General features: G+C 38.3%; 4 protein-coding genes and 1 long non-coding RNA gene across 12 annotated transcripts; 2 read left to right on the forward strand and 3 right to left on the reverse strand.

Annotated features, from left to right (window-relative positions):
- Nucleotides 1–19,663: 19,663 nt before the first annotated feature.
- TGFBR1 (transforming growth factor beta receptor 1) lies at nt 19,664–53,814 on the reverse strand. The gene is made up of 9 exons (XM_032708897.1): nt 53,693–53,814; nt 46,491–46,742; nt 45,868–46,110; nt 40,646–40,876; nt 33,256–33,423; nt 32,527–32,683; nt 26,433–26,557; nt 25,644–25,774; nt 19,664–24,261 (listed from the first exon to the last, which is right to left on the reverse strand). Exons 1-9 carry the CDS (start codon nt 53,778–53,780, stop codon nt 24,136–24,138), a joined length of 1,521 nt encoding a protein of 506 aa, XP_032564788.1. The 5' UTR covers nt 53,781–53,814; the 3' UTR covers nt 19,664–24,135.
- Nucleotides 46,778–56,581, forward strand: LOC116780647. The gene is made up of 3 exons (XR_004354688.1): nt 46,778–46,788; nt 54,213–54,218; nt 54,709–56,581. It is a non-coding gene; the product is annotated as an uncharacterized LOC116780647 (long non-coding RNA).
- Nucleotides 56,582–69,488: 12,907 nt separating this feature from the next.
- On the reverse strand, nt 69,489–194,322 carry LOC116790523 (collagen alpha-1(XV) chain-like). The gene is given in 43 exon segments (XM_032695946.1): nt 69,489–70,549; nt 70,890–71,005; nt 71,999–72,184; nt 73,097–73,156; nt 74,496–74,555; nt 74,726–74,752; nt 74,754–74,855; nt 76,109–76,173; nt 79,643–79,787; nt 80,523–80,633; nt 82,355–82,404; nt 84,810–84,899; nt 86,041–86,086; nt 88,406–88,447; nt 88,813–88,881; nt 90,657–90,716; nt 90,797–90,850; nt 96,531–96,566; nt 96,686–96,763; nt 98,717–98,779; nt 101,205–101,240; nt 103,035–103,100; nt 109,170–109,253; nt 109,347–109,382; nt 110,281–110,343; nt 112,885–112,920; nt 115,323–115,367; nt 118,202–118,270; nt 122,409–122,561; nt 123,080–123,115; nt 125,983–126,051; nt 129,774–129,899; nt 132,051–132,113; nt 133,149–133,226; nt 137,488–137,550; nt 140,319–140,447; nt 143,388–143,506; nt 144,773–144,899; nt 151,786–151,878; nt 152,301–152,375; nt 155,278–155,825; nt 193,957–194,039; nt 194,156–194,322. Coding segments are annotated over 43 exon segments (3,876 nt in total). The 5' UTR covers nt 194,167–194,322; the 3' UTR covers nt 69,489–70,341.
- Nucleotides 194,323–219,820: 25,498 nt separating this feature from the next.
- On the reverse strand, nt 219,821–232,554 carry TRIP13 (thyroid hormone receptor interactor 13). Of its 3 annotated transcripts, none has more exons than XM_032710974.1 (14): nt 232,536–232,554; nt 232,067–232,169; nt 230,340–230,505; nt 229,905–230,034; nt 228,607–228,662; nt 226,767–226,857; nt 225,533–225,605; nt 224,528–224,591; nt 224,199–224,285; nt 223,370–223,476; nt 222,184–222,337; nt 221,890–222,002; nt 220,644–220,713; nt 219,821–220,075 (listed from the first exon to the last, which is right to left on the reverse strand). In XM_032710974.1, the coding sequence occupies exons 2-14, from the start codon at nt 232,156–232,158 to the stop codon at nt 219,980–219,982; spliced, it is 1,299 nt and encodes a 432-aa protein (XP_032566865.1). In that variant the 5' UTR covers nt 232,159–232,169; nt 232,536–232,554; the 3' UTR covers nt 219,821–219,979. The 3 variants fall into 3 exon arrangements, with proteins under 3 accessions (XP_032566865.1, XP_032566021.1, XP_032567646.1); XM_032710130.1 differs by lacking the exon at nt 232,536–232,554 and adding an exon at nt 232,266–232,524; XM_032711755.1 differs by lacking the exons at nt 220,644–220,713; nt 232,536–232,554 and having other exon boundaries at nt 219,947–220,075; nt 232,067–232,524.
- Nucleotides 232,530–257,228, forward strand: BRD9 (bromodomain containing 9). 6 transcript variants are annotated; one of them, XM_032703538.1, is made up of 18 exons: nt 232,530–232,695; nt 233,638–233,858; nt 235,508–235,640; nt 237,334–237,394; nt 238,309–238,453; nt 239,604–239,714; nt 240,479–240,654; nt 242,734–242,823; nt 243,635–243,767; nt 245,970–246,045; nt 247,340–247,435; nt 248,175–248,307; nt 249,024–249,135; nt 250,736–250,774; nt 251,230–251,301; nt 252,620–252,722; nt 255,366–255,533; nt 256,235–257,228. In XM_032703538.1, the coding sequence occupies exons 1-18, from the start codon at nt 232,623–232,625 to the stop codon at nt 256,333–256,335; spliced, it is 2,043 nt and encodes a 680-aa protein (XP_032559429.1). In that variant the 5' UTR covers nt 232,530–232,622; the 3' UTR covers nt 256,336–257,228. The 6 variants fall into 6 exon arrangements, with proteins under 6 accessions (XP_032559429.1, XP_032560280.1, XP_032561113.1 ...); XM_032704389.1 differs by having other exon boundaries at nt 240,539–240,654; XM_032705222.1 differs by having other exon boundaries at nt 240,542–240,654.
- Nucleotides 257,229–284,851: the final 27,623 nt, after the last annotated feature.

A 284,851-nucleotide genomic window follows, 5' to 3' on the forward strand; every position in this document is an offset into this window, starting at 1 on the left:
TTTGGAAGAAAACCTGCTTTTCTTTTCGTAGCAGCAAAAGCTGAAAAGGAGGCATAAAACCGTTAAACAGCATAAGAAGGCACCTCTGACAGCCTCACACATCTGGCCATCAACTACCATAGCCATCAATACTGTGCAGCCCACTTCCCCTGAGTGCCATTTATGTGCCAAGTCATTGTCAGTAATAATTTACCCCACAAGCAAACAGGCAGGGAAAAGAGGCAGGTAGGTCTGACAGTTGAAAAGTTCTGCATTGTCACTTTGAGTCACCTCTCCAGTTCCAGATGAAGTATCCGAGACCATGGATAGTATTTCCTTCACTTTATAGCAGCAAACTGAACTTTGAAATAGTATAAGCTTTTAAAGTTTGGCTTTCAGTAAGGACAGTATGAAGCTTAACCTAATTGTTCTAGAAAGCAAAGACTTTTTTCCTTGGGAGTTTGGATGTTGAATCTGCAGGCTACTGTTTTGTAGTTAAACCATGCTTATCAGCTTTTTTAAAACAGAATCCATTTAAAATTAATTCCTACCCAATATTTAACAATGAGAAGTGGAATTCTGGGGCTTGAAAGTGTAAAGCAGTTTGCTACAAATATGTTGACCACATAATTTTAAAGTCTGGTGATAAGACACCAACCCTTCTGCAAGTGTTATATTGTGTTTTATTCTGCAAGTGTTATATTGTGCTCCTGTCAACTGCTAAAGGAAAAAGAATATTCTATACGCTGTACTTCCTATTGCTTAGAATATAATAATATCTACTCATTCTGCTTCACTTTTTGTATTATCTTGAATGATTAGTTCATTATGTTTTGTACTGAGTAGCATTTGGTCCTGCTTTCTTATCCTAAAAGTTGCTGAATGTTACTTTATATGTTATGTTGAAATCTCCCTTAGCAATAGGTGAGGATTCTGATGTAGTCATGGTCTAAGTTACTGATTCAAACGCACATTTTACTGAAAGAGATCTGACATGATCAGGATCCCTTCAGAAAGTAAAGTGATGCCACATTTTCCTTAAATCCAGAGAACAAAATTGTCCGTGTGGTGTGTCTCTATATGTTTAGGCAGTTGTTGTGGCAGTATGTTGTGGACAGAAAATATAGTGTCTTATATTTGAATTTTACATATTGTATCTCATTTGAGATGTACATAATTGCTTTGTTGTAATTCTCAGCATATCCACACCTTACGATTGGAAAGGTACTTACAACACTCATGAACTTACCCTAATTAGCATTAGTGTGTCTAATCTGTTTATCAACAATGAGATAGCTGCATGATAAACCAGTGCCAGATTTTTAATGTCTGTTGAATAACTTCCCTGTGCTGGGACTTACTTTATTTCTGGTTGGAACTAGGTAGGGCTTTACAGCTGCCTCAAATGTAAAGCTGTCTCTGTGCAAACTGATAGGAGTTGTGGGACCAGTCATGGGACTGTCCCTAACAAGCTGCTAGCTAGTGAGTGAGGCTATTGACTGTTTCTTCAGGCTAAGGATGGATTGCCACAACAAAGCCTCTTTCAAAGAGATTTTTTTCTTAAATAGGCAACCCTTCTTGTTCAGGCAAAGCTTAGCAACTTTACTTTTTCCGTGTTAGATCTCAGCCAGCATTTTCCATCTGACTTTCCGCCTAATTAATGATGAATGAGAAAAATTAATTATTTTCAAATTACTCCTTTCTTTTTTTGAAACCCAGAAAAACAGGTTTAAAATTATAGACTTCTATTAAAAGGCAAAACATAAATACAAAAGTTGTGTTTGGTGGCTGCTATTACAGGCATCAGAAGCAGTGTGCAGTTATGCTGATAAATAATGCTGTATATAAAGCAACACATCTACTGCCACCACCTACGACTCCTAGAACGCTTCCACCAACGCTGTCTCCATACAATCCTAAACATCCACTGGTCAGATTATGTGACCAATCCATCTGTTCTAGAACAAGCAGCAGTCACAAGCATTGAGGCCATGTTGCTGAGAACACAGGTCCGTTGGGCAGGGCACGTCTCAAGGATGAAGAACCACTGCCTCCCTAAGATCTTGCTTTATGGTGAACTTGCTGCAAGAGAGGAGCCCCAAAGAGAAGATACAAGGACTCCCTGAAACAACATCTCAGCCTTGGCCATATTGATCTTCAACACTGGTCTACTCTGGCCTCCAATCGGGAGGTCTGGAGACACACCATCTATAACGCTGCTGATGCCTTTGAGAAAGCACGCAGGATCACCCTTGAGGAGAAAAGACAACACAGAAAGAATTGTGCCTTGCCAATACCACCTAAGGAGTCTTTCTGCTGTGCCTTTTGCAACTAGTCTTGTCTATCTCATATTGGCCTTTTTAGCCACTAGCGCACTTGTAGCAAATGTGGGTAGAGCCCTCCCCAAATCTTCATTTGTGAAGCTCAGCCATGAAAGTAACACAGATGTGAAATTATAGCCAATAAATATGTACATTAATGCTAAATACAATGTCTGCAATTAATTTTGAGCAAGTTGAACATGTGGTGCATATTAGAGTTCATAAAATTTTGCCATAGGCAAATAATTAATGTTGCATACATCAAGTCTGGAAGGATAGCCAACTGAAAGTGATTAAAAAATCAAGGAGTTTATAATTAATTACAATTTTCTGTGAAGGTAATAAAAAAGTAAATAAGATTCTGTCATCATCAGTGAATGTAAGTTAAGAAACTATTCTATTGTTTTGCAAAGGAATTTGAAATAGATCTCATCTTTGCTGAAAGAGGCAGTTTTGGTGTTCATAGAAGGTACCGTTAAAAATCTGGCTCTGCTTCACATTGCATAACTTTTCTCAGCAGAGCAAACAACCTGAAACTAAAGTTACCTGTCACTCTAAATTTTAAGCTCCTGAAATCAGTTACAGGATTAGAGCTATATCTGCTTCTCTTCAAATGAGAACTCTGAGTGAAGTAAAATGTACTTCTTGGTAACAGAGCTTATGAAATGAATGATTTAAAACCAGGTTGTGGACTGATGGAAGCATCAAGACCATTCATTCTCTTTCTTCTTGGCATAGAAAAACTTCATCGATAAAGTGTAATTACTATGTCCTTCCATGATAAAGAAGGTGATGCTAAAAATAATACCTAAAAAAGTCATCAAGATACATGTATGATATTTGGTTAGATGCTTTTTACTTTCTATGCTGCTTTGTATGCTCTGTAGTCTCTGTACTGTGTACTCTTTATAATGGAGATATGTATTAATGGATCTGTATCAATTTGCTGCCTTCAAGATTCCTGCATGTAGGCCAGGGTTGCTAGCAACTGTGTGGAGTACCTTCATGTAAGAGACTCTCTAATTGGACAGATCATTTCAAATTGATTTCTAGAAAAACATTAAGGAATTCATAGAAGAAAAAAAAAGTTGTTTTTCTGTTTGAGGAATTGGAAATGAGGGAAATTATACTGGCAGATTCTGGAGTTTGAGGATTAAAAAATTCATCCCTTCAAAATGTGGAAAAAGAGTGTTTCAAATGGAGTCATGTTCAGTCCAGTCAAATGCTTCAACCATCCTAATGATCTAAATAAATCTGAATCTAAACTCTGGTACACCTGTACCACACCTGTACTTTTGCTAGTTGAAATCCTATCTTCTTTCTGGCCTTGGCTCACCATCCAAGAGGACAAATAACAGCATTTAGCAAATGATGACACATCTATGTCTTTGGATGCAGATAAAATGGTTATTTATTTTGCTTTTCAACTCAGGCTTCAGTAGCAGCAGTGCATCTGCGTATCATAAGCATGGGCTGGAGACAGAAAAGGATGTGTTGGAAGAACGCTGAGAATGCCATATGGAAATTCTTCTGTGGATTATCCCACTGAGTCATCTAGTTGTGTATAGGATTAGTTACTCCTCCATATGGTGTTTAAGGACCAAATTGCTGCTGGAATATTTTCCAAGGGTTATTTGTATGTTTTTTTTTTTTACTATGAAATTGTGTTAAAAATTACATCGTAACCTGCACATACAGTGAGATATTTTAAAGCATCCGAAGAGCTTTATTCCTTTTCTTCCAAATTTTAGCAATTATAATTCTCCCTCAGCTAGTAATCTTTGAAGACCTGTGTATAATTCATTCACTGCTATACATATATTTCCGTATGAGCACAGTCTGCAAGCTTTGCAAAAAGGGTGTGGGCGGTATGAAATCATTTATGCTGCTAATTGACAATTATGCAGTTGCTTCTAGTTTTAAACAGAAAAAAAAATCAACGCAGACTGACAGATTAAATAAAAAAGGAAGGGGAAGGCATAAAATTCCATTTTTTGCAACCAGTTTGTGTCATATTATTTAAATCAGTTTTAGTGAAACTCAATAAAACGAGTCAGTTTAACGAAAATAAAATTATTTTATTCTTGCTATTTCATGCATTACCTAGCAAGTTCTGTCAGGATGACATTATAATTATGTGAATTACAGATCAATGCCTATTCCCATTTGTACCTGTGCTTGAGTGACATGAGTGAATTAGGGTAGAACTTTGCTAGTATACATTAATTCTGAATGCTTCTCAAAATACCTTAATAAAAATGTCAAAGGTGCTTTATTTATTTCAACTTCTGTAACTGTTTGTAATAAAAAAAATATGTGCAAAATTTACATATTAAATTTAAGAGTGAAGAAAGCTATTAAAGAACTCTGATGCTAGGAAAAGAGAAGCCACACGTGTCAGAGAAAAATGTAGACAGGGAGCCATGCACTGGGACAAGGCAGCGGGGTAGCGAGGGCAAGAGCTGCATAAAGAAACGTAAAATTGTAACTGAAATTGGGATTGACTGCTTGGAAGCACATAAGCATTGTATATACTTCATGTTTCACCTTCCTGAGTTCCTTCACCATCCACTTCTTCCTAAATCCTTAGCTATCCTGATGGATTGTCATCCTCCAAAGCTCAACTCTTCCAGTGGAACAGAGGCAGATGAGTGTATCAACATCCCAGACAAAACCTTTCTTGTGCCTACACTGTTCTCATGGAAAGCCTGAGAATAAATAACCTCTCAAAAATGTAATGAAGCCCATCAAATAGCATCTTAAAAGGAGAAAATAAATAATTAGCTTGGTTTAAAAGTGTTCTTGCTACTAACAAAAAGGAAAATCAAGTAATGATTTAGTGGTGTCACAAATTAGTGATTCTCTTTATGCCTACCTATTTACCTTACACTATTACTTATGTTTTAATTCAGTAACTAGCAAATATGAAAGACACATTAGTGAGATGAAAGGTGGGGAAGGGGAACATTATCAATTGTACCTTATCATTTAGAGGTGCAAGAGTATTTTTAAAAACAGAACCAAAATTTTATCTGTAAAACAACTTACAGGGCCTGAAAGCCCTCTGGTGTTTTCTGCTGTTCTGTACCTCCTAGCTTTGAAGATATGAGAAAAATAGTGAAACATAATCATAAATAGTACTTCAAATTCTTCTGTGATTCCTAAAGAAAAAGCTGTCTTTAAATGAAAGTATATTTACAGTAGTTAGAAATGAAGTTTCGTGATATGACAGGAGAGAGCGCACAGACTTCACGTAATGACCAAAGCATAGTGACCTTAGCTGTAATGGCCAACCACCTGTTCATACCCAATCAGTCCATTTTATCCCACTTTCCCTCTCTTTTCCTATGCTTGTTCCTTCCCTCTCTTTCCCCACCTTTGGTTCCTCCCCTAAATATGCTATGGCAAGTCCAGCATGCAGAGACCAGACCCAGAGAGCCTCTCCAGCAGCAAATTCATTGCCTGGGTTTCATAGTTGGACAGAAAGCTGATGGCTTTCCCAAGGCAGCATTGGAACAGGGTCTCCATTCCTCTTACTGGGCTATAGGGATTCCCCATGCTGCCTCTGTGCTCCTTTGTATTTATGGGGATGAGCTGTTTATCACATCAACCAACATCAAACAAAATAATACAATCCACTTTTTGATCTCTTGATTTGTTATTGGCAAGACCAAAATAACCAGGACACATAATCAGCTAGTTGTCTTTGGATTACTAGCCTTGTAATAACCAGCTTGAGATCCTCTTTTTTGAAAAGGACATGAAGGATTTTACATTCATGGTAGGAAGCCAAAATGGGGAAAAAATAAATTATCTTACCACTGAAAAGACACTCAGAAAATAAATTGAAGAAGATGTGCAACAATGGGAGTAAAACAAATTAAGAAATCTTGTAGAAATTTTACATTCCTTGCCTTTCCTCTTACATTCCCTGAATTTTTCCCAGAAGAGCATATTATCAGTCATGTATCCCTGTGAAGTGCATTGCAGCTTCTGAATACCTTGCATATGAGTAAAACATGCCATCTTAAAGAACAGCGTGCGATTTTGAAGGTACTATTTCTACAAAATGCCTAAAGATTCCATCTTGCTCCTAAAATGGTGAAAATGCAGCAAACAGAGCAAACTCATTCTTTCTAGAAAGCATCGAGGGCATCCTTCCAGGTGCAATGCAGGTAAGCAAACAGAGCATTCTGGCATGTGGATTTTCTGGATGGCTGGCAAAGTTAATGTTTGTTATTTTTTCTCTGTTTATTATTTCAACAAAACAGTTTCTCTACTAGTAGTGCAATTGTAGTATTTCTAATTAGTCACTAAAACACTAATTCATTGACAAGGCAAAATTCTAATTTTAATTTTTCTTTTTTCTTTTTCCTTTTTTTTTTAAACTCTCCATTACTGAATTTTCTTGTTATTGTCCATGGAACAAGAGCAAATGCACTCATGTCAGTATGTTTATGTGCATCAAAGCCATCAACCAAAATCAAGTCATCAAGAAATTTTGGTGCCATGTACCATCTTGTGCCAAGTCTAGGACTGTTTCCAATGTCCCATCAGGTCTTTGTCCGGGAACGCATAACTGTAATTCCTAAAATTAAGGTAAAAAATACTTCAAAATTGAAGTTTAATTAATATGACTTGAAATTAGCAGTTATCACATTTAATTGATCAGTATTATCTATTTAATACCAAATCAGGTACATAGAAAGGCTAAAGGGCTACAGTGAAGTAAAAATGGTCTAACAGGAAGTGGCAGATTATTTCATCTATGTTAATTAAATATTAAAATTATAATAGAATGGGTTGGGTTGCAAATGACCTTAAGGATCATCAAAGCTCCAACGCCCAAATTACTGAAAATAATTGATTCCAAATTATTTGAAGTAATTAATTTCAAATTTCTGGAAGTTGCTAGCTAGCTGACTATATCACTTAGTGAGAAAAAGTGAAACATAGAATATTGCCTTCAAATTACTCCAAGGTGGTTCGCTTATCACAGCAATTAAGAAAAACGGCTGAAGCAATGGTGGGACTTGGTGTTATTTTGACAGCTTGTGAAGGATTGGAAATGTGGTGGAAGGTTGACATGGTGGGCAGTGATTCTCTTGCAGAAGGACAAAGGAAATAAATAAGAATTTTTACACCAGTCAATTTTATTTTGTATATTTGGGGAAAAAACCCCAACACCCTGGAATGAGTTATCCAACATTATTTTTGAGTACTACTATGACAGAAAGCAAGAGTCAGCAAGCATTTTCTCATGGAAAAGTTGAAGGAAACATAGCTTATTTCCCTTCACAACAACTGAAGCAAGGAAAATTCAGATTTGACATAAAAAAAATCCCGATTTTCTAATGATAAGGCTAGTGAAGTACTGGAATGTATTGCCTAGGGAAGTTGTAGAATATCCAACAGAAACAATCTGGAAAATCTTTCAGAAATAGTCTAGGTGAACATTTACCAAGCATATGCATATGACTTATCTCCCTTTGGAGGACTGTGAAAGAACTGATGATTTCCAGAATGTTTTTCAGGCCTATTTTTCCCTGAATCTCCACAACGACCTCCAGGCTATATATGGGACCTTCACTAACAGGACAGAGACTACTGTAAAGGCCTTTTTTGGGCATCAAGGACGTATCTGAAAGTTCTCATAAACAAACTTGGAGCAGCTGGAAGTACCCTTCTTCTGGCTGGACCTTTGAGAGTGACCACCTGTAAGTGTGAGCTGGAAGATAAACCTAACAAATGGAGCTGCTGAGATTTTTCACTTTCTGGGGATTAAAACCAAATGTTACATTTTCAACATCTGAACAAGACCTAATCACCACAGAAGACAGCACTAACAAAACTGTTTCATCTCTAGGAAATGCTCTGCATTTGAGAACATTTTCTAAATGTCAAGACTCATCTCCCACATTCAAAACCTCCTAGTTTTCATCTCTTTCTAGCACAAAATTCAAAACTCCTATTGTCTATCCGTTCCATTCATTTTCTGTGTGACATATTCCTCCTGTATTTTAAGATATAGTAGAAACAACCTAGTATTACGTATCATAGGAATTATGGCCTCAAATGTTTCAAACGAGATAGAAAATGAGAATGTTTTTTACTTCACTTATAAGTGCAGGAGAAATTCTCTTTGCTCTTGCCTTGGGCAGGCACATCGTATGCTGCAGTGCTGTATTCACAACCACTGCAGCAGCCTCCTGACACCACTGCTCTCTGTTCCATAAGGGATTTTTTAAGAAAAGCTAATGAAAACAGTCTGTTCTAGTAATTAAAACCAAAGGAATTAGAGTTACTATGAAAGAAGTGAGAAATAACCCTGTAGAATTAATTCCAAGAAAATTAGTTATATATCTTTTCCTTTCTCTATTGCTTCTGCAGATGCTTGAGTGTATGACTGACAGCAGTAAATTTTGGCAAAATCTGTTCTTCGTGTTAAATATATTTATAGAACTATTTTTTTCAGAAGAACGTATGGCAGAGGTCTGAGAAAGCACAGAGCAGAAAATACATAGCTGAATAAAATTACCTCAATCCCCCAAAATATAAAAGCATTCGTTTTCCACACTTATGAATAGATGTGCAGTAGTTTAGGTTTTTAAATGTAGAATATTACAAAATTAGATACTATTTTATTCCCTACTTATGTTAACTATTATAAATAAATATTGAATTATTTAAATTGAATTATCAAAATACTTACATAATCATTTAAATTATTGTAAAAGTAATTTTTCAGTGATTTTATTATTTAATCCTAAATCTCAGGTGGCAAAAATCAGGAAGGTTTCAAAAAACATTATAAATAAAGGCAGTTTAGATTAAGAATAGTTTCTAGTAATATTTATAATCTATTGAGAGGGTATCCTTGATAGGTTTCTGCCTTACTTCTGTATCACTGTTTTTCTAATCACTTGAACTATCAGCATTGGTAAGTAAAAGACCTACATTCCTTTGTGAATTACAATGCAACGAAACAGACATTAAGAATTTTCATCACAGTCTTCTGTTTAGCATTTTCTATGTACAAGTAAATGAATAATGAACCATGTGTTATCATTTGTGAGGTATTAGGTTACAAGAGTAGGACTTCTGATCAGACTATGTTATTCCTGAGACTAAATATCATATGGTGTTTTGTATGCAATAGGATTATTGTCCAATAATTGCTACATTTTCCTCATTTAAATATACAACAGATCTACTAACTAAAAGAAGAACAGGTTATTTGTAATTCAGGATTTGTTATGAAGGAGATTCTTTTTCAGACAATGACAATTCCTTATCGAGGTCAGCAATGTTGTGGCACAATTCTTAACAAACGTATTTTGATTTTTTAATGCCTATGCATTGTTGCTGGTTTACCCTCTGATCCAAATATTTTAATGCGCTGATATACAAGACCACTTGTATAAAATTTAAACAACTATAAATTATGAACTGCATGTGGTAAACAGTGACTGATTTTTGTGGTAGCAAGGCTGAATTTTTTCTGCAATTTTTTCATGTCATGTCTGATGCAATGAACCCTAAAAAAAGAAAATTCTTCTCATTAACTTGTATTACTATGCTTGCATTTGAACATAATTTGATATGGCAGGAGTGGGTTGCTAAATCTATCAGTAGAGCTACTAATTAACTCCAGCATTTGTTTTAAGGGAAAAAAAATCAAAACACATTCCTTGTTTCTCATCAACTATCTTTTTGTGCCAATGACTATGAACTCACTGATCAGTAAGTGTTGTATTCTATGAAAAGAAATCTGTTCCTTCTAGGTCTTATTGTAAAGGTTATTTTTCTGTTTCTCTGACTGTTGTGGTTTAACCCCAGCCAGCAGCCAAGCATCACGCAACCGCTTACTCACTCCCCCACCAGCAGGACTGGGGAGAGAATCAGAAGGGTAAAAGACAGGAAACTGATGGGTTGAGATAAAGACAGTTCAACAGGGAAAGGAAAAGCCACACATGCAAGCAAAACAAACCAAGGAATTAATTCACTGCTTCCCCCGGTCAGGCAGGTGTTCAGCCATCCCCAGGAGAGCAGGGATCACCCATTGGTTACTTCAGAAGACAAACACCACCACTCCAAACATCCCCCCTTTCCTCCTTCTTCCCCCTACTTTATATACTAAGCATGATGTCATATGGTGTGGAATATCCCTTTGGTCAGTTTGGGTTACCTGTCCCAGCTGTGTCTCCTCCCAACCTCCCATGCACTCCCAATTCCTCACCAGTGTGGCAGTATGGAAAGCAGAGAAGGCCTCGGCTGTGTGTAAGCACGGCTCACCAATAACAAAAACTTCTCTATATTATCATCCCCGTGTTCAGCACAAATCCAAAACACAGCCCCATACCAGCCACTGTGAAGGAAAATAATTGTACTCCAGTCAAAACCAGTACACCAACTTATTAAGTAAAATTGGGTTTGATTAGAATTTTAGTAAGTGAATAACCTATGAAAATAATTTTAGACAGATTTATAATTGGCACTCTCCTCTGGTCCCATAACATGTAAGGGAGCCTGAATGTTCTATGCTTTAGTTTGAAAAAAGGAAATGAAAAGCCTTTGTATCATACAGTGCATGTTCTTTCCTAACCTCTGCTTAAGCAACAGCAAACAAAACCAGAGATAACTATCTGAAAAATTGCAGGCTTGTAAGAAAAAAAATGTTTCAAAGCCATATAATTCAGATACTTCAAAAGTTCTTTATCAAAAATTCCAAGTAAATTATAGACTTGAACAAAAATGAAGCACAACATAACTCCCTTTCCCCCCTAAAAAGAACCCTAAAAGGACATGACTAAGATTTTCTCATTAAGAGATAAATATCTGAAAAATCAGCTCTTTTAACTTGGAAATAATGGTATCAGTATACACTCATGTTGAACTAGTATGGCACTAAAAATGTCAGCCTTATTAAATAATGAATTTTTTAATCCCTTCATGGAAAGATTCTCACAGCAACATTCTCTACTTGACACTGGGCTTTCCAGCTTCTCCATTCTGTCCTCTTCTTGAAAAAAAAAAAGAAAAAAATTGTTTAATAATTATATATTTTCCTTTTCAGTGCTGGGCACAGTTTAAGTAGATGTGTATTAAGGACTAAGGTTATTATTCTCTGCAGTTTTTTAGCATTTCTAACATGACTAAAGACAGGAGATGGTGTCAGGATTTTAAAGGGGTGCTGTGAGTGGTCTGGACAGTAGACTATCTAGCTGCAACATTGCAATGGATTTTTGTAAACAAATTCACTGTTGTTCAGTTCTTAAGAAACAACGTCTCTCCAATGCCTGAAGCAAAAATGTTTAGCTTTGGGGAAGAATAAGACTCATAAGAAGTAGACTTCCACTCTCAGTTAAAAGTTTTATTGCTCTCTAGTGGCTTTGATCTTTAGCAGGGAAAGCAGAGCTGGCAACTGTTTTTTCTCATTCTCCCTCTTCCAACAGTGATGATCTTATCCAAAATATTTAATTCAACTGCAGCAGAATAATTAATTAAGGTTGTAGCAAATATATTATTATTATTATTCTCACAGGTCCCAACAAGAAGCTCAAAGAGTTAAGTGGTTCCCTAAACAGACTCACAAGAATGAAAAAATGATAAGCAGCATTAGTTGACAAGAAAAACAAACAACCCAAAAGCGCAACAGAAAAGCTCTTTCATTGCTGTGTACAAAGCATAGTATCACCCACACTAGCTCCACCTTCTACCTCAATGAATTAAGTACAATAACTCACACAATGCACTGAATGTTTAGTAATCCCTTCCAGTCAATTGACAATGATACACTACTGAATACTTTAAAATTAAAGATGGCTTGAGAAACTGAGGTGGTTTCTAAAACTAATTGCAGTTGTACATCACATGTGATATAGATGCATAGAATACGGAAGACAGGAGACCTTAGAGCACCTTCCAGTACCTGAAGGGAGCCTACAAGAGACCTGGAGAAGGACTTTTTACAAGGGCACGCAGTGATAGGACAAGGCGGGGATGGCTCCAAACTGAAAGAGAGTAGGTTTAGATTGGATATTAGGAAGAAATTCTTTGCTGAGAGGGTGGTGAGGCACTGAAACAGGTTGCCCAGAGAAGTTGTGGATGCCCCATCCCTGAAGTGCTCAAGGTCATTTTGGATGGGGCTTTGAGTAACCTGGTCTAGTGGAAGGTGTCCCTGCCCATGGTAGGGGGATTGGAACTAGATGATCTCTAAGGTCCTTTCAAACTCAAACCATTCAATGATTCTAACTACAATTGCATTTAAATGTGAAATAGCATGGCTGTTTTGGCACCATACACAGGCAGGCCACTAAAAACAGCTGAGTAACTATCAAATCCAATGTTCCTTTCAACAGGGAAAATGCGTATCAAATCATTTAAAGGTAGACTTTTAAAGTTCATAAATTCAGGTGTGAATGCTTCAGAAGTATGATGCAAGTTTTGACAAAGTGTTTTGATTTGGCGCTTTTACATTTTTGCTGTAAGATACGATTAACTCTTGATCTACCTACACCTACTAGCATTTTTGCAGTAAGAATAGCAGTACTGAGCCCTTTCCTGAGGTGCAAGAATAATCTAACTATTCGTAAACATGGGGAGAGATTTTTTTCTCCAGTTAAAACAAAGAAATCAGTGAAATAAAGAACAGCTTTTAAAGAGTTTCAGAATTCTTGACTGGCAGTTCTTAAGATTGACTCCCTCTCCCCCATCAGTATTAAGAAAACCTTATTTTCCAAAAATCAATTAGATTTTTCATTGAGTATTAAATGCAATATTTAGAAAAGAAATATTTTATTTTACATGCCCAGCATCAATGTGCACATACAATTGATGCACTTGAGTTTGATTAATTTTGTGACAGCCTGTGATAGCCAAAAGTGACAGAATTAACAGCACTACAGTAGGGCTTATGACAAATAAGAAAAGGACAGTTTCCATACCTACTTTTACTTCACCTAACTTAAACTTTCTCCAAGTCTATAGAGGTTGTGAATTTTGTAGAAGCTTGAGGACTCATTGCAAAGAAATTAATTGCCTCTGATTGATTGCAGCTTCGCATGAAGTAGCCACATAAACCAGAGACAGACATAATTACATAGTAGCCTGTCTTGTTTCTTCCACGCACCAAATCAATCTACCTACATGACTGTCAAGCTCATGCCCTTGAAACTAAGGAAACAGAAAAAAACAGAACAGAGGCAACAAATACATGTTGCCTGAACATGACAGTCAAAGAAGAAAATGTATATTGTTCCAATTTTTTACTAAGTACATTGACAGAAAATTCCAGGTACTGCATCAAGGAAAATAAAGGCATTTTAAAAAATAAAGGAAAAACTTTTCTCCACAACCTGATTTCTTGATCTGTTCAGCAAGTCCTCCTTCTCTATAAAGTTTTTTTTAATTTATCAGTTAATAAGACACATACAAAACTGAGTGCAGGAGATGCTCAAACTTCAAGCTTGTATGAAGAACTAGACTGAGACTTATAAAAATACTTTGCAAGAACTGAATGCTTGTGATCACCTGCACAGAATAGTACTGTGTCTTTGTAGATAAGAGGGTTTTTTTTGGCAAGGAAACAGCCTGTTTTGATCTAAACAGCACAGTCAGTTGCAATAAAACCAGAATCAAAACACCAAAACACCTCAACAGCATAGAGACAATAAATCATACGGCAACCACACCAAAATGTTTGCTGTATTCAGATAGTTCTGTAACTACACAACAAACATATGAAAAGTTTCATATTTATTAATCTGTGTATTAATTACATTAACCAGAATAATAAAAATTGAAACCCATGTGCTTTGAAAATAGTGTCTTTTCACTGGTCTTCCAATTATGGAAGTGGCCATAACAACATCCAACTACATGACATTGAGGGTGCAGTCCTGTATGTCATTTCTCTCACTCTTGGAATGAGATGTGCTGTGCTGTAAACCCAGGCAAAACCCCAGTAGTTGTAGACCTGCTGGCAGAACAATCTTCCTCTTCCCAAGAGATCCAAGAGATTGCTAACTGCAGCATGACATGACTGCACATGCACAAAACTACACCTGAATGGAAAACTTACTTTTTCCAGTCATGAAGATACAACTGTAATTGTGGGGAGTCTGGAAACATTAGCAATGCTAGAATTTACCTGACTGCAGCAAATCTTTGTCCTACATACAGATATGGTCTTTACATTCCCTGATACACTACTTGGCTGCTATTTCACTATGTATTTGTCCCATGTGAATTAACTGTGGTCCTTTCCTGAGTAACTGCAGGGCTAATCAAGAGTGTGCAGTGGGAGACTAAAATACAGAGTCTGCAGACACTGTTAAAGCTGCCTAGTATTACTTGCTACAGGATAAAGCTATCTGTTGCTTTTCTGAGAAAGCAAGGGAAGAAGCCTCATCACAGACGAGGATAACAAAGCCCACTGCTTTTTCTGGCTCCCTGAAGCTATCAGCAAGATGCCCTTTGCAGAATGGAATAATCAGGGATAACTTTTTCCCTACATTCACAGCAGAAACATAATCCACTACATCACTATTTTCCAGCTTGTTTTATGTCTTTTCACTATAGCTATCTGATATATAAACAGAATCATGGCTTTGCTTCTAGATAAGGAGCATGTTCTCCTTTAGTGCCTATTGTTTCACTCCTCTTTTCTCTATGGGAGAGCTGTGCTTTCTCTGTACCTCAGTGTTCTAGCTACCCAGATTACAACACTCCATGTTTTGGTGTGCTTTTGTTGCTGTTGTTCAAGTATATATGAAAACAAACTGATTCTGGTTTGATTTTCTGTATGAAAGACCAAAACTGACAGTACAGACAATGCACTACTTATGTTATCTTCAACATCCCCTTCAAAATAGGATGTGTCAGCAAAATTCTGTCTGGCACCTCCTCGTATGCACAGATGGTATGAGAACTGCTAGCAATACAGCTTTGTTTCTTTCCCTCTCACTTTCTTAGCCTTGATTTTTCATCCTTGATTTGTCGTATTTATGTCTTCTGAATTTTTATTGCATCAGAGCATGTTCATGGTTTTGCACAGCTATTTCTTTATTAGAGAGCTTCAAAACCACCCACATTATGTTCTTCTATGATGTTCTTCTTTCTATAATTATTTTTAGCTTGTCAGATGACTCCCAAGCTTTCCTTGAGAAAGATGACTTCATTTCTCAGGGTGTGCATTTCACTGTCTCATTGGTGTTGTGAATAGATAGATATTTGTTTACGTGAATGGAAATGCTTGGCTAGGTAAAAAGCCATCAATCCATACTAAATTGTGCCCAAGCAACACCAAGTGGTGTCCAGCTATCTCACCTCCTTTCTTTGTGATCGCCTCTGACTTTAGATACTGTTTTCTTGCTTTTATGGAAATTTTCCAATGCATGCCTTTTAGTAAGGCCTGGTATGAAGAATTTTGCTTAAGAATCAGCTTTGGTTTCTTCCATTAAGTCTTCAAAGTATTCCCTTTTTGAAAACTGAGATGAGCAATGTTCCTTCAGCCTGATCACCTTTTTCAGGCCCACGATCACATACTCAGCAAGAACTACTTCCCAAATGTCAGGATTCATCCAGGGAGACAGTTTGAAAGAGGTTGACAGGGAGCCAGAAAAAGCACAAAGGTCTGCATTTGAGGGATCAGTCACTCATATGTAAAACATCTGTAATAATTTATAAAGTTCCTGTACTCCAGCTCAGACACTGTAAACAGATTGTCTCTAGAGACAACACCTTCCTGAACTTTGGCCTATATAAATCACCTCCAATAGTGCTCATGACTGTAAGGAAAAACAAATGCATGAAAACACATGAAATCCCCAGCGACTAGACCGCTGGCAGAGCAGTTATGCCTTAGGAACCAGTAACATAGAACTTTGTCTTGGAAGCTCCTTAAACACCACTGCTGCTTCAGAAGTGCATGTCTTTGCCTTGGGCACCCCACCTAATTTTTCCAATACCACAGAGATAAAGCATGTGAATGAAACTTAAACCCTCAAGAGTGCAAAAGAAAAAAAAAACAAAACCTCTTCAATTTTCTTCTAAATCTTCTAGCTTTCTGATCAAATATGAGTCTGTAGGAGCTTAGTATTGTCATAACCCAGGAGGGCATTAACCTCTAAATGAGAAACTCAAACCAATTTAGACCTATAAAGACTATAGTTTCACTTAAATTTTACATTTATCCCAGAGTGTAACTGCCTTGGTAATTGTGTCTAACAGATGGACACTGAAGGAAACACATGCTGATATATATGTTAACGAGTTCAAAGTGACACCACTGGTCTTTTGATTGGATTCTATTTCTATCTTTTTGGTTTTCTTAAGGGCTACTGTAAACAAAGTATTTTTTAAAGCATAGGTTTTAAGAATTACAACCAGAACAGCTTTCTATCTTTTTACAGTTCAAATAGGGATAACATGATAATGATCCTTTCACTCAAGACAACATTGAATGATCTCTAGTCTCGTAACCCTTCTCCTTTTTCTCCCAAGTAATTCCATTAAATTATATCCAGCTAGTGTTTAGATATTTCTCAGGATGGTATCATAAACCAATACAGGGGTGTACTTCTGTAAGTCACTCAATGAAATCTTGCAATAGCAACTTATTTCAACCAGAACATCATTACAGAAGAAATAAAGCATTAGAGTTTGCTGTGTTTTACGGTACACTTTTGAACTGCTTTATGCAAAAGAAAATCTAGGAGAGATTTTGAACATTAAGAATATTGGAGTCACAGTCCATATCAGAGATGTTTTATTCTGCAAACTTCAAGTGCACAATAGAGATGTTTCATCCTGTAAATTTCAAACAGTAAGGGGCCAAAGCAAAAGCAAACCAGTGACCTGTGAAGTGTTCTGTGTGAAGGTGTGCACAAGTAAGGGAGCTCATGTCAGGAATGGCCTGTGAAAATTCTTCTCCCCTCATAACAATAAAGGTAGGACTTCAAGGAGAGTGAGACCTACTACTGGGATAAAATTTCTCACAGAAGTTTACTTGAGAAGAAAGTCTCCAAGAGCCAGGTTGTAAGAAAAGAAAAGCTTGAGAAATCACAGAGAAAGAGTACCTCTTCAAATGAACTAAAACCGACTGCCCCCAGCTTTCCAAATGCCTTTCTCACATGGAGCAGGAAATGCAGCTGTAGGGAGATGGGGTGAGCTGAGTGCCAGTGACTCAGCACACATGCTAGCAAGCAGAATTTTGCCTTAGCTAAGGCAGAGAGGGGAAGTAAGCAAGTAAGAAAGGAAGATGAGCACTGGAATTGTCTTTCTTCATACTACAACACTAAATACACACAAAAGGCAACACAAAAATACCAATATAATTATTCCCAGCAGAGAAGATCCACTGGATGAAAAAAGATCCAAGCTGCCATTCACTTTCTAAAACTGAGTGACATGATGTGAAAAACAGTAGTTCCTAAACATATATCAGCTGAATAACATATTAAAGAAGTTTCTTTAACTTGAGCCAGGTTTCAAATGGCCTAAAGGAACCATCTGGTTTTAATTGGAAATGTAGAGAATATACTGCCTTTAGCATAAATTATTTCTTTTTAAAAGAACTTGAAAGTATCTCCATATAGCTCTTTTAATACCAATAAACACAGCAATCCTGCATAGGAACCTATCAGCACAGTTTGCTCTTCAAAAGAGAGGTAATGATTTCTGGTACCATTATATCTTGGAGACTGGGGATTTAAATCTTCAAATCTTCTCTCAGGAAGACTCGAGGCTGTGGGCTTCCCAAGCACTACTGGACACTTTATTTGCAGTCTACTCAAGTTAACAAAGGAAATGCTGTGCCTACATTTTTTTCCAACCTAGAAAACAACCTGGAACAACTCCAGCCACTCCAAAACAGAATTCTGAGACTCAAAACCACAGCAGCCCATCATGTGGGTAAAGGGGTTTGCAGTGTAAGGTTCTAGTAAATGTTTCATCAGCAAAACAGTGAACACTGTTAGTTCCAGTTAAAACATCACAGCTTGGCTTGATAGATAAAAAATGCTAGTAAGAGCACTGAACGAGAAATCCGTAATTTTTTATTTCCTATTTTAAAAGGAATCTATTTTCTACTATTTTCTAGTATAGCATAAAGACCACCTTTATGCTATACTACAATTACTGGGTTCATCAATTACTCTACATCAATTAAAAATATCACAAAAATTGATAGAAGGAAAATTGCAATACTTGGTACTGCATAGAAGTGGTTTGTTTATATACTCTCTTGTTAGCTAAACCTACAGAAAATATTCATTACTTCAGTGCAGTGGGTACTAAAAAGAAGCCATTTTAACACCCCACACTTAAATTCAGCTGAAGGTCTGCCACTCTTCATGCTGACTTGCAATCCAAACCAGCATTCAGACCTTCTAAATTCAGTGTCTCCTCTAAAATGATCTTAAAACATCTTTACATTTAAGTTACTTGAGGTAATTGTTTGCTGTTTATGGCTTTTCAGTGGTTAGGCTCAGGCCCTCAAAGCATGAAGCACAGAAGACTATTTAATAAAAACTAAGTGTGGTAAACAGCAACATTGCTATGCTATTTCCAGACCATACATTTCATCACCTAGTAGATGCAGGAGAGGGATTCAGGATTTTACTGAGTTTTGGTTGCTTGCAGTGGGAGCAGAGGCCTTCCTTTAGCCACTCACAGGGATGCATTTTCAGCCAAATAATCATACTTCCTGTAAAAGCATTTGAACAGCAACACAGTGTTTTGACATAGCTATTGGCCTTCTCTGGACATCTTATCGCTTCCCCTTTTGGAGAAAGGTTGCTGGAACAAGTACTTTTTCATAATTCTGTCTGGCTGTTTCTAAGTCAAAATTAAGGGAGGCACATAAAGTTATGGAAGGGCAAGATGTCCTATTTTTGTCATGTCTAAATCTTCAGTTTCCCTCAGAAATGTAACAGCAGCCTAAACCAGAGTTTTGCACAGAAACAATTCACTCCAACACAAGCTAATTTAACTTGCTATTCTGGGATGCATGGAGCTGTTTAAGTAGTCTGAAATCCTCAGCAGCTCTGTTATTTCTACTCATATATAAAAGTAGAGACAGAAAAATCTGTCATGAGTTATTTTGTCCAGGAGATTAGACATGCCAGCAAGATTCTTGTTCAACTGTTACTGCAGGACACAAGGAAGAGCAGTACATTATCTGCATAGCACAGATGAGATGGACTGCCTCAGCATTAACAAATTCTTCTATCATTTTTGTGCCAGCAGAAATTTCTTCTGAGGAAAGGAATTCACAGTAAAGCCACATTTTACCAGAGAAGAATATCACATGCAAACCCATATCTACCCACAACTTCTTGCTCTGAAAGACAACTCATGCATTTTGAAAAAAAGTTATTTATTTTCACTGCTTTAATCTTTCTACTGTAGTGTTAGCACTTAAGATAAGCATCCACTCTTCTACTACCCTATTTACAATCCATTGAAATGTATACTCTACAAATACAATACATATTTTCAGAAATGTAAGGGAAATGCACAATTTGGTAAGGTTTAGAAAAGTGACACGCATCTGTACAGGATCCTCAAATCATCCAAAAAAGTAAAATTTACAAGGCAGTATCCACACAGCTATGTAAGGGCAGGTGCTACAGTGACAAAGCAGCAAACTTGCTAATACAATAAAATACAGAAAATTAAAGTGTTTTGGGGCACCAGATAATATACTTAGTACCGCTGAAGTTGTAAATTTAGAAATACCCATATTTCTAGAAACATGTAACTGAAAACCTGGAGAACGTTCTGAAAAATATTAAACATTATATACACATGAGGTAAATGTACCTTGGTTTTTTAAGAGGTAATTTCACTTTAAAGCAACTGATATGGTGAAGGGTTTGTTTGTTTTTTAAACACAATGATTAACACCTTGCAATCATTTCAATGGCACAACGTAAACCAGGAACTAACTAAAAGGTGAATTTCATGGCAATCACAGAGCCATTACTGAAAAAATAAAATAGCCTCTTACTTCATTTGACACCTTCACGTCCCCATACAGTCAGTCAATCCCAATGTCTTTACCTATATACAAAGTCTTTCTTAGGATTACAAGTGGAACCATCGGAGGGTGACAGTGTGTCATACTTGGAAAGTCCACTTGAGAAACTTCCCAGAATTCCAGCTTTTAAGGTTGTGACGTCCCTGAAGAATTCCAGCATTCCAAAAATGACATTTCAGGCTCTTCAGCATCAGACCATTTCAAATGCTCCTTGTTCTCCATGTCCACATCCCCCGGGTCACAAGTCTGTAAACCAAACTGAGGCTTCAATGCTACTAACATGTAAAATTGATTAAATCCACAAAACTTAAGTGATGTATAATGTATGTAATATTTACAATAAACATTTGCATCAGTATTAATCAGAAACTGTTTTGGTATATACTTGAAATGATACAAAATTAATATTTTGAATGCTAAAATATTTTGGTCCCCCTGGATTTCCAAGAGCAGATCTGGTGATATTACAATCTTAATTTAAAAAATACTTATGTGTACCTGTGTCCATATATATAAGATATGATCTTACACAGGTAACATTTAAAGTTACATAATATATACAGACACAGCCTTTGTAAAAGGTGTTCAGTTGATATAATGGAAAAGAAGAACAAAGCTTGAAGTTGTGGTGTCAGAACTGAGGATACATATAGCTCTACTCAGAATTTTCCTGTTCTGCAGCCCAATATGAATAATAAGGTTGTTCCAAAATAGTGTTCCTAATGTCATACACTGTGTCAAGCATCCTTCTGTGCTTTGTTTTTGCAAGGTTCTATTACAAAGCAAAATATTAGAACAGAGTAAAAATAGTTGCTAGCAATTCAGGAGAATGAAGATTTGCAGGTGGTTGAGACAATGTAACAAACCTCTACAGTTGACAGAATAATCCACATGCCATGATGCTGTTCGGCTGCTGTAGATCTCCTTTAAAATGACACAGAACTGTTTCTTATACTTTAGGAAATTAAACATTATGCTGATAAAGTTTTGTAGGTGCTAAAAAAGCCACTAAAAAAATTATTTGATGAATTATATTACCACCTCATGTTACCATCAAGACAACTATAGAGATCTGAGGCAGGACAGAAGCCTGATGTTTCTAAAGTATGATCTACATCATTTGTATCAATGGTAAGGACCCAACTACATCTATGAAAACTTGAATTGTAACAAAGTTACAAAAAAAGCTAACAAAGCTAAATAGGAAGCCTATGACATTATCATGGAGTTACAATAAGGCACACTGACACTGATCTGTTTTCTTTAAATACGTGCCTAAATATATAGAACTTGCTAGAGAGACATGCCAGGTAGATCGGCTTTGGAGTTAAGTTATATTCAAGCATTGGTTAGATTTTAGAAAAATGTTCTTCACCTAGAAGGTGGTTGGGCACCACAACAGGCTCCCCCAGGGAAGTGGCCACACCACCAAGCCTGACAGAGTTCAAAAAGCATTTGGACAATATTCTCAGGCACATGGTGTGACTCTTAGGGATGGTCCTGTGCAGGGCCAGGTGTTGGACTCAATGATCCTTGTGGGTCCCTTCTAACTCACCATATTCTGTGATTTTTTTCTGAACGCTCATAACTGAAAAATGCTGTGGTGCACAGCTGTCCACGTGCACAGAGGCATAGCGTATTTAAATACCTACATGAAGTAACTTTTAATTCAGCTTTGACTGATGGAGGCCTGAAGCCTGACTTGTTAGATAGTGCCAAACAAACACAACTGTGACAGCTGTACATATGTTTAAGCCTAACTGTTTTCCAAGAACTTGCCTTAGTTTATCCTTTTCTCCTGAATGCTGTCTTCCAGTATGAGTAAACTCATCCATAAAGGTGGCCGAATAAAGCATTTCATTATTTGCAGTTCAACCTCTGAGGGTCTGTAATTCCCAAATCAACCAAACTGACCTCCAAGCAGGCAACAACACAGAAGTTAGTGAAGTGCAAAGGCTTATCTTGGGTAAGGCTTAAATCACCTATGTAGCCTCTTCTTACTAGGCCCCACTCATCTTCCTGCTTTAGCTACCACGTCACAGACTATGCTGCTGTCAGCAATCACTGCTACCACCTTTGTGATCAACTTTCAGTGGGCTGGGGGATGAAAGGGAAGCAAAGATAACATTGCCATGTGTGTTGTGTAACGGGATGGGTACAGATGTGTTCTGAGAGTAGGAGGTGAGGGGGCATATTAACTGCCAGGCATATTTACACACTGAAATACTATGGACTGTTTTGGGCATTGATGAAACCAAAGGTCAACCAGACTCTTCCTAAAACTGCAATTAAAATATCCTGGTAACAGCAGTTTTTTAAGGACAATTCTCCATTTAATTCTTCCCGTCCCCTCCAGAAGTTGTACATTTGGGCAGGCAGCAATTCAATTTCTATACAGGTTTGTGAAGATTTTATGATACCCTTAAAATCTCACGGAAATCTTGACTAAAGCCATGCATATTCTTCTGTGTTCTTACGACAACACAAGTCACCATAAGCTTTGTTCTTCTAACTATGAAGAGGATTGCTGGAATCCTCTGGTATTTGTATCCAATGACCTGCAGCTCACCACTTTCTGTAGCTCACCACTTTGTGTATGAGGCACACAACATATATGCACATAAAATTTTTAAGCAGCTTTGAACTTTCTAGTACAAAAGCCCAAATAACTTTCTCTAATTACAGGTGCACTTAATCCTCATTTAATTGCAAATATTGTTCTTTGAGCCTTAAGACTCAGCAGAACTGCACAGAAAATATGCTTTTCATGTTTGATTTAATGAAACAAAGTCTCCCTTAAGAACATTTTACTCTTCTTACTACTTTTCTGAAGTAAAGAGGTACTTCAAGCATTTTAGAAGTACCACTTCATTAAAAAAAAAATCATCTACATAATTATGACTTATAACTTGACAATTACAAAATATGACTGTGAATTTACTAGCTTACACTAGTTAAAACTCCTACAGTGGTATCAAGAGTCAGATTTTGGTAAAATCAAAAATATTCCATGAATTATGTTGCTGAAACAAGTGAGAGTTAGATCTTAGCTAGGCAAAGGAACAGTTGATTTTTAACTTGTATTTTTGAAACCAAAAGCACCAAAGGCTTCATACGTTCCTACTGTTTTGCATTAAAAGACTCAAAAGTGGCACTTACTGGTGTGATACAATCTGTTTTGAAGGCAATGTAATGTTCTGAAGAAGTGGAAAAAAACCAGTAATCATATATAAAGTATAGTTGCATAAGTTATGTTCCCACAACTGAATGAGGTCAATTTGTAAGTCAAGGTCAGAGTCCAAAAGATACACTACCTTAATAGCAAGCAAAGTATACTCCAATAGTACATTCACAATCTGAATCAAGGAATTGACACAGTGGTTCAGAATAGTCAATGTACCAGCCAGGAATAAAGTTGCCTGAAGAGCCATCGATGCACTTTAGAACAATATAGTGAGCCAGTTCCATTTTAGAAGTGACCTCCTACTTTTAGCACAGTTAACTAGTAAAAACCTGCTATCAACTTTCCAAATAAAAAATTACAAGTTAATAAAACTAGAATACATGATGTTTTGTAAGTAACCTGGGAAAGAGGTTCATAGTGCACAGAAAGGACCCAACACAACTGTTTAGCACATCCACAAAAATCCTAATACGTGACGTTCCTATGAAGTACTAAAAGGCAGCAATATCCTTCTGTTCCCCCAGTGAGGTAGAACAATTAACCATCTTAACACGCCACTCTGGTGCAGATAGGGATTTTTACAGTGTTCTTCGGTAGCAAATCCGGGATTACATCTTTATCCCCTCCTGTTGACTAAGTTGCGATAATGTTTTCTTAATGCGCAAAGCAGTCAGCCTGGCGGCTCCGTTGGCATACCAGCATTCCCGCATAATTTTTGCCATTACTCGCAATGCCTGCAAAGGAAAGACAAGTCATTATATGTACTGCTGTTCCAATGCAGCCCATGGAACCACTGTTCTGCCTTAGCCTCTTCATGCATTTCTGAACTCTACTACCAGTGCTACAGCTGCATGGAAGAGTGTGCTGCCTGAAAAAAAAATAAAATTAAATTCTTACTTTATTTACAGAAAACCAAAACTCTCTAAACACTGTAGAGCAAACCCAGTATTTTACAGCAGGCTTTTGGTCCATGAAAAAATATTTTAATGAAAAATTAGTAGCTTGTCTGTAACTGTTTTCTGAATTTTCACATTAGACAAAAATATGTTTTTTTTATTGTACCTCCAGTTATGGAGTTAGTTCAGTACAAAGCAATTAAGAAATTTATCATCTATCTTCCTCAAATCAAACCTCTGTAATGAGACTGAAAATTTTTGGAGTACTTGTATCCTTTAAACAACCATTCTTTGAAGTCTGTTACTTGTGTAGTAGCATTCACAAAGCAAATCACAAAAACTGAAGATGTTCCAAAATTTTACACTGAAAGCTGTATTATACTGATAGGAAGTTATCAGGATTGAAGTGCCATCATTTAAAAAAATAACTCCACAGCTTGTTAGTGAATATCATTGCTTTTCTCTCCTTCCTGTGTTCTCTTCCCAAATCACCTATCTCAGGCATTCACCCATGCATTCATTTCACACGTGCCACAACCTAGTTCCCTCTAATGTACATCATATCTTATCAATCCCTTACTCCTCCTGTAGCCTACCACAGCTGTTCTCCTAAGCTGTGAATCACAAAGCACTGGTTCTAGCCCTAGCTGAGTTCCCAGAGCAATGGAATATTGCCTCTGACCAGTTTGGGTCAGCTGTCCCAACTGTGTTCCTTCTCATACTCTTGTCCACCCCCAACTCACATGAGAAATGGAGAATGCCTTGAAGCTGTGTAAGCACTAATCAGCAATAGCTATCAGTGTGCTATCAAACTGTTTTGGTCACAAATCCAGAACACCACACCATACAGGCTGCTATGAAGGAAGTTCCACTTAGACACAGCACAACTCTCCACTGCAAAATTTATTTGCAATGACGCTTTCTGCATAATATAATTCAGACTAGCTCTAATTTAAATAGCATCACCTATCCTTCACAGGAAGGATCCTAGAATCCTGCATGCAGTATTAACTATTAGTTTTTACGAAAATGCATTTAAATACTAGTGTATAACCAAGGAACAGCGACATTTAATAAAGCCACAATGATCAGAATGAAATTAATTAGGTTCTCCTAGAAGCAGCCCTTCTCTGTTCAACAACAAGCACAGTTTTTAAGCCACTGAAATCACTAAAAGCTCTAGTGTCTGCTAAAGCGGCTTTAACAAGGTTAGTTAATACCTCACAACTCTGCCATCTGTTTGGAATATTGGGCCTTAACTTCTGCTCACACACAACTTTCCTCATTTCTTCAACAGAAGGATCTGAAGGAACGAGGTCATAGTATGGCAATTGGTAATCTTCGTGGATTCCTGTAATAGGTTGAAAATGGCTTTATTTTAGCTGACACTAGATGACATATTCTCCATTTTTTACTATCTTCCTTATTAGTACCCTACCAGTTTTTGTTTTTTATTTTTAAAAGTTACATTACATTGACTGACAAATAAATAAATAATAAAAAACCCCTTAACCATACCTTGGGAGCATTTACATTACCCTTGAAGAATTTAAAATTTATAAAATTGGAAGAGATATAAGCTATGTTAAATCTTTCATATGCTATACTAAAGACATGCTTCTTCAGAGAATATAATTAATAACAGCATGCTTCATTTTAAATAAGGTATAGATTTTATCTGAACACATTTTAGCTAGTTCTCACTTGTGGTGTTTGCCCCTTGCTCACAGAACACTTAACTTCACTCTTTTCTCCACTCTATGTAAAGTTTTAGGAAAAAAAATAGACATGAATATTTCCTATTTTCTTCAACAGGTATGGTTCATCAGTTTAGAATGAGGTAGAATAGACCAGTCATCATTTACAGGATTAACAATTAGAAAGTCTAAGACATACTGGCTATTATCTTGCACTGTTTTTAGAGCAAACTGTTATCAGAATCTAAATAAGTTTGAGTACGTTACTTAAAATTTCTTAGTATATACAATTTTGTAAAGATTGTCACATACCACCAATTGAACATCGCCGAGCAATTTCCCAGAAGACTAATCCCATTGCATAGATGTCTGCTCGTTTGAATGACTCAAAATGTTTCATATTTATGGAATCATCTAGAACTTCAGGAGCCATGTACCTGTTTGCAATAAAAAACCCATTTAATTTCATAAACACTTAGAGCAGAGAAAGTTCACTACTACTGATCAGCTCAAAACCAAATTAAAATGTTTATGCGGAAAAGAGAACGAAGGAAAATCTGCTTCATCAAGGTTATTCAATCACAGACCTTTCAGTGCAAAGGGGATAAGTAAACTGAGAGGAATAAGCAAAGAAATGAGGGGAAAAAGTAAATGTGAAACTACCAACAAGTAGAGCCATAAACAGACAAGGGATAACAGAGACAACAACAAAGACCAAAAGTGTCCAGTTGCTAATTGATAGGTTACTAAGAAATTCAGAGCTTTAGAGAGGCCCAGTCTGGACACTGTGAATGCTAATAAATAGAAAACAAGAGGAACATGAGGACTGTGGATACTCAAGGGAGGCCTGTGGGACTATGCAATGCTTATCAAGGAATGTTTAGGAGAAAGGGAACAGAAGTGGGGCAATAGATAGAAAAGGGTAGCAAAGGGGTCAGGTTGCACAAAAGGCTGCCAGTCTGCTCCCCAGTGTACCCTATTTTATTAAATACTATTTTTCTGTGCAATCTCACTCTCAACCCCATGTGCACATGTTCTCTAAGAACTACATGTCAGCAACTGGAGGCAAGTATGAGTGAATTCAGGTCTAGCAATTGGAGTGGGACAAGGGATGAAGGTGCCCTCAGGCTTGGGGTCACAGCAACTAGGGAGAAGGAGGGTCTCAACATCAGTAGCTGAAAGGGGAAATGCAGATCCTAGGAGTACATGTCCACAGGTGTTAAGACCAAATATCTGGAGCAACTACGAGGGGACCAGTGTGAATAAATTCTGGGCAAGCAACTGTAGTCAGAGAGCAGGTAAAAGAACCCCTGGTGCCAGCAACTGGAGTAAATGAGGGTCTCTGCTTCAGTCCCACTGAAGTGGGACCATGGGTCACAGGTTTCACGGTTACACCTTACATGTACCAGCTACAGGAGAGAATGGGGATGAGAAAAGCAGAGTAAGGGTCTCCCAGCACCAGCAACTGAAATGGGAGTCACAGGTCTACGTGCCTGGGTGCCAGCTGCTAGGGTGGGCCAGGTGGTTTGCATTTCCCCAAACCTTGTATACATGGCTGTTGTACATGGCTGTAATTCTCTAGCCAACTTCAAGCTGGTCTAGACCAGCAACTAGGTGGCCTAGGTAGGGATGTTTGATGGGGGGGGGGGCAAATTGGTATTTGAGAGGGTATCCATGCATGTAGGGGTGCATACAAGACCTGTTTGCTACTGTCCACTAATCCAGCTGGTGAGTAGGAGACCCACAGAGCACCAAAGAGAGCATTAGACACAGAAAGTGTTGTATGGAGGGTTGAGGGATTCATAAACATGCATGGACTTGTGAGGCTGCAGAAGGGAGTGTGTGCTTTTCAGTAACGAAGTTCAATTCTGATCAGCTGAAGAGAAGGAAGGAGACTTGGCTGTCTATACTTTTGTTTTATACAAGTTCTGACAGTGTTTTATGTGGGTGTTGAAGACAGCACATGGTGCATAGCAATCTGTGTAATCAGCCCTGTCACTACTGTATATATGTCTGTGTATGACTGGTTGAATCCCAAGAACGGAAGCAGCAGCCACATCCATGGGCCTCAGATGAACAGAGGACACACCAGCTGGGCTCCAGAGGGCAGGCAGGAGGAAGTCCCAGTTCCAGGAATTTGACAAGTTATAGCAGCCACTTAAAACATCCCCTAACAAGACTAGAGAGGGAATAGGTGTGAAGCGTTGGTTAAAAAACCAGTAGTGTTAAAAGAACAAAGGCTCACTACCATCGCAGCAGCTTATTCTTCATCATAATAGTAAATTCTATTTGGGTTACACTTTAACAAGTGCTCACAAGCTTACTTTATCCACATTCTCAGCCAAAAAAAAAAAAACCAACCAAAAAAACCACACCTATCTGTGACAAATTTTCAACTGAGAACAAGGACTGAAAACTGGTCATGGTATCCAAGCGATTGTTACCTTGTTTAGTGACTAAGCCTAATGTGAGAACGTCAAGCAAAATATCAGTGTTGGACCTTGCTGACAGCAGCATCCTCACTGGCTGCTGGAAAGAATGAATGGTGTTTGCTGCATCAAGTCAACATCAGTTGCAGTATTTACTCTCTCATTCTAGTATGGCTCTGGCAGCTAAATCCACTATGTAGTGTTTAGAAGAGTTCAGTGTGTTTCTCCACATCACTGCCCCTTCAGTCTCAGGCTGACATGAATGAAGCATGCAAAGAATGGCACCATGGCTTTGGAGAGCACTGTTGACTGGTAAGAAAGCAACAGGTATAGATTACTGGAGTAGAATACAGCGCCTGGAACAGCCACAGAAGCCTAGGCACAATTTCATTTCATTTAATCACATAATACTAGGGTTTTCTTTCTTTTGCAGTACCACAGATGGTAGAGAGAATATAAGAAACACTACTTAAAATAAATTTCAGGATTATCACACCCTTCAGAACTCTCTCAGCACTACTGTGTATTACGGAAATTACACAGACACAAGGAAGTAAGGGCTATCAAAAAAAGGAGCAAAACCACAACCAGTAGCTGCATCTGTTCTAACTACCCAGAACAAGGTTTGCTGACATGAGAGTTCTTCTAAGGCACACAAATTCCTCACAATTCATAAACACAGCACAAAGCAGAGGACAACTGTCTGAAGTGGAATGTAAGGTTTACTTTAATAGTAATTATTGAATGGAAGCTGAGTCGAGTTAAGTTTACATGTCACAAGCTTTAATACGGACAAGGCTCAAATAGTTCTGGTCCACCATATCAAAAACATCTTAATCAAGAATGTAAGACTGTGGTGAGTGTTTTAATGCTCTCCAAGGATTTTGCATTATTGAATACTCTTGTGCTACTTCCATGTGCTTGACAGTATAGTAATCAGTTTGGAACCTAGCACAAAGCATATTTGTTCTATCTTAAGATCACATGGGGATGAGAAGAGTGATGGACCTTAAGAAACACCAAACCAAAAACCTCAACCATGGTGCAAGAGGTCAGCCAGAATCACTTAAACAAGCAATAAGGGAGATTGTCTCAGTTTCTGTAAATCATTCTAAAGACAAGGGGTTTAACAGATAAGACCATAAGAGGCCTGAATGTGGCAAAAAATCGCTCCCTCCCTCCCCCCAGTGTGACTTCCATTGAATTTATTGGCAAAGTGACCTCTTACCATGATCCTTGATCAATGCATTTAGATTGACTTTGGTTTCCATAACACTGAATGGTGATTGCTCAAAAAGTCTGAGAGATTATTGCTGGAAGAAGAGAGGTGAAAGGCAAGTAGGTCATCTAAGTGAGGTTAGCAGATGAGCCATTCATGGCTGTTACACAAAAGGGAGAGAAGCAGGCACCTCCTTGTCAGCTTATGCACTGGAAATGCATTGCTTGCCAGAAAGAGTATTTTAGGTTCTGGAGAGAGCTATTCTACACAGACTAACTCTGACCTTCTGAACAAGGTTTGCAGCTCTGTATCATCCAAGAATGAAAGCACAAGTTTACAGATTTGTTGAGTATGGTCTTGCCAAACTTTGGGTGCCTCCTGACCCCAAAAGCTCAGTATTAATTGCCTAAATGTTGTGTACAACATAGAGGGAGCTTGGTGTCATCAAACAAGACCCATACACAACACTACTGACTGTGACATCTCCCTTCATGAAGCCTATACTCACAAGGTACAATTCTGCTCATATTTGATTCAGGTAAACTTCAGAGAAGCACCCATGTGAAGGAAGAATTTGCTGCCAAATGTCTTTTAAACACAGCCTATTTGAACTACCAAAAGCAACAGCTAGGCCACACTTCTAAAAGAAATAAAAAGAGAATGAGAATGAGGGCTTTTTTACTTGCCTCAGGGAGTGAGAGAGGGATTCTATTTCCTTCTCAGTTTAAAGCTCATGTTCCCTGCTTTATGCTGCAGGCTGAGCTATGAAAGCACACAGTTCACACCCTCTGGTAAAGCTAAGCCTCTGAACAGAAAAGAAACAAAGTCAGAAAAGAAGGATCATCAGTTTGACTCAACACCTCATTCACTCACCCAAGAGTGAGTTTGCTTGCTCCCTAGACCATACATTTTTTACAACAATCATTAGAGAAATATAAACTTTGTCAAATCCCCCTGAACTTGTACACAGAGCTTCAATGTGCAGAAGAGCTACCAGTGGTGGCAATCAATGGGAGCTAAAACTGTCACTGAACAGGTAAGATTTGACCTGTACTATGAAAAATTAATCAGAGGTGCAGAGCGAGTTACCTAAGAATGCACAAGGGAGAAGAGGGGACCAAGCCTTTTACAAGAATGAGCAATTTTCAGAGAGGTAGAAATGACTTATGTCTTTTAAATGGGAAACATATTAGTCCTGCAGGTGCCCACTGCAGTAAGCAAGAGTTGCTACAGCTTTACCCTTGAGAAGAAACATAGGGCAGATGAACAAGCAATTTAAAAATGCCTATGCAAGAAGAGATCTGGTAAGTGGGATCTACGGACACAGCTGAACGGATGCTTTCTCCAACGACCAGACTAAAGAGAGTAACCGATTTGTACACTGTTTTTCTTGGCACGTACGTGTAGTAGAAAATACAAAATCACACGCGGTATGTGTCCCGCATGCAGCTCAGTTTGCAATGACAAGTTCCAAAGTAAGCCTGCTGTTTCACTACCAATGATTACTAGAGACTTTGAAAAGGAATAATGCCCACTACCTTGTAATGTAGCAGTAGCTCAGAAAATAAATCCTATCTGACAATTTGTGTGGTATTTTTAAAGCTGGCAAAGGACTAGTACAGCAGAGCTTTAGAACAAAGTAACTTCAGCAATATAATTGTAAGAAAAATAAATTTTCAGTACGTGTTCTAAAAGCTTTAGTTAATTGAGCCTTAAAATAATGTTTTGGGGTTTTTTCCTTCCAAAAAGACACAGCTCAAGGGGCATCCTAGTTCACAGTAAAACGCACATCACCCCCCTCCCCTGCAATATCACTACCTATAGAGATACATAAAAAAAGTATTTTTTATGTGTGGACTGGAAACTAGGCAACATCAAAACAGAATTTTCTCTAACACTGCTAAGGCATATAGGCTTGGCTGTCACACATTTCTCCATGACAAGTGTCCAAACTTCAGTCTGCCATACCACTGAACCTTTAGGCATCAAAAGAACAAAAAATTCCCAACATCCCCAATGGTTGCTATGGTTCACTGTTAGTGCTGCTATCTCTGTATGCTGTATAGCTGCACAGCTTACTAAAGGAAATTTATCTTCAGAACGGCTTACAGTTATTATTGTCTGATGGTTCAGCAATGCTAAATTACAGCCAATAAGTTTATATGCAGTTTGCTGATGGAGTTAAACAGCTTCAAATTCTTTTGAGGGCAAGAAAAATCCGTCTTTCCAAATGCAAAAGTAGTCTTTTAAAAGACTCATCCATTGATGATTCTATCTATGCATTAGATGACAAAGAGGACTGCTGTTTTAAGTTCTTGTATTTCTCTCAAAAATGTGATTCCAGGAAAGAACATGTCCAAGACTCTGCACCTTTTATGTTCTACCATATAGGCTTCACACTGGAAAACACCAGCTTTTTACTTTCAGTGTTAATATCCTGTCTTACACTCCTGCCTGGTTGGGCTGCAAGTAACATTTTCATGCAACACAAGGCAAGAATAAAGCACTGAAGTCTCTAAAACCATCAGTCTTGAAGTCTCTTATTTTAATACATACTTGTATCTACAATATTTTGTAAGTTTTCAGTATTTTACATATGCCAACAATCAACATGCTTTAAAGTTCTTACTCTCTAACTATATCTGCCATTACATTTCCCTGCTGCTTATATCTATATCAACAAAAACCTATATGGGACAAGAAAAAACAAAGCATTTTATTATAGACATTGCCTGGCACATCATGTGAATGATTTTACCTTTTTGTTCCCACTCTGTGGTTTGGGGCAATATCAATTGTGTCTGTAGCTGAATCGTGCCTAACTGCCAATCCCAGGTCTGCAATGCAGCATGTTCCATTCTTTTTCACCAATATATTTTTTGATTTCAAATCTCTGTGGGCAATTGCTGGTTTGCCTGGAAGGGAAAAAATAGAAATAACATATCTACAAAAAAAAAAAATTAAAAAAAAAGAATCAAACTGCTTTTATTCTAAGCCCGGTGCAAATTTTGTTTGAAGTTACAGAATTCCTTCCAGTTCTGACACTTTACGTGCATCAAGGTAACTCCTGAAATCATTCATTGTGGATTGTCTGGCTGTTCAGGAAAGTGCCTCATGTTTACCATATTACACCACTCTACTGCTCCTTTCCCTCTTCCTGCAAATATTTACAGCACAGACATACTGTTTCCCATAAAAAAGTTTCTAACGTTTCTGGAAATAGACCCTTAGTGTTGTCTCAACTTGAAGTTAAGAAGACACTACGTGCACCATTAGTTGGTGCCCTTTAATAGGTTTTTTTGTAGGAATGATTGTTACATCACAATGCCATAGAAAGGAAGACAAAGAGCCGTCCAAATTAAGTTCTATTAATAAGAAATTATCACATAGCAGAATGAACTACTGATGTGTCATTTAAAAAAAAAACAAACAGAAAACCAACCAGTGACCAATGTCCATGTGACAAGCTGAAAAATTGTAAGATTACCTTGTGTGCCAACAATTTCCATGTGTAGATGAGCAAGACCACTGGCAGTGGACAAAGCTAATTTTATCATTCCTTCCACTGTTACTGTATACCTGTTCAGGTAATCAAAGAGTGATCCATGCTCGTGATAGTCTGACACCAACCACAGCTGAGTCCATGTACCATTGTCTGCAAAATAACACTGGCATGAATAACACACGTACACACACAAAAGACAAGTAACCCACATATTCCACTTCTATACAATGCTTATGAAGTACAAATTATGTTTTGCAAGTTAACTCAGCAAGTTAGACTCTTAAATCTTTATTTCTATCCCTGTAACATTTAAACACCTCTCTAAGGGCTGACAATATCACGGGAGGCTTTCCGAACATCTTAGTAAGTATTCTTTTATTTAAACTAGAAGACAAACCATAGAAAACTCATGTCACCGTAATTCTGAGGTGAATATTCAGAGTGAATTATTCAGGTTATTAGCCAGGCCCTGCCATTCCCAACTCTTCTGCTGGAATGTGGGGAGGCAGGAAACAGTGCTGAATGCCCAACATAAAACTAATCCTGTCACTATCAGTCTAGTACAGTATTGTCCAGGCCAACCATTAATTTAAAAAAAAAAAAAAAAAAAAAAAAAAAAGTGTTTCAAGCTATGTTCCCTAACTCCTTCAGTCTTCCCATAATCTGCCCTCAACCTGGGAGATAATTTCCAGAGTTACCAGCAGCTGGTAGATTTTTTTTCCTAGAGTAGAAGCTTACAAGCAGCAATTGGACACATGACTTCAAGGAAAAAGTTAAATCCCACCTCTAGTGACCTCTAAATTGCTAGCCAAAATTGAGATTTCCAGGAGGCACAAGAGTAAAGAAAAACACTGAGAAAACCAGTTTGCTGCACGACTTTTTGCTGAACTGTAAAATACAGGACAGGCCATAATACATGTGTAGATATTCCAGGGCATATAAATGACAGATAAGAACTTAGTTGTTCACATTGTAAAGTACTGGACACAAAATACCTTGAACTTTAAGCCACACAGAGAAGACTATTAAAGCAATCTAAATCAAGAGAGGGGCAAAAGGATTTTTTACCTAAGATGTAAAAACACACTCGGAAAAGAACAATTCTGCCACTAAAGAGGTTTTCCAATTTTGTTTTGTTATGAAAGCAACTCTCCTGTGGCAGAGCTGAGAAGTGCTTTTATAGCTAGCAACTTTTGAAGAAGAATCTTTCATCTCTTTAGAAGACTAACTATCCCATAGAAGATTTCAACTGGACTTCTATCCTGCATTATACAGCCCACATGTGCTCAGAACAAGTGAGAACACTCAGCAGAAGTCAAAAAGATGTCTCATTATGTATTAGTCCCTAAGAATTACTCAGGAACTAAATACAAAGAACATGAAGCAGAGAAGTAAATTCAGGAGTTAGTTCCTATCATAAACACACTGAAAAATTTTTAGTTTCCAAAGAACACACTTGCCTCAGGAAAGTCAGAGGCACAAAATGCCTGATTTACGGATTGGCAGAAACTACCTTCATGAAAGCATTTATGCTTATCTTTAACTGAACACTTCAGTGGGCATGGGAAAATTTGCAAGCATGTCTTTTACTTGGATGTTCCTAGGGAGGCCAGTGACAACACCACTAAAAACAATCTAAAAAAAAAAAAAAAGCCTCCAAATACTTCAGAGTAGGGAAATAAAAGACTAATCTACATTCAAATAATTCCCATAATGGAAAGAGAATTCTGGCTTGCTACATTCACAGAACAGTCTCGACTAAGTTGTTAATTTAAACAGGCAAAAGAAAGCAGTCACATGCTCTAACCTGTAAAGGGCTGTTAGAAAGCTGCTATTGCAGCAGGAAGAGTCTTATAATATGCCCAGACTTGGGCACAGAAGGGATGCCTGAGTTTTGTTTTTTAACAAAGAATAAGGGAATTAAAGATTTTTTTTAAATAGCTTCAGTTATTTTCTAGAACTGCTCCTTCTCTTGCTACTTTGCAATATCCAAGCATGAACTCATCTAACTCAGCATAGTATTAAATGTGACTTTTCTCAAAGAGAATCATGGTCTCTGAAAAGTCAATCTAACAGCATTAGCTTCACTAAAAGCAGTCTTATAGACCCATTAGAAACAGGTATGAGTTCACAACCACATAAGAGATACTCTCAAATACATATAATCAAAGAGCTCCAAAGAGCTGCAAAAGTCCAAAGTAAACTAACTTAATCACTTCAGAATATTCTCTTCACTCAGTTTTATCCTACTGCTTCATCAGTTATGACCCTACATTGCCTTAAATAATCCTCTCCTAGGCATTAACATCATACACACTCATTGCTTGGTCCTGTATTTTATTTCTTCTCCTCTTTCTTATGAATGAGAGACCTCAGCAGGTGTCTAAATTAGACAGCAAAAAGCAGAGAAATAAACTAATTTTAATTAATCTACCAGATCTGTTGTGATTATATAAGCTCTTTAAAAGATGTCAGTTTCTGAATAATTATCACTGCCTGAATCAAGACTATGGTGCCTTTGCATAAGTTCCTCCCTCTTAACTCTACATGGCCACCTAAGAGGAGAATATGCTGCTGATTACAGACTTCTACTTCAGTTTTATCCTATTTATTACCTGCAAGCCTTAATATTCAGTTTTTACCTTCCTTCCAAAGAAGAAAATATAAAGCTGGCCTTACCATCCATTCTGAAAGGAGCCATGATTTTTTCCTATTATATGTTGTATTTGTGGCCCTTCAACCAGAGTTTGATAAGAGACAATGTTGCACCCAAGCTTACATGAATATTAATTACAGACAAGCTGAAATGCAGCAATAGATACAGTGTCCAGCTATCAGAGGGGACCTACTATGTTTTCCTTGCCTTGCTGTATTTGACAAGCTATAAAATTTTTTAGCACATGAAGCAGAACACATTATGATAAACTTAAGTCTTTTTATACTGTTGACAGTAGTTAATTATTACCAAGTAATAATTAACCTGACCCTGAGTATTTTTGGCTGCACAGTAAACAGCATCCGCCATGAAGCTTTCAATCACAGGATTTGCATTATCAGGTAAGAAAAAGTAATTACACTCAGTTGTAATTACACACAGTAGCACAGCCTTCCATGATAAGGTAATCTAATTTGGTTTATATACACACAACTGTCAAGAATCTCAAGCAATTTCAGAATGTTGAAGAAAATTACAAAAAATTTACATATGTTATTAGAAATATATTTAAGAGACTAATTATGGTTATTTCATCTATTTGCAAGAGACCCAAAAGTATTTTAGACCATCAAAATCACTCAGAGGTAAAAGCTTTCTTTTTGCAATTCTAAAAAAACTAAATTGAAATTCTGAGTAAAGAAGCCTTTAGACTTCTTGTTAATCAGGAGACTGATTACAGTTTGAGAAACACCTTAGTCAGCAACATCCACCTTAGTCAGGCTGACTGTTGAAAAAAGGAATTTATAACAACTGCTTTATCAAATATATAATCAAGTTTCAATTAAAATTCAATTGAGTGAATTCACTTAAGTGAAAAATGCTTCTTTCACATTGGCATTAGCAAAGCAAAAATTCTGACTTGGTACATGTTTGTTTTTAAATCAAATACTAGGTTTTAAGCCGTGACAGTATTGCTTGGTACAAGGGTTTTCAAACATAACTTTATGTTACAAGTTGAATGTATAGAAGTTGTTACAGAAACTGCCTAATTCTATGTGTTCAGTAGTGTCATGTCATGTGTCAAGTGTTTTAAAGCACAGATTTAGCCTTTTTTGGCATGGAGATAATGTAGCACACACAAAAAAACCCCAACATGAAAAAGCAGTGAAAATATAAGATTCAGATGGAATGTGTAAGGAGAAAACTCTTAGAAATGAGATATTCAGGGAGATGTCAGTGACTGGAGGATGACTGGTGTTTTGTTAGCAAAACAGCTTTACTCTATTACATTGAGATAGTCATCTGATTAAATTGATGAAAAGCACTTGAACCATGTAGATTAGCAAGACCTTCCAGTCAAATTCCTTATTCTCAGGCTAAAGCCAGAGCTTCAAAAGAATAAATGGTTCAAATATTACTTTTCTCAAGAGGAAGGAATTCCGCTCACTTCTTTGCAGCATGTTGCTTAACATCATTCCTGGGGTTCTGCTTACCATTAAAGGTACTCTGAACAAAACTTCCACCAAGGGAAGTGCAGCTTTCAGTTAAGTGGAAGGGAGGTCAAAGTATTTTAGTGCTTTGGAAGCGTGCAGTACAAGACTTTGCCTTACTTGTACCATGACTACACAGTTATGGTTACAGACAGCTAATCAAGAGAAACTTTTAGTACTGTAAACCAAGGTTGCTGTCACTACACTTTCGTTAGTAGAATAGCATAGATAAGTAGTCCCTGATACACTTTACCTTTAAATATCTGGGTTAGAGAGAACAAAACAAAACAAAAAAACCCCACAAAACCCAAACTGTGTGTTTTAGGTGGTTCATAACAAGACAACACATGGCCCTGAAAGTAATTTCCCTGACCTAGCAGTGTTTGAAAGTTAGTGTACACTCGTGGCTAAGCACAGAGCTATCCAGAACACAAATACTTGTCAGACAGAACACAACTGCAGTTAAAAATCATTCATTGCTTCTCAGCTCTCAAGCTGGCTTAATAGCAGCACCTATTTCCCAGTAAATTATGGGATGGGAAGCAGATAGATTGGACCAGCTCCTATAGCCTTCTGAACATGCAGCTCTGGGGAAGAAGAGAAAGAGGATGTGCCATTAAGGTGTGAGGACTGTCTAAATGGTGTAGTAGAACAAGAAGTGAAGATAGTCACAAGCTCTAATCTATACACACACCCTCCTACCCAGAGGAACCCCTTCCACGAATTGTACACTACAATGGCCAGACAGATGTTCCCCGGCAGTTGTGAAAACCATACAGTTGCAGTAAGAGGACAGACCTAAATAATGCCTTTAAGCAGTAGCAAGAAACGCAGCGTGACTTTGTTTCAAAGCTCCGCTGCACCAGTCCTTTGCCAACTTTAAAAATACTTGTACTGCTGTATCTCTTGTAGTCATCTTCGAAACGTCTCAGAAATGCAGTTACATCTTGCAGTCTAATGACTTTGTGCATTCCAGATAGGCTGTAGGAACTCCTGAATGCATTCAGCAGTCTGCCCTACAGAGAAATGGATGTAAATCCTTCACAGATATTATTGCTGTGAAAGAATACTTCATCTTGCACCCAGCACCTAATAAGTATTTATCAGTTAGTACCAGCATCTACAGTGAAAGACTGTTAAGCCTTTGGTCTCTAAAGGCAAATTTGTGATATACCTGCCCCTTTCAGAGTACCAGGATAGCACACTTGCTAAACTGAAAGAACTACCCCCGTAATTGTCCCTCTAGGTCCTCCCATTTAATGGGATATAGGTGGTCTGAAGTATTCTTAGCAAGAGTTGAAGTATTTACCTCCTTCAATATTCAGGACTGAATTCTTAACCCAGAGAGAGAATGGTGGGTACATATTTCCCCACTGAGAGAAGGTAGACAGTTACACTGAGAATGAATTCTGCATTGATGAGTTAAAAATAACACAACTTTCTACATCTGCTCAGACAGCAATACTGTTAGAAAGAAGTCAAGAATAGCAGCATTTTCAAAACATGTTTTTATCCGTTTTTCGTAAACCAGTCACCAACTAGTTCTCAAGAAAATAGAAGAGCCTTGCCTTGAAGCCCTAAAGCCTCCAATAATGGCATGAGCTATCAATTAAGTATTTTGTCTTTGTATGTAAAGCATATTAACAGTAGAAACTAGAAACAATTTCATATCGCATTATATTAAAGGAACCTCATGATGATCAAGTCAAATGGAACTTCACGCTATTTTGTCTGGAACTCAAAACAGTAATCAAGAAATTATTTTTGAAAGCCAATCATTTAAGAAGCCTTCCTCATACCTCCTCTGCAGAGTAGTCAAGTGTATTTTTGGGACAAACTACCTGAGGGTTTTAGGCAAAACGAGAAACTGGTATGCTTAACCACTGATGGATTTTGTTAAAAGTTATAGCCAAGGTATTGTAATACATCCTCCATGTTTTTAAGTGACATACAGAAGCTAAAGCTTCTGCAGCAATGGTTTTTCATTTATGGTTTTAATGCAACTAATCTAATTTTAAACCCAGGCTCCAGATACTCTAGTAGGTCCACCAGAAAAAACTCAAGCTCTTGTAGGTACTAGTAATAGCCAGTACAATTTTAAGTATGAAAATAAGACAGTTTCTAATGGTAAGCATAATAAGCTGCAGGAAGAAGTTGCCTGGTATGGTATAGATCTGCAAGCTCTTGGAGGATAACAAGCTGCACAAATATCTGTTAGGAGCAAGTTAACTGCAGGTAATCCTTTCCTGGAGAAGTGTTCCACATAATCTCTTGGATTATGTCCCAATTCTACAGATTTATATAAATATAAAAATTTGAAATTAATCTAGGAGTAATTAAAAAAACCCTCTATTTACACATATACTTCAACTACACTAAAACCATTTAGGAATTTCCCATAAAACTGAGAGCCCTTTAAGAATTCAGCATGTGTGTGAATTCTTGACTCCTCCTTAAGGTGACAGAATTTTCTGCTTTCTTTGCAAAAAAGTCAAAGGCCATTTGTGGTGAAACATGCAGTTTCAGATGAAAGTACCTCAATGAAACAGGGTAACATCTTAGCTCCCCTTAAGGTAAGAAATTCAAAACTTGTTTAGGTTTTAGTAAACTCTGGCATCTTAAACTGGACTGCAGGAAAATCCAAGAAACTTTAATCTACTGTAGCCACAACAATTCAAGCTGAAAAAAAATGTTTAAACTGTTCCTCTTAGTGGATATTTAAAGACTTATCAGGAGAGCTCCAGAAAGCAGGTATAGTTTTTTACTGCTAGGAACAAATCGTTAACTCCATTTTTCCAATTTACTTTTTAACTGGAGTTTTGAAAGAATAACTTCTCATAACTCAGCCTTAAAAATAAATCTTCTACCTCCTACTTTATATCGGGACAATGAGATTAGATCTCTTTTGGTTCCAAGCATGTATATTATCAGGCTATTAGGTAATTACAGGTACAAGTATTCAACAGATGTGTGGGCTCACATGATAAGGTATCTCCTTTTTGATACCAAAGCATTTTAAACAAATGTATAGAAAGCATGTTTTCCTGAAAAGAGACATTTTCCTTCATTAAACTTATGAAAAGCCTGTCAAACCCTGAAATGCTCTAGTAACAAAATCATTTCTTGCTACTCTTAACAAGATCCTCACAACTTTATTTTCCCCTTCACGTACTGTCTATTCTGACGAGGTACAGAAACAGTAAAATGAATTCATAGTATCACCAACCTTTGTTGTCTGCAGCTATAAATCCAAGTATGTTTTCATGGCGTAGCATAACTGTTTGATAAATTTCTGCTTCTCGAAACCATGAACGTTCCTCTCTTGAAGAGAAGATCTTCACAGCCACTTCTTCTCCTCTCCACTTCCCTCGCCAAACTTCTCCAAAGCGACCCTTACCAATGCTTTCTTGAAGTACTATAGTTCTTGCAATTGTTCTTTGCACAAGTAAAGGTAAACCTGAAAAGAGGATTTTACATTAACCTTAAATATCACTCTAACAAAACAAGCACTTATCCCAAATAATAAATGAGATCCTATTCCATTAAGGTATTTCTCTGAGAATGCACATTCTCTCAGCTTGTTGTGAACTGCTGACAAGCAGAGGTAGGATTCTGCCTTCAACCTTAAATGCCAGCAAAACAGGTACTCTAGGACATTATGTTACAAATTATATTACATTATGCTACAATTGTTAAAAACATGACACACGTTTCCTTTCTGTTAAGAATGTGGGCACTTGCTGATTCATAATATTTTATTTAAATGAAAAAAAGAAACAACCATGAAGCGATCAGGACCTCGATTGAGGGAGGTTTTTTTGGTTGCTTGTTTGTTTGGTTTTTTGGGTTTTTTTAACTTTATTTTTGGAAAAAGGATCTGCCCATAACTCTCCTGGCAAAGCAGCTTAAGAATACTTTTGCTAATGATTAAATTTACTTAGCATTAGATATGACCGTCCATTTCTAAGTTTAAAGTTAAACCACACTTATCAGCAACACTTACTGCTGAAAACTTACACTCATGCCCAAGTATGCCAGTAGCCTCTTAGTAATCCCAAGTCACTGCAAAATAGGAAAACATCCTTGTAATGGAAGCTTCCCTTTTTAGAGGCCATTCTTGTGCACCTTGCAGCAATTATACTTGAAAAAAAGGTTTACATTCATGAAGATTTTATAGCTTTGGAACATCTACATGTTTTAAGCACAGAGCACCTCTTAACACGCTTCAGTAATTTTATACAGGCAGTGGCATCCCTCAACCAGAGTGGGTTTCTGTTCATTTTAAATCTTTCCTGTTGTAACTGCAAGGCTTGTCACTGGATTCTCCATTGATACTACACTGCAGGATGAATGCATCAGCCAGGTTATCTGCTTACAATAAGCTCTTTTGGTACAGGATTATTTCACTTAAACCAAACACTTTGCAATCTATTACTCCATAATCACTGTTCCAATAGCTGACAGAACACCTGTATTTCCTTATGTTATAGAAAATAAATCCCAACTAATAGCTCAAATAACTAATTCTTGTCCATTTCTGCATTTCTGGACATTCTTTGCTAACAGCAGCACTAGAAGGACACCTGATCTGGTCTGCACCATTGCTATGCTTATATCTTAGTCTGAGGAGTGCAAATTAAAACACTCCAGTGTTCAACCAAGGTCAAGATTCCTAGACCTACAGGAATTTTCTGTATGATCTGTGCTGACAACATACCTACATGAAGAAAGGAAGGAATAAAAATGCACATTGCACCAGTGACTTTAGCATTGTCAGGTACTGCAATAATTTCTACTGAGAAAGTTAAAACTTTTACTGTAATAGCTGTCCTCAGGTCAATTATGCTGCATGCCCAAACCGTAAAGGCTCTTCTGTGAAGCCTAACTTGCATTCTTTATGGACAGACTTTTGAAATGCAGAAAAGGCTAGAACAACTACAGGATCAAACTCAACCCTGAAAATAGAAAATTTGATTTCATTGGCCATAGAAAGCTTCTGCCTTAGAACTCATGTACTACTGCAAAGTCCACTGGCAATTATCAAATACAATATCAAAGCTGATTTTATGTACCTGAAATGGGTGATGGGCCTAGTACTTTTTTCCTACAGCTGTATCAGAAAACCATTTGTACATTTTCAGTTTCAGATGTGCTGCTCTGAACTTGGTGTAGACATCCCTCCTTGTTTAAAAAATATGTCCAAGGATATCAGCCAACCTCTAAACAGATACTAAGCTCTAAACCTTCCAGACATGAAGTATTTCAATTTCACATTATAACACCCCAGTCATCACATTAATATGTCACAATAGGATAAAAACCCTACTGTGATCTATCCACTTATTCCTATACTTATTTTTACAGTATTTAAAAGATTCGACTTCTGTTTTTGGCAACTGACCTTTCTCCTAGTACTGCTCCTAAACAAAACCAGATTAGAATCCATATTTATCTTGCATTCATAGCAATTCATTACAGACTTTCTGTTGCAAATGAGCAGTTTCCTCCTTTTGCTATAGAGGAAACACAGCCCTGCATCACCAGGAACTTGAGCATCTGCTGTACTATGAGCCAGACTGCTCGAAAAGCAGCTCACAGGAGACAGCTACAGCCTCAGCCTTTGACACACACATTCGGCACAACCATACTTCAGGCTCATAGAATACAGCTCCTTTTAACTGTGCATGAAGAAAGATTCGACCCCTTGTATTCAGCCATTGTCATCCAATTTATTCCTGAAACCTTCATCATCATTTTTATGCATCGAAGTATCCTCAAGTGTTCTGAGAGTCTAGCAAAAAGAAAAAAGTTCTTTTTCTTTTCCATATCCTAACCACACTCCAATTAGTTTAGACTAATGACTGTTCAATGCATAAGAAGTTTGTAAGTAATCCGGATAATTCAGGAATTAAGTTCTAAAGCATTAAAGGTAGCCAACAAGAGCAGCTGCTAGAATTTTGTTCTGTTTGTAAGTCTCTGCCCAGAAAACTTTCTCTGAAGAGTAACAAAAAAAACCCCAACCAAACAACATTCCATGGACTGAAAAATCTCATTCCCTTCAAGCTTGCATGAACTGCAGAAGTTTTTAAGGAGCTTTAAATTCACTTCACCTTTGCATTGATTTTTGGGACCCTCTGGATTCCTAAATAGCTCCTGCTTGAAGTCACCTACCAGTACTATTCAAAGCTTTCCCCCCATTTTAGGCAATTCTTTCCACTCCTTTCCAACTAAGTTACTTCATCATTGAGTGAGTTAGAGTAACAGATGGGCATCCCCATCTGTCTATACAATATGTAGCCGATATTTAGAGATTTACATCATGATCTGAAAATCATTCTCAGTTCCAAAAGACTTTGAAATCCTTCTCTTAGAAGCTGTAGCTTCAGCAGAAGGATCTATTTTAGATGTTTCATCAATTCCTTTCATGAAGCATCTACTTGTTTCAGGTCTTGTTCGTCATGGAACAAAGAGCAACACTAACATAAGTCAAGACTGAATAATTAATAGCAGGTTACTATTCACCATAGCAGCAAATGAATCCTGACTCCCTTTTGATCTGCACAGGAAGCTCAATTGTAGAGTTTTGATAATTTCTCTGCTTTATACGCCTCTCGTTACAGAACACCAAATTAACAAAATCGGTAGAATCCTTTTTATTTATAGACTATGAGCTCTTCTAGTCCCTCGACATGAATTTAGGAGCAGAACATAGCCTTTGTGTCACCAGACTAAACACTTTCTTAGCTGTGCCTCTTAGGTGTGGATTATTTTGCCTGTTCTGTACATATCCTTTGTGGTTTTGCAATCTCTTGTCCCAACACCATTCCTTTCACACAGTTCAGTTTCTGACAGGGTTAAGCACTGTTTTAACTAGCAGCTGTGGCTTTTCTCCCTTCCACAACTCTCTTTTCCACCCCCAGTTTATTCCATAAATGCACAGTGTTCTCAATTTTAAATGTGCTATACCCAAACTCTGGATTAAAACACACATTTCAATGAGATTCAGTTGCTGCAGGCTTACTTCAGGACACAAGAAAATTATCGTTTCAAGTGCAAGAGCACTGTGAATTTATATAGTCATTAACTGAATAATTTTGAGACAGTGACACAAGTCATTGCAAATATATACACAGCCAACAGTACAGAAAACAAGTACCTGAAGTATCTCCTATTTCACTGCCATAATCACAGTGATGTACAGAACAGTAAGGCCAATCCTTGTCTTACAAACAGCTCAACAACATGGAACTCACTGCAGCTGAAGCTAATAGATCCCTTTTAAGGAAACATCCAGTCTTGTTTTACAAGAAACGTGACTGTCTTTCAAGCATAAAAGCAAATTAGTAAAGAGTCTCCTTAGGGGTAAGTCAAAATCAACCACATTTGTTGGTTTTCCTCTGATGCATTCACCAGAAGCCAGTGCTCAAATACTATAGTAGGTCAGGTGCTCTGGGAGTCTAGACCAGCTTGAGTGCCCTGAATTCAGCTGTGAAAGCTAATTCCCTAGCATGCTGCTTTTACTTAAAGGGTAATTTGCCAATAGGCAAGGGAACAGTCAGTAGTTTCTAGCCATTTGCTCCAGAAGAAGAATCATAAGTTTCTTCTAACTTGGATTCTCTGCTTTTCAAGAGCTTATTTTGAAGGAGTACTTCCAGAATTTTCAAACAAAGAGAGGTTCAGAAGCACCACAAGGAAGAAAGCCAAAAGGAAAATGAAGGAATATTCCTGATAACAAATGAAAAGACCAACTGACAACTAAGTTTTAATTTGAATTTCTTTTCAGCCTTCTTTAGAGGTCTGTATCTGGAGACATTAAATAGGGAGTTTTATGGTTCTAATAGCATAACAATTATATATAAAATCTTTCTGCATTCCAAGATATGTAAATCTCTGACTCTCCATAGTCTCTAAGTCTTACTTCCCTATATCCTTCCTAGAACAAACATAACTGCCTAAAATATTAACTCAGAATTCAGAATATTCTTCATACGCCAATAGCTACACCCATAAATGAATTTCCAATTTAAAGCTAAAAAAACAAACCCTTCACAAATTATCTAAAAACCATAGAAGATGGTAGTTTAGCTGTACTGCACAGAACAAAAAGGTAAATGACTGAGCCTTACAGGAAACAAAACATTTACAACAGGTGACTGTGATATTCCCTGCATTATTTAATACACACACACACACATATATATATATATATATATCAGGCTACTCTAAGAATGATAAGGAACAGTAGCAACAACTCAATTTTCTTTTATTTCACTTATTTCTATACATTCAGTTTTCACTGATACTGAATGAGTCTGCATGGAAGTTGCTTTTTTAGTAATTTCTCCAGTTAATTATACGTTTGAGTAGATTTGACAATATAAAAAAAAAACCTGAGGAATTACAAGGCTCTTAAACACAGGGTAATAACTACCAGAAGTGTGCCTTTACCTGAACCAGAGCCTGAAGTTGTCATATCGTAAATTAAATCCTTTAAGGTAGTTCCTTCTGATATAAAGGGACGATCCAATGAAGGGTCTTCTTCACTTGGCACACGATGATGAATTACAGTACGATTATGACAAATATATAGAATCAACATTAGTGAAATGCAGACAAAGCAGACAGGTCCAGCAATGACAGCAGCCAGTTCCACAGGTCCTAGATTAGAAGCTGGTTTTTCTGCAGTAGGGCCTGACAGTAAAAATTAAAGAAAATGGTAAAACTCTTTCCTTTCATGCAACTAAACTTATAGTATTCAAATTATTTCAAGGTATTTGTTAAAACTTTTGCACAGTAACCGTTTCAAGAATCAAAATAAGTATTACAAAGGAAAAAACAATGTGCTTACTTACACTTTCCATTTAACTGTAAGTCTTCAAAACTGGCCCTAACATTCCTACCCAGAAGACTACAATTCGTATTCAAATATCATGAAATTGTACTTGCAAAACATAAGATGTACTTTAGGCCTTCAAATTTACCTACAAACTTCAAAACTGAAACTTCCATGCTTATAGAATTTTCTGTTTGAAAAAACGAAGGAAAAACAAAAACAGCCAAACCTCCATTACCTGGTGTTGGAATTGGAAGTTCTATTTTATTGCAGAGAGGCGTGTTACAGCAATGAGGCACAGTAAAGACTCCATCTCTGGTGGAGGAGGAACAAACGAACGGTCTGTCTCGGGGAATCAGATCAACTTCTGCTATACACATACTATTGTGTATTATTTTGTCTGCAGTTCGCGTTACTGAGGCAAAACATACTCCATCTGTCACACACGTAAAGTTGTCTTTTGTACATAGATGGCAGTAACACTCTAATTCTGTATTAAGAAAAAACATTAATGTTAGTATTGGTACACGTTCTGAGTTGAGAAACAACTTGAATGACTAAGGAAATATAAATTCAAAATGCTAGGAGGTCTGTAATCTTTTTGGTTACATAAACACAGAGCCAAATCACTGAAAGACAACACTACAAGGGACAAAAAAGTTAGATGAGGAGAAGAAAGTAAAATTTAAAGCTGAAGTCATCTCTCCTTACATAATGATGTATTAAAAGAGAAAGGCTGAAATCCTATCCTTCATCCATTACAGTTCCTCACACTAAAGATCAAACTTCTAAACAGCACTGTATTCTCTACAGCATGCTATTCTGCTATTTTCAAACCAAATACAAATAATGCCATTTTTTCCCACAATAACCACAGGTACATCTTTTCTAAGTGACAAATAGGATGCTGCTGGTTACCCAAGATTATTACTTTATACGTTACTTGATGGTTTTCATTTAGTGCCAAAAGGGCATATAACAGTTTGATCCTCACTAAAAACCAAACCTTGCATGACCTGAAAGCACATCCTGTCACAGAAGCAGAATGTGGTGGTTTAGACTTGTTATTTATGCAGCCACAGGAAAATGCTGTCTTACATTACTCAAGTTCGTGATTTACTAAAGCTATCAATTGCAGTAGTAAAGGAGGGAAGCAGGAATGACAGGCTAATCATCTCTAGGATGATCAGGTTTCATTCTTTGCATTGCAGAAGTTCTTGGAGAAGGAAGACTACTACTTCTAATTTCTTTCTCTATTTTTTCCTGCATTTACCAGACCAAAGCCAGACAGAAAACAGTGCAGTGGCAACAGCAAAAATATCCATACACTCTGCCTCCACTTATTCACCAGTGGAGGCCAAAAGCTAGCCTGGGACTTGCGTACATGCATAAAGAAAGACTGAAATACAGAAATTTAGAAAGATTTAAAACATTAAACATTCATGACCAAAATACCAAAAAATGTACTGAGCCATAAAAAAAATCTCTTTCGAGGGTACATACAAAACTCCCACCAAAACCATGAGGATTAATAGCTGGCAAAGCCAAAGGTCCCACAAATCTGAACTCTGGTATTTCACTTAAATGGAAGAGTTTGATATAACCACCTGGACAGCCTTGGATTTTACTCCCCTCTCTATCACTGTATATAATGGATTTAAATAAATGGTGATCTGCTCTCAAATATATACACATATCATCTCGAAGTGTGGATTCTGAGAAACATTTTCCAAAAACACCTCCTTCCCGCAAGGTCTTGAATGAAACCAAATAATTGCAAATCATCTTCTACTGTTACTGAAGATTTGATCAAGTTTTAAGGACCCACTATGGAAAGATAACCTGACTTCAGAGATTCACCAGCACATAGTCCAGTCAGAAAAAGGGAGGAGGAAAAAACCCACAAATGGGATTGCAAAATTATTTATTATGAAGATTATTGAAAAAAGTAATTAGAAGGTAGATGAAAGGAGAACTGGCACATGGGAAGGTGAATCTTAACAGTATTACTTTTTGAAGATGCAATTTCCCACCCATATCTCTACCCCCCACCAACCAAGGAAGCAAGGAAAGTTATTATTCAGAGCTTAACTAAGAGAATATTTAATATTTATTTTCCTGTCGCTGTGCCTTTGGCAATTTACATCTGAAAAAATTATTTTTAACCCATTAAAATCTTGAAAAGTTTCCTAAAATATTCACACATTTTCTTGCAACTTTTTTAACAAGCACACCTTTATCTCACTTGCTTCATCCATGACCTTTTTTTCTACTTAAATGGTATTTTTGGCTCATCGTAACTACACATGTATCTGAATGCCTACAGCAAAAGACAGATACTCAGTGAGATATATTTACATTTAGTCACTGTACAGAGGCCAAGTTACTTGAAGTAAAAAAAAATTAGGTTTGGGTTGACCTTGTTACACTCATTCATCTTCCTGATCTTGGAAGCTGTACAGACACACTGTTACAACCATGACTAAGTAACACATTGGCATCTTATCTTCCTCATTGGCTTGGTTTCCACCTCTCTTTTGCTACAGAATTCCCTGTTAGAGTAACTTGATACAATACACACTTTTGTTCCTGTTTGACGCCACTACCTTCCAGTCTCCTGCGAGACACGGTACACTGTCACACACAACAGAATGATTTCCTCCGCACAAATAGATCACTACTTCCCTCTGAAGCTACTCTCCCCCTCCCACAGAAGGGAAAGACAATGCCTAATCAGCTGAATAAGCCAAAGCTCCCAGGAATACAGGTTTTTGCTGCACTCTAGTGGGCATATCTTAAAAAAAAAACCAAACCACAACCAATTAAAAATGCTTCAGCCCCCTCCTACTTTGGCCACTTACGACTCCTCATGCCCCCCAACTCAAGCGGGTAAAAGGAGAATTTCCATATTTTACTAACAGGAAAACTAATTCAGTATCTTCAGCAACAATCCATACAAGGATGAGAGAATACGGAATTGGAGTATCTTTGCCCATGTGTCATTCTCCAGTTATCTGTGGTAAAACAACAGACTACAACCACATGAACACATTGTAGGAAGGTGACATTTAACATCAATGGGATGAGGAGATGTCAAAAACCAGCTGTAATTAAATCATTCCTATAAGGAAGTGTTTTCACTTTTAACTAATATCAAAGAAAAAAATAGCACACTGTTGTCCTCTTGGAGATATGAATTTTTGCTTTGTCTCCAAGTAGTCCCTCTTCTTCTCAGAGAAGCACTATAGTAATTTTAAGAACTCAGACAGAAATTAGTCAGGTCTCCAAGTTCACTGAAATGAACTCATACATTTCTAGAATGGATTGATAAAAGAATGGGATGAGAGAATGACAACTCTGATGTAAGCTGATCTTCCAGAGCCAGTAACATATTTCAGGTAAAATGCATTTCAATACAAATTTGGAAAACACCTTTTAAATCTACTATTACAAAGAACTCTAGACGTCTTTCAAAACTATTAAATTCAAAGAAGAGGGAAAAAAAGTTTTAACTTAAGACTTAGTCCATATTTTCCATGTCAGAGAATTATTTTAAGTATTACAACAGTGTTTGGATGGAACCACTAGCATGAAGCTCCACTACCAACTAATGAAAGGTCATATCTGTTTAAGAGATATAAGGCTTGAGAAACTACAGCACAGACAGCTACACAAATGCAGTGAAAGTTATACAGACAACCAGGGACATAGTCTAGAGCAAAAATTGGGTCAACACAATGATCTAGTTCCTTCCCTATTGCATTTTCTCAGTGCACTAGGACTATTCTACATAATCATTCCTACTTTGTATGACTGACTACCGTAAAAGCAAACAGTGAGACAACAGAGTTCTGAAAGTGGGTGTGTGTGTGGTTTATGACACATATTGTGTCATAGAAGTTATCAACAACATATTTCTCATATCTCAATCTGATTTAAAAATGGATTAACCTCTCATGATGAACACAATTACTTGTGTAATTGCTCAGACTCTGAGTGTGACAGTTTTGTCTTCCCTTTAAGAAGTCTCTCTTGCATGGGTGTTGCAGCTTGGAAAGTCCCTGGTGAGGGTTAAGCGAACGGGCAGCATAAACGAGACCCTGAAACCACGCAGCTTGACAAGACTTAAAATAAGCTGGTTCCCAAGAGCTCAGATATTAATACTATATACAAAATGTGAAGAGAATTAGGTACATCCCATCCCCTTAACTTTTTAGAAGTCTGTACCATTAGTTACCTATTGAAACAGCCTTTTTTGTATCTGTTGTCTTTCTAAAGTAAGAAAATTGCACAAAGTCTTTATGTTTAGAATTACATAAAACCCTGTGAATCACTGTGTAATGTTTGATAACATCCTGCAGAACTACTTCAACCAGACAGTTTAGCATACAACACCACCTTCAGCCAAAGAATTTTTAATTGGAAGTCATATGTTGAAATAGTCTCTTGAAGGATGCTAACAAGGGGTATTACAGCAGTTAAAACCGATGAGGTGCTCTAAAAAAACCCAACAAACAACAAACAACCCAAGTCACAACTTATTAAAAGCAATTAACATTTTAAATTATTAATACTTTATTTAATAATATATCTCTGTTTTTACAAAAAAAGACAAATACTCTCAGCACCCCAACACCAACATTATGTGAAAAAATTCCATCCCAAGAGAAGAATCTCTCTTTTTTCATGGAAAATACAATTTTTGAAACAAAAATTTCACCAGAAGCAGAACTTCACAAGAACAATTAGATCCCTTGGTTTCACAAGATGCAGAGTTTCAAGGGATAAAGGAGTGTGGCTGTGCTGTTCAAGAGACTAATAGATTTTGGGAGGATGAGCAAGAGAGCTGTAGTGCTCACTGGTAGTTTTTTCCTCTGCAATAAAATTTCCTAGAAACAAAAAAGCATAATACAGAACAGTGCTGTCAGCTTCTGAGTCTTTAGTTCAACCTCCTCAAACAATACACCTGATTCATCTGTTCTGAACTCTTCTAGCTCAAGATACAAAAATGTTTAAGTCTTAAAATATCTGGGACATAGGTACAGTTTTTAAAATCATGATAGTTCACGACCTTCACTAATGCATTTTTCTCACAAATGCACTTCTTAAGTTTAACTCATATTAAGTAACAGCACTGGATATCAAGTTTTCAGGAAAACTTTCACATACATTTCATCCATCTTTGTTAAGTAAAACTTCCACTGCAAACAGCAGGTTTTACCAATCAAAGTGATGCAGTCAAGAAAACAAACTAGTTTATTAAGGTCCTACCCTCAACTTGCAAACAATGATAAAACCTCATGTAAAATCTGAGCTTCAAAAAAGTGGTATTATATTCTCTGTAGTGCAGGTGCCAAATGGCACTATCAGGTTTTTTGCCTTTCATTGGTAACATTACCCACAGGTATGTTCATGCCTCTTACAGCAGGATACCAGAACAATTGCTAGTGTATCTTTCCTAGAAGAGTTTTGTTCAAATAAATAAATAAACAAAAAACCAGAACAAAGTTAAAAGTAAAAGGCTAGGTTATAATTTTACTAGTGTTACAAAAACAGAAATAGGAAAGATCTTCATTTGCACTTAAATTCATTCCACCATATGAATCAGATTGCTACCTTTATTTGAGGTTAGAAGCAACTGAATGATTGCAAGAGTTTACGAGAGATGACTCCCCAGAATTTCGGTAAGAATAAAGACTTACACAGTGAAAACCAGAAAGCTTATTTTCACTTTGTCAACTTAGACACAATGTTCAGCAAATTAACCCCCTTACCAGTACCAGGGCCTCTCTATGAGTTATGAATCAAGAACCCTGGATCCCTCCCCATTCCCCTTGGACAGAAAGGATTTCTCCCTTTTTAAACAAAAGGTAGCACACCACCACTACCATGCCTAAGCTTCTGTACGGGAGCCTATTGCCTTGTTTTCACATAAAGCTTTTAGACCTTAATTTCATGCTTGAGATTAAGGGAAAACTGTTGATTGATGAGAGGCATTAGGAGGGAAAAGTTCAAAGCTGAAATCGAAGTAAAATTTCCGTCAACATCTAAATTGAATGTGTTACATAAGAAAGCTTTAAATTATTAAATCCTGACGCACCTTTTCAAGAACACACGGGTAACTTAAGCTTATTTGACTGTTTTCACATGAGAGATTCTCCACCATCTTCAATAAGAAAATGGGTGATTAAAACCATATTTTAGTATAGCAAGTTATGCTTTATTTAAGTAACTTTTTTTTTAACTGGTACAGCATGAGTACGAGTTTAAATTGAATTATGAACAGCATGGTAAAGATCCAGATTGAAGCTGTAACTGAAGAAGTTGTGGTGCTTCTCACTTCCTCTTTAAAAACTCAAAGCAATATACAACCCAACTACAGAAGAATTTAATAAGTGGATTGTTTATAAAATGCAGATATTGCATATCTGTCGTCATCATCTAACTTAATACAGATGAAACTGAAACCTAAATCAGGTTTCATGTCTCAAACAGTTGTATACCCTGTTAGGACATATGTCCCAAACTGCAGAATGAAGTGGCCTTTAAAAAAAAGAAAAAAAAAAAAGAAAATAAATGACAAGGTTTTAATTCCTGCACTTATGAATACTGTTAATCAATCCTGTTTCATACGTTAGCTCTGCAACAGCACAGCTCTGATATCAGATCTCTCTCGCAAAAGAGCATAGGTAAAGAAGGCTAGAGGAACAAAACCGCTTCCCCGTACAATATTCACCAAGGACTTAATTTTCACGGCTTGGTGTTCACCGAGCACCCTGACGAGGAGGTGCTGGGCACACTGTGCTGTGTCGCGACCGGAGCCGGGGCAGTCTCTTGTCACTCCCGCTACGTGGAACATTCAACACGTATCTGCACCGCCCGCTCCTCCGTCTCCGCTCCGCGGCGGCACCGCCTCTGAGCGTCCGGGGGCTGCTGCTCCTCCCGCTGCCGGCGCACCCCGGGCCGGAGCTGGGGGGCTCTCAGGGGCTCCTCTGTCCGCAGGGAGGGCCGGAGGGGCGGAGGTGTTCCGCCAGCGATAACAAAGTTCCCTTCGCGGGCCACTGCCATAGTCCCCGCGGGGGCAGGGGCCGGGGCGGCCGCGGGAAAGTTACCCCGGGCAGACACCGCCCGGAGCGCTGCCCGGCGGGGGCGAGGCGGGGGCGGCGGGGAGCTCCCACCGCCCCTCCTCCCTCGGAGCCGCCGCCGCCGCGCTCGGCCAACAAAGGGCCGAGCGGTCCCCGCCGGGCTCGGACACCGGGGGTGGGGGGGCGGTGACTCCGCCCCAGCCGGCCCCTCCGCCATGTTGTTGAAAGGAACCGGCGGGGACCCGCAGTCCCCCGCCGCTCTCCTCACCCGCACCCCCCTCCCCGCCCCGGGCACTGCCGCTGCGCCTGCTCCCTCCCTCCGCTCTCGCCTCTCCCCGCACCCGCGCGCACTCACCGGCCGCCGCGGGGCAGAGCAGCGCGGCCGCCACCACGCACAGCAGGGCCCAGGGACGCCGCCGCCGAACGGCCGCCGCCGCCGCCATGTCCCGGCCGCGACTCCCCGGAGCCGAGATCTGCTTCGCACCCCCGCCCGCTCCGCTCCGCCCGCGCGGGGAACGGAGCGGCGCTCGCGCTGCGTGCGCCCTCCCAGCCCGCTTCGGCCGCCACTGCCACCGACGCGCCGCCGGCGGCGCCGCCTGATTGGCCGCCGCGTCCCGGCCCCGCCCCCCGGCGGCCGCGGGGAGCCCGGACAACAACAGGCGGCGCGAGCGGGGGGCGACCCGCGGGGGGGGGGGGGGTTGCCCCCTCATGGCGGGGGCGGGAGGGGGGAACGGGAGCGGGGGTGTCCCGGCGGGACAGCAGCCGGTCCCCGCCGCGCGGTTCCGGGATGCACCCGGGCGGCGAGGAGCGACCAGGGGTGTCCTGGCGGGTGAGCAGCCGGTGGAGGGCACGGAGCTTCTCCACACGTCCAGGAGGTGCTAGTGGCACTGCCGGCGGCGGGGAGGGACTCGCTGGCATCGCTGCGGTCCGGAGCCGTGGGGACCGCTGGAGGGGGAGGTGCCAGAGGATCTGGACAGCCCTTGGGTTGCCTCGGGAGCGGAGGAAAAGCCACTAAGTTACCCCTCTTGGGAGGCGCTGCGGGTGGGCAGGGGGCAGCGGGCTGAGCCCCGCGGCTGCTCCCTGCGCGGGCTGTGGCTGTCGCTCACAGGCACTGGCAGCTCGTTCCCCGCGCAGATGCCCGCTCCCGTTCTGACGGGACAGCCCGGCACTCCCGCTGCCAGTCCTGCGGCCGCTCCGCCATCCAGGAGGGAGGGTTTGCCCTCCCGCAGCACCGGGAACCGCAGGGTTGAGCCCGCAAGGTTTGTCACCATGTGAGGGAAGAGCGGTTCCAGGCTCCGTGTGCAGCTCCCGGCTTATGGCACAGTCTGCACTCGCTGCAGGAGTTAACTGGGTATCGGAGACGAACTTGAGCAGTCCACATACCTCTCTGGGGTGCTACTTGAATCTTACAACCTGGGGCAACTAGAATCCGCTCCGTGAAGAAAATAACCGGGACTGAGGCTGTTACTTTTATCCACAGCTTTATTAGCTTAGCATGGGTGGCAGAGCAGGAGGAGAGGCTCTCCTCTTCCCTCTTGGGATCAGGTCACCCCTCTCCCACAGATATCTGCTTGCTCTGGGAATCCACTGCACTCCTCAGCTCCACTGACTGACTGTTGCGTTCAGATTCTCAATCAGTTCAGAGACCCTCAGCATATGCGTTTATACTACTTCTGTTGCTTGTTTTGCCTGCTTTGTGACCCTCCCATCACCGTCCAAGCCACGTAGGTCATGGGTACTTTTCCATGTTACTTGCGGTCACTTGCGTGTACTGTCTCTGCCAGATGGTGACTTCTCAGTTCACAGTGTTCAGGCCAGCAACCTCCACAGCAACCTCCCAGTACCGCATTCACTGCCATGTCACACTGATCTCCTGTCTCTTTTTTACTTGCAGTTGTTCAGCCAACACTGCCTTTATTAAAAGTCTCGTTTCTCCTACAGTACACTTCACCTCGGTAAGAATCTTGCTAACTTAACTGTTTGAAGTGAGGTAAATTTTTCTTAATTCATTCCTTCTCTCTAATGATCACTGTCATACAGAAACAGATCCTATTTATATTTTCCCTTGCAAAATAACATTTCAGTGACATGTACTTGGTGACTGATGCTGGACCAAACGTCTGGATTTGATATAGATTCACGCTGTAATGAACTACTGAAGCAGACAACAACAGGCAAACAGGTTCTTAGTTATCCATATGTAGAACTACTTAAAGGGCTAATCCTCAAATAAATATGCTAGCATCAGTAAGAAATACTGAAACACTGTTAAAATTGCTCAAATCCCAAGGCACCTTTTAAGTTCATATAGAGCACTGAAACTGTAAGTTAAGAAAATTATATGCTCAGGGAAAAAAAGAAATCCACTATTCATTTCCCTGTCACAGATCTTCTGGATTTAAGGAAGGGTCACAGACCATGTCACTGAAGGAAGGCAGAGAACAGGAAGCAGAGCATGGTGAAGGGTTTTTTTCAGGGATCCCAGTTCAGTCCTATGCGGGGCATCCTGAATTAACATCCTGAGTGATGTTTGGCTGCTGGCCATAGAAAGAATAAAATAAATCAATAACTTGCAGATAACAACTCACCAACTAAGACAGATTCAAGTCACTTTCAAGTAGTGAACAGTACCACCACAAATTAAATGGTTTGTTTTTGTTTTTTTTTTGTCAGGCCTTACTCATCTTTCATATCATGCATGAGGTAAAGACCAATACTGAAGAAATACCTAAAATTAGGCCATCCCGTGTCCTGGTCCCTGGATATCTATCTGTAATCTCGTGTACATTAGATTTAAAAGCCAAAGTAAATGTGGGGCAGAAGCAAAGCTACTGAAATTAGTTCTGCATGTCCAGAATATCCCCTTTTCTTGCCATGCTTCTACTCCATATTTCTTAAGACTGCAGCTTGTGGTCTTGATTAAGGTAAGGCCTAAGAAATTCTGATTAAGATACAGACTCTTGATGTTAAGAGGTCTCTGGTACACAGTTGGGTCTTGTTCTTGTTGGCACCTTTCCCCCTTATCACTGTAAGATTCCTCCCACTGTTTTTCCATCATCTTTCTCCCACTGTTACTTCTGCAGTCAATTCCCTTCTTCCAACGTTTAGGTCTTCCCATTCCTTCATATTAGCTTCATGACTGCTTTTAGTGCAGCGGGAGGTTTGCTCATGTGGGTAGTACCTGGCATTTTTAGGAGGGCTATATGAGAGGTACTTAGATTTATATGTTGAGTTGCAAAGTAGTTCATGTTACATGTCCTGTTTGGAAACAAAATTGTCTTTTTTTTTCTCTACAAAATGGAGCAGTTAAAGAAAAATTACAAAATAAAGATGATGGTCTGAGAAGATTTAAATCATCAATTTCTCCTCTTGTCTGCAAACAAATTGAATACCAGTCCGAAGAAAACAAGGTGATCTTGATGACTGCATCTAGTTACATTCATCCTCAGACATGCTAGTTGGGCAAATGAGGCTAAGATAGACAATGACGCAGTCAGTAGAACAGTTTCCAAGATATGCCTTTCTGTAAAGTGACATTTTATTTAGGAAGAAGATAACTATTCTGTGATTTCAGATTTTACAGGATTACAATAATTCCTCACCCTTTTTCTGCCAAAATAGCATGAAAAAACAATTTCATATTTTTCAATATGAAAGTTCAACACTAAGCAATTCATCACCACTGTATGTTTATGGCATTTTAACTGGATATCCTAAACAGTGTTCTTCAGTATCACCTGTGAAGGAATCCTTCAGAGCACTTGTTACTTACTTCAGTCCTCAGTGCTTACTGCAAATGGAAATAATGTCATCAGTGGAAATATAGTTAGAAGAACAGGTTAAACCCTCATTTTACCTAGGCTCATTTATGTCACAAATTAATGAATTTACAACATAATTATATTCCAATTATAGGAATATGCAACAAAAATCATACTTTTTTAATGCAAGGTAGAACACAAAGAAAGGCTACACAGAAAACACAAACTCTCTGGTTTCTTAAGATTTGTGTAAATCATCAAAGGGGTTGGACCTATTTTAAAAATCCTTGCTTTTTAGATTAAACCAGGTTATTATATAGGGAATATCTGCAATTTAAACACTGATTAATTTCTTTCTTCTGTACTAGAACGTGACATTCATACAACATGTACAGTACCCATAGGGAGAGAGGGTGAAATAATTAATTTTTACTTAGTGCTGGTTTTATTTCTTGGAAGAATTATTGTCAGTTTTTGAACATTTCTTATGTTTTTTTTCTGGGAGATGGAAAACAAAATAATTGCAACTGCATGAAAGGTTCAAGCAGAACTTTGCAATGCAAAACCCCACATACTAAGAAACTACATAGTGCATTAAAATAAAAGAAATTTTGGAAAGGGACAAGTGGTGAGATAGACAATTGTACAAACCAACTTGTTCTATAGATTGGTCTTTGAGACAGATCAAGAACATGAATGTTCTGGCATTACAGGTTGATTTACTTTGGAAAACAGGAACTAGTAAATAGAATTTTTTTGGCTTTTAAAGTAAAAATATATGGAGATTTGATAGGAAATATTATTAATGGTGATGACTAAAAGCTTTATTAGTCTTTCAGTGTAAACGGTACTGTATCAGGGTAATAAAGAATTCTAATGAATCTTTCTCTCAACAACAATATATACACAGTTACTGCTAGAGCAAGAAGATATAATGGTGTTGCAGAATTTCATTTGCAGTTTTTACAATTGTATGTCCATGGTAATGAGCTAAATTTTATACATTTGCTTGGTTCATTGGTTGGGTTTCTTTAAGAACTATTTAGTGCATCAAGATGTTTACTAATTACTTTCACCAAGGAACTCAGCAAGAGGAAAAGTATGGAATTGCGTAACATTTATCGAAACAGCAGAATACACCATTGAAAAAAACCCCACCACCAGCCCCTAACCCCAGTCCTTGATTTTTCCAAGCAGTTTTACTCAAACTAGGACAGAAAAGATCAAAGTGCTTATTAGCGTGCGGTTTCTGCAAGCATACAAATCTGAAAGTTTCACAAAGATCTGTAATCTTGCTAAATCAGAGACAAGCAAAAGACTTTTTTGAAGTCACTGCTTTATGAAATACCCAGAATTACTCATTTTATAACCTTTATAAACATTGTCTGATTTGCTTCCTCAGTGTTTCTGAAGCTGAAAAGAGTGAGATATTAGTTATTGAAAAACCAGTTAACCATCTCCTTTAACAGAAGGCCAGTTAAAGTTTAAGATGTATGAAACTCTTTTTACTTTTAATTCAGTCTGTGAAACACACCAGTGCCATATCTCTGAGTTACAAGTTGGGCAACCCAGCAATACACCACATCAGCTTGATCCCTCCAGCTGACACCCTCCTTATTGTATAGCAAATAGACTTTGACATGTTATAGTATCCTAAGTTCTTTAAGCAGATCTCAGTGATGGCAGTTAAACCCCTTGAAACTGGTGTTTCATTCCAGCTTGTAGAGCCCATCAGCTGCTGAGATTGTTTACTATGTGTGCTAATCCAACTTCATTTGAAGTCAGGTAGTCAGAAAGAGTGGTGTCCACTGTGAGTCTCACTAAAGAGAGGTCTGATTCATGCTGAAAGTGTATGGTTCAAGACATGTTGATAAACACATCAGTGACTAGGAAGACTAGTTAGCTTAGGGAGTGGTTGCCTGAAGCACAAAGGTTGACATCAGCGGTGTCTGGAAATTGCTTTAGACTGCACATCATTGTCTGTTTGAAGACCTTATATTGCTATGGTAACTGAAATTGAATGGGCATCTCACCTATGACTACAGCAAAGGATACATGCATTAAAGCAGCTTGTCTCTAATTAAGGAGGGATACTTTTTTTGTTGTGGAGGTACAGCTTTTACCTGTTTGAACACTACTCCTCATACCAAATTGAGGGTGCTTTTCAAAAAAGGTCATTTTCCTCCTGAGACTGGGCTCAGTTTTGCCTTGAGTAGAGGAGGAGCAGCATGTGTAACTCACCAAAAGTTGATGTCTCTCTAGGAATGCACAGATCAAAAGGTTTTGCCATTGTAAATCTCTGTGTACCCGTTAGCAGGCAGGCATCCTGTGGGTTTGACAAACTTGACTTCCTCTTCGATGGAATTAGGGCTCATAGCAGACAAGAAATTTCCTAGAGTAGGATGTGAGAATTGTGGTGATAAGCTGCTAAGACCCCAAAATTAGATTTGGGGATCTAGACCACAGTTTGGATTAAATATCAGTTATCATTAAAAAAACCCCACCAAACAGATTTTTAATAAAACTTTTGCTTTGTCATTAAAGAAACACTTTGTTCAGTAGAGTGTAAACTCACAATAAAAATAAAATAAAAAAGAAGAGAGAAGAAAGTAACATATCTTCATTCATTCATTCATTCCTTACACTGATTTATTAACCCTTCAAACTGGGAATGAGAGAAGAGAGTTTACTCTATAGCACGCTGTTGGAATTGCCTGTTTTGCTGCAGCTTTTCTAGACTTGTTACGTATTCCCTATCCACTCTCATTCTTCAGTGCATGTGGCTGTATGTTACCTGAAGTGATAGCATCAAACTTTCTATCACAGTTCAGATTCTACCTGGCTGTTTCAAAATCCCATTTCTGTTGTCTCTCTAAGCAGTATTTGCTGTAAGTTTTCATTTGTTCATTTGCAAACAATAGTTAGAGTTCATCTATGAAGATGCTATCTATACCTTAACCAAGCTAATTATACGGAGATTTCCTGTAGTATGTTCTGAAAAGGTATTTTTTCCTTTAAATAATGGAGTTTTTAACTACTTGGGAGTAAAAACTGAAAAAGACAAAAGTAGACTAAAGATCTATTTGAATAAGTTTACAAATAATTCAGTGACAAGAAAGATGGTAGAAATCCTTTGCAGAGCTTTGTTCCTTACCAGTTCTTGATCAATTAAATTTCTAACTTTTCTCTAAGAATATATAATTTTGAGATTACTTGAGTCCTTGGTTATTTCTCCATTTCCAAGTGACATTATTGAGAGGGAAGACTTTTTTCGCTGGACCTACACAAAAATAATAATTCATGCTGTTTTCAGTTCTGAGTTAGCCCAGGAATTCTTCTGAACAACATTTTCTGGTTGCAAATAATAACTTACTTCATTCTGTTTCTCAAAATTCTGTTTCTCTGTTACCACGATCATTTTCCATCACTCATACCCCTGGAGTGTAATTCCAAAAATTGACTTTTATCCAAGAAGTCCTAGTAGACTGGATACTAGATTGCTGAAGAAATTATCTCTCTTGGGGCTGTAAGAATGTTAAACCAAGATTCTAGAGAAACTACATATCCTAGAACTTTTGCAATAGTAGTGGTGAAAATACTGTCATCACACCCACACAACCAAACTGCCTGTTGTTCATGGTGTTTAAAGGCAACCATTACCAAAAAACAGGAGAAATACATCACTTCCTAATTTAAAGACAGGATAAAATCAAGAAAAAAAATAAGCATTTTAAATGAAGGTCAGGAATGTGCCCATCATGGCACTGGACTATCCTGCCAACAAAATATTGGAAATTATGGTAGTTAGAATATATATTCATTTGATCTAGTGAAGAGAAAAAGATGAGAAAGGAAACCCCCTCACTAGCAAGGAGATGATTTCATTTTAACTAACTGGTCATAGCACTAATTTTGTCGAAACTAATGATTGTATTACAGGACAGAAAATTAAGAGCCTAATAAATGTTCAAGATTCAGTAGGACAAAAGATTAGAATTAGAGTATCTCTGTGTATCATTCTGTTTCAGTTTAGTTTTATGGAGAAGATTACTCATTTTGTAGGTGTAGTTGAATTCATTAGAAGTACAGTCTATTATGCTCTTAGTTTTCAGAATAACAGATTTGCTTGGGAAGCTGAATGCTCTATCTTTTTCCAGGATACAGATTTTCTTAGAACTTTTCTAAAGGTCAAAGAATTGTGTAAGTGTTATATTTTGAAGCCTGGCTGTGGCTCTTTTTTAAATACAGTTTCAGTTTCCACTTGAATCAACTCCCTAAAATGGCTTGGCCTACAAACACACCAGAATTAGTTTGTTCTCATGGCCTGGCTGAGAAGAGAGACTTCTCAGCATTTGTAAGATAACTGTTCTCTGAGACTGAGAGGCTTTGGGATTCTGCCCTCCCTTCTGCTGACACTTGCCCATATCTTATCCCATAGGAGCCAAACCAAAGAGCTAAGCCAGAAAGGAACAAGTATCTTTTACTTTCAGGGTGTTTTTGATACATTGCGCTTTCTGCGGGCACAAGAAAGAATGTGGGATGTGGAACACAGAGGTGTTTGGATATGGTTGAACTGACTTAGGCCTATGTTAACCCTCATGGTATTGCATGTTGATCTACTCCACACTATTTGTAACCTACTCGAAAACGGATCCACTTATGTGGAGCTTTTCTTCTGTGACTGAATCAGGGACAGAATTGCATTCCTCTGGGCACTGTTCTGTTGCCACAAACATGAGATCATCCTTTCTCTTGGGCCACACCACATCTTAGTCATTGAAGCCCTTGATGAGTAATTCTAGTTCTGTGGATATTGCTTTCCTTGTGAGCAAAATGAGGAAGAAATGTTGTGAAATGAATTCGCCATAAACCTCTTGAACCTGAAATGCAGTGTGAATTTGAACACTGCCATCAAAAACTGTAAAGGCATGATTGAGTCTCAGAAGGTTCCTGTCCTGTTCTGTACTCTTCTAACTTTGTCCTGTAGTTACTTCTCTGTATGCTTCTGAGTTGGCTTGGATGGGAGAGTCACAGCTGTCACTGGACACTACTAATAATAATGAAAGACACTGACAAGTTCTCCCAGAAGCAGTGGAATAGATGGATTGTTACCACATTCATCTGTGGTATTTTACTTTGGGCTAAAAGAAATTTAGACTTCTCTTGCTTGTGAACTAGGACTGACTTTTGAGCAGGCTCTAGTTTTTGATGAGAGAAAGTTGCTGCTCTGCTTCTTATCTTGACCTGCCTTTGATTGAAAGAGGTTTCAGAAGTTTAGAAGTAACTTATTTTAAATTTAGGCAGCTCAAGTCTTGTCACTGTAGTTTTTTACAGTTGATGTTTAAGTTCTCTGCACAATGTACAGAGATACTCACTTAAAAATTAGCAGAAAGTCTTGTGAGCAGGGTTGTCTAAACTTCATAGAGTTAATAGATTCTATCTAGAATCAGAGTTTTTCTGCAAAAGTATGCCTGAGAGCTGTTACATTTTAACCTATTATTCTAGTGGAAAAGATAGGTTTAATGCCCAAGTGATTTGTGCTCACAGGCCTTATTTGTAAGACTAAGGATATTCGGAGTGCTACTTGAGTCCTTCCTACTGGAGCTATTTCAATGACTGTGGATTCTTATTCATGAGCTATGGAAAGAAATTCTTGTTCTTTCATAGCCCTAAGTGTTAAGGGCAGCACAGCTGCCTATGGATATTTACCAGTGGCTGAGGGGAAATTAGAGGATCATGAATTTTGGACATGGATACATAAATTCTTTTCATTACTGTGTTTGACATGTCAGATTTAACTGGGCTGCTCTTCACAATCATCTCCTCCAAGTTCATTGTCCCTTTTATAGCTCCAATCCGTAGACTAGCTTGTTTATTGCCTTTGGAGTTGCTTTTATAGATCCAAAACAGAGCCGATAATTTCCTGTTTCCTTCCAGTTTCTCATTCATAGAGTTCACCACAACTTCAGAACCTTATTATTCCTCCTCCCCTGTCCTTTTTACTTGTCTTACCCTTCTCCCTTTCCACCTTATGTCTTACTGAGTGTACCAGTACAAGAGGATGCAGCTGTGACTATTTTGATCCCCCATCTAGGCTATTCATCAGTTCTCCTAACCTTTTCTCTTGGTGATGAGCAATTGGATTTTGTAAGAAAGATACTGTAATTTAGTGACTTTCACAGAATGAGTAGTTTGTTATCTGTCATTGTGTGACACTCAACTGAGAACAGGACGTCGCTAGTGTGTGTCTAAGGCTTGCTGTGTCGTCTGATATATCATCAATAGCTACGTTGTGTACACTGTGAGTTACATTCTACTAACTTACCTTACTTCTCTGCCCCAACATTTTCTTCATAATAGGTGAAATAGGTCTTTCTTCAGGAGATAGTATTTTGAGAGGCCAAGACCACAAACCTATTCTGACTTTGGTTACAATTCTCTGTCCATCAACTAGACACTTTCCTACCCTAACAGAAAAAAGTTATGGCATATAATACCAACTTCTCGCCTTAAAATGGAGGTATAGGCATCTGAGCACACTGCTGCACCTTCAGTTCCTTCACCTGCAATTCGAGAAGATCTAACTTTGAAGTTAGCTTAGCTGTACTTTGAGCAGGTAGTTGCATTAGATGACCTTCTGAGACCATTTCCAGTCTACATTATTCTACCATTCTAAGACAAATTACAATAAAGCAAGGATAGAGATAGTGAATACACATTCAACTATCTCAATGAACTCTGCCTATTAAGTTTTTACTTTTTAGTAACAAGTCTGTATGTCCATTTCTAATTCACATGGATTAATGCACGGCATCAGCTTTGGCTGGATCTGAAGCCTTTGCAAAAACAGCAGTTCTATATCTACTCTTTTGAATTTCTGCAAGTTTTAGTTGGATGAAAACGGAGATCAAGATGGGAATTCTGCAGTCTTAAGGATGAAAACACTTTTAAATAACCCCCCAAATGCTCAAGCTATGTCAGTGGTGTATGCTTTAATTACTCAGATCAGCTCTGCCATAGCAAATTTTAGTGTACTCTTCCAAACTGTTAAGCCAATTAGCCTTTATACAGTGGTTTTGGCTTTGAATATCCCAGCAAAGGAGGCAGACAGTCTCAGGATTTGTTTGAAAGATCTTGACTTGTGAGTGTAAGGTGTCAAGATTGCTGTGTCTTCCTGGTATGGGCTACCTCTGAATCCTGGATGTTTGAGATCAAGAACAGAAAATGTCTGAGTTAAATTTGTGATTTAAGAGCAGCTTTGCCATAATGATAGAGAAACTTTGCAGAGTAGTGATATGGGAAAAGCTGCTGAGAGACAGACATGTTCTTACTCTGTAGGCAGAACCAAAGTCAGTGAAAGACAGTAGTGAATACTTCTGAAACAACCTGTTCACAGATGTACACTAGGGACTTCCCAAGCCCTAGGGATTTCTTTTGTGCAGCCTGGAGAAAAGGAGAATGAGAGGAGACCTCATTGCAGTCTTCAACATCCTTATGAGGAGAAGCTGAGGGACAGGAACTGATCTCTTTTCTCTGGTGACCAGTGACAGGATTTGAGGAAATGGCATGAAGCTGAGTCAGAGGAGGGTTAGGTTAGATATCAGGAAAAGGTTTTTCACCCAGAGGGTGCTTGAGGACTGGAACAGGCTCCCCAGGGAAGTGGTCACAGCACCAAGCCTCATAGAGTTCAAGAACTATTTGGACAATACTCTCAGGCACATGGTGTGACTCTTGGGGATGGTCCTGCGCAGGGCTAAGGGTTGGACTTGATGATCCTGATGGGTCCCTTCCAACTCAGCATATTCTGTGACTCTATAACTGAAACCTTGAAGACTGCAAAGTTAAAATACATAACTGTAGAGCAAAGCTAAACACCAGTGAAACATTTTTTGGAGGTTAAAACCAACCCATCCTCTAAATAAGTGGGGAGATAATGTTTTTCCAGTAGCAAGCCATTACTATGGTTGGGATCTTGGTGGATGTATCTGGAAACAAAGAAGGTCAAACAAAATGCCTATGAGGTGGTATTGGTACTGCTCAGTGGAAAACACAGTTATTATGCTGTTAATCATGTGAACATGGTCCAAGTGCAGTGTAAAAAACCTACCCTTCCTGCAGAGGCACTGTCATCATAATCCTGGTCTGAATTTGAATTTGCTGGTGATCTTAGTTAATTCTTATATAAGGTTAAACAGGGCTGTCACTCCCTTTTCTGCAGAAGCATCACTAGTACCCCTGAGACCAGTGAGGAAAGGTTATAATGTTACCTCTGATCAACACCAGAGTGTCATGCTGAACTGACTTCAGACCTATGTCGTGGCTTAACATCGGCTGGCAACTAAGCCCCCACACAGCTGCTGGATCACTTCCCTCAGGGTGGTATGGGGGAGAGAATTGGAAGGGTAAAGGTGAGAAAAGTCATGAGCTGAGTTTAATAGGTAAAGCAAAAGCCATGCATGCAAACAAAGCAAAACAAGGAATTAATTCACTGCTTCTCATTGGCAGGCATTGTTCAGCCATCTCCAGGACAGCAGGCCTCCATCGGGCAGAACTGTGACTTGGGAAGACAAACATCATCCCTCCAAATATTTCCCCTTCCCCCTTCTTCCCCCAGCTTTTTATGCTGAGCATGATGCCATATAGTATGGGATATCCATTAGGTTAGTTGGGGTCAGCTATCCTGGCTGCTTCCACTCTCAACTGCTTGTGCACCCCCAGTCTCCTTGCTGGTGTGGTGGGGTCAGAGGTAGAAAAATTCTTGGTGCTGTGTAAGCACTGCTCAGCAATAATGAAAACATCCCTGTGTTAACAGCACTGTTTTCAGCACACAGCCAAAACACAGCCCCATACCTGCTACTGTGAAGAAAATTAACTCTACCCCAGGCAAACTGGCTCAATGTAGAAATTCCCACAGTCTGCATTGTCTGTAATTCTATTGCCCTCTCTTGCCCACACAGGACGAGGAGATGTTCTGACTTTTTTTCCCCTCTTCTGCAGGCAAAGCCTAATACTGCTGGAGCTGAACCATCCACTCTGGGTGCACCTCCATGTTAGATTGTATGTACATATGGCCATTAATTAGGAGTAAAATTAGTAGGTTTGTTTGTTGTTTTTGTTTGTTTGTTTGTTTGTTTTTTTATTTTTTTTTTATTACAGATACAGTGGAAGAGAATCTGGTAAGTAAAAAGTTAGATCGACAGGTAACAGTGGAAGCTGTACAAGGTACAAATAGGCCTTTTAAGATGCAGCAAATAACAGTCCTCTGACAGGTTAAAAAGGGAGGCTAGGTTTCAGGTTACAGTAGCAAAGTATTTAAGTAGATGCTAATCTAGAATATTTCTATATCTGGACAGCTACTGTTGATGCATTAAGGAGAAACAGCAGGGAGGAACAGTTAGAGAGCAGGATCTGACTACATATTAAACCAACAAATAACAGCCAAACCCCAATGAGATGTTTTTTAAGATGCATGCTACCATTAACTCCAATACTTGAACACCAAAATGGAACTGCAATTCTAGCATCTAATTCCTTTTAAAATCTAGAAGACAGGTTCTCTCTCCAGGAGAGTACTGAGAATTGCAAGTAACACCTAAATTTCAGCACAGAAGAAGAGGAACTGTGGAATCTTCAAGGCAGGACATACTGCAACTCATTTTTTCTTCTTTCACTGCACAGCTCTGAGGCAAGGCTAGGTAGCCTTTGGTCACACCAAGATGAGTTTTGTTAATTATCAGTCCTTTGAGATTTGCATGCTACACCGCAGAAAACTCACAGGTTTGGCTTGCTTATCGCAGCAGTGAGAGGAGAAACCACTCATCTTGCTTGTGGTTCATCTGGGCAGAGCAGCACACTGCTGATAAATGGTAACATGACATGTTTTGCCATCGCCCAGAGGAAAAGATCCCTCAACTGAGAAGGGCAAAGGACCTGCTGATTACCTATTGCTAACAAAATTCAGTGGGACAGAACAGGACTGTAAGGTATTCACAATTCAGTACAAATATGACCCTGTGGGGGAATATTTGCAATCATGAAGAGACTGTAGGAAAGTGACTCGAGGGGAAGCTACATTTTTGTTGAGCTCAGATTTGTAAATTTGACTATCAGAAATTCCTCCATCCTAATATAACATTTATCTCCATGTACGAGGTAAAATATATATGAGGCAGTCAATGACTGTCTCCAGTCATGGGATATAAGGTGGCAAGGATGAAAAAGGTATTTGGACATAAGTGTGCCTGCATTTATATGTGCAGCATGCACATTCCTGCACTTTTTCCCAATATGACTTTCCCCTTTTCCTAATCAGATTAAAACCTATATTCTCTCACACCAACTTTTAAACAATCGGAAGATGTGTTACAAATTCAGAATAAAAAAAAATCCCAACCCTCACCAATTTCACCTCAAGAAATTATTTTAAAATCATTGAATGTACCACAAGGTCCATGGATGTGTTCAGTCAATTCAGACAGATGTATTACTGATTGTGCTGTATGCTTTCAAAATACTAAAGAGTAACAACTTGTAAGTACACATTTGCCCTGCTGGCAGGAGTTATATCTGGCTGCATAAAGCAAGTGACGATAACAGGTATGGTTTGTGTATTATTTTTTTAATCGGGGGCTATCTGCTGCAGTATTTGCACTTTTTTAAAAGAATGGTCCTTGAGGAGGTGAAACACACAATGAAAAATGTTTTCATTTGTTACCAAGGAGTCTTAATTCCTTTTGATTATTAAAGAGCAGGTAAATTAGAACAAAAGTGCTGTGACTTAATGCATGTCTCTTGAAAATGACACAGTTCATGTCTCCTCTTTGGACCAAAGTTAGCTGTCAAATTTAATACAAGCCAGTAACATTGCATTAAAAATAATGTTTCCGCTGAAACTGTTGTTCGATTCTAATCAAGTCCTCTTTTGAGTAGTATATTCAAAGTCATTTTTAATTCATGTGCCAATTACCTTCAAAACAAAAATGCTTTTCACCTAGAAAGAGTCTGTAGTGAGTGATTGCCTATGTATTCCTGCATTTTGCACCAATCCCCAAAGTATCCATGATAAATAAATGTTTCCAGTAAAATTCAGTATTTCTTTTTCAAATGGTTATGAACTTTTTGTTTGCCTTCTCTTTCTTTCAGTTAAAGGGTGTGCAGTCAATTACTGTAGCCTGCAGATTAATGTTAGAGGTGGGAAACAAACACTGAGAGTTCTCTGGTGCTTAACCATTTCAGTTCCCGGGTTAGCTCTGTAAAAGGACTGGCACAAATCGAGCTCTGGACTCCTTTTGCTGGACCCAACTTGAACTCTAGTTCAGTATCTCCTAAAATCTGTGTATTTTTATTAGTCTTCTCTCTTCTTCCTTCACGGAGCTCTTCTGTCTGATCCCATCACCCTGTCACCTCTTGTCACTGCAATTCTAGGCAAAGAGATAACCAGCTCCCTGAGGGCTGCTCTAGTTCAGGAGGGGAAAAGCAAGGAATGAGGATGATGACTGGCTGCAAGCAGAAACACTGATGGCCATGAAAGGATTAAAAGTAGATGGTTCCTGCTTGAAGCAGGTAAAAGCACTTTATTTTCCCCCTTGAACTTTCTGTGACTCAGAGTGAAACCCTGATGTACATATAACAACTCTTCCAACTCTGTGAACTGAAGGAATTTGGCATTGCACAAAAGTGCTCAGTGTTTTAGGGAAGTGAACAATAAATAAGTGCAATGAATTGTTGTGCATACATTTAATGTAATATAAATGGCTTTTGCCTTATTACCATGTGTAGTAATTTACATTTTTGCTTTTCCAGAAAAAAATGAACATATCATTCAGCTGACCCTGGGAAATAAGCTTTTATAATCAACTGGAAAAAAAAAAAGCTGGATTTCACAATATTTGGTTTTATAATTATATATGAGTTTAGTATTGTAAGTGTGATTTGCTTTTGTCCGTTGAAGGTAGCTATCTAGTTATTTAATACACTGTTTGTCAGCAAATGAACATGTATTTCTGACATAGATTCAAGATTAAATCTTAAAAAAATGATAACGAGGAGTTGACCTCCATAGTCACTTCTGACAAAATACAAGTAAATATGTTGTTTAAAGTATGGCAGTAGACAAATACAAGAGCAAAAGATTTCAGATATTATGGTGAAACTGTTTGTGAAGAATATTACCATTACTTGATCATTCCTATCATTGTTGTGTTATTTTATATTAACAATTCTTTAATTATGTGAATGCTAGAAGGGTAAAATTCACAAAAAGGAAAATCACTTTACATACAATTTAGTGGGATAACAATGTGTAGAACCCACTTTAAAGAAACCATGACAGACATATTTCATTTGGAAGTCTGACACAAAAGGAAATTACTCCTCTAATACACAATGAAATAAATAAAGGTCAGATGGTTCATTTGTCCGCATTTACTTTGCACAGTTCTACCAGTAAAACAGGATTATTATTATTAACATTGCTTTCAGGTTTCCTGGTAACGTAGCACCCAAAATAAAGACCAGATTTTGTCTAGGTGAAATTCACTCCTCCTGCATAAAGCCCTATGCCTAAAATCTGCACAGAAAAAAGCTGAAATAAGATGTGGAAGCTGCTAAATTTCTGTGTAAGCACCTAGCTTCAATCTGTACAAGCTTATAGGAGTCAGGTACTCAACTTCCACTAAAACTAAGAGGAGGTGAGCACCTTCGTTCTCAAAGCTTTTTTTTGGAAAATGCGAGCCCTGTAAAGTGTAACAGCCTTCCAGTATTGCTCAGGGACAGTATGTATATATGCATATATATGAACAGTGCCTTGGGTATTCAAATCTATGCAAGTGAGAAGGAGAGCATGGAGCATGCAGCTTCTCAGCTCTGAAGCAGCAGCAGCCTTGCTGAGCCATACTGCTTAAAGACAGCTACTGGATCTTCCTCATAGACCACACTTGACTCATGCCCCGAAGTGACCTCCAGCTCAGCCAGAAAGACTTGGGGCTGTGAGTTAGCTGCTGGCAAACCTTGAACCGCATGGGGTTCAAGTGGAAGGAAGGGCTTTAAGCCAGCCATATGTGCACTGGATGTTCATGTAACTGGAATGTGGTTTATGTTGAGGTATGTTTTCTTTAGCTATTTTTTTTTCCTGAAATGTGCAATTACAAAATAAAATATTACATCACTACAAATGAAATTTCAGTGTCATCTTTCCTGGTCATTGAATGGAATATTCCTATGTGCAACAGGTGAATTATTTTCCTTAGGGATCAGACACAAAACTGTTTTCAATACAGAGAACAATAAACTGATTGTTACAGCTATACACTTCCTGAATCAAGAGTTTCCCTGTCTTCAGTGGTGACGCTTGTCCCATAGCTCCCATATCAGTTGTGTGCCAGGCTTCACAGTAGTTGCTAACCAGTCGAATCCCATTTGCAGTTGACCCATGCCATATTACTTTTTGAGGCCTGAAAGGTAACATTAAGATGTTATTTCCTGGAAGAGACTCTTTTGCTTTATTCAACTGCACACTTATATACGTGGTGACCTGTATTTCTGCATTCCTTCTCCTTGAAGCAAACAGTGGCTAGGTAAAGACAGAAAGGAGAGAGAAAAAGGACAACACAACTTAATATCCCATTCCTAGACTATCAGAAACGGAAAAGAAAAACGGCATAAGGAAAACAAGAAATTTTTATCACATTTCTAATAGTCCAAGATATTGCCACTATTTCTATTACTATCTGGTAAAAGTAGAAAACCCCCCTATATGTAACATGTAAAAGATAAAGGGTAATGTAAACTTACCAAGATGAATCAGTCATGATGTTCCTCCCGTCAAAGGAGTATATTGGAACATGAATGTTGAATTGTCCACCATTTCCATCAAATATAGATTCCCAGTTACTGAAAAGGGTTTCTCCCTGTTAAAATGTCAAAGCTACTTTTACAAACAAAACAAATCCCAAATCTGCGTCATACCTGACCTTTATAGACTTATCTACAAATCAAAAATATTATCTGCATTTAAGGACACTTATGATTCCAGCTTTCTCATCAGTTTCTGCATGATGTTCCTGAACAAACTTGTCTCATCTGTCATCTCTGTGCAAACAGATGCTCTCCAATCCATGCCTTTGCCTCACAGTTGTGTTTGTTCTATTGTCACTCCAAAAATTCAGCTTGATCACCCACTGTCCTTTTGTTCTTAAGGCATTGCTTGAGAAATTGCTTATAAGTACTACATAGCTATATGGAGAAAATATAGAGATAACTTGGACTGGAACTTCTATTAAGGTCACAATTTTGTGAAAAGTGTTGCAAATGTTCAACGCAAAAGCTTTGCACTGGGCTACTTCTCAAATCCTTTTGAGTTTTTCCAGTCAAAGTTGAAACATATTGTCTTCACAATTTCTCTCAAGGCTCTGTATTTGCATGCACTTCAGAGTAGCATCCACTCAACATGTTCCAAGCATCATGTGTTATTCCTGTAGGTTTCTTGTTCTGGGAGCCAGCCAACGCTACAGAGACATGGTTTGTTTTCCTCAGTTTTAGTGTGTGTCTGTTTATGTGAGACTACAAAATGACTCATGCTCTAGACTCTCCTCTCTGTTTCATTGGGGTAAATCCAACGTCATTCCTAAGCACAGAACTTGCATTTTAGTTAGAAATGAGGAAAATAGGCATTTTATCCTACTATACTCCATGACCATACCAGAAGGTAGAACTTAATAGCTCAGTAGTTTTCCATTTCATCACTACTTTTTTGTTTCTTGAACCTGACTGTGAAATATGAAGCAAAGCTGCTTCTTTATAAAATTTTTTGGGCTGCAACTTTGTGCTTTTGTCACTTTCCAAGATTTTTGGGGCACCTACAGCCTATTCTAATATAACAAATACTAAGTACTCATTTTTACCTTAAGATTGACTATTGGCAAATGGTATCGGTCTGTTTTTCTGACAACTGTGGCCAGATCTTGCAAATGCGACGAGAGGAAGGCTCTATAGGTAGATGTCAAACCTGCTAGTTGGGCCTGTTGAAAACACTGAAAATCCGCTCGCATGTCACCAGAAAATGGGAAGTTCAAAGCCACCAGATGTAACTAGAGGAAAAAAAAGGAAAAGGCACCATTGTAAAAAAAAGTTCATAACACTAGGAAGACATTTTGTAAACAAAATAGTGCCCCCTCTTCCTGCCAGCATAGAATGTGCAACTTCCATAACTGGTATGAAAGTTATTTGGTGCCATAACATTACATTTCTCAGAGCTGTCAGGCTCTTAGCAGAAATACCAATTTATCTTTCAATATTAAGGAAACCATGAAGGTTATATACTCCTAAAAATTAAAATTCTTTTTAAAGCAGCTAGTATTTTCAAGTAGAAGTCTTGGAGTTTTCACACAAACAAAATCCCAAATCCTACAAGGATGGAAAAAAGTTGTAAGTAGTGACCGTATACCATTCAAAAATACAAGAAGTAACATGCTTAAGTATAACAGCACAGATGCAAGAACTAATCCACATTCTTGGTTTTTTTTTCTTTTTGTTTTCAGTCTTTTTAAATATAACTCAGTTACTTTGCTTTCTTTGTCTAAGTATTTTAAAGTCTTTTAAATGAAGGCTTAGGTTCTAAAATGCCTGTCTAAAACAAGCAGTGCCACATAGATAGAAAATATTCTAATGAATATTTTTCTTATTTAATTGTTACACTACTGTTAACTTAAAAGTTACTCTGTGTTGTGGGTACAATCACTAAGTGAAGAGATATTCCTAACTCAGAGTCAGGATTCTTTTTTCTTTGAGATGGGAAAGGGGCTGGGATGATGAAAATAGATCCAGAGGAAACAATTTAAAATTGTGTCTGAGATGTCTAAACAAAATAAAGAAGTGTATTTGTAAATTTCTAAAGTAAAAGCTCTGAATTTGAAGAGTAAATATCACAACTCTCCCTCAAGATGCAATCTATCACGTTTCAAACCACAACTATGCAGTTGCAATACAGATTTCATACTTACTGCTGGTTTTCCATTGTTCATATTTGATACTGGCCTCAGTGCTGGAATGGACTGAAATCCCTGATATTTGAACAGAAGCAAACAGATATGTTAAATATGCTACTGAGATCAGAATTTTAGACACTCAATAACTTTTAAAATAAAGCAAACATTGAACACTGGAGAACCTAAAACTGTCCTGCCTTTGAAAAATAGCCCCAAACAACGTAGCCAGAATACTTTATCTGCATATCATCAGCTTGGTGTGTCACATAAACACGTGTTTAAAGGCTGGCCTGGCCAGTGTAGCTTTGCTAGACCCGAATGTACCCATTCCACAGTGCTCTGCCAGAGCTGGTATTAGTGCTGGATCACACCTGGAATCCTGCACGGAAGAAGCCTGCTCTTGGCAGGAGTAGAAGAGCAGTTCAGTAAAATCAAAACTGAAAGGGTATGGAGGATGTGGAAAAAAAAAATGCAGCGGGCAGGAATATTAGTTGTTTCAGGAACAGCAAAGTTTTCTTCTCCAGTTACAGTACGTATGAGTAATCAGTCACTGGCTGTACCACAGGAGAAACTCGTGTGGTGTCAACTGGAGGCTGAAGACAATTTATTACAACTTCAAATCTAGACATTTTCCCAGTATACTAAATTAATTTCTCCCTGACCTATTCTAACCTTTTTTATTCCTTTTGGCCATCTTCCTTCTCACTGCTCCTTCCTAGCACTCTTTTGCCCTTTCATTATCTCAGCAGACCAATTAACCTGTCACCAACAATACTGTTCTCTATCCAATTTACCACTTCTTAGTTTTCATCCTCCTGTAATTTTTTGGGACAGACAGCATGTTCACATGGAGGTTGGTACAATAACTTGCAGAATGGGGTCAAGTTCTAACTAACAATTGAGGCATTAGAATAGACCCTCTGAACACCGTGGGATAAGCTACATGAAGGTGTTGATTGTGGTACACTGAACACAGGACTATAATCTTTTAAAGAAAATCTGCTTTCAGAAACACTTGTTTGAGTTTCCTTGAAGGGGATCAGGGCTTCATATGACTGACTTCAGTGTTATGAAACCAAAATCCGTGGGTTTGGGTTTTTTTGTTTTGTTTTTGTTTGTTTCATTGTTTTCATTTTGGTTTTGGTTGGTTTTGGGGGTTTTTTTTGGCAGCCTACTTTATTCTGCTTTTTGTAAATGTTGCTTTGTCTCTGTAGTCTTGGAATCTCAGAAGATACTGGAAAGAGATGACCATCCAATGCAAACCAATTTGCAAGCTTATGTAGTGGTAGGATGTTTATTTTGAACTGAAAAATCTCAGTGGAAAATCATGTTGTGTAGTAATCTGCATGCAACTACTGCCAAGTGTATCACACATCTAGATTCAGTTTTTCATGGTTCAATATTTTGTACTTACATGGCTTGATATGGCTGGAGGAGGAAGGCTGTCAGCAGGGATAGGAATTAGCTCACCAAGCTGAAAGAATCAAAAAAGAAGAATAAAACAAAAGCATGTCACCAGGAGCTTCTAAATTAAAAAAAAAAGGAATCTTTGTACCCATACTACTCCACCTGTGTAAAAATATCTCCCACAACTCCATTGTGAGTAAGGGAATTGGAAAAGATTAAGACGCAGTACAATAGTACCTGCAATTTTCTCCATCCATTTCGAACCACGGATGAAAACCTCACTGGTTTCCCTCAGATAGATTAGTGTACCTTCTGCTACAAAATGGACTTTTTCCAACATACCCTCAATGTTTTGGAATGTTGTAACCTGTCAAATAGGAAAAGAAAACATACTTCATCAGACACAGAGAACATTTGGCAAGTTAAATTGTTAAACTGAAGTCTCATTTGAACACATAAATATCAAGGCTTCTTCTGAAAGAAATGCTCATAAAGTTAGTTTTACATAATTTAATCCATAAAGCTTTGGTAACATAAATATCTTGTTACTTTGGCGTACCAGCATCATCATTCTCTGGACTGTACTAGAACTACAGCAGAAGTTAATTTTGTACAGAGTGAAGATCATTGCACTGCTGCAGTTTAGCATCCTAGATCAAAATGCAGAGCTCAGAAGAGAATTCCATGTAGTGTATCAAGTTTCTGGAGAGTGCAATTTCTCGATACTTGAGTATCATTTCTACCTCATTTCTTCAGTGTCAGAATGCATATTAACGCTTTATGAATAATGCAGGCCCTACTATAGGTTTGCATATTGGTTTTTAATCTTAATTTTGACCTAAATGGGCTTGGACCTCCTATCTGAGACAGTAGCCTGTAACTACAGTCCTCTACCTTGGGGCACCAGTCTTGGAATATCTGTTTCTCCCCCAACAATTGCAATGAATGCCCTCTGCTAGCTTGAAGAGATTTTTGGCTTTTTTTCTCTTTTTTTTTTTTTTTTTTTTTCCCCCAGGAACTATGAAGTCTTAATTTAGAAATTACCAATTCTTCTGTCTCAGATGGTTTTTCTACTCCATGGATACCTGGGGTCCAATTCTGATTTGATTCATGATGTAACAAAAGAAAACAAATTTATATGTATATTCTGGCACAATGATTTTTAGATTTGCTAGGGAAATCTACAGTTTTCATCTTAAAATCAGATGACCTATATTACTGGGTTTCAATCTAGTAATGTAAAGTGTTTTTTTCATAGAAACTGGGCATTCAGTAGTTATTCTAGTATGTCAACATTGTATCATCTCATGTAGTATCTCAGTTGCCACAGTCAGAGACATTGTTTTGAACATGGAATATATAACACTCCACTACTTTAGCATGCCACCAATCTTTGCATTTATTTGAATAGGCTGTTATAACAAGGCAAGGGACAGATTTCTCCTCTCATCCCTTTTCTCAGCTACATGGATTCCCTGCTAAAAATTATGTGGTTCATAAAACAATCTAGTAAACAAAAACACAGGATGGAACTTTCACTCTTTTTTCAGTGCTACTGGTGGTCACCAGAAGATTTGATGAAAGCTTCCAATATAGCAACTTCTCTATTTTGTCTCTTACCAGATTCCTGGTGGCAGGTGACCCTGGCTCTCCAGGAGGACCTGGTGGCCCAGGCATTGCAGCTGCTAAAATAAAACAAGCACAGAATACATGTTGAAGGACATGTTTTGTGAGAGAGAATGTGAGTGACATAAAGAAAGGACTTAGTGGTGACGCCTAGGAGCAGTGGAAGTTTTAAATAGCCATAGTCAAGTCCTGAATAGCTGTGTTCAAGTCAACTACAGAAAATGCCTTCTAAGGATTTTTTTAAAAGCAAGGATAAAACAATCTTTTCCCTGTTATTTGGGAGGTTAAGGCCAAATTTTTTATTGTAATTTGTCGTAGAAACTCTGCAAATGAAGAGCCAGACCAGAATGCTGTTCTGCAAGGTGCTTCTGATGTACATATGGAAGAGGAAGAACTTTTAGTTCCTGCCCATATAAACTTGGAGGGCATCGTTATATCTTTTGCTATAAAAGTAAATAAAAAAATACTTTTCCTTAGAAAAAAAATTCACTTGTAAGCTCAGCTTATGTTTCAAAGCAATAAAGAATTATTCAGGGGTATGAACTTGAACTTTTAAGACTGCAGTCCACACCATCTAATAACTAGTACCTGTCTTTACTCCAAAACTGAATTTCTTCACCTTGAGCTGAGAAGTCCCTGATTTTGGAGTAAAAACTTCTTTCTTTTAAGGCAGGAAAGACTGAAAGATATGCAAAAGTGAAAGCAAGCATCTTGTGCAAATGCATGGCATGATATCAGAACTTCAAAGCTGTTTGGAAGAAAGAGCTTCTACACACTGACCTTGCTTGTTTGTTTTTGTGAATCCCAGAGGAGACTTGAAATCATCTTTTACAAACTGAAGAACCTATGCTCTGAGGCATTTACCAAGATACTCCAGAACAGGTCCTTCAAGCCAAGGGCAGGGGAAAGGGATTCAGTTCTTAGAAGTGTTCAGAGCTTTTCACCTGCAGATAAGCTACTCCTCCTTCCCCATATTAAAATATGGGAACCCCATACTACAGTATGTGAACCCCCTATTACAGATAGTAAGAGCTTTAACAGAGATAACTGAACCTTGAAGACAGGAAATAAATAAACATTTGTGTTAACGTTTAGTAAAACGAATATTCATCAGTGTGCTACCTAAAGAAGCTTTTTACAAAGCAAAGAGGAAAATGTGTAGGAAGATGATGAAGACTAATGGCAGAGAAGATAAGTGAAAGTATAGGGATGGGATACTAATAATAATTTGTTTTGTCTGACTGGGTCTCATAGCAATATTCAGAAGTGCTTAATATAAATTACACAGCAGAAGGCCTGAAGGCCTTATCAACTTCATGGATGCTGTGGACCTGTCTGGATCATGATGATCATGATTCAGATAAAGCCTATGTTCCAAGGTTGAACATATTAAGGATTTTTTTCTTTCTCAAATATTATTCTGAGGATGAATACTTCTGACAGACACTAAATTACTAATATTACTGGATTGGAAGTCTCCAGTATACCTGCTGCATAAACCAGGCTGACCAGGTTCACAAAATACTTGGAGAGAACAAACTGGAGACAGAGATATCTCCTCCCCAAACTAGCGTACTGGAGGCACAGGTCTCGTGGAAAACAAGCTGATCATTAGTTCTCAGGAATGGAGACAAGTATTCACAGGACCTTACCAAACTTTAGGAAGAACAGATCTGTGTTACAGTCACTCAGTTAAAAATTCCCTTTCTATTAATATAACATTTTCAGCTGAGATTAAGGAATGCTCTGCTCTGGTTTTACCTGGCTGGATTCCCATGCTGGGCACAGTTCTTAGAGGGAGGAATCAGTAATTAACTCAGGTAGATCTGTCAAGTAATGTCAGAGGAGTCCAGGACCCCATCCACCAGAACCTAATCTAAGGGACATTAACAGTATGAGGCTTGTCACTAGCAAACTTGTGACCCAAAAGGAGTCAAAAGCACAAATGTCTTGAACTGTGACATTTGGTTTATAGCCACATATTCCCTTTGATACCACCTTGTTTGCAAAGTTCTCCTGATACGACTATTTACAGCACATTTTGCTCCTTTTCTAATCCATTAAGTTGACAATCATTAAAGGTAGAGCAACCAACCTTCCCAAAGTTTTGTTTCTATTTAGCATTTGTGTAGGAATGACTTTTTAGAAGCAGTTCTCCAGCAGCCTCATTCTAGACTACTGTGGGTACTGTTTTTTAACAGACAATTAGAGAATTATTTGGGTTGGAAAAGACCCTTAAGATCATCAGTTCCAACTGTTAACTCAGCATTGCCAAGTTAACCACTAAACCAGGTCCTCAGGTACCATGTTTACACTCCAGGGAAGCATGTTCCAGTGCTTGGCAATCCTTTAGATGAAGAAATTTTTCATAATATCAAATCTAAACCTCCCCTCCTGCAACCTGAGGCCATTTCCACTTGTCCTGTTATTCATTACTTGGAATATGTGACCAGCTCCCACCTGGCTACAATCTTCTTTGAGGTAGTTGTAGAGAGGGAAAAGGCTCCCCTGAGCCTCTTCTTGTCTAGGTTAAACACCCCCAGCTCGCTTAGCTGCTCCTCATCAGACTCGTGATCCAGACCTTCACCAGCTCACTGTCCTTCTCTGGACTTGCTCCAGCACCTCAATGTCCTTCTGGAATTGAGGGGCTCAAAGATGAACACAGTATTTGAGGTGTGGCCTCACCAGTGCCAAATACAGGGTGAAAATCACTGCCCTGGTCCTGCTGGCCACACTATTGCTGATACAGGCCAGGATGCCATTGGCCAATGGCCATCTGGGCATACTGCTGGCTCACGTTCAGCAGTTGTCAACCAGCACCCTCAAGTTCTTTTCCACTGTTCAGCTTTCCAGCCACTCTGTCCCAAGCCTGTAGGGCTGCATGGGACTGTTGTGATCCAAATGCAGGATCTGGCACTTGGCCCTGTTGAACCTCATACCACTAGCCTTGGCCCATTGATCCAGTCTGTCCCTCTGTAGAGCCTTTCAGCAGATAAACTTTCCTGCCCAACTTGGAAGCAAGCTGACTGAGGGTGCACTTGATCTCCTTGCCCAGATCATTGATAAAGATATTAGACAGATATGGACCCAATACTGAGCCCTGGGGAAAACCACTTGTGACAGCCACCAGCTTCATTCAAGTCCATTCAGCACAAGAAGAGTGGTTTGGCCCAAATTTAGGCAACTGCTCAATTTGATGGATTTTGCAAAGCTCTCAAGGCAGCCTGTCTCTATTATGCAGATTTCCTCCCAGCCACAAACACAGCCACAGTAAAATCTTCCATGCAACAGCACTCCCCATGGCACTAGTTAGTGAAAACTGTTTGCAGAGAAATTGTCCTTTTGTTGTCTCAGTTCCAACTCATCCCCCAGGAGAAATCAGTGTAGGGCGGGAGGAGAGTGGGAAACAACCTGATTCAGGTATGCAGAGAGAGTGGACAGGTGGGATATCCTGCCAGGTGTGAAGGAATTGGTCACAGGGGGTTTGGGCACATGGCTATACACTTGCTTATACAGTGAAAAGCTCACCTGAACCATATATTGCAGGGGGTCCTGGTGGGCCAGGTGGGCCAGGTGGGCCAGGAGGTCCAATTTTTCCATAACCTGGTAAGCCAGGTAAGCCAGGTAACCCTGGAGGTCCTCTGGGTCCAACAACTGAGTCTCCTTTTGGTCCCTGTAGGTGATGAAAAGTATTTCCTTGAATGTATTGGTTTCACTACTGCAGGGCCATGATCTCTGGTGGCAACATTTTCTGAATGCCTGCCAGCACACTGCCATTTAGACATGACTTTGTGTGTAATTTTCTTCAAGGAGGCATGGATATAATGGAAAATGAAAATTTTAACCAGGGAGATGGTTCTCAGCAATGTGGACTAGCTCCAACAGGGTTTTTGAAGGTGGTCTTGGTAATTGAACACAACAAGACCACCTTCAAAAAGTAGCTGAATTTCACAGGAATGATCCAGATTGGTACACACTGGACTTTTCATTCATATTTTTGGATTACTAGGAAAATAAGATTAATTATTTAGGTGGCCAATAATTTTCAAGTCAGCCTCTGAATAATTTTATATGGCCTATTTCGGCATTTATGGGAATATAACTAGTAGCATCAAAAATTATATATGCTGCTTTGATTTGTAAGGCTGTTATAGCATGATCTACGTACTGAGGTAGTTATATCAGACAGATGAGCACAGCGTTACATCAACATTTCATAGCAAATTAATTCTGTGCACAACAGTGAAGTGTGTGTGCTTACACTTAATGCAACATTCTCCTAATGCTTAGCATATGAGTTTTTCTATAGTTCTTAGTATCATCTTGATGTTTGTCTCTTTTTAGTGCTTTCTAAATTAAAACAATGGGTACTCGCAAATATTCCTATTCTACAATTTGTGTGACTTACAACTAATCCTGGTCTTCCAGGAGGTCCAGGAGGTCCTGTCAAAAAACCCCCTCCATTTGGTTCTCCTTTTTCTCCTTTTACACCAGTGACTCCGTTGTCTCCTTTTTCACCCTTTAAAGATAAAATATTTTAAAACATTGAGCTGAGATCAGAACTCAATGCACTGATCTTTTAAAGTTACATGAAATCTCTGAGCTTAATAAAGAAAAGCATCTGCATGAAATCTTTTTAACATCCTTCTTCTGTGATATGAGATGAAAAGGAATGCTTTCTCTATCGAGGCTGAAAGGTTCTCAGGGCTAGGGGAGGTGGGGTTAGGTGGAGGCAGAGAAAAATACCTCTGTTGCTGTTTCCTGCTATTTTTCCTAGCAAAACCTTGTTCTGTGCTGTAGCTGAAGGCAAAGAGGAAGTCGAAGGAAGCATAAAAGCCTGGCTTTCTGCTTTTTTCCATCACGAAGGAAAAAGCAAAGCAAGATTGACATGGAAAGGAGAGGTATTTGAATGTGTGTGGCAAAATGAAGATTACAGTGCATATGATGAGAGAGGTGGGTGGAGATGTGTACCAGGAAAAGAAAACAGACACCACATAAAATTGCAGACACATTGAACTGTATGTCTTCTGTCCTCCATCGCTGATTATCAGTTAGTTTGGGAAACACTGGGTGAGAAGAAGCATTTAAGTACCAAACCATTATCTCTGTGCAAAATTAACCATAGCAGTGGTACATTCCTTCCTCCCCTTCCATTTATCTGATGGTTTATTTCCTTCATTTTTTTTGCCTACTTTGTTTCATGTCTCTGAGATATAAACCTTTGAATAGAAGAGGCAAACGACAAAGAATGGCAGGTATCTGTAGACAGCCAGAGGACATGGTTGTGTGCAGCTCCTCCTCCAACTTTTAGTCTTTTTAGTATCCCAGTAAACAGGACTAAAGCTTTCTGTACGGCAGGCCATTTTGGAAAATGAAAAATGAGTTCTTTGCAGCTAATGCTGTAAAGCTACAGACATTACACCATAAGGTCAAAGAAGCCATACCCGCTCTGCCATGCATACATGGGGAACTTTATATCATAGGAATCTTAGGTGCACTCCACCAAGCAGAAACAAAATCCAGAAACCAGACAGCACTTAAGACTCCTTCAAGGAGACTGTCAGCACACCACTTTTGGAGGCATCATTTAGTGATAACTTGATTCAATTTTTTTCAAATCTTCTACTTGTTCACTTAAAAACATTTAAAACAGTATCATATTGTTATTCATTTTTAAGCCACTTGAAGCAGTCAGGAGAATAATAGAACAGAGAGAGACCAGATACATCTTTGCTGTAAAAGCTTCCAGGAAAAGTAGTTTCCATCATTTGATTTTATTCAGTGCACTTAAAAGATAAATAGCATGACATGGAAGTGATTTCCACGCTCCCCAGCCCCCCTGCCCAATGTTCTAGGAGCCCATTAGGTAATGGATGTCTCTTACCTGAGCTGGCATGAAAACAAAAGCATTCATTTAAGGCAGATATGTTAGGTAACAGTGAATTATGACTCACTTTAATACCACTGGGAAGGTAAAAAGCCTCAGTAAAAAAGTTTATTTCAGTAATAAAGTTTTTTTCAAAAGTAATCTTTATATACTACTGACAATGGACATCTCTATGCTTGAATTAAACCTGCCTATGCAGCTGAAGTTTAAGAAATTAATATAATTTGTAACTGCTGGTGTTCTTATCTGTTTTTTGTATTTCACTATGTTACACTGTTTTATGGTTAATTTATAGTAAAGTACACTTTTTAAAAAAACTTAACAGACCTCAAACACAAATGGGATATAATTACCTTTATGCTATTAATAAAGTGGCTGAAATATGATGGAGGCAGAGGTGGACCTGAAAAATGAAGAAAATACGATAATTAACTGTAATTTTCTTTTTAAAAGCATTGCTTAGGGTATTATTGGTTTAGGAGTTTAAAGGAAAACTATTTACACTAATAGCATTAACCTTTAAATCAAACAGATATTTTTAGTTTGGTTTCCTAACAAAGCAAGACTTACATGCCCTATGTCACTCCTCTACCTTAATAACTTCTGAATCTGACTGTGAATTTCAGATAAATTAGCAAAAAAGAAGGCTCAAATATGAAAAATTCTATTTTCTGACAACATAGCAGCTCAGAAGAGGGGTGAAAGAAAAGCATTCAAGTTAACCCCTTTGATGGAAATCAAGGTAAAAGAGAAGTTTTTCATATGTTTTGCTGGTAGTGTGGTGATCCATCAGTACTTGTGTGGTCTTTCAGGCCAAGATAGTACCATAGCTGACAAGAGAAAGCCATGGTGTTGCTGCCGTGCTGCTGATTGTATAATAACTGTTCCTTGACATTTTTCTGCAATGAAAACCAATATCGGATTCAATGGTTATACCACCTGTGCTGTGTTGTCTGCCAATGGTGGTCAGCCAAAGCTGTCAAGCCAGCAAAAAAAGTCTAAAAAGCCTTCAAATATTATCTGTTTGGCATAGACTCGGAAAAAAACTCTCAAACTATTTTACAGCTGTCCATAACAGTTCAATGCATTTTCCTCAAATGTGTTCTGATTAATTTCTGAGATCTTTGGGTCCAGCCATAGGGCTCATATCTCAGTATGTCACCTCAGATAAAATTAAGTCAAGCAGATATTTTGTACATCTGCACTGTGGAACAGAAATGTATTCCCAGTATGGTAGGTATTTAGATTTTATTCCAACCCCACCAGTTACAGCTTTCTGCAGTGATCCATGTGAGGGGGAAGGGGATGGAGAGGTGGAATGGAATGGTAGGTGGTCTTCATAGAATGACCAGCAAGCAGACTAGGCCTGAACAAGTTACATGAAGCCCATGCGAGTTCAGTTTGTCAGTACAGACAGCCAGAGAAGTTTGACTGACATGGCTTCTCAAAGGGCAAACCTACTCCAGCTCTCTTCTGTAGACATTCAGTAGAGGCCTGGTAGGCAATTTTTGGCAGGACCTTTAGGGATCTTAGCACTGGCCAGAGGGAAACATACTTTTTTGAGTGGCTTCTGCTAGTAGACCAGACATTTTCATTTCTCTTTGTTTTCAGATGTTGCTGCATGGAATAAGTGCTAACAGCACTTTGCATGTGCATAATCAATGGCAAAATCATGCCCTCCCAACAATCATAAAGTCATAGATCTTTGGTGAACTTTCTTTTAGAAAATGTGAAGGACTTAGTCCCTGGAGAAAGAGAACTCACTTATTACCAGATCTAATGCTTGCCCAGCAAGAAGCCATCTTGCTTCACCTCACTGATTTTCCTTTAGCTCCATTGTTTCCAGGATTCACAAAGAATCTCCTCCACACAGAAAAGAAGCTCTCCTTGTATATTTCTAAATGTGTTTTCTTTGAAGGCTCCAGACTGTGTTCCTCCAGCCAGAAAAATTGGAGTTGTGCTTGAGCACTGTACATGTGGTTGGAGCACAGCACCTGCACTCCGGATAGTTACTACACCTGCCTCTATATGAAGTAGCTAAATAAAGCTCAGCCAGCCATTTACCGACTTTTTGTGCTGGCCTCATATGTTTGCATGGTCTCAACTAATAGACCCTGTTTGTAAGGTTGGAGAGGAGACATTTTGTAAGAATTAAAAATAAATCCACTGCATGGACAAATATGACAGATCAGAAAGGTTTCTCGTTGCTGGAACTCAACAGATGTTGTAGTGGAAAGAGTTTCTGCCACCTGCACCTCAAAAAAGGGTTTTAAAAAGATTCCTGTACTTCTATAATGCAACTTCTGGCTTGTGAATTTTCCCTGTCAATGATTATGTGGACATCTGTGAGACCTAGACAACTGGTTTGTATGAAAGATATTTTAGCAACTATATCAATAAGCAAGAACCAAACAGGAATATTTTGAGAGTAGCAACAGTATTGGTCTTAGTTAACATGCTTGAACTTGAAAAACATAGAAGCTAGCTGATCTATTGGATTTGGTCGGCAAACAAATGAATAAACCTCTGTTATTTTAGCTGAAAGGTGAATTAGTCTTCAGTCTAACCAGAATTCTTGTGTTATTTTTGCCAACCTTCACTAGCTGCAGTTTTACAGTAAGATTATAAGAATAACCATCTCATAATCCTCTCCCTATGAAGAACCTGAAATCATCAGGTATAGGCAAAAATACTTGTGATACATTAATTTACATTCAATACAGAACCTAGAAAGGAACAGATGTTCATGGCGGATAAGCCAGAACAGAAGAGAAAATCTTCCTAATTTCTGTTTAGAATTTTGGATACCTGGTGGTCCTGGAGCACCTCTGTCTCCCTTTTCTCCTTTCAAGGGTGCTGAATTGTGCAGTCCCCAGGAACCTCTGTTTGCTTTAGCACCTGCCATAAAAGCATCATAAATTCATGAGAACTTGCAAACAGCAGAGACTATAGCAGTGACAACCAAACCACTGAAAGTGACAGCAGACTTTTCCATACATGTGGGGCACATGGCTCCTGCCCCTATATGATTGGCTTGTCTCACTCTTCTCATGATCATTGAATAGCTGCCCAATTTTCTTCTCTTATCAACCCCAACATGTGCAAGACAGCTTCTCTCTTACAAGTGAATCTGTTACTCTCCTTTCCCCAACCACCTAGCCTAAGACCCTCTGAACAAACCTGTTCTTATTGCATTTGTGAATTTCACTGCAGCAAGTGCAGAAACAGTTCTTGAGTTATGACTGCACATTGCATCCCACATCTTCTCCTATGTTCAGACTACAAATCAAACTAATAAATGATAACATAGCTGCACAGAATCATAGTCCTCTGACAGAGAACCTCTAAAATTAGATCTTGCAGGAACTGTGTTGCACTCCTCAAGATTTATAAATCTTTCTCACAGGCACAGTCCTAGGCTCATGTTGAGACCGGACCAAGATATGATCTTACAGTTTCACCAGAAAAAGAAAGAAAACCCTTCCCTTCCCTTCCCTTCCCTTCCCTTCCCTTCCCTTCCCTTCCCTTCCCTTCCCTTCCCTTCCCTTCCCTTCCCTTCCCTCCTTCCCTTCCCTTCCCTTCCCTTCCCTTCCCTTCCCTTCCCTTCCCTTCCCTTCCCTTCCCTTCCCTTCCCTTCCCTTCCCTTCCCTTCCCTTCCCTTCCCTTCCCTTCCCTTCCCTTCCCTTCCCTTCCCTTCCCTTCCCTTCCCTTCCCTTCCCTTCCCTTCCCTTCCCTTCCCTTCCCTTCCCCTTCCCCTTCCCCCTTCCCCTCCTTCCCCTTCCCCTCCTTCCCCTTCCCCTTCCCCTTCCCCTTCCCCATCCCCTTCCCCCTCCCCTTCCCCTTCCCCCTCCCCTTCCCCCTCCTTCCCCTTCCCCTCTCCTTCCCCTTCCCCTTCCCCTTCCCCTTCCCCTTCCCCTTCCCCTTCCCCTTCCCTTCCCTCTCACAAATGCAGTTATGCAATAGCCCAGAAAAAGCAAAAAGCACTTAACCATGAAAAACAGAACCAAACAAAAAAAGCCAAGGTACAAGAATTACTCACCATGTTCATTAAGAGGTTCTTGATTTCCAGGGTAGGGAGTGCTCACCTGCAGAAAAATAAATCTATTAATATCCATACACATTAAGCAATGGAAGTACATTTCCATGATAGTAAATATTATAACAACACTCTGGGATTATCTCCAGTTTGACAAGGTCTGAGCACTAGCTGATCAAGTTTTTATGAGGATGGTGTGCTCTTTAACATGCAACATGCTTTCAGCAAAACATGCATTTTGGAGGCATCAGCAAATCCTACTCTCAGTTGTGCCCGTGAAGCATCAGAAAACTCAGTCTCCAAGAACAATTCTGAATTTACACCACTGCATTTTTGACTTTAGGATAACAGATTGTGTTTGTAATTTTTTCATCAGATCAGGGCTATGTTATGTCTGATGTTAACCTGTGCTCCAGATGCATTGAGACCACAACTGGAAGGCAGAAGCTATTCTAGTCTATCCTCTTCTGACACCAGCTACCTGTAACAGTGGGCATGCTACTTACCTCTGCTGCCTGTCTTCAAAACAGGGACAGTGCAAGAATTAAAATGTGGCAGAGTACTTGGAAATCTTAGTACTAGGTAGCACTATTTACATTATTCTAAGCAAGTGTATGAAAAAAACGAAGTTGCTGCATCTCGCAAATCCTGCTGTATTAGCTCGTAGAAGTCTTACTCACATGGATAGCTCCATTAACTTCAGAAGTTCAGTTCCCATGAGGAAAACTGGTGGGGTTCAGTCTGTAGTTCTGTATCGATATTCATTTATGTAGGCATGAACAGCAGACTTCTTATCTATAAACTCGGATAGGTTTAGGAGATTATTCACAAATGTAGGATAAATCTATCTAGCATACTCAAGTGCACGAAGAGATGTTTAAAAGTACACATTTCTATTACTTGTGCACATAAAAGTTACTGCTATTATTCACCAACTGTAACCTTCCTGAAAGGTGGCTTTTTATTATTATCTGTAATTCAGATAAAACAGGCTTGTTTCCTTTGAATCATTCCACAGAGAATCATAGGAGAGTTGAAGTTGGAAGACATCTCTGGAGATTGTCTAGCCCAAAGGAAGATCATGTACATCAGGTTGTTCAAGGCCTCGTCCAGTCAGGTTTCAGAGGTGAGGCTTACAAATACATACGTGATGATGGACGTATGTGATTAACATACAAGAATGTCATACAGTGGGAATGAGAAGATTTAAGGGAGGAATTCAAAGAGGTAAAAAAATTGTGCTTGGAGGTGGTAGGCCAAAACTGTAGAAATAGTAAATTAGAATAGAGTAACGACTATTTATCATTAATTAAGAGAAAGTTCATAAGTTGAGATACATCTTTCTTCAGCAATAAGGTTAGGGTGATGATGAATATCAGTGCATCTAGTATAGTGTAAGTCAAGGGCTGTTCCTCTAAAATAAATGAAAAGGAATTGGAATGGAAATTGGAGGAGCGGGTACAGTATTATTTTGAGATATACTCTTTAACAGAAAAGCAGAATAGCCATCCTGCACATTACACTGTACAGACTCTCAAAGACTCTCAAAGACAGAATCTTTTCCAAGCACCTAACCCACAACTTAACAGTATGATCTTACCCTAGAGAAAGTAGTTTCAGAACTGAACTCTGTTCACCATTCATTGTAGGGTACAATTTCCATGATTTATTAAACAAAAATTGCACCAGGGTGTTCTGAAGATATGAAACCTTTCCCCTTTATTTTCACACTATGTGTGAAACTGCAGGTCCTTTGAAGGTAATGAAGGCTTTGTCATTCTCTTTGGAAAGCAGGGGCAGAGTTTCACCTGCTGTCATTCTCGAGATAATAAATGTTTATATGTGAATAGACTGCATTTGAGGATCAAATAAAGAACATGACCTTTCTTTTCTGATGCATCTTTCAGGTCACAATGAAATACGTAATAAATCTTATTTTGGACAGGGAAATGAAAATGGCTAAAGACATAACAACATTTGTTGTTATGGGGACAGTATTTATATATACAACCAAAAAATATGTGTACCTGTATGCATACACATTCAGCTCCACAAAGCAGCTCTTAAACCATGGAAACACAAGCTTTGAAAGGCATTAAGTGTTAGAACAACGAAGTAATCAAAGTGCTTTAAGCAAAAGAGTATAGTGTTTGTAGTTCTGTTATATATTTTATATATGGATAAGTTTGGCTATCTAAACACTTGAAAATCCATTATCTTGAGGAACAGGTAAGACACATCCCTGGTGTAAAGTAGAAGGCAGGGGGAGAAAAGCTGCAAAGCTGCCATGTTTAGGTGTATAGCTGCTTTGGTTACATTCTGTCATGGCCATGCATTCTGCTAAGAGCAGATTCTGTGTGTGACTTACTGGCATTTTGCAATGAGGTCTGGGAGGGACTGGGAAAACTGTCTGTTGAAAACAGGAGGAAAATTATTTTCATGAGCACAGGTATAATACAGCAGGTAACACACCATATAGATCTAATAGAGATGATGGACAAAACCTGGAAACAAAATCAGCACCTCCCTAGCAGAGAGCCCAGCTTGCTGCCAGGTCTGTCATCAGGTCTCTCTTTGTGGGGGTGGGGGAGGGCAAAACCTTTTCATGACAGTGGCTTAGATTATGAAACTTTTTTCTCTGCACACAAGCAAGGTCACCCACTGTAAATTGTGTTGCCTGAAACAAGTTTTAATATTTCCCTTTGCAAACTGCTACTAGGGTAGCACATTTCTTCTACAGAGATAGGCCAGTCACTGCTCTCCAGTTGTACTTACTCCTTTGATATAAAGTATACGTCCTGGAGGTCCAGGGGGCCCTGGGGGTCCAGGCAAGCCAGGAGGGCCCTGGTAAGAGAAAGTGAAAGAAGGAAGATAAAAAAAATCAAACCCAACCCCAAACTGGAAACCCCAAAGCACTATAAAATTGAAACTCAATTAAAGACAGTGGATCTCTCATCCAAGGAAAATCAGGTATTCTACGGTGATCTAGGATTCTCAAGACTGCTAAGACTCATATATTTTCAGGTGCCAGTCAGATAAGTATGTTGATAATTAGCACCTCCAAGGAACCCTGCTAGACTGGGGGCATGACTGCTCTTTAAAAAAAAAAGTATGTCAACTCTTTACTGTGTCATTTGAAAACCCGGCACAATACCATGTTCATCTTTCAGTCCACATCAATGGAACTTTCTGTGAGGTGACATGTGTCATCTCATCAATAATTAGAGATCTATCAGATTTTATCTTCCCTGAGCACTCCAGGAAGGACTAATAGAACATGTAGCCTGTTTTGTTTGCTTATTTGCTTTAACTTGTCAGTTCGATGTACTTCACCTAGTTGTACTTGCTATAAGAGTTTTTGTTTGGTTAAGGCAGACAATCCAGAAAATGAACTTCATTATTGTTTGAAGATGTGAAGGAATGTAAAATCTACTTTAATATTTTCTGCTGGTGGGTAGTCACCTTTTCCATCATTTTCTTCCTATTAGAATTTGTCTAATTTGTCTGTTTTCACCTTCCAGCAACTAAATTTCTATTTATAACTTTTTCTAGAGGTATAAGCAACCTTCCATGCCTGGTCTTTTTTTTTCTGTGAAGATACTTAGATGCTCACAAATTCTCAGTCTCCCTGTTACTCAAACAAAGCAATATAATCTCACTTCTATTTATTGTCCAGATAGACAAGATGCTTGTGCTTTGCAGTTTGTGGGTCATATATTTTTTTCTTTTGAACAAAGTAGAACTAGAGGCTTCATATAACAGAATTCATTTAAAAAAAGTGTTCTACTGAAATACAGCTATACTGATTCTATGCTAACACAGTAAAATACCTTTGTCTTTTCTTTCAGCATTATTTCTGATGCAGATGAAATATCATTAGCAGCTGCTGTAGTATGGGTACCCATTTTTCTAGCTCAGATTGCCCCATAGCATCAGAACAACGACACAAATTACTCTGCTACTGTGAAACCTATTGCTTATACTCAGCAGTGTTAGTTGTTGTGTGGTCCAGTCTCCAGACATGCAGCACCAGGAGCTTGGTTCACCACCTGTCATTCCATAATTACAGGTTGTAGGTGAGCATGGATATACTATCCTCTATGCAGAGGTCATTATTTTGGATACATGTATATTGCAACTAAAGCAGGTAGTAGGTATTAACGAGTATCTCCTTGTTAGTAAAGTAAATACCACTTTGCTATGATATGCTCAAGTGCTGTTTATACCCATGCTGGATAGCTAAGAGCCTATGGCAGTATCTTCACACTGTGAGTAGTCATACTGGTGGCCTGGATCACAAAGTCCTTGATATATATAAAAGAACTGAAATCCCAGATCATTTGCTATTTGAACCAGCTATGCAAGCAGTGAATCACACACACAGCTGTTATACCTAGGAGCTGATACAACTATGTATATCTGCAAGAACTGTCCAGATGGACCCAGAAGTTGACTTTTCAATGACTGCTGCTAGATAGGAAAAGTAACAGAAACATATAATTATTCCTAGATAATTTCAGGTTTTTAGTCCCATCATCAATTGAAAGGAATTAATATAAATCAGACTTCAGATTTTAACAGGTCTTTTTTCCAACTAATTGCAACATATAAGAACTTACATTAAATGCTTCACCTCGATCACCTTTCACACCTCTCAGTCCATTCAGTCCTGGACGGCCCTGAAATAAGTAGAAGTAGTTTAGTATGTGTCAGAAGCAAACTCATCTATCTTTATTCCACTTGAGAGCATAATACATACTGGACGACCTGGGAAACCAAGTTCTCCTTTGGGTCCAGTAGGTCCTATTGGTCCCTGGACAAAAAAAAAAAAAAAAAGATGATTACAGCTCATACTGTTGACATATATTTGATTATTTCACATAAGAGGCATAGTTTTACATCTGTATTAAAAATAAATCAGTGACTGCCTGCAGAGAATGCACAGAATGTTCTCTCTGCTTGCTCTGCTGAGTGATTCCAGAAGTTGAGGACTGCATATAACAATCAGCTCTGGTTTGGAAAAGATTGCCTATCTTTTGGGGCTCTCAGCCCCCTTGTAGGGTATGCAATTTGAAACTGAGTCACCACGTATCAAAGAAAAATTAAATGCATCAGTCAGTAGAAAAAAGGAAGTTAGAGATGTATGTTTTGTGCATCTCCTTTTTTCTTTTTTTTTTTTTCCTTTTTTTTTCTAATTATTTTTTAATTAGGCCCTATGAGGAAATGCATGTAGATTAGCCTCAGAATTCATACAGTGCCAGGCTTCTACATGCCTCTTGCCAGCCTGGGTACATGGATTCATGGGGCTGACAGATGAAACAGAACAGCTCCTTCTTTAGACAGGAGTGACTGACTCATCAGGCCTCACGAAATAATACAAGTGACTGCAAAAAGTGAGAACAAGCAGGGTTCCTGGGAAAAGTGGTCCAGGACTGTGGATGGTCTATGACTGAATATTTGCAAGCATGTAGCTTCTAGGCACCCAGCAAGTGATCAACAATAAGCAGTAAATCCGAGGGTTTACAAACTTTCAACTGCTGTCAGCTTCCTGAAACTCAACAAAACCACAAGGGTCTAGACAATCTCTTTATATATGTTTCGGCATTTATGGTTTCATTTCCTTTTTTTTGGTCTGGTGAAATGCTAATGCTTCTTGCATTATTTGTTAAATAATCTATCTATAGATCTCACACAGATACTACTTATAGGTGACAATTGATGTGTTTAATCCTTCATGTAATATCATTTCATTGAAAAGTGATGTATATATTCAGAAAAATTTATCTGATTGTGATGAGACAATTTGTCTTAGCATAAAACTGAAATTCATGGATTAATTGTTGCAATTTTTATTCTGCCAAAACTGAGTACTGGATTAGACTTGAAATTCATAAATGGTTAACATATGAACACATTGATTCATAACATCCCCATTGTAATCAGAATTTAAAGCTCACTAATGTCAGCTGAAATTGTTTGAAGATGGTACAACCTTTATTAATCTTCTATTTTATTTCCTGTTTGCAGGTAATTTCTGCCCATATGATCAGGGCTAATGCCTCTGTCTAAATCAGGCAAGAGATTGCTGGTGGACTCTGGCAGATGTGAACTTCAATGCTGTGCCCCCAAGCTTTTGAAATGATTCAACTCACCTTTCTATGCTACCACATCCAATAACAAGGTTTGGAAAAAAAAATCCAAAATGTTATAAGGCATTTTTCTATTTCACTCTCTGGTACTTGAACCCTTAAAGAATATGCAAATCTGAACTTCGGTCAGCAGTGAAGATGATTAGAAACAGACTTCTTTTTTAGTTCAAATAAAGAGAAGTATCTGATCTCGTGCTTTAACCGAGACTTCAAATAAACACTAACAATGTGAAGGTTGGCTATGATGAGGCCACTTTTACTATTTTCTCTGTCAAAGTGCCAGCCCAATCCTGACAGACGTTAGTGACTCCCTGAGACAGCGGCCAGCTGTCACAGCTAGAAGTGAAAGAAGGAAGTGAGGAAGTCACAGAAGACTGCTTACCAGAAAAGGAAATTTCATTTGCAACAGGGAGTCAATTTGGGCAGACTGAGGTTCTTACTAAGGGTTCTTCTTCAATAATGTGCAATCATCTGCTTCATTGACAGAGAACAGCATAACCCAGCAGGTAAAAGATTTTGATTTCTCCTGTCACAGGAGGTTGGATTCAGTCTGTCTCTTCTGCTTTTGTTAACGATGGTACTGACCTCCTGACTATCCCTCGTTCTCATCTACCAAACTACTACTTCTCCATAGCATTCTGTGCTTCCGGCTTCTGTCATCCTCTCTTCTGTCCAGCTGAAGTCTTGAAAAGGAGGGGAGCAATGAGTAGGGATTTGTTTTTAAATTCTGGAAATTTGTCTATGAGTTCATTTTGGTCTAACAGCGGAGAGGAACAAGCAAGAGTCCCCAGATACCTCAAAGCTGTTCTTGGGCCTTAAAAAGAGTCTTACGTTGTGCAAAGTGGAACAGAACCATTTTACTAAAACCTTTGATAAGTTATGCCTCGGAGTCTCTGGCCCAGCACTCTGAAGTCTGTATATTTTTTCTGCACAGGACTCACATGAAGAACAAAGGGATTTTTTTCTATGGGCCAACACCAAAATTTATCGCCCTGTTAGCAGTGACAATCAAACTGGAGTTCTGCACTAAGAAGGGTAATTGGCTGAGCAAAGCCTTGAGACAGGTGCTGTGTGCAAAATTTTCCTGCAGTGACATTTGCATCAATGCTGGCAAGAACTTCCTCTGAACGGCCTTGTCTGCTTGCTGAACTGCATGAAACATCTCATGGCAGTACAAAAGGAGATGTAAACACAGAGTTTGGGGCTCATAGGAAAAGGACATGTCTATAGGAGGCACAGCAATAGAACGAGAGGCAATGAACACCAGCCAGAACATGAGAAATTCCAAATAAATCTAAGGAAAAACTTCTTTAACCCTGAAGGTTGTCAAATACCAGAATGTGCTGCCCAGAGAGATTGGCCAGTTCCAGAGTTAAACAGACTCCTTTAGGCAGTGATGTGGACTAGATCATCTCTGAAGTTCAATTCCACTAAAAATTATTCTGTGTCAAGGTGAAAGGATCGACTCATTTTGCAGTCATACAAGGAGGAGAAAAGCAACTCCCTTTCTCGTAAATAAGGACAGCCCCCTGAAGTTAAAAAAATGGTAACCCCCAGGGGGTGGTGACCCTTGGGGTTGAGCCAATGAGCGCTCCTGCAAAATATAAACATATCAACAACCAGACTGGATAAGAAGGTGATGTTGTAGTTGTAGTTGGAGAGGTGGCCATGTTCTAAAGCCACGAGGAGAAGGGGCAGGAGCCCTGTTGGGGGCTATGGCCCCCCCAGCCCCCGGTTGGAGTCTACAGGGACTTGGAACAGTGTTAAATTGGGCTAGGTATCTGTAGCTAGAAAGCTGAAGGAGTTTTCTCCACTGTGAGTGGGCAGCGGCAGAAACAGCACTGACCACAGAGCTGTGGCAGAGAGCCAGAAGAGATAAGAACTGAAGAAGCAGCAAAGCCGGCATTGCAGCCAAGGAAGAGAGACACAGAGAAATGTCTGACGGAGATAGAGCAGGACTAAGCTCTACAGAGAGAGAGAGTTTGGGTAAGAACTGAAACCAACCCCCAAAACTCCTTGGAGACTCCTCCTAGAGAGGAGGGGTGGTGGACTCCCACTTGAGAGGAGTCTTGAAGTGCAACATGCACCAGAGAGACAGAGAAGAGCTGAGAAACTCAGGTGTCCTGGAAAGCTGGACCGGGACGGCCAGAAGGAATGCGGAGGAGGGCCTCGCCCTCCCGCTGTTGCTGGTAAGCTAGCAGCCTGACAGAGCACGGGAGCTCTGCAAGGGAGTTTGAATCCCCTGAGGATAGGGAACGTCACGAAGGCTTCTGCACTTTGTTGATATGACGTGGTGAAGCGACCTTTGTCCTGGTGAACACAGTCCACGGAAGAGAAAGACCCTCACTTGGAGTCGAAGGGCTGAGAGGGGCTTGGAGACCCCCCCTCGTGTGTAATGAAAAGAGATCCAGCTACAGCTGCTGCATGGAGGAAGAGAGACTACTGCCCTAGAGAGACTGCTGCTCTGAAAGTGGAAAGGATCTTTCCTTTTCACTTCTGGACTTTTATTGAAGGGGGAAGAGATTGATCCATTGTAAATACTGATTTATTATAGGAGAGATAGTTAAGATTGTATATGATGTATTATAATATTTATTTGTACAGTGTTTGTAATATAATTCCCTTTCCCCCATATTGAGTCTCATGTTTGTGTCTGGAAAACCCATCTCACACTGCTCTGAGTTGTGGGAGGGGGGTTTGGACTTGAGAATTGGACTTTGGGGCTCTCAAACCATGACACCCCCTTAGGTATTCTGATACGCAGTAATTAAGAAAGGTGTTACTTAGCACATCTAGTTAGCCCCTTTTAAAGAATACAGAAACTGATGTCAAAATCTCCTACACACCATGGTGTGCAGAAATGTCAACACCTACTAACATTCACTTAGGCACAACAGCAACCAAACTACATCAAAAGCAGAAGTAAAGAAACACTGGATATCCTTGATCTTTGGAATACTAGACTAAAAGAAATTGGTGCCCTGAGTCTTGGTAATTGTTCTTATTTTATAACTAATTTCTTGTGCTTTCATACAACATTCTGTGTCCAGTCAAAAAGTATCAGACCAAATATGTGAAAGAAGGCCTCTAAATCCTGATTTTGGTATATGGTCTGACTCTACTGCCTGATATGCAGCTTTCTCAGAATCCAAGGCACTTGCAAATTATTGACATCAATAGAAATTGAGCTGACACAGTGAGTTGTTTTAATGTAAATCATAGAAAAAGAATAATTTAGATAGAAAAGGACCTTTAGAGATCCTCTAGCACAATCTTTCGCTCAAAGTAAGACAAACTTTTAAGTTAAGTCGTGCCGCTCAGCACCTTGTTCCACAATCCACTTTCTCTCTGGGCACCTATTTCTGTGTTTAATCACTTTTACTGTGAATTTTTTTCTTTAATTGAAATTTTCCTTGCTGCAACTTGTGATTTTTGTTACTTGTCTTTTTCCTGTCCACCTCTGAGAAGGACCTGACTTTGTTCTATAATTTCCTTTCATGCTGCAGCAGGGAGCAATTAAGAGCTCCTCTCAGTCTTTTATTTCAGGGTTAAACAAACCCAGTTCACTCAGTCATAAGTTCTGTAAGGTTCTAGCTCTGATGATATTTCACTGTCTGTTTAGATAGTAACAGATACATTTGTGCTACCAGAATTTAAACTCTGCATCAAGTCAGTAGTTTACAGCACCATATAAATGACCACATTCTTTTCTGAAGGACACTTGTGATAAATAAATAATTGTGATTCGTGAAACAAATGGGTCATTACATCAAAATAAAACAAACGGATTGTAAAACTTAATTACACCCCATAAAGAAATAAAACAGACCCTTACAAGGTCAAGGGGTCCTAAAACCTCCCTACTATCCTAAGAATAAAACATGGTAGAACTTTAAATCTTTTAGGCACCTGTTTGTCCAAGAACGCATGAATTATGACTGGTTGTAGAGATAACCATTTAGCTTTAGCTGTAAGAAACCCCATATATTAAATTCTTAGCAAAAAACTGTAAAATGTATATGTATATAATTAATATGCATGAAGTAGCTAAGATAAATGCCAAATGTACACTGTAGAGTGTGTGCAGATTTGGGAAACTTGTCCCCATTTCTATCACCCAGCCGGCTGCTTGCTTTTACCATATAATAAACTCCTATTCAAAAACTTATAGAAACAAGACTTTGTTTATCACAACATTGATCACCCTGAAGCAGGAATACTCCATACCATCCCTTCTCAGAAGGAATGAAAAGCAAAACCAAACTACCTTTACATTCACTAATATCTGTAAAACCAAATCAAAATTAAAAAAACAAGCGCCACTCATCTTTGGAGTCGTCTTACCATTGGTCCCGCCGGTCCCACCACTCCGGCTTCACCCTGTTGAGGACAGACACACAGAGAGAAATGACAAGGAGAATTCCTACAATGTCTAGCAGAGGTAGGTGGTAACAAGGCCACCAAACATTCTGGAGGAACATCTCACAGTATTAGCTCACCTTCTCTCCTTTTCTTCCTATTAATTCAGTTAAAGATCCATCAGCAGCAATGATAGCTCCCGGTTCTCCCTTTTCACCCTGCAATTATCAAAGTAATTACTGTTTACAAAGCAGTTCTCAGTGAATCAGAAGAAGTCAAAACAGCATCACTGCTGTCTGAAGCATGACAGATTAGTCATCCTGTAATACAAAAAATAAAGTTATATCAGTGTGAGTAGGGTAAAGATGGATTCTGGGGGAGAAAAGGGATGATCTTTCTTAAAACATAATAAAGTACACTAAAAATATCACCCTGAGATGAATAAGTACATATTTTTTTAAAAAGACTTTACTCTCCATAGAGTAACTATGTGAAACATGGTGTGTTCACAAAAGGTCTCTGCAAAAGGCAAGACAGGCTACTGGTGTCTTCTTGTCTACCATCAGCTTAGACAATGGTCAGCAAATCCTGCTGGAAATGTAAAATCTTGATAGAACAGTAAATGTCCTGATTTTACTATCACAAAAGCATGAATCATTCTCTCTATATGCCTGGTAAGATGCAGTCTCATTGACTTTAATGAAGACCAGTTCCCAGCATTCAAATTGTGACCCTCTGCATTCCACTTCCACAACCAAGAATTATCACTTCTTGGTGCTAGCATATGCTTCCCACTCTGGACCTTCAGCTGTAACTTTCCTCTTTCTAACTCAGGCATCTTGGTACAACACCTTTCCCAAGATCTCATGGAAGAAATCTGGCTTGAAACTAACGCTTGCATTGGTGATTAAAATGACAGTCCAGGTTATAGCACTTTCATTGAGCTATAAGTGCTATAACTCAGTTCCTCTCACAGGTTCTTGAATCTTTGGTGTCTTTGAAGTCTCTTTGAAAATACTTTGCATATCTTGGAGTCTCCCTAAGGCTTGGTTGGCTTCATTGACTTTATCTTCAATAAGATTTTATTAAACCTGATAATTGAATTTCATGATCTTCAAAGTAAAATGCTCCTAGTGTCTGTACAGCTTCATTGTGGTTTCCACCTTCATCGCTCTTGAGCATAATCTGGTGTTCATGCCTCAAAAACAGCCTCAGATACATCAGTATGTCTTTGGTGGATACAAAATATAATGGCTTCAAAGTTTTGAGTTCTTACCAGTATGGACAGTAGAAGCCAAAAAAAGAGCCAACTAAAAAATGAAAGTAAAAATCCCCACAAACCAAACCAAAACCCATACAACCAGTTTCAAGGTTGAGCTTGATCATTTTATGCACTCTGTAAAAGAACAGGAAACCTTATCACAAAAATGGACTGGTATTTGTGGCCTGAGATGTTTCCTTCCGAATAATGAAGATGCTTTTCATCTACAATCCCATTTCTAACCACAATTAACCATTTCTAAGTCTTCCTTGTGAGAAAGTGTGGTCAGCTACTTAGAATAAGCTGAAAGTGTTTTTGGTTTTTTGTTATCCCCAAGATATTAGATGTATCTCTACCCTGCTTCCTGCAGATGGATGAGAAGGGGAAGAAAACCAGAACAGCTGCAATATTTACAAACTAGAAGAGTCGGTCTTTAGTAACATCCCAGGAATGTTATAAAATACACACTTTTTATGAAGAAATAAGAGAAAGGATCCTAAAAAGAGAGCTCTCCAAGTCTTACACGTTCTTTGGGAATTGAAAACTGCAGCCTTCATTCTGTAGGCAAAGGAGGAGGAAAAGATCAATCTTTTTTTATTTGGCCTTTTGAATAGAATCCCAGAGTGTCAACACAGCAATCAGCTGGCAAGAAGAGGTCACTTCATGTTTAAGTTTATGCAGACTTAATTGATAAGTGCACACTGCACTCCAGAATTTCAACATGGAGGCAGGAACATTAGCTCCTGCTGTTGTTTAGCACTTTCAGTTTCCACCTAGTAAATTTTTCACATGAATTTATTAATATCACAATCCCTACTAAAGTTAGAATCATTAAACTTTTAATGTCACTAAGTATTTGCCATCTAAAACATTTCCTGGCATGTACTTTTCCCTGTGCACGTTCTTATACCTGTTGTCCTTTGGGTCCTTGTGATCCAGGCAAACCAGTATCACCCTTTGGTCCTTGAGGGCCCTATGCAAAAACAAGCACATAAATCCATAGTGATATCTGCTGAGGATATGGAGCTAGGCCATGTAATTTTCAATAATTGGCAATCTGGAACTTAAATCACTCTGGTTGCAATCTAAGAATTCTTATAGGACTAAATTGCTCTTTGAATCATATTATTCCCTAAACCAAGTATCACATAGGGAGAATCTGTTAGAAAGAACAAAATTAAAAATCTCTGATGTTTATCACAGTGTAGATGATACACACATTCACAAAGGGAAATATGCAAACATTAATAACAGTGGAAATTCAATGTAAAATTCTCTATTTCCTCCATACTCTATTCTCTCCCTCCATGATCTTTCAACCAGACTGATTTTCAACAGAATTTCTGAAACTATATTTTTAACAGTATGTTAAAAAAAAATAAATTATCTGAAACAGAGGTTATCTATTTGAAAACAAGACAATTTCTTTATCTGTTCATGGTGAAAGCATTTTACTCAGATTAAATTGTGCTTTACAATCCGCCCTTGTAAGTGCATTCAGAAGCAATTTTTTTTTTACCCACCAAGAACAGAACTCAAGTCTACACAATTTCTACATGATTCCATAAATGACAGAGAAACCACGAATTCGTTATACCACTTTCTAAATGGTATCAGCTCTTTTTCAAATGAAAAGTATTTTTAAGGAGTTTTTTCCTTCTTTCTTTGGTTTCCTATGCAGACCACAATACCCAGGACTCAATAAACAACCTTGTGTAGAATTCTGGACAATTTGCCAGCATTTTGTTAACATCTTTTATCAGCTTTCCCAGTTTTCTCCTTAGTTATTCTCAGGCAAAAGACAAAGAATCCTTAGATCCTATGCATGCTCTGAACTGTAAAAAAATTATAACAAGGGAAAATAATTCCATCATGTTACACAGAATACGAATAAAATAGTATGATCAATAGTATCTGAGGTTATAAGCTAGATAATCACAGAATCATAGAATATACTGAGTTGGATGGGACCTACAAGGATCATTAAAGTCCAGTTCCTGGCCCTGCAAAGGACACCCCAGGAATCACACCATGTTCCTGAGAGCATTGTCCAAATGTTCTCGAAATCTGTCAGGCTTGGTGCTATGACCAAGCTATGACCTTGTGGAGCCTGTTCCAGCACCCAACCATCCTCTGAGTGAAAACCTTTTTCGTAATATCCAACCTAAACCTCCCCTGACACAGCTTCATGCCATTCCCCAAGTCCTGTCACTGGTCACCAGAGAATAGAGATCAGTGCCTACCTCTCCTCTTCCTGTCATGTGGAAGTTGTAGATTGCAATGAGGTCTCCCCTATCTCCTCTTCTCTAGGCTGAACAGACCAAGTGACCTCAGCTATTCCTTGTATGGTTTCCCCTCTAGACCCTTCACCATCTTCATTGCCCTCCTTTGGACACTCTCCAATAGCTTAATATCTTTCTCATATGGTGGCACCCAAAATTGCCACAATATTCAAGGTGAGGCCACACCAGTGCAGAACAGAGTGAGACGATCCCCTCCCTCAACTGGGTGGTGATGTTTTGCCTGATGCTCCCCAGGACATGGTTGACCCTCCTGGCTGCCAGGGCACTGCTGACTCATATTCAACTTGCCATCAACCAGGATCCCCAGGACTCTTTCCGCGGCACTGTTTTCCAGCATCTCATTCCCCAGTCTGTATGTATATCCAGCGTTGCCCCATCCCAAGTACACAATTGGGCACTTTCCCTTGTTGAACTTCTAATTTGTCGAGGTCTCTCTGCAGGGCCTCCATGTCTTTGAGGGAGTCAACTGCCCCCCCCCAATTGTTTATCATCTGCAAACTTAGTTAGCATCCCTTCAAGTCCTGCATCCAAGTCGTTTATGAAGATGTTTTTATATGTTTGCATGGTGTGGCAGTCTGAACACAACAGGTAGGTAGCATAGAATAAGGCATCTTTTGGTACCATGGTTGCACAATTCTTACATGGTAGCCCTGGCACATTATTGTAAAAACATCATAAATGTTTTCTAAAGTATAAAATAAAATGCGTATGTCTCATAGGGCTTTACTGTATTCTGTAGTGGTAACAAAAAAAAAGCCTAAATAATAACACAATTACCTATACATGCAAAGATAACTTTTAGAAGTCCATTTGCTCCACTTGTTTCTCCTTTATTACATAGGTCTTTCCTTAGGTAGTAATTTTTCTTCAATTACATCTCGATTTAAACTACAGAACTGACATTGAGATAAGCATATCAGAGTACACTTCATTTCCAACAGAGTAAATTTCTACCAAAGCTGGCAATTCCACAAAGACCTACAGTCTCCCATATGAAAATTTACTAGACTTTGTGCAAATTGTGTACAATACAAATTTTTAAAAATATTAAACTAAATTGAAAAAAACCTTAAATCCAAGGAAATTACTACTTACAGGAAATCCTGGTAGACCTGGCTTCCCATCTGGCCCCTGCAAAATCAAAACCCCCACACCTTTACAAACACGTATTACAGACTTGCAAAACAGAATATGTGTTTTTCATATATTGTGTGATTTTTGAATATCAACTCATCTGCAACTGAATTAACAACTTCCTTCAGTCAATGGTAAAGTTGTGAATGCTCTGCTATGCTCTGTGCTTCTAACTTAGCATTTATGCTCAAAAACTGAAGAAAGAGCAACTCAGAAAAGGCTGAAAAAAAGGTGACAGTTTCCAGATATGAAAGGCATGCACCCATAATTCAGCCTTCTTTGAATCTTTTCCAGATGCCAGCACAGAGACCACAATAGCCTGCCCACAGTTGCCATTTTCCTCCTGGATGTCTGTGGATAAAAAATAGAGTGTGTAATAGGCTGTGAATAGAAACATGGATTGGGATCTGTACTGGGCAGATTGGCCTGCTGTGATAACTGCAGAGAGGCACTTCAGTTCTAGTTCAGATCTAGATCTAGAAAAGCGGGACTTCTATTCTGCTACCCACTATGAGACTGCACCTCTTTCCTGACTGGGGTGAGCTCAGAGACTGAGGTTCAAACCTTTCCCATTGCAACTGTGCTTCAAGCTACAGGACCCACTTCTTTTTGTCATACCCTTTAGAGATGTGACTCTAACAGCTATTACAAATCCATGCATTTCTGCTGTAGTTGAATGGCAATTACCTGTGGTAACAGAGTTCACAAAAGAGGGTCCATACTATCCTGACATAGTATTATGTCCAGGGATTAGGAGAATCAGTTAGGAAACACATCTTCCATGAAAACAGTTTTACCATAAGCACAGCTGGATGCAGCCACAATAACATGTGTAACGAGTGGAAAAGAGCCATGCTAGACTAGCAGGTGAAGGTTACAAGCTGTTGTTGGAGCTAATGCCCTTCTTTCCTGTTCAATGACAGACTTAGTAAATATTTGTTTGGGGAGAGATGTATTAATAAGATATATGGTTTTTTTCAGACTGGCTATGTTGAGTAAAATTCTGCTATTGCCTATGCACATTCTGGCTTTCCTTATTTCATCAGGGATTGAATATGACGGAGACAAGTGTGCTCACAAACAAGAAAAAAAGATAAAACAAAATACACAATGTCCACAAATGAAACTAGCTGTGAAGTAAGTTCCTTAATTTGTGGGGGTTAAGATTTTGGGAAGTGCGACACTTTTGGGCAAGTTTGAATAGACTCCACAGCTTGGAAAACGTAGATTTCTGTTAGGATCCAGTCCTAAGAACCTGAAATCATTACCAAAAAGCATTCAGAATTTCAAATATTGACTGAACTATTTTGGAGCTAGCTGCAAAACAGACCCTTTTATCTCACAAAATTCCCAGTTTTTCATTCCAGCTCTAATTGCTGTGAGACTAAAGTCACACACAGGAGCCTAGCATTGCTAGTTGCAGTCTCAAGCAGAAATGACCAAAATACTTTCATCCCAACATTTTGTGACTTGAAAAACAAGAAGCGAAAAAAATGGGACAAATGCTATGGAAATCTTGGTCCCTATTTTTCAACAGTTATACGTTTCTGTAATTCTGAGCATATAGCTCAGAATCAGAGATAAGCCAATTTCTTTATTTCACACAAATGTGTAAAAGTAATTTTTTCACACAGAATTCAGTTCTGCCCTAAACTACTTCTGCAGTGTTTAGCGCTGAGGTTAGCAGGAACACAATCTTAAAGCACAGGAGACTCATCTCTAGTTGATACTTAAAAGGAGACATTGAAGATAAAGCAAATCTGAAAATTTAACAAAGCAGTGTATACTCACTGGAGGCCCAAGCAGTCCTTTAATTACAGTAAAATTAAAAATTCCATTTGTATCATTGAGTAGTAACTAAAAAAAGGGATTAAAAAACAGGTTATTTCAAATTGATTATCTAAGGCACATACATTTTTAGAAATGTACAGAAAATTATCTTTTTATAACTATGGACAAACCCCCATAAATAAGGCTACAGTGAGGGCTCTCTACTTCTAATTTTGTTATACATTGGGAATAACAAAACATAGAATTTGTTTTACATTTCTTAAGTAAGGATCTCAGAATGCTTTCAAAAATTTAATTAACTGACTCTCATTTTTAATTTGAAAGCTATGACACCAAATGTTGCAGCCTGAAGTCACTTCTCCTCAGCAAGATAGAGATCGAAATGAAGATTTTATACTCCAATATGTCACTGGCATTCTAAGAATGAATCAACCTGATCAAACTCATTCTGTCGTAGAGTTGAAGCTATAATTATATTCTGGCATGTCTGCATCACACCATGCAGTGCCATGCAGTGATTCCTAAGTAAGCTCTGATCACACTGCTGTGTCTGAAACTAGCTTGGCTCCCCCAAACAGTATAGTCACTCGGATGTGGAGCAGCACCTACACTAATCAGCTCTGAGTCTCAAGATCCCTGAACAGAGCAGTATAATAGCAATGCTATTATTCCTATCCTGCAATTAGTGAGCTCAGCATCAGCCCAGGATTTCTGCATAATTCCATCACAGTATCATAATAATGAAGGTGGACAGGGACTTTTGGAGCTCTGGTCCAACACTCTTCAATGCAGGTCTGAATGGATCAGGTCACTCAAGGCCTTGTCTAGTTAAATCTTGAACACCTCTAAGGATGGAGATGCCACAATTCTCCTGGGCAATCAGTTCCGGTATTTGATAATCATCAGGGTAAAAAAGTTTTCACTTGGAATTTCCCTTGTTCCAACTTGGGTCTGTCACATCTTATAATATTACACCTCTGAGAACAGGCTGTTTCCATCTTCTCTGTATCTTCTGATTAGGCAATTGTAGACAGCAGCAAAGCCTCTCCTTAGCCTGCTGTTCACCAGGCTGAGCAGACCCAGTTCTGTCTGCACTCCGGTTCCCTGAACATCTTGGCAACCCTGCATGGGCTTGCTCCATTATGTCAATATCTTTCCTGTGCTGGAGATCTCACAGCTGGACACGGTACTCAGAAGCAGTCTTATGAATGCCAATCACAACTCTCTGAGTCCATCAATTAGACAATTTTCCACGTATTTTATCATCCTCTCATTGACTTCATATGCCATCTGTTTAGTTATAGCAAGACTGTGGGAGAGTGTGGGTCTACAAATTCCAGGAAAATTCCAGTGCCCATCCCTTGTCCACAGAGAAGCAAGGATTTTAATCAGGAATGAACTGCCATCAGTAAATCCATGCTGGCTGCTCTCTATCAGATTCTTGTCCTTATATTACGATTAGGCTTTCATTTTGGTTTCAGATAGCTACTGTTCTGGTTTAAACAGGTGTTCCCAATGTTATATCATATGGTCTTACAGTACAATTCAAGACTGACAATATGTAAGTGCTGGTGCCACATAAATGTTCTAGGTGAAAAGATGTCCTTAGTGCTTTTGTCCTTTGTTTAATTTCTTTCACTCCAACAGTCCCATTGGACACTTTAGCCTTGTTTTGGATTCAGAAGTACATGCTGAATCTTCTTGGAAGCTTCAACTTGTGCATTTGCTTAACAGGCAAGCCATGCCATCCAATTCTATATAAGGCTCTGTATGAAGTGCTATATTCCCATTCCATGCAGTGAAAATCTGAATTTCACAAGGCCAAGGCAGGGCATGCCTTCAGGTGCCTGGGATTTGCCTAGCACATGAATAAACATATTGTCACTGAGGTATTGTGAAATCTGAATGCTTCTTTTTCTGCCTGTTACCTTGTGCAGATCAATGCTATCAGATCACAATCTTTTCCAACATTTGTTATGAATACAGTATCCAGGAACTGAGTTTAAAGCTACCCTGCTTTGAATAAGAGGTTTGACCAGAGATCACTTCCAATATTCTTATGAGTCTGAATACTATTTTTCTAATCCGGTGTGTGAAGTAGGACACAAAAGAGGACAGACCTTCTTGGCCACATCACACATCTTATGCTATGCTATGCCAGGCTATGCTATGCTATCCTATCCTATTCTAAGTTATCCTGTCCTGTCTTATCTGATCATGGCAGTGTACGGTCAACTTTCTGTGCTTTAGGGTCATATTGGCACGATTCATGCAGCTAAAGCTTGTTAATTTTAGTGGGTGCTGCTTCCCACTCCCTGTCCTCATGTTCTACAAAAAACACTGGAAAATTGTCAAATAAAAAGGCAGTTTAAATCCTGCAGGCAGCAATCCATCTCCCAGCCTGCATGAGCTCTGCTACACTGCTTCAGGGGTAGTGTGGTGCTGTTGGTCCCACTCTATTTCCAGTTGTATATTGCCCAGAAATGGAACAGGACATGGGTTGCTACATTAATGACATTAATAAAAGAGTCCTGCTGCTGCAATCATTCTGCTTTATCTACAACTGGTGGCAGAAATCCAGGAGCCCTGGGTTTACACTGTCTTTTCATTGTGGAATTACTCAGTATTCATTGTTTTTGGGCTCAATCCAAACTATACTGAAGTCAGTGGAAAGAATCCCAAAGGCTTTGCTGAGTTTGGGATCAGGCACATTGTATATTTTATAAACAGAGTTGATCTGCAAATGGAAATTGTGGTTGGAAGTCAGAAACTGTACATAATGCTGAAGAAGATTTGAAAACAGAGGGTTCAAGAGTGATGATTAGAGAAAAAGATAGTACTCTTCACCACCTCCTCCAGGTGTATAGTTATTTATCTTTGGGTTTGGGTGTGAAAATAGCTTTAATAGCAACAATCCAGCAACATAACTCTTCAACACATCAAATTAGTTCAGAAAGTGAAGACTACAAAGTAAGGACAAGCTTGTTTTAATATTTTCATCACTGTTATGTTTTAGGATGATTGTCTGGTTTGGGTTCTAAGTAAACCTTCAGCTTTGTATTCAAATGGCATGAATATGGCCTAATTAGAATTACAGAAAGAACACAGGGAACAAAATATTTTGACTTTTACTTTACACACTTAACATTAACCTTTATTCAGGACTTTCTCCAGGACTTTTGTTTCTGTGGATGAATAATGGCAGCCAAATATAATTGTTTAAAAGTTTGAAATTTAAATCCAATAACATTTCTCTGTTTGAAATTACTTCTGTACTACACCCAACTACATTTGTGTGATAAAATCATAGCAACAGTTAATATGGTTTTCTGGTTATCCATTCACGAAAATGCACTGAGTATCAGAGACTATGCTCTAAAAGAGTGAAATAGCCAATAAAGGATGAGAAATACCGATTTTAGTGTTTTGGAATATCGAAGAGCAGCAAACAGAGGGACACTTTTTAAACAGAACAGGTCAGAGCAGACTTCCTGACCAGTCACAGGAGACAACAGAGAAGGCAGCAAGGATGGGAAGCCCCCTGAGACCCACAGTGCTGGTGGGTACTGCAGAAGCCTGGAAATGGATAGGTTACACTGCAGACCTCAGTTCTATCTTACCACGTATTTTTACTGTGTTAGAAGTGGTTCCTGAAGGCCAAATCCCCTCAGTTCACATAGGGATCAGGTTAAATGAGGAGGAAAACAAGGTCCACTTTTCAGTGCAGTTCAATCAATGTGCTATTGGTCAGATGCTGGGGGGGCCTGGCCCTGAGCCACAGCTGTCCACATCAGGTCTTAATATTTCAACAATACTGAAGGTGCTTTGCTGCTTTTATTTTGGTCAAGAAGCACAGAATCTGTTTAGTTGTAGCCACACAGCCCTTTCTAAGAAAACATCCTTCCAACTCTGACGGAGCAGTCCACTTGAATTCCGTAGCTTGAGAACTATTTGTCCTTGGCTATACAATGGTTAAATGAATGGACTAAATGACCCTGACCCGGGGAGTGATCTCTCTAACTGCCCCATGGTTCACTTAAATCGCTGAATTGATCTCTGCTGCTCTACCCCACATCAAGCCAATATCCACATTACAACAGCTGGCACTGGTATTTATTTTAGTTCTGCAATTCCAACTGCCATTGATAGGTCTACTTGCAAAAGTTCTTTCTGTATCTGAAGCAAACTATGAAAGATGAGAGACTGAGCCAACAAAACGCACTTGGAAAATTTAACCTTCTATCTCAGCAAATGTATAAAATGTCCTGCTCTTACACAAACATTTGTGAGGTAGGTAGAATTCAATATCATACACAGTGACATATACTTCCACACTTGTTTAATTAACTGTATCAAAATCCAGTACAGCAAGTCCTCAGAGGAATCATATGATTAACAATACAAAGGATTTGAAGCATATTAGGCTCTTGCTGTAACTCCCCAGAACACCTGTTTGCTACAGGTATATGAAGCCACCTATATTATGCTCCCTATTTTTTAAGAGAGCTTACTTCTAAAACTCCAAAGCATTTAGAGAAGGAAATGGGCTTCTGTATGGATTTGTAATACACCTAATGCAATACAACTTCTATCAGGCTCTATACATTTCTGTAATGTGTGGTAAAGGTATTTCATACAGTAGTTCTGGAGAATTCACAGGATGCACACTAGGTTTCTTCAGGATGCATGCTAGGTTTCTTCAGACATAGCTATACACTAGACAGATGTGTGGACTGTGACTATCGTGTTAAGGAGCCGTGCAGCCTCCAGCAAACTAGTGTCATTAGTTTGCTATGTCAGCTTCAGCAATATTTTTACATTTCATATACATTTTCTTCTCCCCCTGAGGCTCTCACAGTGTTTTTTCAAGTATAAATGAACTAAGGAGCAACACACTGAGGTTTATAATTACTGCAAACAGAGCTGTTTAATCACTGATAAGAATTAAGGCCCCACAGTGGCACCGTGGCGGGGCTGTGAGAAAGAACATGAAGTTTGCATGAGCGTTGCTATCACAGCTATTGAGGAATTCTAGAAACTCCAACATAAATGTTTGGTTAAAGCTTGGATAAAGTGTAGAGCTGGTGATAGTCCCATTTTGAGCAGGACTTCAAACTAGATGATCTTCGCACAGCTAACATTTCTGTGAATCTATAATTCTGCTCATCTGCAACTCAGGATCCAAGATCCTAAGATTCTGCATGGAATCCCAGTAAATTTAATAAAGAAAACAATTTTTTTGGGACTGGCGATGTGGCCTATGGGATGCTATATTTGCTCTCAGTAGCAGAAACCTGAGTGAAAGCCTAGTTATTTCAGTCAAAAAAAGGTTATGTGCAGTTCAGCTTTATGATAATGTTGGAGCCAAGCTCCCCCTAATACAGATATCTCAGCTGGACATTTTCCCTTCTCGCAATCAGAAATTGCTCCTTACTGCCCTTATATGCATTCCTATGGACAAGTCTGGCTGTTTCAGGCACCTCCACCTCTCAGAGGTGAAGTTTCCTGAATCACTCACAGTTTCTCCAGATCTTAATGTCACGTCAAGCCAACTACAAGGATTTTTGTTGTCAGCTTGAAATGGGGTTCATCCTAATCTCTAGCCTTCATTACTGCTAATAGTATTGCTTTGCAAAGGCTGATGTCCACAAAGCAAAACTAACTGAAAATGTATGTGCATCTAAAGGATACTGGAGAGTTTTTATGAGCTGTTAGTATTTTATCCTCTGGTGCTTTTGGCTCTTGCTTCCACAACGGAATCAGTGCTCTCGTTTGTATAGTGGACAACTGTCAGAAAACACTTCTCTCCCCTACATACTGCTGTGTCTTGAGCACTTTGCTTAGTTAAACATTCCCAGTTTTGTATTTCTATGTTGATTTTTATTTGATGTTCACAACTCCTGCAGAATCACCTGAAGAGTTTGTGAGGGGTATGTAAGGTCATTGCCCACTTTCTTTCTATTTAATCTTTTCAAAACAAATCCATTTGATACAGAGACATATTGAGATTCTTTCATTTTAAGGAGTAAACTTATGACCTGAATATCAACAGCATAACTGCCAGTTTGTTAACTGGCTGAGCCCTCTTCTCTGTAAGATGAGTTACACACTTCAGTGCCTGACAAACATGCTTACCTCAGGTATTGCTATGACTGGTCCTGGTGGTCCTGGTGGTCCAGGTGGTCCCACAATACTGTTCCCATTCTGTCCTGGTTCACCCTATTTCAAAAGCATTACATGTGGAAAACCTATATACCAAGTACTACATTTCACATAGTTTTTTTGGAAAGAATGAAATCCACACAATCTCACCTGAGGTCCTGGGTCACCCTTCTCCCCTTTTGGACCCTGTGTGCAGTAAAAAAAAATTATCATAAGTGATTTAAAAATAAAAATTGTGAAATATGCTTTTTTTAGCTTCACAAAAAGTGCAACAGCAAGTTGCAGGTATGGAATGATCATGATCAATCCTCAGCTCTCTCAAATCACACATGGGGCCAACTGGTTTCAACTAAGACCTTCTGAGAATCTGATGTTTAAAAGTATTTCCCAGAATTTTTTACAGAGTTCACAGACAACCAGAAGAAAATGGGCAAAAACCATTTAATTAGTTGGGAATTAATTCAATGAACCTTTCTTTCACTGCACTGAAATCAGCCATGCCTGGCTGTGCTGTCCTTTTCTAGCATTAACCACATCAGTTGTGTCTGGGATTTCCCAGTGGACCAGACAGAGGAACACAGGGGACCTAAACTGTCATCTTTCAGGCAGGTTATTTCTAAGCTTGATCAGCTCACTGTGCTGGGGATGCAGACAGTTTGTCTGGCACGAGTGAGAGAAAGGCGTCAAGGGACCTGTGGGACTTCCCAGGCAAAGTGCTCTGTGATCCTCGAGGGTCTTAGGCATGAGAAATACATTTAAATCACCTATGAGCCTGTTAGCTTTCCTCTAATTAAAAGTAGAGCTGATTTCTGAATAATTAAAAGCAGAAGGAGCATCAAGGAATCAGAACTAGTCTCTAGAGATGCCTTTATCACTTCTGATTGATGAGGGAGACATGGGCAAGGGGCACTCTGCTCCCGTGTTTGGTGTCTGAGGTAATTACTCCAGGTTAAGCAGGACAAATGCTGCCCCAGCTCTCCACACATTGTTAGCAAGTACTGTTATGGCTCCTGCTAATCCCTAAGACATAGGTTTGGGAGCCAATGTGTCTTATGTGATCACAGGTTATGATAGCCCTACTCACCACACCTCCGGGATGCCCAGCAATGCCAGGAAAGCCTGGTTTTCCATCTGCGCCCGGCATTCCCTGTCACAACAAATATATTGTTATTCTCTCTAAATTGTATTGAGTTTCATACAAGCAGGATGCTCCCACTCTGGGGAGGGACAGATATGGTTCTGAATGGACTAACAGGCAGGTTTGGGGGAGCATCTATGGAGTCAGTATTATCTCATTAGTCATCTGCTCTTTCCATTCCTCCTTCTCTTTCACCGTCTCCAGAGCAGGGTTGTGTTTTTTAATGCAGCTTCAGTCATTCTTCACTGCTCCCACCTCTGGTTAGCAAAAGAGTGAATTTTGTTGCTTTCCCCAAAATACATTTGGTGATTTATTTCCATCCTTCAGTTAGGTGACTCTCAGGCTGGAGGAAGAGAAGGGAGAGGCATTTCAGGAGCTGGTATGTGGGGCAAAAAGGTTTGATAAGCCCTTGCCATAGCTAAATATAGGACTGTATATGACTGCTAGGAATCTGACAGTCACACTATTCCATGGGAAAAACAGAAGCAGAAATGATAATGCAGAAAAAAATGGATAAAAGAAGGCTCTTAAAGGACCATATAAACAGTGAGCTATAGTTTTTGCGTGTTTTTCTCTGTGTTGTATGAAAGAGGAAAGGAAATGACACAGAGCAGCCTAATGATTCATCCAAGTGACCAATTAGCCCTATTTGGTTTTCATAGTGGGGCTATTTTTTGTTAGATTGGTGGGGGTTTTTTTTGTTGTTTGTTTTGTTTTGTATGGGTTTTTTTTTTTGTTTGGCTTAGAGGATTTTTTTGCATTTTTTTTGTTTGTTTAGTTGGTTTTTTGTTTGTTATTTTAGAAAAAGGCTGTTTTGGTTCTAACCTTTTGATCTGCTTCAAGAAAATATTTTTTGTGTTTTTACAGTAGATAGTAGCAGCATAAGAGATTTAATGTGTCTACTTCATTAAGAAAGGATATTCTCACTTATTTCTGGTTTTTGTCTGTGATCAGCCAAATGTGTGGCTCAGGAATAAAGTATAATTTCTGAAACACTATTTTTCATTTTATAGACAAGTGCAAGATAAAAGTTGTCTCTGAATGTTAATGGAATTTAGGCATCAGAACAACTACCGGGATTTAGGTATCTGCATGTCTAGTAAAAATGGTACTTGGGACTTAAGTCTCTCAGTGCTTGTGGGGAATTTTAAGTATCTATCTGCAGCAAAGGTAATTGGGTAGAAGAAATAACTTTGGACTAACAGCATTTCTGCAACACAGTATTGTTATTTCAGGCAGTACTTGCTTGAAAAATTCCTACTATTACAAACACTGAATAATTTCTCCCATTGATTTTCCTAATGAAATTTAAATTGGAAGAAAAGATCCATGAGAGGTAAGATGCTTTACTGCAAATAACGTATTCAGAGACGTCCTGATTTCTAACTCCCTCCATATTTTAAGAATGTAGTTCATTGCTCAAATATAAGAGGACTAAGGTCTTTTTAAATCTGAAGATTGAAAAGATAGATTGATTATTTTTTAAACAGCCCTATAGACACTCCATCTACAAGACATGCCTGAAACGTACTTATCACATGAGACAATAATAATTACTAGAACAAAGACCTCAGAAGAAAGCATATGTATGTAGAATAAGTAAGAAAATATTCTGTAGTCTCAAACAGATTAAGAAGAGTTAAGCAACTGTCCTATGTGTCATGCATCAGCTTTAATTATCATGCTGAAAAATATCTCTGTGAAATGACAACACTCAAAATATGTACAGCAGATGGAATTTATGGCAAGCAGAGTCACGCTACATTGTTGTCTGTTTTAAAAAAGTAAACAAGCAGATGCTGCTAGAAGACTGTGATAATACTCTTGTAAATACTCAGCAAGCATAATTGCTTTTATCTTGTTTCCTAGAGCAACTCTCGATTTCAGTGCTGTCCCAAATGCAAGAGAAGATTTTATATTTAATTTTATTTATTTATTTATTTATTTTATATTTTCATTTTCTATGAGTTACATCAGCGCTCTCTGGTGGCTTATCCCTGCAAAAGGCACTCAAGTCAGCCAGGGACAGCAACAAGCAGTACAGACACAAACAGAAGCTTTGAGGTGGGCTCCAAAAGGAGTTTAGAGTAGAATAGGCAGGGATAAAGATAGAGATGAACCTTCTACTGTAGTACAGACCTGTGCCATGGGTGAAGTGCTCCGGTGTGGGGTGCGAGCTACACACCATGATATCAAGGAGTAGGAGGCATGTGGAACTTAGTTTTCTATATATAAGCTTGGCTGATTTTAATTTTTGTTCTGGTGAAAATGTAAAGGGCCTCACAAGACACCATGGCACCCTGCACCCAAGGCTCTAAAATGCAAATTTAACCATATTTTAAGCAGAAGTCTTAAGCACCAGCTTAAACTGGCTCCTAATAATCACAATTCAACAGAGAAAGGGTTTTGTTTTCCCAGAGAAGCCATCCTGGACTTCAATACGCTGACAGAGCAAGAAATGTTCATTATCCTCTGAGTGCATTAAGACATGAAAGGAAACTGAGGAAAGAAATGGATGAGGTTTTAGATTGGGTTAAATAAACTTCCCACCTTTGAACCTGGTAGACCAGTGTTGCCTCTTTCTCCCTGAAACAGAGACACAGTAGGGCTCAGATATTACAGTGAACAATAGCTACAAGGATTTTAAACATACACGTTTATACTTTCCCTACAAAAAAGAGAAACTAAATGCTTAAAATGGGTAGTAAAAACACAGTGTACTTTTGGTAAAGTGATGCTCAGCATATATTTGTGAATTGGTTCTGGGGGTTTAATCTCCCAGTTGCCACCCACATCTCAACAGTTTCTGGTCACCACACATTATTTTGCTGAGCATCTACCAAGCCACACGCCTGAACTTTCATTTTGATGCCTGAAATCAGCACACGGTAACATTCCCCAGATCTAGCAATGCAACCATGGCCTTGTGCCTCTGCAAAGGACTCACCATGTTCCTTCAAAACAGTTAACTCAGTTTCCCCCACACTACTGCTCTCTCCACCTACCCAGCCACTACATCACACCACTGTGTAATGCGCCATTTCACCTTCGGAACTGATTCCCACTGTTCCACTTAGCTCTAAGTGGACATGGTTCCTCAGTTTCATCGCAGACAGAGAATATGCAATTTTGTTTACTTCATTTGAGATAGAGAATACAAGCAGGAATAAATCATCAAGGAGGTACAGCCATTGCCTCAAATGTTATGCTTACGCTTGCTGCTTTTTAGGAGTGCTTATGTTCATGAGTGCATGAAGACTCTAGACTGTTTTTTAATGAAAATAGTTTTTCATAATAATAAAAGCGAAAGCAAAATTTGGATCTATGCTTACTTGCTGGGAAAGAGAGAAAACTGATTGCAGCAGGTCTTCTCTCACAGCTGTACTACTGTGGGATATTTGAATGGTGAAGGCTGCATGAAAGAGAACGATACCTTCAACTCCTCGTGATGCATTAGTTCTTGGTTTTTGGAAGTGGGTGGTTGTTGTATTTTGCCACTGTTGCCTAGTGAAGTAATTTATAATCATGAAAAGTGGGTGTAGAATTCATACCCATGAGAATGATAGTGTATTATAACCACTTTATATTAATTTTGCCCTACTATACCTGATTTTGTAAGATGTCAGGTAATATGTTCCTTTCTGTTTCTCCTGTATCTTGGGGATCAGTGACAAGACTCAACAACTAAAACATTAGTGTAGGTGATGGTGAAGTCTCTTGGCTGAGGTTTATGACTACCTTCTCAGTCCTGGTCCAGTTCCTGAATCCTAGGAATCATGCTACCTTCATTTCTGAAGTGTTTGTAAAGCAGCATTTCTTAGAAACAAAATTTCTAACAAAGGGCAGAGAACAAGTTCTTAACAAAAAATCTATTTTCAGCATGGAGACTCGGCACCTCTCATGTGCACAGAGAGGGAGAGGCATCATGTGAGAGCACATCTATTCTTGCCAGTCCTTTGCAGCATCACTCATCAACACGTGTTGTGCAAATTTTCATTTTTTCACTCGTAAGTAATGTGCTCCAGCATTAACAGGAGTAGTACCCGAGAGAGGGGCTTTTTCAGCCTTACAAGCTGAGCTCCATAGACTCTAGACATAGGGGGCTGGTCAGATCTTTGATGGCTATTGTCCTAGGAATCAGCTGCATGCAGTTATTGCTGGCAGTGGGTAGTCAGTGACTGGGGCTGTGTGTGAGTTCAGGTGTAAATTTTAGGGGAACAGGAGGGTGGCCCCCACCTACTGTCTTCCATTTCCTCTCTCTCAATGTTAATGTCATTTCCCAGGGCAATGAAGACTTTGAATTTCTTTAACTTCACGTTTAAGGTGCTGAAAAGGTGTTGTCATGCTGTACTTTGAACCTAAACAGTACTCAAACTTTATGTAGGAATAGGAAAAGCCTCTTCCTGTCTAAGGTCCCATTCTGTGAATCTGCCCTTTTCTTCTCTGGTTTTCCATCTCTCCATTTTTTTCCTCATGGGTTACATAACCAATAGCAGCATCGAAGTGGAAAAATTCAGTCACTACTGAGCTCAAATCCAAACCAAGGCAAAGTAGTCATGACACCTCCCTTCTTGCTCCCAACACCTTCCAGAATGTTTTCCTATCAGTTTCTAGGATCATGCCAGAACGTCTCCTCCTGCAGATTTCTCTTTCAACAGCGTACATGTAACCTCTGGGAAACCAAACTGATGTATAAGTGACCAAAAAAGAGAAACTGCCAAATGTCCTACAAAAATTAAACACAAATGCCATGGTATGTAATGGCCTGTCTAGGATTTACTCATTGCTCTGGTGTGAATATGAAATAATTCTAATAATACACATTCTGGGTAGCTAGTGTAAATGGGAACAAAACTTGTCTAATACTTAATTAGTATACGAATATTAAACAGAACATGTTTTGTTCAGGCAAATTCTGGGAATATAGAAATAAAGACTATAAAGAATACATGCCAAAGCCAAACAGATTAGCTTTCAAGTGTTTGTACCTTTGGTCCTAATGGTCCACGCTGTCCTTGTCTTCCTGCAGAACCCTATAAAAACACAGTAAATTTACTGGTAAATCCGTGTAGCATTTCCTAATAATTTTTGTCAGAAAAAAACCTAATTCACAACCACAACTGTTACAAAAACAATGTTTTTGTAACAGTATCAACTGAGAGTAATAAAATATAAGCATTGTTTTAGGGTGGTTGTTCTGACAAATACTGCCTTGCTCTATGTTATCATGCAAAGATCTAAAGATTTCTTCTTATGAAGACAACTTTAGTGTTGTCACTGAATACTTCACATATTTTTAGAAAATATTAGAAATAAAGTTATTCAATTGCATTTGTTGCAATTGCTTACAATTTTTTGAATTTGCTTTCTTGGCTAAAATTAACATGTTACCAGTTTAGAGGTAACACAGTCTTGCTTGGTTTAAAAGCAGTTTCCCAAAAGGTTTGTTTCAAAAAACATTTGGAAATGCAAATTCCTATCATGTCTCTGTATGGTGACATCAGTTGTAAAGTACAATTATGACTCTTTGATGGTAAAATGGACAACAGTTCATTATTGATCACTTTCAAAAGTTGAATGGAAAAAAAAAGGAATTCAGCAAAGTGATTGAGTTGTCTTTATCTAGAATATGATGGTACTAATAAATGCTAAATAATGCTAAAACACAAACAAAACTTTACACTGATCTGTGGAAGAAAGAGACTAGAAACCCTGGAAATGAGAGCTGAGCCCACAGACAAAATAAATTTGATACTTTTACTTCAAAACATAACAACTATTTTCTGATAAAAGATGAATAAAAATTTCAGCAGCTACAAATATAGTGCCAATAAATGTAATTTATTTCCTACACATAGTTATAACAAATGTAATATATTTCCTGGCAGATGCTTCGAGTTGCAACCCTCTTAGAAGTAGATACTCTGTTTTCACCTGAACTCAACTGGGGACTCTGGAGTTCTCATGGGTGTAAGTGGCTCATAATGCAGTACCAGTTAGTACATAAAAGCATTTTCATGATTACAACAAAATTCTTATTTACCTTTTTTACTGATTCAAACTTTGCAGACTAATTGAGCAGTGATAGGAAAATTTTTTTCAACTGCAACAAGACATTTTTTGAATATTTATAGTTGAGTCACTTGGATACAAAGCCTGTTATAAAACCAAAAATGAGAGTAAGGTTGCCATTAAGGCAGATCAGAATAGGGAATTTTGGCCCTGATTTTGGACATTAGCTTGTTTCAGCTAACAAATTCAATTCTTATTTTTGCAACTTATTTTGTGCCACTTTTTAGTATCCAGGAAAAGGTATAAAAGGGGTCAAAGGTCTTTAAGCTATTAAACTGAGTCAGCTATAACTTCAATGACTCATGATTATTAGTACTTTAAACCAACACAGCAGAGAGCTGCTCAAAGTCACTCCTGTCCCCAGTGTTCAGTTAGTTTCTGATGACTCATGGAATCATAGAAATAGGGTTATACAGGGCCTGTGGAGGCCATCTAATCCAATCATCCCCTCAAAGTAGAACTGTCACCAGCTCTAGATCAGATCAGTGTCTCTGTCCAGCAAAGTCTTGATAACTTCCAACAACAGGTCTTCTGCAAAGTGCTCCAGTTCTGCACCAACCTCCTAATGAACAGGCTTCTCGTAAGTCTCAGCCTGAACATCTCAAGCTGTGAATTGTGACCACTGTCCCTTGTTGCACCATCTGACACTACAAGGAACAGTTTGGCTTCATCATATTTGCAGTTGCCCCTCAGAGACTTGCCAGCAGCTATCGGATCATGCCTTGGTCTCCCTTTTTGCCAGACTAAACTGGAGCTCCTTCAGCCTCTCCTCATTGGCCATGGACTTTAGGTCCCATGTCCTCTGTACAGGTCTCTGTTGGACTGTGTTCTCCACATCCTTCTTGTAGTGAGTACAAGAAAATGGCTTCGGTACTTCAGTGCAGCCTCACTAGCCCTGAGGGAAGGCCTGTAACAATAACATCTCTACATCTGTATCTTTCAGATACATTCCAGTACAGGGTTTGCCTTATTTGCAGTAATTGTTGCCTACTGTTCAGTCTGTCATCTATCATAGCCCAAGGTCAGCAGCAGCAGCACTTTCTCCAAATTTGGACAACAAGAGCCATCCTTACAAATCTATGCTTTGAAAGTTCAAACATTTCTTTTGGAGTGAGCATAGGGGCAGGACATCTGAAAACCAAACTGGAACAGTGCAGACAGTTCTGTAAGGGAAATGCTGGGTAATTGCCTGCTTTGAGAAAGGCATCATAGGCTGCAGTTTTGATGATATTGCTAAGAATGAAAGTAAATCCAAATGATCTGTAGGCACTGATGCATTATATTCCCATATTCCCTACTTGATTATTTAAAGTGTCCCACACTAGCAAAAAATGTCCTGAGACACAGTGATGGAGGAAAAAAAGCATCTCTTTTTCTGTGACATTGATCCACACTACTGGGAACAATTTTTTAGTTTCAAAGTGGCACGTCAAATTATGCACATTTGATTGTCAAACTACAACATTTCAGTTTCATTTTCATATACTTAATTCATCTTCATATGCAAGAAGGGAATCTGTTGGGGTAAAAAAAGAAATAGAGAGCTAGATAATATCATCCCCCTATATCATCCTTTAATAGCTCAAGAATATACCAGAGTAGAATCTACAAATCATGAGCTAATGAGGTATCAGAGAAATACTATTCATACTCTTTGGGGGACACAGTTGTTGTAATACCATTCTAGAGCAAGTGAATCCAGTCCAGTGTAGAAAGGAGGACATTTTTGTCTTGAAAAAAATCTCTCAACAACCCAACAACAAACTACCTCCCTTCCCTCAAAAAATCCACTTACCTTTGGCCTCTTTGGTCCTGGAATTCTGGATTCACTAAACAAGCCAATGGTACCTGATCCTTCCATGTCCTAACGGAAGAGAAAAAATGCTACAGAATTTAAGAATTTAAAATTTTGTAACTGCTCTGTTTTTTGGAGTCCTGTAAAAACCAGAAACATATATTTTTATCTTTTCTCATTAACCTTTTTTTTGACCAATGGATGATGTTCTGGAGACAGGCTCCACTCAAATGTGATAAAACCATATTGATCTTCCTTACAGAAACTCTGTTCTTTACTATCTTGCCAATTTGACACCATTCCTCCAGCACTTCAGGCTGCAGAGCATCAGGCAGAAGTGAGACATCACACTTTTAAGTATGTACTATGTTTAAGCATTCTGTAGCAGTATTTTTCTGTTTTGCATTTACCTACCACCCAGCTACAGAAACACCATAATGACTAGTAAGGGTTACAGAACTGACTTATGGCCAAAAGACATTGCAGACAGTTTGGTAAGAGCAGCAATAATTTTTCACAAATGAAAATCCTTCCTAATTGAATGCTGAACTCCTGCCTAAAATACAGCTTACTGAGATTGAGCAGAAAAAAGTGTTCCATCACAAAATTGTACAATTCATTATGTTGAAAGGGATCTCAGAGGCCACCTAGCCCAACCTTCTATTGAAAGCAGTGTCAACACTAAATTCAAATCAGGTTGTTTAGGGCTTTGTCTCCTCAGACCTTGGAACTTTCCAGGGATGGAGACTTAAGCCTTCTCCAGACTGAGCAAGCTTGGTTCCCTGGGAATTTCCTTATAGGTTATCTGCTCCAGCACACTGTCCATTGCCATGACTTTCTGTTGAATTCAGAAAGAAGTCTGTGTAGTGGGAGTCTTTGAGAGCAGCATCCATACTTCTGTGGAGATTTTCTAGTAGTTTTAAAGGAAACTACACAGAAAGCAGCAACCTCCCTCCAGCTTTCATTGTTTTTGACATTCCAGATCCATGGCAGAAGCAGGAGCTGCCAGTTGCAAAGCAGCAAAGAAGTAAAGTTGCAGGTTGCCATAATTATCTGTTTCACTCCCAGCACCATCCCTGTCATGCTCCTATCCCTTGTCTTATGCCTAGTCTAGACTTGTCTAGATGTGCTTCAAAACATCTGGATGAACCATGCCAGCAGGAAACTGTTCACTTACTTTTAGCCACAGTTTTAATTGCAGCTGTGCTGGCTTAATTTTTGCCTTTTTCTGAAAAGAGAAAATCTTAATCTTTCTTTGTTCCACTTCCTTGCTCAGAGCCATACAGCTTTCATTTTCAACATCAGTGCCATGTGTTGAATCCTCTCACTTTCCTTTAAATCACTAAAATGGCAGAAAATATGCTACTTTTTGGGTGTGGGATCATTCTGGGATGGTTCTCTAAACTTAAAGTAAATTAAATTGGCTTGCTGAAAAATTGATGGAACACTGGTTGTTAGTGCATGTGAAGGGCAAGCATGTACCAGGAACGTCTGAGATGGGAAAAGGAACTGGAACAAAGCAGAATCTCCACCTCTTAGTGACCATGAGCCCTTGTATCAATTTGTCATGTTTAGAGGACCCACACTCCTTGCCTACTTAGCTTTATGCTAGTTAGTGACTTGAAATGGCTAGGATTAGCATAAGTGTGATGCACTCTGGAGACGGTGTAAGGGAAAGGGTGGGAGACCAATTAGATGAGCTTAAGCTGCTACCGACGGACAGCCTAATGCCGAAGTTATGGAAAACATCAGCTGACCTGACTCCACTGAAAATGAGGGATCTAACTCTTTTGCCCTTTCTGCCAATTCCACAGGAGCAAGAGAAGCAGAAGGAATGCACAGCTGGAATCAAGCCCTTCCTTTTGGGGCCAAGGAAGACTTTTCATGTAATTTCACCTGAGACTGAATGTTATTTAGACTTTCAGTATGCTCCGCCATCAGCCATCAATGTATCAAATACCAACAGAAAATGTCCTTATATTCTCTTTGTTAAACCAAACACTCTCTGCTTAGGGTAAACCACAAATTGTGTTTCTGGGTCCTTTCCCTTGACTGCTCTGTGCCAGTCTGTTTTTCCCTTTAAGAGGGTGCTTGATGCCTGCTTTATGTAACACCATCTCTTTTGACATCTGCATGTTTTTAATGGGTTTATCAGGTACCTTCTGCAGCTCAAACTGTTCTTTTGGCAAGCATAAGTGCCAGCAAACCCCATGCCATTTGGTTTTTGCACATAACTGATCACAGATGCTAACAAGTGCTAACAGGAATGTTTTGCAGAAACAGCCTTACAGCAATAAACAGACTGCCAACCAAAAAGTAGTGTCACCCTAACAAACTGGCAGACCAGATGGCAGAGGTGGGCATTCAAAAGATCAGCTAGAACTAGCAAGCCTGTTTACAGTAGTATTCCTCATAGTGAAATGACAAATATGCCAATTTTGCTTGGACTAGATGAAGTTCAAGATAAAGCCAGTTAAGATATTTTTACTGCAGTTAGAGCTGAGATCCGTCTGCGTTTGCATCCATAAAAGTGGGGACTTCCACTTTTCACTCTCTCCTGCTCATCTGCCTACTTTGCTCCTTTGAGACAGGTATCAAAAGTGTCAGAATTCGATCCTAAGTACCTAACTGCAGGGGACTCTTTGGGGTATAATGAGGCCATGTTGGCTTCAGATAGTGTGAATGGGGAAAAGTGGAGAATCTCTCAAGACTGGGCCCTCAAGGGTCATAGAAGATGACTTAAGTCAGCCATCATCCTGGGATAAAACTCAGACCAGGCTTGGGTTGAAGATGTGACTTACCAGTAGTCCTTAACTCATTCTGAGACAAGCATTTACTAAGGCAACACTCTGTACCAGTCTTTATGGTGTGTCTAAGTTAAGGCAATGGAGTGTTTGCACAATTAAACTTTATGCTATTCCTTTCTAACAATTGCAGTGATGGCAATTAAGAACTTGTGAACTGCTGGAGAGATTCTTTTGTCCATTGAAATCCATTGAGATTATTAACCAACAGTGTATATAGTACAATATTATTTAGTCAGACATCAGAAAGCAAAATATATCTCTAAATAAGCATTAGTTGTCGCCTCTTTAACACCTCAAGGTGTCTCTAGAGTAACAAAAAGAGAAATAAAAAAAGGGGCAGTGCAAATACTGGGAGAAACATGTAACTAAACTACACTTTTCTGCAGCAGTTCTGTGGATGGCCAGTAGTTTTGGTCTAACATTGCTTACTTCTTTGATGAAACTGCCTTCAGCTGCTACGCAAACTTTTATTATATCCCATGACATAAAACACTCTGGGAAGTCTTTCCCGAGCCAAACAGCTAAATCAGAAGTGAAAAATGCATGGAAAAAAAGAAAAAAAAAAGGAAGACACATATATGAATATTGATGTAGACAATTCCTCGACCTCTTTTCACAAAGATGTTAATGTAACAGCTCTAATTCTTGAACCTGGGTGTGCATCCCTTGCCTTTCTGTACTGCAAAGCCACCTTCTGCTCTAACAAGATCATCTTAACAAGCAGCTCTCAAATGATATGTAAAACGCATCTTGACTTTGCCAGATCTCATGTTTTACAGTGAAGAAGGTATTATTTTCAGAAGTATAAAGAGTAGCATCTGCAATTTTATTTTTTAATAGAACATTTTTCTTCTACGTAGAACAGCCCATGAGGTCAGAAATGACCAACATGTGTCTCTGTATTTACACTTTACACCATCCCATGCCTAAACTAAACTTGTGGCCTCATGAGTGACAGTATGGGAAATGCCATAATTTTAGGGGGGCCTGGAGTTCCCTTTTAATGAATACTGTCAGGTCTCTGTGTACATTTTGATTGCTGCTCTGAATTACTTACATGAGAAAAAGTGCTAAAGAATTTTCCCTTGTAGTACAGTATTTGAGTATTTTATATTAGCAATGATATAAGCATCAAAAATAGCACCTGAACACTGTTACCACTAAATAGTTCAATGAATATTGCCCAAAGAAGTCAATTACTTCCATGGTCTAAGCATGGCCAATTTTATGGTCAAATGTAAAATGTAGGCTACTCCTAGGCAAATTTCAATCTAGAAAAAATTATTCTCCCTGTCATAAATTCATCCTCAAATACCTGTAAAATACACAGGTGATCACATTGTCCCTCCTCTGGAGGAAATATATTCATACCTACAACAAACCCCATAATAGCAAAGTACCTCAAATCCCAAGCTATAGCTTAGTCCTGGTGGTCCAGGAGGTCCAGGGGGTCCAGGAGGCCCGGGAGGTCCTGGTGGTCCAGGCTTCCCAGGAGACCCAAGAGCACCAGCTTCTCCTTTGGGGCCTATTGATCCAGTGACTCCGGTATCACCCTAAAATAAAAAGTCAGTCTATTCATATACTAAATGTGCATAACTAGATGCAAGCAAGTAGATCTACAGAATCCCAGAATGGTTTGGGTTGGAAAAAACTTTCAAGCTCATCTAGTTTCAATCCCCATGCCATGGGCAGGGACAGCTTCCACTAGACCAGGCTGCTCAAAGCCCTGTCCAGCTTGGCCTTGGTCATCATGAAGATGATCGGCCACCTCTGATGATCTTCATGGCCCTCTCCTGAATTTGCTCCAACAGTCTTTGCCATGCCGGGGGCCCCAGGGCTGGACACAGTATTCCAGGTGTGGTCTCATGAAAGCAGAGTGGAGAAGGAGTATCACCTCTCTCAACCTGTTGGCCAAGCTTCATAAGGAAGCATGTTGGCCAATTGAGAAGCCAAGTTTGTTGACTTCATTAGGTTTCACAACAATAATCTTTTAGGCTTCTCATCCCTTTTTCAGTAATGTCCTGTATCAGAGTGATACTGTCACTTTATAAAGACACTGTCTTTTTGTTACCTTTGGACCAACAGAACCAGGAAGACCTTGATCACCCTGTAAAAGATAATCAATCCTAAATATTTGCAGTAAGAGCATTAGACAGGCAACAAAAACAAATTTATGATATTTTTCCTTAATAAAAATGCTACAAATTTCTGTGTTATTAATCTGATGTCCTTTACGTGAATGTCCTTTATCTAAACATCAAATCTCATAGTTAAAAAGAAAACTATTTGTAATTCCAAACACAGGATGTGACGAGTAGTATGATTTTAAGGTTCCTCTGCAGCAATCAAGATTTTGCCAAGATTTGCTTTTATACACTTCACTTACATACTGTTTTTTTCCACTTCTAGTTCATTGAACAGACAGAAAGTCACAGCATAATACCTCTTTTCCAAATTGCACTGAATCTAGTGGAATTAATTGTTATATTGGCAAGCTCCTGTCCTTGCTCACTCAACAGAAATATAAATTTAGTAAGGTTTGAAAAAAATGAGTAAGCATCAGGAGTAAAATGATAGTTTTCTTCCAAAAGCAATGGCAAAACCCCATGTCAAATGTTACTCCAAGGAACAAACTGAATCTATTTTCAGTGCATCCTGCAGTTTCCCCCTGTAATCTTCCCTGGATTAATTGGTAACAATGATTAAAATAGATACTGCAATATAGATTAAATCAAGGTTTTCAGAAAAAAATCAGAAGTAGAAATGTAAAAAATTCTATTATGCCAGTGTGCTTGGGATTGTATTGAGCAGATGCAAATATGTAGTACTTAATTTCTGATTGAACTTTTATCAAATACACACTATGCAGCAAAACACGCTTAGTGAGGCAAAACATTTGAGTTTTGTCCTTTTTTTGAGGATTATGCATTTTTGGAAAATTTACTGTTTCTTCCAATCACTTCCCTTTCCACATCAGTCTCTTCCTATAATATGCAATTCAGATTCAGTTTACTTCAGCTAGACTTCTTTCTATTCCTAGACTCCTTCATATAAAACACATGCCACTTATTACAATGGGCACAGATTTTGGGTGCCTGCTTTGTAATATATATACTGCGTTTTCTGGATAGCTGCTAGTTCCCATATGGGCTGAACTTTTAACAACCTCAGGCTTTTGAAGTCACAACTCAGAACCATCAGCCTTCAGAGACAAAAATAAATCAATATTCTGGCCATTTAAGTCTTGCTTTTTAATTTCTCTTACAGTGTGTGAGCTTACAATGTACACTTGGGAATCTATTTTCAAGTTCTTGTGCATAAAGCGTCTTGTAGAAGCTCACTAGAGGATGAAATTGTCCTGTAGTCTTTGTCTCTGTTTTCTCCACATCATTCTTGAAGTGGGGTGAAAAATATCGATTCAGTACTTAAAATGCAAACTTTGTAGCCTTCCATACTGGGTTTGCATGGCAAAATCTTGGTAATGGGCAGGCTACAGGCATGGCTTCTGTGAGAAGCTGCCAGAAGCATTCCCTATGTCTGACAGAGCCAACGCCAACCGGCTCTAGGACAGACCCACCAGTGGTCAAGGCTGAGCCAATCAGTGATGGTGGAAGCACTTCTGGAATAACAGAGTTAAAGAGGGAAAAGAATTACTGCACAGGAGCAAATGCAGCCAGATTAGAGAGGAGTGAGAATATGCAAGAGGAGCAGCCCTGCAGACATGAAGATCAGTGCAGAAGGAGGGGGAGGAGGTGCTCCAGGGGTTGGAACAGAGATTCCCCTGAAGTCCATGGTGAAGATAATGGTGAGACAGGCTGTGCCCCTGCAGCCCATGGAGGTCCACAGCGGAGCAGAGATCCACCTGCAGCCTGTGGAGGAGCCCTACACTGGAGCAGGTGGATGTGCCTGAAGGGGGCTACGACCCCCTTCAGGAAGGAAGGGAAGCCCACACTGGAAGTAGACTCCTGTCAGGACCTGTGATGCCATGTGGGACCCATGCAGGAGCAGTCTGTTCCTGGAGGACTGTGTGTGGAAGGGGCCTGAGCTGGAGCAGTTCATGAAGAACTGTGGCCTGTGGGAAGGAATCCTGTTGGAGAAGTTTGTGGAGGACTGTCTCCCGTGGGAGAGACACCATCCTAGAGCAGGGGAAGACTGTAAGGAGTCCTCCTCCTGAGGAGGAAGCAGTGACAGAGCCAACATGTGATGAACTGACCGCAATCCCCATTCCCCATCCCCCTGCACTGGCTGGGGTGGAGGAGGTAGAGAGATTGGGAGTGAAGTTAAAGCTGGGAAGAAGGGAGAGGTTAAGGGAAGGTGTTTTTAAGATATGGTTTTATTTCCATTATCTGATTCTGATCTTTTGATTGGCAATACATTAGATTAATTTCCCCACATTGAGTCTGTTTTGCCTGTGACAGTAATTTCTGGTTGATCTCCCTGTCCTAATCTCAACACATGAGCCTTTCATCACATTCTCTCTGTCCATCTGGGCAGGGAAGTCATAGAGTGGCTTTCATGGGTCCCTGGTGTCCAGCCAAAGTCAACCATTGCTTTGTCTCCTGTTCGCCACATTAAATGGTTTTAGCTCCTTCAGACTCTCCTCACCTGTCACATAACGTGCTGTCAGTCCGTGCAGGCTGGATTAGCCTGGAGTTTCCTTTTTCCCCCTACAGACCTCACTTGTCTGAGCCCAGTCATGAAGGGCTTTTTAGTGGCAAATCACAACAGAGTAGTTCATATTGCATTTTGAATATTGCATGCTGCAGAAAATGAGACAGTATCCAATAGGAAATTCTGGATTTTTGAAAATGCCTGTTGAGATGTGTTTTAATAAGCCATTAGCCGCTGGATTCCAATAAAAAATATGGAAATCAGCTGCTAATGTGTTGCAGGGACAACTATTTATGATTTTTGCAGCCTAGAATTGACAAAGATTTTCCACTGAAGCAGGAGCAAGACAGACATTTAACTTACCTTTTCTCCCTTCCACCCTGGTGGGCCAACACTCCATCACGCCAGGAGGACCTTGAGACCTTGAGGACCCTGTGGATGATAGTGAATCTAAGGCAGGTGCCATTCAAGAGCCCAGTTTCTAGCACATGTATTTAAGTATTTTGGACCAGCTGATGATACAGCATTATCAAAGACTAATGTGTAGCACCAGGTAGTACCTCACACCATTAAGTTTTAACACTTTTATTTCTTGTCTTTTGAGATTTTGGCTTTGCATCAATACAGTATTTAGATGCATTTTAATAGAAAATTATATCAAATAATCATGAAACAGTAAACAAAAATAAAACCCAGCATGATGTGGATATAACGTTAGCACGCAAAATAGTGGTGCTATCCAAGAAGGTTTTGACAACACTACAAAAGATGCAATGAGGTTGAAATCCCAGGCATCTCAGGTATCCACATTTTTTGGCAATATCAGTGCTAGATGAGACCCAGCTGAGAAAACCTTGATATTGACAAAATCAGAATGTGGCCAGGTAATCAAAGAATCATTAAAAGCAGTTGTGATACAGAGGGCATGGTGTCAAACAGGAGGCTTCTGTGTTGTCACTGCAAACAGAGAAGCCAGTAGGGTGACAGAGGTCTTGATTCACAACAACCTAGTGATACCCCAGCATGGGAACAATGAGGCTGGGTCTCACCTTTCCATGCAGGGGAGTGCTGGTGTTTATTCAGACTCACTTTGTCAAGTGTCCCTAGGTTGGCTGAGCCTGCAGGTGCATTCCTATACTTTTAAGAAAAGTACTCCTAAGAAGTCTTCCTGCAGAAAAAAAAGGTGCTGCCACTTTGCTTTGGCTGATGATGCTCAGATTGTCATGATACCCCACGTTTAATTTTGCCTTGAAAAATGTATATTAAATTCTCCACCCAATCTCCTGTGTTGTATCCATGACTTAGCATGCTTTTGAGTGAGTAGGCAGGCTGAGAAAAACTGTCTTCGTAAGGTCAATGAATCAATCAGTACAGGTATTGATGTCCAGCCCACAGTAACTACACGTGCAAGAAAGGTAACAGTTACATGCTATTTTGCATGGCCTATATTTTTTAAATTGGCTCTGAAAGCCTTTATTAAATTTACGGTGTGTATTCAGGCCTCTGGGGATCTTTTATACATTTATTTATTCATTTTGTTTTTGGGAAGGATGTAAATGGTTGCAGAAGCAGATAGAAATGTTTTCCTCTGATGTTTTCAGAATCATCAAAAAAGGCTCACTTTTCCTGCTGTCTTTATTTTTTTCCTCCCTGCTTTTGCCCTTTGGATTCACTGTATGTCACAGAGTAACTAATGGATTACTTTTATTATTAAAAAGATCAGAAATATTTTCAGTATGTTTCAAACATTTTCATATTGTATTTTGGTATAATTACATAAACAGAAGAAGAAGAGAGGTTGGTCTAACAACAATAATTGTTCTAAAGTTTACTGGCTACTTCCCCTATGCTACTTCCCCTATGCTGCTCAGCAATTTTAAGTTCCATCGTGCTAAAATTGCTTATTACCTTTAGAACTTTGGGATAGTTTCTCTTTTTAGCCAGCAGGCAACACTGGGAGATTTGTTATTCTCATCAGAGTATATTAATGCATTTGTGAGCTACCTCAAATGAAAAAAATACGATAGAAACTATCCTTATACAATGCCATGAGGCAATTTAACTTCACGTAGCATTTAGAAAATGTGTAATCAGGTCAATATCAGATCAGTATCAGATGCAATGTAGAGCAGTTTGTGAGGCGATATTTACCATTACAAAACACAGCCTTTGCTCAAACATTTCCAAGGCATGTTTCTTAAGAGAAGAGATGTTACATCACAAAGTCTTTGATTTAGCAAGGACTTAAGCCTGTCTGCAACTTCAAGTAATTGGCTAGTCTTCTGAAATTAGAATTCACAGATGAAGACCCTTAATAACAAAAATATTTCAACGTGTTACTAAATGAGGATTCCCACACAAAAATTTCTACTGGGAATAGATTTCACTTCATTTACCCAGAGACTGTGCAAATGTGTGCATATCTTTGTAGAGTAGAATGACAGCTTCTTAGGTCATCTGAAATTGTGGGAATATGTGGGTCTGTACTGTTAATAGCTGGAGTTTTCCTTCAGCAGCCTGAAGACTTGTCCTGGTCTGATTCTTCTGAAAACATACTTCAGTAGTCTGTTTAACATTTAACTTTTACTTTTTTAATTGATATGTCTCCCAGGAATTACGCTGAAAGTGGACAACAATTATTTCTGTTTGATCAGAGAATTGGGTGGCTACAAGTAATTAATGCCATGGCCTGTGAAATCCTAGATTACACAAGAGGGATTACATTAATATTTAAAATAAAAGATTAGTCAATACATATTTCTCCATTTTCTTTGAATTCATTTTTACATTATTATTTTGTGGCAAATTTTAGCAATATATCCTAGGCCATTCTAGTTACTTTATCTTCTAAAGACATGTAAACAGCCATAGTCAGGAAAGTTGAAACTATATTTTGAATTGCAAAGACACTATTATAGAGCACCTTTTAATCTAATACAGCACTATGTCAAATGCAGCAAATAAAGCATTAGGGTAACTGACTATTTTACAAGACTTGTCAATGGACTTTCTTAAAATTACAGTTGTAATCCTCAATACAATTAGACCTGTCTTGGATTCAAAAGGAAAAAAAAAATAACTGTTGGGAGCTTAACAGTTTAATGACATCTGGTCAGCATTTCAGACTATTTTTTTAATGTAGAATGTCATCTGTATTACAATCAGTAGGTGCAGAGAATAACGGATTTCACCAGCTTCCTATGCACTTGAATCCCATATTAAAGATTTTCAGGTGCTTAATTTCTCTCTGCACAAAGGATGCTGCTTTCCACCTTGATGGCCAAACACTTCTTAGATATTGTATTAACTCCCAACTTAGTTATCCTCAAAAAAAAAACATGCCAAGGCAGCTGAGATGTAATGAGATCTCCTTTTTAACATCTGTCACCAATACATTTCTTTAATATATGCTAATTACACCTTGTCAGATACAGTAATGGTGACCTACTTTGAAGGTAGCATGAATGTATAGGTCAAATCTAGCGTGAGTACAACTGCTACTGGCAGATGGTTGATAGGGAATAAGGGAACCATATTACTAATATACAGAATCACAGATTATTCTGAGTTGGGACCCACAAGGATCATCTTAAGTGAATAGCCAGGGATTGAATGTGCAACCTTGGCATTATTAGCACCATGCTCTACCTAACTGAGCTAATCTATTAGTTCCAGAGAGGATTCTCAGAGCTGATCAGTGCTAAAAAATTGGTTTTCTTCACTGAAAAAAACACTTTACTGAGGATTTATTAACAAATAGGTAACACTCAAACCTTAGCAACTTTTTTACAATAGAACTATATTTCACATGTCCACAGGAATAAGTGCTTCTACCTAGCTAAAGAAAAGGGAGTTCCTGAAAGAGGAAAATTCTATTTATTCTACAAATTCCCTGCAGCTTATGCAGTCTTGGTAAAAGGATTCTTCCTTTTTACTTATTCTGGTCCAGATTACCAGTATCCATCTGCCAAATGTACATCCTGCTGTGAAGTAATGTGCTTTGGATAACAAGACTTTTCTTTTTGTGCAAAATTTGAATAAAATCCAACCTCTTAAATGAAAAATATTCTGCAATTTTTTAAAGAATTACATAGACTGTCAGCCTTAGAACTTAGTGTTGCAGGACAGAAAAAACATCATGTATGGGTACTCACTTCAGGGCCTGGTTCCCCAGAAGCTCCATCTTCCCCTGGTGACCCAGGAGGTCCTACACCTGAATCAGGTCCTGGCTTTCCTGGAAGACCAGGCAGTCCTGGAGGGCCTGGTAGCCCAGGAAGACCCTGGATAAATCAGAAGCACTGTTAGAAATTACCCTAACCAGGTTCATTTGTATATACACGGAACAGTAAAAAGGTCACACATGATGTTCGGGTATATAAAACTCTCAGTTTGGGTTTCCACCCCACCTTTTCTTCATTAAGAACCAATTTCAGTTTCACATATACACTCCTTTCGTAGGGTCACACCGAGCTCCTATGGCAAATATGGGTGCTGAAAGAAATGAGGCTGCACACCACACAGAATTTGATTTTGGGATTTGTCCGCCGATCTTTTACAGCATTCCCCTTTTATTCATATTCTCTTGTAAACAGTACCTAGTGTTTGTCTTTTAGTTAATCGAAATTCCCAGGATCATCCTAAACTGGTGTTTTGACCCTCCCTCCACATCATATTTGACTGTATTCAGCCACAGGAAAAACATGCAGAGCATGAAGGCCATAAAGCAGTGTTCTCTTTGAGAACACAGAACTCTCTTTATCAAAAACACCAGTCAAGGTCCAAACGCTCCTTTTTGATCCTAATTAACTGAATGCAGGTGCTACTGACTTAACTTGTTCCTGCACCTCCCTCACCCTTGTTCTCTGAATTGTGCCACTTCATGGCATGCATCAGCAAGCAGGAAATTGAAAACCAAAAAAATTTGTATCAGCTCTCTGCAGCCCAGTAAAGACCTTAGACATATCCTGAGGATCGATCTAAAGTTAAGAGACTTAACCATAATGAAACCAAGGGATCATTGTACAGAGGAAAGTGGTTAGTTTTTTCTCAACTACCATTTCAAAGGGTTTCTCCATGCTGTTTTTGGAGCACTAAGAATTTCCACTCGTGGTCAAGTGCTTAGTGCCGTAAAAATGGCCTCTACTCTGAAGATCTATCCTGCATAGACATGAGCAGATGTAATTAAACTGAATCGAATGAAATGTTACTTTAGGAGAAATAGTGCATTTGCAAATACTCTCTCTTGTGCAATTCTATCCTTGTTGCTGCTTGCATTAGCAGGCAAACACGTAAAGTTGGAAATTTTGGGCCATGTCACTGAAAATCAAAAAATCTTTAATTCTGACTTAAGGTCATCTAAGGGATTCTGTTAGGAAGAGGGTCATCTTGGACTTTCAGTACAGTTAACAGAGCTTTCCAAGCACTCACCTGTCTCATTACCTACACAGGGCATCTAAAGAACCTCCTAAATCAGGCATGATAACTAACTTTCAGCTTTTGGCAATTGTGTTCTGAAGAGCCTTGAGAATAAGGTATTGAGCAAGATAAGAAAGGAAAAAAAAGAAACAGAAGCCTTGAGGCAGAAACCATCCTGAGAGAATGAAAAATACCACTAGTTGTGTTGCAAAGGAAAGGCCTCAGTATGCTATAGCATTCTGGAGTTCATTGGAAACACAATGAACTCAGAAAGCTGCAGTATTACTGATGTTCACTTTGTCAGAAGCTGCATTGTAAAGCATTTCATACAGACACACTCATTTTTTTAGAACAGGTACTCCAAACTCAAAAAAGCAAAGAATAGTATTACCTTCCAGTGACTAAAGGGGGCTTACAAGAGAGCAGGAGAGGGACTATTTACAAGGGCATGTTCTGATATGACAAGGCAGAGATGGCTTCAAACTGACAGAGAGTAGATTAGATATTAGGAAGAAATTTTTACTGTGAGGGGGGGTGAGGCACTGGAACAGGTTGCCCAGAGAAGCTTGAATGTCCGATCCCTGGCAGTCTTCAAGACCAGGCTGGATGGGGTTTTTAGCAACCGGGTCTAGTGGAAGGTATCCCTGCCCATGGCAGAGGGGTTGGAACAAGATGACATTTAATATCCCAATCCAGTCTGAGTCTTTCTACGATTCTATGGATCTATGATTGCCACTGCTCTCCTCTTTACTGTCTTCTATTAAAAGCATTTTCTCGTTTTAAAAAGTCCTCTTGCTGTTACTTCTTTGTTGTCCTCCTCCTTCTTTCTCATACTTCTTCCCCACTCACATACACTAAGGCCTTTTCAGATCTTGAAATGAAACCCTACAAATCCTTTCTGGATGCTGTAAATTAAGCATGTACAAAATTTACATTTTGAAATTGACCTTCTATGATCTGGAGGAGTAAAATAAAGCTCTTTACTATGTTAATGAGAAATATCAACATATACTTACAATTAAAATCTCAGTCTCTCTGTCATGATCTCCAGAACCTGATTCTTCGGGTTCCAGTCTATTCTGAAATTAGGAGAATCCCATTTTAAAATATTGCTTCTAAAGGTCACAAATGAAAATATCACCTGACAATTACTGGAAATACAGCTATAGTCAATATCCTTGCAGCAGTCTGCCACTGGTGAAATAAATTATAATACAACAAACACATTTCAGTCACGTTTCTGGTGTTTCATACCATCTTATTTTGCAGACACTGAGCACTATATTTACCTGCAGATGCTCTATGAGCACAGTGACAACTATCCTGCAGGACACACATGCTATATGACTAAGTGAACTGAAGATGAAGCAATATCTCAGACAAATTTTAACTTCAGAAAGATACCTGTCAAGATTAAAAATATCCCAAAACACATACCTAACAAATAACCACTGTTTCCTAGAATGTGCCTATTGGTTAAAAAGCCAGATTCTAAGATTCTCACAACTGGAATCAAAAGAGGCATTTTATAAGGCAAAATTAATTTACTGAAGCTTTTTCTAAAATATTTTGTTAAAAAAACACTTTAGTGTTTAGTTCTTGATGAGTTTCATAGCTGTGTATGTTTTGCAAACTAAAAACCAAAGCATGGAGAGAAGTACTGCCTGAATCTGTTATTGTAGTACAAAAGCTAATGTTTCAAAAGTCTGGGAGTTAAGGATGCACTGAGAATTCCTCCACTTCACTCCAGAATTAAAGGCCTTGAAACTTGGTATCACACAGAACAAGAAAGTTAAGGTGGTGCAGGACCTGGTGTTCACTGTTATATTTATAGAAGTGGCCTTTGACTGGGTAAAGCTGTTGGATTGGAGCACCTTGTCCTAGGGATCTGTTGCTGCCTTGCTAGTCTCTTGAAGTCAGAGAATGCTGGGTGTTTATGTAGCTTACAGTATGCACACATCTTAATCAGGCATTTCTTTGCACTTCTGCATGACTGTTTTAGAAAACATTATTTTATCTGTGGCAGTCAGGCTACTTTCCCAGTGAAAACCTATTTAGTTCTGGATTCCTCTGTGGCAAGCTGAGCTCATTGACAGAGATCCCCAAATACTCACTAAGCCTCTGGAAGGAGCAGATGGTCCTGCTGGTCCTAGTAGTCCGGGGGGTCCTGGTAATCCCTCACCAGGATCACCCTGAAATGGGAATTAAGATAAACCAGCAAGGATTTAACCATATAAATACTATAAGCATTAGCTACAATCTGTGTGGATTTCCAGTCACAAGAAACAACAAAAGCGACTGCTTAGATGCTATGAGCAGAGTTGAACTTTGTTCATTTCTAAGCAAGTTCTCAAGAAACATGATCTTTGCATCGGCAAAGAAAGAAAGATCTCTTCCTTTTTTTAGCTTCTGCAATGAATTTGCAAATGTACAAGCAGCATTGACAGTGTATATATCTTGCCAGAATAAAGTTTTACTGTGGAACTTGCATTTTTAGGATACAAATAAATACATGTGTGGTCACACCACAGATCTGTAACGCTTTTTCCAATACCACCACATCATGATTTTTTTCCTATAAATTGATCTTTATCTAGTGTCAACACAATGAAAGACACTGTTCAGATATGTGTCATTTTCTTTTATAATTAGTACCATCTCTTCTACTTTGGCTTTCTTACATCACCTCTGATATTTTGCTGAGGTTAGTTTGAACTGCTTCAGCTTAAGATGTTTGTGAATTTTAATAATTTTTCTGCCCAAGTCCAGTATTTTTCACTGGAGTCAAGAGTTGAGGTTCTGCCTCTACTGATCCATGCTTTACCTTCTAACCTGCGAGTTTACTATCTGAGATTATGAGCATTTTAATTGTGTTTTTTAAATTCACATATTCAGTTACATAGCAGGAAACACTGACTTTTACCTGCCTCTTGGTCACTTGCTCTTTATTAATTAGAGAATTAATTAGATAAATGTATTCATTCAGTTCTTTGTTCCCTGTGGCTTTGTCAAACGGTTCCTATAGTGACACTTCAGTCATGTCCACAGAGAATGTGTTTAATTCATTTGGGGCTATTTTTACTGTCTGCCAGTGTGTTATTTTACAGATGCTCTTCATTAATTTTAACATATACTTTGCTTTTCCAGTGATTATTACATTAGCTTCTGTCAGTTTTTGGTGTTTATTTTCATGCAACTTCTTCCACTTTGTGTGCACTGCAAGGAAGACAAAAACCCCCCAGCTCTCACATTTGGATCACAGTCATTGTTTTGGAAGCCTAACCGCAGCCATTCCCTCCATAAGGAGCATCTCATGTATCTCTGTGCAGAACATGGACCATAGTGAAAAAGTGGCAACCAGCTCCCCACTCTCCACTGATATGTAGCACCCCATTCATTCCCAGCTTTCCATTTTCAGTGAGAAGAACCAGAAACAGGCAGGCAGTTCCTCAAATTTCAGTATTATTATGCTGAAAAAAAAATGCCGATTCTCTTTGAAGAGTATAACTGGTTTGAATTTTTGTGTGTGTGCACAGATAATTCTTTAAGCTTTGCTCCCCCTGTGAACACAGCCAGTCCTAGGAAATCACACTGATTGGGATAATGAAATGATTTTCTGAACAACTAATAACTTAAAAATTATTCACATGTGTAAAAGAGGATCAGATCAGTGTCTTCTTCTTTGTCCTGCTTTCTACTGCAGGAATCGGGTCTGTTTAAAGCATTGCCTCAGAGCTCAAATCAGTCCAGCAGTTTAATTACCTAGGTAGCCTCATCTCCTCGAATGGTAAGATTGACGGGGAGATAGACAACAGGTTAGCAAAGGCATACAGTGCTTTCGGAAAGCTTCATAAAAGAGTTTGGCGAAATAAACACTTGAAGAAAAGTACAAAGATCAGTGTTTACAGAGCCATTGTGCTGTCCACTCTCTTATATGGATCTGAGTCATGGGTCATCTACTACCACCACCTGCGTCTCCTAGAACGCTTCCACCAACGCTGCCTTTGTACAATCCTAAACATCCACTGGTCAGATTATGTGACTAACACGTCTGTTCTAGAACAAGCAGCAGTCACAAGTATTGAGGTCATGTTACTGAGAGTGTTGGGGAGGGCACGTCTCAAGGATGAAGGACCACCGCCTCCCCAAGATCTTGCTCTATGGTGAACTTGCCACCGGCTGCTGCAAGAGAGGAGCCCTGAAGAGAAGATTCAAGGACTCCCTGAAACAACATCTCAGCCTTGGCCATATTGATCAACATAACTGGTCTACTCTGGCCTATAATCAGGAGGTCTGGAGACACACCATCTATAATGCTGCTGATGCCTTTGAGAACACACGCAGGATCACCCTTGAGGAGAAAAGGCAATGCAGAAAGAATCATGTCTTGCAGAATATTCCATCTAAGGAGTCTTTCTGCTGTGCCTTTTGCAATCGGACATGCCTATCTCGTATTGGCCTTTTTAGCCATCAGCGCACTTGTAACAAACGTGGGTAGAGCCCTCCCCAAATCTTCATTCGCGAAGCCCAGCCATGATGATGATGATGATGATGAAAGCATTGCCAAGAAAAAGCTCTGCATATGAAGCTGGCAGTTTTCCTTAGTGCTTTTGAACCTATTGTTAGGATTTTTAGTGCCCATTTGTTAACTTATTTTCACAATGTCTCTTTGAAGTGTCCCTCGAAAATATTAGTCCAAATTTTAAAATGAAAATCTAAGCTTAAGATGTCCTTACTAAAATAGTCATAAAAGTAATCAAGAAGAGATTACTGGAGGTTTTGCCTTCCCAATATAGCTTTAGCTCTCCAGAGCTAAGCTGCTTCTCCTGTTGCTGAAATATTCTCCTTCCGATGGCTATTCTAATGAATAAACTAAGGCTGGGGACCATTCTTTGGCCCTGAGGTCAGGTAGAACAGACTGGCTGGACTCACAGTACTTAGCTGGCCCTGGGCCTCCTTTTAGCTGTGTATGTTCAAAGCTAGTATTTTGAGTATGGGGTTTTTGTGCACTTTTCCTGAAATAACATGAGAACTGTATTGCAATCCATCAGCATGAGTATTTCAAAGTAAAAAGCCTACTGGATGGCACTGGGGGAGCACAGAGCCAGCCTATGCACAGTCTTATCTTGCAGCATAGTGGGAACAGTTAACAGCTAATGTTACCCTCAAGGCATTGTCCGAGAGAAGTCTATTTGACATGGGACAAAACATTGTCAGGGACCATGCTCACAAGTTCCAAATATCAGCAAATCAGTCAGTTCCTTGCCCAGTTCCATTTGGCAGTGTAGCTGTAGCACTTGTTGCTGAAGATCAGAATGATCAGAATGATCACCTAGCAGCAGTTGCAGCTGGGAACAGTGCCAGCTCAAACGAAAGCATGAATCCCTGCCACCAATTGGACTATGCAAGATGATACCTTTCCTCTCAGAAGCTGCTGTACCACAGGTTATTGAGCCTAGGGGGAGGCCTAATAGTGCATATGCACTGTTCCAATGGTGGCTTTCCAAAAGCAAAACAGCCACTGCTTCACTGCAGCCCAATCATGCAAGGGCTGACAGGCTTTTGAGTCCATGTACTTTCTGGGGCAAAACCAGTCTGACTCTCAAACCTATGTTGTTCTCTGGATACAGTGTTGCCCAAAATGGGCAACTACTGTGATCTTAATTCCTAACATACAGTGGTCATCACTCAAGACCCTGTTAACTCTATTTCTATTTGAACTATAATGTGCCTTTGAGAATACCAAGATATACGTGTGATTAATTACCAATATGGAATTGTTATTATTAGTAAAACCTAGAAACTGTGTATTACTATTCTCAGTGCTGACTGTGCGATTTATCTCAGAAGCACTGAGCTGGCTGGTAAGTGCTGTAGATAATTCATCTCTGTTGGAAAGTGACTGTATTGTTCTGGTAAACAGATGAAAGGGATTATTAATTTGGCACTTGAAGTAACTGTCTGTATACCAATTTTGTGTACAACATGTACTTTAATAACAGATTAATCTATTATATCTCACTTTATCTCAGAAGAGATACAAGTTGTTACTTCAGATGGTTTAGCTCTTATTTCAATTATGTTCATTTCCTAAGGGTAATTTGATTACACTACCTCAGTTAAATCACTTAGTCAGTGGAGTAAGTTACCCAAAGCAGTCATATATAACAACTGACTTTTCTTTATTTAGTTATTTAGTGTTCAATATATCTTCCTTAGCTCTTCTGTAAAAACCCAACTTTTTCTATAGCTGAAATTTATTCATATCCTTGAAAAATACTTATGATTCTGTTATGGTGACCTCCATGCATTCCTGGATGAACAGTAGAATGCTTAAATTCTTCCCATGATTCCACATCTATCTCCCAGACCATACCAATACAAATATGTACAAATTAACATATCTCTAAGCATAAATGGTACCTGGCTGTTGTTTATTAACAGGACACATACCTTTTCACCTTTTAGGCCTGCTTTTCCTTTCAGTCCTGGCAATTCCTGAAGTCTATTTTTACCCTAAAAGAAAATAACTTTTTTTAATTAGACATTATCATTTGTGCAGGTTAAACAGGCTGTACACTTTCAGCAGAGGCTGGATATAAGGGTGCTAGTTTCTAACTTTTGGTTTCCGCAGTAGAAGGAGATTTGGGACTCGGACCTCTATGCAGCTGGCAGTGCACAAAATCTGCCTCTCACCACCACTGCACTTCCCACAACAAAGTGGCAGAGGAGCCACTTTGTGGGTTTGGGGGATACAGATGGAAACACTTGGTAGGCTGCATTTGGATTTGACAGAGTGCTAACTGGACCACCGTAGTACTGATGACAAATATTTTGAAAACTGTAATGTTCTGTTAAAATAAATAGTGACACCTGTCTGAGAAGTCCTCTTCAAATTTTCTGTCTCAGGCATTTACTTATCTGAGAAGTAAGAAAATCTTGAAATATTGCAAAGTTGCTGAATATGCCTACAGCAGGTAAATTCTGGGCTAAAATTCTGCCTCTTCCCTGACAACTTTCAAACTATGAGGAACTGGACATTGGAAAGACATCTCATTTCATAGAGAAGTGATAGTCAACAGAGAATAGAAAGATGTATTTGTAACACACTTCTGCAAACTGCTGCTCTGAGTGCACCAAATCATACCATTAACCTTAGCCTGTTGCCACCATCTGCTAAAGCATTTTTTGTCTTGACTCACCTGAATCTATTCAGTTTCTACCAATTAGGATGCTTCCTGAAGACATACATCTGACAGGGAATGTGTGATACTAGATAGCATTTCACACCATTTTCCATTCTAAACTTCACCAGTCAAATGAATCACAAATAACCTTCATATTACCTACATATAATACACATATGCTTTTCCTAATAGAGGCTTGTTAATTAGCTCAAAGAACTCCCACCAGCTTTAAAGCCAGTGCTATTATAAAATGGGGCTATTTATGAATTCAGTTCGGACACTGAAGAAAAAATTCAGAAGGCAAATAAATAGTATTTTCCCTAATGGCATTTTGGGAATCTCAACAGCTATGGTTATGGACTCTACTGGTCAAGTTTTAGAGCTGTAGTAATTTTAAAGGTGGATTGTATAAAGTCATTACGGAGAAAAATGTATCTGTGAGACTAAAAGGTGGTTTTTCTTCCTATGATGATTTTTCATGTAAAGTAACTGGTAGCAAATTTTTAGAAAAGTGGCAAATGCATAACCAATATAAATCTAGTGCAATTTTATTGCTGAGTGAAGCCTCACCAATCCAATAGAAAAGTTGCAGAGGTATATGTAAGACTGGAACCCAGATGCACATAGACAAAAGAGTAACTATAAAAAATACAAGACAATGGTTCATTTCACAAGATATAACAAAATGTCTATGACAGGAAATAGGATTGTTTCACAAGGACAAAACAATTGCTTTCAAAGCATTTCCATTACATTTGAAGAATTTTCTCTAAACATATTGGTTTCAAAGAATTTTCTTCGAAAATATTCTGCTTGAAAGTAGTCAGGCTTCTGTTAATACAGTAAATATAAACTTCTTGTCTAAAACCACTCTAATGACACATAACCTGATATTTGCAAACCCAGCTGTATTTCTTTGTACATACCAATGTCTGAAGGCAGAATTCAGGAAGGGACTGAATAATGCATCCTATGAATGACTACTGAATTAATTTTCTAATATTTTACAACATACGAGTTCCATTTGAGGTTCAACTGCAGAGGGCAGGAAGGGACAGGAAGCTCCCAGCAATGGTACATGGCAGTATACAAAAACAGCAGCAGGCATGGGAATGGTGACAGCCTCTGGCTGGGAAGGTCTTAGAGAGGGGAAAGATGCACAAAGTAGCAGCAACAGATAAATGAGTAAGGAAACAAAGAAGCCAGGCAGTAAAATATCAACAGAGGACAGATGCACAACAGCAGCTGAGACATGCATGGAATATGACAGCTACGTTTCTCTTAGAAACCTGGATCTTGCTCTCTTGGCAACCTGAGGAAGTCAACTACAGCACCAGAACTGGCTTCTAAAGAGAGGAGACAAAGAAAGCACTTTGCTGCTTAAGCCTCAATGTAGCAGAGCCTCATAAAATATATTGTTGTGGTTTTTTTAATTTAGTTAACCAAAATGTGTACAAAAGAGTACTTATAGGTAACCCATTTCTACCAGGACTGCCCTAAAATAAAACATGTTCTTTAGAAGGGTAAATAAAACACTGTAACATAGAAACAACAAAGGAGAAAAGCACTTAACTATATTTTGATGTGTCATGCAGGGACAAAATAATGAACCAGAACTGTAACAAACACTGTGCTACAGTGTGATCTGTTTTGCACCTCTTTTTAACTGTATGCATCTTATGCTGGTGGTCCAGAAGGATTTGAAGTGTGAAACATGCTGGATGTACAGAAGCCACTGAAGGAGGTATGTGAGTTCTGCACCTTTGTGTACAAACAAATCTGACAGCTGGGAGGGTGCTGCAATGGCTGCCCAAAGAGTTGGTGGAATTATTGCTCTAAGAATACCTATTTGATGGCACATAAGTTGTTCGCCTTGTGCTTTCTCATGATTGTCACTCATCAGGCCCTTTTGTAGCCATTGACACATGCGCAATGCAGGTGTGATGCTCCTGATTGTTGATGGGCTAAAACCCATCTTGTAGAAGTACAGCTGATGCCAGTGTGTAAGGCTGTGCAGTTACAGCCCTTCACGCACGTGTGATGGCTGGCTATTGCCCTTTCTAAAATACATTCTTTCAACAGATAGAAAATACTCACAGGCTGATCAAGTTGTCCAAGTTTCCTTGGAGGTCCAGGAGGTCCTTGATGTTTTTTTTGCAAATCTTCTGCTCCTGACCCTCCTAGAGATCCTGTGGATCCATCCTCTACTTCCTGACCTTTTTGGCCCTGAATAAATAAAATATGATATATGAAAAACATGTTGCATTACTTTTCCCATTTTTCCCTCTTTCTTCCCCCCCTTCCCTCTTAGAATCCTTGCCTTGTTCAATGCAGTCACAAATCTTATAGGCACCGTATAAACAGTATATTCCATTCAGCAAAGACAATCCATATTAGAGCTCATTTATGCACATACAAAGAAGTTGCTCACTGAACTGGTTACCTAGATGCAAATGACCATGATCTAATTTTATACCTGCATAAATCCGCACAGTCTAAATCAATAAAATAGGTTTGAAAAAGGCTATTTTCCCAGACTGAATCTGCCTGGGAGAAAATTGTGAGAGTTAAAATAGACATGTTTAGGAATGCTTCAGCCAACTCCCCCAAGATCTACGAAACTGACAAAAGAGGGTTATATGTCCTGTTTGGTAAGAATGTGACAGAAGATGAAACAGGAAAACTGATAGCAAAGAGTAAAAATGGACAGCAAACAAGACCAAAATATTGCTAAGCATTAGTATTTAGTCAAGAGAAAGTAAGAACAATAAAAGGAATAATTTAAAATATTCCAGGAATAAAACAAAACCTTTCAGGAATGAAGCTCAGACACTAATTCATATTTAAATTAAAATCCAGTGTACAGGATGGAACATTTAAGTCATTACTGTATTTTGAAATAAACACTAGGATTTACTCATATTTTATAGCACTGATGAAATATTTTGAGTTTCATTAGCAGCTAATGAAACTAGGAGAGATGTAACATAGTTACATTCCAAGCATTTTAAAATTAGCAGGATGACAGCTTTTAACAGAAGAACTGTTAGCTGATTTTTTAAAGACCTTTCTGGGTTTTGTCACAAGGAAAGGTCCCAAAATCCAGCCCAGCAATTTTTTTTTAATCTCGTCTCATTTTTTCCCATCTGAAAAAGTGTTAGAAGAGAATCTACTTAGTTAAGCTGTGGGTAAGATCATAACCTGAATAAGATAACAGGATTGTTGATACAGATTTTTAACAGTACTGAAGGAGCTAGTGGATGTCATGGTAGGACGTCCTCTCAACCATCTAGTAAAGGTCTTGGGAGTCTGAGGAGGTCCCTATTGACTGGAAGATAGCCAGCATTATTCCAGTCTACAAAAAGGATGCAAGGGAAGATGCAGGGAACTACAGATCTGTTAGTCTAACCTCAGTTCCTGGAAAAATTAAGAAGAAGATTATACTGAGTACTATCAAAAGGCATTTAAAGAATACTGCGATCATCAAGCACACTCAACATGGGTTCCCAAAGGCAAAGTCCTGTTTAACTAATTTGATACCTTTCTGTGATGAGGTCACTCACATAACGAACGGATGAAGGGCAGAGATGGATGTGATTTTTCTGGATTTTAGTAAGGCTTCTGAAACTGTCCTTCACAGCATCCTTTGGGGCAAGTTGTCCAAGTGTGAGATGAGCAGGTTTATGGTGCACTGGGTAAAGAACTGGCTGAAGGGCAGAACTCAAGGGTTGCAGTGAATAGGGCTACATATGGCTGGTGACCTGTCACTAATGGCATTGCTCAGGGTTCGACTCTAGGGTTTGTTCAATATGTTTATCAGTGACCTGGTTACAGGAGTTGAATGCACCATTACTAGGTTTGCAGATGATACCAAACTGGGAGGTGCTGCTGACTCCCCCAAAGGCCAAGAGGCCTTGAAGAGGGATCTAGAGAGACTGGAGCATTGGAGGAAGGAGTATCACCAGGCACAACTAAAAACTGGGAGACGAATGGCAGTAACAATTTTTTTTACTAATATTTTCTAAAAGATTGCTCATTAGCATATTATATAATCATCCTGGTTATCTATGCAGTGAAAAGCATATGGAAATTGAAATAAGGTCAAGAAAAAAACTTGTAAAGATGAATAAGTATAGCAAAACTACTTGTCACAATAGATTTAAGCTTTATGTGTCATACTTCTTAAACCAAGACTGAATTTTTATTTAAGAAAAATGGCCCAAAACTGGGGGAAAAAAAAAAAGAAAGATTGCACGAATGCAATGTTCATCTGACATTAAAATTACTGTTTTAAAAAATGTGAATGCGGGCATGAAAATGTTAGAGGAATTATATTTGGAAGTTCTCCAACAAATATTAAAACCTCTTGTATGTCATCTCCAATGGATCATCCATAACCTAATGTTTCACCACTTGTTATAACTTATCACAGTAAATACAGAAGACTCTGTAAGGAGCAACCTTAAACACTTGACTAAACACACACGATGTGGATCTTTTATTCTAAATTTCTGCCATTCGTGATGCTGTACAATTTCTGGCAAAGAGAAGCTGTCATAACTGACTACACTTTCAATCAATACAAAGAATGGATTTCTGGCATAGGAGTGTGGTTTAGCATTTAATGTGGTTTAGTGTCAGTCTTCTGTCTGGATCACCTGATAATGAAGGAGTGTGATAACGAAAGACTTCTTTGCACTTAGTACTTCATACAGAAGCACTTGGTGTAATTTTAAATCTGTTTATATGTCCTGTTTCAGAGAAGGAAGTAGGACTTTCACCTGCGAGGTGGTTACTGTGACTAAGACCAAGATGTTTGCTTTTTGGGCATAAAAATTGTGGACTTTTATGATGGGGATTTAGCTGGTTATTTTCTTTGTTCCTCACTTTCTTAGATGTAAAATTAAAAAAGAAGCAAAACCAAAAGAACAAACTCATTTTGTTAGTCAAAAATCTCAAGCCCATTTCAATGGTTATAGATGCAAACTTCTATGTAGTGTAAGTGCTTTTCAGTCTGATATCTGGACAAGATATTCAAGAATTTAAAAAGTAGCTTTTATTTTGCCATGCTGCTAAGATGGAATAGCTAGAGGTACCAACTCAGAGAAAGACCTGTAATTCCTGTTCTTAGGACAAAAAGGTATATGATAAAACCATTATACAGACCTCCTCTCCGCTTACTTCTGGCAAAACACCAGCAGCAGAGCCATCTTCTTCTCTTAAGATTTTCTGCGTGACAGTAGTAGACTCGCTGTTTCCTTGTCCAGTTTCCATGACAGTTGAATCTAAATAAAATAATCACTTACTATTGAGAGGGCAAAATAAAACCTGCCCAGAGGTATTTATCAGAGACAGATGCTGCAAGTTGTACAAAGAAAGTAATTATTTAGATTATGACCAAAATACATACCAAAGATTAATATTAATCATTTTGTAACTCTGAAAATTTTAAAAGGAAAGAAAATAAAAGTGAGAGTAAAATTATAACACAAATGTCTGTTTTAAGGACCAGGGTTGTATTGCATCATAATTTTTGCCTCAAGTCCTAGTCTAATGGTTGCCTATTTGTCAGCTATATAACATAAAAAATAAGAGGTAAGTACAACAGGTACTATCTGCAGTATGTACAACATTTAAATAAGAACATTATCTTTGGCCTTATTAAGACAACCAGCTTTTCTTTTTGCTTTCTAGGAGTGCACTGAAGTTGTCTTGTTAGCAGAGGATTGGATTCCTCAATGTATTATGTCTTACTCTCATAGCTTTGCTGCCTACGCTTACATCCAAAACACCCTACTGGTGCACTAGGCAGATTGACATTCTATTCAGGAAAGAGAAGTAGGATATAGTTTTTTATTCAATGGTGGTATTCAGTTTTATATGAAAGGCTGTGCTTTACTTTAACAGGTCACCAAATAAATACCCATCTTAATCCCTTTGAAAGGTGCCACATGGCTTCAGAGACAGTAGGACTGTTTGCAAAGGTATGTCTCAAGGGGTGCCATACTTCTTACTGACCTGAGCAGAATGAAGAGGATTTTTCTCCTTTCATTCCCTTTGCTTAATGCCTGCACTTTACTAGAGTGTTGTAGAGCGTCCCAGCAGCAGCTCCTCAGGTCAGTTTCTTAGTTTTATGCAATTTCCATTTTTTTTATAATTGCAAAATATAAACCATAGTTCAGTGACTGAAATTTTCACACTATAGAAGGGTAAATCTATTCTCTGCATTTTTAACAGTGAGAATGAGATATGTCCTTATATGGAGGGAAAAGTGAGAGATGTATTTAACGCTGGCTATAGTTGCTACCACTTTGCAGTTACTACCTTTGATGCTATTAACAAATTGCAGTCTAACAGACAGCAGTTTCAAAAAGACCAAATGTTCGATGTGCCAATTCTTTTCTAGCACACAGGATGTACAAAACCATAGGATTTTCCTTTCCTGGTAGCATCCAAAATATGACAGTGGTTTTTCATACACAGGGAAATGACAGACTCAGAGAACTAGAGACCCCACTCCCCAAATAAAATCCCCAAACCCGAGGCAGTGCCTTGTTCTTTTAATTTAGCTGCTTCAGAGGTTTCTTCTGATCTCTGATTTCCGGAGAAATCATTTTCTTCCAAATAAGACAATATAGTTGGGGGGGCTTCCACCGGCTCAGCCAACGTATCCTCAGGCTAAAAAAAAAAATCCCAAAGAGCTGTTTAGAGTAAAGGCTTATCACATATTTTAAAGCAAGAATCACTAGATTACCTTCCTCAAAGTACAGTAATCAGAATTGCCACATCTATGAAGCAAAACAGAAATCTAGATCTTTCCCAATTATTATCTTGCCAGTATCTGCCATAACACTTTTGCTTCCTCTAGAAATATTAACTCTCATTGCTATCATGAAAACCAAAATTTATTAATGGCCAATATATGCACCCTCTTTCATTTACAAGTTTTTAATTTATTTCACCTTCTATCTCATTTTTCTCTTTACAGTACTAATCTAGTTTCTGCTTATCAGCAGATGTCACACCAATTTGGTCAAGCATCTTGGGAAAAACTAGCAAAATACCTTTGAACTCCATTCCTCCAAAGCAAGTGATGTACACTTGACAAACCCCTAGAGAGGAAGAAAACCACAAGAAATGTACACTTCTCACTGCAGGTTTAAGAGCCTGGCTGGTACCCCCTGCTTCCCCAGGCTGTCTGTGGGTAGGCAATGGGTGGTCACTTCGATAGCCTTGCATCAGCTGCATGCAGGAATGTAAAGAGCCTACTCCCTCCTGGGATGAGAGATCTGGAGAAGGGCTGTCTCAGTGGAATGAGGAGATTACTTCATGCAAACCTGCATGTGCAATTGAAATAAAATCTAAAAGTGATGTTGCCAGGGTAACCTGGAGTAGAATTACGGGGCCATGCATCCTGGTCTTGAACCAGGTTTATATGTGCAAAATGCCATAATAAGGGCTTGCTGAAATTGTTCCTGAATTCTCAGTGAAAGGAAGAGAGGTAGCACCATCCTTTAAAATTGAGGAAAAATTTCAGGATACTTCTTGTTATTGAAAAACATATTGAAAATAGGCTTTAGTGCTTCATTTGAAGGGGAAATGAAATTTTTTCCACAGCGGGCCAGATGTGATCCCCACTATAGCTAATGAAAGTACTTTTATTTTATTTATTTACTCCCCTTGAGAAAGAAACAGATTCATGTTTCCTCTGCTTTTATTTATCTTATTATTATACATCTTGTTCTTGACATTCTGTTTCAATTTCAACTCATTCAATTTCAATTACTCTTTAGAGACGAATAAACCTTTTTATGCACCTTGTTTATCTGAATCACAGTAAAAGTATGTTGTTAAGCTAGTCACGTATTACAGGGGTTTGTATTTTAAATCTTTAGTAAGACTGGATCTTTGCGACTTTGGAAAGGAAGACCAACTTTTCTCTTTAAATGCAATGTACAGTGACTTCCCTCTGCTGATGCAGAGTAACCAATACTTCACATAAACAGTAGAAAATAGTTCACACAATTCAGAATGCGTCCATTGCATAGTCTATAAAGCATTCCTTCTGTTTATTACTGACTGCTAAGATAAATAAAAGAACAGTAGGACAAAGATTGTAAACCTTTATTTTGAGAAATAGTTATAAAGAAGAACTATATTTTCTGTCCTCTGGTAATAAAGACAAGACTTTCTGTAGAACCTAGACCATCTTCTTATGGTTTAGGCTTCTTTACTGACAGTTCTTGGCATCCATACATATACCCTAATCCAGAAACTGAGGGTTTTCCTCAGTGGGAATATTCTGAACTAATTCAAATAATGCTACTCATTCCTACTGCACAGTATGGAAGTATTTACTAGAAAAATACAAGTTAGAATATACACCATAAACGCTGCTAAGTGTCTTTATTCAGATGTAATTTCAATTATGACCTTTGGCTTGTTCATTTCATCTCAGCATAGCAATTTGCTTTGAAGTACTGATTTGTTATTTTTCAGTTGTTTTTCAGAGTAGAAGATAAATATAAACCTTCTTAGAAATGTCTGTCAGTGGCTGTACTGATTGTTAAACTGTCATTTGTTTCTCTGTCTCTTGCTTAATATTTCTAAAGAATAAACCCATTAAATCTCCATGGGCAGTCACTCTGGAAGGGATACAAATCCCACGACTGCTTTTAAGCATTTCTAATTTGACAATAGCATTAATCAACAGCATTTTGCTGAAGGAGACTACATAATGACATGCTGGTATAGCCTTTGAAATTCTCCAGGCATTTTAGAAAAAACTATGTGTGCAATCCAAGGAAATACTTTCACATGAAGTTCTTGCATTTTGAAGAGAATAATCATTTACTGGCCTTTCAGGTTTATGATTAGTTGACTCACAAATCTATGTATCATTATCCATTCTGAGACTGGCTCACACAAAGAGTTACTGTAGTACTAACTGGGACTGAACACAGACACAGTGAAGATTATTTCTACACAGTCCAAGACATTGACAGTCTGCCACCAAAAAGTGTCTGAAGAACCAAAAAGAGCTATGTGAAGCTTATTTCTTTCTTGTTGTCAAAGGGCGATAATCTGCCATATATATATTTTCTTTATTAACATTGCAGTGTAACACTTCAGAGAAAATTATTTGTGTGCTTAAAGCATCATTCAGTTTACCAGACAGTCTTAAAAACATTTCAACAAGCAAATTAAAATAACATCATAACAGATAATAATTTGTGGAGAAATTAAAATAAAGCAAGTGGAAGTATTATAGTTGAATGTAAAAATGTTTGCAATGATATAATCTTCGATGAGCAACTTCAAGAGGTGAATCAGGAAAAAGTATGTTTTGTCTCTTCATTTACGACAACCACAACTTCATCATTAGCAAATAATAAATTATATTATGTAATACTTTTTCTGTAACATTTTTCCTTCTGTAACATTAATTCTAGCTTAATTACGGAATTCAACTGTAGGCAACTTCTAGGTCTTCTGAAGAAGGCATGACATTGCTGTACTACTTCAACGTTGTCAGATCTTGAAATAACATTTTGGCATCCAAGACTGATCTCACATGCTTGGAAAACTAAAGGAAAATGTCACATTTTTACTCCTGGGGGGTGGTATATAGTGATAAGCAATTGCTATTACACTTTCAGGTCCCTATTCATGTAAATCATAGATCTGTCACTATTTTTTACCTATCTAAGAATAATACTTGCTCATTAAAATAGAAATTTTCTACTTTTTGTACTCTGCAACAGCAAGTAATATGCTGAGATTATGCTGAGAAACAACATTCTTGTGTGCTGTTTTTTGCTGGGGTAGAGTTAATTTTCTTCACAGTAGCCGGTATGGCACTGTGTTTGGATTTGTGCTGAAAATGGTGTTGGATAACACAGGGATGTTTTTGTTATTGCTGAGCAGTGCTCACACAAAGCCAAGGCTTTTTCTACCTCTCACCCCACCCCGCTAGTGAGGAGGCTGGAGGTGCACAAGGAACTGGGAGGGGACACAGCCAGGACAGCTGACCCCAACTGACCACAGGGATAACACAGGCCACCTGGCGTCACTGCAGTATATAAAGCTGGGGGAAGAAGGAGGAAGGGGAGGATGTTCAAGGTGATGGTATTTGTCTTCCCAAGTCACCATTCTGTGCAATGGACTTCTGTTGCCTTGGGGATGGCTGAACACTTGCTGGCTCCTGGGAAGCAGTGAATTAATTCCTTGTTTTGCTTTGCTCATGTGTCTGGCTTTTGCTTTACCTATTAAACCATCTTTATCTCAACCACGAGTTTTCTTGTTGGTGGGTCAGTGAGTGAGTGGCTGTGCAGTGTTTAGTGGCCAGCTGGGATCAAACCACATCCTTCAGAAGGAGGAATAAAAGCCAGAAACTCTACTACTGCTGTGTGTAATTTTGAATAGTGCAAGAAGGTTATTAAAAAGAAACTTAAAATAATACCTAAAAAAATTAAGTTTTTCTAAATAGAGTAGCTATCCAGATATCTTTCTTGAATTAGCTGCAGTTGCATCCAAATGAGAAAAAGTCAAAGCACAGTAAGATTTCTGTATTAAATTTTGGGATGTGATGCAAAATACAGAGGAGTCATCAAGCACTGGGTGATTTTGCTGCCATTCAGAAGAACCCTAGCTGGCTGTAGCAGTTCAGCGAAGTAAAATTCAAGTCCTGCATACAGTGAGGAATTACCCCATGCAGCAATACTGGCTGGGGGCCAGCTGCCAGCCTTTTGACATATTAGAGGAAGAGAGGAAGGACTGCCTCAAGAAAGAAGGCACAGACCAGTCTTATCAATGTGTACAAAATCCTGATACGAGGGAGCAAAGAAGACAGAGCCAGATCCTTTTTAGTGGTAGCCAGCAAAGGGAAAAGAGACAATGGACACAAATGAAAATACAAGAAAATCTGGTTCTATGACAGTAAAAAAACTACAATGAAACAGAGAGGCAGTGGAGTCTCCATCCTTGAGAAAATCCAAAACACACTGGTACTGAACAAACTGCTCACTGAGCCTCCTGCTGTACCTGGCTCTGCTTTGAGAAGAAAGTTAGACAGGATGTCCCTCTCAAAACTTGGCTAGTCCATGATTCTATGAAAAGCACAAGGCAGACCAAAATGAGTTTAATGAGCTATATGTAAAATGCATAAATATTATTAAAATTTAATAATTAATCTCTTTTCAAACACATCAGGAGCAGGAGGCCAGGTCAATACTCAACAAAGTTGTAAAATGAGTGATCAGAGAATTTTAAGCTCATAGCAAAAGAAATAAGGTTTCCTTGCATTCACGTTGACCTTGGAAGAGTCAGAATTCCTGCAAAAAGTATTACTGGGAAACTCAGCAGAGGATATGTCTAAAACTGAAGTCTTTTTATGAAAAGGTTAGGAAACATACTGACTAAGCGAATTACAACCAAATAGAATTCACCCATGGATTCTTGAAGGATTCAACAATGAGAGAGCTGAAGTACGTGTTATATTAGGGAAATGTGAGCATGTTTCTGTAAATTCATTTCTCACAAACCTACTGATTTTCCCTAGAGGAATCAATAAGTACTTGGATTAAAAAAAAAAAAGAGAGAAAGACAGAAAGTTTCATTGTGAGGAATGGACTGGAACACTTAAACCTGGCACAAAAAGGGAGAGGGAACACAAAGTGATTAGGTATCTCTAAAATCACAAGTGTTACGGTAAGGAACAATAGTTCACTCTGTCTTCCTATTGATGAACTACCCCGTGAGAGCTGAAGTCAGCATGTTCAGAAGGGCAAAACCAAAAGGTTTACGTCCTTCACAAAACCTGTCATTAAATATACTAAGGAATTTTGAAGCAGGAATCTAGGGACCGTAAAATTTGCATGCGTTAAAAAACCCCAAACAACAAAGCGAGAAATTCAAGGATGAAAAACTCAGATGAGGTCCACTAAACTCATTGTAGTGGTTTGGACTTTGTTTTCCCCCAGAGGATAAGAAAAGTGGTAGACCCCAAGGGGTGGAAACCCCTGGAAGCTTTGAAATTCTGTCCAATGAGCGCTCCTGCAAAAAATGTAAACATATCACAACCAGACCGGAAGAGAAGAGTTGTAGTTTGAGGGAGAAGAAGGTGGCCATGTTGTGAGCCACGCGAGGAAGGGGCTCTGAGCCCCACAGGGGGGCTTTGGCCCCCAGCCCCAGCGGGGGGCCTGTGGGGACCTGGAACAGCATAATGCTGGGCTAGGTGCCTGTAGTTATGCTGGGAGATGTTTTCTCCATCATGGGCAGTGGCCGTGGGCAGTGGCCGGAGAAAGCAGCAGCTGGCACTGACCAGAGAAATGGTGGCAGAGAGCCAGAAGAGATAAGACGGAGCAACAGAGACATGCAGCACCAGAGAAAGAACTCCTGGAAGGAGAGCCGAGGAAGAGAGAGTCAGCAGCAGAGTTCTACAGAGTTCTGGGGGTAAGAACTGATACCAGACCCCCCAAACTCCTTTGAGACCTCCGAGAAGGAGGAATAGATGGACTCCTATTTTGAGAGGAGCCCTGAAGTACATGCAGCAGCGGAGAGAGAGAGAGAGGAGCTGAGAAGCTCGATCGTCCTGAGAGCTCAGCCAGGATGGAGTGGGGGAGGTTGGCCTTGAGGCCCTCCCTTGCTGCAAGCTACAAAGAAGCTCACAGCCTGAGACAGGGCACAGAGGCCCTGCAAGGAGCTTGAATCTCCTGGAGATACCAGACTGTCACGAAGACCCCCTGTGCTTCGTGATATGACGTGGTGATACGACCTTGTCTGGGGTGACGAAGCCCACGGAAGACCACTCGTTTGGAGAGACGAGTGGCCGAGGGGGATACCCCCCTTGTGTGTGCTGGCAGAGATCCAGCTATCAGCTGCTACAAGAAACAGAAGAGACAGAGAGAGCCTGCTGCCTTAGAAGATGCTGCTGCTTAGTGACTGCTACTCTGAAGAAGCTGCTGCCCTGAGGGACTGGAAGGGATCTGTCCTTCTTTCCCTCCTGGACTTTTATTTGGAGGGGAGAAGAGATCTGATCCATTGTAAATACTTATGTCATGGTAGAGATAGTTGTAGTCGTGTGTATAATGTATTGTAGTATTTATTTGTATAGTCACTGTAATATATTCCCTTTCCCCCACTTTGAGTCTGGTTGTGTTTTGTCTGGAAAAACCCATCTCACATTGGGTTGAGATGTGGGAGGGGGATGGAGTTAGGGAATTGGATTTTGGGCTATCTCAAACCATGACACTCATATATTCTCGGCTCCAGCATTTACTGAGATAAATACTGATGCAGACTAAGAGAGTATTCCCAATAAGTGTCATATTTATGTTCCCAATCTGTTTTATGTTTCCAAATCCCTGGTTGCTGATTACTGTCAAATATACCAGATTTTTGATCTGGCACAGTGCAGTCATTCTTACGGATGGGTGCATGTTGTTCTCACAGGAGCCCTTGGAAGTTGCCAAATATGAAAAACTAGTGATCAAATCCAGACCTCATCACCTAAAAGAGTAATATTAAACCAGAAATTTAAAGCAATTAAATCAAACAAATTTACCCTCATGGGAAGATGGGAAGGTGAAAGGATGCCTTGTGCCTCAGAAACTTCATGTTCTTGAATGCTGCCATTGCCACTGCTGTCCCCTGAAGCCTGTGCAAAACCCAATCATGAGAGCAAGTTCATAAAAGTCAGGGAAAAAAAAGTGATCTCCAAGGAATTGACAGCTTCAATGCAGAAAAAAAAACTTTTTCTTTTTCAGTTGGTGAAGCCTCAGTGTCATTATGATGTTAACTTATTTCAGTACTTGCAGCATTTCATTACCCTTCAGAAAAATAAAAGCCTTAGTTCATTTTCTGAAAGCTGTTTTAGACAAAATAAAATGATGCTTTTTGAAAAGTCACTTCTGAGGGCTGTATAGGTCAAAAAAAAAATGATTCGTACACAGAGATAGTTTTAAGTATGATAAAATGTTTCTAAGAAGAAATACTACATTTAGGCTTATTAAAAATATTAAATGGAAAATTACTTTGAAATCTCTGAGGCACTGAGCAAGTGTTTAGAAGAATACTTACATAAGGATCATCATCTTCACAATGATCTTCAGTAGCCCTTGGGTCAGATTTGATTGTTAGATGTTGAATTGAGCCCTGCATGGAACATTAAAAACAGTTCAAGGAAGTAATATTTTAAGTAGCATGTGTGAAAGGGTTGGGCAGTAGGAATTAAACAAAGCACCAAAATACCCCAAACTGTGTTCTGATTCGGCTTAAAATTGTCTGAAGTATAAAATTTTATGATAATTATGCCAATTTAAAGATGTAAATACATTCGTACATTTTCTTTTTGCAAAATGTTGAAAAAATTGAAGGTGACAGAATACAATAGCTGTCACATCCCAGTGATGCTACAACTGCCACGCCACATTGTTAGTGCCCCCCGTGAAGGATCTAGTCCTGGTTTATGTCCTAGAGTCTGTAAAGCACTGTCTCTTTTTGTAGTTACGAAGTGCATTGCAGCACCAAAATTGGCATGTGAAAACCCCTAACAATGGAGACAAAGGATGGGAAGGGAATACCAATAAGTGATGAAGTGGTTCAGAGAGAAATCAGCTTAAAACTTTCCAGAGAGCAAATAAAGGAGAAGGATTTCCTAATAACAAAGGTTTCTTTTTTCAGAGTTACAAACTGTACTTCTCAGACATGCTGAAGGAGCAGTAACAATTTAATTTTAAACACTTAACTATTGTTTCTTGGATTAGAAAGACTCAAAGTACTTTAAGAAACATGTGAGGGACATTTCCCTATTCTGAGATCTCACAGTTAGACACATTGCACACATAGGGCAGAAAGACGGATATTCAAATCAAGAACTATCTTACCTAACACACATGACCTAGGATATTTTAGAAAGAAATAAAGTCTGTGATTCTATCTTTAACAATCCTCTAATTTCTGTACCTTTAAAGACCACGAAACTCATGTAGTTGGTGCATCTTGAGTTTGCTGGGCATTCTGAGGCAGCAGCTCAGTAGTCTCAACCATCCTATTTCTCTCAAAACTTAACGGACAATTCAGATATTTAACAGTGTCAGACTGACTAACAGTTCACTGAAAAATGATACATGCAAGAAGGCACAACCAGACACTTAAGCAGTGATGCTTTTTTTCACAGTACAAGTGAATCGCATTTTGAAAACATATTTTTTTTGCTCTTTCTCTAATCTGTGGCCCCGTATGGTCAAGGAAGCAGAATGGAGAGCTCTAATGTTTCCCAAGTGTTGCTGCTAGCGAATTACTCCAACTAGGAAAGTTATGGTTCAGTCTACCATGGTAGGGATGATAGATACAAGATATTGTATTCCCTCTCTGGGTCTTGTGCCAGCTGCTGCCTTCCCTGTTAAAGCTGGTTTGCAGCATCTGGCATCATTACTGATTCGGTTATATTTGGTTGTTGTCTGGTTTCTACTTTTCTTTACAAGCATCAGGGCTAGATTTTCCTTTGGTTTCAATAAATCTGATGATAATTACGTTCCTTTTGTGTCTGACAACCAGAGTCTGAGACACATGAATTCCCATTAGTCAGAGCAAACAGCAACTGACATCTATTCATTTGCACAATCTGCTGTGATTTGTTTCTGTTTTGGGCCATTGATGTAAACAGTTCTTGGCATACAAACAGAGTTTGAGAAGGGATCAGCCATTTAGTTTTTCTACCCAAAAGCAATTGGGTATGATGAAGCAATATGATGAAGAAATAAAGGCATAGGACCTAGAGTACAGGTCACAATTGGTACTAATGAAACAATCAGAATATTGGCTGAAATTTATGTACTCAATATAACATACAGAACAACCCATTTTCGTGGAAATGCATCATGGTGTAATCCACCATGTGTTCCTGTCATCATATTTACAGATTTATTGGTCATAATCTCAGCAACTGATCATATGTTTTCCAGGTGGGGTACCAGAGCAGTCTAATTTTCCTGAATGATTCTCAATCCTACTTACTAATCAGGCATCCACAATACTCCAGTCATCCTGTCTGTCTAAGAAAGGTAGCACCAGCAGGCAATCTTCACACATTTCACTTTCCACCACTTATTTGCTGCTAATCAATATAATCCTGTAATTCTAGGTGTTTAGACTTGTCAGATAAATGATAAAAGTACATTATCCTTGCTGCTTACCAGATGGAGCTCACAACCTGTCAGTACCCCTGAACTCTGGTAAGAATATCTCTACTCTCTAAAGAAAAGGATCCACTCAGTTTTGCACAGCTGCTTTACCAATTTAGGGGAAAAGACATTAATCTTACAAAACACTCTACAAGTTTTGAAGTACAAGGGAAGTACAAAAACAAGATGGAAAAATTGTGACATTTCCCTTTCCGTTTTACAATGAGTCAATCTCATGCATAATGACTGCTTTCACATTTCCATTTGCAAGCTCAGTGGCTGAGAATCCCAGTCAGGATACAGCAGAAAGGATGCTTGCACTCAAGCTAAGAAGGCTTGAGAGGCTTGTAGTAGTGATTTTGGTCCATTCTATTTTTCTGAAGCACTTGATAGGCTTCAAATAATACATAAACTGTAGAAATACAGTTTTATCTTCCAAATATCTTTATCTTTGATGACATCATTCTATTTCTGATGTTGAATATGAGTACCTAACTTATAAGAGTTTAAAATATTGACTTTATAGTAAGGTATTATTCTCAGAAATTAAAAACATGGATACTCTGAAATCTGCCCTTTGTAGAAAGGCCATAAAAATTTATGTGACAGATTTACTCTGGAGTTTCTAATATTTAAACTGAATGTGGAGCTTTATACCTGCACTATTAATAAATTTCTGAGGTTCTCAGAACATTTGCATTTTAAACCAGAGTTTATATATCTGCACTGCCCAAAGCCTAGCCAGGTATGGAAAATACAAACTATACGATTTGTAACCTCATTTGGGATATAACCATTGTAAGCAGACTTTCTTGGGTAGAGAGTACATGCATTAAACACTGATACACGTGAATTTATCAGACAGCACTTACTGTGAACTTTTCCAATCCTGTGGCTCCTGCATTACCAACAAATATCCCAGAGCCAGATTCAAATACCAAGGTTCGAGCTGACCTTTGAAACTGAAGCCTCTGATATTCTTCACAGTCCATGAACAAAGCAACATCATTTTCCTGAACAGTCACTGTAAACCTATTCCACCTGTTAGTCATCACTGGCACTTTAAAGGAAGCAGCCTCTCTGGAGATATGGGATCCAGGCTCTGTGTAGTACATAATTATTCTCTGGGTGCTGTCATCAACTGGTGAAATTCTCAATCCCAGGTAAATTGTTTTCTGGAAAGCATCTGTTATTGCAAACAGCACTCCTCCACGATCACTGTTTGGTTTCACTGTAACTACGATAGCAAAATCTCTGTAGAAAGGCGATGGTATTATAGCACTTGTCAATCTACCAATGTTGGAATCCGGTCCAAAGCTGTAAGCTGGGAACCCTCCATAGCCGGTGACAAAGTAGACAGAAGGAGGAAGAGGAACTCCTATTAACTCTGTGAGGTCAAGGTGTCCTTTTGAGCCTCGTTCTGCAAAGTGCATAAGAAAAAACCATGTCATTTACTCTGTAGGTGCACAGCCCAATCTAATTTAAACCGTTTAGGAAAGGCTTGAAAAACTGAAATGCAGTGTCATAATACCAGGAACATACTCCTAATACTTCAGGCCACAGTTCAGGTAGTGCTTAAATATATTTAGCCATGTGGACAAGTCATTCTTGTCTAACTTGTCCCTTGACTAACTGAGGTTACTCGTGTGCTAAAGAAAAGCACATGTAAACATTTGGTGAAATTGAATGGCAACAAGTATTTCTTAAAAGATATATTTACTTCAAATGTCCATAAACTGCAGAAAATGCTAAATGTGCTTGCAAAGTGGATTCAGTGGAAATTGAACAACCTTTTGTTTTTTAATAAACTGAGATCCTTTATCCTCCCAAACTAAGACAGTAATAGTTCTCTACAAACAGCATGATAGAGTTTCACATAACAGGATAAAATTTACTGTGGATTTGCTTTAGCCCTTGCTTCTACAACAGATGTTAGATCTTATTTATGCCCTATCCTCATATTTAGTTGCACTACGTACATAAAAAATACTATTCAGCAATCAAAATTCATTTTTGAATTTCTGAATAGTATTTGTTATGTTTTGAAATCAGAGTATTTATGCTTTGGCAAACACACAGAATTATTTATGTCTGTCAAACACCCTGAGAGAGACAACTCCTGCCTGACAACAAAGGAGCAATGACAACAGCTAAATATCTGCACCCAATTTTAACTAGAAATTTGGGAAGGCAGACTCTAGCAGCATACTAGAAATAAAACTTCTACCAATTTTCTTCTTCTAAGAAGTAAAAGTAAGCAAAAAAACCCAACAAACCTTTTTAATCATAATGAGCAATTCAGGTCTGAATCTATACAGAGCTTCTCTTCCAATTTTTAAATTTACTCAGTTACCTGTAACTGTAATGGCTATATAGGCTGAATAAATCCAAGTGGAATAGTAATGGAAAAGGTATGGCAGTCCATCTGAATATTGCAAACAAAATGAACTGAAAAACTTTACATGAAATACCTGATTAAAATCAGGCAAAATAAGAGAATCTCACTCTTTGGTCTGAAAACTGGCAAGCTGGTTCTGATGAAGAACTAGAGAGAGTTTCTTCAACTGCAATAGATAGCTTTCACCTATCTACTACACAAAAGCAAAACAAGAAGGTTCCAGACAAATTCTGTACTTGCAGCTCATCCCCAGCTATTAATGGATTTATGAGGGCCTACAGATACAATTAAAAGCAGAATATAGACTTACAGCCACAAGTTTTCAATTATCTCTGATAAAATTAATGTCTTCCTGATTTAATTATGTTAGAATAAAAATACTCTCTTATTCCCTTACATGAATAGCTAAATGCTATGTTAATTACCTTTAAGCCAGCAGAATAATTTTGTTTCAAACATGTTATTACAAAGGCACTGCATATTGGGGAACATCTAGAATTCATCCCATTTATGTCCATGTTTCCTAGACCTGAGGCAATGGAAGGTATAGTACAGAAGCAGCTTTAATATTAGTTATGTTTTTTTCTCAAAAAGTATAATCCCATAAATTGGGATGGTATTTGTTGTTACTGTATGTTATGGTTGGAACTGTTAGGGAATTTGCAAATAGCTGGCAATTCCCACTGAGTAGCTTCAGGGACCATTTGAGAAGCATCACTGTGTGGTAAAAATCATCCTCTAAATCAGTATATGGAGTGTTTCAATAAGCAGATTACAATATTAGAGGTTGGTTTGGGTTTTGCTTTTCTTTTATTGCATTTTTTGGATGTAATTACCTAGGCAGGGTGGACTTGCAAACCTGTGGGATCCAAAATACTTTTCCACTGTTCACAAGGTATGAAGTACAGAGGAAAGAAAAAATACTACCTGCTTGGAGGTACATTTGCTTTAAATGTTAAAGAACAAACACAGTATTTATATATTATAAATGGGAAAGGAGGCAGAGGAAGTTCCAGATTCATCTAATGTATTACACCCTTCTGTGACTTTTTGTGAGCCTTCCTTCAGACGTGTTAATTGTCTTTACAGAAAAAGTGCAGTGTAACCAGTGACACCAAAAAGGCAACTTGCTCCAACCCAAGAGCTTCTGGGGGTATGTCGCTCTCTCACAGTCTACACACACAGATTTGACTCCTACCCTTACAGGAAATGGACCCAAATTCAAATACATGGATGCAGATTAAAAACATATCCAAAGGTCAGGCTGTATCTGTGCTATAGAATTGAGAGCAGTAGCAAAGATCCCTGATCATTGAAAGAACATGGATGCAGATAAAATGCCTGGTCAGTTTAGGTGGAACACAGAACCTAGTCAGATGCACAGTTCCTGGTACCCACAGCACTGCTCCTTGGACTGTGTATACACATTACCTCATTCTGGTTGCCTCCTCCTAATGCTTTCCCACATGGAGAAGAGTAGTGCCAATGCTGGGCCTGATCCAAAACATTGATTGATCAAGCTGTGTTCATAGAATCATACAATGATTTGGGTTGGAAGGGACCTTAAAATCACCTAGTTTCACCTCCACTGCCATGGGCAAATCAACCACTAGACAGGGTTACTCAGAGCCCCATCCAACCTGGCCCTATGAATGGGCGTCCACAGCTTCTTTGGGCAACTTGTGCCTGTGCCTCACCACCCTTATGGTAAGGAATGTCTTCCTAATATCTAACCTAAACCTAGCCTTCAGCTTAAGTGTCCTATCACTACATGCCACTGGGAAAAGTCCCTCTCCACCTCTCTTATAGGCCCCTTTAGGTACTGGAAGATGCTATAAGGTCTCCCTGAAGCTGCTTCTTCTCCAGGCTGAACAATCCCTACTCTTTCAACCTGTCTTCAAAGGAGAGGTGCTCCAGCCATCTGATCATCTTTGTGGCCCTTCTGTGGACTCACTTCAACACTTGTGTTAGGGACCCCAGATCAATGTCAGTCCACTGAAATTAATGGAAAGAACCCTTGTGAACCTAGCAGGCTTTGCATCAGACTATCAGCGTCCTTATTAGTGAATCCATGTACTCAGTGACCCATTTTTAACAAGCACAAGTGAAGTGACACATGAAACTCTATTACCAAGACTGATTTTATGTGCCTTTTTATGGTTGTTTGTTTGTTAATGTTATCATGAATTGCAATGTTTATATTAAAAGCTACTTTAGGAATATGACGAGAATCTGGACCTTTCTTATAAAGAGTAATTATAAACCTGAAACACTTGGAGTAGGGTATTCGTATTTCCTGTTGTCTATGAGAGCTCATCTAAAATTTGGAATACCCATAGTCCCTGTTTCCAGTTAATACACTGCACTTCCTCGCAACCTAACTTCAAAGGTGGTATAAAATATACAATCATACAGGCTTTAGGAAATCACTACGAGTCAAAGACTACAGGGTTCCCAATAAGGACACTTTGTCAGTGTACTTTTATCCTTGGTTTCTTCACTAGAAAATATATCAGAAGCAGAGCTCAAAGGCAAGGCCCTCATCTCTGACATAGACAGAATTACCTACCTTAGCTCCATTTTAAAACATACTGTTCCAATGGCCCAAGTTTGAAAGAAAAGAAAAGAAATATTGACAAGTCCTTTGACCAAAAGAACATGATTGCCACTTGCACTACTGCAAAATAAACACACTACTGTTCTCTTCCATTCTCTGAGAAATGTTTGAGCTCCACTATCTCAACTACATGAATGCAAAGACTGAAGTTACAAATATTTGTCATATTTGGCCCCAACCACTTACTTTTTAGCAGTAATATTTGTTCAGCTAAAATTTTAAGGATTGTCACATTTAGTTCTTCCATTATGTTGTTAGCTAGAAATGCCTTTTAACATAACCATTTGGGTAAATCAGCTGCCACACTTAGCCCAATTCTGCTCCATGTTTATGAACCATGATGGGTACATAAAAGACCCACAATAACAAGTGGATGTTATTTGCTAAATGTAAGAAGCCAATCAACCTGTTGCTAAAATCACGGCAGCTATTTTTAACTTGGTCAAGAGAGGGCTTGGATGGCTTCAGAGGTCTGGGGATGGGAGTGGGGTGGGTACTGGCTTTTGAATGAACTTATTACTTTCCCTTTAATTTATAACTTAAGTTCACCTAGTGTTTCCTTCTGTTCCTCTTCAGAGATTTTTGTCAGAGCTGCTATCCATAATCCTGGCCCATGCCTGTTAAAGTCCATTCGCTCTATGGTGCTTGACTTTGCATCCTGTGAAAGAACACCTTGTGTCACTGGTGTTCACTGCTGCATGAGCCTTGCTGGCAGCCCCTTTTCATGTTCTTTTAAGTAAATGCGATAAAAGCTATATTCTATGAAGTCTTTCAAAACCAGACCAGGCTCAGAGCAGCCAAGATCAGGCACTTCTGGGTCTGTAAACTTGATCCAAGCTGACCTTGACCTTGCTTCCCTGTCCTCTTCCAGTCCAAATAATCACAAGTCTAGGTTGTAAGCTCCCTTTCCAGCAGCATAAATAAACCATCTCCGTCTCAGTGCATAGTGTACAGCCTCTGCTGTCTCTACTCTGCATTCAAAGAAACCCTGTAACTGTAATAGACTATTTTATACTCATTGCAGTAACGAGGTGCAGTAAGAGAATTCCTGCTTCCCTGCTGCCAAAGTGCATTTATTTTGCAGTTAACAAGAAATATTTATAGCAATAACATAAAGCAGAGAAGGACTTCCACATCTACCCAATAAAATTTAATCAAGTACTGCAAAGAGAAAAAGAAGGGAAATATTTTAGCACAGTCCCAGATGTGCTGCATGAAATAGAAGAGGCCAGCATCACTGTGCTACCAGGAAGAACAGCATTTGCTCCACTTACTCAGCTTGAACACATTTTTTGCTGTCATTAATATACTGTTGGAAAACATGAATAGAACATATTGGTATTAAAGGCTGGAGTGTTTCCTTCCAGCTGCCTCAGGAAACCTCAGAAGCTCTTTCTAGTGGTGTTGCACACGCAGAAGTAAGGCTGCAGCCAGCAGGAGCTGCGGTACTTACTGACACGCCAGATCATCGCCGACATTTCTTCGTGTAAACTGTTTTCCAACACTTTGCGCCAGCTCCTGCTTTTACGTCATTGTCATTCTGCCCTCTACTGGGTAAAAGTAGCTAAATATAATTAATTAAATATGCATCTATATTGCACAAAGTACTGTTTGTTTGATTGGGTTTTTTCCCCCCATTTTATCCTCTTTGAGAAACTTTATTTCATTACAATGATTTCAAACTAACCACCAAATTAAAAAAAATTTTCTTCCATACAAGTCTTTCCCCCCCACCTCGACCTAATACTATTTTCTGATTGTTTTGACAGTTGTTTGTGAAGATGATCTTCCTTACACATTTTTGTGCACAATTGGTTTGTTTTGTACATAAATCCAAGGCTTTTTAATGTGCACTCAATGAGCAGTTGTCCTTTAATGACAAAATCTCTGTGTTAAACACACTGGTTTCTTTGAGCCACAGCAGTATAGAATATCAAATATAGCATAGAGACCAAATATTCATGTTCCTCAGAATCATAGGAGAGGCAAAAGTGGGAAATATTTAGCAATGGCTCAGACTATATTTAAGGTCAAACAATCACAGTGACTCATGTAATTTTATAATAATGAGCAACTGTATGTGCACACGTGTAGGCATACATGCCATTGTAATGCTACTTGTTTGCCTTGTTCCGTCTTCTCAGAGTCCTGAAAAAGTCATATCATGAACATTATCTTATGATCACTATAGCAAAGGCTGCCTCCATTTTTCACATTCCCCACTTCTTCCTTGACTGTAAATACAAGGCCCAGCATCCCCTCACTGGCTCCATGATCCCCTCCATTGGGAGGCCCCCATTAATGCACTCCACAGCTCTCTAGGGCTGCTTGTGCCCTGTTGTGTTGCTCTTGCAGGCTTCTAAATTCACAATAAGTATTTTGCAATGTTTAGAGAGCAAGTTGTTGTTGGGGTGGGGGCAAGTGCGTGTTTGGTTGAAGAACTTTTTACAGGTAACTCTGCAAGTCTGGAAAGTCAGAGTCCTGTTTCTCTTTCTGAGTTTGCAGCCCCCTGACACTTTTCTCTTTACTTGCTCTACTCCTTCCATGCCTGTTTCACACTTGGCTTATGAGACCTTTTAAGCCATTCAATTACCTGTGAAAAGCATTCCTTCAAACATGAAGGAATAATGCTAATCCTTTGGGGATGTACCAGGTCCATTTAAGTTCAGATTTTTTCTTCACAATTGCATAAATACCACGTATTCCATATGCACTAGTGCAAAAAGCAAAGGCGAATAGCACAAATGCCTTTCATGGAAAAAGATTTCCAGACCTGTTAGGACATCCACCCTCCTAAAGATAACTGAACAAAGTTAAGCTGTGTAAGTATTACAGAATGCATTGAATATTGCAGCTGTCCGATAGTAGGCACCTGTGACAAGGTTGGACACTGACTCTAAGAAATAAAATTTGTTGTGATGCACATATGTAACTATGATATGGACAATCTGATTGCCAGCTAGAGGGACAAGTAGCCTTTAATGATTGCAGGAGAACAGAAGCTTTTGCATTTCACCACTAGGCAGCAACACAGTACTTCATAAATCAGATGGGAGCTTTGGCTGAGGAGAGAAAAATCACTTATGAGTCACCAGTGTCAGTGTCTGCTGTGCAAGCTCTTTTACAACTGCTAAGCTAGCATACGTTTTAATTTCCATTACAGTCATAACAAAACAGATGTGAATTATCACGCTACACTTTTTCTTTCACAATGACCTTAGAAATCAAAGTACAGTGCTAGGTATTTTCTTGGGGAAAAAGAAAATTCTTGTTCTTGTTTTCTCTTTCCCCTCCATCTTTTTTTTTTCTTGAATTTTAAAGGAGAAAATTCTTGCAAGATTCTGTCATAGAACAGGGGTGTAAGAAGGATATGGGCAGGTGAGATTTGTCCGTTATAATTTGCTCTATGAAAATTAGAAAATTAGAAGCCTTCACCCAGAAATACTCCTTCACTTCTCACACCTGCTGTGGTATACCTTATCTCTTATCTCAATCAAATGATTTGAAATGCTACCATCTCCCTATATTTCTCATGTGTAATATATCATGTATTTTTGCTTTTCCTCTGACACTGTGAATGACCCAGAAAGCTCTCTCTTGTCAGAAAATCCTGCTCCAAACCATGATGTGCACAGTCAGTGCTGGTATAAAAAGGCAGATGTCATGCCCCCTGCTCATCCCACTTTCAGGACATCTGTTCCGTCACAGCAGTAAGGGTCTGTATGTTCAGTGAGGCTTGCCTTTAGGCCAACTTTGTATGCTGTGTGCAGTTTGATCTTGCAAGTACACCCTTAAGCCTACCCGAGAACACCCCACGATAAGCATTATCTCAAATATGTCTGAAAAGGCTGTTTGCAAGGAATTTTTGAGTGGGACATGAGAGAAACAGAGAGCTGATATATACTTTCGTAGCTTCTACAATGTTTATGGAGACTGATACATATATAAGACATCATCAGAGCTTTATGCAAAGCTTTATGAGACCTTCCACTAACCTGAAACTGGAAAATCACTTAGTTCCAGGTCAGGTTAGATCAGAACAGAAAAGTAAAAATATTGTAGTAACTGAGGTTGTGTTTTGGCTTTTTCATTTTGGTCTTTGCTGCTTTAGGATTTTGTTGTTGTTGTTGGTTTTTGTTTTTTAAAGATTAAAGGCTATGGACCAAGTAAAGGAAAACTAAAGGAATTTTTATGCAACCTTGACACTTCCACAGCAATGTGACACTTGGTGGACTGTGTTCCTCTCTCAGATGACTAAGCTATCCATCCTTTTATGTTAAGCAACAGAAGTTGGTATTTTGTTACTAAAGTTTTATTTTCAAGTCCTTAGGAGAACTTCTATTGTCTGCCAGGAGTATCCCTTTCAAAACTGTTCTTAAATTTGTGTGCCTGGCATTTATCATTGCTTTTTATCCTTTTAAGTGTATTCTCATATATTCTTTACAGTATTGGATCCAGTAGCAAGTAGGTTTGATATTATAAATGGCCAGGATTCAGAGAAGTTAAAAAACAATTGTGAGATAGATAATATGGGAACAGTAAATATTAAAAGTATGTCTTGTATTGGACATTAACATTTCTGACAGCTAAATGCTTTTATAGCATGAATGCACCCATAAAAATCTAGAAATAAAATCCAACCAACATAATCCTTTTTCCATCTTCCTTTTTTCCAAGAATTTAATTTCCCAAGAGCTGCATTATACTACTTTTGTATCTTAGTGTAAATCACATATGTTTTTATAATCCTCCTGGTTTGTTTTTTTTTTTATTTCCCCAATGAATGCACCGAATTTTTAAAAAGTCAATTGATTCTAAACAAAATATCATAAAAATGTCATTTCTGACATTTCAGTTTTAGGTCGAAATCCTGGCTAAAGTCCTAAGTGAAAGACCTTCTGGTTTTAAAATGACTCCTTGATATAAATTCCTAGAATTATTTGTTATGATTAGATTCTGTTGTCAGGAAACGGTAAGCACTCACTAAATTTTTTCCAGCATTTAAGACTTATGCAAATGCAATCTTATCCATCTTATGCAAATTTGTTGGTTCTCCAAACAGTCCCTCTCTTACTGGAGACACAAATAGCATTTCCCACCCTTATTCTGTTACTAACCCATGAGGCTTGTAAGGACTTAAAGGCCATCAGGCCTCTGCGTCTTTATCAAATTTGATGCATGCAAGTTAGACTAGAAGCAGACTCAGAAATCATTGCAAAGACATGTTGCAATTATATATTCATCATTTCCTTGTGAAACTGGGTTAAACTCAATGTATCACTGTAATACATGCCTATAGATCTCCCCTTGAACACAAATACAGCAGGCTCTTTTTTTTCAGCTCAGTGGAGTTATTGCTTTTACTGCTTACAAACCACAGATTTTCCACTGTGGGCTTCACATATGATCCTGTGTGACAGTAAACTAAGCAAATCTGATTTTAGCTACACGTCTTCATAAAGAAATATTTTGCAAAACATCTATTAGAGAAATTGCTATCTTCAGTAAGAAGAATATAGAAGTTTTCTTTAGAAGACAAATGAAATAAAAAGAGATGCTGGATATAGGTATCAGGTATTTCACCCCATTCACACAGATGGAGTAACGCAGTGCAGTGACTTTACTTTCACCTAGCTTCAGATATGCACAGCCTCAAACATTACATTATCCATGTTTTTGGAACTTTCTTCACAACCAGAATTACTAGAAGTTCAAAATAAATACTCAAATACAGACCTATACTGGCCCCACTTCCAGCTCTGTTAGATATCTCTGAAAAGATCAATATACTCATGAAAAGTTCTACAAACAAGATTTATCATAATTTTTTCGTTTTAATACCCCACTTTCAACTGAAATAATACCACGGAACACCAATAAACTGCTGATTTTTTTTCCGAAAAAGGCACCATGCAGAAAACGACCATGCTATGAAACGTGTTATTCTATGTAGACGAAGACCAGAAGTCTTTTCTCACAGTCCAGCTCCATTTTCAGGCATGCACTCCCCTTTTTTACTCCATCTTCATCTACCCCTCATCACATGACCCAAAATACAGTCTCAAGTAGTGGCTTGAGAAACTTGAGAGAGGTAAGACAAACTTCTACTCTGATTAAAAGCTTAATTTCTCTTGTGCTATTTCTCAGGAAATATGACAGGAGCAGTATGAACTTTTTTTTTTATGACACAAAGAATATGTTTTGCATGTGCATGGCCAAAAATAATTTCATTTCCTCCAGAGTATGTAGAGAGTAGACGATGTCTTATTTTTGGTAAATATTATATTTTTAGTTCAGTCAAATGTTATTTGATCCAAGAGCTGAAAATAGACCAAATGATAAAAGAGATAAAAGTAGCATACAGCAGTAATTCTGAAGTCTTAATGTTTGATATACAGTTGAAAGTCTTTCCCAGAGAATTCTCAACTGCATGCTATCCCAAACTTGAAGAGTATAGCTGATTTACATCTGTATCCAATATTTATAAATCCATTTAAACTGTGTTGGCATACTGGCCTTCTGCTTTTAAAAAGTTGGTTGACACAAAATGTTTTATTTATGGCTTAAATTTCAAAGGTTACTTTCTCAAGGCCATTAGCATTGTGACGAGAATAAAAAAGAGTTATGTCCTTAGAATTTATTGTGTTTTTGTTAATGCTTATTTGAACTGAATATTCAGAAAGTCAAGAAAAGAAACCAACATAATAAACAGCAAACCACAAGGTTGTTGGCATTTTTTGGCTTTGATTATATGCTTTGCTCTTTATTTTCACTGTCTGAGCCCTCATTTGTATTTTAAAACACTGGTTTCACCAATTTCACTCATGATAAGCACAGCTGTGCCTTAGTAATAGCACAACTATGTTGCATAAAGTTTTAATTATGTCTGAATTAGAGCATATGCTTTGATGTGTCAGACTTCAACAGAAGTCTTCAGGTGGTGGAAATTATAGCATCATGCAGCCTAAAGGCTATGTTTTCCATGTTCTGAGCAGCGAGTTCTCTAGATCCTTTCAGTCGTCTGCTCTCACCTCGTTTTATTTCCACCATCAGGGGAATCACTTTCCTCCTTCTCCATGCCATATATAGTCAAATACGACCTCATCTTTGCTCTGACTTTGTTTAGCAACTTCTTGCCAAAAACACTGAACAAAGACATGCCATCCAATGCCCTGGGCTCCAGCTTCAGGAGGTATTTTTCAAACTGTAGGCTTTATGAATAATGTTATAGGCAGTTCTGTAGCCCTATTCCCTGAGAACATACCACAGCTTAATCTTATTCTGTGGCATATGCTACACAAACTACTGCCAGACCTGTGAACATTCATGAGCTTGTATAAGACCAACAAGTGTCAGTCTTCGGTCTCTTCTGAATGTGTCAACGTTCTTGTCAACAAAAATGTCACAGCAATCTGCTAAACCTCCCCTCTCTGTCTCATATTTCCTACTTACATTTTCAGACCTATCGAGAAAATGTAAAGTGAACAGGATCTAAATATTCCCTCTCTCTTATCAGTCTTTGAAAAGAATATTAAGCTTATATGGGTTTGGTTTTGTTTTGTTTTACAAGCTGTTCTAGTAACTGAATAGTAATACCCATGTATGCTTTTCTGAGTGTGGAGCAATTAATATGACTGCCCTGGAATCACAGAGATAACCTATTCTTCTGGACAAAGTATTTGAGAAATAAGTATATTCTGTGGCTGAATAGATTATGAGCATACAACATGTGAAGGGAGGATACAGCTTCAATTAAGTCCACATTTTCAACTTGACTTCTATGTGAGAAACCTAGAAGCTGATGCATCTGGATATACGTATTCTAAAGGGGTTTATCTGGATAAATCCCTTTATTGGAAAATCCACTGTCAAATCACAACTCATTATTTGGAAAATGATATTTTAAGAAAAGTCTAGGCACCAGAAAATGTGATTAACAAGAGAGCAGCATGTGGAAAAGTCCAAAGCTGTCTCAGTTAATCCTCCTTCAAGGTTAATGGTTCAATAGATACATTTGGGTTGCTTAGAAAGCCAAGGAGGTGCAGCTTCCTACGTCACAGTTTTAGAGTGTGTAGCTTCACCGATTTTTTACTGATTTTCCAGCAGGTCACAAAATCCTACCAAGAAAACTCCAACATGTTCTGGTTCATTCCCTGGAAGTGGAGTTCTGGTTACATTCAGTGAGCTTTGACCTTCTTTTTACAAGCTGCTCTATACACAAAATGTGGCAGTAATAAAAAGCATTCAAGTAATAGTAATATTGTAATAGGTTAAACCTGAAACAGTTATTAAAATAGAGGAGGAGAGATTGCTTTTAAATTGGTTTATCTTGGAAGCTTTGTACTTGTTAAAAAAACAAAGTAGTGTAACTGATTTTCACATGGGGTGAATCCTGGTGGTTTCAGTACAGCTACGACAATTTTATATAATACAGCAGCTACTCTCAATACCCAAGCTGAGACTCTGCAAATGTGAAAACATATAGTTGATGGTAAACCCAAACTTGTATTCATCAGTTATTTAATCATTTTCTTATTTAATCATCACGCTCTTGTTTAAATCCTGAATGTGTTCTGCAGAAACATAAGTTACCATTTGACATGATCATGGCAGCTGAATTTAGAAGGTACAACTAGAATATTAAAATTTGCAATACAGAGATCGAAAGTATCAATTTCCCCACACCTTCCCCAAGCACTTTTCCATAACGAGTAGCTTTGTGAGCTAGGTCAGTTCCCAGTGGTCTCTCTGGCAGCTGCATTGCTTGATTTGGACTAACACCAAGGAACTAGCTGATACAGCCTGTGGGGTCCTATGTAGGGTTTTTCTGTTATTTTAAAGTAAGGAAAAGAATAATAAAGCTATTTTGGCTTATAAAATGCAACTACAGAACTTCAGACTCAGCAAGGCAAGAGATTTATCTTGGATCTGACAGGATGTCTCTTTCTCCATCTGAAATTTTGTGGTTCTGTTACATGACCTCATTGCCAAAGTTACACAGATATTAATGTATTTGGCTACACTCTCATATCTGGAATCTGAACATCTGCAGTGACCTGAAGTGACCGAGACATTTCTTATAGGCCAGAAAATTAAGACAGGTTTTTAAAAAACACTGAGTAGATATCTAGAGCTGTGTCCCAGCAGAAGGGCCTGTGCCAGACTGAAGGGGAACCAACAGAAAGATACAGATCTTGACCAGGAGGAAAAACAGTGCTCAAAAGCAATACCAGCAATACTGCCACTATCTTTATGGTCTTAAGAGTTTCTCCCATAGTAGGGGCAATGTCCAATTCATTCTTCACCAGTTGTTGTGTAATGTACTGAATTGCTGAGTCTTGCACTACACGGCTAGTACTGAAAAGAGTCTGAAAGCGTTCAGACCATCGATTCAGAATGGAGATTTTATCTGTGTGAAGCACCTGACCATCTGCACTGAGTAGAGGGCTTTGGACCTGGTATAAAGGCCCGTATGCTGTTTTCAAGGCCTCTGTAATCACCTGTGTCTGCGCATAATTGAGTTTTTCCTGCTAGATTGATCCACCACTTGTTCTGGATGTCACAGAGTTTCTGTTGGAGCTTGCTGCATGCAAGACGAAAGACATCTCTCTGTCGCACCAAGACATAATCGATGAGGTGCCAATGCTTGGATCTGGGATGCATCCAGGTTGTCTTCAGACTATTTTTCTGCTGAAAGATAGTGTTGATGATGGTGAGCTGCTGCTCCGCACAAAACACTAGCAGAAGGCGACCATTATTATTGCAGTTTCCAACACCATGCTTGCCTAATACTCCTTTCCAGGCTTCAGAGTTCTTTCCTACTCTGGTGTTGAAAACAATGGCAACAGTGTGCTAATAACAATCTACTTATGAAGCAGTGCTGTATTTGAATTGCAACATAAAATGTGGACAAAGAAGAGTGGATGTTTTCACCATTTGTCCTTCCTTTTAAGATTTCTCCTTGCCTTCATAAACACTTTTGCAGAAAGTGGAATCCTTGTCCATCGGTTTGATCATAGCATCAAAGACTTTATATTTTAGGAGACAATTCCTTGTAATTAAAGGAAAAATGAGCTATAAGGAACCTGACATAGCTTCTTTATAAATACACATATTTTTATACACACACAAAACCACACACACACACTCATATGTGTTTTCCACAGGAAATGTGGCTGGAGAAAAGAGAACTTGAATCCTTTGAAGTGTCTTATTTTTGTACCTATTAGAAGCAACTTTCTCAAAAAGTACCAAGGACCTGACACACAGGACCTTATTATTAAATTCTTATTGATGAATACAAAAACACAAAGGGAGGGTGCAAAGAGGATGGAGCAAAGTTCTTTTAAGTGGTGCTCACTGACCTGAAAAGAGGTCATGGGCACAAACTGAAACACTGGAAACCCTTGGAGCATGAGGGAACATTTTTTCACTGTGAGGATGAGTAAGCACTGACACAGGTTACTCAGAGTTTGTAGAGTCTCCATCCTTGGAGACATTCAAAAACTGTGCGGACACGATCCTGGGCAACAAGATGTAGGTGGTCTTGGTGAGCAGGGAACTGGACCAGATGACCTCCAGAGGTCTCTTCCAACCTGGATCATTCTGTGCTTCTGTGTCCAAAAGACTTTTCATAGTGAAGAGAGCCACCGATTTTCTTCCCACTTGGAAGTCCCATTTTATTTTCAGCGTGTGCCACTAAGGAGAAATTGTTTAGAAACCAGAGACTGAATAAGTCTTGCTGTGCAAACTGCCAGACTGCTCAGGTAGTTAGCCATAACAGCAGGGTGATACACCAAAAGCCTACAAACCTGTATTCTGCTCTTGATCACTGTTGCTGAGATACACATGTGCATAGATATATATACTTTTTTTAAAATTTAACTTATCCAGTTTTCATATTACAATGATACAAATTTTCTTTCTGAAACTACATAATCCAAAATGTACAAGTGTGACAAATTCATTCAAATTATGCAACCACTCTGGAATTCCCATAAACATTAAAACAGTATGTGGTAACAGATTTTTATTTTTTTTGAACAAGAGCTGCTCAGTCTAGTTTTGAAGCAGTTGGTAAAGCATTTGCTAACAGCAGGGCCTTATGCTGCTTGATCCAGGTTTGCCTATGTGGCAGCTATAGATATTTCAGACTAAAACTGGATATTTATTGCTCATACATTTCCATTATGACAAGTCTGAAATGAGCCCTTGTATTTGTACTTAGTCCAGTAGTGGGACAGAATGAAAACAGAAGCTTAATTCTCTGGCATGCTTCCTGCACCCAAATGCAACAAGCATGAAGGAGATGTGGTGTGCTTCAAGTAGGAATGGTTGTGGTTTATTGTCTTGAAAAAAAGAATCCAAAACCAAATAGTGGACACAAGGCAGAGGAATAATATGCTGAAAAGTGAAAAACAAAGCACATGCCCTCCAGAGACAGCTGGAAAAATAACATACTTCTCTTTGGAAATGAAAATTTATTTTACTATTGGGTCGTTTACAGCTAACAGGATTGTAGCATTTACTTACCATAGTCACTAATGAAATTAACTGACTGTGCCATTTTTGAGTAAAAAGGAGACTTTGTACAGGCCAAAGAAACTCCCTCAAAAGGGACTGGAAATGCCTTGTGAACTATGATTATTTTCATGCACCCGTTTTGTGTTTGGTTTACAACATTGTTTTTTAATTAGCCATTTTTAACTGATGAAAGCAACCCAACAAAATTCTCATGATATACAAGTAATTATTTTAAGAGCTGCGTTGATGCAGTTATCTCTTTGTAAAATAAAACATGAAGCCATGTCAAATGTCTTTGGATTATAATTCTGGCATAGTTTTACAATACAATAAATTTAGATTCCAAGGTTTCTGGAATTGTATAAAAATATCATCACTTAATGCTAAGGCTGCAATTTCTAGTTTAGCTTTATAGAGTCTTTCTTTACAGTTTGCCAGGGATTGTTTGTCTCCTCACTGGTACTATAAATCCAATATGGTAGGATTGAGCCTTGAGCTCAGTTAATGAGCTTAATGTTGAAAAGAGTTTCAACTTAATGTTGGAATTTGTGTATTCCTCGACTGGTCAGTTCAGTAGCCTACTTCTATGTGGAATTATAAATCCTTCAGCCCTTTCAGAGGGTCGTGTCCTGATTGCTGAAATTATTCTAGTTGGCTGACAGACTTTCAGTCTTTTCTTTCAATGTCTTTACTGTTGGAAACTGTTAAATATAATCAAATTCACAGGAGATTTTTTCATTACATATATTACTCCATCATTTATATATCGAGGCTCTAGGAATCTTTCCAGAGTTCTATTTCTTCGGAGAACTAAACATTCTCCACTATGGAAAAGAAACAAGGCTTTACAGAACACACGTAGTTTCAACTATTAAAAATATAGAGCCAGGGAAAGGTAAAATTGAAATTACTTTTGAGTACTTGTACATTTTTTTACTTAATTTCCAAGAGGATCCCAAGCTGAAAGAGGAAGCAGATCGATTGGATGCCTAAATGTAATACTCCACTTTTTTCTTCATGTCTTTGAATTTCATCATTCATAATTATGGCAGTCATGCTCCCAACAAACATTTTTAAATTTGTTTTTAAGTTTTCATTTTGATGGTAAAAATCAATGGAAGTTTATTGCTTAGCTTGTGAATCAGATCATCTATGACAAAATGTGTCTTAGGTCAAAAAATGAAGCCCTGCAAAGTATCATCTGCTGAATGTATCATCTAAATGCTAAATGCCTCATCAACATCAGATCTAAAACATGGTTACAAAATAATAGGATTTATTTCAAAACACACACTGTTGGACTGTTTTCTTTATACAGACTGCTCAGTGGCTGCCTTTCTGATTCTACAGTTTCCTACATTCCATAGGAATTTTTTTACTTCCATACATTGATCAATGGAGTTACTGTTTGCATAACAGAAGTCTGAATTCACACTTTGTGAAAGATGTTTTTCTAGGTGCAGATCTGTTAAAAAAATTAGCCATTATTGACCATTATTAACCATTTTTTTTTGTGCAGCTCCACTTCATTTGTCCCCAGCATGCTAAGGGTTCTAAGAGGCCATGCAGAGCAAAACTATTTATTTTAGAATCACATTTAGTAATTCTTACATTTTTAAGCACAGATTTTGCAAACTGTATTTAGAACTGAGGGCAGTCATAATTCTATGCTTATATAATATACTCTCCAGGCACACATTTCACAACAAATTGTTTTCCAGTGCCAGTGAAATGAGTATGTAATGTAGAAATACTTGATTAAAGAATAAAAGTAATCTCTTAAAGTAACCCCTTCATTTCTAACACATAAGTTTATTTTTCATTCCCATCTCTTCAGTGCTCATACCAGAACTAAACAATAAAGATAATAAAACTAGATACTTTTTCCTCAGCTGTGGAGTACAAACCCTTCTACCTACAAACTGCAGTGACTGGAATCCAGTGTTATATCAGGGTGGAACTGAGTTACAGTGTACACAGAAGAGGATGACATTGCCAGTGCTACTTTGTAGGATCGTCTTCTCAAGTTTTGCTTTCAATTGCCAGGCTATAGGGAATGCCATGTATATCAACCAGTTAGAAGTGTTAAAATATTTATCTCCAAGGAGGAACAGCACATCTAGGAAGTTCAAGGCTAGCCAGGCTAAGCTAAATCTGGTCTGATCTAGTAATGACCATGACCCATTTGAGTGGAAATTTGGAATAGGGGATCTTCAGAGTGCCTTTCCTTTCTACCTGTATTTCCATTATTTTGTTTAAAGATGGAAAATCATCTTTTGTAGCTGTCATTACTCATTGATAGGTCACTGATATTATTGGCATTTTAAAGAGAACTAGGAGGTAACAAGTCTGCTCTGAGAACTTTGAGACTACATTGCACAAACTTTTATACATACTCTGGAAGACAGGAAGCTGCTCCATTGATTTCTATGAAAGTAACATGACTTTAGAAAAATCTTGCAGGAGTGGAAGAGTGGTAGACAGCATTTCTTTTGAAGAAACCTTTACAAAAAGGTTTATAATGAAGCACATGGGGGTAAGAAGGAGGCGTAAGCAACAAATGCTAGGAAAGAAGACTGAATAGGAATTACAGTAAAAAAGAAACACAGAAGAGGTCTCAGGCTCCTGGAGCGCTATGAAAATCCATACCATTAATTGTATGGTAAACACCAAGGCTACAAGCACCTAAACATTAATACAGCTTTGCTTGCCAGGTATTTTCCACTCTTGTAATTTATATGGACACAATCCTGGGAAGTGTGGAAAAGCAGCTTCCCAAGTTCTCTTTCTGTCAGTTTCAGAAGAAACTGGACATTTTCAAGCCCCTTCTCAAGATATAAGTAGACTGCAGGATAGTGGTTTTTAGGCTGGTTCAGAATGGCACTAGGAGATGTGCCTTTTGGGATATGACCCCACTGATGTGAGTACTCATGTATCTAAAAGCAGGGACATATTGAAATACTCTCCTGAACTGTGGGTGTGCTATCTTCTTATTCATAATGTAAAATTTCCAAAAGAGATCTCTGACAATCAAATCTAATGGTGTATTTAAAAGGCTGAACATCTTGGTGCTTTTAAGATGATAAAGTTTCCCTCTGTTATCTGGTGATATCGTCATTGTTCCTGACTACAGAATTTTTATTTTTTTGGCTAAATTTACATCTCACTGAATTCACATCTCACTGAAACTTCTCAGAGCTACAGCAAAAGAATCCTACCCAATGTCATTACCATGAAAAACTAACAGATATCTTACCAATAGGTAGCAGTAAATCTCCCCAAAGTAAAGCTAATGGCTAAAGTATTATTTGTTTAAAATGGAAAGAAAAAGCAACTTTGTGTGCAGAGTTACTAAAACAGATGTTTCTTAGACACAGATGAGTTTTCCAGTTCTGTGATACAGGATGTTAGTGGATCTATCTGTTACTGTGCTTCTTACAGAACTGATTTGTCAAGTCCTTGTATAATCCTTTGATCTGACTACAATCAGTAGGAAATCAGACTTTTATGTCATCACTGATCATATACACTATGGAATGGATCATATAATGGAAAATATTTTCCATGCAGCAGGGAGGTTTTCTTTTTATAATTAACACGCTTGATATGGTTGTATATACTAACATCACTCAAAGTGATATAGTCCAGAACACTTTGCAGAAGCAAATTGTGACAGACATTAATAGCATTTATGTTAGCTTTCCTTTCACAAATTCACGAATAGCATTATTCTAGAAGGACTGTGGAGTATAATTTTTCTTTTATCTTTTTAACTGTGATATTTCTATCAAGCAACTCTTCTATGTTAAATTTATTAAATTAGACAGGATTATTGCTGATATATAAGAAGTAATCTCTGAGAACTATGATCTCAAAAGCCTCAGAATAGATACCTGTAACAGAGGACATAAAAATGAGCACAGGACCAAGCAAATACTTTGTAAAAGAACTATAAATGTTTTAATCCTTGCAACAGGATTGAATGAAGAATGTGGAGAATATGAAGGAAAAAAAATAAGACAAATGAGGCAAATGTTACAGAAATAATTTTCTAATACATGTTCTTAAGCTAACAACTCCCAGAAGTCCTGCTGAATCTTACTGAAAACATTGCAAAGTATTATTCCAAGGAAGTCTTGATTGCTTTTGCATTTTAAGCTTATGTTGTTGCTTATAAAAAGCAGACAGTGAGCCTAGCAAATGTATTGCAAAACTACTTGGCAAGAATTTACCTTCTTGAGATAAATCAGACTGTGCGTCAGCACCCATCCCTGAGCTACTAGGATTTACTATGGACTTTAGCATATTGCAAGAGAGGGATGGTAGCTCTGTGAGATGGTGGTTAACATCTGAGTGTGGCATAATTTTTTACAAATTTATTTTTATACTGCTCAGTGGCAGAATATCATAGGATGGTTTACTTTGGAAAGGGCCTTACAGATCATCTTGTTCCAATCCCTCTGCCATGAGCAGGACACCTTCTACTAGACCAGGTTGCTCAAAGCCCTATCTAGCCTGACCTTGAACATTTCAAGGGATGGGGCATCCATAGCTTCTCTGGACAACCTGTTCCAGTGCCTCATCACCCTCACAGTAAAGAATTTCTTCCTAATATCCAATCTAAACCTACCCCCTTTTAGTTTAAAGCCATTCCCCCTGTCCTATCAGTACATGTCCTTGTAAAAAGTCCCTCTCCAGCCCCCTTTAGGTACTGGAAGGTGATATAAAGCTTTGCCTTCTCCAAGTTAAGCAAACTCAGCTCTCTTAGTCAGTACTCATAGGACAGGTCCTCCATCTCCCCCATCATCTTCATGCCCCTTTTCTGGAGCCACTCAAGAAGGTCTATGTCTGTTTTACGTTTAATTTTCTGCTTTTGTGTATTCTGATTGATGCTAGACTGTGATTAAATGATTGAAACACTGACAGTGGCATACCTTTAGTCTGTGTATTTTTTATCTACTTTATAGTCATCACAGAAATGTTTTCCTTTGATTACCTGCTTTTTATATAATTTCTTGTAACAAAGACAGCAATAACCATATCCAAACTTCATGCCCAGTCTGACTTTCTGGGTCAAGCTCTTGGGGCACTATAGTGTTAAAGGAAAAAAACTATGGAGCTTGCAGTGCATGGCATATTTCTCTCATTTGAATGCAATTAAAATTGTTTGTGCAGCTTCTTACAAAATGTAGAAAAACAAATCAGCTCTCAACTCTTCAGTGATTTCACACTTCCCATATAAGTCAGCTAAGAGAGATAGATAAAAGCATCTGGTAATCTTTATGGTTATTATTACAAAAACACAAGGAATCAGGTACTTGGCAAATTTCATGATATAGGTTTTCATTGCAGATAATAGAAATAGGAAAACTCAAGACTGGTCAAATCAAAGTCCTTTTTGATATTTATAAGGTTTGTAACTTAAGACTTTTTCTCCTTTCTTCCTCAAAGCTCAAACTTTTATCAGAACTTATGAAAAAAATTTTTGAACCAAATTCACAATCTCTTCATATAGGTAGTTGAAAATGCTTTTCTGTGATCGAGATCTTCTATGAAAGTCCCTTCTATCTTAACAGTATTTGTAAGATTCCTGGGTATTTAAAAAATATTTGCATGTGTTCAAAAATTTGTATGTGTTCAATACATCAGGAAGCCCATATTCACCTGTGGAATTCATAGCAATTTTTATAAAGCACTTAGAATTATGTTGGACAACCTCTAATTTCTGTGCAGTGAAGCCATCTTTCAAAGTTCTTGGCACAAATGTGTTGACTCCACTCCAGTGTCTACCAAACATTTCCAGCTGAAGCACAGAATGACTGAACCACTCATTAGTCATATCTCGAAACAGTTTGGTCATATCCCAGTCACTTATGCTGAGAAGAATATTGGCAAGATTCAGAAAGTTCCATCTGCCCTTACTTTACCTCTGTGCAGTTTCTGTTTTCAAGTCTGTGCTGGGATTTTCATGATGCTACTATGGCCTTATCAAACTGTGTGCTGATTTAGGATCCAAGCTTGCAGAGAACAGCAAAGATTTCAATCCCACTGGCCCCATTTTTCCATTGCTTTTGTATTCATTTCAGCATCCAGCTTGCTGGAATTTTCTTTTCTACCAGTAAACACCACAGAAAATACTCCTATTACTCAGGCACATAGCTCTGATTTTTTTTCCCCTAAGTGATTTGAGAAGGACTTTTATAATGAAGAGAGTTTTTTAAAAAGCCCACTGGTTAAAGATTTTTAGAAAATTTGATAATGTCAGTGAACTTCTGCCAAAACACAAGTATGCTTCTTGTGACAGGTGTGGCACACTACATAAAATCAGATACTAAACATAAAACTATAACTGACATTAAGTCACCTGGCCATCTCACGTTCATGGCTTCAGGACAGTCTCATTCAGAAATTCAGAAACCCCCAGAGACAGGGACTTCTTGGCTTCCAAAATTCTGCTTTCAGCTCCACAACAAGAAGTACAGAAGCCCTGAAACTAAGCAAGGAGCTGGGAAGACTTGGACTGGGAGAACATGGACTAAGCAAGGAGTATGAAAATTTCAAGAGATCTTTCCATCTTTCTCACCTTTGAGTCAACATCCCTAGAAGACTTGAATCAAATGCTGTGAACTTATCACATCATGGGGAGAACTTCTATGGCTAGTAGCTCCTCTGAGCTCTCTGCATCTTGTGACTGATACAGTGTTAGGAGTTGGATTCAGAATCACAGAATATGCTGAGTTGGAAGGGACTCACGATGATAATCAGGTCCAACTCCTGGCCCTGTACAGGACCATCCCCAAGAGTCACACCATGTGCCTGAGAGTATCATCCAAATGCTTCTTGAACTCTGTCAGGCTTGGTGCTCTGACCACTTCTCTGGGGAGCCTATTACAGTACCCAATCACTCTCTGGGTGAAGAATCTCTTTCTAATATCCCACCTAAACCTCCCCTGACACAACTTCAGGCCATTCCCTCGGGTCCTGTCACTGGTCACCACAGAGAAGAGATCAGTGTCTGTCTCTCCTCTTCCCCTCACGAGGAAGTTGTGACTGCAATGAGGTCTCCCTTCAGTCTCCTCTTCTCCAGCTGAACAGATCAAGTGACTTCAGTCAGTCCTCATATGGCTTCCCCTCAAGGCCCTTCACCTTCTTTGTTGCACTCCTTTGGATGCTCTCTAATAGCTCAAAACTGCACATAATATTCCACGTGAGGCCGCACCAGTGCAGAGCAGAGCAGGACAATCCCCTCCCTTAACTGGCTGGTGATGCTTTGCCTGATGCACTCCAGGACATGGTTGGCCCTCCTGACTGCCAGGGCACTGCTGACTGACAGGACCCCCAGATCCCTTTCCTTGGCATCTCATTTCCAGCATCTCACTCCCCATTCTTTACATACATCTGAGTGCAGAATCTGGCACTTGTCTTTGTTGAACTTCATGTGGCTGATGATTGCCCGGTCCTCTAATTTGTTGAAGTCTCTCTGCAGGCACTCACTGCCTTTGAGGAAATAAACAGCTTCTCCCAATTTTGTATCATCTACAAACTTACTTAGTATCTCTTTGAGACCCTAGTCATTTCTGAGGATGTTGAAGCGCACAAGGCCTAAGAAGGAGTCCCGTGGAACCCTGCCAGTGACAGATCACCAGTCTGATGTCTCCCCATTCACTTTTACCCTCTATGCTCGACCCATGAGCCAATTGCTCACCCACCCCATGATGTGTTTATCCAGCTGTGTGCTGGACGTTTTGTCCAGAAGGATCCTGGGAGAGACAGGATCAAAAGCTTTACTGAAATCCAAAAAGATTACATCAACTGGCTTCCCTTGATCAATGAGGTGGGTTACCTTGTCAGAAGGAAATCAGGTTTGATAAGCAGGACTTTCCCCTCATAAAGCCTGCTGTCTGTGACCAACGACTGTATTGTCTTTCAGGTGTTTTTCAATACCTCCCCGACTAATCTTCTCCACAACTTTACGAGGCACTGAAGTGAGACTGACAGGCCTGTAATTTCTCCTTCTTGCCCTTCTTGAAAACTGGGATAACATCCACCAGCTTCCAGTCAGCTGGGACCTCTCTGGATTCCCAAGACCGCTCAAAAATCATCATTGAGAGGGTTTGCCATGACATCAGGTAGCTCTTTGGGATTCTGGGATTTTGGGATTCTGGGATGAATCCTGTTAGGCCTCATAGATCCAACTGGAGCAGCAGATCCTGCACAATTTCAGGGTTGACTGGGAGTTGATCATTCTCACAGTCATGATCTTAGGAATGGACTCACAGGAACCACAACCAAACTGGGAGATCTTGGAACAGGTTTCTAAGGCTCAGTAACATTTCAGAATTTACTGAGAGAAGTGGGGGAAATTGTTGAAAAAAATGTTAAAGTTTCATTTTACATTAAAAAAACCTTCCAAACTATTATAGCTGTTGATATTTTTAGAAGTGTCAGATGTACATAAGAAAAGCCAATGCTGACTTTTGTCTGGAGCTAAATCTATGAAAGCTGATTCTGCAGCTCACTCTCACTTCTGCAGTCTTTCCATATTGCAACTTGTGAGGAAAGCATAAGGCTTTTAAAGGAAGGCAAAGGTACAAGCTCATAAAACTTATGTTTAATCACAGCAGGTTTGCCTTGGCCTTGGCATAGTTTCAAATGCAAGGATATATCCAGCAGCAATTAGACTCAGTTTGGTCTGCAACAGAAATAAAAGAGGTAAATAAAATCCCTAGCACTGCCTCAGCAGGTGTCAACTTTTTTCTGTACACCATGAGCCATACGCTGTTAGAATACAGAAGGCACCCACTTGCTGTCTCACAAGATGTTATTCTCTTCAGTCTTCAGTGATGGCTGGTGCCCAAGTTAGAGTACAAGAAAATCTGAAATGAGTAATTATGTAATAGATTCCCCACAGGAAAAACTAAATCCTTCAAATCTTGAAAAATCCTTGCATCTTTTCACTGGTCAGCTTGTGCCTGGAGGAACAAGAACTGTATTCCTTCCAGAATTTTTTAAAAATGTCCTTCCTAGCTCTTGCATTAATTTTAGCATTCAGTTCACTCAAATGGATATTGATGAAGAAGAGTGGAAGTACTCAGCCACTGTTAGTTACATAGAAGTTCATTTCCTTTAGGAGTAATTGGAGACCATCTGCTGCAACTAAAAATTATTTGAAGTTGATAGGTATCCAAAAGCTGTTTTCCTTCATTAATCTCCATAGATCAACTGTTGCCCTCTGTGTCACACTTGTGTATCTTCACTCTGGGTACATAGAGCACCTCCCCTCACAAATGTGCTGGTTTATGGCCAGGGGTCAGAGATGTTACAGAAACGCCTAAGAAAATAGAATTACTTTCTTTACAAAATGCATTGCAATCAACTTTCCTTGAGAAGAGCTATATTCAAGTACTGCAAAACTGCATTCACCTGTTTGAAATTCAAAATAGTTAGGGGAAAAGAAGTCAGCACCAATACCAAGTTCAGAAAGCGGAGGGTAGTTTCTTTTGAAAGGATCCAGACTTCAAAGCAGTGTCAATGTTCTACATACACAGAACTATATGTTTGAACAGCTGGCCATAGGATAAAATGCTTTAATGTAGAGAAAGAGCAGGCTGGAAGCAGTTATAAATAGCAATTTCTCTCTGAACACTGCGGACATTCCTTTATGCATTTCCTAACATACAGTTTAATAAAGGACAATTACAATGGACTTGGTCAGCCCCTTGGCACAAAAAAAGACATTGCTGCTGCTGGCAAAAGACAGGCTGCTGGCTTTTGTCAGACACAGTAAAGAAAACTTCAACCCTTTTTTTTTTGTTTGCCAAGGAAGGATGTTCTCAAGGAGCACATGCCATCCCGTCTCTCAGACTTCTTCTGTTGGCCATACTGAAATAATAGAAACAAGGCAGCAAAGTTGAAAACAAATTATTGCTAATAAGAAGGCAATAAGGTTTTCTCTGGACAAAATATCATGTATCTTTGTGTAAGCTATGTTGCCCCCAAATCATTATGAGCTGCACACAGCTCTCACTAGGTCTTCTTGTTGTTAGTCATTATGTTAGTTACCACATTATTTTTTAATTTTCATGTCAATATTTAAAATGGGATTGCAAATCCAGAGAATATCTGGTTCTCTGTTTTGGCAAATGTGCATATTTTTCCACAGTATGTAAGTGTAAATTGATCAGCAAGAATATGACGGAGCAGGAAATCCCAGGACTCAGAAAAATTGCATCATCATCATTATCACAATCATCATCATCATTGTCGTCATCGTCGTCATCATCATCACCATCATCATCATCAGTGACAGAGTAACTTCTGGCATATTTGCAATACAAGCTGAGAAAAAGAGGAAGTATTGCATAGTGAAATCTCTAAGCTTATCAATCTCCAAATCATACAACGCCCATACTAGCGTGGGGCTCTGCTCTGCACCACAAACCTTTGCAAATCTTCCTCCACACCCTAGGTGGGACAGAGTTCAAATAGCACAATTGCACCAGGGATATCACATAGTGCCATCTGTCAGGGCTTAGATTCCTACCATTCTGCCATTTGTATTTGACAAGAATTGCTGCTAGCGCACTATTGCTTCTGTGCAACAAATGCACATAATATGCACATCCATGATGTAACCACTTCAGCTGCAGTAAAAGCCAGGAGAAGCTTTTTTATTCTGCATCCAGATAGGTAACCAAGACAGTGCTCTCCATTGCATATTAAAATCTGTTAAAACCTCAGTTACAAAGAGGTTCATTTCCAGAGCAGGGACAGAGGCTTTATTGTTCTGTGACAGCTGTAGGTCTTCTGTCCATTTAACATCCCCTGCAAAAACAGTGCCAAGAAACCAGTTTCCCTCACGCTCCTTCTCTTGGCAGTTCCCTTTAAACTGAGGATCTTGCCTTTGGCCCCTGCCTGTGTTATGCTGCAGCTGGCTAGCCCATGTCCAGCCATAGTCCCACTAACCTAGACCCAGACCTTTAACCAAAAACTTGTATTCCTGGCTTGACACTGGACCTTCCTCATCATTGTGGACTTGTGCAATGATATGGACTCTTGGCTGAACTTACCTACTATCAACAAACGTACTCTGCTCATTTTGCTTTGTAACTGTGGGACTGTGCCCTTGCTGGTGAGGTCACTTGTTCACATGTGGGGCTTCCAGCTGCCTGACCACTACAGGAAAGACTGCCTTTGGTGCTCCCCGGCAGTCTACATCTGCTATCAAGAACATAAGAGTGTATATTTAGAGCACAGACATATTCATGAAATGGCTTCTAAATGAATAAAGACTATGAATGAAAAAAAATTATTCATGTGTCAAAACTTTCTTGTATCTAGAGAAACATCAAATGTGTCATCAGATTAATACAAAGCCATGAAGAAATTTTTAAGTCCAGTAATTTTTAGTCTTGAAAGACAGAATTCTGTAAAGTAATTCTTTGTTAAGGTCACATAGCTCTAAAACTTTATATAATGAGGAACACACATAAGAATTTATTAGTGATTTAAGTCACAACTACAATAGGTACAAGTCTTTTTTCAGCAGGGAATGATTTCCAGTTTGGGAAGTACATATGTATTTGTTTCGCAGTTAAAGTTAGGAGAAAGTAGTATAAATAATGATTGTACACCTGTGCTAGGTTGGATTGCATTTTATAAATTTATGGCAACTAAGGCAAGAAATATGTGCTTGTTTTCTTAATCTTACAACATACTCTTCTTTGTTTATTCAAGCCCTGATCCTACAACAACAATGTATGAGATTAACTTTTAGGAGCTAAATAAAGCACCAGTTTCAGCAAGGACTTCTTGTTGGCTTCAAGTTTAAAATACCCATAAATATTGCAGGGCGGAAACCTTTCATAATGCTCAGGGATTATCCTAAATTATTTTCTGTGACATATGCATATGCATAGAGCAGGAATCAGAATCAGAACACAGAATCAGAACAATAAACCACAGCTTAGATCATAGAGTCACCAAAACTGGTATTTTAAGAGTTTGTCCCATTTAGGACAAAGTCCTCTGGGTTTTTAATTTGAGGCAAACATATCTGACAGAACAGGATACTGTTTTAAAATAATTAACTCCAAGTAACAAATTTTGTCTTGGAGTTAGAGGAGAAATTCTCCTACATACTCTTCTGTATTGCAAAAACGAAAATGTATTTAAACAGAATATCAAGAAAATGCATTTGGTCTTAAGTACTATATTGATCATGCTAGTCATATCGTTAATATGACAGTTTTTAATTTTCTGTCTTTAGACATTTTTCCATGCTCAGGGTCTGTTTTGTTTTCAGAAGTACTTCTTGAAATCAGAGACTTAAGTTTTTATATTGAGAGTTTAATTTGTGCAATAGTAGAAGGACAATAATTCAGGACCAAATGTCATCATAGTCACTGCAATAACAGGTTTGCTTGTATTAATGCAGATGTACATTCTGCCTCTGTCCCAAACAGCTGAAGTTTGCAACTATAGTCACTGTGAAAGGGTCTTTCTGAGACAGGGTTGTCATAGGTTTACTTTTTCCAAAAAAACCGAGTGGGCAATTTTTTTTTCTTTCCCATGCATCACTGAAAAAGCAAGACGTTGAATGACGGAGGGGGAGGGTGTTTGCCTAGGGTGATTGACACATAGAAAAGAACTAACTGGCAGACCCACATTCCAGGCTGATAGTCCTCAGAAGACTGGGGGGGGGGGGTGGGGGCGGTGCTGATGAGGTTTTTTTTCTTTTTCTCTCCTCGGAAACAGCAGTCACTCTCCACTTTTGCCCTGACTCAGGAAGGGGGTGTGTGGGGGTGGGGAGATCCAAAGTTTGCTTTGGTTTTTTCGGCGGGGTCATCTGTCTGCTTCTGGCCCCGGCTCACTTCCTTTCTCCTTCGCCCTGTTCTGCCCCCAGCCCGGACTTGTTCAGATTTCATCGGAGAGGCTTGACCCTTCTGCGAAGGAACCTTTGGGGGAGCCCCGGGCGGAGCCAGCCGCCGACAGCGTGTGTCTGTGGGAAGAGCCCCTTTTTCCCCTTTTCCCCTTCTCGGTGAGGTGGAAGATCTCCATTTCGGCTTCTCCCGCCCACCGGGGCCCCCACGCGGCGACCGCCAGAGCCCAACAGCGCCCCCTGCCGACCAGCACCGAGCAACTGCAGGCTCTGCTCCTCCAGTGACCCAACAGTGGTTGGAATTGCACCAAAAGGCAAAAAGTACTGAACAATTTTTTTTTGAGGGGACTTTGGATACAGGATTATTGTTTAGTTGTTTTTGTGTTCTTTTGTTGTTCTGCCAATACATATATATCCTTTAATAAAGGGCTGTTCTCTTTTCTTTCTCCATACTTCCTCAATTGGAGACTCTTAATTTTGGATTTACAATTGCTTAGAGGGAGGAGCTTGGTCTTCCTCATAACTCATCCTCTTTAGCAAAACACTTCAGTCTCATTAAACTGAGACAAGGGTGCAACAGCCGCAGAGGAGGATGGACCACAGAGTTTGTGGTATGTGTAACCTGTCTGACCATGGGCCCCTGAAAGATCAAAGAAAAAGAAAGAATTTTAAACTTCAAAATGTATTTTAAGTAATCTGGCAATTGACAACTCTTTGTGTCATGACCATTATAGAGAATGCAGAGAACAATCCAAAGCCTGTCAAACTGGTTCACTTGCACTTCAGGATAGGTACAGGTATTATGACCAAGTTCTTCCCTGATCCTTGTGCAGAGGATGTAGAGACAAGTGTTGAGTGCTTCACTGCCTCTTCTGGTTTCAAAATGCAAAGTTTGCTCCTTCTACATACTGTGAATCAAAAATGGTAAGGCCAAAGAGAGTCTGAGGCACACAGTTGCCCCAGCTTCCTTAGTGAGGAAATAAACACTGCCTACTAATTACTTGGACAATGGTGTCATTCTAACATATTTTCCTTCATGGATTTCAGTCTACATTGTTTGTCTTGCACTGTCCTACATTTAGAGATTTATCCATAAAGAAGAGAAAACATAGCAGAGCTAAATATTCAGAGAAGGGAAAAACAACTTTTGTTCCTATCAGATAAACGTATCACACAGGGAGAGTAAATATTTCCAAAATACTTCAACATATGGCTACAGTATTGTAATTATACACAGAAGAGAGGGAAAGACAAAGTATTCATGTAGATAGTCTAGCTTTCCCCATAACTGTCTCAGGGATTTGTACTAAATCATGTATTTACTAGTGAACTTTTGTTCTGCTGACTGTATTGGAGCCAAAGGAGGCAATAACTTCCTTTGAATTCTCTTTATGGAAATTCTGCAGTGGGTACAGAAATAATATATCTTGAAAGACACCTAGAATACGAGAATACAAGTAACTTTTTTTTTTTAAATGAAAAATTTTTTGTTGAACAAGTCAAAGTTGGTGTGGGCAAAGCATTAACAGAGTTACCACAATTCCATTCTGTATTTTGAAATTCTATAAGAGAAATGTAAAAATGGAGCTACAATACTTTGGGTCAACAGTGTTCTGTTTATTTTTCTACTGAGAATGCATCCTTTAAATTTTATGCATGTTTATACTTATACTGAACACCACCCCCACTCCCTGGCCCTCATCATATCTCTGGACCAGGAAGTTGCCATGTGGTACCTATTTGTCAGATCTGCATTTTATGATAGATATATGTTTCAGTATAAGTGCATCAGAAAAAAACCCTGGCCTCCCCGAATAAACAAACAAAAACCCCAACAACAACCAAAAAAAAATAGTAAAAAAAAAAGGCAAGAAATATACATGAAGAATCAAGGCCTTGATTATAATATAAGGCCACCTTAGCAGTAGTTCAGTCAACTATTGTTTGACAAAACAAACACAGTTATACACTAATATATCATACTTTAAAGAACTCTAATTAAGCTCTTTCGGATAAGTGTCTACATTAATACCATTTCACTACAATAACTGATAGGTTATTTACATCAAGAGCCAGATTTTTTCAGCAGAGAAAACTTGCAAAACTCGCATGTGTCATATACCTTTCCTGTAATTGCATGTGAAAGAAACTAAAGACAGAAAATAAAAAAAACCAAACCATGTGTGTTAAAGCACATTCACAGCTAGTCTGAACTGGATGAAATGTTTGCTTGTTTTTTACAGTGAATTGCAGGAAAGGGTTAGAGTCACACATAGACACACCCACAAGCACCACAAAGTGGCAGTACTACTGTGGAGCATTCATTATAGGTTAGCGGTTCCTCCTACCAAGTCAAGAGATATATTGGTTTGGCAAAGTGTTGTAATAGATGGAACTGGAACAGCTTTTGGAAAGACTAAGAAAAGCTAACACTTTGGGCCTCTGAGAATAAAAAAGCATCATATTCCCGGAACTGATGCAGTATATTAAGTTAGTATGTAGTTAACCGAAGTGGGAGAGCAGAAATAAAGGTCCTTACTGTAGGGAGGCACTGTTCCCTCACACCTCACCCTGTGATCCAGCCAATGGACTGGAAGAAGGATTATTGAGCCTGATCAATGGATACTTTGATGTTAGGAGTTCCAAATATGAGAAGATTCCTAGAAAAGCCTTAGATTTTGCATAATTTTCCCCTCAGTTTGCTTTGTAGACCAGCATCTACACAGCAACGCCTAATAATTAAGCAAGCTACCAGCACATTTTTTTCAGTTGTCCACAACAACCCTTTGACACCTGAAGATTCACCTTCTAATGGAACATAACAGTACTGAGCCAAAACTTTTCTGTGGGTCAGAAAGAAATACAGCGACAAAGAGCAACAACTCTAAAATAATGTATTTCTAGAATGTTGTACCTGCAATATATGCCTGTCAGCTGTCAGTTATCAGATGAAGACATCAAATATATATACATACAGTATCCATGTAAAATAGCAGGGGGAGGGTGGAAAAGAATTTGATATATACTGTCATCTGGTTCAGTATCTTTGGTACCATCAAGGAAGAGAAAATAATACATCTAGAAAAGCTACATAGTTCCCACCCCAAACTGATCTGCTCTCTCTAGGTGCCTGTTTTTTGCATGAGTATGGCTCATGGCTCAACAAGTTGTAAAACTTTTGCAGGGAACACTTTTAATTATGGGACTAGATTCTACCTGAGACATTCAGGTATGTTTGCTGTAAGGTAGTAATTTCCATTAGAAGGCATTTTCAGTTTGGTTTGTTTAGCTTTAGTGAAGTAGTTCTGGTTTCTTCCAAGGCAATTTTGAGTTTCTGTTGGTCATCTTCCACTATTTTTTTTCCCAGAACAAAAGTGATATCTCTTACATTGTAGTCTGTAAAAATCATGTAGTACTTTCTAGTTAAATAGCTTATCTAATTAGAACACAATATAATGACAGTCTGAGAAAATAGCACTTCCTAAACAGAAACTGAATCCACATAACTGATATGCTCTGAAGTTTCAATGACACTTTCTAAAAAATCAAGTGGAAAATATGTGGAGCAAAGTGTCCTCCATCATCTTCTTTTGTTGGGGGAAGTGCTTCTTTTTTCATGTAATTGTTTGTCGTGCTTTTGGCTGCCTTTGCCATGGCATACATTGTGGCTCATGATCCGTTTGTCCACAAAAACTTCCAAGTCCTTTCCAGCAAGGCTACTTTCCAGCCAGTCCTACCCTATCTTGTACTAGATTCATCCTCAACAGCTTCAGGACTTGGCTGAATGTCAGGAAGTTTGTATCAATGCATTTTTCATGCCTGTCAAGGTCTTTCTGAGTGGCAGCACAACCATCTCATGAATCCACTTCTTCTCTCAGATTTGTGTCATCTGCAGACTTACTGAGAATTCAGTCTATCACATCATCCATGTTGTTAATGATGTTAAGAAGTGTTGGTCTCAGTACGCACCACAGGGTAGTATATTAATGTAGCAGTAACTGGCACCCAGTAACTGGACTTCATACCACTGATGATTACACCCCTTCAAGCATATGTAGGTCACATTGTTGTCCATACACCTCCCTGTCCACTTATCTGATCCATACTTCATGAGTCTATGAATATTAATGTTAGCAGGATACAGTGCTGAAAGTCTAGCATAGGACCACAAATATCAACTGTCTTTCCCTCATGCACTGAGCTGGTCATTCCATTGCAGAAGGCTATGAGGTTCTCAGGCATGATTTTCCCCTTCACATATATGTGCTGACTACTCCTAATCACCTTGTTCTTACTAGAATGGCTTCCACAATTACGTGCTCCCACATTTCCCAGTAATGGAGGTGGGCTGATCAGCCTGCAGATCCCCAGATCCTGCTCCTTGCCCTTCTTGATAATAGAAATCTCCTTGCCCTTCTTGATAATAGGAGTGACATTGTTTTCCTTCCCATCCTTAGGATTTCCTTCTGATCACCAGAATCTTCCAAAAATAATTAAAAGTTCTATGTTAATGACATCAGCCACTTCGATGAGCCCTCAGGGATGTGTCTCACCAGGTCCTGTGGACTTGCCTATGTCCAGCTGGTTTCAATGTTTCCTCACTCAGTCCTCCTCAATGAAGGAGTATTCATTGCTTCAGACTTTCCCAATGGGCTCAAGGGCTGTTTCCTGAAGGGATATCTTACCAGTAAAAAAGCAAGGCAAAGAAGCCATTGAGTACTTGGGCTGTTTCCATGCCCCTGCAATCTTTCTTGACCTCATTCCTGTGCTATCAGATGGTGTCTCTATATTTTTGCCATGCCACCTGACCCTGTTTCCAACTCTCATATGCTTTCTTTTACTGTTTGAGTTTACTTATATGAAATATCACCAGAGATGAATCAGAGCTTGGATGTCATGCTGGTTTATGTTCTGAAACTGTTTTGCAGTAAACCCCAATTACAGGATATTCAGAATATCCACAGCTTGTAGGAAACTTTGAAGCATGTCTCGGAGCACTATTCTTTTTCTCAAGAGTCACAAACTTACTCTTTAGCAGGCAGCACAGAATCAAAATTATTTCTGGGTGGATTCTGTTCTCCTTGAGTTAGGTAATATATATCACTTGTAAGAAGGGAAGTGAATACAAAATGCAATGAATAATGACCAGGTACTACAATGCCCTCTTAGTCACTGACCACAAAAAAAGAGAAAGCCAAAAGCTATATTTAGCTTTCCAAAGAAGCAGAGCCAGACATCCTGACTACGTATGGAACTCTGATTTCACAGTTTAGAGAAAGATATGCCCCAAATAGGACTGGAATTTAATCCTATCCAAGCAGCTATAAGTCACTATGGTAGGAACTGATGACTGCAAGAAATGGATTCAGTGGCAGCAGGGAAGGTAGACCCAGAGTCATGAGACCCTAGAGGCTGCCAAGTACTGCCCAAAACCCTTTCTTGTTAATATTTTGTCTTCAGTACTGCAAAAGACCATGAATGATGATGCAATTCAAATTAACACCTCATCACTGAATCACTATTACCAGATTCAGGCCTCCATCAATTCAATGCTTGGAATAAAACATGCTTGAGTTCCTCCAGAAAACCCTGGTTCTTCTCAGAACCCTTCAGAAAAACTTAGTTCAGACCCTGGGTCTTCTCAGACTGGAATGTAAACCAGCTGAAATTCATTTAAAATACTGCAATTCTTTGGCAGGGCACATTTGGCTCTGTCAGTTCTACATGTCATTTCACACTCCTCATATGCAAATACATTAAAATTGAGGTTTGGTGATTTTACTTGTTCTTTGGAAGAATTCTACATGCACTCTACTGTCTGCAATGTCTATGACTTTCTGGGTTTGGAAACAGGAGCTACTAGAGATGGGAAGATTATGTGAACAGAATACAGCACAGTCTAAATTGCCGGCTAACTTTGTTGGTTTTTAAACCTGCGGTAATTGTGTGGGTTGGCCAAACGGGAAAAGACTTTTGGGGACTTAAAAATAGTGATGATAGACATTGTCTCTTGAATAGGTAGCATTAATGACATCTCAAATACAGCAATCAGAGTTCACTAAACTGTAAAATTCACTGTCTTCCTATCCAAGGCACACTGCATAAATTGGCAAAGCTACTGCATGAATTTGTTCAAATGTGAGATAAAATTACAAGAAAAAACAAACCAATTTGCAGCTAACACAGCAAAGGAAAGGGGAAGAAATCACAGCCAAAGGGACAGGCAGCCTCCAAAACAGGTGTTTGATTTGGTAATTAACATGTTAGAATATAGTATGTGCTGAGAACATGTTAGAATAAGAAACAAGTTTTTTGGAACCCTTTGAATATTCCAAACATAAATAGCGCAATCAGATCTTTTCTCCTGACGATCATTCATTGAAATGGCCCTTCAAACACCATTTAGTGGCAAATGCAAGCACAATTGAGATTTTGAGTTCTATTCAGATCATGGAAACAACTTCTTACTGCAGGCTTCCAGTGTGACCAGGATGCCTTCAGAGAGGAAATGAAGACAGTTATTATAACACTACATCCAACCCAGCTGGTTTCCCCTTCTGAGGCCTCAAAAAAGACTCAAAAAATCTTCTGTTGCCTGGTAGAGCAGCTTAGGAAACATGTAGGTCTTTTCCAAGAGAATTAACATGTAGAGGGTGTTACCCTGAAAATGAATCCATTTAGAAAAGTGACAGAAAGAACAAGTTTTCTAAATCAGGTTTGGTCTTCTGGTGTTACCAATGTCTTCAGCTGCTGAAAGAAATGACCCCAACTGAACCCAACTGATTTTCTACAGTAAATTACTATGTTTTGCATGGAAAGACCTTTTATCAGCTATGAAACCAGGCTCAGCTCCACATTAAAAACATGCACAACAGCTGGTAACAGCTTGAAGACGTGCCTGACAGACAGATAACAGTGGCTTATTCAATTTAGTCTCAAGTGCAGTTTGATGATGTCCAAGTGCTCAGTCTGGTACAAGAGGATATAGTGCCATCTAAGGTCTCTTTATGAAGTACTGTGCTTCATACAGACCAACATCACTGTAATTGTGTTCTGTCTTCAGAAAGAATAGACTGAACTATCCCTCTCACGTGTGATTGCACACATTTAACATTTGAAGCATATACAGCAATTACCTGATAGAAACAAGATTTTACATGTATATACATGGTTTTTTTACACTCATTATGTTGGTTCATTGTAAAGAGAAGTTCCAGCTAGCTGCTTGTATGAATAACATCAGTTGATCATCAGCCAATGGAAGTCAATAATTCAGGATTCCTCCATTAAACTCAGCAGGTCATGAGAGCAAAGTTTATGTCAACAGCCTAATTACAGTCTTTCTGTGTACAGAGAGCCAATGAAAGAGACAAATATTTGCTTTATGTAAACTATTGCTAAGCATGTTGCTTAGGCCAAGAAAGTGCTGTTCAGCTTGGCTAATAATAAAACCCAGATGTCAATGAGAAATTTGTAAAGCTTCTTTTAGAGCTCATAAACATAATATAAACTGCAGAACCACATACATTTAAACATTTTTTTTCTATTTTTTTTTTAAAACACATGCACTGATTTGAATGCCAAGAACTTAAAAACACTGACAACTGCCTAGATAGCCTAGAAAGATAAATGTGACTTCTGCAAGAGGCTAGAGCAAGTAATAGGGAGGAGTCTGTCATTCAAACTTCTTCAGGGTTAGCACTGAGATTTTCCAGCTTAAGTTCTGGGTGCCAGTATGTTCAGGACTGTGTTCTGAGCGCCTTCTATTCACTAACTTAATTTGTTGTTGAAGATGCAAAACATGGAAAGAGCAGACAGGGTAATCAGTGTAAGTCAAAGATACCTTATCAGGCATAATTAAAGGTCAAGTACATGCACCACAAGGCAGTGCCAGATAGGGTAAGACAGACTACACTTTCCTGAACAGAGAGATACAGGCTTAATTGTCAATTGAACTAAAGCGAAGAGATGAAGTAATTTATTAAGGCACCAATATATCTTTAATTCTCCCACACAAACCCAAGTAGAATAGAGTACTATATTTGCACAATTTTTGTGAAAACAAGAGAAAAACTGCAAAAGGCCTCCATAGTTCAAATTACACTGTATTTGGGTAAAGAGGAAGAAGGTATTTTATTCCTTACCTTTTTGTACATGTGCAAAGCTAGCTGCAGTGAAATGAACTAAAATCTTTCAACAGAGACAGTAAAAATTCAGAATTCTAACTCACAGAATCTGCTGAGATTTCAGAACTCCTGTTCAGTTCCAGTTTAAAGCAAGATCACAGTATTTCTTAAAAGTTTTGGTGAAATAATGACCAAATCACATCAATTTGCAGACTGTGTAACTGAATTTTAAAGTTCTGAATTAAATATTTCAAATTTTTAAATGTAGTTCACTACTTTAAATATAAGGTTTTAAATGTTGTATTGTCTGTTTCATTCTACAATGAAAGCAGTAGCCACACATCATAGGACTTGGAAATTAAAGCAACACTTCACTGAAACAAAAGGTCCAACACCTCACAAGTTCACTAAGCAGTTAAATTAGAACCCAGAAGTTCTCAAACAATTTCAAAGACTGAATTTTTCCCCTACAATTTCCCACCATTCTTTTTTCCCTCTCCTTCTCTCTAGGAAATATCCATAACTGGAGAATTTCCTCAAGAAGAAAAAGATTTGGTCAAAACACTGTTCCTGATAGGAAACCAATCAACATTTTCTAACTAATCTTTCTAATATCTCTCACGTATCTCTCACAAAGACATGGCAGAGCTAAGCCCTCTGCTGGAGGGCTGCTGAGGCTTCTGTTTTAATCTGCACCCTCAACCCTGCTCTGCAGATAGAGAAGAGGTCAGGCTCAGAAAAGTAGTGCAGCATTAATCATTGGGCTGGAGAATACTGGAAAGCAGTTTTTGTCACTATGCTTGTAGTTCTAAGGAGCTTCTGCTTATTAAATTTTATGTGCCAAAATTTGGTTCTCTCCTGTCCAGATCTCTCTCATGGACTGTCATTCATCAGCTCAAGAAAAACATTTTCATCTGATGCAACAGATCTACCTCCAAAGGATATGCAATATATTGTATTTCTGTCACTATTCAGATATACATTTCTTAATTCTAATAGCTAGTTCCAGTTTATTTCTTTAATTAATTACATGTATTACAGCATTACATATTTCTCATCTGCACTTACAACATTTGTTAGTGATAACTAAGCTGTGGCCTTTTCTCTTTCTGAAATAACTACTTGGAGCTCTGGCTTTCAGATGCACTATCTATGGCAGTGTCAGTTAAAAAGGAAAAAAACAGTCTGAGTAACATTAAAGTCTTCATGTGTGATATCTACTTCCCATCAATAATTCCTAATGCTCCTATCTCATAGTTATCTAGGGGTCAGTTACATGACAAATTCCAATTACTTTTGTAAGGTAGTAAAAAAGCTTTTTGACATAAGTATCATTTCTCATAATGGAAAAGTAATATATGAAGCATTTTCACTTTTCTCAAAATTGCGTGTAACAGTGTTCTCTCTCACTAGTTAAATGTGAGGCTGTGTCTTCCAGAGATGCTGAGGAATTTGGCTCTGTTACAAGAACATATGATCTGAAGTTACCACAAGACTTTTCACAGAAAGTTCATAAAGACTGGGCTGGTAAAATTAAACATTTAACTCAAGAGATTTGAAAATTACAATTTGTTCAGACACTTACTAGGAGAAATCTCTGTGCACTGAAACAAGGATCACATCTATGTCTTTGCACTCACACCATGCCTGGCACATTCCTGATATGTCCACAGTGACACATAGATCTATCCTAATTGTAAAAACATTCAGCATTCTGAATTTCTTTTAAGTACTTTCTGTTAATCATTACACTCTGAAGAAATATTGAGAGACCAGGCACCATAGGTTACCTTAGGGCTGGGGAACCAATGTATTTATTTCCCCTTATCCAGAACGAATGGGAATTTAAGGTCTTAACTTGCAGCAGCTTTCCTGTACAAAATGATGAATAGTAAGCCGCAGAGAAAATGAAGATCTGAAATGTAGTGTCTCTTTCCATATTAGGAAAGCATATCTTAAAATTCACATTTACTCTCAATTGACAAACACAATTTGGAGAAGTCTTACCTTCTATGATCTGAGCTGCTGAACCAGCATGGATTGACAAGCCAAAGAGCAGTAGCAGTAAGTCCCAGGTCCACCAGGCATGCCTGGAGCAGGTGTGCCAAAAAAAAGGGGGGTGGGGGAAGAATGAGACCAAAGAGTGTAATACAGAAACACAAGGGGGAAAAAAGAAAAAGTAAAATTTAGAAGCAAGAATTCTTACCATGAGAGCATTTTTTGAAAGTCAGTTGAAAGAACTTAAGTGAGGAAAAAGTTCAGTGCACATGAGTTTTACGTTTATGAAAATAAGAAGTCAATAAAAACTGGAGCCCGCTGTTTCTCCTCCAACGTTCAGACACAAGTGGAACAAAGGCAGCACTCAGGCTCTCTGTGTGACTCACTGCAATTCACTGCTCCAGCTCTGAAATCTGACTCCGTGTAGACTTTCCTGTCAGACCACTGCCGAAAACTTCCCACTTTATTTATTGATGGACACCCCTTACTGCTGCACACCATCCCAGCGTTGTGTACAGCCTTGTCTTTAACTACTGTATACCCTGACAGACAGTAGCACAGCTTCTCCAGCTTCCCCCTCTGTCGCCCCCACCCAGTCATAACCTCCACTTACTTGTCCAATAAAACATGACCTCCAACATCCTTCCATCCAGCATTACATAGCCAATGATATAAATACTTATGTGGAATGGGACATTTCCCTGGCAATTTTAGCCAAACTTTATCAGAAGCAAGTTTTTAGATATGGGCAGGATGGAGCAGCCCCAGTTAAGTGGCAGCATATACCTGGGAGCTGCACTGTCTTAGAGATTTTCTGTCATCTACAGAGACATTTCAAAGTACACGCTTCTCTCTGACAAATTCTCTAAGGTTAATACTCCTATTTACAAAGATTTATGCCCTGCATGTAGTTTAAGAGTGTGTCTCTACTTCAGCAGCTGTACTTATGTCTGCTATAGAGATCCTGTAGCTGAGCTTTTCTTACAGTTTCCATTAAAAGTGTTATTTCACCCCTCCCTCCTACTTTTGTGAAAAGTGGTTTTTTCACATGTAGTTCTTCAAAGCTAATTCTTGCTCAAAGAAGAAATTCTGCAAGAATATGCTTGAGGTTAATCAGACAGTTTTTAAGTCAAGAGTTGTTTAACAAAGGCTGCAACTGTCACTTTTTGACTGGGACAGAGGGAGCCTGGAAAGCATTGCATATGGAAAGAGAACAATTGGCTCTTAGTAAGTCTAGGCTGAAAGGTGCTGGAGATCATTTTAGGAAAGTCAAAACTAAAAATGGGCTTACCTAGGATGGAGAGCAGGAGACAAACAGGAGTAAAGTTTTTTTCAGTAATGAAAGGAGAATCCCAATCAATAAACAGAATTAAGGAGAATTTCATTATACGATGAATAAAATGCTTGAGTTTGGGGGTTTTTGTTTAGTTGGTTATTTTGGGGGAGGTTTGTGATTGGGGTTATTTGAGTGTGGTGTTTTGTTGTTGCTGTAGTTGAGGATTTTTGATTGCTTGTTTATTTATTTATATTTTATTAAATTAGGAAATAGAGATGTTAGGCCTTTAAAATCTAGAATCTTGATTCTGCCACAGACTCCCCCTTTAGGTTAAGAATCATAACAGGTCAGCTCTCTCCAGGTATATTTTTAGCTAAGCCACAGACTCACCTTCTGCATAATGACAAGGAAGCAAGAGATCAAACTGTCTTTTAATCAAGTGTCTTATTATAAACACACATACTGTTTTGTCTCCTTCAGAGGACCAAGGGCCCCCCTTTTTCAGTCCCATAGTACTATATCAGGGCTGAGAAAAAGTTTCATCATTCATCTTTTCCACTGGAGGCTGTGATCTCTTTCCTTTCTCTCTCCCTGAAGTTTCTCCATTGTTACCACCACCAGCTGTGCTGCCTATAGGAACAGTTTGTAACATGTGGGCAAATCATATACAAAAAGCATTTCTCTTATGCCTTTATCTTAGACACTAGATATATGTTATCGTAAGAGAAAATACTGACTTTCTAAGCATTCCTGAAAAATATATTTGCATATAGCCTGACTCACTTCTCTATTTTTTTCAGGTAATGAACACAGTTTCCAGTGTTCATTTGTAGTCCCAAGAATTACTGAATATTAATAGGCTCTCTATATCTGATATATCTGTCTATCCATGTATATCGTGCTCCCCACAAGGGCAGTGACATTTGTACACATCCATGCAGTATTAACCTTACTGTTTATCTTTTCCTTTTCAAACACAGCAGGACTTCTTTGAATTAGGACATATGTGCTTTCCTTCAGTACTGTCTCCAGCTGGAGTTTTCCTGCTGGTTAAAAATCTCCGTTTTTAGGGGTTTTTTGGGTTTTTTTTGTTTACTTTTGCCAACTCTGTCAACTGATTGCATTCCTTAAGACTTGAAATGTCAGGCGATAATTCTGCTGTTGCAGTTCTTATCCATTCACTGTGTTAGTCTGGCTGGCTGTTCTTACATTTCTGATCATCAGAGGTTTGTTTTTTTCCTGCTGCAACAGAAATTTCTTAGCTGTGCATTTCTATCCTCTACAATCCTCTAAAATTCCTCATAGGAATATTCTTGTGCAACATTAGTGTTAGAGAAGCAGTCTGCAGGAAGGTCTGAGTGAGTTAAGAGCCACACTAGAAAAGAATAAAAGATTTCTCTTCTGCTTAGATTTCTCCTTAACATGTACAAATGTTTGGCATTTGCAATATCCTCCAGCAAGAAGGTCCATTGCTCAGTTACACCTTTCATTAAGAAGTCTCTGCTTCTTTGTTTTCAACTTAGGTCCTGCTGATGTTCTTCAGTGTCTCCAAGCTCTTGAAATGAATAGTGTTCCTGTTTTCTCCACGCCCTTTGTGATTTCAGAAGCCTCTTCTATATACCCTTTTCTCTTGTGTTCTTTTTGTATTAAGTGTGAACTTGGTCATTTATTGTGCTGCAACCATTCCACATCTCTAGTTATTTTTTTTAGCCTTTCTCAGAGTTTTGGTGGTTTTGGACAAAATTTTTGATCTTTAATGGAGTCAGGGGAATCATAACTGTACATGATGCAAATAATCCCAAGATTTCTCGAGTAACATAGCCATTTTCTCTGTTTTTTCTGATGAGGAACACAACTGATGTGTTTTCTTGACTGGAGCCAAGACGACATTTCCATTGAACATTCGTAAGCTCAATAATTTGCAGGTAATTTTATGTGTAATTAGGATTTCTCCTCCCACTTTGAATGCATTTATAATAAATGGAAAATTAATTAATTAATTAATTAATTAATGTCTTAATTAAAATGTCTTAATTAATTAAAATTAATTTAATCTTCCATTTCATTCTGCAGTTATTCACTCTTAGAAGACTCATTTGTAATTCTTTACAATCTGCCCCATCCTTAGCAAAAAACCGCCTCATCAGCAAACTTCACCGCACGGTAGTCACGTAAATGCTTGCCCCCACTGAATCCTACAAGAAAGACGGACAGAGACTACAAGAGCATGTAGTGACAGGACAAGTGGGAATGCCTTTAAACTGAAAGATAATAAGTTTAGATTAGATATGAGAAGAAATTCTTTGCTGTGAGGGTGATGAGGCACTGGAACAGCTTGTCCAGAGAAGTTGCGGATGGTCCAGCCCTGGAAGTGTTCAGGGCCAGGCTGGATGAAGCTCTGAGCAACCTAGTCAAGGGGAAGCTGTCCCTGCCCATGGCAGGGGGTTTGGGACTAGATGATCTTTAAAGTCTCTTCCTACCCAAACCATTCTTTGATTCTATGATAAGGCAGTCAGTGCAATCTCTGTATGATTACAGTGCTGACCAATCTCTGCTACAAGGGCTGTCTGTATATTCCTCACATTTTTGCCCCTCTTTTAACCAGTTGTTCACACACAGCCTCATTTCTTGTGTCTTGGCTTCCTGAAAAGGTATTGCCAATCATTCTGAGTGTATCATTTAAGTGATGGTTTGCTGCAGGGTGTATCAATTCATCTAGAAACTTTGAATGACATTTTGGCTTTGAATATAATCAGCCGCTACATGGCTAATTTCACAGTGGTTTGGTAATACACTCTCACAAGCATAACAAATGCTTCAATATCTGTTTTTCTGCATTTTTCTCCTTTCAACAAAGCACCTTATAAAAAAATGCTATAAATGTATCTTTTAAGATATGCTTATGAAGGAATGAGAGTGCACATTTATGTACCTTAAGACAAGGCTGTATAATAACCTACAGAACGGTACAAATTAAGGTCACACAGCTATAGAATGCTGGCGTTTTCTAGCTCTTTAGTACTTAATTTCAAGTAATTTGATTTTCTGCCTTCTCTATCCCTCCCTCACTGTATTACCAAACCACTGTGAAAAATCTTTCACTCGAGGCTGATTGGCAAAGAAGGCAAATCAGCAAAAGAGAGATCAGGGACCTAAAGGTTGCAATGGAAACCCTAGAAAGAAAGGAATCTCCTATCAATACTTATGTTGGGAGATGATTTTTGAAAAGGGAAGAGACCAGGACTGTTGGGCACACAGATGGGAAAGATGAGGAGAATGGATGAATAATACAGAAAAAAGATGTGCAAGAAGAAGAATAAGATGGAGTGAAAAGTCTGGGATAAGAAGTTGGGAAGAGATGAGGACAAAGCTAAGACCACTGGAAGCCAGTTAGAAAGCAGAAGGAAAGGAAAGTTTTGGTTAATTACCTGACACTATGTGGCAAGTAAACCAAGAATAAATGTTTAGGCGTATGTATTTCCCCCCTACAAACTCTGACTCATTCTTTCACCAGGCAGCATAACCAGAAGAAGAAAAACACTGTGATACTTCTGTTATAAGCAGGCATACATGAAACTTATTAGAAAAGCATGAATTGTGTAATAGTCTAATATTTCAAACAGTATATGCTGTGAATAAGGATATTTCAGTACTTCTGATGGCACTTGCAAGTGTCAGTATGCCCCTATCAATTTTTAAGTGTGTGTTCTAAAATGCAAAAACATTAGAACTATTAACTAGACTAAAAAAAAAAAATTGTTTCCAGAAATGGCTAAACTGTTTCTGGTGAAGTTTATGGTATTGGCATGAGACACAAAGTCAGTGTTCAGAAACTGTACAAGCAATTGAAATTATTCAATACAGCATGTGGGACAGCTGTAAAATCAAGTGTAAGTAGATGTTCTGCTTGTAATTTAAACTCACTTGCATGGCAACACTGATCCCATTGGTATATTACATTAATTTACCATTAGCAGAAGGGTACATAGTTTTAAGGCATATTTAAAAAAATAAGTCTTACCCATATTAAGTACATGCATTGCACTGAAAGGCTCCATTCAGACTAAATGTCACACATTCCTTTTATATGAATAAACCCAAAAAGAATGATACGCAGCACTTTCACTGTTGATCTCCATGTTCAGTTGAGCTGAAGAAATATTTTTTCCTACAGACGTACACACACACACACACACACACACACATGGTCTATCACAGGGCACAGAAAGTAAAAAACTTCACCAGAATCCCTCTCCTGTTCTGTGCAAGCTAACTTGACTCAAATATTTTCCTTGTAAAAATATTTATAGAACTTGACCCAATGAGTGACCTCAGTGATTACTTTTTACACTGCCTTGAGATAAACTTGTAAAAAGCCTGCTCTCCTGCACTGGGACAAACCTCTTTTCTCACTGGTTTATATGAAGTAGGGGTTTTCAGAAAAGTAAAATCCTACTTTTTAACCCAACCACGAATCTTTAATCACCATTAGATTATTTTCACAAATTTCTGCTTTGCAAATCATCACGATAACATGGACAGGAAGGGAAGAGCAACTGACATCATCTACCTGTACTTGTGTAAAGCATTTGACACTGTCCTGCATGACATCCTTGTCTCTAAACTGGAGAGACGTGGATTTGATGGATGGACCACTCAGCAGAAGAGGAATTGGTTGGATGGTCACACTCAAAGAGCTGCAGTCAATGGCCTGATGCCCAAGTGGACACCAGTGATGATGGACATTCCTCAGGGCTCAGTCTTGGGACCAGCACTGTTTAACATCTTTGTCAGCAACATGGACAATGGCATTGAGTGCACCCTCAGCAAGTTTGCCAATGACACCAAGCCATGTGGTGCAGTTGGCACGATGGAGGGAAGGGACACCATCCATTGGGAGCTGGACAGGATTGAGAGCTGGGCTTATGTGAACTCCATGAAGTTCAACAAGGCCAAGTGCACCTCAGCTGAAGCAATGCCAAGCACAAATACTATCTAGGTGGGGAATGGATTGAAAGAAGCCCTGGGGAGAAGGACTTGGGAGTATTGGTTGACAAGAAGATCAACATGATCCAGCAATGCGTGCTTGCAGCCCAGAAAGCCATCTCTGTCCTGAGCCATGGACAGGACATGGACCTGTTGGAGCGAGTCCAGAGGAGGTTCCACAGAGATACTCTGAAGGCTGGAGCACCTCTTCTATGAAAACAGGCTGAGGAGAGTTGGGTTGTTCAGCCTGGAGAGCAGAAGACTTTGGAGAGACCTTATGGCACATTTTAGTACCTGAAGGGGGACTACAAACAAGGTGGAGAGAGACTTTGTAAAAAGACATGTACTGACATGACAAGGGGGAATAGCTTTAAACTAAAAGAGGATAGGTTTGGTTGGGATATTGGGAAGAAATTTTTTTACTGTGAGGGTGGTGAGGCACTGGCACAAGTTGCCCAGAGAAGTTATGGATGCCCCATCCCTGGAAGTGTTTAAGGCCAGGTTGGATAGGGCTTTGAGCAACCTGATCTAGTGGAAGGTGTCCCTGTCCATGGCAGGGGTTGCAAAGAGATGATCTTTAAGGTCTCTTCCAACCTAAACCATTCTATGATTCTATGACCAATAATCCACCTTCATAGTTAAAAGGAAGTACAAGTACTTTGCTTAGCTAAAGATTAAAAATCTGGCCTTATTGAAAAAGGTTTTCAGATGCCTGCAGTGTGAGGATTTTACTCAACATACTTGTCCTAAATATACATTTAGACCAGGACAATGATCAGGATGAGATGTGGTATTTATACTGTGTGCATGATAGCAAAGAACACAGTAACATTTTTTCCCAGGTCTGGTTGCTACACTTAGAACCTTTTTTATGGGCAAAATGACTCCACATCTCTTAAAATACAACAAACAGATAAACCCTAGAATTTTAGGACAAATAGGATCCACCTCAATATGCAAGGCTTCTTTGCCAGCAGATAGCTGACCTGGGAAGAAAAAAGTGATTCAAACTAGGAGTACAATGAAGGGACAGAATTACCAGCAGTCCAGTGAGAGTGAGATGGATAAGGCTGATAAGCAAGGGTATGGGGTGATGTGTCAGAAAGGACACACAGAATCAGCAAAACAAGTCTTAAATAGGGCACTTCCAGAATTTGCATGTACCAAGGCAACAACACTGGAAAAAATACAGGCCCTTGGTTTCTCAGGATTCTAGGGTGACTCTCTGAAGTGCATGTACACAGCACAGGGAATAAACATGATGATTTAGAGATCTGTATGCAGCTGCAGGCTTGTTGTAATCTTGTTGTAGTCATGGAGACATGGTGGGATGGCCTACAGACCATTCCTGTTGCCAGCAATTTGACGGAGGTGATCGTTCCCCTCTGCTCAGCCCTGGTGAGGTCACACATGGAGTACTGTGTCCAGTTCTGGGCTCCCTATACAAAAGTGGTATGAGCATAATGCCAAAAGTCTAATGAAGAGCTACAAAGACAATGAAGGGACCGGAGCCTCTCTTATGAGGAAAGGCTGAGATATCTGTGACTGTTCACCCTGGAGAAGAGAAGGCTCAGAGGGGGAAACTTATCAATGTGTATGTGATATCCGAAAGAAGGTGCAAAGAGGGAGTGAGGCTCTTTTTCAGTGGTGCCCAGTGACAAGAGCAGAGGTGACGGCCACAAAATGAAGCACAAGAGGTTCCCTCTGACCATCAGGAAACATTTGTGAAATGATTTAAGCACTGTCACAGGTTGGTCAGGAAGGTTTCTGAGTCTCCGTCCTTGAAGAAATTCAGAAACCATCCAGACAGACATAGTGCTGACGCAGTCTACTCCAACCTACTCCTGTGTGAACAGCAGGGTTAGACCAGACCCACTTCCCAGATCCCTTCCCAGATCCCTTCCCACTCAGCCATCTGTGCCTCTGGGATTGTTATATAATGGAATCTTTAACAGTCTAATTCAAGATCACCATTTAGTCTTCACCTAATCAATGCAGAAAAGAATGAAAATGACGTAGTAGAGTAGTAATATACAGGAAAAGATGTTGGTAATAGCAATATTACTATTAAAATTTAACACACACACAATGTCTTAGCTTCTAACCCTTTTCTGATGTTACACTCACCCTTCCACTGTTCCTCTAGGTCCTAGTCTATAGTGGTTTCACTCTGGTTGGTTGGCCATGGGGATGAGGTCTTCCAGCAAGGTTCTCAATCGGAAGTCCTTCACTGGAAGGAATACTATATCCAAGCCTGATTGTTTATTCTCCTCTAACCTGATATACATTTGCTTTTGAATTAAGGACATTTAAAAATTTTTAAACAAATCTAAGCCATGAAAGATGAAAATAAGATATTAAGTGTAACTAAGATATAAATTAAAACTAAGATGTGTTCAGAGAAAAAAAAAATCACATATTAAGATGAAATGTCCAAACACTAGAGATGTCAGAACAGAAGTTCCTGATCTCATGAAGTTTAACATGTGCAGTTCTCACCAGCTGTCAGTGGGAAAATGTCAGACAAGGCCACTGTATATGATGACCATCAATATGATGGCTACATTTGCAAGCAGGATGATCTATTCATATTTGTGTGTATAAAATATATTTCTGATGAACACCAAACTTCATTTCCAAAGTGACAAGGCTCTGTGTTACAGGTAGGCAGCTTTATTTGCCAATACAGAGCAGCAGTGTCACAAAGATCTTTGAAAAATATCTCTCCCCTCTTCAAATCTCCTTTATCCAATAGCTCAGCTGCAATTATACTACTTAGAAAAAATTAAGGTATCCAACTATCTTAAAAATAGAAGAAATTTGTAATGATTAGGAAAATTAATTATACTCAAAAGCACAAAAGATCAATGCATTTTCAAATAATCTTTAAAACATTCTGTTGGTAAATTATTTAAAAAAAAAAATAAAAGTCATACCAGCTATTCTTAAGACTAAAGGGACATTAAAATAATAAAGCTTTCAAAGCAAAAAACAACTTTAAATAAATACCAATTTTTCAGAATGGAATTTTTTTCTTCAAGAATAATTTTCTTTGAGATAGTCCTCTGTCAAAGAATTTTAAAACTAAGGACAGCATACGGCCACTTTAGATCTGGCATGAGATTTTAGCAGATAAATGCATTCTTTGCTGTTATCCAAGTATGTCTGTTTCTACTTTATCTATGTGTTTTTGGAAAATGCTTTCCAAATGGCAGACTATTTTCATGCAATTTTGTGAACTCTTTTCCCTCTCTTTTTAAAATACAGTAAATTCTGTCTTCTATATTGCCTATCCTCCCATTACAAATTGTGATTTTTTCTGATCACCTTCTGGGCAAGAGATCTGGAATGCCTCTTCAGGAGAAGGCAGCAGAGGTTTAAAACTGAAACCTGCCCACAGGTAGTGGACTTCTCATTAAGGGAGCAGGGGAAAGAAAAGCTGGCATTGAAGAACCACAAAAAGGAAACACACATGCCAGCAGGACAGAAAGTGTGTTTACTCTGAGTGTGACTGTTTCAGGATAGCTACCACCACAGCTATGAGACAGAAATAAACACATTACCCATGTGCTTGACTCTTTTACCAGAATTGAAAAACATTTAGTTATAGATCTTAAAAATATCATGTGGGCAAAATAAGTTTTTGAGCAACAAATGATTTACATGTTTTTAAGTCTGACTTTCATTGTTTTTATTTAGGAAGAGGTGTTTGGCACACCAAACACACCCAATAATGCTTTGCACAAAACTACTCAAAGGAAAAAGAGATCGTCTTCCACAACTTAGACAAAAACGTGACTTCTGACACAGCAGCAAGGATTGTTCAACACTGCTACAAGAATTCACGCGGATCAAGACAAGGCTTATCATTAGAAGTAGTTGCTTCTGTCTTCAGAGAGATGCGGCGTATGTTTTCTGATTTCCTAGAGATTTACATCACATATCCTCTAACTGAACAACTGCAGATGCTGTTTCCCACCACATCTTCTGCGTGTTCTGCTGTGCTGCAGCAGCTACTCTGAGCAATACCGATACACTGATGGTCCCACCTACATTCCGAAGAGACAGAGAGTTCAGTTCTGCTGCTTCATACCAGTAGGAGCAGTAACCTAGTGGAGGGAGAATCTCATTCCCACGCAAGCCATGAGAACCACTATGGGGTTAGGAAATTTCTATCTTTGACAGGTCTACTCTGTTTATTTTTGTTGACACTAGCCAAGACTGTCTAAATTGTTTTGCCCGTCCATCAAGACTCCCACTACCTGTAATTGCTGTGGTTGTTGTTAGCAAATCAGCTTAAAGGATTCATTCTCTTTTTTCTCCTTTTACTGCTGAGATGCAGTCAGCTTCACTTTGTTCATGGGTTAAAACCAAACAACTGTAAAAGCTTAGTTTACATTTTGATGATATAAATTCTTTCTGCCAGATGCATTGTTTGCCTCCTAAAAAATAAACTCTGAAAAATTACTTAGAAATAGTAAATTAATTAATGCTATGCCAATATTCTCCACATGGCTTTTTGGGTCTACTTATGATGGCCTTTATCTAGAAAATACTGTATCATTATTTTCTTCCTTGCTTAATGCACAAATTAGGAAGTGCTAACTCATTCACCATCTGTTTTATCCCTATCGGACATACAGTCTTGTAGTACCTGAACACTGATTACCTAAACAGTGACTCTATTCTGAATACCCTGTCATCACATTTCATTGCTTCAGAAACCAGCTGAACAGTGAAGGGAATATACCAATCTCCCACAGTCCTGAGCTTCACTCCCCTTACCCACTCCATCACTCACTTGATTATAAGTATGCTTTTCTTCCAGCTCCCAGTCCCCGCCTGTCTCTCCATGTTCTCATAAGATGTAAAGCCAGTTTCGACACCATTTCATTCCTTTCAACCATTTTTTGTCAGGCACTGTTGAATTATTTAAGGCTTTCCATATAATAGAACCTAAGGAGAACAACTTGGGTAGAAAATTGTAGTAGCTAATCAAACAAAACTGAGCAAATATAAATCATTTAAGGGCATGAGTCAATACTGTGAATGCTGAGTGCTTCAAAAAGCATTTCTCCTCAGCACACACACAGAACATCCCGGCATTTTTCTCAAAATCTAGTCAGCTCTCAAATGGAAAAACAAATCCATTGTCATTCCCTTTCAGTGTTTTCTTTTTATCAGTTTTAAATTAACATGCTTCAAGTTTCCACTTATGTTTATGTGATAGAACTAAATTAGCTGAAACAAGCCTAAGGTACAGAGTTACACGTGCTAGTGTGGTGCCCTCTGTGATACTGTGATACCTGCTATTGTGGTATAAATTCGTGCTAATATACTAACAATGTCAGTCACTCCTCAAGACATCAAATATTCCTTACCTATAAGGATAAGCTAATCTTTTCTTACTGTTGCTTAGCCAAACCACCTCACTAACACTTCTATTTCTTGAAGGGTATGTGTTGATAAGGGGTGATCAAAATATAGAATGGTGATAAAAGATTGTGGCCTTAGATACTTACTAGAATTTTAGATATAATACTATTAAATTAGAATAGGCCTTACTTGCTTGTGTTAACTCACAGACAGGATATAGTTAACTTTATAATAAGAACGGAGGCCTTAGAGTTGTGATAAGGGGCTGTGAAAGAGATCTCGAAGGCTGATAAAGAGTGGCTCCTAGAGATGATACCAGTTTTGAAATAATTGGACAGTGCCAGCTCAGCAATTTTTAGCAAAGGTGAAAAGTTTAGGGCAGAGGAAGACTCTTCATCCAAAAGACGGCCAAATGAAGACCCCCAAGGGGCGTTCTGAGGCGGAGTTGTAGCAGTGGTGGATGTTAATAATTTCCCCTCTCAGCTTTCAGGAATTTGCTGACACGGATAATGCATATGTAACACAATTAATGTATCACATCTAATGTGTATGTAACACTGTATCACCTAAAAAGGGCCAAACAAAGGGAATAGGTGTGCATACTGGGCGGAGATATCCCCTATGCATCTGGCGCCTGAATAAACATACCTGCTTCAATACTCTCTATGAGTTTTGGGGTTTGTTTCTGCAAGTCAGTAGAGACCTTCTACTTGGGTTTCAGGGTTTTCTTCTAACTGCCTTGCTCAGCTGGAGCAGCCACAAACCTCCATTCTTCCACAATAAGTATGTAAAACCCGTTTCTTTGATGTCCTGGTAACACAAAAACACCAATAAAAGAAAAGGAAAAACCTTCAGATTGTATGCTTTGCAAAGAGTTAAGTCAAAGAAGGAAAAATATATTTTTGCACATTACTTTTACGTCAGTCAGGATCATGCATGAGTCATTGCACTGCACAGCAATAGATAGATAAGAGGTATTTATCTTTCTCTTCCAAGACTGAAGGTAATCTCAATCTTTTTAAAACTTAAACAGTGGTTTAAAGTGATATATGTAACAATCAATCAAACAAAACTAGTAGGATGTATTTTCAAAAAAAAGCTAAAGAAAAATTTCTGAATGTTTGTTGTAAGAGAAATGAGGAGAAACAGCTCTTAAATTTTGGATTTTCCAAAAATGAAGCATGGCAGTTATTTGAAGTTCTGGTTCTTGGATAAGAACAAAACAAGACAAACAACAAAAACCAGATGACATACTTAACAATCACATTTGCTAACTAGGGCAACAAAATGCTAGTTTTCCAGACTTTCATTCTTCTCTGTCCTGCATACCCAACTTCTACTCTTTTCTTGAGTATTGCCCAAAAAAAATAGATCAGTATGTATCCACCAGTTACATCAGTGGTGGCAATGACAGCAGTGTGGGAAATGCCCAGACTAGAAGTGAGAACTTATAAGAGTAGTTAAGGGTTTACTTTGAGAAAATTTTCACAGCTGGTAATACACCAGTAAAGAAAAAATCTTGATTGGATTTTTGGCACATTGGTTGACCTGCAAAAAGCAGGAAAAAGCTACATTTTTAATTTAAAACTGAGTGCATTTAGTAAGGTGTGATCGATATGCAATTATAGAGACCCTATGCAGGGTTATGAAGTCCTTCCACAGATCAAGGCTATGTGCTGATCACAGAACTTCTGCTCTGGTTACTGAAGAATTTTCTTTTTTTCCTCTAGAAGTGCTACAAATCAGGAGGAGAGGCACTGAGCAAGCTAGTTCCTGGCTAGAGCAGCTGCTGTGCTGCAGAATACAGGGATTGTTTCAAGCAAAGTTTGTGTTTACAGAGGTGACTTGTCAAAAAAACACTTGAAGTTTGCATTTTTTGTTGTTACTAACCTTGATGTTAGCATATTAAAAAAGTAAAAATTTTACAAGCACTTGCTTGCACTAATAAAAAAAACTGGTGTTTCCTTGGCTCCAAGAAAGAGTAAACAAAGGAGAGATGGAAAAAACAAGTAAGTTAACAGAAGGTTCTTTTTGCATAGACTCATTTTAGCTTTCCTGAAGCATTATAATCCAGTGCAGATGTTCATTTGCCTCATTCTTGGCAGCTGTGTTAGATGAACTTCCTCTTCAGTAACATTTTCTCAGGGATTTATTGTCCCTTTCTTAGTGTGCCCTTAAATTGCTCATTCCTTTCATGTGACAGTGAAAACACAAAATGGTGAGAAATCAAGCTAAATACATGAAAGAACTACAAGACAATAGTATCACTATGTAAAAGTAAATGCAATATTTAGGTCATTAAATACAAGCAATGATCTCTGCTTTCGTCTTATCTGATAGTGGTAACATGTCTTATTTATTGAGTTGAGCCAAACCAAATAATTATATAAGAAGTAAGAGAGATGGAACTGTAGTAATAAACTTAATGACATGGATGAGGTTTACATTTAGTAACAAATGTATATAAATGTGCCTTATCAGAATTTTTTTTAAAACAGTCTAAAGTATTCGATTTTCAGATAAATGATTTTTATTCACCACATGAGTATGTCTAGACAAAGAGGGATGATTAGTGTCTACTCACCTCTAAATTTGCTGCATAACATTGAAGCCTGGTCTATTGCTAAGGCAGCTTCTCATAAATGAATACAGAGAGAAGGCAGTACTGCCAAGTCTTCTTTAGCAGTCAAGTTGTTCTTTTAATTTAAAACCTTCCCTTTGCTTTGATGCAAAAACGTAGCAGATTGCCAAGGCCTCGGGTGAACCATTAATTGCTCTAAGCAGCCTCACTAGGGACTTTCACTCAAGAACTCTTTTAAATATCAGGCCAGGGGTTTCAGCCTCTGGGGTACGTTGAAGTAACTATCTGTGCTCCTTCTCTGTTACCATCTCCTGGAAGGGCTTTGGACCTATGTTGCAGTTAGCTTGTCTCCTGGATGGACTTGGACCTATATTGAAACCTTATCTCCAGCTCTGACTCTGTTTCTGACTAGATTCCCTCAGTGGAACCTGGACCTCGGTGCTTGCTTTGCCTTGGCTGGAACTGTAAACAAACCTTATTACTAGCACCCTGCTTTGCTTGTCCAGCTCAGGTGCTGTGGAACAGTGCCTTGGGACAGCAAGGTCTCTCTCTACATCAGTTGCTCATCACTCTCGCTCCTGGCTCACCTTCCCTTGAGGAGCAGCACTGCTCTGTGACGCAGACTCCAAAAAGCCTGTGCTATCTAATCACAATCTATCTCCACTAGGGTTAGCTGAAAATGTGTCAAAGCTTTACAAAAAATGCATATGTTAGGATATTTAGGAAAATGTATTTTTGGTGAAATTCTTTTGGAGAAAAAGCACAGTTAGGAATCATTAGTTCTTCTTACTTCAAAAACAGTTTAATTGAGCTTTTTAATTTTTTTTAATTGAGCTTTTGATTTTATGCAACTCTAAAAAGAAAACATTTTACATTAGGCAATCTTTATCTTACCATTTTTTCTTGGAAATACTAATTTGAGTCCTGAAGCCTAGAATCCTATCTATTCCTTACAGTGACTGAAAAAAATTTCCTTCACATTGCGACTATCCTGGGAGTTTGATATAATGACTATCTATCAGGGCTTGTCAAATCCAGTAGCCTGAGAGAGATGAGAGCCATTTCCTCAGGTCCTGACGGTAGGGGACTGAGCAGTATTCCCAAGAGGCTCACAAGGCCACACAGACCAACACACAGAGAAAACACAGAACTCACAAACACAGAGCGCACCATTCGTTTTTCCCGTGACCGATTAGGAGAGAAGCCCATCCTAATTGCAGCCTGTCCAGCTGTTGTCCCATTGATCCTCTGGTCTTCCAGTTGTCTCATGCACAGGGACATACATGCACAAGCAATTCTGTCTGACAGCTGATCCAGTCCTCTGGCCCTGCCAACAACCAAGTCTACACACTTGGTAGCCACTACAGTCTCTCCAGTAATTGGCCTGAACATTCTGCTCACTCCAGTAGCCAACTCACACACTCTGTGGTCTCTCTGTATCCAGCTCAAACTTAATGGTGCCCAGTACAGTTCCTGCCACTTAAACTCCATACACACACATTCACACAGACTAGAGAACCCTTTAACAGAGTAAATGGCCAGAAAAACAGCCTGACCAGACCTATTTACACATACCGGAAACAGAAACAGGGGAGCAGAAAATACTTTGAATGCAGAATAGTTAGAGCAGTGCCTTTGGAGCAGAAGTATAAGATCAAGGCTGTTGGTGCATGGCATTACAGTTTCCTTGGCAGACAATGTCTTCTCCAGGATTTATGCAACTGACAGTTTGAATGCAACATAAGCAGGGCCTGCAGTTACTCAAATGAAAATATTTGAAAGTGTGGTTGTAGTTGTCTCATTGCAAGTTCATTACACTGTTGAATATAACCAGACTTAACAGGTTTAGGCGTCTACTAATGATGTTTGGCATTTAGTAAAATAATTTGAACAAACATCTTGAGCAGAACTAATGTGAATGTTTGTCTAGAGTAAGACTCATTTATCATTCCAATATTTATATGTTCCTACATTCTTTGGCCCTCAACACTAACAGGACCTCCTGAGAGGGATGCATTATGCTCTCCACAATATAGAAGTTACTGTCAGTACTTACTTTCAACCTTTTTTTTTTGATTCTACAGTTAAGAAGAATTCTGATTTCTAAACAATTCCTTACATGTTATAAAACTAGAAAGCCATACTTTTAGGTGAAATTTTAGATCTTGAAAGTTTACTATTTCTTAACTAAAAAGCAAAGGATAACACAGAAACTTAGAAAATATGCTCTATCCAAAATCCCATGGTGCATTCTAAAAACTGAACTTGCAAACAAATTAGTCACTTTAATCATAACATAGAAAATGTATCAGTAAAACTAATATTGGATCCAGAGGATGATTTTTTTTTACAGTTGTATCTGATGTTTAAACTATCAACCAAAGTAGAGAACTCTTCAGTCTGATTTCCTGTCAGCAGAAGAGTATTCCCCAAAATACATGCTAATACAGGAAAAGGTACTAGGGTCACTGCTGACCCTCATCAGTGGAGTTACAGGTAGCTCTAGTGACTTCTTCTTGTGCACAGGTTGGCTCTGGGAGGAGAAGCTTGCCTCCAGTGGCTCCTCATTTTATCTGTTAAACAGAAATAGCACACAGACTTTTATAAAACATCTGGTTCATCTCTCAGAGGTAGATATTCAGAATCCTGGTAAACTTATAGTTTCATTAAAATAAGAGGACAAGCTAAATTCATTTTACAAAACTTTCTTCTAAATAAATTTTAGGCTGGCAGAGGAATCACTTGAGGGAAGTTATGTACTTTCCACTGAAAAGAAAATGGCTGTGTGCTTTCAGTATACCTTTTATTTTTGATAAAGGAAAATAATAGCAAAAATATTCATAGAGTTTAAGAGCACACATCCTGTAAGCAGGGCCAGTATCCTGGGAAAAACCAAGCTGGTGCAATGTTTCTGCCTATTGCCTCCAAAGTTTTCCTGTCCACTATCACCATATACACTGGCAACCCCACTGAGATTTAGGAACAGGGGTTGTACTAAGTCAGCAGAAAACCTGTTCCAACAAAAAATGTGTAGTTTCTCAAAGACTTAAGCAACTGAAGACTCAGAGTAAGATCACAGTAAGGTAGAATGTAAGGACAGTAACCCACAGCCGGGGGCAGCAGATAGACAAGACCATGACAGTCAGCACTAAGTTTGGTTTCAATTGCTGTGAAGCCAAAGCCTAGAAATGAGGTTTTCTTTCAGTACAAATCTGTCCATGGTCTTTCATCAGTTCTCACACACATCACACTTCTGTGAGGTCACTAAACTGGCAAAGGGTTATTATGTCCATTTCTGCTGTGCAAGCAAGAACTTTTGGCTTACAGCATGGAAGCTGAGAGCCAGGGTCAGGAAGAGGAATTTGCATGGATGTACAGCCAGGAGCAGCAAGAGGTGGAGAGAAAGACGATTTGCTTTCTTTGTTTTGATCAGTTTTGAACAACAGAAGAAGCTCATCATGCCAAAAAACTCTTTCCCCCCGTGAGATAAAATGTATTCACATTTAAGCAGAATCTTCCAAGCTAGTACTTCACCTTGCACTGCATATATACAAACTGAAAAAGTATAGTAAAATGAGTAAAGAACTGTCAATATTTTCTTCATGTCCTGTAAATCTGTACATTAAAAAAAATATTTTGAAAGATTTGACTACTCCCACCTTCCCAGTTCTCTGTCACAGTGTGTAGTCTATGACAGAAAAAGGAAAGATCTCTGAGAAATCAAACAGGTTACAGTAGATAGATGCACTCCCATTGAAAGCTGTTCTCCCCAAGCTCACTCTGAGGCACAGGAGCAAAGCAGTGCGTGAGAGCTGGTTGCCTGCACATAAACAGAAGGCTTCTTTCACTACAGCTAATGCCTCACATTTTCTTGATATGAATATTAAGGGTATAGGAATTTACTGGCTCCTTTGAGTAAACACCACATGTGCAGCTGTACTAAATATGTCACAAAGTAGAGCACTAAATGTGCACAAAGTAGAGCAGTTTTATCTCCTTGCTCAGTACAATGTGGTAGCCACATATAAATTACAAACAGTCATTATACCTATGTATAACATAATGCATAATTTATTACAATAATCATATATTGTATTATGTAATTAAGATGGGCTGATTGTATTAAAAATTATACATATGCATTCACATGTGTATACTGCATATTAATTAAATATTTGTTCTTACAGGTGTTTGTAACCAGAAAAATCCAGGTCTATGAGTCAGATCCATTCAGTCAAGAAATGCAGTGATAAAATCACAGGTGCTTGGGATAAAACAAAATTATTCTTTTAGATTAGCTCTTCCTGTGGATATACAGAAGCAATATTCTATAGCTGTAGTTATGATAGAACATCCAGTTTTTCTGTCACTTTTCAGTGATTTGCTATATTTTCAGGATCTGGATTTTCTGAATTTCTAGGACAAACCTTAACAGTAAAAAAACCCTATCATTTCTTAATTCATGAGCAGTTTTTATATTCTAAAGGAATATGAACACAAATCTACTTGTAATTTTTTGCAAGAAGTGAAAAAATCCCTTCCAAACAGATTGATGTTGTTGACTATATTAATTATTATTAATAAGTATGTCAAACTGATAACAATATTACAAAGATTTAATATAAGGAAAAAAATAGCTAAATGTTAGTCAGATTTCATCTTGAAATAAGTAACATGGATTTTCTTTGCATAGAGACAGGGAGGGCATTTTAAAGAGCATTTGGAGACATGATATCTTCCTCCTTCCTCTGTCCAGGCTTACCCTGGAGAAAGGCTGTACTAAGAACAAGAAGTTCCATGAAAGCAAAGGAGTGCAAAATCAAAATATATATGATTTCTTTGAGACAAGGATTTTTCATTAAAAAATGCAGTCAGAAAAGGACACAGTAGTCAGTCTGACTAGCAATCTGCAGCTCAGGTAGTACACAGACAGCATGTAAGGAAGAAGCCTTTTCTCCATCTGGGTTCTGTAGAAGAGTGAATAAAGCTCCCTGTTTTTGCTTCAGGGAGGTGAGTCCAGAACGCATCTCCTTATTTCCTTCATGGCTACAAAATCTGAGTGTGGTAAAGCCCCTAGCCCCATGTCTGTGTGTCCACTGTGTCAGCACCAGCGTATGATGTTAACCACAGGGTTGGCCCAGGTTTGCTCATCTGTATGTGTGAGAGTGAGCAAATGCAGCAGGCAGGGGGGGTAATTGCTTTAAAAATTCTTTCGTTGGAGATACTCCATAGGCAATCTGACCTAAGTTGGTCTTACTCTGAGCAAGGGATTGGACCAGTTGACATCCAGAAATCCTTTCCAGTACAAATTCTTGGAAGGGTCTGTGATTCCACAGGGGCTTTTGGAGGAGAGGAGGCCTGGAAGGGCCCATTCACACTGCCAACATGCAGTCATGAGGTATGAGCAGTGAGAACCTCTCAGCAGGAGACCAATACCGAGTCTGCCTTTTACATGTCCTTCAGAAGATGCTATTTGGATGTAGAAACTGTCTTTGTAAAGCCCATCCCACAACCGTAAAGAAATTGATGATGAACAGAATGAACACAATACCATCAGGTAGGTGTGTGAATAGGACACTGGCCAGGAGGTTGTGCTGTGATTAATTAGTGTCATCTTAACCATGACCTCACCGGTTGGTGGGCAGTTCAAGTCTTCTTACAAGCCTAATGTAGTGGCCAGGACAAGATTTCCTCTCCACCGTTGCACCCCTATCCCCCAGAGCTGTTTTCATGAACACGCCCTGTGTGTTTGAAAGCATGGGCATTACAGAAATATGAAGGTTATTCTCAAGGGCACTCACATGAATGCTGCCTCAATACACTTTAGAAAAAGCTGAAATAAGTTGTTCAAAGCTTTTTAAAAATTACTAGCAAGGCCAGGCATAGGCTATTATAAAACTAGGAATGATCTGGCTCAAGCATATCAGTCACATTTTCTGATTTTTCTTTTTGTGAAAATACTTAGTATTATGTTGAACAAAGCTGGAAAAACAGTAATGTAATAAGCCCTGTGCAAATATTCACAGTACACATTCCGTTTTATTTCAGTAACTTAAACAAAATTTTAAAATATTGTAAAATGCAACTTAGTTAATCACCTCAGTAAATGCTTGCACTCCAGCTTCCCAGTTAACAGATGTGGATGATTAAAAAGAGGAACAGTAACGGAGAACTATAAACACTACACATTATGTTATTGCAAGTACTGAATGCAAACTAAAGAAAAATGACTAAAACGGTGGAAGAAGAACAAAGTTAACAGAGAGAAGAAAAAAATAGTATTTATTTGACAAAGAGAATCCCACAGGCACCTTCAGAGAAGTGAACCTGGATCACCTCCCATTTATGAATCTAATTGCCTTCAGAAGGTTCCAAATCCAGCCAAGGATGTGGAGAAGATTTTACATTAGACAAGAGTCCAAGCATTAAAACTATTGCAACAGCTGCAAAGCAGGTTCGCAGGCAATCCTATGCTCATCAGAGTTATTTTGTTTCAAAATGCAGACACCACACAAGAAGACCATTTGAGTGTTACTACCCCATTTACCTGTAGGGGCCTCTGCCACCAGGCAGGAGTCAGGGCTCTGAGTGCACTAGGGTGACCTTAATGGTACTGAGACACCAGACATGGGGCCTCCACCCATAGCACAGGATGTGGGCTCTATCCTGCTACTGGCTGGACCTGGGGACGTGGAACTGCAAGAGGTTTGCATCTGACAGGTCGGGACTGCAGGAATTCCCCCAAAAGGAAAGCCGAAAGTTGGCTACCTTCCGGCATACTCCCCAGAAAAAGAAAGGAAAATTGGGGTGGGGGTGGAGTTTCTTTGTTTTGTGTGTGGGTTTTTTAATTGTTTTTTTGTTTGTTTGTCTGTTTGTTTTCTGTGTAGGTTTTTTTTTTCTCCCAAGTCAAAGATTCTTGCTCTTGTCTTCTCATTTCTTTAATCAAAGCATTAGCAAAAAGTTAATGCTTCTAGGACAAGTTTACCAGTTCTGCTTCTAATTACTCACTTCTTTTTTTTTTTGGTGAGAAACCTGTTCATAGTTAGTGTCTTGAGAAAGAAATAACCCCTGATGTGGATAATGAAATTCAGATTTTGGATATAAAAACTTCAGAATAACTGCACCTGACTTTTAGCTGCCTTGTCAAAGGAGCCATGAATCCTTTCATGTCAGTTGACATGAATCTTTTATTCCATTAGAGCTAGATTACAGTCCCCAAAGGCTCAGCGATTTAGCTATATGAAAACTTGACATAATTTACTGTTCCATTTTAGAAGTGTTGCTTCACATTATATTTAATATTCAATCTACAAATAAGAATTGAATGTTAAATAATAATTGGCAGCAGGTTAATGCAGAAAAGAGGGCTTCCAGAAAAGCAAATGCATTTTTAGTTCCCATGGCACCACTCCCAATATTTGTTTTATACTCCTGAGAGAAAAGAGGAAAGCAGAACAAATGTTAAAACTCCCACACAAAATTCTCAAAGTAATATTATTATTCCCCCTAAGACTCTAGTCTTGCTGTCAGATTGCTTTTTCTGTCAAGTTTCCAAATTCTTTTATTGAGAAAGGATAATAATTATAATAATACAAAGTTTAAGTTAGTTTTACTAAAATTTTACTAAAATAGGTTAGCTACAAACTCTCATTGAAAGACCTTGTGGAGTCATTCATCTAATTTGCACAGCATGATTACCACAATGAGAGAGGCTCATATAGACATGCTTGTGTAGATGCATTTTTTGCCTAATCATCACCTTCATGGGAAAATTCCTGGTTTGTATCAGTGATCTCACTAATTATTCATACAAATCATTTTGTTTTTCAAAGAAATATTCACTTGTAAGGATTTTTTGTTCTGCCCCTTCCAATGATGTTGCGTAACTTCTGATGTATTCCCATATCCTTTTTCTTTTCAGTCCTGCTGATTATGCTTTGCATAATTCCTTGGGCTGAGCAAGAACCTTCCTAGAATGCTCAATAAATTATTTGTTTGTTTGACTAATTTTTTTAAGATTTCAGTTCAGTCAAGTTTATACCTTTGGGGAGGGGAAATGCTTTCAGAGTTCTCTTTGTCATATTTTATTTGTAAATATGTTTTTGATACTACAGACCTTGGTATTCTCAGAAATTATTTTTTAATTTGGCACTTAAGTGGTTGTACCACAGATGCTTGAACACTGAAATAAGGCCATATAACTTATCTGGAATTGTCAGAAGGGATATATAGTGAGGTAATTCAAGAAACAGAAAGCAACAAAAGCAACATAAGTAAGCCAATAGCTGGAAAGACACCTTAGCTTCTGTGAGCGCACATGACAGTTCTTCTGTTGTCATTTAGTTAGATTCCATTAGAAACTCCAGACTTCCCTGGACTAAGTGGAAGAGAAGCATGCAGAGCAGTTCAGATGAGAGGCTTTACAGCAGATGTGTTAAGTAGATGAAACAGCTGCTTAAAGAAAATTTTTTCTTTACTATAAGAAAACTCTTTTAGACAGTCACAGTCTTTGGACCAATGCCCTTCAAAAACCTAACTTTGGCACCCAATGTTAAGCAGATAAATAGTCTCCTGCAGCCCCGAGCAACTTAAGCAAAGGACTATGCTTAAGTACTCCAGATAAATGTTTTTCTGAATTTGAATCTGTCAAAGTTTTTGCAGTGTTCCCAAATCACCAACCCTTTACTTCTTTAAAGTTGCTTGCCAAAACTCTATAACCCATTGATAATATTTCACTAGATCTGGTTGCCTCTAACAGTACCCTATAAATACCCTACAGACAGCTCTTTGCAGTCTGAGGAAGATAAGTCCTTGTGCTCTAGCTGAATAGAATACGTCAGCTGAAGGATAAACTAGTATATACTAACATCTTCGTTAGTGCAGGTGAGTTACAGACTCGACAGGGTTTAAAGACGAGATTATTAAAAAAACCCCAAACAAAACCAACAATCTCCCCCCCCCCAAAAAAAAAAATAAATAAAACAACCCAAACCCCAGCTTTACATGAATAAAATATATTTATGAAAATAATTGCTAGAGTTGCAAACAGTCACAAAAAGTTAGGCGATCTTACTTAAAGTTAAGCATCTTACTAAACAGCTAAATATTTGAGTCCAGTTTCAAAGTCTGTTTTACATTTCATTACACTAGAAGAGCTGACAGGATAATTTTACAGCCATCACATCTAGGGCCTGCTTTCTTAGACAAATTTGGTCCCTAGACAGCTTTTTTCTAGTAGGAAAGATCAGCAGGGACACTGCTCCCTGTTTGGTGCACTTCTACTTATGGTAGGTCCCAGCAATTCTATTTGTGCAGTAAGTGTGTTGAAAACATTAACCTTTAGAATGAGTTTAATTACAATGTTTCAGGATTAGGAGTTCTAACATCAGTGCCTTCCCTGAGAGCAAAATGATTTTTGATTGCTTCACACCTGGATTGCTTGGGAGGCTGAGAACCAGCCTAGTGTTATTCCTAGATTATCAACTGAAGTAAGGCAACTGCCCTACCTAATGATTAATGATTATCTCAGATTAATTTGATGATCATTCTCTTTAGCAGCAAAAATCCCTAAAGATATTTCTATGACAGCTCTTAACTTCTTCCACAGGGTTGTAACTGGAATTCCAGAACAAACTACTCTACAAATATTCCTACAGTTCTAATGATTATGGCTTATTTCTGTGCATAACAAAAGAAATAGGGGGAAAGAAAAGTTCCTTGGTAAACAGCATCTCCCTAGTCTAGCTTTCTGCATATTGCCAAGGACAATACCAAACCTCTGTTGATTTCCAAAAACTTGCTCTAAAATTATCATATTCTCAGTGTACGGCCTTGACTCTTCTACCCTGGGTTCTCATCCCTTTCCGAACTGAAAATTATGAAGTGCAACACTGCACTGACAGCAAGCCATGAAAGTAGGATCATTTTGAAATTAATTGAATATTTCTGCAGGTCAAAAGTTAAATAACTGTCTGAAACTTTGAAGATGCATTTTAGAAAAATCACTGTCTTTGCATTAATTTCCAGCAAATAAAGCAAGTAATAAAAGCCTTCCCTCTTCAATCTCTCTACCCAAATTTTGAAAATCACATCATAGATGTGGATTAGAAATGAACAATCTTTAATGCTTGGAAAAACATTTGTCACAGAAATATCTCATAAAATAAGCTATGCTCAGCTTCGCAAAGGTTCTATATTTGCTTTTTGCAAGAAAAAGAAAAGCTTTTACTTTTCTATTTCAGGATTACTTAATTGTTCTAAAATTCCACACTTTAATGTGCTTATGCTGAAAATCTTTGCATTCAACAGGTTTAACATTTCATCATCTATGCTTATACTGACCTAGATCCCAGATATTTTTCTAAACCCACCACCCAGTGGATGAAATGCTTAAAGCACACTGCAAAATAACTTCTGCTGTAGCATAGAGAACTCACTGCTTTTCATCTTTGCATCAACAGGTTCCTTGTATTTGGCAAAACATTTTAAATCCCAGAATTTTTCTATTAGGCTAAGTAGAGAATTTCTATGGTGTTACATTACATTACAGCTAACATTACATCTTGAAGAGGGATTTTCACTGCAGCAAAGTCTTGTTCATTAGAGTTTTGGAAACTTTCAATCAGCATTCCCGTTCTCACGACTTGCTGAATCTCAAGGATTCATTCTTGCCATCTAGTGGCTTTGAGAAGAATTAAAACAAATCTGTTAACAACAGATTAGAAAGTTATTGTTTGTGATAAAAGATGGTAGGAGACATGCATTGGATATCATCAACTTAAATCTCACCATTTTATCTTCATTTAAGAAAAACTTTTCTAGAAACTCCCTTAAAATTCATTGTATCATAAAATGGGTTGGGTTGGAAGGGACCTTAAGATCATCTAATTTCAACTTCCACCACTACCACGGCAGGGATTCTACCCACTAGACCAGATTCCTCAGTGCCCCATCCAGCCTGGCCTAGAACAATTCCAGGGATGGACAACCTGTTCCAGTGCCTCACCACTCTCACAGTAAAGCATTTCTCCCTAATACCTAAACTAAACCTACCCTCTTTCAGTTTAAAATTGTTCCCCCTTGTCCTATCACAATATGCCCTTGTAAAAAGTCCCCCTTCCTCTTTTTCATAAAACAACACCAAACCAAACTTCACGCATTTTAAAGAACCTTTTACATACTGTAGTTACACTTCATGGAGAAAATACAGTCCACTCTGGTTCACATTCTTGCAATAACACAAAATTCCCCTAGTATTACAAAATACAATTAAGTACTCTTTATTTTTTGAATCTGATGTAATTTAAAAAAAAGTAATAATTGATATTAAATTTCAAGATAAAGAGATGTCAGTATAAACAGTCTGATCTATCACTGAGCACTTTGAATCTGCCCCGGTTTCATCCTCATTATTCAAAGCAATAACAAATACTGTATTTATAGCAGAAGTATCAGATCCAAAGAGTGAATTTCTATTGCTATTAAAAATAAAAGAAACCAGAAATTTAAAACCTGCATGGATATAAAGTTAGTGATTAAGAAACAAGGAACAGAAGTCTGCCCACTTTTAGTAACTGCAAAAGATGGAAACTGACTTAAAGCAAAACTTTTTACAATCTTCTTATTGACATTTGAAATAAAACTTCAAAAAAGAGGCTGTAAACTTTCTTAATTGTTTATTAATGAATATTTTTAAAAACTAGAAGAGGCATTCCAGGTTTTTTAAGGTGCTGACAATTTATTTTACAGATGCATAAAAGTTGCACAATTTGTATGAAAAATGTAACAATAGTCAACTACAAAACAGCAGAGTATCACACACAGTCTTCAAGATTCTTTCTTTCTTCAAACTGTTTGTCTACTGCAAGTGAAAGAGCCTGAAGAAATGTCGTCATTGTAACACTAGGGGACTGAAAATAAGAGAACATTTTGTTAGACACACTACAGCAATAGGTAGACATAATATTTTACATAAAAATCACAGTATCAGTAAGAGAAATATTTGACTTCCGTGTTACAAAATTTTCAAAATGCTACAAAACAAACTGCAAGTTTATTTGAAACAAGATAGCATGGCAAAGTCAAAGTCAAGCTATTCAAGGTCTTGAGTCAATTACTACTACTGTAGATTTGCTTAAAAAAAGGCTTTTAACAAATTAATAATATTTATAAAGTGGCAGAGGGTTTTTTCAGCAAGGAATTATCAGAGAACCAATATCAATATTCATTAATTTAATTAAAAGTAGAATGCTGCTTGACAGGTCAGTCCCACATCACTTCTTCAATCCCATTTTAGATTATGGCCAGCACATAATTGTTGCAGTCTACAAAGCTGCAGAAACAAGTGAAATTTAGATCAAAATGGGGGTTAAGACCAATCTTTTACTTCAGGCAGTGTCCAAATGTCTTCCTGCCTGTCTCAAGCCCAAACTAAATTATAATGAATAGAATAAACTCACTTGAATATAATAAACTTACTTGAATATAAAGTGCATGTGCTAGGAAAGGAAGCTTTCTCAGGACCCGGCCACCAAGACCTTCACTTCTTCTACAGTAAAACAGACACAAGTGCTGCTTAAATGCTAAGTGTTCACTGTTAGAAGACCTTTCCTTTTTCTTGTTTCTCCACTAAATTGCTCTAAAAAACCTCAGATCACATTCAGCGTCTTGCAGCTCTTTTAGCAGGAGCAGGAAGAGAACAGACAAATTCTGCTTATGGGAGGCTATAGAGTATAATAAAAAAAGGAAGAAAGAGTACAGAAACAGCATAGTCACAGTTGCCTGCCGATGCTTACATCATGCCCTTCATATCACTGTGCCATATCTCATGAGTTTGGGGGAATGTCTACACCAAAAGGGTATGGTACAGACATAACCACTCTTGGAAGGACTTGAAAAAAAAACCTGTTTTGAAGTTTGGACCTCATCGCTACTGCTTTTCTCCTTCTACCAACCATTTACAGTTTCCTTCACCTCACCTACTTGATGTATGTTTCTTGTCTTCTCCAAGCACCACTCTGCGTACGTAGACTGCAAACCTCTAGCCCTGGAAAGACTTACTGCTTTTACTCCACTCCTCACCGGTTAAGATTGCATACTTCAGAACAGAAAGAAAACACACTTTGCTAACTTTATGTTATTTTGTTCCACAGGGACCAGCACTTTGGAAAAAAACATTGCTTGATACTGTGAATATAATTTTTATTTATTGTTTCAAGACCTGTTATGCTGCAGTGAAAGACTATTTGCTCTATGAACATCCTCTGAAAACCATAACACCGTCCATTTACACTTCATTCCCTTCCCTCTTGCTTCTGTCCACATCTCCATGTTAAATACTGATTTAGTAGACTGCTAGGTATTTCAAGACACTTTCTCAGCAGGACCTGAGGCCCATGCTATTTCTGCTAACCTCCATTACAATTTCCAATATCCACTGAAACCTAAGGCATCTCACTAATCTGGTCAGCAATCTGTCAAGAGGACTTCAAATGGCAGAGCAGAAACCAGAAGCAGTACTAAGCCAGGTCCGTTCTGAGACTAAGAAATGTGAGCAAATCATGATGGCTTCCACTTTTGGTCCCCTAAAAAGTTTTGCACTATCCCCAACAGAAAAAAAATGGGAATGTTTCAGAACTCTAACTGCTATGAAGTTCAGTTACTTTTATACATCATTCCGCAACTCAATATATATATGAAATAAAGTAGAATTTCAGAATCTTACCTTGAGATTTCTTTTAGTACAAGGCTTAGCCTTGAGACATTATTTTCTACGAAGCCTATCATCTCTAGCTCTCTGAGTGTCAGAAGCTGCTGTCGAGGATATATTATTTGACACTAGAAAGAAGAGTTATACATTGTTGTATGAAAAACAAATACATTCAAAATTAAATTCTACGGTAGGAGTGGAAACACAGAGAAGGAATTAAATTTTTGTATTTTTGTTACTTAGGAAGTATGGTTAAAATGTCAAATTTATTGAAATAGGACATTTTGCAGTCTTGTTTTCAAATATTACCTTCATCAGTTCTTCCAAGCAAGAAAGATATATTCTAAATATTGCTGCAGTAGATGGAGGTCCAATGTATTGCTTTATGTCAGCCCTGTCTACAAAAGCCATGTCAATTTTCTCCGTAATATTTGAAGTAGTCAGGATAACTACATTGGGATACCTTCAAGACAAAAGCATATTTTTAGGTCACATGTTTTATCTCCTTTTGTGACTGGCAAATCATGACCTTCCTCTTATGACTCATGTAATTTTTGCAAAAAGCAGTCGCATCACTCTTGTCAACCAGCAATTACATTAAATGATCTGAAGCTCTTGGCCAGTTATCACCAGCCTATTTCAATGCATAGTCTCTTTCTTTTAGTTGTTTCTCAAGTGTCCACAGTTTCTCTAATACTATTCTAGAAATGATATACATTAACTATCTAGAGCCTATTGGCATAGTTTCTACCACAAAAAAAAGATTTTGAAAAGAAGACTCATAAATTTGAAACTTTAATCTACATGTTTTCCGTTTCAATTTAGTAGAAAGTATATAGTTTAACTGGCAGTGTGACATATTTTAACTGCAAATGACTTCAGAGTGAGCTTAAAAGAGAACATATCCGTGCTCTAAGCAATGAAAGAACATTCTTAACCACAGCTGTTTTAGACGAAACCTGTCAACTTTTATATGAATAAGACATATTTAATTAGCTGCAAGACAGGGCCAAATACTAGGGCACCATTCTGTGAACAGTGCCAAGGATGCACAATAAGGAAAGGGAAGTGGCAGGAATGAAAAACAGCTGGTATGCTGCACTAAATCCAGCATACAAAGTGGAGCGAGCAAGATTAACAATTTCTTCTAGACCATGTTTTGTCCAAGTCTGCTTTAGATTGACATCCAGAAACGGTATATAATAAACAAATTCCTCATTCATCTTATTCTTGTCTCTCCAAGCACACATCATGATGATCTGTCCTTTTTCCCTCCCTATCTTTAAGGTAAGTATACAGCCTGGTGATTTGATTGTCCACTCAGGTACATGCAAAATACTCTGTTGGATTACTCCTATGTCTTTTCAAAATTAGCATCATTAACAAACAACAGTTCACTAACCAATTTGTTTCAGCATTCCAAGTAGGAACTGAAACTTAGCAGGAATCCTGAAATTGTCAATTATCTTTTGCTGTTCCAATAATATGAGTTTACCTTTTAATCTGATCTATTTGTGTCAGTACAGCATTCACCACACGAATAGCATCTGAAGGCTCTGTGCCTGCCTTGAAGGCACTGCGGGCTGCTGTGAGGCTTTCCACCTACCAAAAAACCAAACCAATCAACCAAAACAACAAAAATCACCAAACACCAAAAAAACCAAAATGATTGCACATTTGGAGTCTTGGCAGCAAACAAATAACCCAGCCAATATACCCTCAGATCCTTGTGTCTGGTATCTAAAACTCCATCTTCAAAATCTTTTGTTAACTAGGAAATTACAGGGAGTAGGAAAGGCATGTCAAGGAAGCAAAGTGTAGTGAGTGAAATGGAACACACCACCACAATAATGAATACATTGAATTTAGAATGAGCTTCCCCATAGATATTTCAATAAAACAAGCTAATAAAGTACATACTTACTGAGTTGCTTAGGTATGCAACTCTGCAGAGAATGTAGACAATGAACTGAACCACATTAATGTATTTTAGAGCTTTACAACAAATGAAGAGTACAAATAATACAAATCTAGGCTACTTTAACTCCACTTGTAAACACATAGCAGCAAGGAAGTCCCACCAAGAAAGGCTTCAATTAATTTTCAGCTGTAACTTGCCTGCTAAATGGCACTGTGTTCCTTCCAAATCTCTCAAATCTGCAGCAGTCAAGATTAACATTCACTGTTCTGCACAAAGCTATATAGCTTAAGAAATACCATAGATGTGCTTTTATTGTTCTTTACAAATGAGGACTACTACAGTTTCTCCCCAGCTAGTTACTTCCTGCTAAATTTTATATACAACAATGCTATTGGAATCATACCTCATCAATCAGTACAAATACAAGAGCATCTTGGTCATCAACTAACTCTTGAATCTTCTGGAACATCTTGGTTACAAGCTTGCCACTCTATAAAGACACCATATGTAGATGTTTATTTCCTTATCACACAACTTTCCAAGGCTTACCATATTTAAAGATGGAAATACCTGTTTTTTAAAATAAACTTTCTAATATAACTTCTATTTAAGCATTCTCAAACATGTTAATTACTGTGAGTAATCTTTGGTGCATACATGAAACAAGCTCAACAGAAACAAGGTAATTTCTAAAACACAAATGTCTACGTAATTAGCTACATCAATACATACCTCAGAAAACCATTTAGAGAAAAGACTGTGGCTGTTTATCTCAATTAACTGTCCATACCTGTACCTAAAGTATAAAGGGAAAAGGAAGTATCAACTCCATTGTAAATAAAAGTCAGTGATATCATTAACTCGTGCAAGTCTCATTCTCTCCCTGGGATTCTGTGAATTAGTACTTTAAATTACCTACTTTTCAAGACATAATACCTGTTTCAATTGTGATTTCCAACAACATGTCTCAGCAGAATTCTTCACATTAAATTGCTATTAGAATGTCTTCATTAGAACAGGTGCTATTTAAATATACTTTAAGTAACAGTTACCATGCTAATTGCCTCATTCTTCTGTTCATGTAAGATTTTCTTCAGTATAGCAAGAACTCATATAAAAGTATGAAACTTATTTACTTAGCAGTGCATGGATCTCCTTATGACAAAATATTTCAATCACACAACATATAGCCCATGTTTTTCACACATTCAGATCGCTCCCATTACTTACATCTTGTATTTTATATAACATTTATTTTTGTAAATAAATTTGTTAAGTTGCTATAAATTTTAAGGCTAATTCTTATTACTTGTCTGATATACAAACTGCCCTCTGTAGATTGTGTTATTCAGACAATCCAAATACAGAACAAATTGGTTACAAAATCACTACATATTAAGAACAGGCTTTCTTGAACAAGAAGATAGAAATATCAAAATAATCCGTGATCCTTTGTCCTTTAATATTCATTGATGTACAATATGAGCACAAATTACTATATTGTCACTGGAATTTGTTTTACACACCTAGGCACAAATAATGACACACTTTTAAAGGCATTAAATATCATAGTCTATCAGATCAGTTTTATTGCTAGCTGGGTGCAGTATAAAAAAAAGGATATTAGCACTTGGCAAAAGTTACTTGAAATCAAATATTACATATATTTGGGCTAGTGAAAAAGAGCAACTAGTTTACAAAGTAAACTAAGGTGAAAAATTTCAAAAAAATTATCACCTGTATGACAGTCGAATTGTCAGCTTCTGAGCCAATGCTTTACAGAGAGAAGTTTTCCCAGTTCCAGGAGGGCCTGGTTTGAAATCAGATCCATACATTACACAGAATTTGCATCAGATTGTTAATGACATGTAACAGCTTTTTAACTACTCTATTTCATCATAGCACTAACTGTAGAATAAAAACACAGTAGGCCAGAGTATTTTGAGAAAATTGCTTATTCCACTACAGTCCTAGAGCCAAACAGGCAAGTACAAGCACAGTGATTCATACAAGAGTATGAATCTATGGGAAATCACGTGTGGGTGCTAAACAAACTGTTAATGTCAACCAAGTGACAGTACTTTCAATTCAAAGCCAGTACTGGCATTACAGCATAAATGTATTTCACACTGCAACAGTTGCAGATTTCCTAGAATTAATTTCTTTGTGATCACAATAATAAGTTCGTTATTAAAATTAAATATATCTATCATAAATACATTGCTAACAGTCTGAAATAAATAGTTTTTCAAACAAAAACATCCTGCAGCTTTTCTACTGACAGTTATAACTTAAGTACAATCAACAAATACTTCCACTGTGATCTTTTATTTTTGAACATTTTTCTTGATGACAAAATTGCAATTAATCAATAGCAAGCTGCATTTTGCAAGCAAATGGATTCATCTGATGCTAATCTCATTTCTGGTGTAACTTCCACAGTAAGCTAGGACTGACTGAAGGTTACAGCTTCACTGAAACAACTAAATTAGTGACAGTACTGCCTACAAACTTGGCAATAGAACACACAGTGTAAAAGTGTAAAAAACACAACACTCAGATTTATTTCCCAGTTTCCTCAAAGTTTTTATAAAGCCATAACTAACAAATATTTAATACTGGGATAGAAGTGAAACTAATATATGCCTCCTAATGTTCTCAGTATCTGCATTATTTTTGCTCTTTATGTAAAAAAGCTGTAATATCACTTAAAATGAAAATTAAAAAACCCCACAGTTGTCACTGCACTGTAAATTTTAGAATTTAAATTCCTGCAAAACATAGTACACATGAATATTGATTTCACTCTGACATTACACTTAATTTAAACTTGTATAATAAAGAGGATATTTCCCTGCTATTTTTGTATCATCTAATTTCACTACAACAGGCCTCAATACAAGTTTTGCCAGAAGGAAAGTATAAACAGATGGCCAACAAATGTACTTGATTTAAGAGAGATCGTTTTTACCATGCAGCAAAACAACTCTGTTCCATGATATCAGGTTGCTGTCGACATTTTTGTCAGAGAATAATAATGTTGTTGTCACGTAATCGAGTAACTAATTGAAAAGGAGAAAAATAGACACTTAGAGACATAAGAGCAAATACAATTACAGACAGAAGCAATCTCCTAATCATGCCTACTGCGTACTCATAACAACAACAACAACAAAAAAGCTCATGTCTTTTAGTCATAGGCAAACTTATTTCTCCAAAGTATGGGAATTAATTTCTGTCCTACTCTCAAGAATATGAATAGAATGTACTAGGCACAAATAGATACCTAGAACTTTTAAATTAATAAATTAATGGTTTAAGGAAGTGAAATTATTTTTATTTTCCATTGTCCCACTTACAGTGCATCTGTAAAACACAAGCTGCCCAAGCACAGAGAGTCAAAGACTTAAACTCTTGGTACTGTTTGTACAGCTATACATTTGTTCAGTTTGTTTTACTAAGCCCACCAAAGCATTTCCTTTCACATTTTACTTCGTTTTTACTGAAGCATTTGTATCAGCTACTGCAACAAATTTGTAGATTGTTTACCCTTCCAAATAAGGGAAGTTTCATGTACTTCCCTGAATGCTTGCTTCTAAAAATACTGCTACTTCAATTTAGAATTTCTAGAATTAGGAAGTAGAGAACTCTTTCAACAAAATGATTATGAACTTCAGGTGTGAATCTATACTGACTTTTACCTATCATAACACCTGATACCACATTACCTTCTGTCACTCTTACCTGTAACGTGCTTTTGATCCATAGGTGTTAACAGGACAATATGACAGTACTCCTGCAAAATCTCATGCTCACAGTGGAGCAGTTACACAACAGCAAAAACAACTGAACTTAATCCACATATTTTTCAATATTCCATGGACACAGACTGTACTATTTTGAAAATTCACAGCAACCATTTCAGAGCCCGTAGAACCCAACCATGCCCAGGCAGTTCCATGCTTTAAAGAATGAAGATTCAGCACAATTATTTTTACAGAAGTAGTCCTAGTTTTAGTCATTAAAAGCAACCATTTCTTTCTACCAGTATACACTTACAGTCAACAGTGATCAGCTTGCTGTTATTTAGTACATCAGCAAGTCTAATTAGATAGTCTTGTCATTTCATAGATGACTTGGAAATCAGTTTCATAAATTAGACAAACATGGACATGTTAATTCATATTTACCTTATAAATGAAGAAGTACAATCACTGAAATGTTTTGCTTTTCTATATTTGTTTAAAAAGACTTAAGTGAGAATACTGTACCTATGGTATTACAAACAAGCTAACGAATTAATTACTTGTGTCCAAAAATGTCAGTTAGAAGCTTCTTTTTTTTAAGAAGCACAATAAACATTTTAATGAGTGCTGTCATAAGAACAACTGAGTTGAGTCACTTGTGGTTTATAGTCACATCACAATTACCAGATTCCAGATTGCAGTATTTCTGTTCTACGAGCTCTGGCATTTATTATCACAACCTTTGATGAATGCACAGAATCTTCGAGCCAGAAAATGACCCCATGGAACTGTTCTGCCTCTTTCAAACATCTTACCAGCATTCCAGTGGGAGCGCACTCCAATCATTCAGTGTGCATTTTATGAACAGTGACAGTGCTGGCTGACACTACTGCCAAGCCAATTAATTGTTTAGCTGCTGCCAGAAACACACAGTTAAACTCCCATCCCCTTCTGCCTAGCCTGCACCCACCACATCTCCAAGGGATGCAGTAAACTTTAAACAGGCCTCATTTCAGCTCTTACTTCTCCTCAAGCAATCTTAATTGTTATTAATTTTCAACTTACGTTTGCTTTTACTTCACTGTCATATATGAGGCTTTCCCAAAGGCCGTGAAATTCAGCTGGAAAAGCAATATATTATATACTTGTTTAGGATAAATCAGTCTGGGAACTTGTAGCCTATCATTGCAGCATAGAGCAGTTTTCAAATTATTCTCAACTAAAAATAGATAAATGAGAGCAATTAAAATATCTGTAAAAAAAATCATGAGTTATTTTTCTCAAAATGCAAACACTACTTCCTAACAGACAAATTCAGCAGTTTCTCAAATTGCTCAAATCCGTCAAATAATTGTGTTGAGAAATTAATGTTGATTTCTTAACATGAAAGGACAAATATAATTCTTTCCACCCTCAAGAGGTGGTGGACCTACATTACTCTAAGACAGAGAGCTATGAGAAGTTGGGGTGGGGGGAGGGTTCTAAGGCAATTTTTATTATTTAGCTTTTCCTTTTTTTTTTTTTAATTAACATCAAGATGTAGAGGACCAAAAAAAGCATGTGGCTGAATAACGCACAAAAAACTGAAGTTGTCATTTGGGTATCAGTCATTCCTAGCAGTTAGTTTCTTACTTTCAGCAAAGAAAAGCAGAAAAGACTGAGCAACTATAAACCACAATAATGTAAGAATAATGTCAATGTATCAGATTGAATTCTTTCTGAAAATAAATGTAATAGATAGTTAGGCATTTTGAAACATGGAGAAAGTAGGAAACACTTCAGAATAACTGTCTGTTTGAGCTTAAGCTCACACCTTGCTTCTCCTTCCAGGCACAGAATCCAACTTCCCCAAGCTCAAGATAGTACAGGCAGGTCGTGCTCTATTGCAGAGCAAAGCCTTATTTTTCTCTCAGAAAACATTCTGAGGACTCTAGATCTCTTTGTTTATCTGTTTCAGATATAAAATGACACTGCCTTGGGGGCTAGAAGCCAGCAGTGAGCTCTAGAAAATGAGTATTTAAAGTGATGAGTTTTCCTGTAGGTCTCCAAGTCAAATTTGGAATGCAGCTTGTAGGATTAAAACTTCAATGCTTCTGATTATGCCTATACATTTTAGACCACAAGACCAGTTATTTCCACACATCCATGAGTATTACAGAAATAAATGACGTGTTTTGGAACCACTGTAGCAGTTCAGTCAAAACCATAAAGAAAAATGTCCAAATATGTTGGTTTCATAGACAAAGTTAAACAATATATACAAATAATACCTTTAATAGATAACCCTATAAACCCTTCTAGCCTTTCCAAGGTTTTCTTTCATTGTAATTGCTCTAGACCTTCCAGAAATATCACACGGGTACCTGCTGGAAGCACCCAGTGGTGAGCTGCAGTGATATCCTCATTTTCTTCTTCCAGGTTCTCAGAGGTTGGTCCTTCCTCATTCAGATGAAAAATATGCAGAGAAAGACTGCTTTTGCTCAAGTCAATAGGCTAGAATGAACATGAAAAGACTTCTAATGCATCATATTTCTCCTTCAAAGCTAATTATAACAAAGACAGCTACAGTTTTCAGCTGACATTTATCTCTGAAGCCTACTATTCCTGTTTCAGACCTTACTAAGCAGTGTAGGCCCAAAAAATTAGCCATGTTTTCCTGGCTATATTAGTCAGCCTAATAAGAGATACTACGTCATCCTATAGACCTTGTCTTGCTTATGTCCTTAGGCCACCACCAGTTTACCTACAACTAGTTCACGGGCATATGAACAGAGCTGTACATTCTTGACTGCAAATACCTGTCTGTCTTTCAGCTTCAGCTCCGTATCCACAATCGACACAGACTGCACATTGTTCTTAAGGAAACTGTCATCAAACTCTGTCCACTTGTAATCACCAAACACGATGGTATGTCTGTTCAACAGCTTTAGGACACTCATCCTAATATCTTCTTTCTTGGCCACACTAACGAGAAAGGAACACCATTACTACATGGCATTGACATTTATAAGGAAATATGAATTAGTGTCAGAGTGCATTATTTCATACTTCATGTCTTCATGGAAAACAGATTCCATCTCACACACACAAAACCAACAAAACAACCAAAAAAACCCCAATACAAAAAAACCCACTTAACTCCCCCATGACATTCTGCAGGAAAAAAGAAAAACCCTATCAAATTCAGTCTATTTGCAAAAGCAACAAACTTCGTACTTGTTTTTAATTTGTGCACTAAAAGACACAATCCAAAGAATACTATTTGCTCTGTTTGAGATCATATCAGGGGACACAGAATGACACAGCTAGAAGACTTCAAGAATGGAAATCAGTTATGCAATCTGATTGTGTTTCAGCAGAAAAAACAGAAAAACTCATAGCCAAGCTACTAGTCTGAATGTGGTAAGATTAGCTTGGAAGTTCCATTATACTTTCAAGTCTGAGGGCAGCTGGTACCTCAGGATGGGGACATACTATAAGCAGAATTCCAGTAGAAGACAAAAAAGCTACAGGAAAAGGAACACCATTTGAAGATTTCAGAAAGGCTTTAACTTAGTCTTGCAATTTTGATGATGTATAACCAGTGCAAATTCCAAGTTCCTTGTTTTTTAAGCCTGACAAAAAGAGAGCTGTGGATATTTTACAACTTGATTTTTGCAACAAGTTGGACACGCTCTCCTATTGTATCCAGATAGCCAGACAGTTAAGATAAGGACTGGATAAATGGACAGTGAGGTGGTTGGACTGTCCAGCTCAGAGGGTTGTGATTATTAGCATAAAGACTAAGCAGAGCTGCCAATAACTCAGGCTGGAAAAGGTGTGTGGGGGGGGGTACTGTTAACACTGTTTTTACACCCTCATTTACACCTTTGACAATGGAATGGAAAGCAATTGCAGCAAGTTTATGGATAACACCAAAGCAGGGAGACTGTCAGTACTCTAGAGAGCAGGGCTGCCATTCAGAGGGACCTCTGCAGGTTGGAGATATAGTTTGACAGGAACTTCTTGAGGTTCAACAAAAGTAAACATGAAATCCTATCTCTCCATTCACTGCTCAGATAACAGAACAGAGCAGAGGTCAACCTGATGAAGAGCAGTTTTGCAGAAAAGGGCCTGCGGTACTGCTGGACAAAATGGCAGTGAGCCAGCAGTGTGCCCCTGCTACAAATAAGGTCAACCTTATTTTAGGCTGTGCTACCAAGAGTGTCAACATTAGGGAAAGCGATTCTTTCCATCCACTGCCTTTGTGGGACCACATCTGGAGTACTGCGTGCAGTTTCAAGCTCTGCCATAAGAGAGACAAGGATAAACCAGAGCAAGTCCCGAATGTGGCCACCAACTTGATTATCAGATGAAATTGAGAGAAATGGATTTGTTCAATCTTAGGAAGAGACACTTGCGTGGAAACTCATGGGAGGGCACAGAGATGGCAGAGCAGAGTCCTGTGGGCTCCTGAGGGTGCACAGCAGGAGGCCAAAAGGAAACAGACACAAGTTACAGAAAGTTACATGGTGATCAGAGAGACCTGCTCGATTTCTGATGAACTTCCACATGGATCTGAACGTTGTCACACACGTTTGGGAGCGCTTGCTTCAGCTCCCCTGCGGCATCATCCATCCTTCTCGCTCCTAGGGGAAAAGCGATACCAAGGAGAAGCAATTCCCAGGGTCTGCTATACGCCCAGGGCACAGCCGGTCCTTTCCCGGTGCCCCGTCCGCATGCACCTCGCCCACGGCAAGGATCGGGATCGGCACTTCCCTCCCTCAGGAGATGGCGACGTGACCCTCGGGATACGCCGCGAGCGCGGCCGGGCCGCTCCTGCCGTCAACGCTGGACACAGGGAATGACCTCACGGCAGGCACGGTCTCGGGAGAGACGCTTTAGCGCAGCGGGAAGGAGCCCGGGAGCGCGGGACGAACCGGAGGCAGCACACTGCGGCCGCCGCCCGTTCGTAAAGGGCGCGCTGTGCAGGGCAGGGCGGGTCGGCTCCTCACCCGGATCTTCCTCCGCCCGGGGTGGGAGGGTCCGCCCGTCCCGGCGCTTCCGGCGGGGCTGGGTCAGGCTCCGGCGCTGGCTCTGCCATGGGGAAGAAGCACAAGAAGCACAAAGCGGAGAAGGCAGAATGGCGCTCGACCTCCGCCACCGCCTACAGCGGTAAGAGCCGGGGGAGACCCTCTTTGTGCCCGGGACGCGCCCGCCCCTCCCTCCGTCCCGGCTGTCGGCGGGACCCGGCATCGCTGCAGGGCTGGGGGGCTCACAGGGATAGGCCCTGGTTTAAGTGCCGGGGCTGCCGGCGACGGGGGCGGCCTGGGGAACGCGGGACGAGGGGTGGGTTGTGAGCCCGGGCGTCTCCGTGGTTCCTGCGCTGTTCCTGATGGGATCCGGTCTCTGCGGTGCTCAAGTGATGCTTAATTTCACCTTGCTCTGACAAGGATCTTGCAACGTTTTCAGGGAAAGCCGAGGAGTCGGTTTCTTCCGTGTTACGGGTTTGTGGAAAATCACAGCGTAACATGTGCTGAACGACTGTCTATTGGTTTGGATTTATGAGTCTTAGGTATTGTTTTCTTTCCAAATGTATTGTGTATATTTTTGACGTGCAGCAAATTCTTACAAACGGTATTTCTAGAAGAAGCTTCGAAGCTGAGGGTCTTTAGCCTGAAGAAAAGGAGGCTCCAGCATGACCCTATCACTCTGTGCAAACACCTGAAAAGAAGTTGTAGCCAGGTGGGGGTTGGGCTCTTCTCCCAGGGAACTAGTGATAGGATGAGAGGACAAAGCCTGAAGCCACAACGGGGTAGGTTTGGGTTGGACATTAGGAAGAATTTATTTGGAGGAAAAGTGGTTATATATTGGAATGGGCTGCCCAGGGATGTGGTGGAGCCACTATCTGTAGAGATGTTTAAGGAAAAACTGGATGTGGCACTCAGTGCCATGATCTAGTTGACATTGTGGTGTTCAGTGATAGATTGGACTCAGTCACTTCAGAGGTATTTTCCAACCGAATTGGTTCTGTGATTTTGTAATTGCTATGTGCTCTCATCTCTCTGTGCATTTATGAAATGTTGGATTTTTTATTTTTATTTTTTTTTAATTTAGATTATGTGGATAAACCTTTGGAAAAACCCTTAAAGCTGGTGCTTAAAGTTGGAGGAAGCGAAGTGACCGAACTCTCTGGGTCAGGGCATGATTCTAGTTACTATGATGACAGATCAGATCATGAGCGAGAGCGACATAAAGAAAAGAAGAAAAAAAAGAAAAAAAAGTCTGAGAAGGAAAAAGAGAAGCATCTAGATGATGAAGAAAGAAGAAAAAGAAAGGTAAGCTGAGAGTTTTAGAATTCAGGCACAGCAGCCACCATACTTGCTTATCAGATCTAAAATCTGGTGCAGAGTACCAGAGCTTGTTTTTGTTTGTTTGTTTAAATCACTATTCCAAAAAGCCTACTGTCTGAACTCAGCACCTCATAAATTTAGAAAACCTTTGTGTGTGTATTGGTGTATTTCTGCCATTTAAAGGAGATTATATACTTGTGATGATTCTATGAACAAAGTAAAAGCTTCTTTCTTGTAGCTGCTCATTTTTCTTATTTATTTGGTTTGAATGAATACTTCCATTTATAAGTTGGATGTTTTGTATTTCAGCCAGGTCACAATCATGTTTTACTACCCTTTCAGGGAGAGTATTTTCAGCTTTTCAAATAAATCTTGATTGCATTTCTCTTCCTGAGATATGCCAAGTTACTGGACATTGAAATTGATATGTTTACGCGAAACAGCTTTCTGAGATCTGATCTGTTGAGTACTGTGGTACAATAGTTAGACTGGCTCTTAGAATAACCTTCATGCAAGGCTTTGTGACTTTGCTAGTAGCAAATGGTGTGGTCGCCTTAGTTGTCTGTGTTGAACCTTGAGGAGTTTAATTAAAATCAGCAAGAAGGCATGGACAGTACAGTTACTTGTACAATTTAATTTTAATAGTATTTCTTTTGTGTACTAATGATTCTTTGACCTCTCTGCTTTTTTAGTTCTTTTTTTGTTATGTAGTTTTGCTCATATCATGATTTTTTCGGTGCTACTGTGTGTAGGTTTGTGGCTAACATCTGTCATTTCCAATTGATTTGTTAGACTCAATTGCTTGAAAGTGACATATCTCATAGGATCGTTAGAAGCTGTGTAATACAGCATAGACAGTGCAAAATTTTCTTAGTACAAATGTTTCAGTTAAGAGTATGGCTGGGACTTGAAATATAGCAAAACAACTGTCCTTAATACAATATGTTGCATCATCAATTGCCTTTCCTAAGTTACAGTGTGGGGATAGTTTGGATTTTTTTTCCCAGAACTTCACTGTTGGTGCATTCAAAATAAGCTAACACATAATTAAGAAGCAAAACAGCAGAGTAAACAAGGCTAATGAAAATATGCTTTTCTGTGAAAACATGGATAATGACTGCAAGATAATAGGAATGATTTAGGCTTGCCTTTGCTGTGAAGCTCAGGAAGAGATCATTAATTGCCACCACTGTTACAGAGCAGTCCTTGTGGTTCTTTCTTCATTCCTGTTCAATGCACCAAACAAAAGTACACTGATCAAAGCAGAGCTCCAGACTAATCTTTACTGAATAGTAAATTAACTTCCTTTGCTCTCTAGTGTAGCTTGTTATCATGAAATTTTACATATAAATAGCTTCAGAGTTCAACATTCTTTTCCATGAAAGTACAGTAATGATAGTACAATACTATGTTAAATACAAAGTAGCAAAAGATGAACAGTTTAGTTTTAATTGGAGAGGAAAATTGAAAAAGTGATAGTGAAAATATATGCAGTGTTGTTTAAACCATATTATGACTCAGATATAGAATGATTATTCCAAATGAAAGAAATCACTGTCTCTTTTCTTTTGGTGTGTGGGATTGCACATTCCAAGTATGTTCTTCTAAAAGATGTCTTCTTCCTGCTGTGCTAGGAAGAGAAAAAGAGGAAAAGGGAGAAAGAACAATGTGACACTGAAGGAGAAACTGATGACTTTGATCCTGGGAAAAAAGTAGAGGTTGAACCTCCTCCAGATCGTCCTGTCAGAGCATGCAGAACTCAGCCAGGTGAGCAGCGTGAGGAATTAAATCATTTTGGTTGTTTTTAAAAGCATGCACAACGAAGTTTTGTCAAAGGTACAAAAATGTAAAATTTTCGTGAAGAGTTGCTGAAATCTAGAGACTTTACTTTTTCCAGCATTTAGAACTTTGCATTGTCTGAAAAGTCAGTATTCCTCATGGTGCTTACAGGTTTTAGTAGGTTTGTTTTCAGGTGACTGAAGTTGCCAAGGACATCTGTCTCTGGCTTCTATTACTTGGCAGAATAAAGCTAGCATAAAAGTGTTATTGTGCAGAGTGTTCCCCTAATGCCTTATCATTAGCATTTACTGAACAGTGATCAGAATGTCTGAAATTTCAGTTTTCCTTAGTTCAAGGCAAAAAAAAAAATCTTGTGAAGACTGCTTGGTTGTTGTTACAGTCTTTTATTTATAACATATGTTCAGTTTTAGTATCTATTTTCATTAAAAGGAAGTTGTGATAGGGTGTCTCTAAAGACCATAGACACCACCCCCCACCACCCTATTTTTCATTTACCAATCTTTAATTCTTGTCACCAGCCAAAATATTTATGAACTGTGTGTGGCAACTTCTGTGTGTTTATTCATTTCAGATTTTGTCATGCTTTTTCTACCTGTAGCCATTGCTTGATAGTTAAAACTCAACATTATCCAGTGGAAAGTTTTACTTAAGAGAATTTTTAAATACATCATGATCTCAGTTACACATATGCTTGAAAGTGGAACCTGGTAGCAAAAAGCTATGTCTTGTGTGTCTTGTCTTTGGAATACTGCCCTTTGACTGGTCAAATAATTCATTGAGGAGTTTTCTAATTATGACTGGGCATTAAATTGAGGAATGTTGGCCATCAAGTGTCAAGGTAACTGAAATTTTATGGTCAGAGTTTTATGTCTCAGGGTAGTCAGGAACCTTGGAAAACTGACAGGCTAAAACCTAATCTCTTTATTATTCTATTTTCATCTGCTTGTAAAATGATATTTCAAAGCATATAAATTACCTTACCTATTCCAGTTAAGAAGGGAAATGTCACTCCAATATCATGGTGAAGAGTTGGAGTTTTAATTCTAGATTTCAGCATGCTGCTTGTTTAGTGTTTCAAACTTCACATTAAAGGCAACCTCTCTGAACTATGGAACAAGTAATTAACGAGTAGTATTAATCGTGTAATTTGTACCTGTACAGGAAGTGAAATTGTAATCAGTACCTCACGTGCCAGCAGATTTGCATCTGTTTGTTAGTCAGTGATTGAAAGGTTCAGAGAAGCTAATTGCATGGGGTTAATGGTAAAGAAACCATTAAAATTGCACTGATAACATGTTGTAAGAATGTGGATTTCCCAATTGCATGATTTCAGCAACCAAGTTTCACTTTTCTTTTCCTGTAAAAATATATAACATCTTATTTTAATCTTATTAATATATATTCTTAGAGCTACTAGACTTAGCATTACATCTGACTTAATGTCTATTAATTTTTAATGTGATGAAAGCTCAGAGAACAGTAAAGGAGTAGAAATAGGTACTGTATGCTTCTGCTTTGAAACCTATGTCACGCTGAGCTTCAGATATACAAGCTGTACTTGTAGTTAAGATGTTCTCTCTGGTATTTATGTTTTTAAATAAATAAATATACCTATATTCTGTTTCCTTGCGCTTATCTGTGTTTTCATCTCAAAATGCAGCTGAAAATGAGAGCACACCAATCCAACAACTACTAGAACACTTCCTTCGCCAGCTTCAAAGGTATAAACTGTATTGTACGTTCAGCTGTGTCGACAGTGTCTAATGCATATTTATATGTGTTACTTTACAACTTCTTCTCCTGGTTTTATGTTTGAAAATAGTGCCTGAAGACTGACTGTAGTATATCTGTTAACTTTTGCAATCATGGCAGACCTGGTAGTTTTTAAAGATTAGTTTGGGAAAACTATTACCAACTTGACAATTCTAGCATTTAGCAGGGAAGTAAGTGTTTTGGGCCAGTGTAATTGCCATTTTAAATTTATTAAATATTGATGATTTAATTTAGGGATTAAAACCCAGTTATGATTCTGTAATGCTTTAAAAGATTGAACTGTTTTAATTTAATTATGTTTATTTCTGTGTCCCCTGTCAGATACAAAATAAATTTATACCTGCTTACTTGATAATCCCATTAATTTGGAGAGGCTTTTTATTTTACTGTTTTCAATAAGATCTTAAGCCTGTACCTCATGTTAAAAAAAAAATCCTTTTTATTACATAGCAATAAGCTGAATTGGGAACTAATTCAAAAATATAAACATTGTATTTATTTTTAGAGGACCTTATGAACAAGAAGAATTGGGTTTTTTTTTACTCAGTGAAGCCAAAAGACCAATTTGGAGTGTAGAGCTGTAGAAAACATACAAAAATTAATTAAAAAATACAAGAACTAGCTTGAGTTGATCATTTGATCATTGAATTGACTTTTTTTAATGTGTTTCAAAAAATCTACAAAAGTATAATCAAAATACTTTAATTTATCAAGAAATTTGTCAAACATGCTTCTGTTTTATGAGAATTCTTTTAGTGTTTTTTTCTTTTATAAGTACTACTATTATGTCATTATTGTGGTATAAAAACAAGAACTGTTTTGTTTGCTGCTATAAATCTAAATGTATTGTTTTTATTTTTAGGAAAGATCCTCATGGGTTTTTTGCTTTTCCAGTCACGGATGCCATCGCTCCTGGATATTCCATGATAATAAAACACCCTATGGATTTCGGTACGATGAAGGAAAAAATTGCAGCAAATGAATACAAATCAGTCACTGAATTCAAGGTGAATTAATAAAGATGTAGATATTTCAGAGCTAATAAGAAACTGAAGATTCTTTTTAACTGTAGAAGCTTTTCTGACATTAATTAATGTGCATTTTGTTCAGAACTGAGCACTTTTGTGTATTCGGTGTGTTACGAATACTCTGTATTTGTCAGATTCTACAAATTTGTCTACTACAAATTACTGTGGATACCAAAAACATGTTCTAAAGTTCTATGGAAAGCATGCTGCTAAACTTAAACAGGAGTGAGGCTATCATGAAGACTTAAGTGGTTGAAGAACCTGGAACTCTTTTTTTTCCTCTCCTTGCCTCTCCTTTTTCTTGTTTTTTGAATTTAGACCTGGTTAGATTGATTAAAATGTAATTTTGACTTGTCTGCAAGAGAACTATGGATATACTGAAACTTCTTGTGTAAGAGTCAATAACAACTACGTATTTTTTATCTTTAATTGTCTTATTTTCCATATGGCTTCATTTGAAATGGCAGAAAGTTACTTGGCAAGTTTATTGGCAACTTGCCATAGCTGATTTATGTATTTTTATTGTTGTAATACTTTATTAGATGCATCGTGGTCTTACAGAGAGTGCAGTAAGAAATCTTTTCATGATATTGCCAGCTCCTGGAAGGAAAGGAGTTTTCCTTAACTGATCCGTGAAGTTCTATTAGCTGCCTTCAGAATTACTGTTTCCTAGAGTGGTGTTGATGTAACAATAAACTTGGCTTGCTTCTCAGGGTTAATCTCTTCTCTTGAAAGGTCCAGCAAGGTGAACAAAGAATGGCTTATATTTTTTACAAGTGCTTTGACAAAGATTATTCTGTTTTGTTAGGTATGCTACAGAGATTTGTAGGAAATAGTAAAAAAGTATTTATAATAACCTTGCCATCAGCAATGCCTTCAGGTCTCTAAATTCTGGCTTGCATGACTGTCTTATTCAACTACTTAAAAAGGGAAGTTTGGGAGCATCTTGAAGAAACAAAAAAGGCTTGTTTGCATTTCTGTGTTACTTTTTGGCTTGCATTTACTCCATGAATTTGCTGCTAAAATATTACTGTGTTCATCACAGAGCTGCCATGGTGGAATGGTATCTTCTAGTCATTTAATAAAGGACTTAGACTTTCTAACAGTTCTTTTGTCTTGTATTTTACAGGCAGATTTTAAACTGATGTGTGATAATGCAATGACTTACAACAGACCAGATACTGTTTACTACAAGCTAGCCAAGAAGATACTGCACACAGGCTTTAAGATGATGAGCAAAGTAAGAGACCTATTAAAAACAGAAAACAGTTGGGGTTTTTTTGTTGTTGTTATCATACTTAAAAGGAATATAATTAGTGACAATGATAAATGTTATTTCATCTTTCTGTGTTTAACCATAGCAGTGCCTGTTAGTGCTGCTATATTTAAGGACTTGATAGCATTCTTATTATAACTCAGTAATTTTTATTTATTTCTCAACTGTATCTGCACTGCAGAAGTCTGTAGGAGTTTCTTCCCCTGGCCTCAGTGGAAGCAATTAAGATTCACATCTATGAAACCCTATTGTCAAATATTGCTTCTGGGTGAAACTTTGAAAACAAGATCTCATTTAAGTTTTACTTCTGCATAAACGAGAAAGCTCTACTTTTTTCAAGGTGTTGGGTGTGGGGGAACTTTCAGGTGTGTTGCAAATACGCTTTTTACTCAAATAGAGTTGTTGGCTTTAAAAATGAAGTTTTGGTGAGCTGCTCTGTGTGCACATGTTGTGTGTGTGTGTGCATGTGTTACAGTGATGGTAAGTTTTGTGTAAAATAGTTGGTTTTGTATATGCAGTTTGTTTGTTTGTTTGTTTCTCTCTTGATAGTTGGGCTGCAGAAATTCTGATGCCATGCTACCATGACCAAATCATGTTGCATCGCCATTGGAAACGAGACATTAAGAACAAAATAAGGCCATGGCCATTCCCATCCCATCCCATTATCATAGCATCTTGGCTATGAGGGAAAGGTTAAGTCCCTGCCGCTCTGTCCTTTCTGATTCTAGGAACGGCTGTTAGCTTTGAAGCGCAGCATGTCGTTTATGCAGGACATGGATTTTTCTCAGCAGGCAGCTCTTCTGGGTGATGAAGATACAGCAGTTGAAGAACCTGTCCCTGAAGTTGTTCCTGTACAAGCAGAGACTACCAAGAAATCCAAAAAGCAAAATAAAGAAGTTATTAGGTAAAGGTTTTAATGGGCATGCATACTGCTTTGTTGCAGCTTTTGTAATATTAGACAGCAGCAAAGAACTGAGGAAAAAACCCTCTTTTCAGCCTTTTTCACTGAGGTCCATAGGATAAATGGACAATTTTATTGTATTTTGTTTGCTTGTTTATTTATAGAACTTGTTTAATAACCCAGTGATTCCCAACTTGAAACAAACAGTTCAAAAGATAACTGCATATTCTTTTAAACACTTACAGTTAATGTCTATATAGATATTTTTATTATTCTTTATATTAAGTAATGAGTAGTTTCTTCTCATGATGTTTAGAAATATTACTTTATTTTGAATATAGCCACAAGTACCTTTTGCATTTTGTCCCTTTTTTCTCCTTTCCTAAAATGGATGACTGTATCAAAACGTAACAGGATCTTTTTGGGAGGGCAAAGTGGTCCCAGATCAGTGAATGATTTTATTTAACTTTAACCTTATCTGGCATGATGTGTAGATACAGGAGATTGTTTCTGGAGCAGATGATAACATCTCCCCAATGAAATCTTATTAAGCTTCTTTATAAAATACATTGCTAGTGCAATAGTAATCTTCCAACTAATAGGCACCCCCATTTCACAAAACCATGTTTTTATAACAGCTAAAATCCAATTGTAGTAAAATTTTTTGAATGTAAATGTAGTTATTTTATGAGATATTAGCAGAAACTGTAATTTACAAGCAACTTTTGTTCAGTATTCTTGCATAAACATACAAAGACAGATGTTGAATTTAAATTGTAGAGTATTATCTCAGCTGCAGTTTTAAGAAAGAAAACCTGTAACAGAGCATCACTAGTTATGTCTTAAATAATCTGGTCATGTGGATGTGTTCTGCAGGCTTCTTTCTTAAACCTTCAAAGTAAAAAAGGTGAAATGTCTTGTCTCATTTTTTTTAAAAGTGAACTTCAGAGTCCCAATCAGCCAGATCTTTTATTTTCTTTTACCCTTCAAGCATTTTTGTAGTCCTCTTTAATGTCTGATGAAAGAAGTGGTATTTTAATGTAGTTGTTTTGTGGAAATAGAAGACTGCAACATGTATCTTCAAAAAAAATTTTAAACAGAGTAATTTTTTTAGTGGAAACTATTCTGTTGACAGCATACAGAAACATACCTGTTGCTTTATAATGGAGAACTAACAAAATGTCATTTGTTCCTTCTTTTTTGAATTGTATATAGAAATCAACTGAAAGCACCTTTTTGAGGGGGAGGTAGTTTGGTTTTTGGTTCTTTGGTTTTTTTTAGGAGATACATAATTTGTTTTGTATGGTGCCCAGGATTAATTCTTGCATAAACTCCGCTACAGGAGTATTTTCGTACTTTGCCAAAGAGCAAGCAAATGGCACTGCCAATCCATGTAGTACTGCTTTGTCTTTGATATGTGCCTTAACATACAATTCACGTAGTTAAAAATAACTGACCTTTGATTTTATTTGGGTACCAGTTTCTTTGCAATGAGTTTGTGGTATGAATTTACCTTAATTTACCTTCCTGTTGTTTTCAATGTTTATGCAACTTTAGTTGTTGGAATGAATTTGGTTGTTTGTAGTTAACTTGACCTTTTAAACACTTGTATTTTTGCATCAGTAAGATTGGTATTATTCTTTTTGATGAACAGCAAGAGCTTTGCGGGGAGAATTGAACCTAATAGCGGATATTTTTGCCTTCATATTTCACAGTTATAAAAAGGGAAAGAGAGAAGTCAGTGCTTGGAAAGTGTTAAAGCAGCTTAGACCTCTATACTGTAGCTTAAAAAGTGACTTCATCACTCGGACATCCTAATGTTTAAGTAGTTTTTGAAAGTTTTGTTCAGGATGTTGCAACCTTCTGAACATTCTCTTAAAATTCTTGTCCTTTAATTATCCTGTAGAGCGTGACAGTAAGTGCCAATTGTTGAGGAGTTTCCTGCTGTGTACACCCTTTCTTAAGTTTCAATGACACAAAAATTGTATAACACATTTGTCTCATAATAGTATGATCCTGTGATCTTTTTATTGTCTTTAATAGCAAAACTTACTTGTGTATCGGCTCTGAATCTCTATACAGAGAGAAATTCTTAGCTAAGCAAATGGAAGAAGATAACCCAGGAGAGAGAAATGGATTTGGTGTGAGGAGATGCTCTACCCAGTACCTAAGGTGTTTGGCCCTAGTGTCTAATGTCCCTATAATGCCCTGAAATATTTTTATGTACCAAGTTTATTTCATATATAAAATATAATGAAGACTGCCATATTCTGTGATATCTTCACACTTGTCCTTATGATATTACCAACTTCTGATTTTATGTAATACCTATGTCCTGTTCCATTTTGGAAATGCTTATCTGTTACAATTTTATTTTTCTGGTGCTTTAATGGAAAGGGATCTACTGAAAGATAAATGTTAAATTTAGTAATTTCAATTACAAGGAATGGTGTGATTAATACTGATTAGGAATGCTAATTGCCAATACTAACAAACATAGGAAGTAGAGGACTCCCTGTTAGACTGGGAGCTGTGTCCTACTGCAAGCAACTATATGATAAACCTGTTGGGTTTTTTTCTCTGATTAGTTACATAGTTTCCATCCCTCCTCAAGTAATATCTTCTCTGCATCTTTCTGTTTGGAATTTGTGAAAATAGCATATTCATGCATGTGGGAAACTAAGGATGCATATAGCATTCACCCTGTATTAATGCAGTTTTACTCCCAGTCTCTGTTTTGTAATACTTCATTTTCACCAAGGTACAGAAACTATTACATTTTTGAAATTCAGTAGGTTAGTAGTTCTCTGCTTCTGCTCCAAAACTTCAGTTCATAGTATGATTATGATTCCACTTAAATGCTGAAGTAGACTGACACTGGGAGAGTAGTGGGACTGATTGTTCTATTAGGAAAACCCAGAATTCAACCCTTTGTTTTGTTTTCGCTTTTAATTTCTACAGCTGTTCCTCTTCTGTTTTGTAGCTGCATTTTTGAACCTGAGGGAAACGCATGCAGCCTGACAGACAGCACTGCTGAAGAGCATGTCCTGGCGCTAGTGGAACATGCGGCAGATGAAGCTCGGGATAGGATCAATCGATATCTGCCCAACAGCAAGGTCCACTGCACAGTGCAGTTTGCAATTCCATTTTGTATCTGACTGTTGAATGCTTTGATTCATGCTAGGAGACAGGCTTTAGTGTTGTGTTTTCTGGGACTGTAACATCTAGGATGTATGCTCTGTGTGCTTTGCCAGTATGGCTGTTGTGTGTCATTTAATTCCCACTGAAAGCCATTGTAGGGTGTCCTATATGGATCTCAGGTTGTATTGTGTGTTGAACATCTTTGAAAATTCTCTTGCAGGAAGCAGTGAAATGTTGCTCAGTCTTGAACTGCAGCCCTTAGGATGTGATTAAAATAACATCCCATTCTTCTTGTTGCAACCTCAGAAAAAGCAAACTATGCATAAGTTGAAGTGTTATTAGGATTCCTCCTTCCCTGCCCCACACCCCCAAGGAATTCAGGAATTTTAAAGTGTTAAATTCCAATGGGAAGTTTTCCATGAGAAGAGTCTGTAACCTCTTGTAGTTTTGTACCTACAAGCAGTAGCTGCCAGCTGTAGCATGAGTACAAAATACAGACATCCTTCAATAACTGGGATAAGAGAGCAGGTTTGATAGTCCTGAATGTGATTCTGATGTTGTTCCATGTGTTTGGCTTTTGTGCCCTTCCAAGGGTTAAAAGGACAATGATGCCATTGGTGCAGTTTTCTTAGGACAATCTGTTTATGGGCTGTGTGATGGCGGTGGTGGATTCCTTCATTTCTTCATGTGGGATTGGAGTGAATGCTACAGACATTCACTACAGACCTATACTGAGATACGTTTACTCTGTTTCGGTTGACTCATGTGGACTCTTATTACCACCCTTGTTCTCATTTCTCATCTGTCACTGTAGTGGCCACTGCAATCAAGAAAAGAATTAGGATGTTGCTACATCCTGACTTTTCTACCTAATTTTTTAACAACTGTTGCAGAAGAAACTTTGCTTTGAAGCATTAGTGGTGTTGTGTCTTCAAACTTAATGTCTGTTTCTTGAGCAGTGACCCTTGTTATGCAATCACCTTAGGCTCAACTGGATTAGGAAGTAAAGCTTCAAAGAGTAGTGGGTGAAGGTTTAGCTTCAGTATATTTCTGTTTCTTTAGATAATTAGAAGACTTGCTAGGATTGAAGGATGTTTGAAACCTCCAAATTAACAGGGGCTTTTTAAAAATTCTTTAAAGCAATACCAGTCTTCTGCTAATTACTAGCTTCACTGAAAAGGCCTTTCATGCTGATGCAGTCTGTTTTTGAGAAAGTTGCTCGAGGTGTGCAGCTCTTCATTGTCTAGGCTGTTAATCAGCTGGACAACTCACTGTATGTCCCAGAGTCTAGGTAACACTGGCATATTTTTAGAGCTCAGCCGTTGTTAACTTTTGCCATCACTTGTCCATCCTCTGTCCAGCATTTCTTACCTCTGTTTTTATTATATGCCAGCTTTAGCTTTGGCCTCCTGTATAGAGAGAGTTTTAAAGTTTTTCAGAGGGAGGGGAGAAAAAACCAAAATAGGGAGAGATTTATTTTTCAATTTACTTCAAAGTATTTACTAATATTTCTGCAGGGAGAGAATGGTTGTCATTTTCCCTGTTTACTGAGAGGTTAGTCTTTTTTTGCCCAATTCATGTGTATCAGTTTCTGGCCTCAGCTTTGCTTGTTGCGTCAGATCTGGCTCTATCTTTACAGACCCTGGTGTACTCTATTGTCTTTCACATGTGTGTTTTGAGCATTGTGCTTGAGTGATTCAATAGGTCTGTCGCAGCACTTCTTCCTCTTTAAGAATTTGACTGTGTTCGTAAAAGTAATTCTAATTAGAGAAAGTTGGGGGTGAGATTTGAAAATAAGCAGTGACTTAGATTGTGGCTAGGAGTTCTGCTTCTAAAAAGAAAGTGTGTTCTAGATTTAGCAGTCAGAGAGGCTGGCTTCATGCTAATGATAATGGAATTGGGTTTGGATGAAAACATTAGATCTGATACAGAAAGATGAATAAGGAGTTGCATTATGAACTTCTACTCCTAAGTCTTCCGTTCTGAAGCATTTGCTAAGTGGTGCTAAATAGCTGTGACCCATAATTCTCTGTATTAAAAAGTGAATACCACAGTGCAGGATCCCAATAGAACTAAAAGTGATTTTTATAGTTTTCTCATAAGGAAGTAACTCCTTCTTTGAGTTTTCAACAGTTTTGAATGATTATACTTCTATATCTTTGTGGTTCTGTTCACAGATTGGTTATCTGAAAAAAAATGGAGATGGAACTTTATTATTTAGCGTAGTAAATTCATCTGATCCTGAAGCAGAAGGTAAAAGCAGACATTTCCAGTCTTGAATGTTCTAGCAGATTTTGAAGTCTTAACTGTAAATAAGGATCCTGTGTAGTATAGATGAGTTTTAAATTTTTTTTAATTTTTAAACAATTTTTATTATTTTCATTAATTGTCTCCCAAACCATTTTCCCAAATACCCCAAAGTTGTTTCTCTTTGCCTTCCAAATTTTCACTGTTCAGGTGCTCTGTTTTACTATTTCTAACAGTAAGAAGATAAAATAATATCTCTTTATAAGAGATATTGCTATATTGCTAATGCTTATACATTGCTACAACTTTATAAAGACTTGGAATACAAGCTTTTGCTGCAAGTACAGTTTAGTGTTAAAACCTAATAGTCTGAATAGAATGAAGGTGCTGTAATCCTATGTAAATGTGCGATGCACAGAATGAAATTCAGAATAATCTTTTACTTTTTTATTTTCTAATTTAAATCATTAGCTAAATTTCTTGATCTTTTCTGTTGGATTTTTTTTTTGTTCTGTTACTACTATATGCTATTTATATTGGCTTATGCTTTTCACTTGTTTTAGTTTCAAGCTCAAAATGCAGAAGTTTTGAAAGTTTGTAATGAATGAAATGTCATAGTCTTTATGCTCCTGTATGGCATGTTGATTTAGCACTTTCTTTGCACCTTTTGAGATTGGAATTTGTTCACAGCTTATCTCTTGTTTCATTGATGAATATATGAGTGCTTTAGACTAATCACACTGGGAGACACGAGCCTTTAACACTATCATCGTTTCAATTCTTTTTCATTTGGTAGTAAATTTTTCTGGAATGAAATTGAGCATTTTGTCTGCTAACATGCCCTTCCCTTTATCTGAAAATAAAAAATTAATAAAATTCATGTGCTTTAATACCTCTGAAATTATGCCACTGAAAGTTTAGACAGTGATGGTAATGGTGTCTGGATTTCTATAAACGAACTACCACTTAGTCAACATAAGAAACTGCTTTTATCACTTCATAAAATCTGGGTCTTGAATGTTTGTGAATCAGCTAGTATACATCACACGTTGATGTATACTCTAAAAATGAAATAAGTAAGCCATAGATCTTGTCAATTAGACATGGAAACATATTTACAGCATGTGTTTGAAGTTTAAATGGAGAACCTGAATTACAGTACCTATGCTTAATGTATAGATTAGAAGACATTTAGTCTTTATGTTAATTGCAACATTTTAAAATAGTAAAATCTAAATATTCACCATAAATTGTACACATTAAATGCTTTTCTAAGTCTTCTTTTAAATCAAATTATTAGAGGAAGAGACTCACCCAGTGGATCTGAGTTCACTCTCAAGCAAATTACTGCCTGGTTTCACTACACTGGGCTTTAAAGATGAACGAAGAAATAAAGGTAAATGCCAAAGAACATGTTTTAGCTTTTTGGTTTTTAAATATTTGAGCAATTAATTGAAATAAAATAGTTTCAGTTTCTACCTGTCTTGGTATGAAAGTCTTCTTGGTTATTCTTTTAGTGTATAATTATTCCACTGACAGCAGAATGCAGTTTTAAAATGACTTTTCTTCTTATTAAGCATCACTTAATTAGGAAGTTTATGGATTAATGTTTTGCCTTAGTGTTACAGCCACACTAGAAGATTTTCAATAATGGTAGTGTGTTTTCTTTGTGGGAGATAATTTTTCCAGACTAACTGTGCTTACAATTGAGGGTAAGAAACTTTCAGTCACTTCCATTTTTGCATCACATGACAAGGGTTTCGCAGACTGTGGATTTTTTTTTTCCTTGTATTATTGATATTTTTAATAGTTTCTAATCTGCTGTCCAGAAATTGACTAGCACACACAAAAAGTAGAAATATAAAAGGAGGTGTGGCCATGAATCTTTTTTTTCTGGGAGTGTGGTGCTTAACTTAGTTCTTGATTTTCCAATAATATAAATACGTTTGTTTATATGGTTAAAATAGTTGCACTGATTCTAGAGTCTGGAAGTGTCCTTGAGATATTGCTCTTGATTTCAGTTGGAGAAAAAAAAGACACTGCACTTTCTGCAGCCCTTTCAGAAAACAATTTTTTTGCCCAAGTGGTCTTTTGCACTCGTGTTAATTATTTATCATCTCTTTCTTCTACCTTAGTAACCTTTCTTACAAGTGCTAGTACAGCACCTTCCTTGCAAAACAACTCTATATTTCATGATTTGAAACCAGATGAGATGGAACTCTTGTACTCAGCATATGGTGATGAAACTGGAATACAGTGTGCCTTAAGGTAAGCACTTCCTAATTAGAAAGTCTAACTTATCATAGTAATTTTATGCAAAGTAATTTGGACTAAATGCCAACTAGGAGTGTTCAAATCCTGATATTTTATTCTAAAACTTATTTTTAAAATAAATCACTATAAAACTTGAAGCTAGCTTTCATCCTGGTTGGTGGGGTTTTTGTGCTGTTTTTTTGGTTTTTTGCTTTTGATTGTACGTGGGGGGATGCCTTTTTTTTTTTTTTTTCCATTTGCCCTTTTAAATTATCCAATTTTATTGCAAGGCTGTTATTAGGGTCTTCAACAACAGCATACTACAGGTTGCTAAAGTTTTAGTGTTTTGCTTTGCACCCATCAGAAAATAAGTTTAAGTAGGCAATTAATAGATTTCAGTGGCTTTAAAACAGTGATATTTTTCAAGGAATTTCAAAAGAGTTAAAGTTACTTGAAAAGGAAAATGCCACTTTTCATTAATTCTTAATCTTGGACCAAAAGAATTAGTGGCAAGCTTTTTTCTCTTTTTTGGATTTTGTTTTTTAACTGACTATCAATGATAGAAAAAAGAAAAAAACCTCTGTCTTAACTGCTTTTCTGAAGAAGCATGGAAGAGTTAACAAAGAAAATATAGGTGTAATGTAGTGTTGTTGGGGAAAACGATATTTTGAGTTGAAATATTTTTTACAAAAATAAACATTTTCTGTAATGCTTATCTCCATTCCCGCTAGCTTACAAGAATTTGTGAAGGATGCTGGAAGTTACAGCAAGAAAATAGTGGATGATCTTCTGGACCAGATCACCAGTGGCGATCATTCCAAAACTATTTATCAGCTAAAGCAGGTGTGTTCTTGATGCACAGAAGTGTCACAAGTTCCTCAGAACAAGAATGAACCTGTTTGTTTTTCAGTGTTGTATGAAGTGCTTTGCTTTCCACTGTCAGTTTAAGCAGTTCAAGCTTAGCTGTTCAAGCAACCATGCTGTGAACCAAATTACAGACTGAATTAATCAACAGAGGAGTAGTTTTTTTTCTTATCTCTGGCTCGATCGGTTCTCTGTGGTTCACTATATGGCTGCAGAAAGGAAGGGGCGGGGCCATGCGACATAGCAGGGGCCAACCAACTGAATAGTGTTTGGGCAGCCTTGTCACTCAATGTGATAACTTACGTACCTGCTTCTGACTTATATTGCAATGCTTTTGTTGAGGTTTTTGGGTTTTTTCTTAATTGAAATGCAAAATATAGTTCTTGTGGAAGAATTAATTGTTTGGAACATGGAAGTAATGTTGAAGAACAGATTAATATCACTGTACAGGTATCTTTTACCCAACAGTGCTAACTTTTAAATTCATGTAGTATGTCTGAAGGAAGAACTTAACTTATTTACAAAAACACTTTCCTGATGGGATTCATACTAAGATTGCAGAAGAGATTTTTCTCAGAAATATGTATGATTCCAGTGGGAATGTTTGCATTCCCAAGACCAAATAGTCTAATAGAAATTGCATGGTATTTTCACTCTGAAAACCACTTTTAGTTTGAAATAATTGTCTGCTATTTTAAATGCTGACATTGTGAATGATTGAGGAATAAAAAAAGGGAGGCAGGATGGGAAGATGGAAGGTACTTAGATTTCCTGACACGGCCGAAATGAGATTATGCTAAATCTCTGCACACTTAGAAAGAGAATAAGGTGCATGGTGTTTCGGGAAAAGGAGGCAATAGAATGAAAACCACAAGATGATTCTTCAGAATTTTCTGGCTATTTTTTACCAGGAAAAAGACTGTATATGAAACAGGAAGAAATGTAAAGGATTAGTTAAAAAAGTTACAACCATGTACTTGGAATACTCTCTACATATACAAATGTGTGTATGCAACATAGTGAACTTAGCTTTACAAATGTGCCTTTTCCTTTTTACCACCTTGTTCTATGAATGTGGTTCCATATGAGAATTTCTGAAGACCTCTCAAATGGTCAATGGGTATTTACACTTAGAAGTGCTGTTCAGTTGTGACATATGTTGATATACGCCGATTTCACATAATTAAATGTGTTTCAGTGATGATATGCCATGGTGTTTTATGCTTGAGCATTTTGTGCTGCTACATTTGAGTAAGAATTAGTATCTCTAAAAGTACAACCTTAGATGATTTGTGATTCAGAAGTTACTGAAGTAGTGACTAAGGTACTGCTTTTGAATATAAAATTTGTGAACAGAGGAAACAGCATAAGGGTGACTCAAAGATTAGTTAAAATGCATAATGCTAAATTATTGCAGAACATTAACTGTTACATTGTAATTGCATTGCAGATATGTGAAAAACTTAGCTGTCTCTAGCCTTCTTTTGTGCATGAAGTTTGAAAATATTTGAAATTGTACAAGAAAGAGGTCTTTATTATATGTTGAATATAAGCAATTGTTAGTATTCTTTCTTTCCAGAGGCGAAACATCCCAGTAAAACCACTGGATGAAGTTAAGGTAAGTTATGCTGATATTCAGTCTGTTTGGGGTTTTTTTAAACTTGAAAAGGAGTTTGGGCGTTTAAGGTAGAGAAAGTGATGTTCTTGGAGCTTCCAGCATTAAAGTTCCTGATTTTATGTAATGTGCATCTGTTCTGTATAATAATGCAGAAAAAGATGGTAAGTGGAGTATAGGAGAAAGAGGAGGCTGTTAGGTTAGTCCTGAAGAGCCTGTCCTGGTTAGTTCTAAATTGTTTATGTGAATGTACATGGTTGCCCTTAGAGAAGAGCTAGTCTTTTTTTTTTCATAAAGGTTCTACTCAAACATCGCAAAATGTGATAGTGTTCTGTGGTGGCCCAGGATCTTCTTGTGCTAAACCAGTAAATTTCACAAGCATTATTAGAAAACATTTTTAGGAAATATAAGCATAAGCTATGAAATGCTAAGATCTAAAATACTCTTTTGTTCTTTAGGTTCTGCCAGTTCTTATAAAAGAAGAACACAAGTTGCATAATACCTGTCTGGATTCTTCCAAACAGATTATGGTAAGATGGTTGGAGAGGAACAACAGAAAAAAAAACACCATAAAAAACCCCAAAAAAGTAGTATTGAGACATTCATTTTGTTTCAGGGCAAGGATGTGCATAGTCTGAAGTAGAATATTAGAATTACAGTATCTAGAATAATGTTTCAGTACTGAAAATTAATTCTTTGACAGTTAGTGGCTTTATTTTTCTGTATTCTCCAGTTTATTTCAGCATGTGTAATTAAATCCAATGCAGGAAGATCACTTAGGAAACTGAAAACGATACTTGATCTGCTGATGAATATTTGAGATTCAACCTGCTGTAAAATTGTAAAAAATCGTTAGTATTGATTAGTTTTACCACATCCATTGAAAATGTCATAGAAAGCATGGGTAAAAAATGCATATCTTTTATGCTTTCACGGCTACTAATCAAATCTTTCTTTAAGTGATCCAGGTTTTATCTTTCAATTTATTTGTGACAACAGAACTAATGCATTGCATTCCATGCCAATTCACATAAAAATTATATGGATTACAATATAGCAATTAATAAAATTTTATAGTTTTATAAGTATTCATTATGTTTTGTGAAAAGTCATCTTTGTCTAGAAGGTGACTGGTTAAATTAATTCATTAAAGTGCTAAGTTTCATATTTCTAAAAGATAATACTTGGTTGTGTGTTTACCTGAGTGTCTTATTTCTCCTGCTGGAATAGGCATCCTCATAGACTTCTGTTAGAATAGGTTTTGAAGCTTAGTGACTTTTACTTTGATTTTTAACTTCGTGCCATTACATTAGCACTATGGCAACAGGTGTGGAAAGAAATGAAATTGTTGTAGTGCAGCCTGTATGTCATTATGCACATGTATAGAAGAAATACTAGAGGGACCAGTTCCAGTTGATACCGTGTATAGGAAGGCCCACCATACTAAAAATATCAATAAATCCAGTGTTCATGCATTGAGGAGATGAGGGAAAAGGGGATCTGGGAGTGGTTCATGATAGGGACACCTACTAGGGTTCTTCTGTGAGACATGAAGGACTTGAGTGTGTAATTGAGTTTCAACAGTTCTGGATATCAGATAAAAGATACTTAGATTACTGTGCACATCCCTTGCCATGCATACGACTGGTCTGTCCTGAAACCATGTTTGAAGTATATTTAATTACCATGTGAATTTCAGGTTGGCCAAGATGGTTATGGATGCCCCAGTCTCAAGCGTTGTGATGCACACTTTTGAGGGAATGGATTTTGCATTTATCTTAAACATTAGAAAGTTATTATGACGGCTTGTCATTATGGCTAGTCTTTCTATTTCTTGTGTTTTAATAGGTTGGAGAATCTGCTGGAGACAGTAACTCTTCTGACTTGGATTTTCTCTCTATGAAACCATATTCAGATGTATCTCTTGATATTTCTATGTTAAGTTCGTTAGGTAAGTAATTAAATATACAGGACATCAATTATGGTTTAGTTGTACCACAGACAAAATGACAGCTGGATTTGCTGTCAAACACACATAAAAAAGTGTTCAAAAAGTAGTATCAAGTCTATTTTGACATAAGTAAAATCTAGGGCTGGTACAAGATAAATGAACCTTGCTCTGTTTCTCCTTTGAGACATCCATGTGCTATCCAAGCTAACTTTTCTTGTACAACTGAAGAAATACAATTTTGATAGCTTTGCTTGTATTTTGTGTTCATAGTAACATAAACGTTAAGAATCAATGTGGAGCTTTAGCTCAGAAATGATGTTACTTCATATGATGTCTTTTGAAATAACTTGGGAATTAGGTAAGTATGTTAAGGGTGATCATATGACCACTTGAAATATCCCAGAACAAAAATCATAAGAAACTTCAGGTGCTGGAAAGACTTTATCCTCAGATAAGGCAGTTGTGTAAAAGTATTAGGATGCTGTTTCAAATACATGCCTTTGATAGGTATCTTTTAAATGCTAGAAGTACTGTTGCCATTTCTGCAGGCTGCTGAGCTGGTCAAATGCCTTCACAAGTGTCATCCAAGCTAACAACCTGCTTATGTTTTAAGATACTTTTAATTCAGGATGTGAAAGAGGCCAAACTATCTATTATAAAACATAAGGTAATGAAAGACTTAAAGGAAAACAAGATTTCCACAGATTTCATAGAATCATAGAATTATAGAATTAACCAAGTTGGAAAAGACCTCTGAGATCATCAAGTCCAACCCTTGATCCAACACCACCATGGTTGCTAGACCATGGCACTAAGTGCCATGTCTAGTTACATCTTAAAAACCTCCAGGGACAGTGAATCCACCACCTCCCTGGGCAGCCCATTCCAATGCCTGATTACTCTCCCTGGAAAAAATTTCTTCCTAATATCCAATGTAAACCTCCCCGGCACAGTTTAAGACCGTGCCCTCTTGTCCTACTGCTGGTTGCCTGGGAGAAGAGACCAACCCCCACTGGGCTACAACCTCCTTTCAGGGAGTTGTAGAGAGTGATGAGGTCTCCCCTGAGCCTCCTCTTCTCCAGGCTAAACAACCCCAGCTCCCTCAGCCTCTCCTCATAGGACTTGTGCTCCAGTCCCTTCACCAGCCTTGTCGTTCTTCTCTGAACCTGCTCCAGCACCTCAACATCCTTCCTGAACTGAGGGGCCCAGAACTGAACACAGCACTCCAGGTGTGGCCTCACCAGCGCTGAGTACAGGGGAAGAATCACTGCCCTGGTCCTGCTGGCCACACTGTTCCTGATCCAGGCCAGGATGCCATTGGCCTTCTTGGCCACCTGAGCACACTGCTGGCTCATGTTCAGCCTCCTGTCAATCCAAACTCCCAGGTCCCTTTCTGCCTGGCTGCTCTCCAGCCACTCTGTGCCCAGCCTGTAGCGCTGCATGGGGTTGTTGTGGCCAAAATGCAGGACCCGGCACTTGGCCTTGTTAAACCTCATCTGATTCATCTTGGAATCAGGTCATCTCTCCAGCTTGTCCAGGTCCCTCTGAAGAGCCCTCCTGCCCTCCAGCAGGATTTCTGACAGATGCATTTTGAAAAGCAATTATAAGCTCTGATTATCCTGTCACACTCTAATTTTATTTAGTTCAGTAAAAAATGAATATCCATTTTATAGATAATGTTTAGACATATCAATCTTACTGTGAATTTCTTGTGCCACTGAAAACTGCTTATGTTTTCTTCTTTGAACTAGAAGCAAATAATCATACTTCTAGATTAGTTGGCTTCCAGAGAGAGTTTATGGCATTACTTCTTATCATAATTCTTGAAAAGTTAGCAAGAATTGCATCGAAGAAAACAAAGGGAAAGAGTTTATTTTCCTGTTTTAAGTTGAGTGAATTATTTTTAGGTCTTCAGATGAAAGAATAGCATATATTGGCACATATTTCCAGTTCTTTCCAATTTCAGGGTTTTTTGGCTTATTATAAAATCACAGTAACTGTGATACTGTTCTTCTGTGATGGAGCCTTCTTTGCCTCCATAAATTCCATGTCCTATTTTAACTGTATTTTAAGTTAGATATTTAAGTGATCTTAAGTGATCTTTCTGTTGATTTCTTTGCTGCAAACTAAATGCATTATTTAGAGTGAAGGTAGTGAGGCACTGGAACAGGTTACCCAGAGAAGCTGTGGATGCCCCATCTCTGGAAGTGTTCAAAGCCAGGTTGGATGGAGCTTTGAGCAACCTGGTTTAGTAAAAGGTGTCCCTGCCCATGGCAGCAGGGTTGGAACTAGATGATCTTTAAGGTCCTTTCCAAAGCAAATCATCCTATGATTTCATATCTGGAGTTTAAAAGATAAGGAAGACAAATTAAGCTCTTACAGCTGTTTAAATAGTGGGCAGTTCAGTTCAGTCAGTTCAGTTTCAGCCATTTCCTGTGGCACTTTCCTTCATCTTCCAATATCACACAGATCTGCAGCTATTGCTTTTTAGAAGTGCAAAGGAAAATGCAAGATTGAGGTCATTTGTGTAATAGACAACACTTGTGTTAATTTATTTTCGAATTTTTTTGTAAGACTTGGTAATTCATGAGTCAATGTACATATGCTAATTATGGATTTTGGTTGGTAACTGGTGGCTCTTAGGAAAAGTGAAGAAGGAGCTTGACCATGACGATAATCATTTACATCTGGATGAAACAACTAAGCTGCTGCAGGACCTTCATGAAGCTCAGGCTGACAGAGTGGGATCCCGACCTTCATCCAATTTGAGTTCCCTCTCCAATACCTCTGAAAGAGATCAACATCATCTTGGTAAAGTTAGCTGTGTCACAAGTTGCAGTACTTGTGTTCCAATTGAAATTCATTTAAACTTACATTTTAATTTACATGAATCTTTGTGTGAAATTACACTGATAGAACAGTGTACTGACTGCAGGATCATGTTTTAATTTTAAATATGTATGGCAAAGGCAAATAAGAAGACATACTTTTGACCTCTGGAATTCAGGGCAGTTGTAGTTACTTATTTTTTGAGTAGGTGTGGTTGAAGCAATCGTGAAGTAAATTGATACTGACTGGCAAATCCCTATAAGGATTTGCATTTAATGCCTTTAGAAATATAAGGAGTATATAATGTTTATTTTGCTTCAGCATAGTTGCATGCTGCAACTACTACAACAGCATTCCATTGTTAACTGTAAAATTCGGTGATAAACTGCGTAACAATTTGGTGTCACTCTGAGAAGGTAGGAGATGTTGGTTGGATGATACTCAGTTGCATTTTGTATAATTTTTCAACTCAGAGTAATATGACTACTTTTCCAATTACTAAATAAGCAATTAGCTAAATTACTAAGAATCTTGTGGTTTCTTTTCCATAATCTCCTATTTAAATATAATTTAAAAGTATAAACTGAGAATGTGAAATAACCATACTGTTTATATACATAACTGTCTCTTCATTATGTTTCTGTACTTCTAAAAGTTTTGATTTTTTTCCCCATGTTCTACAGGAAGCCCCTCTCATCTGAGTGTTGGAGAACAGCAAGACATGGTTCATGACCCCTATGAATTTCTTCAGTCTCCAGAAACCTCAAATGCCACTAGTAACTAATCTGACATGTACTATATATATTTTGTATTTTAATTGTATTATGTTTTTATAAAGTTTTTGTCCATGACAGAAACCGTAATTTTGTCCTCTTTTCTATGAGGATTCCTGTATAATATTATTGTATATGCAGGATTAAACAGGCAAACAAAAAAAAAAAGAAAAAAAAAAAGAAAAAAACCTACTTAGTGCATTGTGTTGTTAGCAATGTACCAAGAACTGCTTTCAATTTGTGTATTAAGGGAGGTTGTTGTCTACTGGTGTGTGAATCTTGACTGAAAAACAACAAATAATGTGTTAGAAAAATTCATATTTTATAGAAACTAAAAAGTGATAATTTTCCCAGAATCATGGCAGCAGTCATTAAATATTTCTAATATATTTAATCTACTAGTTCTGTTGAGGTCTTAATCTGAACATATCCAAGGAGAAACAAAGAACTACTGGAACTGGGATCATTACTGTTTCCCACCTCCTAATGCTAATAATCTGCAGAAGTTGTTTTTAAGCATTTCCCCATATTTTTAAATCTTTTTTTAATCACTATAGAGAATACTTAATTTGAAAGTAATGGTACTTGGTAGTTGCAGTAAAATGCTCACTACAAGACTTCTACCCTGGATCTGAAAAAGATGGGTGTTTTTGTGATCCCTTGTATCTTGCAACACCAAGAAAATACAATATGTGTATTTTTTAATATGACATGTATATCTAAGTGAGTGGAAAAAATACTGAATAAGGTGTGCTTTTCAGTAATTTCAAAATAAAACTTTTATAACACACTAGGATAATGCATCATTTGCGAAACTGAGGGATTTTGTACTGTTGCTATGTGCAAGCAGACAACTGTTATAAATTTACCATATTTTGTAAATATTAATAAAAATAGAAAAGCAGTTTTGATGTTTGCAAATATCTTGTTCTTTCCAGGAGAAAATTTGTTTCCTTTACTAAGTCTGAAATAGTAGGAGTTTTGGGTCTGAATTTATATTCTTCTTCAAAAGATAAATTTCATCATGCCACATGTAGCTATAAACAAAAAAAAAACCTGTGAATTTTTAGGAACCATCAAGAAAGTCTGTCAAATAACTGATGGCAAAGTTTTGATGAAGTCTAAATAGGGAGATTTGTTAATTCAAAGTAGATATGCTAGAAAAAGCATACAGCTACGTTTTTCTGTTGGTAGTTGCTAGGAATGTGTGTGGCAATGTGTTTGGGCTGCTCTGCTGCTCTTACATTCTGATTTATCATGACCGGGGGTTCTTGGAAATAACATGTATGATCTGCTGCACTATGACAGTGTTGACTGTTGGAAGGTATTTGCATGGACACACAGCCTTGTTTCGGTCTGTAGCTCCCTAAAATAATTTTAATTGAAAAATGTCTTAAAAGCTAATATGGTCTTGATCTCAAATAGGTTTCATTTCTCATACAGTAAATATAAATTGATTCCCGTAATATACTCTAAGTAATAGTTGCATTTGGTGAGGAAATCTTTATTGAAACACTTGCTGTTGAATTGCCTGCCTGAGCTTTTGGATAAAATTCCATAGTAGAATGTTCAAAATACTCCTCTAGAGGAATATGCTGGCTTGTTTTGGTTTTTGTTTAAACTTCAGTGTTTACTAATGAAATCTGAAGTAACATGCAGTATTTTATTTGGTATTTTCATCTTGGATTTCAGACAGAATACATTCAAGCTTTATGAAACTCTGTAAAACAGCCTTTATGGGCTCCATGAGTTAGTTGTATCAAAGGCTGTATGTTGTTTGTATCATTACCGTACCAGAAAGCACTTTGTGCCTGAGGAAGGTTTGCTTATTTATTCATCCTATCTGACCCTTAAGCAATGTCAGTTATTTACAGCACTATGCACTCCAACTGCAGTTCTACAGGTGCTGGACAATCCTCTCAATAGGCCTACTGCCTGTATTCCCCAGGAAAAAAATGCTTTTAGGGCAAAACTTCTTCCCAGAGGCAAATATAAATGTTTTTGCTATGGTGTCTTCTCCCAAATGGCAGACATTGACTTGTAACCTGTTTGCTGAATGTACTGATACACATGACTGGGCTCACTAAGTGCCTCAAGAAAAGCTTTTGTTTTTCTTCCAAAAATCTCTTTCTCATATATTTTATGGAAAGATTAGACTCTTCAGTTTGCAGCCTCTGGTAAAACTTGAAAACTTCAGCTTTTTTTTTTTTTTTTTTTTTAAGTGGTTGAAGTAACTTCTTTCAGTCACATATTTGTAATAGTGCATTTTTCCTGATTCTCGAGCTAAAAGAGAATCTCTTTCTCCTCTTCATTGTTTGCGTATGTGCCTATGCTTGTGCCAGGGTAATGCTGCTGCATTTTCAAAATTATTCTATTTTATTTCAAAAAAAGCCTTAGGATGCAATCTTGCCAGTCCTTTTCCTACTTATTTGAAAGGGGGAAAAAAATCCTAAGCCATGTCTCATTTGTTCTTGTCTATGCAGGCTGTAAGTTCTTACTAAAATACATTGAAAAGCTTGGAAATAACCAGTTAAGGCCTGTTTATGGTCCTAGCTAAACATTAAGAATTTGAAAAGTTTTACTTCTGTGGGTTTATTTAATGTATGTCATTATTTAATTCCATATACACTAGAAAGGAATGGTGTTTATCTGGTAGGTATTTCCTGTTTAGCTCATTTGGAAGAGGATTGCATGTCTATGGCAACACATATAAATCTGTAATATGTAACATCATCTAGCTAGGTGGCACCATATGTCAACACACTTTGTGAGTTCCCATCATTTTGAATATTTCTGATGCTGCCATTGAAATAGAGTCAAATTTCCCAGGGTGTTTTGTAAAACCAACCTGGAGTTTCTATAAAAAATTGAGAAAACAAATTGCATTTGTTCTAAATACACTGAAAGATTTCAAGGAAACACTGAAGACTGATTTGCAATTTATTTTTTTCCTCTAATACTGCTGTATCAAAACCTGTGTTTCAGGTAAGAGACATCTCCTTACTTCTGTTCTTCCACAGGATAGAAATACATCAATGAAAATGAAGAATGGTCCAAATAACTGTGATTAATTTTTTACTTTTTTGGATATCTCATAAATCTCATGTTTTATCAAAACCATCTTCAGTGGCAGCGAAGGGAATGTTGAGACTGTATTGCACACATTTCAAACATCTTTGTAAACAAGGATTCAGCATGAAACAACTTTCTTCCACTGAGATACACAAGTATAGGGACAGAATTTGCATGAAAATATTAGGGAAAAAATAATAGTAAATCTTTCTAATGTGTCTCCCTTGCTCTTTATTAAAAAAAAACAAACACCAAGGTATTTTTACAGTCATGTAGTTCTTTTGCTTTCTGGCAGATGAATTGCTATGATGAGAGATTAATGCAGACGAGACCTGAACAGCTGACCAACAGAAATAACCTGATGTCTCCACCCCTACATTCCAGAGTGAATGGTTGGTCCTCACCGTGCCACTCCTTTTTGTATTTGTTGCTTTACTACTTTTTATCTACCTGGCTACCATAGGATTTGGAGTCTACACACCATTACTGCCACAGGGGTGGAGACATGCTGTTTTTTCTGGTTTGTTTTTCTTTTCTAACCTTCTACCATCCTTCTTGAATTTTGTTTTACTATAAATGCTAATCTGTTTCCAGTTAAGGGGAGGGGACAAAAAACCCACCTACCTCACTAATTATGCTACCAGTGAGAGCCAGGGCATTTCCAAAGGGATGACATTTATTCCCAGTGAGTTTTAAATCCCCAGTTGAATGTTGTGGACCTCAGTTGAAGTAGATTATTTGGGTTTATGTTGGTTCCCATCTTGCAGGAGGGCATGTGTGTATGTAACTTGGTGTTTGTAAATATTAATTAGGTTTTGAAAGATCCTTTAACTTAGGTGGTGACTGGAAGAAAAGGGGCAGGGGGCAGGAGATGGAGAAGAGCCACAGTTGTTTGGAAGTAGGAGGCAGTGCGGTTGAATGATTTTTTCCTAGACTGATCAAAAATTACTATAAATCACAGAAAATATCCTCCTACAGAGAAATGTCGGTATGTCTTTGAACTAGTAAAACAGACTTTTTTGGGTCTTTTTTAAATCACAAGTCCTTTGGATACTGAAAAAATAATATGCTATAGGAATATGCATTTAAAAGTATGAATTTAAAAGTATTTTTCACTGTGCCCACCTCCACTATGTATTCTATACCCCAGCTCACAGTGCAGGGAAGAAACAAATTCTAAGCAGCTGTTGTCCCATCAGATGACTGCAGGTGCGGCGTTGTTATCCTCACCGGAAATCTGCAAGGAGACAGGGCAGAATGATGTTGCTCTTCCACATACTGGATAAAGGAAACAAATGCACAAAACCAAACTCCGTGCAATCTCCATGACTGCCCGTGATGGTCCAGGTATCTCTACTCATGAATGCTGTATCCTACAGTGTTACCATAAATGTTGGGATATCCTACAATGGTACCATAAACTGGTTATTCTGGGCTGCCATTATGTGCTTGGAGTGCAATTGGTGCTGCTTTGCAGGAGTAACGTGTGACAGTGCAGGTGTGCTGCCATTGTCACTAGGGATTTATTGGTGGGAACAGAAGACTGGATGAAACATTATTTATGCTTAATACTTTGGCTTATGAAGGATTTGAACGGATGCTATTTTTGCAAGGAAAGACCCCTCAGAAGCAGCTCTGTGAAAAGCAGAAAGCCCATCACTCTATTTGCCTATGGCGCTCTCAGTCCATCATTGCAGGATTAAAAACTGGTGAGTCTGTTGTGGAATTATTAACTCACACTAACTGGTTTTAGAAGGGTCAGCTTGGATAAGATGAAACACCTTGTTTTATGTTAGGTTTGCTTGTTCTTTGTCAATTCAGTATGTTACAGAGCACAGTCTGGCGTTCTACATTAGACCCAAACAAGACTCTTTTGCTTTTATATGGAAGAGGGAGAAAGTTTAGCAGCATAATAAGAAAGAAAACACTGATAGGCAGTGTTTCATTCACTTTTTTATGTACAAAACATTGATTGTTGCTAGGAAATGGTAGGGTGTCAATGGAGCACTCATGACAGCACTGTAATTCTTGTTGAAACAGAGGTTGAGTAGTCAGCATAGCTGTAGGTCTAATTACTAAGGTTTTTTTCAATGTGTTTAAGAAAACAGTCTACTAATTGTCTTTTCTACTTCTTTTGAAGATGAAAGACAACTTTAACATACAGGGAAAAACCACAGTGCTGATAAATATCATGTCCTTATAGGTGAATAATTAACAGCCTTGCTGAAGCTCTGATGTGCCTGCAGTCCCGTTTTTTCAATTATGTGCATCCTCTGTATTATCAGCTGAGGACTTGCACTTTAACTGTGTTGTGTCCCATGACCATTTACAATGCAGGAGAGATATAGGACAGGAAGACAGACCTGTAAACCCATTTCTTGCTCAGGAATTCTTGAAAGAGATGACACATGAGGTTGTCCATTCAGAGGACCTCCCATTTATATCTCTGGAGGAGGAGATAGGTCTGAGCTATGAAGACTTGAAGAATCATACGGACTGTTATAAAGCCTGATATTGATGCCATTTTCAAAATATAGTTGGTACATACCAAAGCTGTTGAACATAGTAAGAGTTTTTGATTCTAACACTAGCAAAACTATAAAAGGCAGCCAATACAGACATTTCTCACCTATTTGCCAAAGTGTTTCTATGTTCTAGCTGACAGAGGATTTAAATACAAGAAATATTTATACTTCTTTTATCCTAAATTTCTGCCTCTTAGCAAATGTTTGAAGAGGGAAAGTCCTGAAACTTCTGTATCTTTGCATTGGTCCTTTCTGAATTAGATTTCACCAGCTTAGCTGCTCTTCTGTTTTTGATGAAGAATAACTTTGCCTAAACATCATAGGAAATAATTGCATTTTGGCACACAATGAGACTTCCTGGACTGGTGAAGAAAACACACCTTCCCATTGTCCTAGTGTTGTGTCAGCAAGCAGTCATTCTCTTCAAAATATTGGTAATTGCTGTCATGGTAACAAAACAAAAACATGGTGTGGCAACTATTTTCAGCATTGCACATGTGATACCTCTTCTGGCTGTAAAGCACTTCAGTTTTCAACCAGGGCAAGAGGTGTCCTCTAGTTCAAGCCTAGCATGGATTGCTTTTTCTGAACAATGGTCCAGGTGTGTGGAGGGAGTTGTTGTGCTTTGTTTTTTTTTTATTTTTTGCTTTGTTTTTTCTGTTGGGCTTCTCTCAGGAACACAGGCAGCAGGTTTGGAGGTAGGAGGGGAATGACAGGCCAACCAGTGTAGAGTGATCAACTTGTTACTAGTAGCTGTTTGCCCTACTCCTGAACACCTCTGCAACTAACTGGGGTGGGGTTGGCATTGAAATCATGGGGGCTCAGGCAGTAACCAGGCTTTGTGTTCTTTAGAGCAGGAAAAACCAAGCAACAAAGTACTACAGGAGCTTCACAGAATTTTAAAATAAAAATAATAATAGTAGCACTCCTGGAGCCATGCAAATATTCAAGTACATTTTTTTTAAATGTCTTTTGATCTTATCTTTGGCTTGGTTGCGGAAGAAATATTGCATTCAATCTTTTATGTTTAGGTAGGCTGAGTGTTGAATGGATATAATATAACAAAGCTAACACTGGCTGCTTTTAATTTCATGTATGTATTTGGTTTATAAAGAGAAAATTGGAAAATTTTCTATATTCCATGCTGTTAGTATGCGTAGTATTTGATCTAAAAATTTATGTGTACAAGGCTCATTCTTTAAAATATTGAGTAAAATGAAATAACTATCATATTTATTATGCAGATTTTTTTTTTTTTAAGATTCATGTTTGTCTTTTTTTCTTCAACTGAAGAATACTAACCTAATAAAGAAAAAATATAATATTCTGTCAAATGTCCACTGGCAAGATTTGTATGAACTGCAAAACATTTGAAATTGGTATCTTATGTATTCTGTACATGGCTTGATCTTTTTTTTCTGTTAACATGGTGGACAAAATCCTGATTGCAGTGAAGATGATTGGACTTAAGTGGATTCAAAATTTGCAGCAGATATCTAGAATGCTCTTTTCTGTTCTATGTATTGCCTAACTGTGAGCAGTAAGAGGAACCTGGTCAAAAGAATTTGAAAACATCTAAGAGAGACAGGAGGAACGGATGTTGTATTAGGAGCCTGCGATAGGGGAAACGGGTCAGGATATGCTTTGCTCATTTAGTTTGACTCATTTTTCTTGAGAGCAACCAGATGATGTTTCTTTCTCACTGCTTAACCTCTGTCTTAGAAGAGCAGTAGTAATAAAAATCTGTAGGTTGACCGTTATTTAAAGGATTGATATGTGAAAAAATCAAACTGAGTTGTGTAGATCAGTAAGAATGTAAAAGTAATTGATACTGTTATAAAAAATGTAGGTGGGGGGAGAGAGAGGAGAAAAAATAGTAAATACTTTGGTAAAATAGTAGTGGACAATCGCCCCCTTCTGCCATGATGTGCAAAGGCAGAGCTGAAACTATTTTATTGAAATTTATGTTTTGACACTTGGAAGTAAAATGGTGATTACTTAAATTTCTTTGAGATCTTGTGGATTTATATATTTCCTTGGACATGTTTGGACCTCTCTCCTTTGGGTAGTGTGCCTTTTGCTGGATATTGTACATTTAGCCAAACTGAGTGGGCACTACAGAGTGTAGAGAAAGCTGGTTCCATTTCTAGATCAGCTGTTTGTCAGTTCAGTTAATCCATGGAAATGGCTCTGAAGTTAAATATCTGCATCATTAATTGGGTGTATGTAGGGTTGCATATACTCTGGACAACAAACTGCACTCTCCCTATCAGACACAAACAGGTTCTACTTTTTGAAAGTAATGGCAGATCTTCCATTTAATACTTTTTTATACCATTATATACTAAATGAAGTGCTAACAAAGGTTCTTCTTTTGTGCTCTGAAGCTTGTAATATTTTTGAAGGTCTTGGGTTGTTGTTCTTTTCCATTTTGTTGTCCTTTTTATGCTGCCTCAGAGCCAGAGTTCTGAAGGTTTTATTCTCTTATCTTCTGGTCATTAAACTACAATGTGAAACTTTTTGAACTCATACATTACAGGTTAAACTGCTTGTGACATAAGACACACAGAAAACTTGTAACACCATTCCTGATGAATGAAATTACTAAATAATTTTTTGACGATTAACATTTCACTGCTTCTTAAAATTTTCTGGGTCACGACAATGAATAATTAAGAGTTTAAGTTATGGCACAGGCTTTCTAAACCAGAAATGTGTAGCTTCTGTTTCAAATTATTTGCACCTTTAGGTCCTCTGTTTTAAGGTGCTTCCTTTGTCTTAGGGCTTGGCCAATGTTAATAAAATATAAATATTTATACTGGCCTTTGAATTGTTAACTGACTCAAGCAATAGCTTAGCAACTGAGATAACACAGGAGGTTATCTCTAGCATTCTGTCTTACATGTTACTTTGCTACCAGAAGTTCTATGAAAGACTTCAGAAAAAATCATCTCCTGGCCAATTCTGGTGCACAGGGACTAGAATATTGTTGAAGTTTACTATTAAACAAGCTAGCTTGCAGCAACTTATGATGGTATGCAGTAATATTCCTGTTGTAATTCAGGATCGCCATGTAACTTGATTTAAGAATGAACTGAGTTGATGAAGTTATAGCATTGTAGATGTGATGAACACAGAAATCCTTGTTGATATTTGCACTGAATCATAAAGCTGTATGTTATGCACTCAAGAAATCCCTAGTGCACTAAAAAAACTGCAGGAGTTGTAAAAAAATGTAGCAGATGTGAAAATATATGATTATGGTAAAACAGAGATTTATTTCATTTGCAATATTCAGTTCTGACAGATAATTTGCAACATTTCTTTTTTTCTGAATGATATGATGGGTTGTAGTTTGCCACTAAACATTTGCTAGGATAATTCTGACAGGAAGCCAGCAGAACAATGTCATGGCTTGTAGTATGGTAAAATTGTAGGTAAGGTCGAATTTTGATTAATATAACTCCTGGAGGAAAGTTTTGTTGGTTTTTTTTTTTATTTTATTTCTCTCAAGCAATGGGTTGGTACTTTTGTAGTCAGGCTGTAGGACTGATATTGACTGCTCTACCCATTTATAAAGTGGAATAGTAACAACACAAGTTTCCTAGTGTTGGACCTTTTACACTTAGCAGTATTTAATTATTGTCTAGTTACTTTAGATATTTCTAGATTGCCTGACTACTTTGGGCTTTTGCAAATTGCCAAGCAGCCTCATGTTACTGTCCTCGGCTGGTGCTGCTGGTATTCTAAATATCTGAAAGTGAAAAAGGCTAGTGCAGATTCTGAACTGGATTTCAATTTATGCTCTGCAGCTCCGATTTAGAAACTCTATCAGTGTTCTGGTAAGTATAACAACTTTTTTTCTCTTGTTGGCAGATCTAATGTTTTCTGACCCCTACAAATTTTATCAGTTGGTGTCTCTTAAGAGTATAACCACTGCAGTGCAGATCATGGTGGTTGCAGTAAAACAGACAAATGTTCAGTCTTCTACCTGCAGACCAGAGCCCCTAAATCATCATTAGAAATTCAAGAAAGCTTGTTGTGTCTTTCAAAGGCATTTACTCACTCTTGGCTTGCTAGATGTCATAAATCAATTGCCTATGGGAATAGTGTATTTATTACTATATTTGTACCAGTCCTCACTCAAAAATAATACCATAGTGGTATCTATGTAAAAATATTTTCCACCTAGAAACAGAGTCTTGGAGTCTTGAGCAGAAAGCTAAGAGAAACCAATCTGCCATTATGTATGTTGTATGAAATTAGGCTGAAATATGATGTTTCTTGGAAATTTCTAATTTTCTGTTTTAGTGCTTCCAGGGTTCAAGAATCAAGCCAGTTCCAAACAAAGGATGAAGAGTCAGCTGTACCAAAACTTCAGAAATGTCATTGGTTACTTTACCAGTTTCTCTCCAAGTCCTCTGGTAATGCACTCAAGTAATTTTATATGCAGAATTGCTGCATTTTATTAACAATTTGTTATGAGCTGATACAAAAATTCTTCAGCTCTGAGCTTTATTAAGCTAAGAACAAGCCTACACTATAGTAAATGTTTGGCTTTCAATCAAAATCGTTAATTTTGTGCAGTAATTCAGGATACCTCTACTCACCTTCTCTTTCAAATAATATTTGTCTGAACACAAGATATCTAATTATAATTAAATGCTAGTATTATTATATTTGCTTTATTTTTCTCTTATGATTTATTTTAATGATTACTATTATCACATACAACTTTTTTCTACAGTTTCCATTCAGTTGGCATTGTCAAATTTCTAGTATGCATATCAAGAACAGATAATTGTTTTCATCTCCTCCATAAAATTTTCATAATTGTTTTATCTCTTGAAAACTTTTGCTAAAAGCTTTACAATGAAGTGAGAAATCTTATGACCGAAAAATAGCAGAAGTAGATTTAATAGAAATTTTTTACAGCACCTCCAGATGGTAAATTTATTATCAATCCAGTTGATACAGGTTGCATACTGCTGTCCTCCCTAACATACAGGGCTACCTCACCTTGCCTGTCCCTTCCAAAGAGTTTACAGCCGTTGACTGAGCACTCCAGTTGTGCAAGTCATCCTACCATGTTTCCATGATGGCAATTATGTCAGTTATCCAGTTGCACAAGGGCTTCCAACTTCTCCTGTTTGTTGCCCATGCTGTGTGTGTTGGTGTAGATGCACGTCAGTCAGGCTATTGATCCTGCTACCCTTTTTGTGAGACAAGTCCTAATTCCTACATGACTGTCCTCAGACACTTTCATGGTTGCTAACACATCAAAACCCCTTCTGTCTTCGCTGCTATGTGGTTCTCTATCCTCTGAATCTGCCGATGGCAGGCAGATCTTACCATGTGCAAGGAATTTTTCTCCTAAAAAAAAATAAAATTGCTTTGATAGTTAACTACTTTACTTTCCAGAAACTTGAAAATATCATCACACTGTGAGAAGGAAGGGATAGAAATAATGTCCGAACTATTTTTAAAATAAAGTTTTAGAGGGCCATGTTAAACTCTGGTGCATTTCTCACTTGGGTGGCTTTGTACTCATTTCATTAAGGATTTTTCCAAGCATGAATATTTGTGTGTCATGGTTTTAAGTCCAGCTGGAGATGAAACAGTCCTGTTTAACATCTCCATTAAAGATCTGATGATGTGGCAGTGAGAAGCTTAGTAATGTTGCAGATAAAACAAAACTCTGAGGAGAGGGTTATGTACCACTCCTGTGGTATGGATGTGCTGCCATTCAGAGGAGCCCCAGCAGGTAGGAGAACTGGGCAGAGAGGAACTTCATGAAATTCAAAAAGGGGAAATGCAAAGTCCTGCAACCTGCAGAGGAATGACCCCTTGCACCAGTACATACTGGGAGCCCACTGGAAAGCAGTGGGGGGGCTGGAAAGCAGCTCTGCGGAGAGGGACACTGCCATCCTTGGTGGGCTACAAGTTGTCCACAAGCCAGCAATGCACCCTCAGGTCTAAGGCAGCCATCCATGTTCTGGACTGCATACAACATAGCTTTGCCAGCAGGTTGAGGGAGGTGATCCTTCTCAGTATTGGTGAGACACATCTGGAATGCTGTGTTCCATTCCATTCTCCCCAAGAACTCCCCATGTGAGATAAGTTCTCCTGCAGCAATTCTAGCACAGGCTGACAAGGATGGTGAGGAAAGTGGAGCACCTCTCATATGAGGATATGTTGAGAGAGCCGGGACTCTTTGGTCTGGAGAAGTCTCATCAGTGTATACAAATATCCAGCAGGAGAGAGTTAAGAAGAGTGAGACAGATTCTTCTCAGCAATGCCTACTGACAGGACAAGAGAAAATGGGCGCAAACTAAAACAAGTTTTATTAATTGCTCAGTTTTTATACTCTCTGTTGGGCTGAACCACATACCCACTTCCCCCATGCTGGTCTGGCTGCCACAGGAAGACGTTAGTCTCCACTAGTCACCTCAAGGTATATACCCAGTGACCCACTGCTGCACTCATGTATCTAAAACAAGAGCATCCTCCAGTCCTCTTTGTGTAAAGTTCAGCTTTTTTCTACAATAATTGGTGATCATTATTTAAATACTTCCTGAGATGATTATTCATTTGATCATCTCCTCTGAGCCTTCTTCTGTTGTTGGAGGGTTTGGGTCAGTTATAGTGGTTGAAGATCAGAGTAACTAAACAGTAAGGAAGAAGAGTCAGTCACTGAGTAAAATGTCAGGGCTTGAAGACAAATTAGTTAATTTTCATTAAGATTCAAATGAAGTAAAATGCTTCAAACTAGAGATAAGTATCTTGAAAGTTGCAGCTGCACACTGTCATATGTCGATCTCCTATTCCATGTCCTTTTGCTGCTCTACTGCCAGATCTCTTTTGCTAGATTCTGAGCAATTTACTCTCTTTAGTAGTTTATTTTAAATTTTTATCTTATTTGTATCTCCTTTTAAAACTTCTTAATGAACTCTGAATTCCTATGGTCTTGTGTATTCCAAATTAGAAAAAGTATTCTACTTAAAAATATGCAACAAATGTATTTTAGACATGGGATATGGGGATGTTTGAAACTAACTAAGCATTGATAGTATTTCCCCAAAATGGAAAGTTTCACTGGCTATAAGATTATATAAGTTGATATCAACTTCCATTTTATCGCAAACAGAATCAAATCAATTGAACTTGTTCAGTTCTTGATCTATGAACATGAAGAAAGAAGCTTCAGTTTAGACCATGCTTATTTTTTTAAGGAAGTGGGGGGGGGGGTGGGCTGGGATGTGTGGAGAGAATGCAGAGGGAGATATAAAATAAAGTATTCAACATGAGATTTATATATGTCCCACACACTAGTATGAAAACTCAGCAGAAAGCAAGATGTTTTGTTACATTTGTAAATCAAACCAGAACTAACAAGAACTTTTTGAAGTAAAATTTTCAGTTGAGGACATGAAGAAAACAAATCATGAAACTGTAAAGACATTTAACAGTAAGAATTTGTTTTCCAATTTTAACTTATTAATATCAAAATGATTTTTTTAAACATGCATGTTACAATCTTCTCTGTGCTGTAAAGATTTCATGTCATCCATTCTAGGTTATTTTTTTGTTATTAAATAATAATTTTAAAAATCCCTTGTCAGTTTGTATTTCCTTCTAGAAATCAGAGTTTTAGAGCTCTTGAGTGCTGATAGAACTGATGGAGATCATCAGCACATTTTAATTTTGTTGATTTTGAGGTACAGAAGCATTGGAGACTCTTTGAGGCTTCCTTGATGAGCTGCTAGCTATATCTGGGGCTGGTAAAGACAAATTCTCAGGAAAATCCTCAGCTGCAGTATGGCAAAACACAACCTCAACACTCAAACTTGTAGAAAAAGTCAAGATGTAAGCTAAGAATTTCATATAAAAGTGTGGCTAAAATAGCATAAAAATGTTTGTTTTAAAATAGAATTTTTCAGTAAAAAGAGATACAGCTGGTAATACATCAGCTTGGGATTGTTTTTAACTTATTAGTTTTTCACTAATCCGTATAAGAAGTGGAAAAAACCAAGATCTTAGAGTAACTTGCTACACTATTTGACTTAAACCAAAAATATTGAGTTTTGATTTAGTTACCATTAAGGTTTAATGTTGGTATTTAAATAGAAATGTAAATTTAAAGCAAAGTTCGGATTCTGTGAATTTTTCTGCTATTCCCTTTTCCATGAAACAGAATGAATGAAATTCCACTCTTCAGAGCAAATTCCTTTCAATTCTCAGTTTTTCAAAGGTTTAACTTTGAGGCAACCTAAAGCCAGAGATAGGGAAAATATTGCTTTTCCTGGTAGGAATGGTAGAATATTTTTTTTAACTTGCGATTTTTATAATTTCTAGAGTCTAGCACTCTGTTTTTGTGAATAAGTTTTACAGTAGGTTTGAGGAAGAAAATAATCATTTTCAACACTTGACAAAAGTTATTAAGCTTATCAGAGAGAAACAAGGAATCTGTATTTTCTTTCCTTAAACTGATGCAACATTCTGAAATGGACTTAGTAGGAAACATGTGCATGATCTCATTATAACTTTGTGATCATTGCACAAAACAATAAAGCAATGAATATTTTTAATAAGACCAGAAACCTTAATTGCTCTAAGATTTTTTTTTCTGTTGCTATAGTAATTCTGAGAAAACTCTCATGCAACAACTGAAGCAACTTCCTGCCATGGAAGCAATCCAAAATTCAGAACAAAAGCCTCCTACAGACTGGACATGATGTCCTGGGTTGTTATCATTCAGCATACATGTCTTAGTAAATTAGTTCTAGTTCCTTGTTCTAGTGCCTTCAGCTTCTTGTCTAAGGGGGAGAGACCAGGTAAGTGTATCTGGGGGGAAAGTGTTCAGATCTTTCACTGAAACTTCCAATTTTACAGCAGAGTTAGTGGGCAACTGGTTTTGACATATGTTAAAAAGGCATGAGACAATTACATTCTTCATCAACAGGTTAATCTTAGAGAAAAATGCAGTGTGCCTCTCTGAATGTCTTTTCATGAAAGTTACTGATCTTATTTTCATTCCTTCTCTCTTCTGGTCCTTGGGCTTATGTCCATTATTTATTTTTTTACTCCTGAGTGGGAGTGACACGGGGGACACACAGGTACAACATGGCAAGGAAAGGGTGAGGGTAAAAAGCAAGTTGTTGCCACCTCTCTTAGTTTCCTCGTCTCCCAAACAGCAGCCAGAAAACTAAGCCAAGCCTTCCAGGTCTTAGCCACATTTGCCTCGTGTTAGACCATCTCCTTTTGCTGTTGCAGAAGCAATGTAGACCCATTCTGCTCATTCTTAGAACAGCTGCCTTCAGTCTTGCCTGTGCCACTGAGAAATCTCAAGCTAGTTTGGAGGCAATTTTATGAGGACACAGTAATAAGACTGACAGCATGGACAGGCAGTCTTTTATATTACTGCTTCTATGATAAATTCAGGATTATTTTATTTTTATGAGAGACATACCCCTATTTTGGAGAAAAGAACAGATTTGCTTTTCAAAGGGTTAGGTATTCACTGAGGAATAAATCCTAGAAGTCTACAGCTACACAGAAAACCTGCAGACATAATGTCCAGTCATTTTCTGTGTTAAAAATCAGGTTTGAAACTGTGAAACTATACTCATGCCTTTAGATTAATAGCCTCTGTAAATGGCAAGAGAAACATAGAAAAACATTTGGGTGTTAGCAGAAATGCTAGAAAGATGTAAATCCATCTTCAGAGAACTTACCAGTCACAAAATTAAGTGACGCTAGTCTAATGGGGTTCTTTTGCCCCTGTACCTGCAGTACTGAAATGGTCTGACACAGAATAAATATCCTTCCTGGCTGCCTCGATGCAGAACACTGGACTTGTGGGCACCAATGCTTAGAAAGATGCTTATCTTAGTAACTGCAGGACAGAAGGAAGAGGGCAAAATGTAAAAGCTGTACAAAACCATTCTTGCATAAAAGAGAGTGGGAATAAAATTCAGAAAGTGTGTTCAAAATTTAGATTGTTTTGTGTTATTCTTAGTAGAAAAAATAGTAGCAGCACTGCAGAGAAAAAACATGGGATATTTTGAGGTTTTGCAGAAAAGATTTAGACAGTGCTTGAGTTGGGCAAAGCCTGGAAACACTTTTTTAGCCTATGGAAGAGATTTCAAATGGGCCTTTCAGCTTTGTACCACAGAAAATTAAAGAGATGGTATTGATGAGCTATGACATGCAATTGAATTACAGAGGTATTTTCCAAAACGCTGTACTTAGAACCGTAGTGACTGTTTCATGACAATAGTATTCCAACAAAACAAAACTTTCTAATCTCAGAAGATCCATTTGTTTGTTAGTTCTTTATTCTGCTCCTGGGTATTGGCAACTATCTGAAATTTCCTTTGTTAAATTGAAGGAACAGTTCACAAATTCTTTATAATTTTTCAGGAAGATAAATATATGAGTATTTTACATCAATTTTTTCCTACCTTGCCCAGTCCTAGACATACACAATTTAGCAATAGTTTTAAAATGAAAAGTAAACAACCACAAAGAATGTTTCCATACAAACAGTGTCAAAACACTGACATATGACTGAGCTCTGTACTTTCATATAAGTATTTAAAAACAGATATTTCAAATCTGTGGAACTATAATAGGTTCTACATATTCTTCCTACAAATCAATTATTTCTAGATCTTTTATTCAAGATTAAAATCTTAATACGGGAAAAATTCTTCATTTTGGAACCCCCAAATATAAGGATTTGTAAATGCCCTTTCATCCAGAATATGTTATTTTTAACTTTGAAGTTGCAGTGAGTGCTTGTATAGATATTTTCTGTAGTACAAACAAAATTCTGACAGGAAAGGCTCCTTTGGTAGCCTGCATTGTGGTTCAACATTGTTTTGTTCACCTATAAATTTCATGTGGCTTGTGGGGAGCAGGCATTGTTCCCCCAGAAAATTACAAATACCTATATAAAGAAGTGGCCAATCTTGTTTCTTGCAACCTGGGTTGCTGTAAAAGATAAGAACTGTCTTGGCCTTCTCCATTTTTGGCTGGAGGGTGTTGAGATGCACTGTGGGTGTGTTTGTGCACGCACACCTTAATTGAATGTATTTTAGCCCATGCTGGAATGAAAGAACACTTCGATCATTGATATACCTAATAACTAAGAGCCTTGAGCAGGTAAAAATGCACTTTTAAATTAATGCATTTAATTAATTAACAATTTTAATAGTAGGAAGGCCTGGCTGGCCAAGGAGCAACTAGCCCACCTCCCTGAGCTCTGATGCTGGCTGCTACTTTCTGTTCTGCTGATGAACAAGAACCATACGCTTTGCTGATCTTTAGATCATAGTCTTGAGCATAAATTAAGAGTTTAATCAGAGTAAGTGTAAACTACTTTAAAAGTGTGTTTGTTAAAATACTGAAAACTTGCAATTACAAAATTCTTATGGAGGCATCAGGCACCTTTGAGTACATCCTATTTTTCAGTCTGCCTTTCACCTGCTGCTTTTCTACTCTACATGTGTATGATGATGGAACCAAAGAGATCAATTTTCCATGTTATGAGGGTACATAGTGGGTTTCTCTGCTTTACTCTAAGTACCAGAAATGCCATTTCAGTCTCTTGTGAGTTTCATTAAAACCTCATGTAAAACAGAGAGAATGACCACATAGCCACATAAGCTTTGTTGCCTTAATAAGAGCAAGAAGTGAGACATTCTTTCCATGCTGATGAAAAATTGGTGAGACCAGAAGCAGACATTTTGTTTGCTTGTTTTTTTAATAGGGACCTATATATGATCCATTCCAGAATCTTTAACTTCTGTGTAAGTAACTGCTGTGGGAATGAAGAAACGGATTTGCACCTCAGTCTTCTACATTAAAGGCTGTTGTCTGCAGTCAGACCATCACCAAATGAACAGCTGAGTTTGCCGTGTTAAATATCAGGAGTTGTTATTGGTCACTGTGTTGAGGAATACATTCAGTGCAGGTAGCTTAGTGAGCAGCTGCAGGTTGGGCTCTGGGTGGTGGGAGCCCAAGCCCTGGGCAAGAGGCCATGACCTGCTGACCCTTTGCATAACAAAGGGCCCAGGGACCTGTGGCCCAGACTGGGGACTGGACACTCGGGGGCACTCAGGGGCACAGTGGGAGTTGACACCCCCCAGACTTTCCCTCACTTAGACTATGAGGGCATAAAAGTCTAGGGTTTTCTTTGTTTGAGGTCGTTCCTCAGAGGCACCAACTCGAGCTATTATTTTGTTATTGCATCAAGATCAAATTATTTTAGGCAGCAAGATGTCTGAGGTTCTGCAATGGGAAACCTTGAGTTGAACTGGTAAGGAAACCTGGTCTGACTGAGTGTGGGCTCCTAGCTGTGAAGGGGCCTCACTCACAGCTCAGGTGGTACGAACGTGACTGCCAGAGTGGCTCCTGGGTGGTGGGACAGGGGAGTTTCCTTAACAACTGTCCTCCTTTGACTGTCCAACTGTTTGCATGAAATTATCTTGTAGCACTAAAATTTTTTGTGGGTTCTGCAACACTTTACCTATCATTAGTCACTTCTGCCACATATATGGACAAAAACTGCTGGCTGAGTGGAATGGGGTGGAGCAAGAAGATATTTCAGTGAGAAAAATCTGGAGATATCAAGCTAATAATAAGGTAGTGACAGGTTAGTTTGCAGGGTCTTTCCTTTACATTTCATTCCCTGATGTTCAACTGCCTTTCTAAAGCTGGTAAGATCTGCAAGGGGATGCAAATCCCAATTAAGCCCAGTTCAATGTTATTTGGAGGAACAAACAGTGCAGAAGTCGCTTTCTGCACTAATGAAGTGCACAGAATTTGTCAGTAGGTTATGGGAAGTAAAGGACTGCTTTGAGTATTCTCAGTTTGAGCCACTTCGATTGGATTAGAATCTGGAGCTTAATTAATTTTGTCACTATTTGGATGTCTATTTAGATATTTACACCATTACTACATGACTAATGTCATGTAGCAGCCATTAGAGTGTAAGCATGAAATGTACTTTCTGTGTTGCCCTGCTTTTGGTAGCCTTTGTATCTGTTTTTACAGGGCTTTCTGCCAAGGTCTAAGTGGCTAGAATATTCACTGAACTGAAAAGTACTCTCAATGTTTGTTTAAATAGGCAAGTATTTGTTGTAAACACTGTGACAATTGTCTAACTGTAGCACTTCCTATGGTATCTGCTGAGATTAAGAACACAGTTTACACAGGGAAGACCTTTTTTTTTAGAAAAAAACCCAACAACAAAAGAACAAATCAGTGAAATTTCCTGTGTTTTCTAATTTTTTTTCTCTTTAATTATTTTCATAGGAATTAACAATGTCTTTATTTTCAACATTGTATCTAGAATGAAATTTTGTTTGGTAAATTTTTTAATATCTTTCTTTTTTTTGTTTGATTTCCCTCCCCCTCCCCATACTATGTGAGTCAGATCTGTTAGTGCAAGGTGTGGAATTCTGGCAGTATATCAAGTAAATACATCATGGAATCATCTGTTTGTTGTTCAACTTATAGCACCCATGTTTTTCACAAACCAAGAAGAAAGTAAGCACCTTTAAAGAATTTTGGTGGACAATCCTGTCATGGAATAGATATTGGTTTTAAAGACTGGGGTTTTTTTAGCTGGTTCTCAGGATTATGTCATAGCATGCTTATTTGTACTTCAGAAATATTGCCTGAAACCTAGGTAAAAGCAGAATGGTTTGTCAAAAAATGTGCATGCACTGAAATGTAGATTTTATCATTCCAGAAGGAGTTATAGGAGAAGTTTAAACTACAGCCACCCATCAAACAGCTGAATTAAGGTGTGTTCAGCAGTTTGAAGGTATGTATCACATGGATGTCAAAACATCTTTCAGTGTCAACTTTTAGAGGTTATTTCTTCTTCACAGGGAAAGGTACCTGGCAGGTGCAGTACTGTACAATATAATTGACAAAGCCCTTAAAGAAGACAAAGTTAAATCTGACAATGAAGATGTGTTATTTTCAGTTGTGACATTTATTAATATTTGTTTAAATAGAGACTCCTCCCGTTGTTTGTTATGAATAGTTCTCATAGCCTTTAGATGCAGTCTGAAATGCAGAACGACAATGATGAGCATTTACCTTGACATTTTTCTTAGCATTGTTCTTAATAGTAGCCTTTGCCTTGTGCCCTCTGGGACCATAGGCATTTGCAAGGTGCATAGGAGGAAGAATTATTTATCAAGAGCATGAAGTAAAATTAGTGAGCCAACAAATTTTTTTGTGAATTGTTCAAGGGAGATCAGAGGACAAACAAATAGCTGCTTGCAGTTTTGTTAGATTTTTTTAAATGAATTGTTTATTGATGCATGTATTGTGACCTACTGTGTGTTTCTACATAGCTGCCCTTCTCTACTGGTTCAGCAGAAATGCTAATTTTCTCTTGTGTACACACATACTGATTCTCACAAAATGCTGCTGGGGATATTTATTCCAAGAGACCGATTTGACCATCTTTTCTACTGAGTAGCTGGGGTTTCCTACTAAATAGTGTCTGGAAGTGGATTGTTGTGGAATGTATGTAAAGATAATGGTGATTTCTCTATAATGATTAATAATGAGTCCACCTAACTGTCTGTTCCTGCTTTGTGTGTTCACGATGTAAAGAAATGATGAATTTTTTTGAATGCCTTGTAAAAACACTAGCCTCTCTTCTGCACCAACCCCTGGTGGCTTGCCCTTCACTTACTCAATTGTTCGGGTTATGTTTACTAGTCATTATTGACCTCTTTGTTAACATAGCTACTGTTGACCTCATTCCTTATCCAATAGAGATAAGGCCTTGTGTTCGGTTGCATCGTTATGGGGCAGCTTTCCAAGTCCAAATTGTTCATCTATATTTGAAATATTTGTCTTTTGAGCTTTGTAATGAGACTTGTTTACATGGGGGAGGGAGGAGAAAAATCTCTCTAAATGAAAGCAGTAATCTCAGTATAAAAAACTCCCAATAATTCAGTAAGAAAATAAGGAGAATGTGTTTTCCAGCTGCTGTTTGTAGATTCCTGTTGCTAGGGTGCTTGATAATCACAGAGTATAACCCTGTCCCATGGTTACGGTTTGCCTATCTTTGCTTTTCTTGACAACGGGGTTAAAGACTATACCCTCATCACTTATCTGATTAGAACTGGCTAAGAAAATTAATGGTAAGAGAAAAAAAATCTTATGCAGTCCATATAATCATCAGGATGTTGGATTTCATTAATGAACTGTTAAACCTGTGAATGACTCATCGGAGGGGTGGACATGAAAACTTGCCTTACTTGCACTCATTTTATTGACTTTAATTAGGGGAAACATGTCCTTCAGTGAGATAACTTGCTGCTGTAAGAACCATGTTGTTGAAGAAAAGGGAAGCTTTTGCTCTTTAGAACAAGGCTGGCTGTTTGCTTCTTGCGTTAAAAGAATCAGCCATTTAACCACGTAGTCACTGGACAACCAGACCATACATCTCATTGCCCTCATCTGTACTAGGTTGTAGAAGACTGCTTCTTCTCAGTTCACTCAAATATCTCTTTCATACTGATTAGCCAGTGTCAAAATGTGTCCTAGGAGCTGCAGAAAGTAAGCAAGCAAGAGTTTTTCTTGAAAAATCCCTATGCTCTGTGCTTGAAACAAATAAAACAACAAAAAGGAAGAAAGTAACACACTAACACCCGTGTCTGGAGGAAAAGAAAGCAGAGGTCAGAGAATATGTCACAGGTTTATTTACAAGTTACCAAAATGCTCCTTTGGCTTCTATTTTTCTCTACTTGATAATTATGTCGCCTGTCTTCAACAGTAAATGTTGTTTGCTCATGAGCTGAATCAATCCTCCCCTGACCTCATTAGTCCAGCTGTTGGTTGTATTCTAAGCTATGTGGCTACTTAGTTGCATTTGACATGCTGTTCTTTCTTTTTTCTTCCAGCAGTCAGGACCAGAACAGCTCACAGGGCTTTAAACTCCCAAAGAAATCCAACTGCTGTTAGTCTGGGCTCTAAATCCCCTGGCTTGTTGTAATCACTGTGTGGTGGCATGCACAGTACTTGAAACCCTGAAATGCCAAGGCTGTGGCTTTTATGAAGCTGAGAAATATACAAGAAATCAGCCTTTTTAAGATGGGATATTTTGATGCACTACCGTTAAGATACAGAATTTTCATCAATGAATTAGCATTCGTTGAAAGATACTATCTCAAAAGGAGACTCTGAATAACATGGCTTCTCTGTTCTTGGAGACATATTGGCCCCAAATTCATGGTTTGTGATTAAGCAATCTCAGGATTATTCTTGTTTTTTACGTGAGTAATCAGTGCTCTAGAAATGGCTCTTAAGAATTGTTTGGCTGTTATGCCTCTTTGGCAGCACTTACTCCTTTTTTATGCTTATGTCCAAGCATAAGGCAGGAATGAAAAAATAAGATGCAGCTGGTCATCTGTTGGTCACCTTTCAAGGAGTGACTTTCTTCACTAGAGTTAAGGTAGTTAATCTGCTCCATATGATTGGTGTAAAGGGCAACTAGTATGAAACTGTTAATAAAGTTAACTTCTGCTAACTACAGTTGTGAATCTATGATTCTGAGCACATTTTGGTTAGAGAACACCATTGATCATTTGATTCCATTTGCTTGGGCAACTAAGCAATTTGAAGGGACGAATTACAGACTACAGTCATAATGTGACCTACATATGAATGACCAAACAAAATGCTCCCATTTCAGTGGGGACTTTAAAGAAAAAGACTTTAATGGACAAGTGCAGAGTCCAACTTCCACTACTATCAGTAACTTATCCGTTACCTGTTTTAGATAAATGTAAAATGCCTGTAAATGAGCTTCAAACATTCACTTAGCTGTATGTGAATTATAACCATGTTGAAATATGAAGGTAAATTTAAAAATTAAATGACAGCGCTAAGGAGGCAGAATATTAGTCCAGGAGGATCATTCTCTGGTTTGACAGGAATTAACTGAAGGGTATCAAGGAACACCAAAGTGAGTATTCCACCCCAAAGGTGCTCTAACCACTCCCAATGTCACAGTATTCATTCTTTTAAAAATACTCTTCTGAAAAAGTAGAGATTGAAAGAACCACCATCAAAAACTAAGCAGTTCTGTAAGAAGGCTATTGAAGTTTTAAGTTCCTATAATTTCCTTGAAATCCTTAGCCTTAAAATGGTCCAATTCATTATGATCAGTCCTGTCTCAAATCATACAGTAACAGTGGTAAGTTACCAAGTTCAATTCCAAAAGACCTCCTGTCTGTACAGTTGTGGCTAAAAATAGCCAACATTACCACTTCTTAGTCTTACCAGGAATTTGTTTGTCAAACTAAACTCTAGATGTGAGAGAATGCATATCTGTTCCTGTAGGCTCGTAGTGCCAATATGACATTTCTGTGAAATTCCTTGGTTTGTCAGTTGGATTTTCTCTTTCCATGCCAGTACCATAATTTTCTTCCCTGTTTAATTGTTGTTTGTAACATTTTTCTGTTTATAAAAGGTTGCAAATATACTGGATTTATGGATGATCCAGTATATTTACCACCTTGGTCAGTTGCAGTGTTGCCTAGCTGAATCTTGTAAACTTGCAGCGTTAGAGATATCAAACATCTCTGGCAATCTGGCTAAACAACCCCTCCTAGGCCAAGCTTGTCCTGATGCTTTTCCCAACTTCCATCATGAAAGTGTCAAAGCAGGACCTGTGTACTTCATCTAGGAACAAGTTTACAGCTCTAAAATAGCACATAAAAATGCAAGACATTTTTCTTCAAAGGATGTCCAACTATCTGTATTTCAAAGGGGAAGAAGTGCAACTTATTTCACAGCAACATTTATGCAACTAAACAAGGTGAGAATTTGTACCAGTTTGAAAAATGAGCATAGCATATTATTTTTGCTAATTTCTTGCAGTGAAAATCCAGCAATCCTGAAAATGGAAATTTACTTTCTTTTCTCCTGCTCTCCCACCTGCTGCCTTTTGTTTAAGAATTTTCCAGACACATTCATGGCTGTCCCTCTAGGATTGGTTGGAAAGAGCATGCAGACTTCCATAAGAACATTATTAATGTCCACTGATAAAGGATTGCTCTATAAGGAACTGTATAATTCACGTACAAGAGCTTGAAGACCTTAAGTAGTTTTAACTTTAGAAATATTGTTGTAGAAAAGCACACTATTTTTTTCCACAAGCAAGATACTTCTTCACCTACCCATCTTCCCTTTTTCCTTAAAATCCTTGCTAACACTGCCTTTGAGAGGAGTATCATCAATTTGTGCCAGGCTGCATGTTCTTTGTCCTTAGAAATGACAGAAAAATTTTGTTGAGCTCTGTCAACCCCCTTCAAGTCACTATGTGAGAGAAAACTTACCTTCTATTTGCAGTCAGTGTTGTCTTTGTGGGTTTAGTGGGGATTTTCATGAGTTCTGTGGGGAATTATTAAACATGGGTTTGTATGTTTATTTTATTACTGAACATTAGTATGCTAAGGGCACGATGAAGCAGATGATACCCTCTGCTTTGTTGCCTTTGGGGAGGACTCAGACTGTCACAGACTGGCAGCCAAACAGTTTGTTGGAACAGCAGCTTTAGAGTATGACATAATGTGCTTTTGAATCACTTCTGAGTTGAGTCAAAGGAAAAAAAAAAACAGCAAAAAATGAGCGATTGACCACAGCCCTGGAGAGAGGGGATTTGCCTGACTGTCAGGCTGCTGAGGGGCTCTGGCCTAGATGTAAGTGGACTGTGGCTTTTTCTTTCCAGTTTGTACAAAGCATTTCTAGAGAGGATTCCACTTCCAATCTGAAGTGCACTTTGGCACTGCTTCTGGGACAGGATCCATAACCCTTGTCTGTTCTCACCTAAAGCTTCATTTTGCTTTACTTGTAAGCTTAGTCTTCTGAATAATTTTAGTGTGGGTGAGCAACTGAGAAACTGTGCTAGAAATTACTTAATTCTTCTGCAAGTAATCCAGCAACTACTAACACAATGTCTGTAAATGGATTCCTTGTTTGCCATAAATGTGGAATGAGGTGATCTCAAGAAGTCCCTTCCAGCCTAAGCTGTTTTATGATTGATCTGAATACACCCTGCAGTGTTTCTGAAGGGAAATTTAATTTGTATTATTATCACCATAACATTTTTTTGTGGGGGGAGGGGTGTTTAGCAGACTTCTCGAATTCTCAACCTTCTGAGAAAGTTGCCATTTAAAAATGCAAAGAATTGAAATTAATGGGCTGGTATTGATTGCAAAGTGAAACTGAATTTCTTTTACTGCTGTTCAGAAGTCTTTTTGCATTTTAAAAATGTTTGTTAGTATTTAGAGAGAGAGGATATGTTCAAATTTATTTGAAATCTTTTTGATTTTCCTGTTCTAATAAGCTTGAGTATGAAATATGAAAGGGAATATTGGCATTTTATATTCTTAAGAAATCCATTTAGTAGTTAGTAGAAATTCTAATCACTCTTGTTGATTTATCTGCTCCATTTGATCTTGTGCAATATTTCTATATCTTATTTTATATCTTCTTAACATTGTGATTATAATGTATATTTTAAAAAGCCTTCATCCAAAGAGGAGTACCTAAAGAAGGCTTATGTGGAGTCTGGAGACAAATTTTGCACAAGGGCATTTAGTAATGGGACAACAGAGAATAATGGCCTTAAGCTGAAGGAAGATAGGTTTAGATTACATATTAGGAAAAAATCCTTTACTGAGAGGGTGGTAGGACACTAGAACAGATCGCACAGAGAGGTTGTGGACTCCTCATCCCTGGAGGTGTTCCAAGGTAAGGCTGGATAGGGCTCTGAGCAACCTGGTCTAGTAAAAGAATGGTACTGTGCATCACTCGTTGCTCTTGTGTCTTATTGCTCTCTGTGTTTTTGTTATTTCTCTTTTCATTATTATTATAATTATTATAATATTTAAATTTATTTAAGTTATTAAACTGTTCTTAGCCCATAGGTTTTACCTTTTTCTGGTTCTCCTACCCATCATGGCGTGGGGGGAGTGAGTGAGTGGCTACATGGTGCTCTGTTGCCAGCTGGGGTTAAACCACAACATACCAAAACAAGGAGCACTGGTTACTAAGTCCTCAGCACGCCTCCTGGGTTATTCTTGATCAGTAAGAATTCTCTAAACAGGTTTTCAGTAAGGTTCTCTAGGCATACCTTTTCTACCTTTCTGAGTTCACAGTGATTTTTATCTTTTGTTTTTTCCTCATGTCCTACTTCTGAGGGTTATTAGACAACATCACTATTTTATTAATTATCCTTTTGCCTCCTTTTCTGAAAACAGTCTGTCCTTTGTTTTTCTAAACTAGGTACCTTGACAAGCTGGATGTTTATGTGTTGAGACTGTGATGACCTGCTGTTCTGCACCAAGGTCTAGGGTGTGGGTGACGTGAGAGGAGATTGTGCAGGGCTCTTTCTGCAGATTGATAAGAAAGATCTGACAAAAAATGGCTTAATAAAATAGCTGTTTTAAGAAGACAGAATAAATAAGACAGAATTAAAAGAGGAATATAGGTAGTGGGTAAACCTTTTGTCCCTTCAGATGGTGAGAAGCACACAGCAGCATCAGATGGACTTTGGATGGATTTTTCCACTGTATGCTATACAGAAACCACCTGTGGAGACTATTTCCTCCACTTTGGTGCTTTGAAATAACGAACAATTTTCTTACAAAAAAGCAACTCCTGAGGGTTGTTGAGGTGAGAACTTCTGGATGCACTGTTGGACATGGGTAAGGATGTTCAGGTGGTTCAGTGGCAGGGCTGCCTGTGGGCTCCTCTGCTGCAACCAGCTGTGGCCATGGGACATGCACAGCACAGCCTGATGGCCACACTGGATGCACAGCACAGCACAGTGCAGATCTGCATCTGCTCATGTGGGCTGAGATGTGGATCACTAGCTCCTCTAACTACACCAAGTGTTTTTTCAGTCAGGATCAGTACTCCCACTGATCTAGGTGTTACCAGCACTTATGGTTTGTTTTTTCCCCCTCTACATTCACTCTTACATACTTCCATTTATACTTAATTCATACCAGTCCCAATGTTTCTGTTTCTCTGCAATACTACATTTGTATGCTGCTCCAGGAAGTATAGTGAAAATGCTGGCTCTTTTACTCCGTGTTTTTCTCCCCTTTGACTCAAAAAAGATATGTGATCATGAGTTGTCCTTTGAAAGGGTTTACTTGAAAAAATACTTATTTGTGAAATCAGATCTCCTTTAAATGAAAACTCACTGAAATCCAATATACAGAGCTGCATCAATCAGCGTACCCATCTTTCCCTCTTGCCATCAGAGGAACCATAGTACCAGGTTATCTGTCTGGTGGCCATGAAACACAGTGCTCTCATTTGTTATACAAAATACTATCCTGGACATGAACTGACAGAAGTGTTCTGAGACAGTCATTATGTAACCTGGATTTTCTTTTAGTTTCTCCTGGGTGTAGTTCAATATATGAAGAATGCCAGGGCAAAATTTAGTGGCTTTATTGCTGACTTATTTTGTAGTGAAAAAAGTAGTTGGTGTTATATACTGTAAAACTTTTCCAAATATTTTTCACAGAGATTTCTCTCTGTAATGCATGATTTTATTTTTTTTTTTAACTCTTGTATTTCATTTTGGCTTTTTGCATAGCAGTTTTCTGCTTTACCCAACTGGTACACAAATAGTGCTTTTAAAAAATATTTTCCATTTGTACTTAATAAACCAAATGAATATCATTTTAAGCCAATTACTTATGAATCATTGACTTAAAGGAGAATGTAAGAATTCACAGAGCCAGAGCTTTTGAAACTGAGCTATAGAGCTCAGTTGAGATGGTAGCTGCTAAATCACAGCTTTCAGTACATTGCAGTCAATTGCCTTAAGGATGTTGACATACTTAGAAACCTGAAGAGGTTGCTTCTCTGATTTCAGTTATTTTCACATCTCTCTGTCTTATGAGATGAATTAATTTTTCTGGGTCATATTAGAGGTCCTTCTGCTGTAACAAAAGAGTGTAGGAGCATATTAAGCAAATTTCCAATGTTGACACTTATTTTGAATGATAATTTAGTACTAATGGGTGGATTTTTTGTTGATGTTTGTGGTTTTTTGTCTTCCAGCACATCAACTATTTTTCCTCTGCATCTCTGATGTAGATTGTTCTTCTCCTAAATAGGTTATATTCAACATGAAAGTACAAAACTGATAAAATATGTGATGTTTGCTCTGGGTAACTCAACTGACATGATTTTAGAGATCATTTAACCATGAGCATTTAAATGTGATCTGAGACTATTCTAGGAGAAGCCTGATCCCATGCAAACAGTGTAGTTTTGTTGTTTGTCAGACATGACGTATAGCTGCTCCATGTGCGCACACACAAAAAAAGGAAAAAAGAGAAAAAAGAGAAAGCAAGGACATAGTAAACCTCAAGATTTGAGGCTTTGAATGTCCTTTAGCAATTCATGCCTGATTAAACCCCATTTTAATGCCTGAGTTCTTTTCCTCCTTATTTGCTCTTGTTCACTGCAGGAGTTTTACACTCCTAGAACAAAAGTAGCAGAGCATGTTTCCCTATCCCAGGTATGCCCATTTGTAATCTGACACAACATAACCTACCTGTAGCAGCACTTTGACACATGAGAGTATGAAATTACCTGTTGGAGATGTGGACAAATACTCCACTCCAACATCCTGTTACAATGGTGGTAAAAGTGGAAGAAGTCTAATCTAAACACCTGAATACAAGGATATCATGAATAACTTCAGCAAAATTTGACAGAGAATATGCCTGTGCCTCTTAGTGTGGAAAGAATAGTCTCTACGTCTGGCAGGCAACAGGAAGCATTCTTGTATTAGTTCTAATTATTGATCAGAAAAGACTCTAATTTTACTATAGTTGACCGATTCATATTTTGTCGTTGC

Source organism: Chiroxiphia lanceolata, chromosome 1 (genome assembly GCF_009829145.1).
Source record: "Chiroxiphia lanceolata isolate bChiLan1 chromosome 1, bChiLan1.pri, whole genome shotgun sequence".
NCBI classification, from domain to species: Eukaryota; Metazoa; Chordata; class Aves; order Passeriformes; family Pipridae; genus Chiroxiphia; species Chiroxiphia lanceolata.

Bases quoted from the DNA above. Each gene is read 5' to 3' on its own strand.
- BRD9 (XM_032703538.1), top strand. From the start codon at position 232,623: ATGGGGAAGAAGCACAAGAAGCACAAAGCGGAGAAGGCAGAATGGCGC. The intron at 240,655-242,733 runs GTAAAGGTTTTA...ATCTCTATACAG, and splicing joins CAAAATAAAGAAGTTATTAG to AGAGAAATTCTTAGCTAAGC. The intron at 248,308-249,023 runs GTAAGCACTTCC...CATTCCCGCTAG, and splicing joins GGAATACAGTGTGCCTTAAG to CTTACAAGAATTTGTGAAGG.
- TGFBR1 (XM_032708897.1), bottom strand. From the start codon at position 53,780: ATGGCGGCGGCGGCGGCCGTTCGGCGGCGGCGTCCCTGGGCCCTGCTG. The intron at 46,111-46,490 runs GTAATGGAGGTT...TTTTACTGTCAG, and splicing joins ACTTCCAATTCCAACACCAG to GCCCTACTGCAGAAAAACCA. The intron at 26,558-32,526 runs GTAAAATCATTC...TATTGCAAACAG, and splicing joins CACAGAGTGGGAACAAAAAG to GTACATGGCTCCTGAAGTTC.
- TRIP13 (XM_032710974.1), bottom strand. From the start codon at position 232,158: ATGGATGATGCCGCAGGGGAGCTGAAGCAAGCGCTCCCAAACGTGTGT. The intron at 228,663-229,904 runs GTACCCGTGTGA...TTGCTTTTCCAG, and splicing joins CCACTGGGTGCTTCCAGCAG to CTGAATTTCACGGCCTTTGG. The intron at 220,714-221,889 runs GTAAGATTCTGA...GTTTTACTGTAG, and splicing joins GTACTAAAAGAAATCTCAAG to AAGAAGTGAAGGTCTTGGTG.